The sequence below is a fragment of the Capra hircus genome, chromosome 22 (assembly GCF_001704415.2).
Source record: "Capra hircus breed San Clemente chromosome 22, ASM170441v1, whole genome shotgun sequence".
Classification (NCBI taxonomy): domain Eukaryota; kingdom Metazoa; phylum Chordata; class Mammalia; order Artiodactyla; family Bovidae; genus Capra; species Capra hircus.
Genome location: NC_030829.1, coordinates 9,894,803 through 10,183,160, shown reverse-complemented (window position 1 = coordinate 10,183,160; position 288,358 = coordinate 9,894,803). Strand labels below are relative to the sequence as shown.

The following is a 288,358-nucleotide window of genomic DNA, read 5'->3' as shown; positions in this document are numbered from 1 at the left end:
CCCTTGGAGGCTCAGGCACCGAGTGCCCGGGCTCAGAGGCAGCGATGGCTTGGCTCACCCCCGCACAGTTTTTTCCATTTTCCTCTCTGTCTCCTGATCTGAGGTTGTCCCCTCTCCTCCCCATACTTGATATCAGAAAGACACATTTACTTTATACTTTGACATTTGCTTTCATATTTGCATGGTTATGCTTCTGTATCTGCGTGGTTCCTTGGGAGAAACACTACCAGTTGCCTGGTTCCTTTCATTTTCAAGGTCATAGGGCTGCCACACTTCTCACTGTGTCAAAGCCCAAGATTTCAGCAGATGAGCATGTTTCCCATTTCCAAATATATGTATGCACAATCTGGAAGAAATGGACAGACTCTTCTAAGACTGAACCAGTAAGAAATAGAAAATAAGAACAGACCAATCACAAGTGCTGAAATCGAAACTGTGATGAAAACTCTTCCAACAAATGAAAGTCCAAGACCAGATGGCCTCACAGGCAAATTCTATCAAACATTTAGATAATGTATCCTTCTCAAATTCTTCCAAAACACTGCTGAGGAAGAATCCCTTCCAAGCTCACCCTACAAGGCCATCACCTTGATATCAAAACCAGACAAAGATATGCCACAAAAAAAGGAAATCACAGGCCAATACCAATGATGAACATAGATGCAAAAATCCTCAACAAAATACTTGCAAACAGAATCCAACAATGCATTAAAAGGACCCTACACCATGATCAAGTGGGATTTATCCCAGGGATGCAAGGATTCTTCAATATAAATCAATGTGATGCACCATATTAACAAACTGGAGGATAAAAACCATATGATCATCTCAAGAGATGCAGGAAAAAGCTATTGACAAAACTTAAAACACTTTTGTGATGAAAAGCTGTCCAGAAAGTGGGCACAGAGGGAAACTACCTCAACATAATAAAGGCCAAATACTACAAATCCACAGCTAGCATCATTCTCAGCGGTGAAAACTGAAAGCATTTCCTTCAAGTTCAGGAAATAAATACAGAATACAGTTATAAAAATATTTTTACCAGAAAGTGATGATTTAGTTTTCCAATTATCCATGCAGTTTGATTCCATTTTACTTTTTTTTTTTTTTTGGTTTTCTTTTTTCTTTCTTTCTTTTTTAAAATTTTTTTAATTTTAAAATCTTTAATTCTTACATGCGTTCCCAAACATGAACCTCCCTCCCACCTCCCTCCCCATAACATCTCTCTGGGTCATCCCCATGCACCAGCCCCAAGCATGCTGTATCCTGCGTCCATTTTACTTTTAATTATTACATCCTTCAGGAGACTGGGAACAGAAAAAAGAAATGCTAAGACTTGAATGGGCCTCACATTCAACTGAGCTTGGTTAGTAAGAGTTATGTGTTGACCCCTTCTACATGGTGTCTGCATTAATGTGACTCATTTAAACAGGACACACTTCCCTAAAAGTAGTCATAATTTGCAGTGATGTCATCGTTAAGCTTCTTATTGACTTTGAATGATGAGAGAAAAGGCATATCATCGATCGATTCTAGAAGCTAACACTAGAAGCTGAAGGCAGTGGACGTGGGACTCTTTCCTGTCTGGAGTGAGTATGGCGGGGAGGGGGGAACCTCAGGCTTTCCAAGCACATCCTGCATCCGCTCTTCCTTCCTCTGTGTAGACAGAACTTTGGCAGAGGTGGCTGGGCTGGTCCATCCAGCCCAGTCTCCCCTCCTGCCCAGCACAGGTTGGTCAGTGATGAGTCTGTAGTCACTGTGTATATGCAGTCGTGTCTGACTCTTTGTGACCCCATGGACGTAGCCCGCCAAGCTCCTCTGTCCGTGGGATTTTCCAGGCAAGAATACTGGGATAGGGTGCCACTTCCTCCTCCGTGGGTCTTCCTGACCTAGGGACTGAACCCCTGTCACCTGCGTCTCCTGTACTGGCAGGCGGATTCCTTACTGCTAAGCCAGCTGGGACAGCCTTTGTGCTCTTCCAGCTTCCTGGTCTCCACTGTTCCGGATGTGTCGGGCGTCCTGAAGTAGCTAAAGCAAACACAAATTAACAGGTGTGTACGCACATTTCCCGCCCCAATTCTAATGCAAAGGATGACTATTCTCTTAAGGACTTGTCCAAGACAATAGGAGGCAGTTTAAGAGGTGTCTTTTTTTTTCTTTCCTACTTTACACAAGCAGATCTCATGCCACAACTGTGCCAGTAAGCACTTCTCAAAAGGCAGTTTAAATAAGTGTCTGTTAAGAAGTAGTCTCTGATTCACATTGTTGTATGGTAGAAACCAAGACAACATTGTAAAAAATTTAAAAATGAACAAAAAGAAGTAGTGTCTCTGTCCTCTTGAAGATTAGGTTCTCAATGTCACATTATTAAAATGTGTTAAATGTCTAATCCAACTAAATTTCTCTGTCTTACACTTACTACTGTATTTCCTTGTAATAAGATTATAGATGCAAACTATTACATCTAGGATGGATAAACAACAAGGTCCTACTGTACAGGATAGTAACTATATTCAATATCCTGTGATAAACCATAATGAAAAGAATATAAAAAAGAATGTATATCTGTATATACTGAGTCACTTGCTATATACAGCAGAAATTAACCCAACACTGTAAATCAACTAGACTTCAATAAAGTAAATTAAAAACAAGGAAGAAGGAGCCCTGTGCCAGCCTCCCAGATCCAGAAACGACAGAACTATATAGAGGATGCTGGCCCAAAAGGTAGAGGACCACTGCTGAGACAGCCTAAGATGATGTTTATTGGCAAAACTGAATCTTCAAAAATCTTCATTCTAATCTTCATTAGTCCTAACTTTCCTCAATTAGAATTATCCAGCAGAGATCAGAGTCTTTATGCCATAATGTTTCATATTTGAATTTGGTTCACATGGGGCTTCCCAGGTGGCTCCGTAGTAAAGAATCTGCCTGCCAATGCAGAAGACGCGGGTTCAGCCCTCGGGTCAGGAAGATCCCTTGGAGAAAGAAATGGTAACTCACTCCAGTATTCTTGCCTGAAAAATCTCATGGACAGAGGAGCCTGGCAGGCTACAGTCCACAGGGTCACAAAGAGTCGGACATGACTGAGCATCCACACATCATAAAGGGCAAAAATACAGCATGGCACACTGAATGTACAGAGCTAAACTTGCCTAGACATTTCTGATTCATGTCCCCTTGCCCCCTAACTTCTAAAACATAAAAACAGCTTATACAACTCGATCAGTTCAGTTCAGTCGCTCAGTCATGTCCAACTCTTTGCAACCCCATGAATCGCAGCACGCCAGGCCTCCCTGTCCATCACCAACTCCTGGAGTTCACTCAAACTCACGTCCATCGAGTCGGTGATGCCATCCAGCCGTCTCATCCTCTGTCATCCCCTTCTCCTCCTGCCCCCAATCCCTCCCAGCATCAGAGTCTTTTCCAATGAGTCAACTCTTCGCATGAGGTGGCCAAAGTACTGGAGTTTCAGCTTTAGCATCATTCCTTCCAAAGAACACCCAGGACTGATCTCCTTTAGAATAGACTGGTAAAAGCCAAAACAACCCAGTCGAAAAATGGACAGAAGACCTTAACAGACATTTCTCTGAAGAAGACATACAGATAGCCAAAAGGCACATGAAAAGATGCTCAACATCATTAGTTATGAGGGAAATGCAAATCAAAAGTACAACTCACACCAGTAAGAATGGCCATGATTAAGAAGGCTATAAATAGCAAATGCTGGAGAAGGTCTGGAGAAAAGGGAACCCTCCTACACTGTTGGTAGGAATGTAGATCGGAGTGGTCACAATGAAGAACAGTATGGAGGTTCCTTGGAAAACTAAAAATAGAATTACCATATGATCCAGCAATCCCACTCCTGGCCATATATCCAGACAAAACTTTAATTCAAAACGGTATATGCTCCTCAACATCCATAGTGGCACTATTTACAACAGGCAGGACATGGAAGGACATTGACAGGCAGGACATTGACAGATAAATGGATAAAAAAGACGTGGAACATATAGACAATGGAATATTACTCAACCATAAAAAGAATGAAATAATACTATTTGCTGCAATATGGATAGACCTAGAGACAATCATACTACCTAAAGTAAGCCAGACAAAGAGAAGTATCATAGGATATTTTTATATGTGGAATCTTAAAAAATGATGCAAATGAAGTTATTTAAAGTCAAATGATCTTTAGGAAGTATTACCATGAACAAAGCAAGTGGAAGTGATGGAATTCCAGCTGACCTATTTCAAATCCTAAAAGATGATGCTGTTAGTTGCACTCGACATGCCAGCAAATTTGGAAAACTCAGCCACAGCCACACGACTGGAAAAGGTCAGTTCTCATTTCAATCCCAAAGAAGGGCAACGTCAAAAAATGTTCAAACTACCTCACAATTGCGCTCATTTCACACGCTGGCAAGGTCATGCTCAAAATCGTTCAAGCTGGGCTTCAACAGTACGTGGCCAAGAATATCCAGGTGTACAAGGTGGATTTAGAAAAGGGAAAGGAACCAGAGATTAAATTGCCAACATTCGCTGGATTATAGAAAAAGCAAGAGAATTTCAGAAAACCAGCTATTTCTGCTTCATTGACTACACTAAAGCCTTTCTGTGGATCACAATAAACTGTGGAAAATTCTTCAAGAGCTGGGAATACCAGAGCACCTTACTTGCTTCCTGAGAAACCTGTATGCAGGTCAAGAAGAAATAGAACTCGACATGGAACAATGGGCTGGTTCAAAATTGGGAAAGGAGTATGTCAAGGCTGTATATTGTCACCCTGCTTATTTAACTTATATGCAGAGTACATAATTAGGTACATAATTTGCTGGGCTAGATGAAATACAAACTGGAATCAAGATATCGATAACCTCAGATATGCAGATGACACCACCTTTATGGCAGAAAACAAAGAGGAACTAAAGAGCTTCTTGAAGAAGGTGAAAGAGGAGAGTGAAAAAACTGGCCTAAAACTCAGCATTCAGAAAAGTAAGATCATGGCATTCGGTCCCATCACTTCATGGCAAATAGATGGAGAAACAGTGGAAACAGTGAGAGACTTTATTATCTTGGGCTCCAAAATCACTGCAAATGGTGACTGCAGCCATGAAATTAAAAGATGCTTGTTCCTTGGAAGAAAAGCTTAGACAAACAGGCAGTGTATTAAAAAGCAGAGATATTACTTTGCTGACAAAGGTCCATATAATCAAAGCTATGGCTTTTCCAGTAGTTATGTACAGATGTGAGAGTTGGACCATAAAGAAGGCTCAGTGCCAAAGAATTGATGCTTTCAAACTGTGGTGCTAGAGAAGACTCTAGAGAGTCCCTTGGACGACAAGGAGATCAAACCAGTCAATCCTAAAGGAAATCAATCCTGAATATTCATTGGAAGGACTGATGCTGAAGCTGAAGCACTAGTAGTTGGGTCACCTGATGTGAAAAGCCAACTCACCAGAAAAGACCCTGATGCTGGAAAAGATTGAGGGCAGGAGGAGAAGAGAGCGGCAGAGGATGAGATGGTTAGATAGTGTCACCGACTTGATGGACATGAGTTTGAGCAAACTCTGAGAGACAGTGAAGGACAAGGAAGCCTGGTATGCTGCAGTCTGTGGGGTCACAAAGAGTTGGATATGACTGAGCAACTGAACAACAACAATAAAATAGAAATAGATTCATAGACATAGAAAACAAACTTATGGTGAGCAAAGGGGAAAGTGGGGGGAAGGATAAGTTAGGAGGTTGAGATTAACATATACACTCCAATATATACAAAATAGATAACCAACATGGACCAACTGTATAGCACAGGAAGTTATACTCAATATTTTATAATAAGCTATAAGGGGAGAAGGTGAAAAAGGATATATGTATACGTATAACCGAATCATTTTGGTATACACCTGAAAGTAACACAACATTGTAAATCAACTATGCTGCTGCTGCTGCTAAGTCGCTTCAGTCGTGTCCGACTCTGTGCGACCCCATAGATGGGAGCCCACGAGGCTCCCCCGTCCCTGGGATTCTCCAGGCAAGAACACTGGAGTGGGTTGCCATTTCCTTCTCCAATGCATGAAAGTGAAAAGTGAAAGTGAAGACGCTCAGTCGTGTCTGACTCTTAGTGACCCCATGGACTGCAGCCCATGAGGCTGCAAAATCCATGGGATTTTCCAGGCAAGAGTACTGGAGTGGGGTGCCATTGCCTTCTATACTCTGATTTAAAAAAATTATTAAAAAAAGAAAAAGAAGGCATCAAAATACAAGAGCTTTTCTTTTTTTTATTATTCTTTATTATTATTTTTTTTACTTTACAATATTGTATTGGTTTTGCCATACATCAACATGAATTCGCCACAGGTGTACACGTGTTCCCCCCATCCTGAACCCCCCTCCCTCCTCCCTCCCCGTACCATCCCTCTGGGTCATCCCAGTGCATCAGCCCCTAGCATCCTGTATCCTGCATCAAAGCTAGACTGGCAATTCGTTTCTTGTATGGTATTATACATGTTTCAATGCCATTCTCCCAAATCATCCCACCCTCTCCCTCTCCCACAGAGTCCAAAAGACTGTTCTATACGTCTGTGTCTCTTTTGCTGTCTCGCATACAGGGTTATCGTTACCATCTTTCTAAATTCCATATATATGTGTTAGCATACTGTATTGGTTTTTCTTTCTGGCTTACTTCACTCTGTATAATCGGCTCCAGTTTCATCCACCTCATCAGAACTGATTCAAATGTATTCTTTTTAATGGCTGAGTAATACTCCATTGTGTATATGTACCACAGCTTTCTTTTCATTCATACTGTTTTTTAAAAAGTGAAATGATAGTTGATATAAAAATCACATGATAATTTCCTTTAGAAATACTTAAATAAGTGATATAATGATCTATAGTGGTCTGATTTCAAAAATATCAATACCTATAGCTAAGTTCCTTTGCCATCTACCTGAAATTATATCAACATTTTTGACTGACTATACTCTAATTTAAACCAAAAAGCTTAAAAATCTATCAGTACTTATGTTTGACACTATATCCCTTACAATTCTTTAAATTTATGAAGAAAAATGTGATTATGTACATGGCTTTCCAAATTTCTCTTAGGGTATATGTGAATAAGAAGGTTGAAGGCCATAGTGTATATAGACAGAATAGGGGGATATCTAGATCTTTTATTACAAAGACCCTTAAAGACCTGAAAGTTCCAAGTCTAAGCGCTGTTCTACATATGAGGGTCAGTGCATCTGATCTGCTTTCTGGGCCTGCTTCACAATGTCCCTTCTAACTTGTATATATGTATTCCAATCACCTATATCTATTCAGAAAATGAAGATCATGGCATCTAGTCCCATCATTTCATGGGAAATAGATGGGGAAACAGTGTCAGACTTTATTTTTGGGGGCTCCAAAATCACTGCAGATGGTGACTGCAGCCATGAAATTAAAAGATGCTTACTCCTTGGAAGAAAAGTTATCACCAACCTAGATAGCGTATTGAAAAGCAGAGACATTACTTTGCCAACAAAGGTCCGTCTAGTCAAGGCTATGGTTTTTCCAGTGATCATGTATGGATGTGAGAGTTGGACTGTGAAGAAAGCTGAGCGCCGAAGAATTGATGCTTTTGAACTGTGGTGTTGGAGAAGACTCTTGAGAGTCCCTTGGACTGCAAGGAGATCCAACCAGTCCATTCTGAAGGAGATCAGCCCTGGAATTTCTTTGGAGGGAATGATGCTGAAGCTGAAACTCCAGTACTTTGGCCACCTGATGCGAAGAGTTGACTCAGTGGAAAAGACTCTGATGCTGGGAGGGATTGGGGGCAGGAGGAGAAGGGGACGACAGAGGATGAGATGCTGGATGGCATCACTGACTTGATGGACGTGAGTCTGAGTGAACTCCAGGAGTTGGTGATAGACAGGGAGGCCTGGCGTGCTGCGATTCATGGGGTCACAAAGAGTCGGACAGGACTGAGCGACTGAACTGTACTGAACATAAAGACAACATTTCTTATGGAATCTGGCACAAACAGAAGGGAATGGCTTGATTTACCTATGAAAGGAGACACCTGGAATATTCCATGCCCTAGGCTATGTTCTATCTTATTAATTTCCCCATTTTCAATAGTCAATCAGACTACAGCTTCATTTAGAAAGCTCCCCAAGACTGAGGACTGTTAAATAGGGCATGTGCAGCCCTGGGGCTTTTGTGGGGGTGAAGGTCGCAGCCTACTTAATGTCCGGGATGGATACTGTTCCACGTCCTTCCTGAATTATCAGGTTCACTTAAATATACTAAAGTAAGCCTGGACATACTGTGGAATAGGATGCAAGGTACGCAATGAGAATTTAAAGCTATCACATAGGACTTCTAGGGAAGTCTGAAATTCTAGGAGGAGGCAGCAGCTGTGCTTCCAGGACCACTGGGCGTCGAGTCCCGCATTTGCTGCTATCGGGGAGGGCTCAGGGGGTGTTTGAGAAGCCTGCTCTTTGGGCTTCACCTCTTGGTGGTGGGCCTTGTTGCCACGGGCAGAGAAGAGACTCCAGGCATTCTAAATACCTACATTTCACACCGTTACAGATGTGGCTCTTGTCTGGTCGTGCTGCTGGCCTTGCCCTGAGGCCATTCCAGATACAGTGTTTGAAAGGTGTTTGCAGAAGTTCTAGTGGGTTTTCTTCTTGGCTGACATTCAAAGGGGAACATTTTTTGCTTGGGTTACAAGGAGGTCGATATCTCATTAAACAGCGATGACAGATTGTAGGAGCTCAAAGCTAGCCTCTTGCCAAATGTGAAACAACCAATATGTTTATGAAATCATTTAATCCATAATCATGGCATGTAATGAAAGGGGCTGGTGGCCTGGCAGTGGCATTTACAAGGCTGACACTGTCCTATGTTTCTGTGAATTATGGATTGAGCAAACTCTAATTTATGAGTCGTGAGAAAAAAGGATCCATCCAGGCAGTTCTTGAAGCTTGTGGAGGAAAGGTGATGTCTTTAATCAACCTGAATATAAAAATCATGCTTCTGAGTGATTTCACTATTCTGTGTAGTGCTTTGCTCCTCTGATTCTTAGCATTTTCTGAAGGATTTGAGGAGCAGAGGGGGTAACATTCTTTCAGTTTTGCTGACCATAAGCTTTTTATTTTCCAAAGATGCTATGGATGTGGTGCAATTATTTTCTGTTGCAATGCAGAGACAACATAACTGTGACATTGAGTATGCTGCTTGTATTGACCTTGAGAAATTCACTTCAGATGACCATTCATCAGATAAATTGAGAGCCATAATTTGGCCCTAAATAAGGCTGTAGACAGAGCATCTGTGAGATTTCTGTGGACTTTGGGTTTCTCATCATTCTCCATAGTGCAGAGCAACCCCTCTCTGAACTCTGGCTTCACTGATCAATATTTCAATGGGTCATTAATTGTGTTCAGAGTGATTCATTCCTTCATGACCACTGCAGAAAGGCCCCATTTGTCTGTCTCCACAGTCGCATATCTGTGTTGTGTTTGGGACAGCATGTCAAGTTTAATATACATTTGGCAAATCCAGGCCTACCATGACCTTTGGTGTCTTAATCTGGAAGGTTATAACACTGTAAATGTTTATGCAGGTGATGAGGATGACATGATCCCAGGTGGGAAGCACCAGCAAGTGATGCTCAATAAATGTCAGTTTGAATGTCTTGCTCCCACCAGTATTAAATATGCAACACGTTCTCCCATGGCAGGGAGAGGGTGCTGAGGTATAACTACATGCTCTCTTGGCTTTAATGAGGGTGGGGTGTTGCCCAGAGTGAATCAGACCCTGAGTATTGGCTTGTAGGTGAACATCTAGAGAACCTAAGTATTGGCTGCATATCACTGTTTCATGGTTTATGTATACATTTCCCCCCTACTATTCCATATTCCCTAAAATCCACATTTTGAAGAAGGGACGATTTTGCCTGTTAAATTTCAGCCACTCGTATGGCCCTTGCTTGAGTGCACTGCTCTCTGCAGTAACATTTTATCTGTACAGTTCTGCTGGATTGAGGGGCTTCCCTGGTGGCTCGGATGGTAAAGAATCTGCCTGCAATGGAGGAGACATGGGTTCAATCCTTGGGTCAGGAAGATCCGCTGGAGAAGGGAATGGCAACCCACTCCAACATTCTTGCATAGAGAATTCCATGGAAGGAGGAGCCTGGTGCGGTACAGTCCATGGGGTCGCAAAGAATCGGACACAACTGAGCAACTAACACAACACATTGCTGGATTTTAGTATGACAGCTAAGATAAATGTGCTAAAAATGCTTTCTGTGAGTAGCCAGAATCTGCAGGGAATTGGCTTGGTATGGAATCCAGTTCTAGGTTTCCACTTTGTCTGTCTCCTTTTCCACATTTTTTCTCATATAACTGGGATGTTTGAGAGATTTAGGTGTGGTCAGATGTGCAGGTTACCTGAAGAGAACACTTTACCAACCTTTGTGTGACCCTAGTATTCGCAGAGACACCTCTTTTTGATGTAAGAGTTGTGTCATACTCACAACTTAGTCCTGGGGTTTATAACAGAAATATAAGGCCAATTTATATTTTTAGAAAGAGCCACTCCCTCTCCCCATATTCAGAGAAATATTTAATGACATGTGCACAAAGATGTTGATAAGAATGTTCACTGCAGCTCTCTTTATGACAGCAACATCAAAAAAGAAAACTGTAATTATCCATAATTATTGAGACATCAGTGTTTGTAACCTTCACAAAAACTAATTCCACTTCAAATGTCAGTAGAGAAGAAAACCCTCTAAAACCACTTTAGTTCTGCAAACTCTTCGCAACACATCTAGAAAGGCCTCAGGAAAAGTGGTCAGTGGCAGGGCCGGAGGGGAAAGGGCCATATTTATAAAATATTTACTTCTGTCAATGGGAACCATTTTAAGCAATGGGGAGCAATCACACAGTCCTGTCTTTCCAATGTTCTCAGTAACAAGGGACAAGAGTGAACACCCGGGGCGGCGGGGGTGAGGCGGTGGGGTGAGGGGAAGGGTTGGGAACCATGCTGATATTTCCACTTAAATTTAAAAATGTCCTAGAAGTTTTGGGTTTCATCTTTAAAAATTAATAGACATTTTGTATTTTATGCCACAATAATCCATACTTTATATCAATATTTAGGAAGTTGGATGTTACCGCTATTAAGTAAAATTGATGCCCCCAAGAGCCTGTGGCATGTCTCTCGGGCATGGAGGAACCCATGGCCTTCTGCCAAGGGTCAGCTACCCCAGTTGAAAACCTGAAGTTGGGTGCAAGTCTCCTTTATTAGACATGTTCTCTAACACAGAAATATCTGCTTCAGGAGGGAGGTGGGAGGGAGGTTTAAGAGGGAGAGGAGCATATGTATACCAATGGCTGATTCATGTTGATGTTTGGCAGAAACCAACAGAATTCTGTAAAGCAATTATCCTTCAATTAAAAAAATAAGTAAACTAAAAAAAACCAAAAACCTGCTCGGATGATCCCTGAAGCAGCTGTAGTAACTCTTAGTGAAGTAGAAACACTGGCTGTGGAGCATGTCAGGAGCAAAGGGGTCCCCCAAGAGCAGGTGAAGAGGACAGGTGGTGGGGAGCCCTCAGGAGAGGCGCAGAGAGGACACGCAGGCGACCTTGGTCCTGGAGAGGATCTGCCTGCGCAGCTCTGTCTCAGCAGGACGACGGCCTCGCTCCTTGCAGGCAGGCACGTACACAGGAAGAGGGTCTGTTGCACGGCAATGAGACAGGTGCAGCACAGATGAAACGTGAGGATTGGCTCATGGTTCTGGCTGTGATCACAGCTGGAATGAGAAGAAGCAGCACGTGGTCTAGAGACCGGGCTGCCCTGAAGGAGCTGGGAGAGCAGGCCTCTCTGTCAGCTGCTTGGGGCCAGAGTGGAATTTCCCTCTCGGTTTCTGACCCTTAGATAAAATTTAAAAATGCAGGCAGAGTGGGGCAGGTCTTTGTGGGGCGAGGGGATTCCACTCTGCCTTCACCTAAAAACAGAGGCTTCCTACTTGACACTGAAGAGCTGGAAGAGGTGCTGTCTCACCTCCACTGGCAGCCCCTGGACTGGTCTGGTTTTAAGGGGAAGCATCAAGAATGTCACTAGGACTGAGACTACAGACTGTTGCTGGTTCCGAGGGCCAGCAGAGAGCAGGAGAAGAGGCCAGGAGAGCAAATATGAAAAGGATACAATCTCAAAGGCAGAGAGGGGTTTGAGTGTCATCGCTAGCCAAGGAGTAGCAGAAGGATTACTCAGGGCTGACTATATTCCCGGCACTGCGAGTCGCCAAGTGAGTCGTCAAAGAAAAGCGAGAGGCTGGCTGAGCTCTCAGTGTCGTTTTAGCTTGGGGATAATGAGGCAACATTTGGTTCAGACTAAAAATGTTCAGGCATAGATTTACTGTGAATGAGTCATGCACAGATGATCAGCTTGAGGTTGAAAGGGGGTCCTGGACTGTTCGGAGGTTCATAATTCACTGAAATGGCTTGGTCTCCCAAGGAGATAGACAATTCCTCCTTTTGTTTTATGAGAAGGGAAATATGAGCTTGTTTTCGTACAGGAGGCCTGGTTCCCTTCTCTCATTGTCCTTATTTTAAAAGTGAAACATAGTCAGATGACCAACACTGGATGCATGGGATAGGTGGGCATAAGCTGAGGAATTTATGACTTTATGAAACTCCTCTGAGTTTCATACTGCATCAGCCAATTCTACTTAATAAAACTGACTGTATAAGTAACTGTGGGGGGTATAAAATACATGTCTAGGAATTACATATCATACTATATTAAAAGGCTATATTCTTCACCCAGAAATCTTTTAAAGGATTCGTTTAGTTTAAAATGGGATATTTTTGAGACAAGCCATGAGAAAAATATTTGTATGTAACTAGGTTTCTTGATGCTCACTGAGTATATCTCAATAAATAATTCTCAATTCTCATTTCCCAGTCTTTGGAAATCTAACAACGAATTCCAGGATAAACACTGGAACCTTTCATGGGACTTACTGAGCAGAAATATCTGATGGTCCTGAAGCAGAGCTAGCACTCCAGCCTCTGCAGGAGCTGTCTGCTGGCCACACAGACATCTCTTCTCAGCTCTTTCAGGGCTGGCTGAAGTTTGAAAATGGGAAGCATACTTCCTGAAATGTCTAGGAAAGTTCATATTGCAGAGTTTCCTATGTTTGTGTTTTGAAGGAAGCTGGTAAAATAATTTGCTATTATGTTGTGGATGGAGTTTTCACAGTCATCATCGTCACTTGTCATAATTTAAAAGACTTGACAGATTTGTTTACTCATATATTTATATATGGGGCTTCCCAGGTGGTGCTAGTGGTAAAGATCCCGCCTACCAATGCAGGAGGAAGATCCCCTGGGGGAGAGCATGGCAACCCATTCCAGTATTCTTGCCTAGAGAATCCCATGGACAGAGAAGCCTGGCGGACTACAGTCCATAGGGTCGCAAAGAGTTGGACATGACTGAATCGACTTAGAACATATGCACATATTCATATATGGATGCAGTACTGTGTTAGATGTTAGACAGCCAGAGAGTCAGTCTTAAGTAGTTGCCATCAGTGTAGGGAAGATGAAAGTCAGGCAAGGGACTTCCCTGGTGGTCCAGTGATTAAGACCCTACACGTCCAGGGCAGGAGATGCAAGTTTGACCCCTGGTTGGGGAACTAAGATCCCACATACCTCGGAGTAACTAAGCCTGCACACTGCAGCTATGCAGAAGCCTGTGTGTGTGCTCTGGAGCTCGCACACCACAGCTAGAGAGTCTGTGCTGCAATAAAAGATTCCACATGATGAAACAAAGATCCTGCATGCCACAACTAAGACCCAACACAGTTAAATAAATAAATATTAACAAAATCAAACCCACTGGTCATTATATTTGAAAAAGGCAAGCCTGAAAGTCCACCAAGAACATGACTGTGCACAGTACAAGCCTCGAGCTGGCTCATATGCTTTCTAAACATAAGCTGACACTATAAACAAACGGACAAAAGTCATGGCAGCCACAGATGAACCACGAATCCTCAGGATTCTAAGACAAGCAGGAAAGATTACAGCCTTATAGTGTTTTATGAGGGAAAACCAACTTTCAGAGCTTGTGCTAAGTAGTTCATTAATACCAGATTTTAGAAATCCAAGGGAGAACTCTGTGAGAGACTCTTGCTTGTAATGTCTTAATCTTGTTATTTCTATGATCAAAGGAAAGCAATTTAATAAACCAAGGATATTTCTCACATTTCCACCTCCATTTCCACCTGCTCAGTTATACATAAAATTGCCACCTGATTCCAAAAGGATGGTTGATTAATGATTATAGCCATCTCTAAAGATGAGATGGACCAGAGCACCACACCAGGAGTGAGTTTCAGCAGGGTAACTTTGCACAAGTTAGTATTTGAGTTTCAGTTTCTTCTTCTATATAACCCCTCTTTGGTTTATAAGTATATGACATGGATCAAATGAGATAATCAAAGTATATGCATTTGGAAAACTGTCAAATTGTATTTAAATGTGAGTTGTGATTATGTTTGTCTACTCTTGCAGTTTTATAGATATTTTAGCATTTCTCATTATTCTCCTTTTTAAAAAGTCCTTAAATATTCTCCAGACTAATTTGGGATTAGCTGGTTAATTTTTCCAAATTATGTTGTTGCAATTTTAATTTGATTGTATTTAGTTTATATGTTAATTTGGGAAGGATTGACATCTTGACCACAATGGGTGGTTTAATTTGATAACTTGAATTAATACACAGAAATCTCCTACATTTATATATATTAATAATGAAAGGTCAGAAAGAAAAATTAAGGAAATAATTCCATTTACAGTTGCAACAAAAAGGAGGCCAAATATCTGTATGTAGAAAACTATAAGACACTGAGGAAAGAAATGAAAGATAACAAAATCAGATGGAGAGATATACCATGTTCTCAGATTGGGAGAATATTGTGAAAATGACTATACTACCCAAAGCAATCTACAGATTCAATGCTCTATCAAATTACCAATGGCATTATTCACAGAACTAAAACAAAATTTTTATAATTTGCATGGAAACACAAAACATCCTGAATAGCCAAAGCAATCTTGAGAAGAAAAAATGGAGCTGGAGGAATCAGGCTCCCTAACTTCAAACTAAACTAGAAAGCTACAGTAATCAAGACAGCATGGTCCTGGCACAAAAACAGAAATACAGATCAAGGGGACAGGATAGAAAGCTCAGATATAAACCCCTGCATCTATGGGCACCTTATATTTGGCAAATGAGCCCAAGAATATACAGCGGAGAAAAGACAGTCCCTTCAATAAGTGGTGTTGGGAAAAACTGGACAGCTGCAGGTAAAGAATGAGATTAGAACACTTCCTAACATCATACACAAAAATAGACTCAAAATGGATTAAAGACCTGAATGTAAGGCCAGACTTTATAAAACTCTTTGACATAAATCACAGCTAGATCCTTTTTGACTCACCTCCTAGAGTAATGAAAATAAAAACAAAAATAAACAAATGAGATCTAATTAAGCTTAAAAGCTTTTGCATAGCAGAGGAAACCACAAAAAAAGACAAAAAGACAACCTTCAGAATGGGAGAAAATATTTACAAAGAATTAATAACTGACAAAGAATTAATCTCCCCAATACAAACAGTTCCTGCAACTCAATACCAGAGAAACAAACAATTCAATAAAAAGATGGTGGAAAACCTAAATAGACATTTCTCCAAAGAAAACATACGAGTGGTCAACAAGCACATGAAAAGATGCTCCATCTCACTGATTATTAGGAAAACGTAAGTCAAATTTCAGCGAAGTATCATCTCACATGGGTCAGAATGGCCATCAGTGCAAATCTGACAGAAGCAGCAGGAGGGCACTCAAAGCTGGTGCTCTGGGACAATCCAGAGGGATGAGGCGCGGAGGGAGACGTAGGATGCGGGGACATACGTACACCCGTGGGTGATTCATGTCAGTGCATGGCAAAAATCACCACAATATCGTAAAATAGTGAAAGTCGCTCAGTCATGTCTGACTCTTTGCGACCCCACAGACTATACAGTCCATGGAATTCTCCAGGCCAGAATACTGGAGTGAGTAGCCTTTCCTGTCTCCAGGGGATCTTCCCAACCCAGGGACCAAACCCAGGTCTTCCATGTTGCAGGCGGATTCTTTACCAGCTGAGCCACAAGGAAGCCCACTGTAAAGTAATTAGCCTTCAATTAAAATAAATAAATAGCCCACCCCCCCCAAAAAATCAACAAAAAATAAGTGCTAGAGCGGGTGTGGAGAAAAAGGAATCCTTTTGCATTGTTGGGAGGAATGTAAATTGATACAGCCACTGTGGAGAATAGTATGGAGGTTCCTTAAAAACACTAAAAATGGAATTACCATATGACCCAGCAATCTCACGACCCAGCAATCTCACTACCCGGCATATACCCTGAGAAAATCATTATTCAAAAAGACGTATGTACCCCAATATTCATTGCAGCACTATTTACAATAGCCAGGGCACGAAAAAGTGAAAAGAGTGAAAGTGTTAGATGCTCAGCTGCGTCCTACTCTTTGAGACCCCGTGGACTGCAGACTGCCAGGCTCCTCTGTCCACAGAATTCTCCAGGCAAGCATACTAGAGTGGGTAGCCATTCTTTCATTCAGAGGATCTTTCCGACCCAGGGATCAGATCTGGGTTTCTTGCATTACAGATGGATTCTTTACTGCCTGAAAGTAAGGAAGTCTTATTTACAACAGCCAAGACCCAGAAGTGACCTAAATGTCCATCGAGAGATAGATGGATAAAGATGTGGTCATATATACAAAAGGCCATTAGTCAACCATAAAAGGAATGAAATTGGGTCATTTGTAGAGATGCGGATGAAGCTAGAGTCTGTCATGCAGAAGGAAGTCAGAGAGAAAAACAAATATCGTATATTGATGCATATATATGGGGTCTAGAAAAATGGTACAGATGAACCTGTTTAATGCAGGGCAGGAATAGAGGCACAGACACAGAGAAAGGACATGCGGACACAGCGGGGTGGGGAAGGAGAGAGTGGGATAAATCGAGAGGTTGGCACTGACATACATACACTACCATGTATAAAACAGACAGCTAGTGGGAAGCTGCTGTATAGCTCAGGGAGCTCAGCCTGGTGCTCTGTGGTGATCTGGAGTGGTGGGATGGGGGGTGGGAGGGAAGCGAAAGAGGGAGGGGGTATATACACACACACACACATATAGCCGATTCACTTTGCTATACAGCAGAAACTAACATAACATTATAAAGCAATTATACTTCAGTGAAAAAGAAAACAAATTAGATACTTAGATATATCAGAAGCTCGACAAAAGATGCAGGTAAACGTGGACATATGGAGAATTATTTTCCCCAGTTTTCGAAATCATGCTAAATCAAAAACATCTTCATTTTTGTTTTCTTTGTATAACCAACAGCGAGGGTCTGATTTACTATACCATCTAAGACTATCCTCCAAGTAAAACAAGTGCTATTAGCTAACAGCTTAATCCATTATGCTTCCTTGATGATGACAGCTGACAATTACAGGGAATAAATTCTACTTAAGCAAAAAAATGGCTTTCCTGACAGCTCAGTTGGTAAAGAATCTGTCTGTAATGCGGAGACCCTGGTTTGATTCCTGGGTGGGGAAGAAAAAAAAATTGATAACATGATATGTTGATCTCTTGCTGATGCATTTTGGTGTATTTTTTTTAAAAATTTCAGCTATTGTATTCTTCACTGGACGTGAGTCTGAGTGAACTCTGGGAGTTGGTGATGGACAGGGAGGCCTGGCGTGCTGCAATTCATGGGGTCACAAAGAGTCGGACACGACTGAGCGACTGAACTGAACTGATTGTATTCTTTAGCTCTATTTTCAAATCCATTGTTCAAATTCTCACTGTGTTCATCCATTCTTTTCCCAAGTACATTGAGCATCTTTATGATTGTTACCTTGAACTCTTTATTGGGTAGTTTGCTTCTATAATGTGGCTTTAGAAACTCAGTGAAAATCGTGCCATTCACCGAGAAAGGAGAGACTGGCCACTTCCTGTCTGTCCTCACATCCTTCCCCCTCCTACCCATGCTAAGCTCCATGTCAGAATCCTTACTGTCAGGCTTCACTGTCAGGTGGATTTTGGTTTGGCCAATGGGGGCAACGGCAGAAGACTGATGAGCAAGAAGAAGGGGGAAGCCAGGTATCTCCTTCTGCCTTAGGTGCTTCCAGTAGAGGCTTGGTCTCTTTTGTGGCTCTAGATTCTGTGAGCCTTCAGGGTCCCATCTTTTCCTGGATGGCACTGACTTCCGGACTCTGATGATATTTCCACCTCCTCTTCCTTCCAGCCTTCATCAGGTGATGGTAACTAATCTATGGGTTGCTTCACCATCTCCAGTCTTCATCACCTGTGTTGTCAACTGGTATTCAATCCTCTCCACTGGAAAGACCTAGAGTGACCCTGTTTTCCTGATTAAATACCCGGGTTAGAACAACACTGGATGGAAGGAGAGGGGAAAATAAAGAGCTTTCTGAAGTTTGAGGTCTTTTGTTTTTAAATTAATTTTTACTGGAGGGTAGTTGCTTTACAATGTTGTCTTTGTTTCTAATACAGCAAAGTGAGTCAGCTACATGCTTACACAGGCTGTGCTCAGTCGCTCAGTCCTGTCTGACTCTTTGTGACCTCATGGACTGTAGCCCGCCAGGCTCCTCTGTCTGTAGAATTCTCCAGACAAGAGTACTGGAGTGGGTTGCCATGCCCTCCTCTAGGGGATCTTCCCAACCCAGGGAAGCTCTTCTGCATTGCAGGTGGATTCTTTACCATCTGACTCACCAGGGAAGCCTGTGCTTACATATATCCCCTCTTTTTTGGATTTCCTTTTTATTTAGGAGGTATATTTTAGATAACAAAGTGGAGATGTCAAGGAGTGACTCCTTGATGGAAGAAGTCATATAATAATATCAAGCAGTTCTACTCAGACCTGTCCAGGAACATCAGGACATAAAAGGGCAACATGGGTCATGGAATCAGACAACCTTAGATTCATTTCCTGTTTTACCACTTGCTGGCTATATTAATCAGAAATACTAGAGCAAAAAACAAATCCAAAACAAACATTTATGGCTTGGTGCTATAGAAATGTAACACAGCTAATTTCCAGACACACAGGTGGGTATGTTGAGAATGAAGCTGGATGTGAACCTAGAATTCAGGTGAGAGGTGAAGAGATGACAATTTGGCACTCGCCAGCATATAGCTGACACAAGTCTGAAGATGGATTATGTAATCCAGGGAGAAAACACAAGAAAGGAGAGAAGGGGTCCAGGATGGCCCTGGGGCATTTTGATAATCAGAATTCAAATGGAAGAAGAGAAAACTGCTCAGAGCATATGAAAGACTTGCCCAGGAAGGTAAGAGGAAAATCAACAAGATATGGAGCCGCTGAAAGGCGAGAGGAGTTAAGGAAGAATGAGAGGCGATCTCAAAGGATTACGGAAGACTGAGTAATTAATATTACTCAAGAAGAGGAAACCAACGCACTGAACTTGTCAGCACAGAGCTCTCCCAAGGCCACTGCTAAAGTGGCTTTCTGGGAGGGCTGCAGACTGGAGTGAGGTGAAAGAAAATAAAAACAACTTTCGTGAGTGTCTCCTACAAAGGGACACACAGGCTTGACCTCCCTGGCTTCCAGTTACTTCTCTGGTTTAGATCTCCTGGGACTTGTGAATCTCCTGGGCCATCTGTGAATGCTTGCCTTTGGTGTGAGATGCTTCCAGCTCTATAAATGGGGGAATAGGGGGTGGAGAGGAGGATGCATGTCAGCTTCTCAGTTCAAAAAATGAATGTCTTTGGTTTATGCTTAATAATATTTGGAAATGGCTGGTATGTGAGACACATGGGCTGTCCCCGCAGGGTTGGGGCACTGATCTTGTCCCTCTGAATAGGCACGTGTGCTAATGGAGGCGTCTGATCTTGCAGGAATACCTCTCCGCTGGGCCATGAAGGCTGACAACACCATGCATGTCACACGTGAGGCCACATCCTCCTCACTCTTAGCTATTGTTTAGCTCAGTGTTTCCCAAACTCCTCTTCATTATGATCCCTTAAGGAGCCTGTTGAGACATCTCTTCCTAATGGCCTCTATCCCGTGAAATTTCATACCAAAGATATGCTGTGTCTCTGTTTATGTACTATTTGTGTATCTTTGTCTACACGTAAACGAGTAAATGTTTTTTCACTCCCCTAAAAATCAGTTTTATTGTGGTGTCACCTTCTTTGGGAATGCATGATCTTAGCATAATGATTTATATGATTTGGAGCGGGGCTCAGCAATTTTTTTCCTGTGAAGAGCTAGATAGTAAATATTTGAGGCTCTGTAGGCCATATATGGTCTCTGGCCTCTGTCACAGTCTTCCCCTCTGAACAACTCTTTAAAAATCTCAAAATGATTCCTAGCTTGCTGGCTGTACAAAAACAGGCTGTGGGCCGGATTTGACTCACATTCCACAGCTTGCTAACTCCCTGATTTGTAATGATACAAAGGGTCAAATTTCAGGGTTTACTTCTTTTTTTTTTTTGCAGATTTCTTGCATGAGAGTTTGAAATATGTGATTTTATTTTAGGTTTAAAAGGCTACACAGAATTCATTCATTCATTTGCCAAGTAATGATTGACTATTTGTTGTAAAAGGTATAAAATAATTCTTTTCTTGTTTTGCCTTTTGACAGTGCTTTGCACGCTTTCTCTCTAATGTAGGCAAAGCTCCCCTGCCTGTAACTTGGCCTGAGGTCCATGGAGCAGCGGAGGGGAAGCTGGTAGGAACCGTTATGAATGCACTCAGTAACTTCAATATTATGGCAAAACAACCAACTAAGTAACTAAGTGTTAAAATGAACCGAGCCAGTGATGTGCAGATCCCGCTGTGGGTGATAACTAGGAGGATGCTAGACTGGTGTAGGGGGACTAGTTTGGGGCCTGAGATCAGACAGACTGGCTTTGTATCTGCACTGACTTTGGCCTGGTGGCATGACCTTGGACAAGTCACTTAACCTTTTAGTCTGTGGGTCTGTAAATGATACTGCAGGTGATAATAAACCACCATTACGGGGCTGCTGGGAGGACGAACCGTGCTCCCTTAGAGCAGCTCTGTGGGGTTGACTTTTTCTCTCTCTCCATTTAACGTAACTGAGCTGAAGACAATATGAATATTGTTATGAATTATGTCAGAAAAGAAAGTACATACCCATTTCAGAGATGAAGACAATGGTGGCACTTTTTATAATTAGGACGCTAATGGAATCCAGGAAGCACATACAGAGCACCTACAGGAAAGTATCTCCCAGGCAGTCTAGCTGGGGAATCTCCAGTTTTTAGAGCATCTGAAGTGCTTCTGATACAGATGGCCCATGGGTTGCACTTTAAGAATCACTGCCCTGTCATTATACAGAAAAGTAAGTTGAGGTTTCAAGATCTCAGAGATATATAATTTATTATTTTTTAACCAGGCTTCCTGGTAGAAAACAAAGCTAGTGGAGGTGATGGAATTTCAACTGAGCTATTTCAAATCCTAAAAGATGATGCTGTTAAAGTGCTGCACCAAATATGCCAGTAAATTTGGAAAACTCAGCAGCGGCCACAGGACTGGAAAAGGTCAATTCTCATTCCAATCCCAAAGAAGGGAAATGCCAAAGAATGTTCAAACTACTGCACAATCAGGCTCATTTCACATGCTAGCAAGGTCATGTTCAAAATTCTTCAAGCTAGGGTTCAACAGTACATAAACCGAGAACTTCCAGATGTACAAGCTGGATATAGAAAAGGCAGACAAACCAGAGATCAAATTGCCAGCATCTGTTGGATCCTAGTAAAAGCAAGAGAATTCCAGAAAAACATCTATTTCTGCTTCATTGACTACACTAAAGCCTTTGACTCTGTGGATCACAATAAACTGGAAAATTCTTTAAGAGATGGGAATATCAGACCACCTTACCTGCCTCCTGAGAATCCTATATGCAGGTTAAGAAGTAACAGAACTGGACATGGAACAACAGACTGGTTCCAAATTGGGAAAGGAGTACGTCAAGGCTGTATATTGTCATCTTGCTTATTTAACTTCTATGCAGAGTACATCTGCAAAATGCCAGGCTGGATGAATAACAAGCTGGAATCAAGATTGCTGGAAGAAATATCAACAACCTCAGATATGCAGATGACACCACTCTAACGGCAGAAAGCGAAGAGGAACTAAAGAGCCTCTTGAGAAGGGTCAAAGCGGAGAGTGAAAAAGTTGGCTTAAAACTCAACATTCAAAAGATGAAGATCGTGGCATCCAACCCCATCACTTCATGGCAAATAGATGGTGAAACAATGGAAACATTGGCAGATTTTATTACCCTGGGCTCCAAAATCACTGTGGGTAGTGACTGCAGCCATGAAATTAAAAGACACTTGCTCCCTGGAAGAAAAGCTATGACAAACCTAGAAAGTGAAAGTGAATGTGAAGTCACTCAGTGGTGTCTGACTTTTTGCAATCCCATGGACTGTAGCCTACCAGGCTCCTCAGTCCATGGAATTTTCCAGGCAAGAGTACTGGAGTGGGTTGCCATTTCCTTCTCCAAACCTAGAGAGTATATTAAAAAGCAGAGACATCACTTTGCTGACAAAGGTCCATATAGTCAAAGCTATGTTTTTTTCTGGTAGTCATGTACAGATGTGAGCACTGGACCATAATGAAGGCTGAGTGCCAAAGAACTGATGCTTTCAAATTGTGGTGCTAGAGAAGACTCTTGAGAGTTTCTTGGACCACAAGGAGATCAAACCAGTCAATCCTAAAGGAAATCAATCCTGAATATTCATTGGAAGGACTGATGCTGAAGCTGAAGCTCCAATACTTTGGCCACCTGATATGAAGAGCCAACTCATAGGAAAACATCCTGATGCTGGGAAAGATTGAAGGCAGGAGAAGAAGGGGATGACAGAGAATGAGACGGCTGAATGGCATCACTGACTTAATGGACATGAGTTTGAGCACACTCTGATAGTGAAGGACAGGGAAGTTTAGCGTGCTGCAGTTCATGGAGTCACAAAGAGTCGGATGTGATTTAGCAACTGAACAACCACCAGGCTTCCTGAAACTTCAGGGGCAATAAAGAGGGGAAAATGACAGGGTCTGGGGTAGGGGGTCTAGCATTGCTGTCTAACTGGACTCTCTGCTAGTGTGATCAGGTTAAACAGGCTCCACAAGGAAACAGAATCTAGCTTGATCCAGGCTCATGTGGCCACCCTAGGCGTCCTTCCAGATGAGAGGGCCCAGCAGACAGTGGTTCTGGGTGTTCTGTCTGCTTGGATCAGGGCCTTGGATAATGGGGGATTCAGGAAATGGATCAAAGGCAAGAGGAGAGGAATGATAAGACCTGGTAGAGTCCAGGATCTCAGGCATAGTCAACGCTGAATGACCAGTTTTACTCTCCACTGACTGCAGGGTAACTTCTCAAGGGTCTCTGTTTTCACAGCTGTAAAATGGGATAATTCCTACTTTAGAGTGATGCTATGAGGACGACATTATATAAGGTATTTAAAGCACCCTGTGTGGCATCTAGCACACTGTAGGTCCTCAATAAATAGGGAATCATTAGTGGGGCATGGGAGAGTTCTGATTCAAGATGAACCCCGGAAGGCTGATCGGGAAATCAGGCTCAGACCAGTCTAGGAAGAGCCAGAGGAATGGTCATCTCCTGAGCTGTGTAGCAGCAGTGAGGTGGCCCCCGTAACCCCTAAGAGGAGGGTGAGGCTTTGTGCAGGGCTCACACTACTTTGGACAGAGGCGACCCTGGTTCCAGGTAGCTGAGCCTGCGGATGGAAGGGCTCATTCTCTTCACTGCTGGGGCCTCAGCAGAGAGCTCTATAGAGCCGGGCTTTGGGCTTCGGGGTGCAGGTCAGTGGGCGTGGCCGGCCTCACTGGGTTTGAGACCTCCTCCATATTCCAGCCAGAACATCTATTTCGCCGGGGTAGTCACTCTCAGAGACGCTAACCTTGTGGATGTGGGTGAGAGCTGAGAATCTATGTCTAAAACCCTCCCTTTGAACTCCCTTCCCCTCTGGTCTCCAGCTTTAGAAACACTGTTCTGGGAGGTGGGAAGACAGACATAGGGAACAGGGATCTTGGCTTTTTGCGTTTGAAGCTGCTCCTTTGAATTTGGGGAGCATGGTAGGAGGGATCCTAGAAATCAGTCTGCCATTAGCAAGAGCAGCCTCTCCAGGACGGTCCCACGACCACGTAACAGTGTCTCACGCTGCCGTCAGAAGCTCTTGTCACTCCAGTGGTGCCTGGTTCGCCCTCAGAATGTTGCTTCAGTTTGAGCAAAACAGTGAGTGCTCTGACTGCACTCCTCAAATACCCGGGGGCGAGGGGCACGATCCTCGCCTTCGTCCTTGGAGTCCTGTTTGACGTCTTGCTGTGCCCCCACCTCTTATTCCCAGCAAGCTGTGCTCCCCTCCACTTTGCTTTGCAGGACAGAGTGTCAGCTGATCATTCGGAATGTACCCCCATTACAGGAAGAGTAGATCCTATGCTTGATCAACAGCTGGGGGCCCACTTGGGCCACCACTATTTTTCTCGGACGCTGGGGTTAAGAGCCACAGACATAGACACACAGACAGATGGGGGAGAAAGAGAGATGGGCAGAGCCCCAGAGCACCAGTTGAACTTGATGGAGACAGGTGGGGCACCATTCAGGATGAAATACTTCCTTTTTCATAGGAGTCAGTGGTTGCAAATGATTCTCAGGCCAAGAGAAAGCCTCCACTTTTGTTTCTCTGATGCCTTACGGGGTGAGGGGTTGTGCTCCCTGTGTGGACTGACTCTGCACACCCATGGATCAGCTGGGTCATGGTCGCAAGGCTGGAACTTTCCAGCTTCTGGTCTGGCTTCAGTAGTTCGGATGTGAACTGAGACAAGTCTTTGGAATTCACCGTTCCTCGTCTGGGGCATGGGCTTGTCCCTGCGGTTTTTCTCTTTCCTTTGTTGCTGCAAGCACAATGTGTTCATGCTAATTGGATGTGTCTGACTGAAACTGTTTTCTGCCGTCTTGATGAATGGAAAATGATTATTATTTATAAGAATTTCAAACAAAAACATACTCCTTATAAACGAATGTAGAACTAATATTGTATGGAAATAGCATAATTTTTAAACTGAAGACATGGACATCTGTCAGCTCTTTTGCTGTCTGCATGGTTTTGGAGGCAGTAGGCAGTTAAATGCATTGCCCTCAATGTGCTAAAGTTTCACAGGCCTGGGAGCGAATCTCTGCTGTTAAAAAAGGCTCTGCCAAGTTGAGTTTTTGCAGGGTGGAGTACCAGTGGGCAAAGCTTTCAGGTCTTTGCAGGCCAGTGCTGTTCAAAGTGTAGTCTGAGGCCATGCCAGCTGGACAACTATGTAAGCCTGATCCATGAGGACTTAAGTATGAAAATGGTTAGCACGTGGTTTAGTTTTCTTGTTTGTTTGAAGTTTTCTTTAAAAAAAAAAAAACATTTAGAATTTTGATAGCAGTTTGGCATCGCTGATGTGTCCCAGTGCTGACCAGCGACTCTGTCTTTGAATGGAATGTTGACGAGTCTGGTGGTGACCTTCATGATGAGCTGCATGTGGTGTGAGCTGCAAACGTGTCACACCTGGTTGGGCCATGTGGAAAGTTGGAGATGAGTATGCTGAGCTTGTGGATATTGCTTTAAATTCTCTTCTTCCATTTCTGTCAACATACTTTTCTACAGAATTGGTTTCTACTGTGAGTCTACAATGCTAATTAAGACAAAACAGAAATCACTTCAGTTCAGTTGCTCAGTCGTGTCCGACTCTTTGTGACCCCATGAATTGCAGCATGCCAGGCCTCCCTGTCTATCACCAACTCCTGGAGTCTACCCAAACTCATGTCCATCGAGTCCATGATGCCATCCAGCCATCTCATCCTCTGTCGTCCCCTTCTCCTCCTGCCCCCAATCCCTCCCAGCATCAGGGTCTTTTCCAATGAGTCAACTCTTCACATGAGGTGGCCAAAGTACTGGAGTTTCAGCCTCAGCATCAGTCCTTCCAAAGAACACCCAGGACTGATCTCCTTTAGAATGGACTGGTTGGATCTCCTTGCAGTCCAAGGGACTCTCAAGAGTCTTCTCCAACACCACAGTTCAAAAGCATCAATTCTTCGGCACTCAGCTTTTTTCACAGTCTAACTCTCACACCCATACATGACCACAGGAAAAACCATAGCCTTGACTAGATGGACCTTTGTTGGCAAAGTAACGTCTCTGTTTTTGAACATGCTATCCAGGTTGGTCGTAACTTTCCTTCCAAGGAGTAAGTGTCTTTTAATTTCACGGCTGCAGTCACCATCTGCAGTGATTTTGGAGCCCCCCCAAATAAAGTCTGACCCTGTTTCCACTGTTTCCCGATCTATTTCCCATGAAGTGATGGGACCAGATGCCATGATCTTTGTTTTCTGAATGTTGAGCTTTAAGCCAACTTTTTCACTCTCCTCTTTCACTTTCCTCAAGAGGCTCTTTAGTTCCTCTTCACTTTCTGCCATAAGGGTGGTGTCATCTGCATATCTGAGGTTATTGAGATTTCTCCCGGCAATCTTGATTTCAGCTTGTGCTTCTTCCAGCCCAGCATTTCTCATGATGTACTCTGCATAGAAGTTAAATAAGCAGGGTGACAATATACAGCCTTGATGTACTTCTTTTCCTAATTGGAACCAGTCTGTTGTTCCATGTCTAGTAAATCACTTAGATATACCTTATTGCCTGTGACTAGCACTGTCAATCCAATTTTGGATTGCAAATGCCTAGGAGGTGAGCACAAATCTGGATACAGAGATGAAGCCAGCAAATCAGGAGCCAGGGCAGGTCAGAGCAGGGGTGGAGCTGGGAATAGGGACCCAAGTGAAGTTCAGCGGTGGAGTGGGGCACCAAGTGCCTCCTTGTTGTTGCAATGTGGGTGATGAATGGGGAAGAGTTGGAAAGAGGGAGCAGGGGAAAAAGAACCTGGTCTACTAATACCTTCCATATTTTAATCCTACAAACAGTCTTAGGATGATATTTATTCTAAGCTCAGGCTTCAAAATGGATAAAAACAAGTGCATTCGAATGCCAGCATGCCCATTATCCACTGAGTAGAACACCTGGGGGTCAGCTGTCTTCTCTAGGGAATGAAAATGAAGGTTTTTTTCTGGTAAGGTGCTTATGCCAACTGCTACCCACAGTGCAGTTAGAGCTTGAAATAGCACAAGGAACTGCTGGGGGCAGGAAGGCGATTGTACTGAAGTTTGTTTGTCATTGAATTATAGTTAGGGCCACAATAAAATACAAGGAGGGAATGTTTTGCAAAAACTAGGAAGTTAAAAAGTATTTTTATGCCAAAACAGTTCAGTTGGTGCTAAAATGTCAAAACAGCAGGTGGTTCACTATTCTTTTTCGTAAGTTCAATAGTGTGATTTCAGAATTAAAAAGACTTACAAGTCCTGTGGACTTCTGTTGCATTTCTTCATTGAGACACACTGAGACATGTCTTCCAAGTCAGTTTTATAAACATTTTTCTTTTTCTCCCAAGCCCCGTGCGTGCTTGGTAATGAAATAGCTGTGGGATATGGGGCCGCAGGATGACTTCATTATTTTGATTTGACTGGATTGTTATCTTAGATGGGTAATGCATTAAAAAAAAATACTGCAAATGAATGAAGTGAAAGCAGAAAACTTGGCCAAAGTCACTCAGGTAGGTACTGGCAGTTGGGGCTGGAATTCAGGTTTGTTCAGTGGATGGGGTTGACATGGGGTCTTGCTCAAGACTCTTGTTCACTGCTTAAATCATCAAATCACAGAAAATCATTTAACAGTCACCAGGCAAGTCAGATAGGAAAAGGACACACTACCAGAAGCCAGTAGGTCTAATTTATTGGTGTGCAGACCTAATCTGGAGATAGCAAGAAAGCAATAGAAGCTCTTATCTCTGACAGAGGCAGGACGAGGGGGGGCGGGCAGCAAATTATGATGGAGATAGGAACACCAAGGGGCACTGGCCTCATCTGCTTCTCCTTTTACTTATTCTTGACAAATGTGATTTACGAATCCCAGTTCTTTTGTCCCATTATGGAATGGAGCTATCAGTTTCGTGTCCTGACACTGTAATTTTGTTCTAAGCCGTTCTGTCCATTCTTTTGCATTTCCTGGCAACATCTGTGTACCCGCTTGTCAGTTCCATAAATCATTACAGATAAGCAAAGCCTTTTCTTAACCTTTAGGAAAGATAACATGACCAATATTTTCTGAGCATATCCTTGCCAGGTTTGCTTTGGGAGATAAATGGGACCCATCTTGATGGTGCATCACTAAACAACAGCGTGATTTATGAGACGGAGTAGGGTTTGCTCACTGTGGCTCTCCCAAAACCTTTTCAAATGTCCTGGAAGAATCATGGTGAGTTGAAAGAGGACATAGTAAAGATTTCTGGTGAAGACTTTCTATGGAGGATTTCTGCAGCTGTTCCTAGGCACCAAGGGAAGTAGAGTGGGAAAAGTTTTAACACAGTCACTTAAATTATCTAGATATTCTTTTTGAGGGATGTGAGTCTTATGTTCTCCTTCTGTACGTTTACATAGACTCCACCAAAAAGTCTCAACCAAGAAGGCTCCTTCTAGCTCCCAAAGACACACATTTGCAGTCTGCTTCTAGAATGAAGGGAACTGAACTAAGATATAGGAATGTATATAGCTTTTGAGAAAATCCCTTTACTATAGCATAACCATGATCTTGCACACCTAAAGTAAGGGTGTATCAACAAAACATATGTTTAGCATAAATGTCAGAGACAGAAAATGTGTTGTGGTTGAGACACAGGCAATGGAGTTAAACAGGGGTGAGCTTCAATGCCTCTTGTCCATGGAGTGAACTTGGGCTGTACTGTACAGTCTTGCTCCCTTGTAAAGTAAGGGCAGTGTGTGTACCTGAGCGTCATAAGGATGGAGACAGACGTTATCCTGCCTTTCCAGGAAGCATTTTTTTTCCTCCTCAGTATGGAGAGTTGGACTGATCATACCTACTTATTTTATAGCACATGGTGACCCTAATTCCCTTCACAGTCTCTCTTTTATGAATTCATTTGTTGTCTCTTTCATCTCCCATTTCCATTCTTGGGTCTTGCTCTCAAGAAGCACCCACTCCAGAGGAAAATCAGAGGTATCGCATGATGGTGTTTAAATCATTTGACTTGCTGCCTTTTGCTCATCAGCTGGACAGCTGAGTTTCAGTTCCCAGGGCTGTCTTTTTAACTTAGTTCCATCCACAGAATCTAGAGACTACCAAGATGATATGCTTTAGAGTTGGCAGAATGAGGTTGGGATCTAACTCTTTTTTTTTTTTTTTTCAGGATAAATAAACACACACATACATGGATACACATGCTTTTCTTTCCTTTCTTTTTCAGGGGACATCATGGGATTTTGTTTTTGGTAAGCATTCACTTATGCCAATTTTTAAAACTGCTCACCTTTTTTTCATTTTGCTTTTGGAATAAGGGGTCTCTAATTTGGTCTTTACCATCCGTCAGGGATGGGACTTGATGCCCTTGGTCCTGCTCAAAATCCATCCTGTTTCTGCCTGAATTCCCTTTGGAGGCAGAAGTGAATAATTCCTAGCTCAGTTTATTCTGGGTCCCTTGGCAGGGGAAATGGAATCTTTTTTATTTTTTAATCTCCAGTCTTTTTTTTTTTTTTTTGCCACACAGCACAACTTGCAGAATCTTAATTCCTTGATCAGAGATTGAACCTGTGAAAATACAGAGTCTCAGCCACTGGCCCACCAAAGAACTCCCTCCATGGTCTTTGTCTTTCTTTCATCTCTTTTTAGTTTTAAAGCCTTTGTTGAATTATTGAATTTGTTACAATATTGCTTCTGTTGTTTACATTCTGGTCTTTGGGGCCTGAGGCACTGAGATCTTAGCTCTCTGACCAGGGACTGAACCTACCAGGGATCGCTCCCCTGAGTTGGAAGGCAAAGTCTTAGCCACTGAACCACCACGGAAGGCCCTCCCCCGACTTGTAAAAAAAATAAATGGAGTTTGTGACAATTTCTAGTATGCATTATCTACTGCTATTAGAGTGTTGGAGGGATTTCCTTTTTGGGGGCTAACAGATTATCAGTACTCCTCTCTTCCTCCAGGGTTGTTTTCTTGGGGTTGCAGGATGCAATTAGATAAAGAAGAAAGGTCCTGAGGAAGGTGGCACTTATGTGGGTTGCTGGTCCAGCACCCTGATTGCCATACCACCAGCAAGAGAAGTTTTGTTTTGTAAATCTTGAGGCCATAAACAAATAAGGCTTCACAATTAAAAAATTTTTCATTACAGATTGTACCCTTATAAAAGGAGTATTTTCCTTTAATTCTGTTTAATTTGATATTTGTATTATCATCATGGCTTTTTTCTTTATTAAATATTTGTTTCTGGTCCACAGTTTAACTTCCCTGTACCATTTTGGGTTAGGAGTCTGTATATGCAGGATACAGTTGGGTTTACTCGCGTGTAAGAATTCTCCCCTTTCGACAGGGAATCTACCTCCGATCATTTGTTTTCTAATAGAAATATTGAGCCTTCGACACTTTTTTTCTGTTTACCCCTCTATGTATTTTCTTTCCTTTTATTTTCTCAGTCACTTGTTAAGTGTATGTCGTCTTCAGTTTAGCTCTTTTTGTTCAACTTTTTAGAAAAAGTCATCTCTTTTCCCAATTTTTAAAGTCAATGACTAAAAGGTCCTTTTTATGTCATTCTTGGGATTAAGATTGATGATATTTCCCCCCTCACTTGATCTCTGATACTCTAATTTGGGACTATATATCTGGACTATTATCACTATTGAATCCTTTTGTTTTTGCCACATATCTTTAGTTTGATTCTGTGTGTGTGTGTGTGTGTGTGTTTGCATCAAACCAAAACTCAATTCTGATTTCTGTTTTTAATTCCTTGCCACAATTTCCCAATGACTTCATTTTTTCCAGTGAGTTGCTATCTTGAGTCCATACTTTAGTCTGTTATTTTTCTAGTTTATTTTACATCTGACAAATAGAGTTGATATGTTCTGGTATTTTAGTTAGCGCATAAATTAGATTTGTTATGAAAATTTCTTTTGTATCTTACAGCAGTGTCATTCAGTGGTTGCTGTTTCCCTGCATCATGTAGGAAGTGGAGGGGAAAGGAGAATGAAAGGTGCCTGGTGTTTGGTGTGAGCAACCATGTGGATGGCATCTCATTTGGATATTCCACTGTGGATATGTGAAGTCTGAGCTATCTTCTAGATAATCCTCTGGTGGTATATTAAGTTTAAAATTCCCTGGAGATATAAAGATAGTTGTTACCTTTATATGTTTGCTAAGTTGCTTTAGTCATGTCCAACTCTATGGAACCCTTTGCTCTGTAGCCCACCAGGCTCTTCTGTCCATGGATTCTCCAGGCAAGAATACTAGAGTGGGTTGCTATGCCCTCCTCCAGAGGATCTTCTCAACCTAGGTATCAACCCCAAATCTCCTGCAACTCCTGCATTATAGGTGGATTATTTATCATTGAGCCACCAGGGAAGCCCTTATGTATGGGTCTTATGTAAAACTATAGGACTCTAGAGTTCATCAAATGAGGATAGAGAGAGAGAAGAAAAGACCCAGTCCTGAGAAATGCCAGGGTTCCTGAGTAGGAATACATAGATTTGGGGTAGGGGCAGAGTCATAATGAAGCAGCTGCTACTGCTGTTTAGTCGCTTAGTTGTGTCCAAATCTTTTGCGACCCCATGGAGTGCAGCCCACCAGGATCCTCTGTCCATGGGATTTTCCAGGCAAGAATACTGACGTGGGTTTCCATTTCCTTCTCCAGGGGATCTTTCTGACCCCAGAATCGAACCTGAGTCTCCTGCGTTAGCAGGCATGTCCTTTACCACTGAGCCACCAGGGAAGCCCATAAAGAAGCAGAAAAGGAACTGATTATGTAGGCGGAAAAGTAGGAGATAATCCGTTACAGAATCCAAGAAAGGCAAATGCTTAAGGCCACTCATTAGTTTCAGTATAGCATGAAATTAGCCATTTAGACAATCTAGACTTGCTAGACAAAATAAACTTCACCCAGCTGAACATAAAGTTGAATACAAACTGGATGAAACAAAGTGAGCAACCATCTAATTAACATTTGGAATACCAGGAAAAAAAAAAACAACAACTGCCTACTCTCTAGCATCCTTCATTCAACCTATGAGCATGGGTAGCATAATAGTTTTAGGTCAAATGTAGAACAGTTGAGATTTTTGTTTTAAAGTCTTAAATTATATCTGAAAATCTGGTTCTGGAACCATGCATTGTTCACCCATTCTAGTAGTTTAAATAGAAAAGGTAGTTAATGAGTACTCAGAGAATCAGGCATGGAGGCTCTGAAGTTAGGAGGAAAATCAAAATTATATTCACCAGGGCTCCTCATAGGTACAGGCCCATGACTAAACATTCATCCCACACTTCTCATCAAGGACAGTGACCTGGCTGTTGGTAGGAATGTAAACTGATGCAGCCGTTATGCAAAATAGTAAGAAGGTTCCTAAAAAAACGAAAACTAGAATTGCCATATGATCTAGCAATCCCACTCCTGGGCAGAGATCCACATAAAACTGTAATTTGGAAAGACTCACGCACCCCTATGTTCACAGCAGCACTATTTACAACAGCCAAGATGAGGAAACAATCTAAATGTCCATCAACAGAGGAATGGGTAGAGAAGACGTGGTGCATATATACAACGGAAAGCTACTCAACCATAGAAAAGAACCAAATAATGCCACTCGCGGCAACAGGGATGCAACTGCAGATGACCATACTAACTGCAGTAAGTTAGAATGAGAAAGACGCCATATGATACCACTTATACATGGAATCTAAAATATCACACAAACGAACATATCTGTGGAAGAGAAACAGACTCAAAGACTTGTGGTTGCCAAGGGAGAGGGGGATGGGGAGGGAAGGACTGGGGGCTTAGAGTCACCAGATGCAGAGTAGTATATATACAGGAGAGATAAACAAGAGGGTCCTATTGTATAGCACTGGGAACTATATTCAATATCTTGTGAAAAACCAGAATAGAAGAGAATATGAAAAAGAATATATATGTTTAATTGAGCCTTGGTGTATGGCAGGAAATTAACACATTGTAAATCACGTATACTTCAATAAAATTAAAAAATAATAATTGACATTAGCCTAAAAAAAAAAAAAAAAGGGGGACAGTGACCTGAGAAACTGCTGTGAAATCCGCTGGCTGAGGTTACAGATTCTGCAAGACCAATACTTCCTTCCCAAACTCCCCCTTCTTTTCAGTGAAAGGGACTCTGTGCTCCATTCTTCCGTGTCTTGCTTTCTAAAGGGAAATCTGTGCGGCCGTTTCACTTCTGTGTCCTAACTGCATGAAAGGCTAGGAGAGCAAGTTCCCTTGCATTGGCGAGTCTCACAATGTGGAAAAAAACAAAATATAGGAAGGGTCTTCGAAAGGTGCTGAAAGCCACCAATAAGACAGATACAGAAAACAGACTGAATCCCAGTAAAGTCACCAGAAGCCTTGGTTATAGGAAAACTGGGAGAACAGTCTTAATCTACTTCTGTAATCAGTCTATGTCATTTCTTCTCATAGCATTTTAAGTTTGCTATCTTGCTAAAAAAATTATTTAAAAATTTTTGATTTTTATAGCACATAAGAATAGCAAATAAGCATGATTCTTAATTCTCCTAACTTGCCATACCTGTCGTTTCTTCTTTTTATTTAATCCTTTCAAATGTCATTGTCTTGGACTGACTCTGAGGTGGTGATTTGAAAGTAGGAGGTTGTCTGGGGGGGATTCTCTTGGTAATAACACCTGTAAAGGAGGGAGAATAGGGACTTCCTTGGTGGTCCAGCGGCTAAGACCCCAGCTCCCAAAGCAGGGCACCTGGGTTTGACCCCTGGTCAGGGAACTAGATCCCACAAGCCACAACTAAGACCTGGCACAGCCAAATAAATAAATACATTAAAAAAAATCCATTTTTAAAAAGGGAGAGTATTAGCACTGGGCCGAGGGAGAAATAACAGTATCACCTGCAAGGTGTATGAGCATTTCCTCATCCATAAATGAGAATCATGTGTAAAGAAGCTTTGTGATAAAGTGAGATTGATAGCTCAGATGGTTAAGAGTCTGCTTGCAATGAAGGAGACCTGAGTTTGATTCCTGGGTTGGGAAGATGCCCTGGAGAAGGAAATGGCAACCCACTCCAGTATCCTTGCCTGGGAAATCCCATGGACAGAGGAGCCTAGCAGGCTACAGTCCATGGGGTTGCACAGAGCTGGACACAACTGAGTGATTTTCACTTTCTTTCAAGACTGGAAAAGGCTGGGTTACACTAAGTAAAATAGGTTTTTCATTCTTTGTTAACAGAATTTATGCATTGTGAATCTTTGAGAGGAGTAGACAGAATTTTCTGATTTGACTATGAATCTTTAAAAAAAAAATTTTTAAGCAACACACTTTTGGGAAATGCTGGATCACCCTAATTCCTCTAGCCCTGGGGGCCTTGCAGTTGATGTACACGGAAATAAGCACCCTCCACAGACCTGACCTCAATGGTCAGATAATCCTCCATTTTTCTTTATTAAAACTAATATAACTTTTATCTTATGGAAAAAACTATCTTATTAGAAGATTTACATAAATGAAGGAAAGACCAAAAGCATCCACAGCCTTACCATCTGCACATCATTGTTAAGACCTGTGTGCATATTCATTCATAATTTAAAAATGCATATTTATAGTTACTAAAATATGGGATTGTGCCTTATTTTATGCCCTGATTTTTCATTGAATAATACACAACAAACAGATTTTCATTTGCAAACCACATACCCGCAAGAGCATCTTTAACGTCATATGGATATCTTGTAACTTAAGTGATTCCTTACTTTTGGACATTTAGATTTGTCTACAACGTTATTGGGGCTTCCCTTGTAGCTGAGTTGGAAAAGAACCTGTCTGCAATGCAGGAGACCTGGGTTCGATTCCTGGGTTGGGAAGAAGGAAGTGGCAACCCACCCCAGTATTCTTGCCTGGAAAATCTCATGGACAGAGGAGCCTGGTGGACTATAGTCCACAGGGTTGCAAGAGATGGACACAACTTAGCGACTAAACCACCACCACAATGTTATTATGCAAACAATTCCCTTATTAAAAATAGTGCTGTAACGGGACTTCCCTGGTGGCCCAGTGGCTAAGACTCTGTGCTCCCAGTGCAAGGGGACTTGGTTTGATCCCTGGTCAGGGAACAACGTCTCATATGCCGCAATTAAGAGTTCGCATGATGCCAACTAAAGAGTCCGCATGCCTCAACTGAGACCCAGTACAGCCAAGTAAAATTTTAAAAAAAGCTCCTAATAAGCACAAATATATAAACAGTGCTATAAAAACTTTCCAGTGTCTAAGTCTTTTACATACTCCCTTAACAAGTCTCCCTTATTTTAAATCTCCCTCAACAAAACTTCCTCAATCTTAGAGAAGCTAATTTAACTGTCTTATGATTCAGTTTTCTCCTCTGTAAAATGGGACTTTTAAGAGAATCTCCCTTATGGGGATGTTATGAGGCTAATGTGCTGTAGTCAATGGGGTTGCAAAGAGCTGGTGATCACTTATTGTGGGGGAGGGAGCAGCTTGTGAATGGGAGTGAGGGCAGGGCCACCCAGTCCTCTTTCAAAGAACCTGCGATCTAAAGGAATGGAGACATGATGAACGGTGAGGGTGAATCACAGATGAAGTTTCCAGTTTTGTGATGGAGGAGACTTTTCTGCATAGAAGTCAGAGAGGACAGAGAGAATAAGTCAGAAAATTATTTCAGCCTGCATTCTTTCAGAGGTTACTTGGGATGGTCATTTTGCATCTGTCATCTTAAATCTCCATGAGGCAGATTAATCTCCATCTTAAGCTTCATGAGGCAACAATAAGCTTTATTGTTTTACCAATAAAGAGAGCGAAGCCAGAGTTATATAACTTGCTTAGTCACAGAGCAAGCGGGGTGGTACTTTGGCCTAGTAGATGGACTGTAAAGTTTTGGCTTGTTTTTTATTTACTAAATAAAGATGGTAGAAACATGCTCTTCTTCCTCCCATCCAAGAAATCCAATACACATGTGGGTGGTACTGTGACTGTCCTGGGGTAGATGGCGAGGGTCTGAGACCACTGAGAGACCTAGGGTGAGCTCACGCTGCTCACGTGGCCATTTTACCTCCTGACTGACTCCAGGTGTGCCTAGAGCACTGGGCAACTTCACAAGGAATGCACTGAGCTTTTGGTAGAGCTTTCTGCGTCTCTGCTGGATGTGGCCAAAGCAGCCAGAAGTCTTGGCAATTGCATCCAGATGTTGCCTTTAGCTGCAAAGCAAACAGCGTCTACCTCAGCCTCTTTCTGGATCCAACAGAAGAAGCGTTGGGTTTGGTGTACTTCTTGGTGGATTTGCTGACACATTTCTTTTCATTAGGGCCAAATGTTCTGAAAGCAGAGCCTGCATTGTATTTGCCAAACATGCATAAAAACACAAACAAAACTCATGTCTGCAAGCCCCAAGTAAGTCCTTCTTACGCCTTAAGTGCCTCTGGAAACCATCCAGAGCCACAGTGGGTACGCTGTCTGAACAGTCCTTCATAATCGTGTATGCAAAGGCTGCATTGTCACGGTTGCGCGAATGTCTCTACTTGCCTTTGATTATATGGCACGCTCTGTCCTACTCTCTTGAAATGAGGGTTCTTTATAAACCAGCGGCTTCCTAAATTTGATATAGGTTCCCGTGGAGTGAAATTCTGTACAATGGAATTCTCTAATTGGAGCTGGGAGGAAAAGAGAGGGAGGAGAAATGGAAGGGGACACCAAATTCTAAACCGATAAAAAGAAAAATCCAAATGTAAATTATTACATCCCATTGCTTTTCTCCCAAACAACTCTGTAGGCAGAATAGAACTGGCACTTTGGCTACGTTCCTGCTGGGTGGTAGACTTGTGTAGCCTTTCATGGCACCTGATGCTTCTTGGAGGCTTGTTGGATACATAGAAAATTCATAAGGGCCAAACACAGGCGAGACAGAAGATGTGGCGGAATGTGTCTCATATTGTCTATCCATGCCTTCATAGGGCCCAGTATCCACCCTCCCGGTCCATGCTGGGGATGGGGGTGAACAACTTATGAGGGACCCTAGTCACCAGATGGTCGTTGCCCAGGTGGACTGTTTGGATGGGAGCTGGAGAGACTCTTAGGGATTACCCTCACACTAGATGACAAGGAGTAGTGAGCTGCCTCCTGACAATTATGGAAGGTGATGGAGAGGACAACAGCTTAGCACTGTCTTGGTTTACTCAGAACTCTTCAAAACTCATGTGATAAAGCTGAGCTGTCAGGCCAGCAGTTAGGAATCTGCCTGCCAATGCAGGGGACACAGGTTCAACTCCTGGTCCCGGGAGGATCCCACATACTGTGGGGCAACTCCCCGTGCCCACAGGAGAAGCTACAGCGAAGAGTAGCCCCTACTTGCTGCAACCAGAGAAAGCCCGAATGCAGAACAAAGACCCAATGCAAGCAAAAATAAATAAATATACATATACACTTTTGTAAAAGCTGAGCTGATTCCTGCCTTCTCTGAGTCCATTCATGTCCCTCAATGGTGGACCTACATTTTTGCTAATGTATTTTATGTAGTCTTTCACACTGGGGAAAAACCAATCAGATGTAACAAGCATAGAGGCTATGCTGACAGGGAAACATTTTATAGGCTACACATTTTATTGCTTATACCCCGTTTTCACCCAAACACGGTACCTGTGCTTCAAGCAGGAAACTTAAAGCCAGCAGTGATACATCATAAGCAATTTTCTCTGGAGTCTGAAGAATACTGTTGGCCACACAGTGTTTAAAAAAATCATCTTTTTCTGAGTCATAGGTTCCCAGCCAAAATTTTTCGTAATGCATTGAGCCTGAATTTCCCATTTTACAAAAGGCAACAAGAGTACCAATCACACAAATGGAACACATCTAACACACCAGAGGGCAGAACTGCCACAAATCCCCCCAACTGACACTGGATCCCAAAACACTTTCCAGCACAAACGGATCGTAACGACAGACACTCGTCAGAACCAATTGGCAAAACACCGAAATGACAGTGCTCACAAACGGTCCTCCACATCAGGCTCATGTCAGAACCAGCTGGCAAAGACGCCCAAATAGCACTTCACGCTCGAAAGAGAAGCTAGCCGGGTGCTCACCGACAAACTGACTGGGTCACGGGGCTTGTCAGCTTGTCCAGGTGCATGATCCCGTTCCACCAAGGAAAAGCGTACACTGCCGCCAGCGCTGAGCAGGGGAGAGACAGGGAGTCTCCCCCTAAAAATGGTTTCAGCAGCTGCTGGGAACATTGTCCCAAACCACCTGTCTGGGAGCAGTGGCTCCCTGAAGGCTTCCCGGCACGTCATCATGGTGGCGGCTCTGCTTTGGGGAAAACCCCAGGAGCCAGATATCGCGAGAGCACAGCCTCGCACTGGCACCGCAAACTTACCTAAAGTGGGTTCAGGTGTTTGCCGCTTAAAAGCCAATATTGAGGCAAGGTTGTTGGAAAGGAAAGCTTTATTTTGGAGGCTAGCAACCAGCTGGGGGGTAGAGAAGAGCTTTTATAGTTGCAGGGAGGGGGTTCCATGCAGAAACAGCACAGTCAGCTCGGACAGTCATCTTGGTACTGGCCTTCAGTGGTCTGATCAGTGTCATCTTGCTTGTTTTAAGAACAGTTAGTCTTCAGTTCTGGGGTCGGTTTGTTCCCGTCTGTTTGGGGCCAATTCTCAGGATTGTGGCAGCTTGCTTCATGCCTACAGTTTGTTCCTCATGTAGTTAACTTCTTCCATCTGGTGGGGGTTTCAGTATCTACAGAATAGCTCAAAGGATATGGGTTGTCTTCCTCTCCCTTGCTCCAGTGTCTCGTGTCTTGTAATATCAAGTTTCAGACAGAAAAAAACTGCTCAATAAAAAATGCAACTCTACTTTTCTTAACTGTGCTCTAGACATAGCTTTATTGGTTAGTATTGTGGTTTTCGTTTGGGTTCTTCACAGGATAAATCCAATCCAGCTGTTCAGAGTTGGGGAATGCAAAAGTTCAGCCAGTGGGAGTAGGGAGCATAAATATATGTCTTTACAATGAAGTACCATGTATTGAGCTGTGTGCACAATGGGCACTGCATTATGGGCCTTTTGAAACATTTTCTCCTCTGACAGACATTCAAGAGACTTATTATTCTTGCATTTAAACCAATGGGGAGACTATGGGTCTGAAAGTATCAGAAACTTTCCAAGGCTTGGAATGTAATCAGATTTGTCTGAATCCAGAAGACATGATTTTTCTGATAACAGTCTGACTCATTTTGGAATTCCCAGGGTCTGGCCTCCTGTCCCCATTTTCCCTTGGATTCCCTTTCCTTAACTCCCAGTTCTCAGTGACAAGTCCTAGGGTGATCCTCTAGCATATTGAAGACTGATCTGATAGCAATAATTTATACTATGCATTGCTGATGTTGTTTCTGTTTTGGAATGCATTTCGGAAATGGGGTTTTGGAGGCTAGTTCTGTGTAGAATGTTCCCAAAGGGCCTTTCAGATGTCTGAAGATGCTGGAATAAGGTTTGCCAACATTGCTGCTTACAGAGTTTTGGTGAACAAAAGTGAGGCCAAGCGATTGCAAAGGGACTGTGCTGCTGCTCCAATATCCCGAGGGGTTGGACCATTCCCAGCTGCCCTGAACATTGGCTGCTAATGTTTCACACCTGGAAAACTGTCCCGGGCGGAGGGAAGACACTTGGCCTGAAGAGCTAGGGAAGTGACTGATACGGGAGCGTAAGCTCCGTTACTTTAGGCAGCAGTTCTCTGTAGATCAGGACAAGGCCAGACTAAGGATCCCTGAGCCTCCTTCTCGTCTCTTTGTTCCTCAAGTTCTTCACCTATGAAACAGATATAACAGTAGTTCCTATCTCCTAGCATTTTAGTGAGTATTAAGTGAGATAGACAATCCATGTGTATCACTCAAGGTTCAGTCAGAGAAGCAGAACTACTTTAAGTTACATAGAAAACAAAGTTATTATAAAGACTGGAATATGCAATTGTAGAAAATGACAGAGGAATCTATGCCAGGCTGTGGTCGCTTCTTCTTAGTTAAGCAGGTCGGCAGTAAGATGGGAGAACTGGGTGTGGTTAAGAACAAAGACAAACTGCAAGCCATGAGAATAAACTGGAAGGCATGTCTGTCTCTCCCCACCCACAAACCCAGTGCCATGGCTGACATGCAGGAGAAGCTGGTTCCCTTCACCAAGAGCCATCGATGCCTGGGGAGAAGCTGCAGGAAGAAACAGAGCAAGAGCTGGAGGAAATGACGATGATCACATGAGACAGCTGCCATAGTGTCTAGTGCCTCATACTGACCTTTGGAGCATAAAAAATACGGTGACTGCCTCACTTCCCTATTTCATGTCTCATGCAGAATTTCTCTTGTGACCTGCACTGACCTGGAACCCCTCAGGAAAGGGAATTCTGGGAGAGGTAGTTCCAGCTTAGCTATGTGGTCACAGTGCAAAGCCTATGAAGGCTCCAGGAGAGTTAAGAGACTGAGTGTGTAGCATCATAATAAATGTTAAGTATTGGTGTGGCTGAATTCTGAGAAGACGGAGGCAGAGGGTTTCTAGTTTGAGAAAACCAGGAATAAGGGTAGTGGTCCCCCAGGGTCCACTGGAGGTTCACGTTTGAGGTGGAGAGGGTTACTCTGCAAGCTGGAAACCTTTCTGCTTCTCGCTGTCATAGCTGCCGACACTGTCCCAAGCTGGCAAGTTAGACTTCGCCTTCTCAGAGTAGTCTCCCCCTCTTGATGCATAAAGGCCCTCTTCTTAGCCCCTCTGGAGCTCTTTTCCTTCTGATTGCAGAAGAGACTGTAGAAAGAGGCTGGCTGTAACCATAGAAACTCAGCTTAAAGTGGGATTTTGTGTTCTCCACGGCAGGTACCAGAGCCTTTGGTGCTCTGGCTTATGGGCTGTGCAACGTGATTCACTCAGATTGGTTTTTTTTTAAAGATTTTTTTTTCTTGATGTGGACCATTTTTTACAGTCTTTATTGAATCTGTTACAATATTGTTTCTGTTTTATGTTTTGGTTTTTTGGCTGTGAAGCATGTGGGATTCTAGCTCCCTGCCCAAAGATCGCACCCGTACCTCCTGGGTTGGAAGGTGAAGTCTTAACCCACTGGACCACCATTCAGACTCTCTACTCAATCAGTGCAGCCCCTGCCGCAGCAACATCAGCCCCTCCCCATCCTGTCCCATAAGACTCCTAATCATGTTAGGAGATGGTGAGCTTTCCTCAAGAAATTATAAACATGCTCTCTGGGGATCCCTGCAGACACTCCGAGCATTTCCATGGAGCACTGGCTGGTCTTCACATATAAACTGAAAGTAAATAAGAGTGAAGAATCTGTACAAAGCCCTCTGATTTGTGCCCCCATGCCTCAGTTTATTTGAAGGGAAGATAAGGTTGTCAGCCACCTTCCTCAAAAGGCTATTCAGAGGTTTCACACTGGAGACTTGACATTTATTAACTAGGGTTAGATGAAACCTCTGATTTAATCTCCAGAAAAAAATGCTCTGAGTGTTTTAGTCATAGGGACCATATAAGCATGAAGAATTTTACCCATAGCTCTTGAAGGAGGCTGTGGTCAGTCAACAGGGGCATGGGCCAGTCCTTGGCATGTTCTGTTTATAGCTGTGTCCAGACAAGTGGAGAATGAGAGGAGATCAGTATATACTAGGTTGACTTATTAACTTTTAACTGTTCACATACTGAACAAATATATTCCAAAAATATTTACCATAGAAGAGGATAGAATCATTTTGGTCAACAGGTTACAACTGGACTACAGCTTCTTAATAGGGTAAGACCACTCTTGGGGACGAAACTGTAAATATTGTTGAGCCTTCTGTGTGCCAGTCACTACACTATACACTTTCATATAAACATCTCCTTTAATTTGCTCAATAATTCTTCCAGGTGAGTATTATCAATATTATCTTTGAGGCTCAGAAATGTCAAGTAATTTGTGCATGACCAGAAGCTAGGGGCTTCCCTGGTGGCTTAGTGGCAAAGAACCCACCTGCAATGCAGCAGACATAGGTTCAGCCCCTGGGTCGGGAAGAGTCCCTGGGGAAGGAAAAGGCAACCCACTCCAGTATTCTTGCCTGGGAAATCCCATGGACAGAGGAACCTGGCAGGCAATATAGTCCATGGGACTACGAAAGAGTTGAACATGACTTAGCTATTAAACAAAGACGATGACAATACAAGCTAGGCAGGAACTAAACCAGAATTCCAACCTAGGCTGTATTAAAAAAAATCCATGCTCTTCTCACTATATTATGAAACACCAATAGTTGCTTTCTAGGTCAACAGCTGTATTATTTAGCACTTACTATTTATGTTATTTTTGCAACAAAGAGGCAATCTAAGTAAAGATAAAACAACCTTTTATGGACTATAGCAATTATATTTTAGAGTACACAATTATTATTAATTCTTATTTGTATAATAATAGTATTAATTATAATATTAGTATAATATATAAATTATTTTTATACCTAGGCTTATAAAAAAGCAAATAATGTTACTATTCTTGTGCATTTGTGAAACAGATTCTACTCCTTGAAATAAAGATTAGTAACAGATGAATTCTTGCCGAGGGGAGGCCAATTGCATCTAGCTCTGGGAAGGAAGCTCCAGGGATCCGAAGGATACAAACATCAAAGAGAAACCCAAAGCATGATGTAAGAAAGCTTACTTGTGCAGTAAAGTCATGGTACTTCAGGTCATTCCATTCCTCCTGTTTGGATTAGGGGTGTAATGTCTATTTCTCCCAGAGAAGGCAATGGCACCCCACTCCAGTACTCTTGCCTGGAAAATCCCATGGACAGAGGAGCCTGGTAGGCTGCAGTCCATGGGGTCGCTAAGAGTCGGACACGATTGAGCGACTTCACTTTCACTTTTCATTTTCATGCATTGGAGAAGGAAATGGCAACCCACTCCAGTGTTCTTGCCTGGAGAATCCCAGGGACGGCGGAGCCTGGTGGGCTGCTGTATATGGGGTTGCACAGAGTCAGACACGACTGAAACGACTTAGCAGAAGCAGCAGCAGCAGCAGTCTATTTCTCCGAAACTAAACCATCACCAAGAATCCCTCATTGTTTCTTGTCTGTGGTGTGCTGGAAAGGTGACTTTTCAAATGTCATCTATTTGCTGTAATTATAAGTTTCAAATCAGAAGCACAATAAAAATCATTTTGTGTTTAGCCTGAAAGGAAGACACTGATAAGCAAATGAGTGGCATTTCACTCACATCAACAGTCAGCTGAATAAGCTGATCTTACTCCATACATTTTACTTTTTTTTTTGACAATTACAAAAGTTTATTTAACAAAAGATTTCAGTTAAGAAAATGTACATGACCCAATTTTTCTCATAGTGAAATGTGGAGAGGGGATGCACGGAAGAAGTTGATTGCTCTGGTGAACACAGCTATTGTTCATACTCATTCCAAGGCTTCTAACATGATGATAATATTTCTTTGTATTACCACCATTCCAACACATTTTACTTTTGATATCTCTTGTAAATGGAGATTTAAAAATCATAGAATGCAAACTATTGCTGTTCTTCTCCCCCATTTCCCTACACAACCTGAGCTGTCTCCAGAAGCAATAGAGGTGGGAAGCGGTAGGTGTACAAAGGGGCCTCGTGGAGGCAGCCATGTCAGCAAGTGCTCTTGGAGCTGTTTCTCTGGAGGTGGTGATGGATTTACCTTACCTTGTGACCTGGACTTCACTCCCTGCCCAGGACAGGACAAAACCACATCTCGAGTCTAGGCTCTGAGCCTGATCTCTGTCTTGGTGGACTTTGCTGACTGATTTTACACGCTGTAGGCAGACATCATGCTCATCTATTGCCATGGCCTGGATGTGCTAATAGATTCTGTGCTGATCGCGACAGATGGGCTTGGGGATTTTTCTCACGATGTCAATACTCACAAAACTCTGAACTTACCACAACGAGAGCAATTTCCTTCTCCAAGGCAATCCAGCCTGGCATTCTACCCTCAAGGAGTTTAGGGTCTATTCACTGAAATAAATGTAAAAAAAAAAATTACCCCCAGTCAAATACAAAGTGACAGATGCTAACTAAGTGGTTCTGGCCAGGGCCACTCAGCTGGGTGCTGAGCTTGCTCTGGGGTCACTCGACTCACTTCTGTAGAATCTGGGAAGCCACTGGAGGGTTTTAAGCAGACAGGGCAACAGGATCAAAGTGATGCTGTAGGAAGACGATTCTGGCTTTCAGACTGACTCTGAGAAGACCCCCACCAGTCTTCCGGGTGGCACAAACTGGAGTTGTGATGTGATCCTCATGTGACAGCGATTGCTGTAATTTCTCTGTTCAAACTCCCTGACCCTGGGCCTCCCTGGTGGCTCAGTGGTAAGGAATCTGCCCGCCAGTGCAGGAGACACGGGTTCGATCCCTGGTCTGGGAAGATCCCACATGCCATGGGGCAACTAAACTGATGCGCCACAACTGTTGAGCCTGTGCTCTAGAGCCTGGGAGCCGCAACTACTCAGTCCATGTGCCGTTAACTACTGAGATCATGCGCCTAGGAGCTGGGCTCCGCAACAAGAGAAACCAGCCGCACAACTCAGCTACAGAGCAGCCCCCGCTCGCCACAACTAGAGAGAAAGGTCTGCACAGTGACAAAGACCCGTCACAGCCAAAAATAAACAAATAAATCTATTAAAAAAAATAAACCCTCCCTGACCCAATATTGAAGTTTTCCAAGAATATTTTCAGAATCTCTTCACTCAGCACTGGTTCCTTTACTGTTTTCTCCAGGGAGTTAAAGATGAAAGTTTACTTAGGAAATTACTTTGGTGATTCATCCCAAACGTAGAAGAGGAAGCCATGGTGGAGAGATTTTCCTCCAAGGGCTGGCACTAAAGACGTGACCCGAGGTCCTTGCAAGGGGTTTCCCAGTTCAGTCCCTCCTCATCTTTGACAAAGCACATTTGAAAAATAAATAAGACTGTGGATGACCTGAATGCTTTAAGCATTTATTCAGTAGATATATATTGAGATTTATAGATTGTGGACATAGCTTTTATTTTTCTGCCAGCGTCCATTGAACATTTGCAAAGATGACTCACACATTAGAGCAAAAAATAAAATCCAATGAATTCCTCAAAGTAGAAACCATGTGAACCATATTTTCTGAAAGTGTTTTTAATCACACACATACACATGAAATAAAAACCTGACAGAAAAATCAAAACTGTAATTACAGAGTACTTTAAAATGAATGAAAATATGGTCAAAGCTAAACTCAGAGGAAAAGTCATAACCTTGGATGATTTTTTTTTAATCTTAATAAAGAATGAAAATAAATGAGCTAAGCACATTTTCAAGGAGCTGGTTTAAAAGGAGTACTAGACACAGAGTACTGCCGTGCATAGAAAACCATGGGGCCAGGTGAGTAACCTGAGATCCTGAGTAAATGAAATCAGTGAAGGAAATCTGAAGATGACCCATCGTTCTTCTCGGATATAGGTGCTGTCCTCTTCCAGGGTGTGTGTTCAGTACTTCAGTACATCCTGAGTTCCATGAAAACATGGAAGATGTTTATTAGCTGTTTAAACTTGATGAGATGATGAAAAAATGTTCCACTTTTTCACTTTTGAAAAGGAGTTATTAAATGCATCGATATTACCTTGTTAAAATTTCAAGGTACAGTTAAAAGCTTGTTACCCACAGGAAGACTGAGTAGTATTTAAAACTCCTTTTTGGAAGCTAAGGAAAAAATATTACATGGGTCAAAAAGCACCAGGTGTTGTACAAAGCACACAACAGGATAGCAACTGAGAAAAATCTAAGAGATCATTACGGGGTGTCATTAAACTAGTTTTAATTTTTTTGGTCTGAGTTGTTTGTAAGGGTTTTCTGTTTTGTGATAAATCTGTGGAGCACACCTGCTTACTCACTTTCCTGGAAGTGCTATTTTGGGCGATGCTGAACTTTCTTTTCGTCTCAGATTTATACCAGCCTAAGCCCTGCTGGCGTTATCAGAGCATGAAAAAAACGACTCTTCCTCCTGAGTTTTTTATCCCAGATTCAACTCTCTCCTACTCCCTGCAGATGCAGATCCCAGAGCAGACTGTCTTTCAGCCTTCATCTTTTGACTAAGATTGTGCACTTTTGTCCTTTTCAAAACTTCATAGGTATCTTAGGGAAATGCAGGAAGAAAGGGGCTAAAATATTATACAGGAATTCTGAACCAAAGATTTTGTACCAAACTATGCTCCTAGCTAGCTAATGCTAACAGGTGTTTCATACTTCTAAATCACTCTCTTTAAGCCCCCACAGTTTCTATCTGAGCACAGGACACTTTTTCACAGCTACCTGGGCCTGACTCTAGGCTGGGGCTGACAGTAGGTTTCCTTCTTGGCTCTGTTGTCCTTGGAACAGACAGTGATCTGGACCAGTTTGTGAACTTCCGTGGTGCTTTTTCTTTTGTCTTGTCTTTTAGCAGTACTTGGCACCAGGCTTTTCGCATGTCTTGTGATCCTCCCACTGGTTTTATTTTTCTTCCTTTAACAGCAATGAGGACAAAATCTAACAAGCTCCTGCGTGTGTACTAAGTCAATTCAGTTGTGTCTGACTCTTTGTGACACTATGGGCTGTAGCCCACCAGGCTCCTCTGTCCATGGGATTTTCCAGGCAAGAATACTGGAGTGGGTTGTTATTTCTTCCTCCAGGGGATCGTCCTGATCCAGGGATCCAACCGACGTCTCTTAAGTTTCCTACATCAGCAGGCAGGTTCTTTACCACTAGTGGCACCTGGAAAGCCTCAGTACCTTCCTACCATGTACCATCTCACTTGTTGCTTTCAATATGTAACTTTGATGCTGAACTATTCATCTGATGGGAGTGTGTATGTGTGTGTACTTGTGTGTGTGTGTAGTAGCAGAGTTGGGTTGGGGGATGGTCTGTGAAATCAGTCCTACTGGTAGCCAGCTGGACATCTACACGTGGGCTTTCTTTGTAGCCCACTGCCCACATTGGAAGTGTCACGTGCTAAGCCGCTTCAGTTGTGTCCAACTCTTTGTGACCCTTTGAACTAGCCCCCCAGGCTCTTCTCTCCATGGGATTCTCCGGGCAAGAATACTGGAGTGGGTTGCCTTGACCTCCTCCAGGGGATCTTCCTGACATAGGGATCGAACCCACGTCTCCTGTAGCTACTGGATTGCAGTCAGATTCTTTACAGCTGAGCCACCAGGGAAGCCTAGAGGTGCCACAGATGTCTGCTAATGATAGGGTGAGAGAAGTTCTATTGTTCACCTCCTGAAGGCTTGAGAAAATTTCAACCGGGTTCTTCACTTCAAATTCACCACGATGGAATCCAATCCTACGGTACCGGTGGTGAAGCGCAGGGGCTGGCCCCCGTGCTTTAGCTAGATGTGTGCCATCCCTTAGCTGGAGGCAGGGGGAGCTGAGGGGGGACAAGGAGATTCTCTCACACTGTGAGGAATATTCCCCAACCCCCGTTTCCTTCTTCATATTAGCACTTTCCTCTCGTTTCCTGTCCCCTCCCCAGGTTCTGTCTCCCGAAGTCTTCATCTCATCTCTCTTTCAAAACTGTGGTCCTTCTTCCGGCCATGTCTTGAGTCATAGAGACCTTCCATACTTTGGAAGGTCACAGCAATCCCAGTGCTTGCCATTTCTGCAGATAGGCAGGGGGAGAAGAGCGATGGCTCCTAAAATCTCTCTCTCTGTGAGTATCCATGGCAATCTGTGCTGTGAAGAACATTTTGCTTTTCCTCTGATATCTAGATAGCTCTAGAACTTCAAGGAACACTAGCCGTCTTGCATTTGGAGGGTGCCTGCTGTCAACTATAAATTGGCACTTACCTAGAGCATTGCCAACAACTCACAACAAAGGCATTTGGCATCTGCCTCTACGGAAATTGAGCCTCATGCCACTACAGCTGTTGACCTTCAGCAACCCCAGAGGGAGTTCAGGGTGGAGGGAGGCACTCTGTGCTCCAGGGAATCTGGTGGGACAGCTCTTTAGTTGGTTGGATGTTTTTAGGAACAGATCTTATGATCTCAATCCTGGCATCTCCTCATATCTAGAGAAGCACTAAATCCCTTCATGGTGACATCAGATCCTCATGACTAATAAAAACCTTTTGTAAAATGAGTGCCTCATGGTACTGAACTCCCCCTTCACCAAAACCTTATATATTGACTCTCTCCTACTGCTGCTTTGGAGCAGTCTCTCAGAGCTATCTGAGAGGCTGCCTCCCAGGCTGTAGTCCTCATTTTGCCCCAAATAAAACTTAACTCGCCACTCTCAATTTGTACATCTTTTTTAGTCAACAGTTATGGCGACTGATGAAGCGACCCAGAGGGGACTTCCTTCCTTTGACTGGACTCCATGAGGAACCCGAGCTTTGGTACCAGCAGCAGCCCCTTGCACCAATCTGCCTCCTCAGGGAGTGCAGACGAATTTGGGTAAGTCTCTCCCAGTTCTTGAATCTCCGGTATTGGTTGAGACTCTGAGTTTTATTTGGCTGTGGAGCAGCTTACCTGCCCCTTCCCAGTAGGAAAGATACTGGGAGAGGGCCTGGGTGAAACATCCGGGGCATACCCACTCATGGTCTATACACTGAGTGGTGCTTGGTTGAAAGATACAGAGAAATTCCCACCCAGGCAAAGATACTGGGAGTCAGTGGCGGGGGGGGTGGGGGGGGTGGGGGGGTGGGGAGGCTGCTGAAAGATGCCAGGGGAATTACCCACCTGGTGGAAAGGTACTGGGCAAGGGGGCTTGAATGGGGGAAAAAAATCGAGTAATAGCCAGGGCTTGGCTGAAAGATGCCAACAAGTTCACTTGTGATTTTAATTGACAAATTCAGCTTAAAATGGGAAACTGACTCTCTCAAAAACAGAAATGAAGGGGTGTCAGAAAGCCAGCCTCTGACTAACACTCTAGCCAGATTCACGTATGGAGCTCATACTTGCAAGTACCTAGTTAACTGGAGAAATTATACTAAAAGAGATCTCAACCTAAAATGGCCAAACTGGAGTTCTTTTGATGTCCCCAAATTGATATTTTTGCATGCAGTTAGAAAAGCCTGGCCATGTTTACTCTGACTGGTATCTAGAAGCTTCTAAAATAGGAAATGATAGAGTAACTTCTTTGCAGGAAACCAACATGAAATTGCTTGAAACTATCAAAAAAGGCTGCTAGCGCTGACTTTGCCAGGTGGCAGGTCTAGTGGAACTGGAAAGTCACGTTTGGCATTTACACCATTCGGCTTTTGATTTTGGGGCTTCTCTTTGCCCTTTGTTTCATTTGGAATGTGACTCCTAGCTGGTGAAGTACTGGTTTGGTTTGGTTTTGTTGGTTTGGTTTGAGTGCGCAGACATCTGGTACAAATTGCTCCAGCTAATATGGAAATTGCTTACTCTAAGGTCCTACACTCCACCTGGAAACCCCTTGGGGAAAAAAAAAATTTTTTTGACTGGTCAATCTATAGCCGTGATCCAATGACAAGAAAAAGCAGCCTGGGGTTTATCAAACTAAGACCCCCTACTTCCCCAGAGTGACAATCCCTGATGGGACCAATCTGCCCTTGTTATCAGGGCCAATTTGAATATTGTCTGGTCCAAATTCTGGCTATAAAACTATGACCACAGAAAAATACAATTTTTTACAATGTGGTCACAGTATTCTTCAGTCTCCAGAGAAAGCTTACAGGAAAAAAAAAAAAAAATTATTGCTTTAAAAATTCTGGCCCTGAGGAAATAACTCCTCCTATACCTTTAGACCAGAGCTCTCTGGATCACTTATCTAGACCATTTCTAATTCCTAAAACCAAAAGAAAAAAAAGGGGAACAAAACCTTTTAAAATCTTATTCCAACCAATTTTTACAACTAGTATTCATAACTAAGTTTGGAAAACAAAGCTCTAGGATCTCTTGTGTCTATTTGGATATATGTATGTCTCATCTCAGATCATGGTCCCATCACTTCATGGCAGACAGATGGGGAAACAGTGGAAACAGTGCCAGACTTTATTTTTGGGGGGCTCCCAAATCACTGCAGATGGTGATTGCAGCCATGAAATTAAAAGACGCTTACTCCTTGGAAGAAAAGTTATGACCAACCTAGATAGCATATTGAAGAACAGAGATATTACTTTGCCAACAAAGGTCCATCTAGTCAAGGCTATGGTTTTTCCAGTGGTCATGTACGGATGTGAGAGTTGGACTGTGAAGAAGGCTGAGTGCCGAAGAATTGATGCTTTTGAACTGTGGTGTTGGAGAAGACTCTTGAGAGTCCCTTGGACTGCAAGGAGATCCAACCAGTCCATTCTGAAGGAGATCAGTCCTGGGTGTTCATTGGAGGGACTGATGCTAACGCTGAAACTCCAGTACTTTGGCCACCTCATGTGAAGAGTTGACTTATTGGAAAAGACCCTGATGCTGGGAGGGATTGGGGGCAGGAGGAGAAGGGGACGACAGACGATGAGATGGGTGGATGGCATCACCGACTCGATGGACGTGAGTCTGAGTGAACTCCGGGAGTTGGTGATGGACAGGGAGGCCTGGCATGCTGTGATTCATGGGGTCACAAAGAGTCGGACACGACTGAGTGACTGAACTGAACTGAACTGATGTCTCAGTGTGTGTCTTTGTTTTTTTGAATAATATTGCTGAGATTAGTTTGTAAATGAGCTCTAATCAAACTGACCTTAAAAAAAAGTTAGCACTTACAAATCAAATTATTCTAAATACAAGAGAAATTAACCTAAATGAATTTCAGGTTCATGTGAACTGGGAAATATTCAGTATTAAATACTTGATATTAATGTTTGTTGATCTAACTAATGTAGACATGTCTAAGAGTAATTAACATTAAGCAGAACATTTTCATTGTACCTAGGTTTAATGTAAGTTAAATATTATATCTGTTACAGGCTTGTCAGCAAGGAAATTACCTTGAGTGAAGAAACTTCTAAAAAATGTAAATGAAATTATGAGCCTTTAGATAAACTCTATTAAGAATAATTATGCTTTAGGAATATCTGTCTAAAAAATAGTCTCTCCAGATTGGGGTAACTTGAACTTCTAGGGGTTGTGCTGAACTAAGTGTTGGAAGTATACTGAATAGCTATTTCCAAATAAAATAAGATTTTGAAACATTTACTATCCTAATTTCCTCTTATAGAGAAACTAAAGAGGTTTGGGATTTTTAAAAAATGAATGATGTTTGGTGCCATCCTAAAATGTTCTAAGAAAGCAAAGGTTTTAGAAATTATCACTGATATTTATGCTCACCAATCTATAAAACGCTAATATAAAAGTCAGTTCTTGGTTGCTTAAGGGTAGTAGGAAGCGTGTTTTCAGGAAAGAAGGTATGAGGAATGGAATTGCATTTTGTGAAGGGAAAAGGAAGTAAGCCTGACTTACAGGTGGATTTTTAGGATGCAAGAACACAGTCACGGGTGCAGAAAGTGATAAGGGTTGTGAAAAATGAACCATGAGGAAAGAGTTTTGTACATGGTTAGGACTAAGTTTAAAATAAAGTTAAATTTACCTTTTAAATAAAGTAAGCTGGTGCAAAACTTTGAATTTACCTCTTCTATCTGTTAAGAGGACATCTTTTCTTCAGATATTGAACTGCCTTTGATAATAGATTTAAGTTTCTTTATCTCTTAAATGACCTGTTCTAAAATCCTTTATTGTTACTTCGGCTAAGTGACTAGCTACTGGTTCACAATGACCTACAGTCCTATCTGACTGAGTGTTCTAAACCTTTTTGATATTTGTTGACAAAACTTCTTAAATCATTCCATGAAGATTTCTAGTTAACTTCGGGATGCTTCAGAGAGCCCCTGAAACATCCCAAAGAGAGATATTACACTAATTAGGTTCACTTTGCATACAGAATTACATGGGGAGTATTATCAAGTGAGTAATAAGTCTCAGGTTATAGTGTATGGTAAATGTTACTAATATAGATATTCTAGAAACTGTATGGAGTTCCTAAAATTCTGATATGTTTGGGTAAAATGTTATCAGGCATATTCTAGTTGCTATCTCAAAATATTGTCATAGCACTAAGCAAGTTTCACAAAAATGCTTCTCTTCAAGATGATTTATAGATAGGACTTTTGCATAAATACCAATTTCTGAATTGGGTAAGGATTCTAATGGAAAACCTGATGACTTCACAAAGGTTAACAAAAGGCTGAATGAACTGGTGAATATGCTTATAACCTTTAAGTTTTCTATCTGAAAGATTACTGATTTGAATTTGTATTTTCCAGGTGTTAAGACACACCTTCCCCTCAAACTAATTATGACAGTTATTTGGTAAAATTGTATTTTATAAACAAATTGAAACATTTATCTTTTCTATCTGAACCCTCTAGAGATTGGAAGCTCTTAGTTTCCAGTAACTTTATCAGATAAGTTGAAGGTTATCTCACTAACAGGTAGAGAAATCTCAAGGAATTTTGGAGACTTTGAGAAGGAGGAATTTACTTAGATCTGTTAGGCAAAATCTGTGATAAGCCTTTGGCATGACTTTCCTAGCCCTGAAAGAAAGAAAGAAAGAAAGAAAGAAAGAAAGAAAGCGAAGTCGCTCAGTTGTGTCTGACTCTTTGCAACCCCATGGACTGTAACCTACCAGGTTCCTCTATCCATGGGATTTTCCAGGCAAGAATACTGGAGTGGGTTGCCACTTCCTTCTCCAGGAGGTCTTCCTGACCCAGGGATTGAACCCCGGTCTCCCGCATTGTAGGCAGATGCTTTACCGTCTGAGCCTTCAGGGAAGCCCTGAAAGGTTTTGTTTTAAAAGTTCAGTCTGAGACTCTATAAAGTCTCGGCAAAGCAAAAAAGTCTATGATCATTTATGGTTATATAAATCATCAGGCCAAGATACTTGGGACCTATACAAACAAGTCTTAATTTGGTTATATGTGGTAAAAATGATGGTGATTTTTAGGGAGAAAAAGATGTTTCAATGAATGTTAAATCCCAGTTTGTTAATGGAGGTCTGTATCTACTAAGAGTCATTTCCTGGATAGTCCTTTGCTGTCAGGGTATATTAATGTAAGATTTAATTGAATTATTAAAGGACACTCTAGGGTTGTTTCTGAAGCTCATCTCAGTAATCCGTCTTTGGATGAAGATCAGATGCCTCATGCATGACCTGCAACCAAGATTGGAAAAAGACATCAATTAAAGAACTGTCTCCAACCTGGATGGAAGGACCTTTCTATTAGGTACTCTAAACTAGCTCATGCCCAGTGAAATTGATGAGAAACTGACTCTTGAATTAACTCCCATTTCCAAAGGCCCCTACGCTGGACTGGTCTATGGCGAGGTCTGCTGACCTCAAACTCACCTTCCTCAAACGGAGGAAACTACACCACACTAGGAGAAGACAACATCGGAAGCAGACAGCTTGCCCAGGATGCTGATCTGACCTGCGTGATCATTTATAATGTTTTCTTGATTCCTTGGACCAATGGCTATCAATCAAATGTTTTTTTTTTATCATGGACATGATTCTATGCTAGTTTAAAACTCAATCCAATTGTTGGGTTGTGGACAATTACCTGTGTCTAGAACGTCTGGGTTACCTTGGTGGATTTCTGTTCTCTAGGGCTCTGATTGGATACCCCCTAGGAAATTTATTTTAGATGAGGGTTCAGTCCTGTTCTATCTATTCATGATACTACTAGATGAGATCCTCTCACCTGGCCAATGAATAATACCTGCTCTCACGCTGGCCATAGATTTAAGTTTTCTCTTATGGTCATTCAAACTCAATTGGAGTGCTGAGCTAAGTCTCAATAAAAAAAATTAACCTCTCATCTATTGAAAGGAAAATGCCCACAACTGTGGAGTGAATACTACATGGTTAACACCAGGCTATGGTCATTTAAGTTTAAAAGCTCCTCTATGTTGGGAAGGGTTAAATCATACTAAAAATGGTCAACCTAGTAATTATGAGACAAGGCTGGCTATTATTACCCTTAGAGAGATTGATTGGTATGGAACTCAGTGGATTTGTGGTACTAATTTATGGCCTTCACATCTACAGGGATGGATATGAAGGTGTAGCCTGGGATTCCCATGAATTTAAGGTCATACATTTTAACAAATTAGAGGTAACCCCAACCAATCTACCATTGGTATGATCCCAGTGGGTCAAGGATCTGTATTCTACTGGTATGACCACTTAGCAGCTTGCGTGTGTGTGTGTGTGCCTTCAATGGGGATAGAGAAGGTAATTGGCCATATTGAAGCCTTAACAACTTTCATCAGCTTTAAATGATAGTAGCTGGGCTATCAGCTTATTGAATTCTGAGATCTCTATGATGAAAAAGGCAGTGCTACACAACTACAAGGCCCTGGACACCTCACAGCATCTCAGGGAGATGTCTGCCCTACAATTCAAAGTTAATGCTATATTTCCGTTCCTGATAAATCCTTTCATGTACCACGTTTGATGAACCATATGAAAAGTCAGATTTCTGCTTTGAATGATCCATTCCCTAGTCTTGATGGCCTTTTAGGAAACTGGTTTGGTGTGGGAGGCTCATGGCTTAAATATTTACTTTTAATTCCACTAATGTTATTAACTATATTATTTGTATTTTGCCTCTTTCACAAGATTATCGTTTCTTGTGTTGCCAAGTGTATGACTGAGCCGCCAACGAAAATAATGACGACTAGACTTGAAGCAGCTGATCAAACACATAGCTCAGTATTTGATCAATGATCGTATAAGTCTAGATATGGGAAGATGCAACAGAAGGGAATACTTTCCTGGGCCATAACTAGAAGACAGGTGTCCAGAGATCTTTGACTATGAAGACCTAGTCCAGTAATAGCACAGTGAGTGGCCTATCAACAGAAACCTTCTTCAGAACTGGGAACGAGCCTTCCCAGCAACACGGGACAAAATGGTCATGAAGTGCCCCCCAAAGCATGGTCGGATTTATGACCACAAGGGAGCTGTGTCAACTATAAATTGGCACTTACCAAGAGTACTGCCGCCGACTGACAACAAAGGCGTTGCCATCTGCCTCTACGGAGACTGAGGGAGTTCAGGGTGGAGGGAGGCGCTCTGTGCTCCAGGGAATCTGGTGGGACAGCTCTTTAGATAGTTGGATGTTTTTAGGAACATTTTTTATGATCTCAATCCTGGCATCTCCTCGTATCTAGAGCAGCACTAAATCCCTTCATGGTGACATCAAATCCTCATGACTAACAAAAACCTTTTGTAAAATGAGTGCTTCATGGTATCGAACTCCCCCTTCACCAAAACCTTATATATTGACTCTCCCCCACTGCCGCTTTGGAGCAGTCTCTCAGAGCTATCTGAGAGGCTGCCTCCCAGGCTGCTGTCCTTATTTTGCCCCCAATAAAACTTAACTCACAACTCTCAAGTTGTACATCTTTTTGTTAGTTGGCACTGCCAATACTTCATGTTTGCAAAAACTTATGGGCCACATTGTGTAGAAAGTTTTTTCCTCCTTCCTAATGCTGGCTTCAATGAAAAAGTCCCCATTCCAGTTATCTATATGTGTATAACAAATCACTCCCAAATCTAATGACTTAAAAATATCTTTATCTTGTTCATAAATCTTACATTTGGGCAGAGCTCAGCCTGATGACTGCTGCTCCATGAAGTCTGGGTTGTTCGCTGCTGCAGTAATATGTGGTCTCACAACGGCTCTCTCCGGGATCGTGGCCTCAGAGTAGATAAACTTACACAGTGGCTCAGGGTTCCCAGGGGTAGAGATCCCAGAGATCAAGGCAGAAGCTTCAGGGACTTTTCTGACCTAGCCATGGTTGTCACGCAGGATCACTTCTGCTGTATTCTGTTGGCCATAGACCAGCCCTGACTCAGTGTGGGAGGGGAACTACACAAAGGCAAGGCTATCAGGAAGCAGAGCTCAACCATGAATATTTATTGGAAGAAGAGATGCTGAAGCTGATGCTGCGATACTTTGGCCACCTGATACGAAGAATGACTCATGAGAAAAGACCCTGATGCTCCTTGGAAGAAAAGCTATGACCAACGTAGACAACATGTTAAAAAGCAGAGACATTACTTTGCCAACAAAGGTCTGTCTAGTCAAAGCTATGGTTTTTCCAGGAGTCATGTATGGATGTGAGAATTGGACTATAAAGAAAGCTGAGCACCAAAGAATTGATGCTTTTGAACTGTGGTGTTGGAGAAGACTCTTGAGAGTCCCTTGGACTGCAAGGAGATCCACCCAGTCCATTCTAAAGAAAATCAGTCCTGAGTAGTCATTGGAAGGACTGATGCTGAAGCTGAAAACTCCAATACTTTGGCCACCTGATGTGAAGAATTCATTCATTGGAAAAGACCCTGATGCTGGGAAAGATTGAAGGTGGGAGGAGAAGGGGACGACAGAGGATGAGATGGTTGGCTGGTACCACCAACTTGATGGCCATGAGTTTGAGTAATCTCTGGGAGTTGCTGATGGACAGGGAAGCCTGGCGTGCTGCAGTCCATGGGGTCGCAAAGAGTTCGACACGACTGAGCGACTGAACTGAACTGAACTGAGGATGTGACCAAATTGTACCCCAGAGCTTCAGCGGATTTTCCACTGGAAAGAAGAGATCAGGACACATGTTTTCAGTGCTCCTTCCAGACCACTGTGTTGTCTTTATTAGATGGGATTAAGAGGCAGAGAGCATTTGTATTTATTCCCTTCAATGGACTGGCAGTCACATTATCCATCCTGGCTCTTGAAGAATCCGTCTTGACTCTGCACACTCAGTTTTCACATTGTATCAGAGACGGAGGACATTCTGGATGCTGGCTTTAAAATGAAAGTAAGGCATCCAAACTACTGTGGAAGCAGCAGCCATCCTGTTTCAGCTCCTAACTTCACACTGAGCGGTGAAAAAAGAAATAAATGGAGACAAACGGTGCTTTGGTTTGGGAAATAATGTTTACGTGCACAGGATGCATCCACTTAAGTCTTTTAAAAACCAATTGTTCTAATGACTTTATTGCTCTGTAACAAAATAAACCAAACTGACATTGATTGCAAGGTCACTGAACTGAAGTTTAACTGTATTAATAAGATGCGAGTCTGAATGCTAGGAGGAGGCTGGAGGAGGAAGGCATCACAGTATATTGTGTTCTTGTAAACAGTAGTACATACAGAGTAAGAGGGACTCCTCTAGTTGATGCTAAATAGGACCAAGTGCCTCTGCTTGCAGAGGGATGAAGCATTATGGATTACATTCCATTTTACATCTGCTGGGGCAAAATATCCTGCTCTAAAGAAGAATGGATTCCAATCTGGCTACTTTCCTCCTAAGATGCTGTTTCTGTTTCTCCTCCGTGATTCCGGTTCCCTGTAAGGTGGGCTCAACCTCCGAAAGGGAGTCCTACGGGATGGCAGGAGGGGGACCTTCCCCCAGTAGAGAAGATGTCAAATGAAGATGAAGCTCTCACGGAGACTTTCTGCCACATTCGCGTCCCCAGCTCCATCCCCTCAAGGAAAGGACTTCATCATTGAAAGGAAAGGGCTGTATAGTCGTCAATAAATAAGAGCTCTCTGCCCTACCTTCCCCCACTTGACCCACCATCTCCATGCTTCGTATCCACATCTGGTAGTGAGAGTGGCAGGAGGGACTGCCTGACGGCAAGTGCAGGGCAAATCAGGTCTTCAGGTTGCTGCCACATCAGCTTAGCCCGCATATATTAACACACACCACCAGGAGGCGCTCTGAGGACAGAAATTCGGCTGGATTGTAAAGTGGGGCTGGGGGTCTGTGGGGAGCACTAGCATGTTAAGGGTTAGGGAGTAGGGCTTTCTGCTGCTCTGCAGAAAGACTGCAGGGCTCTCACATGTGACGATGCTGACTGGTGGGTACTGGGGACAAAGGTCTGGAACCAGAATCACACTTGGCTATGTGGATCCGAGCCTCACCCGGGGGGCCACCCCTCAGACTGGAGCGCCCTCCAGCGGGTTAACTTACACCACATGGAAGGGGAGGGAGGTGAGTTCCGGGGGACAACAGTGGTTACCACCTGCTGGGGTACCGCACTTGGCTTGCACTTGGCTCCACAAGCTGAAGCTCTCAGCCTCACCCCCACCTTGGGCAGCCTGGACGTGCTGTGCCATGGGCCCCCTGCCTTGAGGCTGTTCCCCCACAGTCTCAGACCCTTGAGTCTCGTCTCACTGTTTCCTGGGTAGCTGGTCAGTGCGGCAGCTCCTCTGGGTTAACACAGTGTGAGATGAGGCGTCACCCCAGGGCTTGCCGACTTCCAAAGGAGGGGCCGGCAATCAGATGTTTTCTAGAACATCGAGTGGGACCAGGCCTCTCTTCTTTCCACTGAGCACTCTGATAAAGCCATCTTGTTCTTCTTCAGAAGCCACGCAGATCTGAATAAAGGAAGGAGAAAAGAAAGACATGTGTAAAAGGAAAGAAGCCAGAACGCAGGGCGTGTGTCACTGCTGGCTGAGGTCAGCGGACACCAAACTGGAAAAGAGGGACTGGTTTAGGGAAATTGTGGCTTGGACAGAAAAATAATTCGTAAGAAATTAGGCACCACCCTGGGTTTGGAACTAGATCCAGGCATTGAATGTTTTCTGAGATTCAGCTTTATGAATAAGGATCAGCACAGCAGGACTGGAGGTGATGATTCTGTGTTCCCTTCACAAGTGTCCTTGTTGAGAGACCCCAGAAGGACAGAATGAGATAACATTTAGCACAGAGCCTAGCATGCGCCACTCAGTGAGTCCTTGATGCATTATTTTATAATCCAACATAACAGCCTCCACTTAGAGGGCTCCTGTCATATACCTGGAAGTTTATACGTAAAATATCAGGAAGTCAAAGGAAGCTATTTCATTCCTGGTCCCAAACAAACAGATGCTAATATCTTGCATACTTTGGGGCTTCCCAGGTGGCACAGTGGCAAAGAATCTGCTTGCTAATGCATGAGACACCAAGAGACGTGGGTTGGATCCCTGGGTTGGGGAGATCCCCTGGAGAAGGAAATGGCAACCCACTCCAGTATTCTTGCCTGGAGAATCCCATGGACAGAGGAGCCTGGCAAGCTACACTCCATGGAGTCCCAAAGTGTTGGACATGACTGAGTACACACACACTCATTTCTTGTATATTTCAGAGCAGGATCGCCTACACTAGACTTTAAAAGGAGGTGGTTAATATCCACCTGGGTACTTTGTCATTCACCCTTTACATGACATTGAAGGGCATGTAAGGGCTTCCCTTGTGGCTCAACGTAAGAGTTGGCCTGCTGCTGGGAGTGGCTTCCTGGGGGAGAGTGGGGAAGATGCATGGCGGAGAACCATGTAGATGGGGAGGCCAAGGGAAGGAATGGAGCAGCTGTGGAAAGGCCTTTGTGTGGGCTCCTGAGCTGGGGGTGGACAGTGAACTCTCAGGCCTGGATAGATCCCACAGGCCAGTAGGCTCCAGGAGGTTTGTAAGCTGGCTGTCATTGATCCCACAGCCCCGGTCTGTTAGAAGCAAGGGGTCTGGCAGTTTGGACCACATTAGATATTAGATATCACTGTAGAGTGAGAAGCATAACCCCTCTGGGAGGCAGCTCTCTGGGGGATTCGCTGGAGAAAGGGCAGCTATGAGTTGTTAGTCACTGAGATAGCAACTAGAAAATGGTGCTCCCGTCTAGTGAAGGAGATGCAGGCAGGGCACCAACAGAAACCAACAGAGTGGGCTCTTCTTTGACACAGAATAAGGAGCTTAATAGTTACATAGCAGGATACTTCGAGAGCCTGATGTGTGACTCCTGATGCTGGGGCACACCACGGACTGGTGTCTGATTCATGTTTCAGAAATCTCCTGCCTGTGGGTTAAGTGCCCCCGTTGGCTCCATCCCATGTTGGGCCTATCTGGCTAAAGTCCTACAGTCTAACTCACTTCTGAGAGCACATATGCTAATAAGGTTTCCCCTTGCATTGCCTCCAAGCTAGTGTGTGTGCGTGTGCTCAGTCACTTCAGCCCTGTTAGACTCCTTGCAACCCTATGGACTGTAGCCTGCCAGGCTCTTGGTATTGGCATTTTCCTGGCAAGAATACTGGAGTGGGTTGCCATGCCTTCCTCCAGGGGATGCTCCCAACCCAGGGATCAAACCCATGTTTCCTGCATCTTGGGCACTGCAGGTGGATTCTTTACCTCTGAGCCACTTGGGAAGTCCTGCCTCCAAGCTCATTAACATTTAAATATGCTGCCACTTAAAGCAGATAAACAGTCATTTTATTTCAAAAGATTTCTTGCCTACCACTCTTGGATTCAGTCTTCCTCTCAAAATACCTGGGAAAAGATAGGGAACTGGAGGTGGAGGAAAAGTCTCGAAGCACTGAACATACAGACTGACAACCATTCCAGAAGCTGAAATTTCTCCAAGACCTTTGGAGGCAAGCTCAACTGAGGACAGGAGCAAGTTGTGCTGCTGGACTAAGGATAAATCTACCAGACTAAAAGGTGCCACAGCCATGCTTGGCTGACATCAACAGCCATCACTGCCCTCTTCCCACGCAGCAGAGTGGGGACTTTTGTTCTGTTGTTGCTCTGTAGCCTGCAGGACTCAGAGAAATCCTAATTGGCCCCAATGTGTTTCTGTCCTCTGTGCCAGCGATTCTCCTAGTGGTTCCCATGGGACTCGTTCTAGCCAATGAAACAGGAAGGACTATCTGCTTGGCAACTTCTGGGAAGATTTCTTTTCTTCTTCTAAGAAATGCACTGGGAAGAAAAATCTCTTTCTTCTGGCAAGGATTCTTGGAGGGCCTGCAACCCTCTATGACCATGAGGGGAGGTGGCTAACATTTCACTGATAGCAGAACAGAGGGATGGAGGAATCTAGATCCTTGATCCTGGGATCAAACTGCTGAATTACAAATCCAAGAACTGCCCTGTATCCAGATCTCTTATTATCTTAGTAAAACATACCTTTGGAGGGCGACTCAATTGGAGTTTTACGACTTGAGATATGTATTGGTTTACTACTGCTATCATAACAAATTACTATGAACTCAGTGGGTTTCAACAACACAATCTAATATGTGTACATATAGCTGACTCACTTTGTGGTACATTGTAAAGCAACTATACTCCAATAAAAATTAATTTAAAAAATAAAATAAAAAATATTGGGGCTACCAAAACAAAACAAACACCCCAACAGTCTGGTGTCACAGTTATCTAAGTCCTATATCTGGTGGGCTTGGCTAGTTTTCTCTGCTCTGGGTTTCACAAGGCCAATACCAAGGAGTCAGCAGGTCCTATTCCCTTTTCTTCTCTCCTGTTTCTCTAGGAGAGAATGCTGTTCCAGGCTGATTTAGGTTGTTGCTGAATTTAGTTACTTGTAGCTGTAGGCCTGAGGTCCCGGTTTCCTGGCTGGCTGCCAGCCCCGGGTCATTCTCAGTTTCTAGAGGCTACTGGAATTCCCTGACTTGAGGCCCCTTCCTACCTCTTCATCCAGCAAGGGTGGGCTGAGTCCTTCCCACACCTACTCTCTCTCTGACCTACCCTTCTGCCTCATCTCTCTTCCACCCTCTTTTGCAGCATCTTTCTGGCTCCCAGAAGCTACACTTCACTGCCTGTAAGGACCCAAGTGATTAGATCTGGCCAACTTGGACAGTCCAGGCTACCCCCGCCACAGGGTCCATGACCTGTGACATAATTACGTCTGCCAAGTTGCTTTTGCACGTGAAACAAATCTAGATTGGTTTCCTGTGGTTGCTGTAACAAATTACGGTAAGTCCCTTAAATACAAACCAGCTCCATTCCAAGACATGTCTGTAAGTCCAAGTTGTTCAGAAGTCCAACAAAGTTAGCCAAGTTACCCAACTAACACAGTCAGTTATATAGTACTATACTGTAAAAGGTTTATAATATTCGGTTAGATAAAATGTTCCTTCAGTTTTTAAGTAAAAATAAAAGACAGTTTTCATTTTCACCAAGAACTTTATTGAACAACATATTCACCATTTTGTTCCACTACCTTCTGCCTCCATCTTCCCAACTTTTTATCTTTTTGAGCAAAGAACTATTCCACGTGCCTTTTACAGTCTTTCCATGATCTGAACTTTTTTTCCATTAAGAGAATCTTGTAAAGACTGAAATAAATAGACATCTGAAGGTGCAGTGTCTTGTGAATACAGCAGATGAATCATAACTTTCCAGCCAAGCTGTAACAGTTTTTGCCTGGTTATCAAAGAAATGTGCAGTCTTGCATTATCCTGTTGGGAGACTGAGTTTTCTGTTGCCTAATTTCAGATGCTTTTCATCAAGTGGTGCTTTCATTTTGTCTAACTGGGAGCAGTACTTGGACTTAATTGTTTCTTTTTCTTGGAGGAGCCCATAACAGAGGAGTCTCTTCCAACCCACCATATACAAAACATCACCTTCTTTGAATGAAGAGCAGCCTTAGGTGTGGTTGGTGGTGGTTCACTATCTCTTCCATTCTACATTATTGTACAGGACCCACTTCATTGCTCCTCACAATTTGTTAATGGAACACATTTTTGTTACATATGTGGAAATATGGTCAAGAAGGTTATTTTCACTTAACTTATGTGGAACCCAAATATCAAAGCAATGAACATAACCAAGCTGGTGCAAATGATTTTCAATGCTAGATTTGGATATTTTGTGTATGTTGGCTATCTCCCAAGTGGTGTAACGTTAACTGTTCTCAGTTAATGTCTCGATCTGATCACTATCAACTGCAACTGCTCTACCTGACTGTGGAGCATTGTCTAGTGAGGTATCTCTAGGATGAAAAGTGCAAAAGTGCACTTTTGGCACTTTTGATCAGTCACAGCATCTTCTCCATACAGTGCACAAATCTTTTTCTGCATTTCAATCGTGGTTTTATCTTTCTTGAAATAATAAAGCATAATATGCTGATAATGTTGCTTTTTACTTCCATCTTCAATATAAAAATGCTACACAAAAATTCACCAATTTTGATTTTTTAAAAAAATGCACACTGACACGACAGATGTCACACTATACAATCCAACAAAATTGTTTTGAATGAAGTGAAAGACCACTAAGCACTACTAGCGCCAACTTATGAAAAAAACAAAAGGAACGTTGGGGCCAACCCGATACTTCCCATGCAAATAACACGTAAAAAAGAAACACAAAAAATAAAGAAGACACTTTTACAGGACAGTACCTTGAAAAGCACAGCAGTACAGTGCAGCAGTCGGCACTGCGTAAACAGGTAAGAGGAGTTACTGACTAGAGGAGGGAGAGAAGGTGGGAGATGGTAGAGCCGAAGGATCGTCAGCAATAGAAAACGGAGGGCAAGCTGCAATTTCGCTCACACCTGACCCTGATGGTTCTGGTTTCTTGCTGGATTCAATTCTATCTACCCTCTTGAAAAACATGATCCAGCGATGTCTGGGAAGTAGTTCTTTTTTCCTCATCGCAGACGACACAGAAGCACTGGACTGCATTCTGAACAGCTGCTTCCACCTTCGCGGACCATTCTATGTTCGGGTCCTGCATGTCAAAAGCTAACAGTGCCTCCTCAGATAAAGAAAACCCCCTCGTCACTTCCTGTGGCATGAATTCCTTCGGTTCCTCAGCAGTATCAGCTACATCACCACTGCTTTCACACGTGTTTCTGGACATCCTGGGTTTGAAATAAGGATACTGTCTTACTGTGCTCTATACAGGACTGCAGGTAAAGTACACGAAAGCGCCGCCACTGTGGAGGACGCATGCACAGACAACACACACCAGACACGTGAGCTAGTGACTACGTGACTGGACACGCGAACACACGTTCACACCTTTGAGAGCTTGCGACTTCAAGGTTCCTGTGTAGGGCACTTACTGAGCCACAAATTTGGTAAACTAAAACAACACAAATTTATTATCTTGCAGTTCTGGAGAGCAGAGTCCCCAGATCAGGGTGCTGGCAGGGCTGTGGTCTCTCCAGAAGCTCTAAGTGAGAATCTATTTCCTTGCCTTCAGCTTCTTGAGGCCACCCGCATTCCTTGGCTCGTGGTCCCTTCCTTTATTTTTGAGGCCAGCAACACAGCATCTTCACATTCCTCTTTCTTCCTCTCTCTCTTCTTCCATTGTCATCTCCTCTGACTCTGACCCTCCTGTCTCTTATAAGACCCCCTGTGATTACATTAGGTTTACCTGGATAACCTACATCTCAAGATCCTTAACTGAAAGAAGACCTGCTGCAGAGGAGAGAGGGCTGATTAAGGAGAAAACACTGTGAGGAAATAAACACTAAATTAAAATCAATGTCAGGAGTGATTGAAGTCTGCATAAGAACTTCAGAAAACTGAAATGAAGTGGGGGACTATCTTGAAACATTCTCCTAAGAAGTGAAGTGATACGTGGGAAGCAATAAAGAGATTAAAACCGTAAGGACAAAACAGTAAAACAGATGATCCAACTGAAGAGTTATTAAGCTGCTGAAGGAAGAAGCATTAAGATCAAAAGGCAAATGACAAACTGAGGGAAATGTTGGCCACGTATGGTAGATCAGGTGTCAATAGTTTTAAGGGAGAAAACGTTTTCAGTAGCATAAGAAATCACGTAGAGAGATTATTCATAAGGAAATACAGGGGTTTCTCTGGTGGCCCAGTGGTTAGACATCGGCCTTGCAATGCAGGGGACATTGGCTGAATCTCTAGTCTGAGATGATTCCACAGCCACTGGACAACTAAGCCTGTGTGCCGCAACTACTGAACACACTCTAGAGTCTGCAAACCCCAACTACGAGTCTGTGTGCCGCAGCTGCGGAAGCCTGAGCGCCCGCGAACCTCTGCTCCGCAACAGAAGAAGCCACTGCAAGGAGAAGCCCGACCAGAAGCCCGCAGCTAGAGAGTAGCCACCGCAGAGCAACAGAGAGCCATCACAGCCAGAAAGGAAAACAGACAAATTCTTTTTAAAAAAGAAATACAAATGCCCAATACATACATGATAAAATTTCAACTTCCCTAACCACCCAGGAAATAAGGATTACCATGAAGTAGTACCCACTTCTAAAAATGACGGATATCATTTGTATGCTATACAAATACGTAATAAACAGTAATACTCAGTTCTGGCAAGGATGTGGTAACCTAATTATTCTCAAAAATAGCTGATGTGGGTGTAAACTGGCATAAACTTTTGGGAGGCAGTATGTATCAAGAACTGGAAAAATGGTTTATTGGTTTTCCTGTAAATTCTAAAGTATTTTCTAAAGAAGGAATCAGAGTTATGGAAAAAAACTTAGATTTAGAGGTGTTCATTGCAGTTATCCATAATAGTTTTTTTTAAAATTCTGAATATCCAGTCACAGAGGAATACTAAATACTTTCTTGTCCATGTGTACATCCTGTACAGCTGGCAAACTTTTCCTGTAAAGGACTAAATAGTAAATATTTGCAGGCCTTGTGGTCTCCACTGCAATGACGCAGCTTAGCTGCTGCAGTATGAAAGCAGCCATAGCAATATGTAGTGAATGAGTGCAGCAACGTTCCAATAAACTTTGTTTTAAAAACAGGGCCAGGCTGATGCAACCTCTGATCTATATGATGATATGTTATATAATTGCTAAAACCTGTGTTTTGATAAACATTTAATAACTAAGTTAATAAAAGTTGGGAAACTAAATAGAATATGATATCAAAATAAGAAAAATTTGGTGGGAAATAACACAAAGGTATTTATGTTGATCATTGCCTGATGGTTGAACTACCTTGATCTTGGTTTTCTTCTTTATAATTTTGGGGGGTATTTTTCAGATTTTCTCCACAATAAATGCATTTTAGTTTTATAATCTAAAAATGATTCATACATTAAAATGCTTTTATAGAATGTAAGAATCAATTAAAATAGTTCTCCAGGGATGATGGAATCATGGATGAATTAAAAAATAGTTTTATGGTATTTAAGTTGATCTCATAAAGATAGGTTTTTAAATTTTAAAAATGAAGAAAACATACTTTAGTGTCAGTGCAAACTCTAGATATGTTCTTGACAAAAAGATAACTTAATTCTGTTTGTAGCAAAAGTTCTGTGGAAACAATAATGTAATAATTGTAAGACAAATGAACCCCAGAGGCAGAAATGTGATTTAATCACAGAGATGTGTTGAATTTGTTTTCAGAATCAAATTTCTTCTATTTCCCTGCTAATGACCATTTGTCTCTTTATATTTTTAGACTTATAAATAGCATGCTATTTTCTGATGTTTGCTGCTGTTGTTTTAGTTGCTAAAGTTGTGTCTGACTCTTTTGGGACCCCATGGACTGTAGCCTGTCAGACTCCTCTGTCCATGAAATTTCCTAGGCAAGAATAATACTGGAGTGGGTTGCCATTTCCTCTTCCAAGGGCTCTTCTCGATCCAGGGATTGAACCTGCGTCTCTTGCACTGCGGGCAGGTTCTTCACCCCTGAGCAACCAGGGAAGCTTTCTGATGCTTATTAGGTAATTTCTCGGGAGGCCTTGGCTGCTGCAGATGGATGTCCCATTTAGGCAGCAAGGGTAATGACTCTGCTCAGCACTGATCCGTGGTGGCTGGGCACTGTGCTGGCACTTTACACAGGTGATAGACGTGAGTCTCATCTCCATGCCAAGTGGTAGACACTGCTGTGCCAATCTTACAGATGAGAACACTGACATTCAGAGGTGATTTTGCCAAAATCACACAGGGTATAGACCATTTCTGTATGACACTGGAATCTGTGCTTTGGCTACTACAGTGAACTCCCCTCAATCAATAAGCAAGATTCAAACTTTTACACCTAAAATAGTTTAAGACACTAAAGTCGAGATAAATTTAAATTTTTTCTCAATAATTGATTTTTTTAAATGTAATTTTCTTTCAGGGGGCTGATATTTCCAAAAATTGCTTGCCACATTGATGACAAAGACTGAAAACAGAGAGTCTGTGTAGAAGCAAAGAGACCTCAGTGCATTTTGCTGACGCACATGTAACTGGAAATAAAAATGCCTTCAGTTGTCACAGAACTACTAGAGGACACAAAAGTGAGAAACGGAAATGAAGGTCATTCTCGAATTTTAGCTTTGATCGGAACACCCAGGAAGTCTGTAAAAGACTAATTCGCTGCCTTTGCTCTGAAGGTTTCTGCTTCCGCAGATCTGGGTGGAGTCAGAAATCAGCATTTTCAACAAGCTCCCATATTATTCTGATTCAGATGGTGCAAAGGCCACCCTTTAGAAATATCAGGCTAGACAACTACCAGTGGTTATAGCATTTTCCTACAATTATGGGCAGATCATGTGGTTCCAGGTTCAAGCTGAAACGCTGTGCTGGGTCTTGAAGATGACTCATTAAAGATGCTGGGTGGTTTGTCTCTCCCCTGCCCCAGCAGGCTGTCAGCTCAACCATGAGAGTGGAACGCATGTATATGAGCTCATTTCCAGAAAAAAATTGGGGGTTGGGGGGATATGGTCCAGGGATTGGCAGAAGTCACTGACTGAGTAGCTGTTCCACTTTTGGAAACTGATCAACTTAAGCACATTTTAATTTGCCTTCTGGTTGGTTTCTTGCCATTCCCTTCTCCAGGGGATTTTCCCAACCCAGGGATCAAACCCGGGTCTCCTGCATTGCAGACAGATTCTTTACCCTCTGAGCTACCAGGGAAGCTCTATTTGTATTTTAGTAACATAAAATAATGTTTAATCTCAAATGGGGAAGCACAAGATTCTGAGAAGAAAAATCAAACAAGCTAGCAAAATTATGTAATAATGCTTTGCCAATAAAGATGAACATCCTTCCTGGATGTATTTCATTCAGAAGACTTTCCAGATTTTGTAACAGGAAGGATACAGTTGAGTAATCTTGGAGAAGTTTGAGACATTGACATGGAATCCAGATGGGAAACGTGACCGTTTGCTTTGTGGGGTGTGTATGGTGTTAGAGATGGGGTCTCAGTCTGATGTGGGTGATTCCATTGCCTGGAATCAAGAATGACTCACTAAGGCTTCTGTGGCTTCTGTATGAGCAAGAATTTGTTCCCGGGGGTCCTTCTGGTCCTAGGACACTTGCCTTTCCTGGGAATTGACTATGCAAAAGGCACTTTGCATTCTGAGTTTGTTCCACATTGTCCAGGGCACATGGCTCAATGGAAGGCACTGACTTGAAGCTTGCAGGTCTATCTTTAAGTTCCAGCCTGGCCACTTGCCAGGTTTTTGCCCCCGAGCAAGGCACACCACCTCTATGAACCATTGTTTCCACATTTATAGGGCATGTGTTAAACTTGAACAAATAAAATATTCTGGGTTGGCCAAAAGGTTCGCTGGATTTTTTTCTATAAGATGGCTCTAGTAGCATTTAGTTGCCTTTAACTTCATTTGAAACAATTTTGTTAGGTTGTATTGTGATATCTAGCATATCAGTGTGCATTTAAAAAAACATCAAAATTAGTGAGTTTTTGTGTAGTTATTTTAATACTGAAGACGGAAGAAGCGACATTTTTATTATGCTTTATTATTTCAAGAAAGGTAAAAATGCAACTGAAGCAAAAAAAGATTTGTGCAGTGTATGGAGAAGGTGCTGTGACTGGGCGAATGTGTCAAAAGCGGTTTGAGAAGTTTCATGCTAGAGATTTCACGCTGGAGGATGCTCTGAAGTTAAGGTAGTGGAACAAAATGGTGAATACGCTGTTCAATAAAGTTCTTGGTGAAAATGAAAAATATGTCTTTTAGTTTTACTTAAAAACCAAAGGAAATTTGTAGCCAACCCAATAGGTATATAAGCTTTGTAAATATTATATAAGCTATATGTTTGGTTCCCAGGGAAGGCAACTGAGCTTCCTAACATTTTGGTTTTGCCTGTTTAGATCCTGCTACACTAGTATCAGGCTTCCCTGGTGGCTCAGATGGTGAAGAATCTGCCTACAATGTGGGAGACCTGGGTTCGATCCCTGGGTTGGGACGATCCCCTGGAGAAGGGAAAGGCAACCCACTCCAGTACTCTTGCCTGGAGAAGTCCATGAGGTTGCGAAGAGTCAGACATGACTGAGCGATTAAAACACACACACACACACACACAATATCATTGGACTAAGAATATCTTTTCTCAAAGTGAATACACTCATGTGACTCTACTCATTCAGATTTATTGGTATTTGTCAAATGACTATTACTCTATTTTGGTCACACTTGGTGTACGCTGGTGGGCTTTACTCACCTGATTCTCTTTCAGTGTTATCTGCCCCTGTTCCTTACACCCAATGAAGGTTCTAACACATCTAAAAATCTTCTCATTTTGGTGTACTCTCTGAACAAAGTTGGCTGGAAAGAAGCCAATTCTGTCTTGAATTTTCCCCTGAAAGCAAAAAAGAGGCATGCAGCCATAATTGTAGCATTCATGGTAATGATAGTTACCAAAAGATTTTTCTTAAAGACAAAGAAATACTTACTTTCCACCAGTCTTCATTAGAGTCCTCTAGAAGAGTAATCATGTCTCCTGGCCTAAAATGAAGAATGAATGAGTTGGGTGGAGGGTAGAGGGGGTGAAAAAGAGAAAGACGGTATTTTCAAGTCAGAAGTGGTAGCTTTTCACTCACCCAAATAATACTAAAATAAAAATGACTTTTATCTGCTCTTCCCACCCATGAAAATAGCTTTGTTAGAGGCTGAATGTATTAAAAAATTTTTTTAAACTTTATTTTTATACACAGATGATCATCTCTGCATTGTAAAAAATTCTAAAGTGTGGAAGTCTAAAATATGAAACCGGAGTTTTTTCATATTCTGCTCCGTAATCCCCCTCCCGCCGTCCAGAGGGGACCACTGTTAATAGTTTCCTGTGTCTCCTTCTGGACTCTTTTCCACACACTGACATTTACACAGAGATATGTAGGTGTATTTGCTGTTTCTTTTGTCTTCCATCGACATCTAGCATGAGGCATTGTCTTTATTATTAGCTGCATCTTCTCAGTACCTTCTTGAAACCACTTTTACTTAATTTCCATTGCCCTTGCCTGTCACTTTTTATATTGGTATAATCAAGAAGCTTGTTTTAGACTTGTGTGTGTGTGCATGTTATATCCTTCATTAGGAATTACTGGATTTAACCGATGACTTATATGATGTTTCTGCTATGGATATTGCAGATACAGTGATTATTTGCCATCTCTAATTTGATTTTCACGTCCACCTCTGCGTGTGTGCGTGCGTGTGTGTGTGTGTGTGTGTGCATCTTTTATTCCTTCTACTCAGCACGAATGGCACTTTTACTATCTGAAGACTCATATTATTTTTCAACTGGGGAAAATCTTGTCCGCTATTTTTTCACTCTTTTCTCCCAGTCATTTTCTTTCTTCTTTTTTCCTGGAATTTCTAGTCAACATGTGCTGGACTTTCTAGATCAATCATCTATATCTTTTGTCTTTCTTACACATTTTCTGTCTTTAACAAGAAATATAGTCTAGAATTTTTCTCAATTTAATCTTCCTAATTGCTTAGTTTGTGTATGGGCTTATCTCTTGTAATATTTATATTTGTTACAGTACTGAGGGTTTTAGGGAAATTTTAATTTCCAAGAGTTCTTTATCATTTTCTGAATGTCTCCTTTTCACATTTGTCAGCTTTATCTTATGGACGGAAGAGCATGATGGATGTTGCTGAGGATATTATTAGATACTAAAAACAATATTTCTTCCCTTTATTCAATTTGTTTCCATTAGGATTAGTTATATTGTTCTTTGTCTTATTGCTTCTTTTTTTGATTGTGCTGAGCAGCATTTGGGATCTTAGTTCCCTGAGCAGGGATTGAACCCATGCCCCCTGCAACAGAAGCACAGTTTATCTCAACACTTTACTTTTCCTTCATGCCAAGGGAGTTTGTCCTGCACCTGTGTTTCTTGGCTATTTCTTTATATTCATAACTGAAAACACAGGGTATGAATCTCTGGGTGATTTTCCACTATCAAATACATCTGCGTCTGCAACGAGTGAGGACTAATTTCAAGCTCTGCTTAAGACAGCAGGGTGTGCCAGTTGATGCATCTCATCTTCGGATGCTTGAAAGTATAGCAGACAAGCAGTCTGGGGACTCCCACCACCACCCCAATGGCAAAAACAAGAGCGGCTTTCTTAACCCTGGGAAGGAGAAGGTCCACTTATTTTCCTCCATGTAAAGCTGCCTTTTCTTTCCCTACCAGTCTCCACAAGCTCTGGAGGTCCAGAACTACCTCCAATTCTTTTTCTTTCTCAGTCTTTTGGGCCACACAGGGGCACACTTCCCTGGGCACGGGTTCCCTTTCTTAGAGCACAGGTGATGGTTTAATTCTAGAATCAAACACCACTGCTGCCTATTGTTCATTCTAAGCAGTAATAATGGGTTATGAATGAACACTGCTGGGACTCTGTATCAGTTATATATTGCTGTGATAATGCTGTGTAACAAACAATCCCCAAATCTCAAAGGTTCCCTGACATTCTTGGGTGCTGGCTGGGATGACTGGGGTGATTTTGCCTTATTCCATGTTTTTCATAAGCAAGAAGGCCAGTTTGGACATTCATGGCATTGCCAGGGCAGCAAATGGAGATGTGAAAAACACGTAAGGCTTCTAATGAATAGGCTCAGAACCGACATATTGTCATTCTGCCTCAAAGCAACTCTGGTGAAAGGAACTGTAAAGTCTCAGGACAAAGAGCATGGATACAGGGACAGTGACGAATTGGGGCCATTAATGCAATTCAGCCACTGGGACACTTGCACACTCTTTTGTGAGATCAGTGTCTGTTTGAATATGCTCTTACATAGATGTTTCTCTCTGAGCATTCTTTGGACTCTGGTCATCTTCTTTGACTCTATTTGCTGTAGTCTCCCAAGAAATTCCTAAGATTTTGGGGTTTCTGATAGTGTTTTTCTTATTTTCTAGTACTATTACGGAGATATTCTTGGAAAAATATATTTCTCACACTTTAAGGGATTGGCGCAAGAAGGGAAGCAGATTCGTGTGATCCGTTTGCTATTCTGGTTCAATCTTCTCTGCTGTCATTTTCAATTCTCGGTTAATATCTATCTTTGTAGGGGACTCCAAATATAACAGGCTTGTTACACCTGAAGCATTAAACACCACTGGCATTTTGGTATTTCAACAGTCACAGTTTCATGCTGATGCCACAGAAAGTGAGGAGGATGAAAATCACTCTTTTCCCAGGTGAGGGATTTAATTAAGCAGCACGGATGAAAGTCAATGTAGAAAAATGCTTCTAGCTCCAGCAGGTTTATTTAACCTAGTAACCTAAGAAACTGTGTGTTAGCATCAACTAGAGTGACTTTGCTGATGGTCTGGCAGAAATTATAAGTAGGGAATCAAGATTGGAAGAGGCATCTTTCCCTGGGTGTAAAACAGTGCTGCCTGAATCCAACCTCTATTAAAAAAAATGTATTTATTTATTTGACTGCACCAGGTCTTAGTTGCAGCATGCAAACTCTTAGCTGAAGCACATGGGGTCTAGTTCTCTGACAGGGACTGAACTTGGGTCCCCCTGCATTGCAGAACGTGGAGTCAGCCACTGGATCACCAGGGAAGTCCCTCCAACATCTATTTTTATGGTCTGGATGGTCAATCTTGACCATGCCCAGAGGTGGACCGTCCCTGAGCCCATGACCCACGTGAAATAAACCACACATTAGAATAAAGCACTCACTGGAATACAAGCTATAATTGTATGAGAAAGATCAGATATCCTGACAGCGTGATGGGGATTCTGTCTTAGGAAAGAACACTGCCAGCGAATTGCTGAAAATTGCTTGGTGAGTGAGGAGAATTACATTCATCCCTTTATCCTTTGCTGTTCTGTTTACCTGCTCATTCCACAAATATTCTAGACCACTGACTCTGAAAGGATGATTTTACTAGGGGCTGGGTATACTTTGCTGAGTAAAGGCCTCATGGGAGCTAATATTCTAGTGAGAAGGAAGGATAATAAATAAGCAAATGCATAATTAAACATTTCATAAATAATAAATATAGAATGTGTATGCATAACTATAAATATATAATTGCAAATTGTCTTCAGGGCTATCAGGGAAATAAACAGGATGCATAAAGAATGAGTGATTCCTACTGATACGACTTAAATACTCGAATCAGGAGGCAGAGACAGCTAATGTGGTTTTCATTTTGGGAAGGATCTTGCTTTAGGGTGGTACTTGAACCCAAAACAACAACTCTCTAATATCTGGGTCGGTACCTGTGTGGCTTGTGGGGCTTCTGCAGCCCTCATGCCTCTGCCTGGCACCCCCCAGCAATCTCAGCATTCTTTCCCACTGAGCCCCCCTTAGATCCTTTCCCACGCTGGGCTCTGGGCAGTTGATCTGAGCAGGCACGTAAGGTAAAATCATTCAGTGTAATGTAATATTTTTAATTTATTAAAAAAATGCCTTGACCCACTTTGAAACTCTGTCTAGGGACTGATCAGTTCCTCTTAGACAACTGATTAAATTAACAACCCACCTCCCTTTCGGGGCTCGAATGCTCTGGGGCACTATGTACCAGCCTCATCCTTAACTGCCCTGGCGTGGGTTCTGGACAGCTCAGGACAGCCTCTGTGACTGGAGCCTGGGACATTATTCAAATTAGCTAACCTGTGGGGAGCCTGGGAAACCTCACTAACCCAGCTGCTGACCACATGTAAGCTGCCCCTACAGCTCCAGCTGCTGTTAGCCCGACTCCCCAGTCGCTGGTGTGGTCCTGTGTGGCCGCACCACACACTTCACTCTCAACTGTGGGTTCTCTTCTAACCTGTTCTCAACTTAGTCCTCTTCCCCTTCCTTCTGCCCACCTGCTCTCCTGAGGCAGAGCCTTGCCCTGGATCTTGGTAGAATGGAGGCCTAAGGCTTAGAATTCTCCTTCCCTGGGTTGTTCCTAGGATGGACACTGCCAGGGTGTGACTCTCTGCCTCCAGCTATTTTACGCCTTTGTGTTGACTGGAGCCCTTTCCATGAAATAATTCTTTCTTATTTTGTGTTATCACACTGTGTTAGTAGAAAGTACTGCTCTGGTATATCAGTTATTTTCTTTCTTTTAGGTGACTTTATATTCTGATCCATTATATATAGATTTTATAATTTAACTCTATATTTCCAAACCTTGGAGATGAACTCAAAAGAAAGTGAAAGTCACTTAGTTGTGTTGGACTCTTTGTGACCCCATGGACTATACAGTCCAGGGAAGATGAACTCATCTGGCTCCCAAATACTTAAAAAAGTTTGTGCATGCTAAGTCACTCAGTCTTGTCCGACTCTTTGTGACCCTACGGACCATAGCCCACCAGGGTCCTCTGTCCATGGGATTCTCCAGGCAATAATACTGGAGTGGGTTGCCGTGCCCTCCTCCAGGGGATCTTCCTGTTTCTTTTGCTTCATTCAATCAATCAGAACATCCTAAGTTCAGGTAAAAATTCTGCTGCATTGTAACCCAAAGTTATGTTGTTGTTTTTGTTCAGTCGCTCAGTCGTGTCCAACTCTTTGCAGCCCTATGGACTGCAGCAAGCCAGGTTTCCCTGTCCTTCACCAGCTCCTGGAGCTTGCTCCAAACTCATGTCCATTGAGTCGGAGATGCCATCCAGTCATCGCATCCTCTGTCATCCCCTTCTCCTCCTGCCTTCAATCTTTCCCAGCATCAGGGTCTTTTCCAATGAGCTGGCTCTTTGCATCAGGTGGCCAAAGTACTGGAGAATTATATACATTGATAAAATGTACAATGCACTTCAGAAACAATCCAATTTGGAGCGGAGAGATCAGAACACTGCAGCTGGCCTTTTCGTTTGCTCAGTAAAATGGGTCTTAAACCTTGAGGAAGACTTTCAGGTTGCCAATATCATGGTTCAGGGAACATCTTAAAATTCTGAGGGAATTGTGGGCTATCCACAGGAGTAGGAAGAAAGTAACAAAGCTAACTACAGAATCATGGCTTTGCGGCGAGGACAGAGTTTATTTGTGAGTGTGTATATGTGTGTTTCCGTGTATGTGCATGTAAGCTGGACGGTTGCTTTCTGGGGTCGTTTCCAGAAGTCCTCTGCTTCCCTCATGTGGTTTCCACTCGGGCACAGCAACCCATCTCGCCCTCACCCAGGTACACTGGTTTCAGGGACTGTGAAGGCACAATGTCCACAGAGCGTATGAATGATGCAGGCAAGCCCAGCCATCTACAGGGAGCTCTTCTGCAAGGTTAAGTTATGAAGATGCTTGAGTCTTCCATGGGTGGGGGCTCTCGAGAGTCGACTGTGAGCTGTCTCGAGGCCCCCCATCCAGCCTGTCTCCAGTCCCCACATCAAACACAGATTCCTATGGTTGGAGATAGTGACACCTTTTTAATGAGGTCACGTGTTAGGTCTTAGGTGTGTACTCAGGATAAAAAGATGCTTCAAAGCATCAGTCATCTTAACTGTCAGGTGAAGATAATAATAGTACATTCCTTACTTTTCCAATGATTAAATGAGATAGTACTTGAGAAACACATTTAGATAAGCCTACAAGAGATGGTGGTTATTACGGTTGTTAAGACATAGTCACTGTCCTCAAGATGTTGGTGATCTCAACCGGTAACTTAACAGTATCACTGCTAAATGAGAAGAAATGCACTCGGGGGCACAGACATGTATGGAATTAAGCCCAAACAAAAATTCCAAACAAATATGCTTCTTTGAGACTGAGCTACCTCAATAATATTCACCTAAGGACATACTCCAAGGTATCTATATCTCCATCTCTCTATACAGTGAACTATATTGACTTTGCAAAGTTGTATGTGGATTAAATGAGAAACCTATGTGGAAGTCTTCAGCACTGTGAATGATATACAATGAAGGCTTAAAAATTATAATTTCCTTCTAAAAATTTAGTTTTTCACTGGGATATGAGAAAATTCAGTGTCCCCTTAGGTTTCACAGGGACAATTGCTTAATGTAATAACCTTTGACCTCCTAAGTGGCTTCAAAAACTGACCTTTGATGTAATTCAGAGTTTTGGAAAAGTTTCTCTCTCTTCACATCTCCAACCCCCTTCTCTCTTCCCCTTGACTCCAGGTAGAGACCACAAAGTTGTGGCAGGCTCAAGGTGGAGGGAGGAATCTACTGCCCACGTAGCTGACTTCAGGGGAGATGCTGGAAGGGTGCAGGTCCCCGCTACCCAGAGCCTGGGGGACAGCAAAGTTCGCTGAATGAAGTGGGGGAGACTAGTAGCAATTATACACAAGGAAGAAGATCAAGAGAGACTTTCTCCCTAAGAGGGTTTGATTCCACCATTAAGTCCACTAAATCATGCTGCCTCTTGTACGGCAGAAACTTTGTGAAACTTCTTAAAATTGCCCGTGTTACTCTGCAACTATTTGGGGATTAAAAATTTTTTTTTTTACAGTTTCCCATTCATTAGGCAAAAAGAACCCCAAATCAAGCTTACATCAACCACTCTTACTCAGGCCAAACAAATCTCCTGGAGAAACCCAAGCCAAGGGGAACAGAAAGGTAAAAGTGAAAGTCACTTAGTCTTGTCCAGCTCTTAGCGATCCTGTGGACTATAGCCCACCAGGCTCCTCTGTTCATGGGATTCTCTAGGCAAAAATACTGGAGTGGGTTGCCATTCCCTTCTTGAGGGGATCTTCCCAAATCAGGGATCAAACCCACGTCTCCTGCATTGCAGGTGGTTTCGTCACCATCTGAGCCACCAGAGAAGCCTCAAGGGGAACAGAAAAGGAGCCAGCTGAACTGCTCCATTAGTTTCAGATCTATTGCGGAATTTCCCCCTAGACTCTTTCCTTGATTTCCATTATTCTGGTCTGGAGACTTTAAAATCTTAGCATATGGTTAGGGAACAGGGAACTCCTAAACTCTGCAGTGTGATTTTGTCTTAAGCTTGGCATCCAGAAGACTTGCCTGCACCTTCTCAAGTCCAGAGACCAGCTCAGAGAGAAAGCATTCAGCTAAAGGGCCATTTGGATGAGACTTGGTAAATGTTCCTGAACTGTCACATATCATGCTCTCCAGAACCTAATTGAAAAAGGCATTTGAGTGAGAGAGAGGCTGCTAAACACATTAGTGATATTCGGGAAGATCTGGGTTTCTTGACATAGCACAGCGTCAGAGCATAATATGCATCAGAGACTTTCCTCAAATAGCCCTTAATTGTATTTTGATGTCCTGGTGACTGTGAAGATTATTTTTAAATCAAATTGGTGCATTAGAATTACATTTAGCTTTAATTAAGTTGATGCATTTGCCAAGCAGTAATGTACTTAAGAGAATGGAAACGAGACACCAAGTCTTATTTTGTCTAACACTGTCTCGAGGGCTCTCCTTTTCTTATTTTTTGGAGGATTTATAAAACCTTATAGAGTGAAGGACGTTACCAAATAAACCACAGGCCAAAGCCCCAGTGCTGACCAGTGTATTGAGCACTGGCTGAGGATCAGAAACCTGCATCCCATTTGGGTCGGCCGCTGGCCCACTGTTCATCTCAGGAGAAATCAGTCAAGTCACAGTTGTTCTCAAACCAGGCAGATTACCAGAGTCTAAGGGAATATTTAACCATACAGATTTCCAAGTGGGAATTGAGTCTCCAGTACGGGTGTAACCCAGGAGTCTCTATTTTAATAATGTTCTCCTGGAGATTCATACGGATTGTAACACGTGGTTTAACCATCCTAACCATTGTTCTCTCTTTTGCAAAATACTGCTTGCTAGAACCACCTCACATCAGTTGAAAGAAGGCAAGGGGCTGTCAGGGACAATTTGGAAGACTCTGAAATCGGCAAAACTGATGATTGATCTGGGGTGCTATCTGGTGCCCCCTTCTGGGTCACCTCCCCGTTTCAGTGTCTTTGAGTTACTGCACATCTCTGCAATAATGCAAATGAGCCTTACCCTGAGAAACGTTAGTGAACTGTGTCTGGCAGAAAGTAGTCAATGACTACCCTGTGAATATTATCTACTTTTGCACCTATTTGTAAGTTCACATCAGCACTCCTAACTGCCTATATGTGGGTGCTGAGTGAATTTTCCTTTGAATCAGATGTGAAAGTGTACTGGTTCTCTCATTCATTAGTGATTTGAATGAAAATTCTGACATTAAAATGATTTTAATTTAAAAAAATTATCCTTGACCAGGAGTGACTTTTCATGAATGCCACTCTATAATCACACATTTCCTGTTCTTTTGAACCAAATTTAACAATCCAAATAGATTTATAAGGAGTAATGTGAGTGGCCAAAAAGGGCAAAATTAACACATTATCTGAATCTGCTAATATAAATTGTCTTTCTTTTCAGAGAGGAAACCTGCCACCTCAGTGTAGGATGGAAAGCCTGGGGTAGAAGAAAAACAAGCGGATGAAGGGTCTGCCTCCCCAGGTAATAGCTCCAAGCCTCCACTTCCACCTGTGGGTTCCTGGACTTGCTTCTCTCTCTCTCCCCTCAAAAGGGTAAAAGACCATAAATTGTCTCCTTGGAATATGAACTGAACAGCCAAGAGTCCATTTGCTAAGGTCTACTGAATTTTAAGTCAGTCTTTCCAGAATGAAGGCTGGGATGAATATAAGAATCTAAATATGCTCCTGCGGTGAATTTCCACAACTTCTTTTGTAATGGGATTTGCGATTGGCTTGCATCTGGCACCAGCTGTTCTTACAGTTGAACGATTCTTCTGCTACCCTTTCCTCAGTGGAAGAGAGAATGACTGCTCACTATTTAAGCCGCACAGGTACTCATGTCCACCCTTTCTGAAAGTCTAGGATGGGTTGCGATGCTACTCCTTAAATCTTCCCTGGCTTCCCAAGGCTGCTTCAATGCCTTCTTTTTTTTTTTTTCAAAGATTTAAATGAAATGGTGTCGTGTAAATAACTTGATACACAGTGAAAGTGTTAGTCGCTCAGTTGTGTCCAACTCTTTGCACCCCGTGGACTATAGCCCGCCAGGCTCCTCTGTCCATGGAATTCTCCAGGCAAGAATACTGGAGTGAGTTGCCATTCCCTTCTCCAGGAGATCGTCCCCACCCAGTGACTGAACCCAGGTCTCCTGCATTGCAGGCGGATTCTTTACCGTCTGAGCCACCAGGGAAGCCCTTGATACACAGTATATGCTCCCTAAATATTAGCTTCCTTCCTCTCTTCCTTCTAAGTTTTAGATCACGGTTCTATTCTGCAGTGGGATGATGTGGTCAGAAGACCTGATTCGTCCCAGTTGATGTTTCAGCACCTCCCTGAGGTGCAGCAGCAGCATCTGGAACTACCTCTCTGCCCACAAGACCTCGTATTGAAGGGACTTTCTTGTCGAGGGCCTGCAGCCTTATGGCCATGGGAGCTCTTTGATAACAGGGCCTGTGAACTGTGCACACTGCAGAGAGCACATACTCACTCACTACGAGATGAGCGGTGGTAGATGAAACAAATCCTGGAGATAGCCGCACAAGGGTTAGGGAACCCCTTGACCTTAAAGTGGTGTTTTCAATAAATCAGGAAGAGGTGAATTCAGACCATCCCACCTCCAGAGGACTTTGTGAATATTAGCTAATGGGACAACTGTTGCCTGGTTTTGTTCAGACTCATGCACAGGAAAATCTGGGACCTATGGCTTCCAAGAAAGAGTCTGGCAATTCAAGACTTTAAATCAGGAATCTAATTTGGAGTTACAAAAGAAGATATGTTTTTCTTTTACGGCCCCCAAATTTAGGTATTCTGACACAAACAGATTGAGTGGCAATTAATTTACATCACTCTTAAAATTTAATAATATTCAAACAGCAGTTTCCTCATTCCCTCTTTTGGCTCATAGGAATTTTTCCTCTCCTCTTCACCCCTTATGAAACATGGCCATTATCATATAAATCTGTTTGGAGAGAACTAATAAAAATGAAAATGATTTAGATGTGGAAAATGGATTCTTTGGAATAGACATACGTGGTCACTTAAATATGTATTTGAACCCTTGAGTTTCTTGTTTATGCTTGATCTTTTATTTCAGAGTCCCTACCAATGTTTCTGGGGTTCATGCTTCCTCAGAGTTATTTATATATGCCTACTATTCAAATACTATGTCAACTTGGCCAAGCCACTGAAGTTATTCTTACAGATTTTAAAAATATGCATCAATGTGAATTAATAAGTGATATCTCCAAGAATATTTTGCAGACTTTCAATGAGACAGGTTACATTGTAAATATGGATAGCAGGATTTACTTTCATCAAAAGGCTAAGCATGGGTTATCAAGCTTTTGCTAATATGTGTGCATAAATGCACATGTATTTGAGTGTGCGTGTCTGAATCTGTGTGTGTGTGTGTGTGTGTGTGAGACTGTGTGTGAGTTTGTGTGTATCTGACTGTGAGTGTGTAGGGGTTATGTGCATATGTGAGTGTGTCACACACAGTCATGTACATGGCCAGGAGAATGATGGACACACGGCTTTTGTGGATTTATGAGACCGTTTCTGATCACGATGCCAGTCCTGATTATAATGGGGTTAACCAGTTTGTATTTCAAGTAGCATTTTGAAAAGCTTTGCTCATTAATTAAGCTGGCATTCCATAAAGTGTAATTTTCAGGACTTTTAAAACACTAGACAGTAAAGGTGTTTGGTGGAGACTGTCTAAGACCCTTAATGACAGAGGTTATCTACTATGCAGGCTCATTACACTCAGACAGAGGAATCCAGGTGGCTCTTTGATGTTATCAGACCTCAAATTATCTGCAAGGACAGCTTGGAGAGTCCTCACATGATGGCATCACATCTTGTGTATCAGTGGTGAGATTCCACACCTGGAGCATGTCCTGTCAGCAACCACAAAACCTACTCAGAAGGTAAGAGACAGGGTGTCACAGCCTCCTTATCACCAGACTAATTAGATAAAGTCTCCTTGGATGTGTTTAAAGATTAGACAGAGTTTTGAACTATATATCTATAAAGATATATATACTATATATCTTTAGAGTAATTTATCAGAAGACCAGGAAAATAAAATGTATTATGAAATGATACAAACGATGAAGAGACAGTATCTAAATATACTGTACACCTCACTTTGTACTGGGCACGAAATCTCATCTCATTTTTTTTTAACATTATCTCATTTCTCAGTCTCCCTAGGAAGGAGAAAATGGAGGCTGCAAGAGACTAAACAGTTTGCTCAAACTGATGCAGCTAGGATGCATCAGAGCTGGAAGGTGGACCCAGGTCTTTGTGACCCCGACACTGCCTACTCCTTTCTGCCCTGCACCCTTGCTCTCCCCTACTCTCTGCCCATGATGGTGGGAAGATTATCATGGCTTCCATGAGTGCCAGAGTTTTGGGGAGGTGACAGCAGATGAATTTATGAAGGAAGTTTGCACTGATGCGGAGCCTCTGCCTTCAGGCAGTGTGTGGAGACTAACGATGGGACCACAGCAGTTCTGACAGGGGCAGGCACTGCTCTGGGAATAAGGAGGCAGAGCCCTACACCCGCTCTTCCTGAGGCTCACCCTACCATGCCCAAACTGTGTTTGGCTTAGCAGCGCCTCTCCACATTGTCTTCAACTCTTCGCTCTCTGTGAATATGACTATGGACTACTGTTGGTCTCTTTTTACAACTTCTTCTCAACAAATCATATTCATCCTGAGTTCAAGGCCCATCTCCTTCAGGAAACAGGTCCTGGTAAACCACTCTGAGCTGGGTTAGCTTCCTCCTTTATAGTTTCCATTCTATTATCATGGACTCTATTTGCCCACTAATTGTATATGCCAGCGACAACGCTAGTTCATTTATTTAACCTCCACAATACTCATTCATTCATTCATGGAATATTTGGTAAGCATCTACTAAGTCTCAAGAGGAAAAGGCACTGGCAACCTACTGCAGTACTCTTGCCTGGAAAATCCCATGGACAGAGGAGCCTGGTGGGCTGCAGTCCATGGGGTTGAGAAGAGTCAGACACGACTAAGAGACTTCACTTTCCCTTTTCACTTTCATGCACTGGAGAAGGAAATGGCGACCCACTCCAGTGTTCTTGCCTGAAGAATCCCAGGGACGGGGGAGCCTGGTGGGCTGCCATCTATGGGGTCGCACAGAACTGGGCACGACTGAAGCGACTTAGCAGCAGCAGCAGCAGCAGCAGCAGCAGCAGCAAATCTCAAGAACTGGCCTATACTCCAGGGACACAGGGTTATTTAACAAATACAGATTTGTTCTCATGGGCTTTACAAGGGAGAGATAAGTTAACCAAACATTCCCAGAAATATATAAATACAGATAAGTGCTTTGAAGAAAAGAAATATGGTGTCATGAAAGTATATCATAGAGGATCTCACCCGGGTTGCACCAAGGAAGACTTGAGATCTAGTGGGTGCATAGTAGTCAATGGAAGAGGGTGTGCGTGTGTGATGGTGGTGGTGGTGGTGGGTGAGTAGAAGGGTGGGAGGAACAGAGGGCAGGAAGAAAATTTCTTTGGCAAGAGTTGAAAGTGAGTGTAAAAGTCGCTCAGTTGTGTCTGACTCTTTGAGACCCCATGGACTATACAGTCCATGGAATTCTCCAGGCCAGAATACTGGAGTGGGTAGCCTTTCCATTCTCCAGGGGATCTTCCCAACCCAGGAATTGAACCCAGGTCTCCCGCATTGCAGGCAGATTCTTTACCAGCTGAGCCACAAGGGAAGCATGGTCCTTTTGGGGAATAAATGATGGAGCAGAGAGGCAAGGAGGACAGTGGTGCCAGAAAAGCAGAGAAGTCACCGGGTGAGAGAAGCTACCAGATGTCTATAAATATTCTGGTCTAGACCCAAGGGAAGTAGGAGGGCATTAGAGAGTTTTAAACATACTTGTGTGTCATGAGCAGACCTAAGGCAGGCACAGTGATTCTCTTCTTCGTGAGTGTATTATAAAAGCAGAAGCTTGATGGCTTGTGGAACCGTCTCAGGCTTCATGGGGTCACACAGCTAGTGAGCGGCTTGGCTAGAGCTTAAATCCAGGTCAAGTGATGCCCGCACTTTTTATTCTTTAATATTCAGTGAATCCATGTTGTATGTCATTCTCTTTCTCCCTCATTTTTTATGTCTGCAGAGGAAGCATCTACCTCTGGAATATGAACAGAACTGACTGGAATTAACACTGTTAAACTCCTACTATGCTATTTTATTTAATGACAACCATCCTACAAGGGTTTCCCTTGTAGCTCAGTCGGTAAAGAATCTGTCTGCAATGCAGGAGACTCAGGTTCGATTCCTGGGTCAGGAAGATCCCCTGGAGAAGGAAATGGCAACTGACTCCAGTATTCTTGCCTGGAGAATCCCATGGACAGAGGAGCCTGGTGGGCTACAGTCCATGGGGTTTAAAGAGTTGGATATGATTTAGCAACTCAACCACCACCATCCTACAAGGGCAGGCCTTATTATCTCTACTTTCAAGATGAGAAGACAGAGGTTCAGAAAGTTAGGTAAGATGCCCTACTGTCAGAAAATAGAGGAGCAGGGACGGGACATGAATCCATTCTGTCTGACTCTAAAGTTTATACGATCCCAGGACACTGGGCTGTCTTTGCAGCATCCTTTCCAACCAAAGTAAATGCGAAGGGAGGAATGGGGTGAGGGGGTGTAAGACTAGACACAAAGACCAGGTGGATCCCACAGCAATCCAGGGAGTGGTGAAGGTGGGGCTGGATAAAGAAGATCTGAGACAAAGAGAACCAGTAGGAACTGAACATTGAATGCATTTTGGGCATGGGGTAAAAGAAAACCTCAGGTGGCTGGCTTGAGGCCTGTGCAGATGGTGACATCATTCACCCTGGGGACAGGTTTGTGCAGGGGAGGACAGAGGTCCTGGGTGCCAGGCATTCCTGGGGTAGGCATGGAGGAGACTCTGGAGGTTTGGAGAGAGGTCTGGATTGCTGGCTGTTGGCAGAAAAAGCTTTCTTATTATTGAGCAGATATATAGCAAACTCTGGCTGAAGTGATGGTCCATCTGCTTTGATCTGTGACTGTTGGCTTTGCCAGTTGGACCTCCTTTGTCCTCAAGCTCATGCCCTCAACATTCCCTCCACTCTTGTATCCTTTGTTTTCTTTCCTGAGGATAATCTCCAGCATGCCCGCTGGGTCAGAAGGAAGGTGGATGAAAATAGAGTTTTGTTAAAAGGATTTTTACTACCTCATGGTTTAAGGAGAAAAAGATAATTCACAAAGCCCTAGTTCATTCAAGGAATGATACTAAATCCCCAAAGCATTGCCTTACACATTCTAAATCAGAGCTTGGCTTCTAAAATGGGAACCTACAATCTCTTTGCAAAGAAAAAAAAGTTAAGTATGATTTATCACTTCAATCTTGCAGTCTATGCAATGCAGACATTTCATCCCTGGGAATGAATAGTCCTGTTTGCCTGGGAGCAGAGTGTAAACGTTTGATTCGTGACCAGACAACTTGACTTTTAATGGTCTGCAACCGACTAACATAAGCACAAAAACGTACGACCACCACCAGGCAGTTAAAACTTCACTCCTGAGTCATATTTCTCTGGAGCTATTATTTCCATCTAATAAGTTCAGAACAATTTTCTAAGATAAGGCTGTGGGACCTGCACAATGGGGTGTCGTTAAATTTTAAATTCTAGACACTCAAATGATAATCTCAAGAAGAACCCAATATACTGTTCTTTGCAAAGTAAATATAGGTCCTCCTTGTCTTCATCAGCAGATATTAACACTGACTGTCAGTTGAGGGCAAGGGACCACACCAGTACCGAATCCTAGGTAGGTTCTGACTGGCAGGGTTTGCTGTATCTTGATAGAATGGGGCTTCACCTGACAAACACCATCTCATTCTGCTGTACCTAACCAGGCTGTTTAGGTAACATTTACAACTCCAGCCAGTGAGTTCAGCATAGTGAGTCTTCCTCAAAGATGGAGAAAATTCAGATGTACAAGAACCTAACTGTCCGAACGAATCTAAGGAGCCAGGAACCAAGCCTGAACTCTGCCTGGGAAAAGCCCGATAATCAGCTGGAAGCAGACCACAGGTGAACAATGAAAGCTGACCTTGGGTGTGAGCTAGGGGAGCTGCCAGACTTCGGCCGGACACCCACATCTGCTATGGGGCCCACTGGGCGTTGTACCAGGAAGGGCAGCTGAGCGATCCAGGTTGACCCCAGTGGCAAATGGGACCAGGAAACAGGGTCTAGATGGAGGCTTTTGATAGTTCTTTTCTCTTCAGGGACTTTGGAGAAAGTGGAAGAGGAGAAAGCTGATTTCACTGAGGAGGAACCATATTCAGGCAAAAGCCAGAGGAGTCACAACAGGGAAATGGACAGACCTGAGATGTGAAAAGGACTTTCCAGGTGGCGCTAGTGATAAAGAACCCGCCTGCCAATGCAGGAGATGTCAGAGATGAGTTCGATGCCTGGGGTCGGGGAAGATCCCCTGGAGAAGGGAATGGCAACTCAATCCAGCATTCTTGCCTGGAGAATCCCATGGAAGAGGAGCCTGGTGGGCTATGGTCCCTAGGGTCTCAAAGAGTCAGACACAACTGAAGTGACTTAGCGCACATGAGATGTGGGAAAGCTCAGAGAGCTCCAGGGTGCAGACAAAGGGTTCCAGAGCCTTCTGCAGGGAGGACCAGTGACACAGCACGTGGACAGGGGAGTCCACCATAAAATGGAGGCTGTTTTCCTAATGCTCTGACATATAAATGGTTTTCTGTGCTAGTTTTTCTCTCCATGCTCTTCAGAAGAGGAAAGAACCCATCTCTAAGGGCCCTTGTGGCTGCAAAAGCAGCCCCTCGTATCCCGCTCCAGGGCTGGAAAACACCAAGTGCTTGTCCTGAGAGCGCCTGTGGCTTGGGTCACGAATAGAGGGAAGGAGTGAAGTCTTTTCTTTGAGATAACCTGGGGAACACGGCATTACGTAGACTGTACTGACGGCCAGTTTCTGAGTATCTACCATTACTGTGCTATATGCTTTATGAACCTTATTCACTTCATCCTCACAAATGCCTTAAGAGGAAAAGGTCATTATTATCCTTTTATCAGTAAGGAAACCTGGGAAACACCTGGGAAACACGATGTTTGTACATTGCTTAAAATGGCACAGCAAGGAGGATGTGGACACAGTACGGACTCCAGCCACACTACCCCTGAAACATGAGACTGTGTTCCAGAGAAAGGTTTAGATCTCATGAGCGCCCTGAGGCTCACCTGTCTCTCTGTTTCAGTGACCATGAGGTGGGATGGTTCAGAAACAGAAGAACCTCTAGGTGCGAGCCAGGGGGAGCTACCAGTCTCTGGCAGGGATAAATAGAGTTTTAGCCTGATTTGTCAGTCAGTGTTAATTTGGGCAGCAAGTACATTTTTGGTTCCCTGTTAGACCCCACAGGATGCCAAGTGCATCTGATGCTCAGCCTTCATGAAAACTCCCGGTAGCAGCTCTACTGATGATGTACTAACCACGCTTCTCAAGGTGTGGTCCCTGGGCCAGCAGCGTCAGCACCACCTGCAGACCAGTTAGAAACTCGGATTTTCAAGCCCCCCCCAAGATGCACTGACTCATGCTGAGTCAGAAACTTCCAGAATAAGGCCCAGCAATCTGCATCAACCAGCCCCGCACACGCACATTTGAGAATCACTGCTCTAAGGCCCTTGGAGGCAGCGCACATTGAATTATTTTCTTTCATGTACATCGCCACTGACTTTAAATCTTTCATTCTTCTTCTTCCTTTAAAAATATTTTTACCTCATTTCCAAATCTTCATTCTCTTGTGGTACAAATTTGTACAAGGCAACATAGGTGTTCATCGGTAATGGGTCTTTGGAAAGAGGTCCCTGAAAGAGAAATATAAAAGAAAAATGAGAGGAGGAAGGAGGCAGAAATGGAGCAAAGGAAGAAGACAGAAAATGGAGAAGTTGAATGTAATTCTAGCATAATCTTTTGCGTTAAAATATCTAACCATTATTATTTTGTTCTGAACATAGGTTTATTTTTAATTTCCTAGCTGAGTTTGATTTCATTACAAACTACTTGAAAACATTTATGTGGAACGTTTTGTCAGAAATACTACAGTTTTCTTCAAATCACTTTTTTCCTTTGATTTAGTTGTTCATGAAAGGTGATACAGACTTGAGTCCAAGCAAGAGAATATTCTCTCTACAGACAGGAGGCAGGTGGCGAGTAGTAAACAACTTCTATTCCCTAAAATGGACAATTTTGTATCTAGTATATCAAAGGGATCTGGGTGTATTCATCCAGAAATAAGTTCATTCATGCTGTGGAAAAATGAAAAATGTTGGCCTGAGGCTGATTTGATTTGTTATGGTATCACCATCCACTGACTATGAAACTGCAATAATGATAATAAAAGCTACCCTTTTTTGATAGTTTGCTATGTGAGAGGCATGATGGTACATGGATTAGCATATGCAAAGCTAACAACAGGCTTGTGAGGTCGATTTTATTGTGTCCCTAATTTGTAAACTATATAAGAGTTTTATAGGTATTATATAAACATAAGCTGTTATTAACTACACAAATATTATAGCTACATAATTGTTTCTGCTTTATAATATACATGATAAATTAAAATTATACAACAGGTAGTATTTATAGTGTATTATTTTATATGTATGCAGATATAGAATGTATAACTACACACTTGAAGATATAATAATATAATGAATAGAGGCCATATCTAGAAAACATAAACAAAAGCTGCACATAACTATATTCTTTCTATCTGTGATTCAGTTTGCTGCCCAAAGCTCAAGTACTTTACGCAGTATTATTCCATCCTAATTATATATGTAAATTAACATAAAATATAATACTTAAAAGTTGAAAGTGAAGTTGCTCAGTTGTGTCCGACTCTTTGCGACCCTATGGACTGTAGCCCACCAGGCTCCTCCGTCCATGGGATTCTCCAGGCAAAAGTACTGGAGTGGGGTGCCATTTCCTTCTCCAGGGAATCTTCCCGACCCAGGGATGGAACCCAGGTCTCCCGCATCGCAGGCAGACGCTTTAACCTCTGAGCCACCAGGGAAGCCCACTATGAAATACAGTCATAATATATAATTTACATACTGTAGGGCACATATCAGCTTGTAGGTAGCACACATAACAGAAACAAAAGCACCCAGTACAATATTTATCCTCTGTACCTTGGGTGCATTGGTATTTGTTTTGCTCAGGGCTGCCTATGCTATATACTCCATGGTACCTTATTCTCTAAAAATGCTAGTCTGGGCCCCACTAAATTGATTTCATGACCCACTTGGGGGGTGACCCACAGAATAATCTAAGGACCCTGTCTGGCCAGTCTTCTGAGATGTCCATAAATACCTGGTGGTTTATGTTCTTTGCTTGGTCTCTGAAATCGTCGGTGCCATTTTCTGGATACGTGAACACTGAAAGAGACCAGAAAAAGGAGGAGATTTATGAGCCCAGTCACCACATTTGGGAAACACACTTGAAAGACGTAGCTTTATTTATTCCCTGAACCACAGTTTCAACTCAGTTTCTCCCCGCCTTTCCTTATCCTCAGCGACCCAGCTCGCGTGTCATGCTCCATCTGTTGCCCTCTGCACCCCCTGCAGGGTCCGCACCACACTCTCTGCACAGCCACACCCTCGTCCACGCCTCCGGGCCAGCACACATCCTCCTGCATTGCTTGGCCTCATTTGGCAGTGCCCTTCTCAGGAGCAGAAACCATGTCATTCATCTTTGTTAAATGTATCCAATCCTTTGTTAAGGGGAGGGTAGAGACTTCACTTTCACTTTTCACTTTCATGCACTGGAGAAGGAAATGGCAAGCCACTCCAGTGTTCTTGCCTGGAGAATCCTAGGGATGGAGGAGCCTGGTGGGCTGTGGAGTCACACAGAGTCAGACACGACTGAAGCAACTTAACAGCAGCAGCAGCAGCAGCAGGGTAGGTGAGGTATGGCACAATTTAACTGTATTTGAATACACTTTTCTAAATACCAGACTCTTTGATCTCTATTCAATATCTTCATGCTAGTTTCCTGATGATCTCTGTATTCTACTTGCAGATTAAGGTTTTAAACTTCAAAATACTTCCTCGATCTCTTATTTGGCAGTGCATTGGGGGCTATAATGGAGAAAAAAATTAAACAGTGCTTTCTCATTTAGTATGTTCTTAAAATACATAATTCTCTACCTTTTGCATTTTAGCAGCCATTCTGTGACCTTTGATGAAGAAAAACGCTTCTTAAGATGGGTAGGAGTTGTCACTGTCTACACACACAGCTGTGGAAGGTCCCTGATGGGTTGATGGGTATTGGGGGGCTCTGCCTTAGCTAGTTCAACCATCTAACCCAGGAGACCAACATCATGTATCTTTCTTAAACAAAAATAAAAGATGGCACATGTTTCCAAGTCTATACGATAGGGCCCATAGGGTTGAAATCACTCTACCTTGTAGAAGCTTTGATAATCAAAAATAATACATTGCTGTTTTAGTCTTCCCTTTGGGTCTCCTTCAGAGGGTCAAGGAAACCAGCAAAGGAAGAGAAACACATCACAGAAAGCTCTGTACCCTCTGTCAGTTAGCCCTGACAGTCTCCACTGTCCTGCAAATGGACTCAGTAACCGTGATGAAGGAGACACACTTCCGAACAAGAGCCCCTGTAAATGTACCAATGCTCAGTAAACACCTGTTGTCCATGGTTTATGGTTCTAGGGATCTTCCCTGGTGGCTCAGACGGTAAAGCGTCTGCCAACAATGCGGGAGACCTGGGTTCAATCCCTGGGTCGGGAAGATCCCCTGGAGAAGGATCCAGTATTCTTGCCTGGAGAATCCCATGGATGGAGGAACCTGGCTAGGCTACAGTCCATGGGGTCGCAGAGATTCAGACACGACTGAGCGACTTCACTCACTCACTATGGTTCCAGAGCCTGTGGACGCAGCTCCATTATCCCTAGGAAGTCAATATGCAGTCACGGGAGGAGCTCCGCTTTGTAGGAAAATGGAAAATGACGGGCCGATGCTTACAGACCTTGTCTGCCTGAATATCTGGCTATGCAGCTTCCTGGTTTAAAAAGAGTAGAGACCAGCAATACTTTTCTCTGTTTTAAGTGATTACTTGAATCTTGGCATAATACTTGATTCTATAAATATAAAACTGGACACATTTAACGAATATTGAGTAGTTGAATGGAAACATAACAAGACTGTCTTCTTAGAAAATTATTGATTGAAACTAAAATTGAGACTACACAAGATGCATGTGCAATATTATTTGATTTTACAGTTTTGTAATTTCAAGTTATCTTAGCTTTTCATGGACTATCCATTAGCCATCACAACAATGGGCATCATTTTTTGAACTATGCTGACCATTATTTGAAGTGACTCCAAATGTGTTTTAAGTCAAATGGTTACAGGCAGAAATGGAACACTGCAAAAATGATTTTTTAAAAAACCTATTCCTTCTGGCTATTTCTAAGATGTTGATTTGAGGGGAAAGGTCTAAAGAAAGGTATAAAGAATATTTTTGGGGTACTATTTTACCAAAATAATGTATCAGACGCTTTTTTATGTTTGGTACTTTCAATTCATTTTATGAAAAATAATTTGGCTGTTGATGGAAACATACACAATCTGTGTTAATTCTGCAGGGATGTTTTCTAATGCTACAGATGCAAAATCAACCTTCAGATTTTGCTAGTCCCCCTGTAGCTTTCTTCTCTTCCTTTTCTACATTCTGTCTTTCTCTTTTACTTCGCAGTCCTGGGAGGCCCATGTCTCCAACAAGCTGATGTTGTGGACTTTCAGCTTTAACCTGATCATGTACAAGTGACATTATCAGCTTATTGACACTGACTCACCTTGTATCCCTGGAATAAATTCAACGTGGCAATTGTGTACTGCCTTTCTAAAATACATTACTGGATTCAGTGTACTGAGGTGATTTTGTTTCAGATTTCTGCACCCATATTCAAGAGGGGGATGAGCCAGTGATTTTCTTTCTCATGCTGTATTCCTTTGGTTTTGAGGTCAGTATTATACCAGCCCCATAAACTAAGTCAGAGAATGCTGCTGGCTGGCACTTTCTGTTGTCCTGAAAGAGCTTAGCTAATCTGGAAATTTTATCTTCCTTAAATGTTTGGTCATGTTTACTTATAAAGTTGTCTGGGCCTGGCATTTTTGTTGTGAAAAAACTTAACATATTGATTCTGTTTCTATCATAATTGGAAGCCAAGTCAAGTTCTCTAATTACTGATTCCTCTTGGGTCATACTTTGGTCACTGATAACTTTCTTGGCAGCTGTCCATTTGAAGTTTTAAATCTGCTGGTGTGAAGTTGGTCGTAAGATGCTTTCCGGTCAACCTTTGTTGACATTCCTTCTTTTAAAATTATTACTTTTGTTTCATCTTTCTCTCTTACTCTTGAAATTATCAATTGTAAATTCTACTTTTTTAAATAATTGTTTTTAGAATTTACTGAGCTACCTGTGTTGCATAATAATTCCTTGTCTTTATTACTGCTTCCTTATCTATTCTTTTTTCTTTTACTGACTTCTTTTTTTAATTTCTTTTTTTTTACTGACTTCTTGAATATGATGCTTAGATGATTACTTTTCAGCTTTAATTTTTTAATGGAATAATTTTAGAGCTAAATACTCTAGGTACAACTTTAGCTGCATCCCACAAGTTGTGATAGGGATGTGTTCTAAAAAATTATTTATTTATGGTTGTGTTGGGTCTTCTTTGCTGCATGAAGGCTTTCTCTAGTTGCAGCAAGTGGGGGCTAAACACTAGTTGCGGTTCACAGGTTTCTGGTAGCAATGGCTTGTCTTTTTGCGGAGCAATGCCTCTAAGGCACGCAGACGCCAGTGTTTTGTGATGTGTGGGCTCAGTAGTTGCAGCTCAAGGGATCTAGAGCTTGGGCTCAGTAGTTTTGGCTCATGAGCTTAGCTGCTCCACAGCATATGGAATCTTCCCCGACCAGGGATCAAACCCATGTCTCCTGCACTGGCAGACAGGTTCTTAACCACTGGACCGCTAGGGAAGCCCGGTGGTGTTTTCATTATCGTTTCGTTTTAAATATGTTTCAATTTTCATTATGAATTCTTTGATGTATCAGCTTTCAAAAAGTATGTCTTGAATTTCCTAAAGTGTGGGTTTTCCTAGTTATAATTTGGATATTCGTTTCTATCTTGTTTGCATTGTAGTTAGAAAGATGTGTTTTAGATCATATTAATTCTGTGAAATCTGTGAAGTGTGCATTATAGTCCAGTTAGGTAAGCAATAGTTCCATGTGTTCTTAGAAAGAATGCGAATTCCTCATTTGTTAGATGGAGCGTCCTTTTAAATTTTAATTTTTTTACTATTTTTAATTGAAGTACAGCTGGTTTATAATGCTGTGCTAGTCTCAGGCGTACAGCCAGGTGATTTAGGACACATATGTATGTATGTGTGCTGTGCCGATTTGCTTTAGCCGTGTCCGACATTTTGCAACCCTATGGACAGTAGCCTGCCAGGCTCCTCTGTCCATGGGATTCTCTAGGCAAGAATACTGGAGTGGGTTGCCATGTCCTCCTCCAGGGGATGTTTCCGACCCAGGGATCAAACCCATGTCTCTTACGACTTCTACATTGACAGGCAGGTTCTTTACGACCAGTGCCGCCTGGGAAGCCACTTTGTAATATATTAATATATTCATTCTTTTGGAGTGTTCTTTTAAAGTTAAATGCAGAGTGAAGTAAGCCAGAAAGAAAACACCAATACAGTATACTAACGCATATATATGGAATTTAGAAAGATGGTAATGATAACTCTATATGCAAGACAGCAAAAGAGACACAGATGTGTACAACAGTCTTTTGGACACTGTGGGAGAGGACAAGGGTGGGATGATTTGGGAGAATGGCATTGAAACATGTAAATTATCATGTGTGAAATGAATTGCCAGTCCAGGATCGATGCATGAGACAGGGTGCTCGGGGCTGGTGCACTGGGATGACCCTGAGGGATGGGATGGGGACGGAGGTGGGAGGGGGTTTCAGGATGGTGAACAGATGTATACCCATGGCTGATTCATGTCAGTGTATGGCAAAACCACTACAATATTATAAAGTAATTAGCCTCCAATTAAAATAAATAAATTTATATTAAAAAAAGAAATCAAGAGAGAAAAAAGTTAATTAGGTTAGGATAGTCAAGTACGTCCTCAGATCCTCCATGTCTATACTGAATCTCTTTGTCTATCTGATTTGCCAATGACCAAGAGGTGTGTTAAAATCTCTGATTATGAAGTGCAATGCCAATTTCCTAATAGTTCTGTCAATTGCTCCTTTACTTTTTGTCATCTTGAGGCTATGTATTAGACAGATGCTTTACCCTTTGCTTATGACCTTGCTTCCAGGGGAGATTAGGCAGTTAAGGCAAAAGCAAAGACCAATCATTCTGCCCCTGTCAATTTCTGAGGCACCAAGGAATAATGTTGAAAACAACAACCAGAAATCCGCAGACCTGCCCAAGAGATTCATAACATAAGAGAGAAAGCAGAGACTATATTTTTATCAGTAAAGAGATGAATATGAATTGTACTTCTTCTGAGGTGGCCTTGGAAATATTCTTCAAGAACTTTGACACAACACCTGGCTGGCAGAAATAAGATCTGTGTGCCCTGTGCACTTTTCAGAACGCACATGAAGCAAGTAATACAGGACGGGAAGCTCTCATTGCCAAAACTGTGAGAAGGTGAGTGGGAACTTGGGCTCTATGTAAGCAAAGTGTTCTCTCTATGTTGTTTCTCAAACTGCACAGGCAGAGCATTAGATCCAAATCAAAGGAACATGTTTTGAAGCAAACTGCTGCATAATTACTCACCCTCGCTTCTAAGAGGGCATGTGAAGAAAGCTACCGCTGATCAAAGGAATATTTAATAGATCTCTAAAGCGTTTTAGAGGTTTACCCTTTGCTAAGTTCTTTCAACAGATTTCTTTGAATAAGACTATGAAAATGCCCCTTAATGCGAAAAAGAGACAGCAGATAATCAACTTGTGTTCTTGGGGGTATTACTCAGTGTCTCAATTTCCTTAATCTAACTGGTATTTGTTGTGTATGTATGTCCATGTATCCTTGGGTGTGTATGTTGGAGGAGAGGGTGTTGGACTAAATGGTCTCTAATCTTGCTTCTCAAATGTTAACAAAAATGTGAACCACAGATTCATCTGCAAATTCTGATTTTGCAGGGCTGGGGCAGCCTGAGAGTCTGCATTTCTCATGGGCTCTCAGGTTCTGCCCAGGTTGCTGGTCCATGGGCCACACGTGAAGTAGTGAGGCTCCAGATTGTATCTTCGACACTCTGTGACCTTATAATGACTTCAGTAATAGCAATAGTGCTTCAGGGTGATGAGCCTTAAATACGGCTGTTCATAATTTAAAACTCTAAGAAGACCCCCTGGCTGTTCATAATCTAAAACTCTAAGAAGACCCCCTTTAACAAAAAATAATGTATGGTTGTGCTGTCTTTGCTGCTGCATGCAGGCTTTCTCTAACTGTAGCAAGCGGGGCTGCTCTTCATGGCTGTGCATGGGCTCCTCATTGCTGTGGCTTCTCTTGTTGTGGCACATGGGCCCTAGAGAGCTCGGGCTACAGCAGCTGCGGCACATGGACTCCGGAACACGAGCTCAGTGGCTGTGGTGCATGGCTTAGTTGCTCCATGGTATGTGGGATCTTCCTGGACCAGGGATTGAACCCATGTTCCCTGCATTGACTGGACTACCAGGGAAGTCCCTAGAAGACCACTTTTTGAGTAAGGAAATCCCCAGGGCAAATAGAAACCTCATCTACTGAGGAATGGCTGACAGCATCCATCAGGCTGGTTCAGGCTGGTGGAGGCAGAGAGGGAAGTGGTGGGCACAGGCTGGGTGTGATTCTGAAGACCAGCAGATAAAATCTGCCAACAGACTGGACAGGAGGCGTGAGACGAAGAGTGTCAAGGATGATACCAAAAGCCTTGGCCTGATAATCTAGCAGAATGACTTTCTTACAAGTGAGTAGGAACAACGAAGAAGAGCCAATTTCAGTGGGTGGGTGGGTGGGGAGGCAAGTGAGGGACTCAAGAGTCCACTTGGGTGCGTTAGCTTGAAGATGCCTATCCTCCATTCACGTGGCCATGTCCAGTAGGATACAGGCATCAGAGGCACCCAAGAGGCCTAATGCTAGGAATGAAGCTTCAGAGTCTTCAGTGAATGGGTAGTATTTACATTCATTATCTCATTTAAAGATCATGAGGATTTATGGATTTGGTGTTATTAGCATCGTCATTTTAGAGGTGAAGTGACTAAAGCAGAGAGAGGTGAGGTCTCTTGAAGGCCACATGATCACTAGTGAAGCCCAGCCTTCACTTTCAGAGCAGGCAGGGGCCCAGGGCCAAACACATCCAGTGCAGTTAGTGATGAGAGGCCACCTGTGGTTTGGCGAGAAGTGTCTGGGGCAGGTGTCAGTTGCTCAGTCGTGTCCAATTCTTTGTGTCCAGCTCTCAGGATCCTCTGTCCATGGGATTCTCCATGCAAGAATACTGGAGTGGGTTGCCATTTCCTTCTCCAGGGGATCTTCCTAACCCAGGGACTGAACCCGGGTCTCTTGCATTGTAGGCAGATTCTTCACTGTTTGAGCCACCAGGGGAGCCCACTGTCAGGGGCAGGAGATGGGCAGAATCAGACTCAGGGGAAGACCAGCTGACCAGACCTGAAGCACTGAGATGCAGCTCTGGCTTATACTCGAGCCTCTGGTGAATTTGGTCCTGAGATTCTGATGAACTCCAGGGCTGCTGGCCCAAATTCAGTTGCTGGATCTGCAGTGCTGGACAGCCCTAGGCTGGGTGCGTGCCGGGTTATGGCTCTGCCTCGAGGGCCCCGGCAGCTGGCGCTCTCTGGTCTGTCTCCCTCACGGCACTGCTAAGTGCTCCCTGGGTATCTGCATGGATCCCAAAGTACAGTTTTCCCCATGTGATGCCAAGGCTTCTTACTCTAGCAGTGTGCTTTAGCAGCCTATTTACAGGCTTGGCAACAGGGGCACCCTGATGGATGCTGACAGTTATTTAGGAAGGAGGGTCATCACAGAGGCACCGTCCTAACTGGAGAAGAGACATGAGTGAATTCCTAGAGCTAAAGAAGTGGAAATGGTACCTCATTGTATGACAGCTGCTGACATCGCAGCTATAGGGTATTTGATGTAGAAGTTCTGTTCCCAGTCTGGAAAAGGCAGGGACAACCAGGCAAGTGGAAAATCTGTCCAAGGCAGCATTCTCCAGTGCTTCCCACATGGGGATTAGAGCTGTGAGGGGTAACTTCTGCCAGGAGAAGGCATTCAGCCCAAAGTAACAACACAGGTCAGGGCCTGCAACATTGCTGGGTTATGAATGACCTGAGCACAGCTCTGTGACATATGTAGTTTTGCCGGTGGTAGAAAACACTTCATAATTTTTTTTTTTTTTGATAAATGAGAGGAAGTTAAGTAGTTGTTGACAACAAAGAGGCTCATCAAGATTCAAGTATTAGGTGCTGGTTATGTTTTTTTAAGCTAACATTCTTTCTCAATGTTAGCAAGCGGTAGCATGTAGTTAGTATTTAACAAGTATTCTAGGAATTATTTTTAAAAGGGCTTATGCTATTAGAAAACTAAATGATATTAATATAGAATATCTGTCTCGATTGTGCAGATCAGTTTTTGAATCTTAGTCTCTCTGCTGTGGAGGAGCCCAGGGGAGGCCCACACTCCTCAGCACCACCCCTCACTTGAGCAGGCACATCACTGTGAGTACTTCTGATGTGTTCTCTCTGGATGCCCTGTTCATCCAGTGTAGGTCAGTGGGGGAAGTGACATGTTAACAAAAAGCTCTGGAAGGACCTCCATGTCCTTATAGCATGAGAACTCAGGAGCCAGAGCTCAGGGAATGTTATAACTGAATTCCTGAAATCCACCAAAATTTATCTGTTCCCCTCCATTTATCAAACACTCTCCAGTCTGAATTCCAGAGGTGGCTGAGAAAGAGAGGGGCGTGGAGGTCATGTGAGCCTGCCCGCTGACCTGGATGATGGATGAGATTCCCGTTTGCGCTGGACGGTGGTGCCTGATCCCCGACTTACCACTGTTGCTCCGCTTCCGCAGGTCATACCCGTCTCCTGGCCCGTCAGCCTCTTCGGGAACCTCCACGAGATCTGAAGTCTTGAAAAGAGAGTATAGCAATGAATGAGCAATGTCATTTCAGTGACTCAGTGAGTAGAGACTGTGATACCAGTAGAGGAGCTAAGGTGGAATTTGCAAGATACTGTCTTAAGCATCTCATCATTGCTCTCTTGTCTGTTTGGCTAACTTCTGAGAGGCTGTGGACTCCCTCTTGGGCACTGTCCCTTCCTCCTGGTGTCCAGGGCAGGCTCAGGGGCTGGCACAAGAAAGGTGCTCAGTGACAGGTGAATGAGTGCCTACATGCACTGGCCACAATTAGGCTGCTTCCCAGGAACAGACGACAGAGAAATCAGAATTCCTGCCCACATCCTGTTACTTAAAATGTTCAGTAGAACTATAGCTCTTTCTAGGTGAGTGGTGAACATTAATTCTGGAGAACAAGATGCACTTTTGAGGTTGCATTGCTTAGGTACGAGTTAAAGCCTGTTTCCATTGCTGCAAAAAGTAATTGTTTCAGTAACATCAATACTTTTTCTGCCCTTTCTTATGTATAGGAAGAGTTATAGTCATTGTGGGGCGTCCCTGGTGGCTCAGACGGTAAAGAATCTGCCTGCAGTGTGGGAGACCTGGGTTTGATCCCTGGGTCGGGAAGATCCCCTGCAGGAGGAAATGGTTACTCACTCCAGTATTCTCACGTGGAGAATCCCTTGGACAGAGAAGCCTGGCAGGCTAGAGTCCATGGGGTCACAAAGAGTTGGACATAACTGGGAGACTAACACTTTCACTTTTTTTCCCATAGTCATTATTTAGGTTACAGAAATAACAACAATAATAATAAAGCAGCACTCTAAATAGCTCATTGTAACCAATCATCTATCGCGTGCTGTTTTTAAGTACTTTATGTCAATCGTCTCATTTATGCTTCACAATAATTCTGTGATAAACCTATTTTTCAGATAGGGATCTGAAGCCCAGAGAGAACTAAACTTGAGGGCTCAGAGTTCCTAAGTGGTAGAGCAGGGGTTAGACCTCTGGCACTGTCTCCAGAGTCCATGCTCTTTTTTAAAATAGAGTTGATCTACAATATTATGGTAGTTTCAGGTATATAACATAACACGTCAGTATTTTCTGCAGATTATACTCCATTAAAGGTTATTTCAAGACAATGGTTATAATTCCCTGTGCTATACAGCATATCCTAACTGCTTGGCTACTTTGTAATTGTTCGTATCTGTCGATCCCATAGGCCTAATTTGCCCCTCTCCCCTTCGGGAACTGTAAATTCGCTTTTATAATCTGTGAGTCTGTTTCTGTTTAAACGTACATTCATTTGTATCTCTTTTAGATTGCACATATAAGTTATATCATACAGCACTGGTGGTTCTCTGACTAATTTCACTAAGCATAACATCCTCTAGATTCATCTCCTAAGCACTGGGAGAGGCTTATTTTTGCTTATTTTCTTATTATTTTTTGGCCACAATACACGGCATGTGTGATCTTAGTTCCCCAACCAAGGATCAAACCTGCGCCCTCTGCAGTAGAAGCATGGAGTCCTAACCACTGAACCACCAAAAGAGCCCCTCACCTCTCTAAAAGAGGAATTCAGGGGACCTTAGCGGAGAGTCACATACTTTTAAAACAATTTACATCTTATTAGAGAGGAACGCGTCGGCCTTCCTAGCTCTTCTCATCAGCTCTAAAGTCCCATAATGCTGCCTTTCTGAGACTGATTTCTTGTTACAGTTTAGCTTTAAGATTTGTTTCAGCCATTCTTCCTTTCATGACACATCAGCAAGAAGAAAAAAATAAATGTCACAGGTCTCTAAGTCACTTGGACCCTTCTCCTCTGAAGCTCACTGTTTCTGAACAAAAGTTGCTATGATGATGTTAATTTAATCTCACAAAACTGAAGGTCATTCCTAAATGAGCTAACCAACTCCTAGAAAGTTTTTGAATTTGGTTTCTGCTGGCTTTCCCAAAGCCATCAAGCCTTTTATATTCTACAGTGTTTGAAAGCACATGAGAGGAAACCTAATAATTTAGAAACAGCCAGGCAGCCACTTCCCAACAATGTAAAGCAAATGCCTCTATAGCCCTGGAAGAAAAGAAACCTTTGCTACGTGGGAATATGTTCCCTTCAGGACATAACAACACTGCCAGAATGGCAAGAGGCTGAAGTTCATTACTACTGACCCTGCAGGAAGGAAGCAAAGTCATTTTAAAGTAGCGATCAATTGTTTCTGTTTGCTTCCACCAAGGCAAGTTGGGCTCCAGGGAAAGAGTGAAGTGACAGATATTTAAGCACAATTTGATTTGTCTTTGTCTCCCTGCAGCTCTCAGAATGATGCCTTCACAGAACAAAATTCCAGGAAATATTTACTGGTGGAACCAGTGCCAGGAAATATAAGCGGACCATGATGAACCAACAAGTTATTGACATACAGCAAACTATGCTTTTTTGCCCCTAAAGCCAGTCTGTAGGGTCAAGACAGACACGAAAGGAGACTGGACATCTCTCAAATGTGCCTGTGATGTTCCTTCTGCTCCAAACACCAGTCACAAATGCAGAGATGATGTTCACTGCCTCCCGCCAAATGCTCCCTGCGATGTCTCTGTGCTAAAACTAGCTAACCAACTAGTTAGTGGAGCTAGTTCTAGCAGAGCTCAGAACTGCAGGAGTGGACATTGCTGCTGATGTGGCCAGGTCAGACCTATCTCTGAGGTGCCTTCTCTCTGCTACAGAGCTGGGTGGCATCTTGGGGCATTCACAGAAATTCTGGTTAGGACAGCCAGAGAGGACGATGATACCAGGTCACAGAGGTGCACAGAACCCTCATTTTTAGGTCAGCCCAAACGAAGGGGCATCCCTGGTGGCTCAGATGGTAGTAAAGAATCTGCCTGCAATTCAGTCCCTGGGTGGGGAAGATCCCCTGGAGAAGGGCATGGCAACTCACTCCAGTATTCTTGCCTGGAGAATTCCATGGACACAGGAGACTGGAGGGCTACAGTATATGGGGTCACAAAGGGTTGGACACGACTGAGCGACTTCACTACTATACTAGTAAGCCTGGGAGAGGGGCTGGGGGATGGTTATGTGTCCGGTGGAGGCAAACACCCCATGCCTCTGGGGAGGGCAGTGTTTGTGCGAAAGAAGTCAAAGGGTGGATCTTGCCTTAAAGAGAAAGGACTGAGGACATGTGAAAAAGGGCTGTATTCTTGAACTGGGATGTCGCTGGAAGGAGAACTGGACACAGCTGGGACATTCCAGCTTCTGCCCCTTGTCTGGGTTGAACCTTTCTGCGTGTTGGCAGATACGCTGTCTAATGGAGGGAGGGGGAGCGGTACACGGGGGGAGAGTCAGGATTGTGAGGCCAAGAGTGTGGTCTCTGAGGCTCTCTGGGGACCTGCCACAGGAAGTTACCCTTCAGTGCCCCAAGGCACTTGGAGCCCCCTCCGGAGGCTGCGTGACTCCCGCGGACGCCCCTCCGGATGCGCTCTGAGCTGCTCCAGGTCTGCCCTGCCTGGGACCACGGCGGGTTCCGCGAGGGGGGAGGAGGCAATCACCGAGGTTCTGTGAGGCGAGTCGGAGCCGCTGCCTGAGCTGCTCTTCTTCGTCCTCTGGGCCAGCGAGGTGCCGAAGCGGAGGGTCTCATACACAGGGTCCACCTTATTGCCGCAGGCTGCGACAGAAGAGAGAGCTGGTCTGAGACAGCGTTTCCTCAAGTCACGGTAGGGGACACAGCCAACCACCGACCACACCTCCTGGGTTAACGATGCCAGAAGTAGGTTCTGCACAACGGACCCGCTCACCCCTGGGACACCCCTGGGGAAGTGAGGCTTCCGTGGTCAAGTATCCTTGGGGGTGTGCACCTCCCCCCCATGACATGACGTGTGCTCCACCACACCCAGCCGTCTCTGCTCCGGAACGTTCCCTGACTGGCTGGCTCTCCTCTTTGTTATCCATCGCCAGGGCTCCAATGCCAAGGTTCTTCCCAGACACCGGCTTTATTTCCTCTAGTGAAAGGCTCTGCTTGCCAAGGTACAAAATCTCGTGACACAAACCGGGCAGGAGGAGGCAAGCGTTTGGAAAGAATGTCACATTACTAGGCCTCCTGAATGTCTAATTAAAAGCTTTCTAGTTTGTAAATTTCTAGGTTAAAACTTGTTCCCCTTGCCTCCACCAAAAGGCAAACATAAATGTAGAGATTTTCAGAAAGAAAGAAAACATAGAAGAAAACTGAAAGATACTGCTGAAGAATACGTTCAAGCCAGAAATATCCGTAAGACATTATTTGTCCTCATTAAAGAATAACTGATATTCAGTGAGTTCCTTCCACACATTGGTCTTATAATGTATCTCTGTTTATTTTCATATACAAAGAACTATGAAAAGCAGCCAGGGCTGTTCTCAGTGTATAGGGTCCAGCAGGCTGAGTTACTTGCTCAGATACACAGCTGGCCAGCGGGGGAGCTGGGCTCTGACCCAGGTCTCGGGGAAGCCATGATTCACCCTGCTTCCACTCTGCCATGGTGCTGAGAGCTGGCACAGCACGTCAGCAGCCTTTGGGACCTGGGTGTCTCTCAAGTTTCATCAGGGAAAGGAAAAAAACTTCAGGGGAATTTGGTCCACCTTCAGCTTCCCCTCCAGCAAAACAAACGACCATAACCCAGTTATCCACCAAATAAATGCACTCAACCCTGCCCCTGCCACCCCTACACTGCTGCTGTGGCCCTGGGACCCTGGAGGAGAGCAGCCGTCAGCATGGATGTTGCTGCTCAACCCCACTCAACCCAACAAGGTCTCAACTCACCAATGGGCATAACTTCTTTAATGCATCCAAACTGTTCATGAATGAGCAAGGGGGAGCTGTAGTAACGCCGAAACCCCTTTGGCTGGAGAGAGAGAATGGGAAAGAAAAGTGTTCATTGTCACTGCTGAGATGGAGACAACCACTGGAGAAGTCTAAAAATGAAACCAGTTGGTTTCTCTAGGGACGCCTCCCTGTCGCCCTTTAAGATGCTGACATGGCCTGTAATTTCTCCCTGGTGGGGGCGGGGAGGTACAGCTGTCAATAAGCAAGCTCCACTCCCTCCAGAAAGCAGGCCCCCAGCCCTGCCCTCCCGTCCTGCCTCTGCTCTGCCCGCTGCCTGCTGCCGCCTCCTTTCCGCTGGGCTCATTAGCCCCTAGGATACAAATGGACCCTCGAGCATTATCTCACCATATGGTTTATTACACTCATTCAAAGGCCTGGGCATGGGCAAGCGGACCTCACAGGGAGACCTCAAGTCCCTTGTATGTCTGATGAGCTGTGTGTTCCAGATCCCGTTCTGTTTTCCTAACCTCTCATCCATGGTCTCTGCCCTGGCTTGTGGGAATCACTGTGGGAGGAGGAGGAGGAGGGGGGAGCAAGTGAGGCAGGGGTTTTGGAGAAGAGGATACTGCCAGTCAAGAGTATAGAGAGGAACTTACAGAGAGGAACTCTAAGAATCCTGGCTTTTTGTACTCCAGGGTCAAAAGGGAACTTCAGGGCCCTGCCCCTACAAGAATCCCAGAATCCTCTCCAACATTCCTGGCAAGCGTTCCTCCGGTGAACACTGCTGGGGACGTGGATGGCAGGAACTCTCACTAACCCGGGACAGAAGACCTTAGTGACATTATCTCTGATTGTTAAGACGTGGAACCTACTGATCCGAGGTGCTTTCCCTGGAGCCGTAGAGGACAACAGAATTCTGTGCGATGGAACTTAAGTTTTTCTGAATCAGCTATCATGACCTAAGTATCTCTAGGGCAGACATTCTTGGTCCCTTCTAGTAACAGAATTCTTTGGCCACCCCAGTTTCAAGTATTTTCGAAAGTGTTCTGGGTGGCTTTCTATCGTTGTGTAGCACCAGCACGGAAGCCCACTCCTGAGATGGGACGATCAGCCAGCACGGGCCAGGCCGAGGCTCCCTCTCTGGGTTTGGCCGTCACGATCTATGGTAGTAGTATAGATTTTTACTACTCCACTTCTGTGGGATGGTTAATCTCCATCCCATTCTTGATATCCTCTGAGCTGTCAGCCCATTAAACTGGGACTGAGGAGGTTCCTGGGATGCTTGACTTCTACTTTCAAAACCTGGACAGTCCCAGGGTGTGGGACTTGGGTGCTAACACTGACAAAGTCCTGACCCAAGACAAGCTGTCCACTTTACTGAAGACCCAGAGTTTTTTCTACACACAGAACTTGCTCTTCTTCAGTTGATAAAGCTCCTCCTTACTCAATCCTACTAGGAAGCCAGGCTGACCAGCCAGGGATCTGGGGCGGGGTGGGGGGTGCTTCCTAGGGTCCAGTTCTCAGGGTGCTTCCAGGAAGAAGTTTGAATGGAGTGATTTCATGATTTCATCAGGCAGGCAAGTGCTCTGAGCAGGGGTTCCGGGGTACACTCTGGGCATGAGCCCTTACCAGCTTGCCCATGCACCGCTGGGGTGCCACGCCATCCATGCACTTGTGGTGGATGCTCATCTTACAGGCCTTGCAGCGCAGTCCGTGCTTAGCGTTTGTTCCTGTTGGATATATGGTGAGCTTTGGTTAGGACATGGCTTAGACGGTAAAGCGTCTGTCTACAATGCGGGAGACCTGGGTTCAATCCCTGGGTTGGGAAGATCCCCTGGAGAAGGAAATGACAATCCACTCCAGTACTATTGCCTGGAAAATCCCATGGACAGAGGAGCCTGGTAGGCTACAGTCCATGGGGTTGCAAAGAGTCGGACATGACTGAGCGACTTCACTTTCCACTTTCACTTTTGGTTAGGACACAATGTACTTTCCCAGCTACTTGTATGAATTCTTTCCTGTGACTTGTACAAAGCTTTCAATATGGGCAAAATATGGTAAATTCTTTTACCTTCTTCCCTATTTGCTATGCAAAGTATCAGCTCTGGTTTCCCTCCACTCCTTTCCTGTTCATTTCTCCGGGAAGCCTCAATCTTCTCTGCTTTCCTCACTCATTCAATTCAAACTTGCAAATCCCACTGTCTTGGCTCTTCCTATGGGTCACATTTCTGCTCTTTTATGTACCTCACTAGGTAGCCCAAGTCCAGACATTCTGTCCATTTACCTGAATTCCTATCACAGAGTCTGAACTCGTGGGCAAACTCTCTGGAAAATGCCCAATACAGGGGGAACAGTGTGGTCTGTGTGAAATCAGGGCTGATGAGGCTCTGAGGTGGGCGAGAGAGGGCTCGACCAGACACCAGCCGTGGCCTGGGGGAGGAGGAAGGGCAGTGGGTGGCAATTAAACCACCTCTGCAGCGAGTCACTTAGTGTCCTGGGACAGGGTGCCACAGCACGGTGAGAAGGAAGAAGGCAGAGGAGGGGAGGACAGGAGAGAGGCACCCAGGGAACTGTGTCGCTGCACCAGGCCCAGGGCAGCAGTGCTGGAGCAGCACAGGGAGGACAGACCGGCGCGCTGGATGCGGCAGCTTCAGGAAGACGGCGGTGGAGCTCATGTTGTTTTAGAAAGTGGCTAGAAGGAGACAAGGAGGGGATGTTAAAATGGGCTGTGTCGTGTCTCCACTGAGTCCAGGACAGAGGATACAGACGGCACAACAGGTGCGATCGACTCTGATTTATTAAAGGGAAATAGGTGCTTGGCTTCCAGGTGGGCCTTAGAACTTTGGTGCTGAAATGCACTTCACAGTTAAGTGACCGAGCAATTCAGTCCTATGAGGAAAGAGGAAGGGAGGTGGGAGACTGGAGGGAGCACTCCTTTGCAGAGCTGTTTGGGCATTAAGAGTTTCATCCCTAAAACGATCCTTCTCTACATAATGAGAAGAACGTGGTGTTTTCTTCTCAGTCTCCTCCTACTGAGAGGGGTTTGGAGGAGATTTGGATGTAGGGCTGTGGCCACATCCTTGGGAGAGTGTAAAGGTGAGAGATATGGGTGACCAGTGCTCCTGGCAGCCTGTCCGGGAGACACAGCCATAGAGGTGAGCCCTGCATAAAGCTTGTCAGCAAAGGGATGTGTGAATAGCTGCTGTGGATCACGCTGAATGCTGCCTGAGAAGACCAGCTAGAAAGGCGAAGGGCCTCCCTCAGTAGGAATTAGTATGTCCATATACCGTGACACATGAGGGCATGGGTCTCCCTCTGCGTATCGTAGCTGGCAGGCAGGTCTGGTGGCTCAGATGGTAAAGAATCTGCCTGAAATCGGGAGACCTGGATTTGATCCCTGAGTCAGGAAGATCCCCTGGAGGAGGGCATGGCAACCCATTCCAGTATTCTTGCCTGGAGAATCCTATGGACAGAGAAGCCTGGTAGGCTACAGTCCAAAGTGAGGAGAGCTCGAGATACATAAGATCCGCCTCCATCTCCTCCTCCTCATCCAAACCACCACCGTCCCTTGTCTGGACTAATTCCTGACTGAACTGTCTTTACCTGTTTTTAGGTTCCTCCCTGGTGTGTAGAAAGGCCAGACAAACGTACTCAAATCCGCTCCTCCTGCTTAACTGTCTCTCAGGAGGTTCTTCCTGCCTTTCTGATGTTATACAAATGCTTACCGTGGGGGCAAGACTTTGTACGATTTGGTGGGAACCTTCACCAGGGCACAGCTACATGGCCTTCAAGTCCCTTAAATGCACACGCTCCTGAATCTCTGGGAGTCTCACACATGCTGCCCTGTGTGCGTGGAGCGCTGTGCCTGTCCCTCCTCACTCGCGTCCCTGCTCCTCATCCTTAGGGTGGCTTGTCATTTCTTCAATGAAGGCGTCTTAGAACACTCCCCTTTCCCTGTCTAAATTACATTTTTTCCCATTAGTCTTTTCATGGCACTCTGTTGCTATCTTTCACAGTATTTATCACAATTATTACTTACTTGAGATTTTTTTTTTCCCCCATCTGAACTATGAACTCATTGAGGCTAAGGACCGAGTCTGTCCATTTGCCTCTCTATACCAGCTGTGGGTGTGGTGCCCAATAAACACACCTTAAAGAAATGAACGAACAAACTCTATTTTATTGTCAGTCACACGCGTGCTGAAATCAGTAGTGACTGATTCACATAATTAATTGGAGTGTTTTCACTGATGTTGTAGAAAAGCATTCAAGAGCTGAAAGAGGATTTGGAAAGCATCTATTTCACAGGTGAGAAGCCTGAGGCTCGGGTCCGAGGAAGTCCTGCCTAGTTTCACTCTTTCTGGACTGGATCCAAACATTTCCTCCTTTTACTTGATTGTTTCACTGACAAGAGGATGCACTTGGGGAGGTGGTAAGTAGCTTCAGTCGTGTCTGACTCTTTGTGACCCCATGTGACTGCTCTGTCCATGGATTTCCCAGGCAAGAATACTGGAGTGGGCTGCCCTGCTCTTCTCCAGGGGATCTTCCTGACCCAGGGATGGAACCCGCATCTCTCACGTCTCCTGCACTGGCGTGCAGGCTCTTTACCACTAGCAGACTTGGGGAGAATGAAATGACAAAATAAGGAACTATGAGAACCCGACATTCAGCCAACAAAAGCAACAAGAAAACCCTTGACAGGACAAAGTCCTAGAAACTCTTCAGGAGCTATTACCTGAAAATCCCATCCTGAAGGCACATTGAACAAAAGAGTGTCTGCTATTACAAACACAGAAAGTTGAAGTGACATATAAATGCACCACAAATTACTGGATATGTGTGTTTGTTCATAAATACTAGTTGGACAGTCTCTTTTTCACTTTGACAATAAGCACTTAGTTGAAAGGCTACAGTGCCTTCAAAAGACTGGACTTTGAAAGCAGTAACTTAATTTTTGTTTTCAAATTGAAGAATGCTATTTGTGCCCTATGTGAGAATGTAACTAAAAGCTTCAAAGAGGAAAGTTATTTCATTGTGTGCTGAACTCTGAAATAGAGCCATTATATATTAAGGTATGTTTTCTTTCAGACTTGAACACTGTAATTTCAGTTTTCCTTGTTTGTTCTAACACACTCCACTGTATTGAGTCAGACCACTAGCAATTATTCGGTTTTAGGTGTTCCAATTTCTACCGTGTAATAACAAAAGTGATTGAGGAGGAAAGCCTGTATTCTGTGACTTAGAGAATAGTTCAAAGGAATAATTTACCTCCCAGCAGTGGCATTAGTTTACTGTAGCAAAATATGGAGAAGCTATGATCTAACTTGTTTTATTACCACCAACCTCCATCACAAAGGCATCATTGAACACGACCCTTGTGCCTCAATAGGGTGGGAAAAGTATGGTTTTAAATTTTAATCTCTCATGCAGGCTCTTTAAACTAACATTCTTGGAGCCCCAGCTGTCTTATCGTCAAATGGAAACAGTGCTAACTACTATCAGGGTTGCTAATAGTAACAGCATCATAATATACACAAAGGGGATAACATGGGTTTACATACTTGAAAATATAAAAGTATAAGTGGATTTTGAGTAAGCTTGGTGGACAAGTCACAGGAGTTTCCTGCTTACTCATACCAAAACTCCATTAAAATTAGCAAGGAAAAAAAGATGGTATAGACCCCAAATAATAAGATTATCAGAAGGAGTTGCAAGGGTATAAGAAAGTTCAACATACATTTGGAAGACAGCAATTGGAGGTACTGTAAGAAGTTTAGCAGAAGAGACGAAGACTGGATTTCTCAATAGCAACTTGGAAACTAGAAGATCATGGAGCTTTAAAAACTGTGGAATTTCAAATATCTGAGAGGAAATAATTTCCAACCTAGAATTTTATACCCAGTCAAATTACCAACAAGTATGAAGGCAGCATAAACACATATTCAGATTTTCAAGGAATTAAAACTGTTTACCTTTCACACACTCTTTCTTAGAATACCAGCGAAGAATATGCCTTAAAAAGATGAAGAAATAAATCAAGGAAGAGGAAAATATCAGACTCTGTGTGCAACACAAGAGCCACATAGAGGAGAGATAATGATGTGCACATAGGACAACACTGTGATAGCCCTAAACAGGAGCCACAGATGAATTGAAGCTAGGGGGGAAATGAAACTGAAATGTTTATGGAGCTTTTAAAGATCTGGGTATCTTAATAGATATGGCATTTGATAGGTATATGGGGGCATATAAAAAAACAATTACAGGTGTATGAAAAGTCAAGGAAATGATAAAGGCAATTTGCAATTTGGGGCAACATAAAACCTGTGTAAGGAAAGACATGTAATAGTACAATACTTGAATCAGATGTCAGCAACACAGATTTCCCTAGGGAACCAGTGGTTAAGAATCCTCCTGCCAATGCAGGGAACATGGGTTCGATCCCCAGTCCGGGAAGATCCCACATGCCCTGGGCATCTAAATCCATGAGCCACAACTACTGAGCCCGTGCACTCTGAAGCCTGTGCTCTGCAACCAGAGAAGTCGCCACAGCGAGAAGCCTGAGCACTGGAACTAGAGAGGAGCCTCTGCTCCCTCCAGGTAGAGAAAAGCCCCTGCAGCAACGAAGACTCAGCACAGCCAAAATAAATAAATAGTTTAAAAAACTTCAAAAAAAGAAGTTAGTAGCAGCCATAAACATGCATAAAGTGACCAGCTAACACCAAATTGTGATATAACCACTTGGGAAGGTGGGAGAGCAAGGGAGCAGCAAAGATTGTGATATTACCCTTATGAGGAGGAGAGAGCGAGAAAGACAGGAACAGGCAGGGTGCTGGAGGGTGGGAGCTGCATCCTCATCCTCTACAGCGGGAAGCCAAGACACGTTTGCCAAGAAGTATCGATAGTACTGGAAGCACAGGATTTAGAGATATTGACGTAAAGGCCAGAAGCAACTATTAAAGAAGATGAAAGTGGTTGCCTTTCAGAAGCAAGATGGTACAGTTTCCATTGTAGTATTTTCAGTACTATCTTTAAACTAGTCTCCTATACTACTGTAACAAAAAGCGAAAGGTGAAGATGCTGGAAACTAGGTCAGGTCAGCCCCTTGGAATGAAGTGGTCCTTGGAACATGGAGACATATGGAGGATATGGGGCCAGCACATCAGTTCTTCCCTGGGATATGAACTCCTAGGATAAATCTAAGATAGCTCTATGAGTTACAGTTGAAAATTGTTAAGAATGTGAGCTATGATCTTAAGATGGATTTTGGAATGGATCGATGCAAACAAGTACAACACTGATTAATTGTTGGGCACCGAGCTGTGTTATGAGCCTAGTATCATTTGCCACTATGGATAAGTGAGCTGTCCATGGAAAGCCAAGTGCTGAAGCTCCAGTGAATGAACATGTTCATACAGAGATGTTGGGAGAAAATACTGAAGGGGTTTTCTGAATGCAAATGACTGAAATAACTACAGTGGATGACAGGCTTTTTAAAAGAAATGATATTGATTACAGACATCTAAGAAACAACTGGCCAGGCTCATTTTGATAAGATTTTGCCATTGAGGCACTGCTTAACCCTTGGTTGAATTACATATATTAATAGTATCAGAGTTAAAGATAAAACTGTGGTTGCACCTGAGGTCATTTACCTAGAGAAATAATATGGAGAATGAGTAAGAAAAGGAAGGTATAAGAAAATAAATGTAATCATAGGGAAGGGAAAGTAGCTCAGTCGTGTCCGACTCTTTACGACCCCATGGACTTTATAGTTCATGGAATTCTCCAGGCCAGAATACTGGAGTGGGTAGCCTTTCCCTTCTCCAGGGGATCTTCCTAACCCAGGAATCGAACCTGTCTCCTGCATTACAGGCGGATTCTTTACCAGCTGAGCCACAGGGGATAGTCAGTACTTAATTTAGCAGTGAACAATAGTTATAATTGTTACCGATAATTAGTTTGCTTTCAGACTGTACAACCATAGAAACACTTCTATAATTTATTTGAAAAAATTAATATAAATTAGACACTAGGAAAGACACTTTATGGGACTTCCCTAGTGGTCCAGTGGTTAAGAATTTATCTTGCAATGCAGGGGATGTGGGTTTGATCCCTGGTCAGGAAGCTAAGACCCCTCATGCTGCAGAGCAACTCAGCCTGTTTGCTGCAGCTACTGAGCCTGAGTGCCATAATTAGAGAGCGTGCATCATAACAAAAGACCCGATGCAGCCAAAATAAGTAAAAATAAATAAATATTAAAAACAGAAAGATACTGTGATTTGCGGGGAAAAAACAGAATATAGAAATATATATTATATGAGTATCTAGAAAAAGATACATAAATATTTCTTGGATTACATACAATATGTATAAAAGATTCAAAGGTAAATACAGATGAGATAGTTCAGAGATGTTCCAGGTCCCTGTTCCTATCGGTTTAGCCACTGGACTCCCCTCAGCCTTGGGCAGGCCAGGCCAGGGGTAGGAGAGGAGAATGCAAGCAAGCAGGAGACTGCCGGCATCAAATCTGCAGTCTCTGAGGACCAGAAGCCTGGATCACAGAACGGCCTCTGAGCCAGAGACAGGGAGAGCAAAAGCCGTGGGTGAGTTTTCAGTGCCTGGGCCGACCAGAGGCATTTAAGGGCTAGGGACTACGCAAACAGTAGTAAAGATGACAGAGTCAGTATTTTTAAAGTAAAGGTGGCAACCAAACCTCTGCTGGGTAATAAAAGCCAGTACTATAATGCAGCTAGCATTATTCACGGGCCATTTGCCTTTGAATAAACACTAAAACAAGAAATGAAACAGAATTCCTTAGGATCCCCTCCGTGATGGGACCCCTGCTGACTCTCTTTGCTTCATTTTCAACAGGCTCCACCTTGATCTCCTCCTCAGTTTTACCAGATCATTTGTGGCTCCTGGCAAGTGTGGCCAGATCATGGCACTCGAGGGTTGCTCACACGCCTCCTCTGCCTTTCTTGTTCGATTGCTAAACAGTGTCTCATTTTCTTGAAGCCCTTCTAAGGATTTTTCAAAGCCTCCTGCACACACATTTTCCCTGCTTCCGCTGTCTCAGGACCCACACTCTCCTCTGTGCTCTCATCGTTGCCAGGTACCTTTCACAAGGGGCCCTTGATAAGGAGTATCCACCTCTAGAACTCCTGTGGCCAGGAGAGGGCTTGGCACAAAGAAGACTACTGCCCGTGAGGAATTATCAGTCTTTTCAGACCGAGGCCAGAGAAGCACCCAGGCTGAGAAAACGCTGAGGCTCCACCGATCATGTTATGGAAGGAGTGAGGCTCCTTCTGTGGCCCCCGGTCCCTGGGGGTTTGTGTAACTGTCCGGTTCTAGTTGCCTGCACATCTTTACTGCCTGGGCTTCACCTGGCTGGCTTGCTTTTCATGCCAATATTCCAGTGTGACTGCATCCCGGTTTGCTGGGACCTAGAACTCTCCAAGCTTCCAGGACCTACAATCCAGGCCAGATACTGTTTCACCCGATGCTTGCCTGACCTAGGAAGAGGGCTGAAAGTCAATTCTGGGAAACCATGCTTTCCACCTCTACCACTGGCTCTTCAAACCCTCCTCAAAGCAGTTGCTGACAACTACCTGGACCTGTCCTCCTAGGGTGGTATACTTGAAAGAGTTGGAGCTTTGGCATTAGGGCAATATAGCTTAAACTGCCCCCAAACTTTGGGTATCACTCAATAGTTGGAAAGTTTTCTGATAAGGGAGGAAAAGCAGGAAATTTTTCCCATCCCAGTTGAACTCTAATCATGAGACCCTGATTAAAAATAACCCATGCTCTCTCTCCCCTACCATGAGTTCAACTGAACAAGACGGTTTCCAAGTTTTCCAGGAAATTCACTAATATAGTCATTCACCAGTGACTTGAAATAACATTAAGCAAGTAGGAAGGATCATTAAAGATATAAAGACCCCTTGGCCACCTTTCCCTGAAGACTATATTCCCTACTCCCTGACACATGACTTTTCCAACTCCTTCCTAGCTTAAAAAAATTAATGGCATTCGTTGTTTATAAATGCCTCTGTTGATCTTTCCTATTTCGGTTCCTGACTGCTAGTGGAAAATCTCTCCCCACTTCTCCTGGCCCTCACCCGCACTGAGCTTCAAAAATAGCAACGGGAGTTGGGTTGGTTCAGGGCTTTTTGTTTCGAGTCCGTAGCCTTTGCCCTCCAGGTCATCGGTTCACGGCCTAACACCATGGCCAGCAAACTTTCATTCTGTTACATGTGTGTGGCTTGAAGTTTTGAGGCCCTAATGATCACTTTCTCATGACTGTCTTGAACACCATTGAGCTCGGTATAAATGATCTCTGCTCCTGTCTTCTCCTTCTCTTCTCTGAGGTCTGCAGATTTCACAGTCTTGTTGGCTTTCTTCAGAATTGTTCTTTTAGCTTGCTGGTGCTGCTGCTAAGTCGCTTCAGTTGTGTCCGACTCTGTGCAACCCCATAGATGGCAACCCACCAGGCTCCCCCATCCCTGGGATTCTCCAGGCAAGAATACTGGAGTGGGTTGCCATTTCCTTCTCCAATGCATGAAAGTGAAAAGTGAAAGTGAAAGTTTTCCCAAGAATGGATTGGCTAATCTCTGCTAAACCCCTTCTCTCCATCCCCAAGGTGCCTGCTATTAAGCTCAACTGTTCATACAAACAGATATATCTAACCCTCAGTTCACTTCAGTTCAGTCACTCAGTCGTGTCCAACTCTTTGCGACCCCATGAATCACAGCATGCTAGGCCTCCCTGTCCATTACCAACTCCCAGAATTCACCCAAACTCATGTCCATCGAGTTGGTGATGCCATCCAGCCATCTCATCCTCTGTCGTCCTCTTCTTCTTCTGCCCCCAATCTCTCCCAGCATCAGAGGCTTTTCCAATGAGTCAACTCTTCACATGAGGTGGCCAAAGTATTGGAATTTCAGCTTTAGCATCCCTCCTTCCAAAGAACACCCAGGACTGATATCCTTTAGAATGGACTGTTGGATCTCCTTGCAGTCCAAGGGACTCTCAAGAGTCTTCTCCAACACCACAGTTCAAAAGCATCAATTCTTCAGTGCTCAGCCTTCTTCACAGTCCAACTCTCACATCCATACATGACTACTGGAAAAACCATAGCCTTGACTAGATGGACCTTTGTTGGCAAAGTAATATCTCTGCTTTTAATATGCTATCTAGGTTGGTCATAACTTTCCTTCCAAGGAGTAAACATCTTTTAATTTCATGGCTGCAATCACCATCTGCAGTGATTTTGGAGCCCCCCAAAATAAAGTCTGACACTGTTTCCACTGTTTCCCCATCTATTTCCTATGACGTGATGGGACCGGATGCCATGATCTTCGTTTTAAGCCAACTTTTTCACTCTCCTCTTTCACTTTCATCAAGAGGCTTTTTAGTTCCTCTTCACCTTCCGCCTTAAGGGTGGTGTCATCTGCATCTCTGAGGTTATTGATATTTCTCTCGGCAATCTTGATTCCAGATTGTGCTTCTTCCAGCCCAGCGTTTCTCATGATGTACTCTGCAAATAAGTTAAATAAGCAGGGTGACAGTATACAGCCTTGATGTACTCCTATTCCTATTTGGAACCAGTCTGTTGTTTCATGTCCAGTTCTAACTGTTGCTTCCTGACATGCATATAGGTTTCTCAAGAGGCAGGTCAGGTGGTCTGGTATTCCCATCTCTTTCACAATTTTCCACATTTTCTTGTGATCCACATAGTCAAAGGCTTTGGCATAATCAATAAAGCAGAAATAGATATTTTTCTGGAACTCTCTTCCTTTTTCCATGATCCAGTGGATGTTGGCAATTTGATCTCTGGTTCCTCTGCCTTTTCTAAAACCAGCTTGAACATCTGGAAGTTCACGGTTCACATATCCTGGCTTGGAGAATTTTGAGCATTACTTTATTAGCGTGTGAGATAAGTGCAATTGTGCGGTAGTTTGAGCATTCTTTGGCATTGCCTTTCTTTGGAATTGGAATGAAAACTGACCTTTTCCAGTCCTGTGGCCACTGCTGAGTTTTCCAAATTTGCTGGCATATTGAATGCAGCACTTTCACAGCATCATCCTCCAGGATTTGAAATAGCTCAACTGGAATTCCATCACCTCCACTAGCTTTGTTCGTAGTGATGCTTTCTAAGGCCCACTTGACTTCACATTCCAGGATGTCTGGCTCTAGGTGAGTGATCACACCTTTGTGATTATCTTGGTCGTGAAGATCTTTTTTGCACAGTTCTTCTGTGTATTCTTGCCACCTCTTCTTAATATCTTCTGCTTCTGTTAGGTCCATACCATTTCTGTCCTTTATCAAGCCCATCTTTGCATGAAATGTTCCCTTGGTATCTCTAATTTTCTTGAAGAGATCTCTAATATTTCCCATTCTGTTGTTTTCCTCTATTTCTTTGCATTGATCGCTGAGGAAGGCTTTCTTATCTCTTCTTGCTATTCTTTGGAACTCTGCATTCAGATGCTTATATCTTTCCTTTTCTCCTTGCTTTTCGCTTCTCTTCTTTTCACAGCTATTTGTAAGGTCTCCCCAGGCAGCCATTTTGCTTTTTTGCATTTCTTTTCCATGGGGATGGTCTTGATCCCTGTCTCCTGTACAATGTCAGGAACCTCATTCCATAGTTCATCAGGTACTCTGTCTATCAGATCTAGGCCTTTAAATCTATTTCTCACTTCTTACTGTATAATCATAAGGAATTTGATTTAGGTCATACCTGAGTGGTCTAGTGGTTTTCCCTACTTTTTCAATTTAAGTCTGAATTTGGCAATAAGGAGTTCATGATCTGAGCCACAGTCAGCTCTTGGTTTTGTTTTTGCGGACTGTATAGAGCTTCTTCATCTTTGGCTGCAAAGAATATAATCAATCTGTTTTCAGTGTGAATAAGTTTTGAGTTTTATACTCCACAAAGAACATTCACTTGTATCAATTTATCAGTAAATTCTATGAAGTAGGTATTGTTATTTTTAATCTCATTTGTAAGATGCTGGGATTAAAAGATCCTCAATAGTGCTAACTGAGAAATGCAAATCAAAATTACAATGAGGGAACTTCCTTCACGGTCCAATGGTTAAGATTCTGCACTCTCAATGCAGGGGGCCCAGATTCGACCTTTGGTCAGGGAACTGGATCCCCATTGCTACAACTAAGAGTTCTCATGCTGTAACTAAAAGATCCCAGTATGCCATAACTAAGATAAATAAATGAATCAATATTAAAGAAACCACAATGAGGTATCATCTCACACTGGCCAGAGTGGCTATCATAAAAAAATCTACAAATAATAAATGCCGGAGATGACATGCAGAAAAAGGAACCCTCCTACACGGGTGATGGAAATGTAAATTGGTACAGTCACTGTGGAGAACAGAATGGAGGTTCCTTTAAAAACTAAAAAATAGAGCTCTCCTATGATTGAGTGATCCCACTCCTGGCCATATGTCCAGAGAAAAACAATTCAAAAAGACACATACATCCCAGTATTCACTGCAGCACTATTTACAACAGCCAGGACATGAAAGCAAGCTAAGTGTCCATCAACAGATAAATGGATAAAGAAGATGTGGTACGTATAGACAATGGAATATCGCTCAGCCATAGTACAGAATGAAATAGCGCCATTTGCAGCAACATGGATAGACCTAGAGACGATCACACTAAGTGAAGAAAGCCAGATGGAGAAAGACAAATACCATACTACACGGGTTATAAGTGAAATCCAAAAACTGACACAAATGAACTTATTCACAAAACAGAAATAGACTCAAAAACACAGAAAACAAATTTATAGTTACCAAAGAGGAGCCACGGCAGGGATAAACTAGGAGTTTGGAATTAAAATATACACCAACCACTATATATAAAATAGATAAACCACAAGGATCTACTGTATAACACAAGGAGCTATACTCAATATCTTATAATGGTCTATAATAGAATAGAATGTAAAAAGAGAATATATATTTATGTATATGACTAAATTACCTTGCTGTACAGCTGAAACTAACATAAGACTGTAAATCAACTGCATTTCAATAAAAATTTTTTAAAAAGACATTGGGATTGAGGGAAGGTAAATTAATTGTCGAAGGTCATCTGATCTACCAAACACAGAGCAGAATGCAAATACCCACCCTGACCTCTCTGCACCGTTGTGCCTCTCTGCTGGGTCTGTCTGCAAGCTCTGTGTTTTGAATCTGCTTGCAACGATCCACTTGCAGGTGTCCACTAGTGCCAGTGATGATGACTGTCAGGGCAGTGGACAAAGTTTCTACAAATCTGATGATACAGAGCCCTTATTTCTTTGCCTCTGTCAGCTACTAGAGGTTTTAGAGTAAGCATCAAGCTAAGGAGCTTGAGCACAATTCTTTGGGCAACCAGGTAGGGCGAGCATTCCTAAGAAAAGCAGGAATTCGAAGGCAGTTTGCTTTCAGAAGAGGGTTGGCAGCAGTGTAAAGGGGATGAGGTGGTAGAAAGGGATAAGAGAACATAGTTTAGGAAGTTCTTGAGACAGTTCAGGTGAGGCGTGCTGAAGCCTGGACTGGGACAGGAGCAGTGGGAACAGAGGAAGGACCTGGCCATGGAAAAGTCACAGAAGGAGAACTGACAGCGTTCTGCTCAAGGGGAGGGTTTCTAGAGAGAGGGGTTGGGAGGAATCAAAGGTGGCCTTGAGGTCCTGGGTGCTATGAGCCCCAGCAGAAGAGGCCAGCAGTAAAGCAGCAGGTTTTACGGGGGCAGGCAGTGCTGTGGGAAGATGTAGGCGTTTCCTCATCCTCATGGCATCTGGGCAGCAGAATTCTGGTAGCTGAAGTGAGAGACTGGAGCCTGGGAGGGAGGCTGGCCAGCAGCAACACATGCCTTCAGGATGGCAGGACAGGAAGGCAGGGATCCCCGGATCTCACTGTCTGTTAACTGGGCATCACTGTTTTGGGCACTGTCTCATTGAATCTCTATGCCACATCTGTCAGAGAGGTACTTCTATTTTTAAAAGGAGAAAATGGGTGCTCAGAAAACATTCCGTGAAATCTTCCCAAAGAAGGCTGTCAGGGTGATCTCACCCAAAGGGACAGAGTCCTTCTGGGTCAAAGTTGAGCTGGTTTACTGTCTCAGGTTACAGCCAGTCATTCTTTTTTTTTTTTTTTTTTAAGTACAGCCAGTCATTCTTGCCACTTATCTTTATGGCCTTTTGGTGCTTGGATATTAGACTGTAAGGGATCAGAATGAAGCAGATGTCAACTCTTGAAACCATGTTCTTGCCATGTTAGTGGAAACGCGCATTTCCCTGACTGGAGGTGAAGTGTGTGTGTGGTGTGCACACAAGCACACAGGTATATGCGTACTCCTGTGCTTGCCTGTGGCCACACTGTCGGGGCAAGGAGTACAGGGCAGCTATAAGCGTCTGGATTTCCTTTCCAGGTAAGCTTAGCACATGATAGAATAATCTATGCTTTGTGTTTTCTCGTTCAGCAACCAGTGTCTGCATCACAGTGCGTAAGAAAAGTGTAAGAAAGTGTTAGTCACTCAGTTGTGTCTGACTCTTTTTGACCCAGGGACTGTAGCCAGCCAGGCTCCTCTGTCCATGGAATTCTCCAGGTAAGAGTGCTGGAGTGGGTTGCCATTCCCTTCTCTAGAGAATCTTTCCACCCAGGGATCGAACCTGGGTCTCCTGCATGGCAGGCAGATTCTGAACCACCAGGGAAGGCAGTGTGTAGGTGTCTCCCACAGACACAGACAGACACACACACATACACACCTGCCAGATGCTTTGAGCCCCAGACACACACAAAGGGCTCTCCTATTTTCTTTCACTGCTGGCCCAGTTCTGTCATTTATGTGATATCCCTGTGGCTGTGCAAGCAAAGGGACCTTTCTAAAGTAGGTCAGTGGAGCATTCCCTGTCCTACACACATCTTCCAACAGGTCTCTGCCCCACGTCTGTAACAGGAGATGGCCTGTCCCTGGAGATCCCTAGCTTCCAAACACAGAATTAATCATGGGTCCTTTCTACATTTGTCTGTCATGGCTTGGTCTTAACTTCAAGCAGGAAAGCATAAATCAGCAACATCACAGTAAGGAAAAAGCTTTGCAGCTGCAAGTTTAGAAAATGCTTAAAGCGTATCCAGAATGCACTGTCTACTTTCTGTTTCAGCTCCACCTTGACTAATTTCTTTCCTTTCCTCTGCCTTAGGCAGCTTTTTAGTTTCTTGGCAGGTGGGACAAGGAGAAAATAAATGAAGCCCAGAAGGTCTCAAGAGGACATGGAAGTATATATATTCAGAATGTGTTGGTTATGATATTACTACATAGCATCTAGCTGGCGACCTTGACCTGAAGGGCATAACTAAAAATATAATAAAAGACCACCTTGAATTAGCATCCTCCCCCATCAAGCCAGTTATTTATGCACTGAAAACACTCTCCTGTGTTGTCATTTCTTTCCACTGAGATATGATCTTGAAGGGCTCTTGAAGTGCAGAGCTCTTCTTTGGGGCACAACAAAATTATTTCTCTGAAAATCACCTCAATGTCGCAATTCTAGAAATCACCAAAACACTTGCAAACATCATGATGGATGATTTAAGAGGGACAGCCTCTCTCCTCTGGCTACCTTTCTTTTTTCACATTTTCCTCCCAAAGTTGACCATTTAAGACTTTGGCCAATTACCAGTAAAATGAAGAGTTGACAGAAATGAAGTCCTGCATTTTCTATCTTACGCTGAGAGGATAGCAGCAGTGCCTGGCAACTCGGGGAATTTTTATGCATATAAAGATTCATCACCACATGGCCCCTTTTTTAAACGATCATGAGATGCCTAAGGACAGCGTGGAAGGCAGTGTCCATGGCATCCCAATGTCACAACATGTGTACCTTTAGAAAAACAATTTCAGACACAGATGTGGAAGTATGGCCAACAGCACTGACATGAACCGAACTCCAGCAGTTTCTTTGGGTCCTGACTTCCCCAAACTGGTCCCCTCAACAGGATTCAGATGTTCTCCCATCAGTGATGTGGCTTTAGGACATCCCAGTCTGATGCCCCTGGATGGGAGTGAGAGGGTGGGATGGCCCTGGCAGGCAGGCGTCACGGGGCCTATTAAACCCACCCTGCCCAGTGGACGCTGCAGGATCTGCATGGAAAGAGACCAGTAGGTCTTCAGCTGGAAGAGTCAAGGGCTCCTCCTCACTTCTTCCAGTTTCTACATAATTCCAGTCCCTTCTCCTTTGGTATCTCCCGGTCTCCTCACTTGAACTTATGAAGGTGTCAGACATCAGCACTGGGCTGGTACACAGTTGGTGCTCAATGTTTGATGGATCTATAGCTACTGAGATTACCCATAGTTCTATCTTTTTAATGGTGAACATTTTTGTGTGCAATAAAAATAATCATAATTCTGATGATAATAGTTATCAATGGCTGATCATCCATTTATCTATTCATTCACTCAACAAATTCACATTGAACACCTGTTACAGGCTGGGTGCCAGGCTTAGCGCCAAGGTTGCCACAGCAAACATGGCACATCACAGAGAAGCACCCTGCCCTCAGGAGTATGCACAGTGCCATCTGCCATTCACCTTGTCTATGTGACAGCATTCTTAAGGATTATATTATACTAAACAGAAAACAATTGTAGACAGCATCAAATTTTAGCTGACAATAAAATACAAGAGAATCAGATACTATGATAAAAAGAGTCAAAAGAAGGAATAAAAAACCCTGAAAGAATGCATAGGAAATACAGGAGAGCAAACAACTTTCATAATCAAAATCCTTGTTAGGAGAAGTGAGGGTCAAAGGTGATGGTACAGATGATTTAGTTACTGTCATAAAGTAGCAGCTCTAAGATCTTTGGACTTCGTGTACTAAAGTAAGAGGAGGCTGTGCAAACAGTATCCGTGAGGGCAGAGTGGACAGAGGAAAGAGCTGCAGAACAGCCTGAGGGACACTAAGTGGAAGCCATGAGAATTCCTAGATTGGACTCTGCTCACCATTCTGCTCCCACCTGCGAGAGGTTCATCAGCTAAGCAAGGGGGCCCATGGCAATGACCTCCCTTATGCCTTTGGTACTCATATCCTCTGGGAAAATATTACTGAACAACTGAGAAACAAAAATAAGAGCGAAGAATGGAGACATTATGTAAGAATAGAGCTGGTGGTAAATACTGCTGCTGCTGCTAAGTCGCTTCAGTCGTGTCTGACTCTGTGCGACCCCATAGATGGCAGCCCACCAGGCTCCCCTATCCCTGGGATTCTCCAACACTGGAGTGGGTTGCCATTTCTTTCTTCAATGCATGAAAGTGAAAAGTGAAAGTGAAGTCGCTCAGTCGTGTCTGACTCTTAGTGACCCCATGGACTGCAGCCTACCAGGCTCCTCCATCCATGGGATTTTCCAGGTGGTAAATACTAGAATCACTTAAACCTGGAAATGTCTAAATTGATGTACAAATCTTGTTATAAAAAGGTATATGTATCTTAAGGTTTATTCTCAATCAAATGTCTGAATTGCAAAATATTGGAATAACAATAAAATTTTGGATTGGTAAGAGTGTTGTACTTATTTACAAAAACAAGAAGTTGAAATACTATTGCTGGAGGATGGGAGTTGTGATTAAAACCTCAGTAGGCTTATTTGGAACAACAGAGCAGTAAAAATACCATATTCTCACTTTTTAATAAATCTAAAATCCAATTATGTTTATTTTCAAAAGAAGCACATAGAATGCATGAAAAAAAAAGGTTTGAAATTACAGGTTGATAAAGGTGTATCAGGCAAATAGATGGAGGCATTAATAGCGGAATTCATGACAAAAGTATTCAGAACACTTGCTGACATAAATCACAAGACTTTTTCTGACTTACCTTCTAGAGCAATGAAAATAAAAACAAAAATAAATAAATGGGATCTAATTAAACTTGAAAGCTTTTGCACAGCAAAGGAAACCATAAACAAGATGAAAAGACAACCCTCAGAATGGGAGAAAATATTTGCAAATGAAACAACTGACAAGGGATTAATCTCCAAAATATAGAAACAACTTATGCAGCCCAGTATAAAAAAACAAACAACCCCATCAAAACCTGGGTCAGAGATCTAAATAGACATTTCTACAAAGAAGACATGCAGATATCAAGAGGCATCTTGACTTCTGAAAAGATGCTCAATACCACTAATTATTAGAGAAATGTAAGACAAAACTACAGTGAGGTACCACTTTACACTGGTCAGAATGGCCATCAACAAAAAATCTACAAACAATAAATGCTGGAGAGGGTGTGAAGAAAAGGGAACCCTTCTACACTGTTGGTGGGACTGTAAATTGATACAGTCACTATAGAGAACAGTATGGAGGTTCCTTAAAAAACTAAAAATAGAACCCCATATGATCCAGCAATTCCACTCCTGGGCATACCTGGAGAAAACCATAATTCCAAAAGATACATGCATCCTAATGTTCACTGCATCACTATTTACAATAGCTAGGACATGGAAGCAACCTAAATGTCCATCAGCAGAGGAATGGATAAAGAAGAGGTAGTGTAGGCACACAGTGGAATATTAGCCATAAAAGGAATAAAACTGTGCCATTTGCAGAGATATGGATGGACCTAGAGACTGTCATACAGTGAAGTCAGAAAGAGAAAAACGAGTATCATGTATTAAGGGATATATGTGGAATCCAGAAAAATGGTACAAACCTATCTGCAGAGCAGGAAGAGAGACAGAGACATAGAGAATAAATGTATGGACACCAGGTGGGGGGAGGTGGGATGAACTGGGAGACTGGGATTGACATATATACCCTACTATGAAGAAAACAGAAAACTAATGAGAACCTACTGTATAGCACAGGGGACTCTACTGGGTGCTCTGGTGACTTAAATGGGAAGAAAATCCAAAAAACAGGGGATATACATACACGTATCGCTGATTCACTTGGCTATACAGCAGAAACCAACACAGCATTGGAAAGCAACTAAACATCAATAAAAAAAATTTTTTTTAAAGTATTCAGTGAAATTGGATTTCATTTTATTTGGCTATGGATATGATTCATAAGGAAAGAATCCCTGCTATAACCCTTTGTGTGCAGGGTGACTTCACCTTAAAATACACAACACAAAGGAGAAATGAAGAGAAAACTGTCAGATGAGAAAATAGGGCTTCTGTCCCCAGCTTCATTTTGGGCAGGGTGGAGACCTGCCATACCGGGGGAGCAGCTTTTAAATGATTAGGGAGGTTTCCATGTCCTTCTGTTTCTGTTGCTGGGTATTTAAGGCTGATGACTTTTCTTCCCACTCATCCACTACTCTTTTTAAAGTACTCACTATGAGCCAAGCTGCTGCGCTGGCTGCTGTGGGAATAGGCACCTACATTAGACCAGATCATGCCTTAAAAAAAAATAAAAAACAGTTCTGGAAAGAAGGTATCTGGCAGTAAATAGAATGGAGTCTCTTGGAAAAACCTCCTTAATTGATGGAATGGACGCATGCAGTGAGTTAGTTATTCTCATAGTACATATTGACTTCTTCAAGTCTTTAATTCCAATGAGATGCTGAGTACCACAAGGAACCTCAATGCTCTCCTGAAATGAGTCATTGCAGACAGTTCAGTGTAAAGACAGAGTGCCCTAGATGGAACACATGTAGTGGGTGTCCAGTGAAGATGAGTCCCCGACACTGCTAAGATCTAAGGATGGCAAGAGTGGATTGTTTTCACAGAGAAAGCATTTTCCTTCTAACCAAGTACAAGAGGATTCTCCTAGTCTAAGATGGGGTCCTGAGTCCTGTTGGCTCAAAGGATGTGGTGTCCAGCACTGGGGTGGTAAGCACACCTGACTGCCTACTTCTCTCATGTCTCCATGAAAAGTGGGCTTGATCATCTTTGGTTTGCATAGGTAACAACATTTCTGGGATGGAGGTGATCAAAAAGGCTAGTCACATCCTGGAGGCAAGATTAGATTAGTAGGGGCCAGGTCAGCAGGGGAGGAGCAGTCTCAGGTGTCAAGTCCAAGGTCAAGGGCAACACTGGCACTAGGATGGAGTAAATGCGTCAAGGCCATGGGCAGGGAATGAGACTGCGGCACCCCTCTACTTTTATTGCCACCTTCCTGTGGCAAATGTTTAGCCTTTCCAGTTTTCAGGCCAGGCAGCCAGAGGAGGCACACTTGTGAGGCCTTGTAAACCCAGCTCTACGTGTCTGCTCCAAGTTAGAAATTCTCGACAGTGGCTGAATTCTGTTTAATAAATAAATGTCCATCAGCTAGAAACTACACAAGTGAGATTTGATTTTTCTTGGTCATCATTAATGTTACCCTTGGTTCTCAGTTGAAAGGAAAAAAAAAACTTGCTTTAATATGTTCTCTGGAATGCCATTCTAGGGGATTAACAGCAGGTGGTTTTTCCTTAGAATTTAGAATCTAAGGACGACTCGTGGCTTGAAGAAAACAAAGCTTCAGTTGATTATGTAGAGACAGGACATCAGGTGTGCAGAAGAAAGAAACGGCAGGACTTCCCTGGTGGTCCTTTGGTTAAGATCCACCTGCCAATGCAGGGGACACTGGTTTAATCCCTGGACTGGGAAAATTCCACATGCTGTGGAGCAACTAAGCCTGAGGGCTGCAACTACTGAGCCCATGCTCTAGAGCTCATGAGCCACGAGCTCATGACTTACTGAGCCCATGAGCCCATGAGCCCCAGAGATCGTGCTCTGCAACAAGAGAAGCCACTGCAATGAGAAACCCATGTACTACAGCGAAGATCCAGTGCAGCCAAAAATAAAAATAAATAAACAGATAAACACTAAAAGAAATGAAAAGGGGAAGATCAGTCAGCTGTGCTCTCTCACAGATCACGAGTCCTGTGCAGTGTTTCGGGAAGGATGACGCCCATCAGCCTCTGCTTCACCTAACTCCTCACCTCTCCTTGCCTCCTTCCCATGCCATCTCTCCTTACCTGTCCCCTTTGGCCTCACATCACCTCTCTAATCCCTTTTCTCCATTCATAGAAGGAGCCTCTATTTGCTTTACTTGGTTTTCATCTTTGAAAAGAGCAGTGTGCCTGGTTGATTGTTTTTATCTCTTTCTTAAGATAAAAAGGCAGCTACACTATACATTTAATTCCAGAAGAGAAAAGTAGAGTGAGATTCTCTTTAACACAAAGCGTTTTGGGGGGTGTGATTTTCAAAACAGAACCTTTCCAAACAGTCGCTCTACTTGAGGTGTACCTGGAATCCTCCTTAGGGTTGAGGAATGTTACATTCCTCAGAGATGAATTCATTTCCGTTACTTGTTTTAAAAAGACACGGGCTGTTTGTCTTTTTACACTCGTCACAACGAAATGGAAAATAGAGACTCATGATCACCTATTTAAAGGTTATGAATAGCAGTGCCTTGAAAAGGCCTGGTGGAAGTCTGTGTGGAAACTGAAAGTGAAGCATCAGATTCCAAAGCAAGGAAGGCAGACACAAAAACCAAGTTGGAGACCAAACTGCCTCAGAGTTCTGAGCATGAGAGATGACGAACAACCTGCCACACCTCCCCCGCCCTCCATCCAAACCCCTGCCACGGAAAAAGTCAGGAGCCAGGCATCACTTCCAGATGCAGAAGGGACATGGAAGGTCGTTCAGCTCCAAGAGTCAGCAGTGTCTCCCAGACAAACAAGGCTCCATGAGGCAGAGCCATCCTAAGCCTGGTGATGGGCTGGATTATTAACATTTTTCACCCTGTCCTCTGCTAGGTGTCTCTGCTGTTCCTGCTGCTAGGGGCAGAGTGTATTCTCCATTCATAGACAAGGGTTTGACCCACATCCTTGGTGGAGTGTCCACAGAAGTGACAGGGTACCATCTCCATCCAAGGTCCTGGGGAGCTTTGTACAGTTCCACTTGTCCTCGCCAATAGAAGGACGTGGCTTGACCAGATCATGTATCCAAGGAAAAGGTGAGAGATAAGGAAGAGACAGAAGATGCAATAACTGAGCTGAGTCTGGATCAGCCGAACCCCAGCAGATCTGAAGATGCTAAGTAATAGTAAAAGGAAGCTGGAATCTTAAATTAGTTGTGACAGTTTTTCTGGAAATCCTCGACTGACGCAAAGCACTGTTGCTAAGCGTGGCTTGTTGGAAGGAAGAACATGAGTAACAAAAGTGACTAGAAAATGAGAGTGTGGTTATGTAAGAGTTTTCTGAGGATGAGGACAGGCCTGTGTGCATGGTTGCAAGAGGGGCTGATGTTGCTCCCCATTTTGAATCACTCCTCCCCCTTAACTGGGTCTTGGCAAAGGGCACCACTCAACCTTGGTTCCAGCCATTTGGGAAACCACTGATACATCCCTGGCCAATGATGACACACACTGAACTCTCTGGGAAGCAGCACACATTCCAAATCTCATTTCAAAGACTATCAGACAGTTAAGTAGGGGGCCTGCTTCCAGATGACCTACACCTGGGAGAAGTTAAAACTTCTTGCTACTCAGAAGGTAAACCCTTCAGTTACCAATTACATCAGTTACATGGCTATCTTCTCCCTGAAATTTATTTGCCTTTTAACTTTACCCCTTGTCTCCAACTCTTCCCTCCAAAGCCATAGCGAGTGAGTCTCTTGACTTTTCCAATACAGGATTTTAAAACACTATTGCACACCCAAAGTCTTTTTCAAATCAAACTCCCAGAGTTTCCTCACAGTCTTATCCTGGTATGCACTCAACATTCTGATCACTCTCTTCTAGATGCCTGCTCACTCGTTCACATCCCTCACAAAATAGGCAATGCAGAATCACAGACAATCTTTAGGGTGCACAAAAAACATGGCTATGCTAAGTTGCTTCAGTGGTGACCGACTCTTTGTGACCTTATGGACTGTAGCCCACCAGGCTCCTGTCCATGGGGTTCTCCAGACTGGAATACTGGAGTGCACTGCCATGTCCTTCTCCAGGAGATCTTCCTGACTGAGGGATCGAACCAGTGTCTCCTGGGGCTCTGGCATTGCAGGCAGATTCTTTACCGCTGAGCCACCAGGGAATCTATGGCTGTGTAGATGAGGGACTAATTATTTTGTGTTACCTAGACATTATTTTTTAAATTTTTTATGCCTATAAAGTGTAAAAATTTTTTTCTGATACACTAATTTGGTCTACCCTCCAAATAGCTTTCTCTTCCTTAGAAAAATGACTATTTTCTTGTTCCATAATAATGATAATGATATTAACTCCAATGGCCCTCCTTTACTGAGTGAGGTGTATTAGATGCCTGATACCTTCCTTCTGCCAGCTCATTAATCCACACAAAGTCCTGAGGGTTGTATTATCATCTCCACATAAAATGAGAACACAGGTTCAGAGATGGTGAGTCACTGGCACCAGGTCACACAGCTACATGGGACTCAAATCCAAGCTCCTGGTCTTTCTGCCATCCTCACACCCTCATTTCATTTTATCTAGGAAGTGTGTTTAGTTATTCAGTTGTGTCCAACTCTTTGCAACCCCATGGACTGTAGCCCGCCAGGCTCTTCTGTCCATGGGATTCTCCAGGTAAGAATATTGTAGTGGGTTGCTAGTCCCTTCTCCAGGGGATCTTCCTGACCCAGGGATTGAACTCGGATCTTCTGCACTGCAGGCAGATTCTTTATAATCTGAGGCACCAGGGTAGCCCTTTACCTGGGAGAGGAAAGGGCTGTGTCATAGGAATAGTCAGGAGCAAAACAGGGGTCAGGGCTTTATCCATTCTGTGCACCATATGGAAAGGTACCTCTCTGCCCACTTCAAACAAAGATGGTCTCTCACCCTGTGGCATCACAAAGCCTTCAGTGGGAATATAACACTCACATGATTGGCATCAGGGCCAGGATGGAAAGGAATCAACAGAGGCCAGTCCTGTGATCTTCAGCTCAGGTTTCCTTCCATTGCTGTGGTTGGCACTGCTGATGCCCTGCCCAGATACCCTTTCCTGGGCATGAATAGGCAGAACAGTGGCCTCCCAAAGATGTCCATGTCCTAGTCCCCAGAGCTTGAATGGTTACATTATGTGGCAAGGGGAACTCAAGGGTACAAGTGGAAGTAAGGCTGCTAATCAGGTGACTCTGAGATGGGAAGGTCATACTGGCTTATTCAGGTAGGTCCAGTGTAATCACAAGGGTCCTTTGGGAAAGGGGGAGAGTCAGGACCAAAGAAATGGTGGTGAGACCTGCCGTGGCCTTGCTTCACTGCACTGAAGATGCAAAGGGCCGCAAGCCAAGGTGCACGGAGCCGCTAGAAGACTGAAAAGACAAGAACATGGATTCTTCCCTCCAGCCTCCAGAAAGGACTGCAGCTCTGCGCACACCTTGATTTCAGCCCCGTGAGACTCACTGTGGACTTCTGATCTCCAGAACTAGAAGATGATAAAACTATTGTTCTAAATTACCAAGTTTGTAGTAACTTGTTTTAGTAGCAAAAGCCCACTAATACACCAGTGGTATCTCTGCTGGCTGGTCAGAGCTCACAGCTGCCCCTTTTCTTGAGAGAACTGCCTTTAGCAGAGCACAAACCACTTTGCTCAGGGGTTTGAAATGACCTCTGTCGTGGGAGGAGAAGGGAAGCCCACTGATGCCACAGGCTGGCCTCGAGGAAGGACAAGCTGCTCAAACCCATGCTCTGGAGCTCCCGCAAGATCCACCTAAGACACGTCCTAGCACAGGCCCTCCCTTGCCCACTGGTTTCCATTTCCCCTTCTCATCCTCTCAACAGATTACGGGCATGTGAGTCTCTGCTCTGCTTCTGGGGAATCCAGCCTAAGACAACTGTCATGCTCAGAAGAGACTCTGGGCTATGGGAAGTGGGCACTTAGGGGAAACTGGGGGCTGGGAGAGGTGGGTGTCAGGGCTGAGGAGCCGGAAGGCGAGAGGAACAACATGTCGGGGTCACTGGGGCCCTGGCTCCCAGCTCGGGAATCAGGCTCTTGATCTTAAAGTGTTCTTGTCTCAAGCCTTGGCGGCCCAGCCCAGCGCCACAGCATCCTGGCCATAAGTGAGCAGAAGGCACGGTGTGGGCCCCGCCCTGGGACCCCAGCTGGGGAAGGGCTGTCTCCCACACCTGCATCCCTCTCAGCCACGGTCCAGGTGCTCCAGGTTTCACTTGGCTCCGTCTCTGCAGGATAAGTTCCCAGCTCAGTCAGCTTTGCGTCTTTTTGATTTTCAGCCTCATTTCCTCTCTTAATTCCAGGCTTCTGCCCTTCAACTTCTCCTAGGGTGGGTGCATCCTAACTGCCCCCTTGAGAGAAATGTGGGCATCTCCTTCCCCCTCCCCCCTTGTTCTGTAGCGGACCAGTCGATCACTTAGGACATGCTGCTGTGTTGAAATAACTGGTTTCAATTCACTCTGGGTCCCACCCGAAGTCCCCTTCCTTTTATGGTTTCCTCTATATGTTTGCTCACTGGGTTTCTGCCACGAGGCAGGGGGTGCCAAGTGTGGAGCCTCTGCGCATGCGATTCCAAATGGCTGTGTTTTCCTTCCAGCTGGGACATTTATAGGTCACCTCCTTCTGGGCACAAGCCCGAAGACACTCAGGCCACCACCATTTCTTTGTGGTACCAGGAGTGCGTCCTCCCCGGGGTCCAGAGTTGGTAATCACCATTACCACTGAATCCTCTGTTCTGGGTCAGTGCCTCCCTGAGGTCTCCTCCCTTCCACACCTGCCTGCCTCGCTCATTCACCTGTAACTCACCATGCCACAGATCCCCTGCCCAGGCGACCTCAGGCAGACACGGCCACGCAAACACGAATGGACCCTGCAATGCAGTGCTCAGATCCCCTTACAGAACGGAGGCATGCGAACTCCAACTGCCCAGTGTCTTGGTTGCCTCCCACAGAATCCCTCTTGGCTAACTGCCCTTGGCAGTTTTTAAGAGCTGTTTTGTCCAAGATGTGGCCCTCTACCTGGGGGCTGCCGATATCCAGTGAGAGGTGATGCGGGGTACAAAGTCCTGGACTTCTGGCCTCAAAGCGAGATGACTGAATGGGGCTGGAGGGCACCCCGGGGAGCAGCGGAAGGCTCTACACGTCCGCGCCATTACCCAGCTTCTCCTCTGCCCAGCCCTGCCTCCCTTGCCTCTGACACATAGTGTTCTCTCGTGAGTGGGTGCATGCTAAGTCGCTCAGTCGTGCCCGATTCTTTGTGACTCTATGGACTGTTGCCTGCCAGGTTCCTCTGTCCAGGGGATTCTCTAGGCAAGAATACTGGGGTGGGTTGCCATTCCCTTCTCCAGGGGAGCTTCCCAACCAGGGACTGAACCTGCATCTCCTATGTCTCCTGTATTGGCGTGTGGGTTCTTCACCACTAATGCCATCCGGGAAGCCCAGTGTTCCTCCGGAGGATCCCAAACAATCCTCCCCGCTGCCAGACAGTCCAAGAGTCTGTCCACAGGGACCTCGACTCGGATGCACCCCTCTCACCTGGCTTTCCAGAGATGTGGGGACCTGCAGGAGGCGGGCAGGGGCAGGGCTTACCCACGATCATGTGGTTGCAGACGTCACAGAAGGTGGGCTTCTTGAAGATGTGCTCCTGAAAGGCATGGGCCTTGCCGCCACCGCTGGGGTACAGGCCGGCCCTGGTGGGTGTGGAGGTCAGGCTTCCGGGGGCAGGGAGCGGGCTGGAGCTGGGGCTGACCTCCGCCAGCACGTCTGCCTGCAGCTTCACGTCGCTGTTGGTTCGCTGGAAGAAGTTGTCAGCACTTTTGCTCCGTAAACTCTTGGTCTTGAAAGAAAGTGATCGTTTTAGTTTCTGGAGCTGCAATGCAATGACAGAACAGACTTAGGGTCAACCGTGCGGACTCCTGCTCTGTGTGTTGGGGGGCGGGGGTGAGGCCTGCCCCGTGGGCTGCTCCGTTCCTGACGCCCTCAGCCTCTGTGGAGGCGCACAGGGGTCCCTGCGGGGGTGGCTGGTGTCAGCGGCCCCCACTCCACCCCTCCTCCTCCTCCCTGCCTCCCTGGGCACCCACCCGCGTGCTTCAAAATAGCTCATGGTTTTTGACACTGTTTGCCTTTTGAATTGGAATCACTGGAAACATTAAGTGTATGAACTCCTGGGATCACAGGCTGGGTCCATCATGCTGGGGTCTGTGCCGGCCTTTCTCTGCTGTGGTTCCTTGGCCTCCATTTGTCTGTTTATACAGCAAAGCAGAGAAGGCCATCGACTGGGAATTAAAGTGGCTAAAGCATCACAGGACACAAACCAGAGCCTCCCAAGCCTGCTGGGCTCCAAAGCATATGGCTGTGTGTGTGTGTGTGTGTGTGTGTGTGTTTGAGGAGAACACCATGTGGAATTATCCACCTGACTTTCTCTGCTCCGCCCCCTGCCCGGCCTCTTGGTTTTGATCCTGGCAAAACAAGGCCATTTCTCCTCTGCCTTTGGGATCTATGCAGAAGCACCACATGGGCTGGAGGAATCCTAACGTGGTTTGGTCCAGCCTGCTTCTCCAATCTAGTCTTCCCATGGGAGCTGAGAGGATATTTTGGGAACACAGATGTGACCACGTGAGCCTGTTGTTCAAAATCCTTCACAAAGTTCCTTTTGTCCCTTATAAATTAAATTTGTTTTATTCTTTTGGCCATGAGGCATGTGGGATCTTAGCTTCCTGACCCGGGATCGAACTCATGTCCCTGCACTGAAAGTGCAGTCTTAACCACTGCACTGCCAGGGAAGCCCCTGTTCTCTATAAATTTAAAGAAAAGCTCCTTGCCACGGGCTCCAAGAACTGGTAGATTCTGGGTTCCAGTGACAGCTTAGATTGCCATCCACCTTGCTCTTGCCATCCCAGCCACAGTGACCTTTTAAAAGTCTAGGCTACTTAGGCTTTTTTTTTTTTTTTTTTTACCCTTCTACCTCATTTTGATTGCTTGGTTTTTTAAATTTATTTTTTAATTGAAGGATAATTGCTTTACAGGATTTTGTTGTTTTCTGTCAAACCTCAACATGAATCAGCCATAGGTATACATATATCCCCTCCCTCTTGAACCTCCCTCCCATCTCCTGCCCCATCCCACCCCTCTAGGTTGATACAGAGCCCCTGTTGAGTTTCCTGAGACATACAGCAAATTCCCGTTGGTTATCTATTTTACATACGGTAACGCAAGTTTTCATGTTACTCTTTCCATACATCTCACCCTCTCCCTTCTTATTATGCTTTTAAATCATCAGCTCTTAGTGCAGAGTGTCCCCTCTGCCCAGACAAAAGAAATGAACCACTTGGCAGGCAGCTGCATGACCTGTCATAGGTCACTTCACCTGAAAGGTAGCTTTTCCCTTGTAATTGAATATCCATGCCTGTTGCCTGGAGTTAATGTCTAAGCCCCAAAAGCTGTAGACAGAAAGTGCTGATCACACTGTTCTAATGAAGCCCTCCATTTATTAGACAGCCCTACTGGACATACAGATGACTTCATCCGGACTTGCCGAGTCTAGCCACCTCCGTATCAAGCCCCCAGCCTTCCCTGCAGGAGATCGGGAAGATGTGGTGGGTTTAGTGCTTGGGGTGGACGCCACAATTCTCTACTTTACCCTTCCCATGCTCCTTGGCAAGGTGACCTCAAGATTCTCCCATCCAAGCTGGAGCTCCTTGAATCCTGTTGGTTTGTGGGTATTTGGCCAACAGCAGGTGGCAGAAGCAACTTCAAAGCCATTTCCAAGCCCAGACTTGAAGTTGTCCTGCACACCTGTCTTCTCCCTCGGAAACCTGCCCAGCTGCCATATGTACAAACATGACGTAGCCTGAAGGACGATAGGAGACACACGGACCAGAAACCACTCCCATCACTCGAGTGATATCCCAGAAGCAGAGCCACCCTGCTCGCTGCAGGGAATCAAGGATCCAGATGGGAACAGAGGAACTGCCCAGCTCAATTCTGGTCAAACTGTCGACCCACAGAGTCATCCACTGAAGACATGGCTGGTGTTCTGAACCATTAAGTTGGGTATCTTGTGTGTGTAAGTAGCAATTCAGTGCTGTTCCCCCCACCTTTTAGATATGTGCGAGGAATGTGCTTTGCTGTCCATCTGAAGTTGGCAGTGGCTCTATGAAGCCAGTGCTCCGCTTCAGGGAGCTGTCTGGGGAGGGGGGTCTGGGGGAACACCCTGCAGGGCCCTCAAGCTCCACTGAGAGCAGTGATGGAGCATCAGCAGTCAGAAAGGGCCAGCCAGAGAGGCAGCAGCAACCTACAGAAAAGGTCAGAAACTGGGCCGTCAAGACTCTTGTCCTTTCCCTCCATCCTGCAGGCCAGAAGCAGCAGAGGGGCTAGACCTGACAGGAGAAGAAGGTGCTCCTGCGTTATCTTGGGGTGTTTGTCACTGAACCATAATCTTGCGCATCCTCACTGACACAGAAGAAGGAAGTCACGAGCCCTTGGGAGCACTGCAATTATTTTGAAGAGAAACTTCCACCTCCATGTAAGCTAACTGCGAGGGGGCTATGAACCACTCACTCTGTGAGCCTGAGCCACACAGACGGGAGGCCCTGGAACTAGCAAAGAAGCAGAGCATGTGCTCTTCAGGTCAAGTCCTTCTGGCTATAAACTGGACTGGTGCTGAAGGAAGGCAGACTTAAACTGGAGGCAAGTGACTGAAATATATTACATACACATATATATATATATAGTATATTGATATAATATCAGCTCAGTTCAGTTCAGTCCTCAGTCGTGTCCGACTCTTTGCGACCCCGTGAATCGCAGCACGCCAGGCCTCCCTGTCCATCACCATCTCCCGGAGTTCACTCACACTCACGTCCATCGAGTCGGTGATGCCATCCAGCCATCTCATCCTCTGTCTCTCCTTCTCCTCCTGCCCCCAGTCCCTCCCAGCATCAGAGTCTTTTCCAATGAGTCAACTTTTCACATGAGGTGGCCAAAGTACTGGAGCTTCAGCTTTAGCATCATTCCTTCCAAAGAAATCCCAGGGCTGATCTCCTTCAGAATGGACTGGTTGGATCTCCTTGCAGTCCAAGGGACTCTCAAGAGTCTTCTCCAACACCACAGTTCAAAAGCATCAATTCTTCGGCGCTCAGCCTTCTTCACAGTCCAGCTCTCACCTCCATACATGACCACAGGAAAAACCATAGCCTTGACTAGACGGACCTTAGTCGGCAAAGTAATGTCTCTGCTTTTGAATATAATATCTAGGTTGGTCATAACTTCTCTTCCAAGGAGTAAGCGTCTTTTAATTTCATGGCTGCAGTCACCATCCGCAGTGATTTTGGAGCCCCCCAAAATAAAATCTGTTTCTACTGTTTCCCCATCTATTTCCCATGAAGTGACGGGACCAGATGCCATGATCTTCGTTTTCTGAATGTTGAGCTTTAAGCCAACTTTTTCGCTCTCCTCTTTCACTTTCATCAAGAGGCTTTTTAGCTCCTCTTCATTTTCTGAATACATATACAATATACATATACATTATACATATACAATACATATACATATACAATATATAATATTAAATACTATATATATGGCTAATAAGAGGTTCAAACTGCTACTACTTATTTATAAAATAAGTTGCACGGGTGGACCTCCAGATTGTCATACTGAATGAAGTCAGTCAGACAGAAGGGGGAATATCATATGACATCTATTACATGTGGAATCTAAAAACAAAAGATACAAATGAACTTACAGAACAGAAACAGGTCACAGACTTAGAGAACGAATTTACATTGCCAGGGGGTAAGAATGGGGGAAAAGGACAGTTAGGGAATTTGGGACAGTCGTGTACACACTGCTATATTTAAAATGGACAACCAGCAAGGACCTACTCTATAGCTCATGAAACTCTGCTCAATGTTATGTGGCAGCTGGGATGGGAGAGGAGTTTGGGGGACAATGAACACATGTATATGTATGGCTGAATTCCTTTGCTGTTTACCTGAAACTATCACAACTTTGTTAATTGACTATATTCCAATAGAAAATAAAGTTTTTAAAAAATAGGTTGCAAAGATGGACATATACTGGAATATAGCCAGTATTTTATAATAACTTTATATGGAGTATAATGTATAAAAATATTGAATCAGTATGTTGTACACTGAAAACTAATACAATATTGAAAATCAAAAGTTAAGTTACTCAGTTGTGTCTGAGTCTTTGCGACCCCATGGACTGTAGCCCACCAAGCTCCTTTGTCCATGGGATTCTTCAAGCAAGAATACTGGAGTGGGTTGCCATTTCCTTCTCCAGGGGATCGTCCCGACCCAGGGGTCAAACACAGGTCTCCTGCATTGCAGGTGGACTCTTTACTGTCTGAGCCAGCATGGAAATCTACTATAAGTTAAATATACTTCAATTAAAAATAAAAACTTGACCCCAAGTATCTAGGTCCACATCTGGAGACCTTTTTCACACCCTCATTCTTCTATTTTGTATTGTGTCAACTCAAGAAAAACTTGCTTGGGTCTTAAAAAAAGTGGTTAATGGATTAAGTCAATTTATAAGCTGAATCCTTTGTGTATTTTATATGCTATGTCTGATCCTTGACTTTTCATTTTCAAAGCACTGCAGAACCCCTCTAAAGCTGCACATTAGATTTATAGGAACCCAGTAAACGATGTTGGTTTAACAGCCAGCACTTTGTAAAGGCAGGCTGGAGAATCAGAAGAGCATGTAGAATCCCATCTCTGTTTAAAGCCTCACTGATGCATTCTTCGGTTTTAACATCTACTTAGCTAAAGATAAGATACGGGTTAGGGGCGGTTTCCTTAGTCAAGTGAACAGAATTGCTACTTTCAGATAATTAAGAAAGAAACCCAGAGTTAGGTTACACCAAATGAGGGGGGAAAATTACTGATTTTAAACATGAGCTATTAGATGGTTAGAAAATTATTCGGAATTCTTCACTTCAGCAGGGCTCTGGAGTGTTTCTCTATGAAAGACCAATCCAGTGAAAGCTGCATGACCTATTCTTTTTAAAAAAACTTTTATTTAAAATAACTTTAGTAATACAAAAATTGCAAAATAGTAGAGTCCCTGTATAAGTTTCACTCACTTTTCCCTAATGTTAGCATCTTATATAAGTATAGTAAATTAATTGTAACCAAGAAACTAACACGGATATAACTATTACCTATAGATCTTATTTGATTTTTTCCAGTTGCCCATAATGTCTTTTTCCTGGTTCAGGATCCAATTCAGGATTACATATTGTATTTAGTTACATCCCCATGGTCTCTTTTTTAAATTGAAGTTTAATTTATTTATAATGTTGTGTTTGTTTACTTATTTACTTTTAATTTTTGACTGCACCCTGATACGTGTGGGATTCTGTTTCTCCACCAGGGACTGAACATGCACCCCCTCCATTTGAAGGTGGAGTCGTAACCACTGGGCCACCAGGAAGTCCCCCCAAGTCACAGTCTATTCAATCTATATCAGGTCCTCACTTTTCTTGTCTTTCTTACTTTGATTTTTTGAAGACCGCTAAGCAGTATTTCATAGAATGTTCTTCAATTTCAGTTTGTCTGAGGCTTTCTCGTTATTAGATTGAGGTTTATATATATATACATATATATATGTATATGTGTGTGTGTGTATATATATATATATTTGGTAAGATTTGGGCAAAAGTGATGTGTTCGTCTCAGTGCAGCATATCAGGAGGTATCTGATGTCAGTTTGTCCCGTTACTGGTGATACTAACTTCTGTCACTTGGTTGAAGTGATATTTGCCAGGCTGTTCTACTCTAAAGTATTTTTCTCTTTGTAATGAACGAGTTTCACACAGGGGGACTACTTCGAGACAGTGTAAACATCCTGTTTCTCATCACACATTTGTTTTCTAATTTCAGCAGCCATCAATGACCTCTGCCTGTAACACTTCACTACTTGGTGCTTGCCTAATGGTGATATTCTACTCCCATTATCCTTCTATGTTAATTAGTATTCTACTGTAGAATTCTTCTTTTCATCTATTTATTCAATTGGCTATTTCTTTTAGTATGGACTGATGAATCTTTTCTTTATTCTACGAGTTACAGTTTACTACTGCTGTTATTTATTTTGTTGCTCAACTTGTCCCAGATTTGGTCACCGGAAGCTCCTTTAGGTTTGAGTCTGTGTCTTTTTCCATGTGCCCTGATTATCTCTGAAGACTTCCTTACTTTCTGACACTACAGGTTCTCCAGGCTTATCTCATATTCTCCTCATTCCAGTCTTGCAGCCAGCATTTCTCTGAGGAGCCCTGGTTAGTTTTACTGGGGTTCAGTTCAGTTCAGTTGCTCAGTCATGTCTGACTCTTAGCGACCCCATGAATCGCAGCACGCCAGGCCTCCCTGTCCATCACCAACTCCTGGAGTTCACTCAAACTCACGTCCATCGAGTCAGTGATGCCATCCAGCCATCTCATCCTCTGTCGTCCCCTTTTCCTCCTGCCCCCAATCCCTCCCAGCATCAGAGTCTTTTCCAATGAGTCAACTCTTTGCATGAGGTGGCCAAAGTACTAGAGTTTCAGCTTTAGCATCATCCCTTCCAAAGAAATCACAGGGCTGATCTCCTTCAGAATGGACTGGCTAGATATCCTTGCAGTTACATGACCACTGGAAAAACCATAGCCTTGACTAGACGGACCTTTGTTGGCAAAGTAATGTCTCTGCTTTTCAATATGCTATCTAGGTTGGTCATAACTTTTCTTCCAAGGAGTAAGTGTCTTTCAACTTTAAACTGCTATCTGGATACCAGATGTGCTTATTACTATTGGGGTGTCAGTGGCTTTAGTTGTCTCAGTGGACAGAACTTGGAAATACATTAACGACTACTCATAAGCCCATATTCACACATCTATATTTATTTTTACATGAATCTATACAACTATTAAAAAACCATGTATTCATACTGAAGCACTCCTTTATTTATTAAAACATGTTTGATTGTTCCCTGGTTGATATATGCATGGTTGGACTTTAAGATAGTGTTCTTGGGACTTTGCTGGTGATTCAGTGATTAAGATTCTTCCAATGTAGGGGGCACCGGTTCCATTTTGGGTCAGGGAATAAGGATCCCACATGCTGTGGGGCACAGCCAAAAACTTAAAAAAATAAATAAAAAATGAAGTTAGTGCTCTTAAAGTACAGCCAGAGGAGATGGGGACAGAAATTGGTTGGGAGGAAATAAACACAGAACAAAGTAGAGAAATTGGAAAAAATTTGAGGAGTGGATAAGATACCTGAGAAGACTCACGCAGCCACTGAATAAATGCTTTTTAAACTAAGTGGGTAAAAGGATCTTTTCACTTCAGTAAATACTTATTGATTATCTGCTTTGTCACATATTTCACTAGGGACAAGGAGAGGCAACTGGTCCTCAAGATTTCATCTCACTCAGAGAGATACATGGAAAGATCCATGATTCTCATATTATAGCACTAAACTCAGTCTTGTGAGTGGAAAAAAAGCATGGGGGATGTAGGTCTAATATTCCATAAAATGGAGGTATTGGGTTAACTATTTCTCTATTGATGGATATTTGACTGCTTCTAGCATTTTTGAGGCAGAGATCTGCTTTTGTTTACCAAAATTCACTTCCATTTCTTCCTGGCTATACAGTTATATTACATATCCCAAAGCTTTTGGCAGGTAAGTGAAGAAACGAGACAGCGTTCTTGCTCATGGAATATGCTGAAATGATACGTGTCACTTCTGAAGCTAGACCTTTAGGCTGGGTGCACACCTGCACATCCTCTCTTCCTGCTTCACTCCAGCTGCAACGTGGGTGTGATGCTGATCCTGCTTCAACTGTGGAGCTTGCAACATTGCCCTAGAGGATGGTGGAGCACGTGCTGGAAGGGAATGGGTGCTTGGGTGACTCCATGGAGCAGAGCTGCCCTGCTAACCTAAACAGCTTACCCTGAAGTCTACGTGAGGGAAAAGTAAATGTCTGCCTTTTTTGAGGCACTGACTACTGACTGGTGTGCTTGTTACAAGAGTCTATCCTTACTCTCACTAGCATATTTTCTATTATAAACAACACTGGGATGAATATTTTGTACATACATCTTTGTACACACGTGCAAAGATAAAGAGCTTTAGTGCTGGAAGAACACTTGCTTGTCTATATCTGTATTTTTACAGCCACAGTCCACTAGCTGGGAGAATGTCTTTTTCTCCATACCTTGGTCGATACTTCTTATAATTAACTTTCAAAACATATGCCAATTTCATAGGCAAAAAATGGTTATAAACTTCCAATTTTCTAATTGTCAGCAGGGATAAATTTCCTTCTTATATATTTACGAGCTAAACTATGCGGCTTGTATGGGCGGAAACTAACTGCTCAAAATTCGATCAATTTCTAGGAGGTGACTAGATCATTTTATTGTTATGTACATATTGTAGAGATTTATAGAAACTTTGCCATTTGTGTGGCAAACATTTAGTTCAGTTTGTCACTCATCTTTAACTTGATTCATTCGACATGCGTCTGGAGGATGAATTTAAAATTTTACAAAGTCAAACTGATCAACACTGCTGCTGCTATGAGCTCCCCAGGCACCGCGGTGGTAAAGAATCTGCCTGGCAACGCAGGAGACGTGAGAGAGACAGGTTCCATCCCTCGGTCAGAAAGATCTCCTGGGGAAGGAAACAGCAATCCACTCCAGTATTCTGGCCTGGAAAGTCTCATGGGCAGAGGAGCCTGGCGGGCTATAGTCCATGAGGTTGCAAAGAGTAGGACACAGCTGAGCAACGGAGCGCACACACACAGCTGCTGCCGCCAACGGCCAGCAGGTACTGAAGATGTACTGTCTGCTCTTCCATGTGATTCCGGAGGCTGCTGTGTCAGTCAGCTAATGATATGTACTTACACTGACCTCTCTTCTGGCTCAGAACATAACACAAGGACTCGAACAACATCTACGTGAATATTCAAGTGATCCCAGGTGAGTTTTCTCGGTACATTTAGGCAGAAATTCCGGATCTTGAAAAGCTCATTTCACTTAGAAATTTAAGAACATAAAGCATAATATGGTGCCTGTAAAACCTCTAAAACATAAAATAAGTAAACACTTTAACACTCGGGTGGTAAAGGGAGAACATAGTTATGAAAATGCTTACTATTGGAATAAAAAGTAAATCTTATTTACACTCTGTTTTGTGCTTTCAATACATTTGGAAAGGTATAATCTCTAAAAAAAAAGATATGAAAGCTGAGATGATCAAACTCAATCAGAAAGGAAGAAGAGATCTGCTAGAGTTAAGAAAAGAATTTACAGCAACCAGTAATACCAGAATAAAACTTAAAACAAGAAAGGTAAAAGCAAAAAGGACTGTTCTGCAGAAGGGTGATCTTGTGAGGTGGGGGCACGTTTGAGAAGCTCTCACAAAACACCAGACTTACTGTAAAGACACAAGACGTGGACGATCATCAGAGAGGATAATATGAGAGAGGATATGAAGAAACAACTGGGTCCTGAAGAAGATTTCGGAATGACTAGAGCAGAAGCATTATCAAAGATAAGAGAGAATTCCTGGGCTAAATGAGGGAAGGAGACTTAGACCCATCAGTGAGGGAACCACCAAGGGTCGGGTCATCCGGCTAAAAGGACACAATCTCTTTTCCTGCCAGCAGGTTCAAGTGTCCTGTCAGAACATCCAGGTGCCAGAAGAAAAGGAGGACATCCAAACACATAGGGAGGAAAGTGAGTCTCCATGAAGAAAGGAACCGAAGACTCACTTCAAGTTTCTCTTCTCCAATATGAAACAACGTAAGGCAAAGTTATGACCAAGTCTCCTTAGCCCAGACAAATGACTGTTCAGGAGCAGAGAAAACAAAAGCATTGGAAAATTTGGAAAACACGAGGCGTCAAAGAACTTGTGCTTGAAATAATTCAAACGTGGTTAAGTGAAAATGGTATAAACGGTTCACAAAGACAATTCACCTGTTATAAATACTTAATGGAACAGATGACATATAATTTAGAACAGATGACACATAATTTCATTTTCACAGTAATAAAAATACCACAAGTTGTAGTAACAAAACGCAAGTAGTGAGGGGGTGGAGGATGGGGGAGGAAGCCAGCTTGTGTTAACTTCCTCATTTCATGTGGAGGAGAAAACCAGGGTATTAGTTACAGCTGACATTTGAGTCTTCAGGATGTGTCATGCACTCTTCCTAAAACTTCACATATATCAGCTCCTTTAATCCTCCAATCCACCCTATGAGGCAGTTACTGTATGGCAGACACTTTGCATGCACTCTCCGATTAAACCCACTCTACGGCTCTTGGAGGGACTATTATTCCAATTTGCAGATGATGATCCTGGAGGTCATAATGTAAGCGGTAAAGCCAAGTAGTAAGCCACAGTCCTGCTTATCGTGACCAAGCCAGCATTTGCAACAAGCCCAATCTGACCATATTCCTCACTCGGAATTTCAGCCACAAGTGACTGAAGAGGAGGATATGTTCCTTCCTCTGAGCCTTTGTTCATGCTGTTCCTCTGCCTAGGTACCTTGCAAATACCCTCTCCCCCTCAGGAAAAGCCACCTGCTATGTCAGACTGTCACAACTGGAGTTCATTTTCTTTATTTGTTCATTTGTTTCTTGTGTCTGTCCTTCTTTTTAAAGAGCTCCATGTGAGGGCAGGCAGGTTTTCTGTCTTGTTCACTGGGGAGACGTTAGCAATCAGTGTTGAAATGCCTGGTACAAAGGGAGTGCTCAAAGAGATGAATGAAGCTGCCTCCATCATTCCAAGCAGAACTAATTGCTCCTTGGGTCTACAATAACAATGTTTGCATCACAATACAGTTCTTACTCCAATTTGTAACACTTTACTATCTTTTTGTGTGTCCTGCGGGTGTGCGTGCATGCTTAGTCACTCAGTCGTGTCTGACTCTTTGCAACCCCATGGACTGTAGCCCACCAGGCTTCTCTGTCCATGGGATTTTGCAGGCAAGAACACCAGAGTGGGTTGCCATTTTCTTCGCCAGGGGATCTTCTCAGGGATAGAACTCACGTCTGCTGAGTTTCCTGCACTGGCAGGTGGATTCTTTACCACTAGCACCACCTTTTGTGTGTCTCCCCACCCTAGATTTGTAAATTCCTTATAGACTGGATTACATCTCAATCAACTTTAGATCTCTCCCAAAGCACTTCTCAACCTTTTGTTTCCCTGCAGGACTCTGCCTCCCCACTCCCCGATCCCCACCCACGGCAGACTCTGTGAGCTGTGTTTCCAACTTCCAGTCTCTGCTTCTCTTTCTCTTACAAACCCTTCATTCTTCTTGAAACACCAGTACATCCAGCTTTCCTTACAGCTGGAAATAGCTTACGACGCAGTCCTGACCAAGGCGATGCCCATCCAGCGCAGATTTCTCCAGAGTTTTGCTCTCCTGATAAGAGAGGAGGGACTGGGTTTGTCTGACCTTTCTCTCTTCCTGCCTGTCTTGACATGATGTCTAGAGCCACAGCAGCCCTCTTGCTACCCCATGACAATGAACAAGAGGACATAAGCCGACAGGCCAAAGTGACCGAGCGGAGACGAGGAAGACGGTGATGGCTCTGCTGAATGACTAAGCCAAGGCCAGCAACTTCTTATCTCTGGGCTTCTTACTATGTGAGAAAAACCAACCCACACTTGTTTACATTACTGTAAGTTGGGTTTTTTGGGTCACTTTAACCAAAACTATCTTTAACTTGATCCTGCTGATATTTTGAGTTGGTTCAGCACTTGCATGCTACACCCCCATGGGCATATGCAGATTTTTGACAAACCCAAACTATTACTGCAGGAGTGTGAATCACTGCAAAAATTTGAACTATGAGGAGAATGAGACTCCAAGAGGTTAAGTGTCTGCCCACTGTTACTCTGACAGGAAGCAGTGGAGTCAGAAATCAAATCCAGGCCTCTCAAGACTGCCAAATCCATGCTTGTGCCCTCATCACCCCATCACAGTGGGCATGTGTGCCGACTGCAAAGCCGTGTCCCCTGGCCTAATGGAGACACGGAGCCTCTGACCACCACTCTTCAGAGACTTCATCCTGGAGGAACACTCTTTCTGGGGGTTAGCTGCCACGACCTCACTTTCAATGATGGGAGTGCGACTTTGTTGGCCAAATACTGTCTCCTCATTCTGGATACATTCTTAAGGGCCACTTTAGGACATCCCCTCCCAGCATCCTGTGATCCTGGTCATCCTCCCAACCTGAGCTGGAAATGTGTTCTGTGTGTGTGAGGAACACAGGGAGCTTAAGCACCAGTGAGTGGGACAGACTGAGAGGGAGGGGAGGAGGCAGAGGGTAAAGGTAAGGTTATACAGGCAGAGGCTGATCCTACAGGACCTCAGAGGCCGCGGGGAGGACATTGGATTCTCGACCAGCGTGATGGAAAGTCAATGCCCGGCTCTGAATGACCTGTATCTGTAAAGGATCGCACTGGTTTACACACGGAGAAGGGCTTCCCAAGTGGCACTAGCGGTAAAGAGCCCATTTGCCAAAGCAGGAGACATGAGACATGAGCTTGATTCCTGGGTAGGGAAGATCCCCTGGAGGAGCCAGTGGCACCCCACTCCAGTATTCTTACCTGGAGAATCCCCATGGACAGAGGAGCCAGGTGGGCTACAGTCCACAGGGTTGCAAAGAGTCGGACACGACCGAGTGACTTACCACGCACATGCATGGAGAAAGGACTAGCATTTTCATAGACAGATGACAGCTTAAGCGAGGGCCACTGCGGTGGAAATGGTAAGAAGTGGTGTGTTCTTGGCATGTTCTGGAATAGAGTCCACAGAGTTTCTCAGTGAGTTGGAGGCGCAGTGTGAGAAAAAGAGAGACGCTAAAATCAGTTCAAGGCTTTTTTTCCTGAGCAGTTGCCATTGGAGAAATGGCCACTTACTGAGAATGATGGACAGTGGGAAGAAGCCAGTCCGGTGAGGAGAGGGGATGACTATTGGACAATTGTTTCTGATGGGCTAATTTTGAGATGACTACTAGAAATCCATGTAAAGTGTGGTTAAAGAGAGTTCTGCTACTGCTGCGGCTAAGTCACTTCAGTCGTGTCCAACTCTGTGCGACCCCATAGACGGCACCCCACCAGGCTCCCCCGTCTCTGGGATTCTCCAGGCAAGAACACTGGAGTGGGTTGCCATTTCCTTCTCCAATGCATGAAAGTGAAAAGTGAAAGGGAAGTCACTCAGTCGTGTCCGACTCTTAGCGACCCCATGGGCTGCAGCCTACCAGGCTCCTTTGTTCATTGGATTTTCCAGGCAAGAGTACTGGAGTGGGGTGCCATTTCAAATCCCTAAAATTTCCAGTCTCAAAGGCACCAGAATGAAAACTGTATGGGCTACATCTGAAGATGAAGTCAAAGAACAATCAGGAATTACATGCAAACACACTGAGAGTTTAGCTTTTTCAATCTCATTTTGCTGCTGAACTCAGTATGTCACCAAGAAGATAGGTGTGTTTGTGAGAAATATAATTACTTATTCTATGGTAATGCAGATAACAGAACTGCCTCGCTTTAAGACAGGGCTTCCCAGGTGGCGCAGTTGGTAAGGAATCCGCCTATCGATGCAGGAGACACAAGAGACATGGGTTCCATTCCTGGGTCGGGAAGATCCCCTGGAGCAGGAAATGACAACCCACTCCAGTCTTATTGCCTGGAGAATTTCATGGACAGAGGAGCCCGGTGGGCTTCAGTCCAAGGGGTTGCAAAGAGTCGGATACGACTGAGCATGCACGCACCCCTTTAAGATTGTCTCCAAAACAAACACAAGATACACAAAGACACACATAAACATGGTTCTGCAGCATGGTAATGTAATCAGCGGCCGAGGGCTCTGGGGAGCTGACTGCCTGAAATGGTCAAGCTGCCTGGCTCCAAATCCTGGTGTTGATTCCTAATAGCTCTGTTAACCTCTTCATGATTGGAAAACATAGGCTGCAGAGATAATTCAAGGAGATAATCCCCAAAAGACTCTTAGCAGAGTCTGGGACACAGAATCAACCTGATAAATATTAGCTATTATTACTTACATTCACGGAAACATGTAACACAGACACACATAACCCACTGACACACACCTTCATGCCTGTGCACTAGATAAACACCCTAGTAAATCCACATCTGCAGTGCATGTATGCCTGCATACAAAAAGTGCCTTAAATTTTCTCATTCTCTTGCTGATATCATGCTTGCCTTTGACTTGAAAACATTCCTTTTTAATGATTTTCAAGAATGGAAGGATTATTTTCTTTTCTTCACAAGAGCTGGCTCTTACTACTGATGCCTGCCAGGGCTCAGGGCTGGCTGTCCTCTTGAATGAATGACAAATACCCTCAGCAAATCACTTTCTCTAAAAATAGACCGCCCCAAATGATGTTTGGCTTCAATTCTCATTTCCATGCACCTTGAAAAGAAAAGAAAAATTCCATTCTTTTTAGAGACTCAGCACTAATCTATCTCAAGTAATATGATTTGATAAAAATGAAAAAAAATCTCTCAAGTTCTGCAAAAGCCCTAGTTTTGCCTCATTTATTTATCAGATTTATAGAAAATATAAATGGAAGGTTGACCAATTTCTCCATATTCTGCCCATTGAATGTGCATTCTGTTTGGCTTTATGGAGCCACCTACTTAGAGTATGATACCTTGATAACTTCATGTGTGACCTGCCTTCTCTATTTCTTCTTCCAGATGCATGTGAATGGGTTGAGTGGCTACAAGATACCTTTCAAGTTATAGTCACTATGTAGAAACAGATGAATTGCTCTCAGCATTACTAGCCAACTAAACTTCTGATGGACTCAAATCCCCAATAATTCATTTGACTTTTCTGAGTCAAGGACTATGCAGTTTATATCATCTGTACCGCTGAGATGCATGTTTGTGGCAAAGAAAAAAAAAGCAAACAAAAAACAAATTTAAAACTAACATTTAGAGTGCATTTTATATTGGGAAAATCAATGCTGTTGGCCCAACGCTGATAGAGTATGAGCATGAATTCTATTAATCTACTTACAACCTTAATATGCATAAACCAACTGAATTCTGACTTGGACCACCCTGCTGCCTTGATGTGGATCAGATAGAGGCAATCAATCAAGATCTTAACACCAGATCATCAGCATCTCTTCTACAGTCTGTCTGGGCACACTTACTCTGGATGCTCAAACCGGGGAGCACGGGATCTGGAAGACTACAGGAAACAGGTCAAATCTATACTTATATCCTTCTAGATGCCATTCAGTAAAACCAGAGGCAATGGATTTGCATCTGTTGCATGCTGGTAACTTTGACGTCATTTCCTGGACACAGGAAGCCCCTCTGCACATTACTGCTGTTACTCTCGTTGTCTTCATCATCATCATCATCCTTCCAGCTGCAGTATGTAAAGCAAGAGAGCCACAATACTTCACACTGATTCGCTCTGCTCTGGGGTGGGTGCCACAATTTAAGACTGATACCCGTGCACCCACTCACATACAATCATTCAGGTACCTACAGCTGCAAGTCTTAGGAAGCCCAGATTCAACCTGGCTTAAGGATAATGAGACCGCTTCACATTAAGAGAGGGTCCTAATGCGGGCGACGACACTAGAGATAGCTAATTCAGTGGCGGAATGACATCACAGAAAACTCAGGTTCTCTCTATCAGATTACTCTGCCTTCTTCATCCCAGACTTAAAGCTGGGATGGTCAAAAAACGGCGCCTGTTTGCAAATATTCAGCAGCAGAAGAGTGACAGCCTCTCCCCTTACGTCTGTTCTTATTGGCCTGCCTGGAAAACCTTTCCTTTGGGCTCATCATCAGATTTCCCTTCTCTTATTGGCCAGAATTGTAACCACATGTCCTTCCTAAACCTTTCTCTAACAAGGAGAGTGACTGGCTCAGACCAATCCGGATTCACTTCCTTCGTGCATGGGCTGAGAACAGTGTTTACTGAAGAACACAGTGATAGAGAGAAGGGTGGGCACCAGAGCGATATGGGCATTTTATCAGGAAGGAGAAAGGCAAACCCCTGTTTGTTGCCTGGGGTAGGCAACCAACAGGGGTCCTAAACGTATGGAGCCACAGGTGGAGAGCAAGTGGGTTAGTGAAGGAGGAAGAGGGGAGGGGGATGTTAGGAGAAGATAACAAGGACTTAGGGGAGCAAAAACACATTATTCCCTCCCCTAGAATATGGGAGTTCTTTCTCATATTCTAGGTTTCCCAGGTGGCACTAGTGGTAAAGAATTTGTCTGCCAATGCAGGAGGTGCCAAGAGACAAGGGTTTGATCCCTGGGTCAGGAAGATCTCCAGCAGAAGGAAATGGCAACCTACTCCAGTATTCTTGCCTGGGAAATCCCATGCACAGAGGAGCCTGGTGGGCTACAGTTCATGGGGCTACAAAGAGTCAGATACAACTCCCTTGTTAGATTACTTTGTATGAGAAAAATGGTGGGATAATTGCTCCAGGGTTACTGTGCTGGGTCGTATAAGACTATCCTAGCAGGCTGGAATGAGATCGCCCTGCTGAAGTAAGCTTGAAGAAGCTTCCATGTTGTAGGTGAGGGGGTGGTGGCCTGTGGCAAGGACCAAAGTGGCTTCCAGTTACTGAGGCCATCCCTGGCCTGCAGTTAGCAAGAAAACGGGAACCTCAGTCATCCAGCTGCAAGGAGTTGAATTCTTCCCATAACGAGTGAGCTTGGAAGAAGATCCAGGCCTCAGACGAGACTGCAGCTTTGGCTGATGCCTTAATTTCATCCCGGTAAGATGCTAAGCAAAGGAGCCCACTAACCTCTACCTAGATTCCTGACCCACAGAAACTATGAGATTAAATGAAATATGTTAAGGTGCTAAATTTGTAGTATTTTGTTAGGCAGCAACCGACACTCATACACCCACTTTAGTCCATCAGGTGAGTGAGAAATAAACATGTTTTTTTGTGTTAAGCCATTGAACTTCGGCAGTTCATAGCAGCATGTTACCTTAACTAAATAAATATAACAGCATTAACAAGGTTGCTCATATAAAGGCAGTCAAAGCCCCATGAAATGCGCTGTGACCATCTCCTCTGGAAATCTTGTCATAGAGACAGTCCCCAGGGGCTCACCACTGCTGAAATGGAATTCTGAACAGCTATGACCTATTCGTTGTCACTCCCAAATTACAGCACTTTTCACTTATGGGATCTGGCTTGCTTCAATTAATTAGAATCTGTGCCAGAAATTATGATACCTCTGAAAACCATCAGGAGGACTGCCCGTCATATTTATGCAGCAGGAAAGGCCTTGCCTTTCTGGCAGGTACTGAGGTCCTGCTTGTTTTTTAATAAAACAAGCAATAGTTTACCCAAATAGGGACAAAGGATTCCAGCCTTTTTCAGCCCTAAAATGTCATATAACTTTTTGAATAGACAAAATACCCTCAGCAAATCACAAAATGGCTCCCATTTTAGCGTACAAATAGCATTTACGAAGTACTGTGACAGAAACCCATATGTGCTTCCTCCTTTAATGCTTACCTCAACCCTGAAAGAGAAAATATAAATCCCATCATACTGATGAGGAATGTGAGGCTTAGAGAGGTTGAACGATGTACCTGAGACCACAGTATCCGAATGGCAGAGCCAAGCATCAAACACAAGTTTATGTGATTCATTCATCCATACATGAATTCATTTGCCATTCATCCATACATGAATTCATTTGCCATTCATCCAAGATTCCATTTCCAGGCACCAGTGAAATTCCACAGGTTTACTCACATATACTTTTACTTGAAAATCTTCATCATCAAATGAGTACAAGGAACACTGGACAAATCTGAATAGGTGGATTGTATGAATGTCAATATCTTGGATATGATACTGTGACTTAGCAAATGTTATCACTGGAGTAAATGAAGTGTAATGTACAAGAGATCTCTCTGTATTATTTTTTATAATTACATATGAATCTGTAATTATTTTAATAAACACTTCAATTAAAAGAAATTAAAAAATTTCCATGATCTATCTTTTGATCTATTTAGCTATCATTTCAATACTTCTTACATACATGAATTATTCTATGCATTTTGTCCTGTGTTTTGCTTTTTCCACATCAGATTATTGACACACTAATTTTATGAATATATTTTTCCATGCTATAGTGAATTGCACTTAATCATACTATTGATGGAGACTTGAGGCTGCCCTAAATTTTGCTATTGCAAGCACTGTTCCAGTGAACATCATCATATGTATATCCCCAAGCAAGAGTACATTTGGTAAGAGTAATAAACTAGAAACTAATATCGGTGGGTGCTACTTACAGATTGGTGTTTTGGTAAGTGCTCAGCACGTGTTACTCATTTAATTGTCACAATTACCCTTTGAAGTAAGTTTCATTAGGACCCCAGTGCTACAAATGAAGAGACTGTGGCTTGGATAGCTGGCACTAATTCCTCAAGAATGATGGCAGAATGGACTTACTGGTTTTCATTTTGAAAAAGCATGTTGTGGTTTTACGATTGGAAGTCACTTGAGTTTATGTGATTGACACCCTGACAATACTGAGTCTTCTCATCTAAAAATGTCATGCCTTTCCACTAATTTAGATCTCCTCATTTGCTTTCCATAATGTTGGCATGTTTCTTCACATTGCACATACATATTTCTTGCTAAAGATACTCTTCCGTATGTCACAGTTTTTGCTGGTGTAAAGAAAATTAATGGGTTTCACATTTTTTTATTTTGAACTTGTCACATACAGAATTGTCTTATGAGTCATAGGGTTTCAACTGATTAAATAGACTTTCATGTAAACTGCTCATCATGGCAATTCTGCTCTTCATTTTACTATTTATTCTTGTTTATTTTTCCATCCTGGGACTTCTAGAGCAATATTGGGTAACACAGGCGAGAGTGAGTTTGTCTTGTTCCTCACTTTAAGGGGATACATGGTTCACTGCTACATGGAATGTTTGCTACAGTTTTCTGGTGAATAGTCCAGCAAGTAAACACAGCCTAACTTACTAAGAATCTTTCTGATAATCAGGAAGTCTAATTGATTCTGCATTGGTGGCATCAAAGCAATTTTCTCCCCCCCTCCACTTTTTTTTTAACCAAAGTAGTGAATTACATATTTTTAAAAAAGTTTTTCTGCCCTTGATTTTTGTGGGTCCATTCTCCTTGGTTATGAGAAATTCATTTTTAAATCCACAGATGGCTTTGTGAATGCTTTATGCAGAATTTAATTTGTATCTATGCTCTTTTGGAAGATATGATGACTTTTTTTTACGGAGTCTTCCCAATGACTTGCTATTGAATTCCAAGTTGAATGTACCTTCTGTCACAGTCTGAAAACCCTGGATTTTCACTCTCAGTCCGCTGTGACTCTAGATTCTCATTATGAGAAGGTCACCTGTTTTTTAGTTTCTGGAGACATTTAGAGATTTTCCTCTATTTTTGAAGTTTAGAAAGGTCATCATGACTCTTCTAACTGTGCACATATAGTTCTTTCAATTTTATTTTTCAGATCATATTTTTGCTTTTACTGCCTAACACAACTTATATTTGACTTTTATTGCTCAGCACTTATTGAAACTTTTCAATTTTAACATATAAATCCAATTTCTTTCTATCCAACTTTTTATTACTTTTCTTTATTTTTTATATTTAAAAAATCCTTAAAGTTTTTTTTTAAAATTATCTTGTCATCTCCATTTCAGCTGTTCTAGTGGAGATGACCTGCTGGTCTCCTGTTTCTACTTTCAGTATCTCCAGACCTTTCCTTTTCTATCTCTTTTGGGAGATTCCCTACTTTACCTTCCATTTTACTGATGCAGTCTTCAGATCTGTTCATCCTATTTTTCAGACCTTTCAGCATTATTTTTTAAAATTTCAGAAATCTTACTTTTCCCCCCAAATTTATTCATAGCCTTTGTTGTCCCCCTCTCTTTTTTTAAAAAATAAAACCCCATTCTTTTGATATGGTCACAATTCTTTCTGAATCTCTCTGAAGATACCAATTATAAAGTAATTTTATAGAGTGGCCATATGATCCAGAAATCCCACTCCTTGGCATATATGCAGAGAAAACTCTTCTTTGAAAAGACACATGCATCTCTATCTCCACAGCAGCTCTATTCACAATAGCCAAGACATGGAAACAAGCTAATAGTGTCAGCCATGAGAGAAGACGTTCCCAGCAGAGCTGAGAGTTAGCTGACGCAAAGAGTAAGGGTGGATATTTGCTATCCATTGACAGATAAAAAGATAAAGAAGACGTGGTGGATATATACAATTGAACGCTACTCAGCCACAAAAAGAAAGAAACCATGCCATTGGCAGCAACATGGACCTAGAGATGATCATACGACCATACTAAGTGAAGCAAGTCAGAAAGGGAAAGACAGATACCATATAATATCACTTACATGTAGAAGCTAAAATACAACACAAATAAACTTATCTATGAAACAGTAACAGACTCATAGACAAAAAGAACAGACTTGTGGTTGCCAAGTGGGGGATGTGGGGAAGGGATGATGCAAGCTATTATAGAAAATGGATACAAAACAAAGTCCCACTGTATAGTACTGGGAACTGTATTCAATATTTTGGAATAAACCACAATGGAAAAGAATTTTAAAAAGAATATATGTATAACTGAATCAATTTGCTGTGCAGCAGAAATTAGTACAACATTGTAAATCAACTACACTTCAATAAAAACAAAGCTTATTATAAGTCATAACCCTTGTGTCATCTCCCGTCTCTGGGTTATTTCGCTGTGCACACATACTTCTCCCCTATGCTTTTGTTGTCTGTCTGTATTTAAGGGTGAAGAACTAGCCTGGGCACAGAGGTGGTCGGGATGAGCTTCCTCTGCAGATAAGGCTCTGAGTAGACCACACCATGGATCCATGTGACTCTCCTTTAGGGTATCTGGGTGGGGATGACAAAGGCAGGATGGAGGGCCCCACAAATGCCAACATATAGGGGGACTTTCCTTTGAGATGTGAATGCTTTCCTGTATTTCACTCTTGGGTAGAGCTGTCTTCTGCGAACTATTTTCTTGTAGTTAAGGGTTTTTGAAATCAGGAATTATCTTGGGCTCTGCTTCTCTGTCTGGCCTCTGAAGCTACTCTGAGTGACTTCCCACGCTATGCATTAGGTTATCTAGACAGTAGTCTGGAGGTGTTTGCCTCCAGCAGAAGCCTACACTGCTAGCTCTTTGCATCCTTGGGGGAACGAGGCAGAACGACAGGACCTCTGTTGTGTAGTTTGAGGCTGATACCACCCTGCTCTTCGCATCGGCTAACTCGGCTTGGGCAGGGTGGATCTCCTGAGCTCCACTGGGAATGTCTGCTCTCATGGCTGTGAACTATTAACTCCAGAACCTGTTTTGAGCAAGTCTGCTATGAATTTGCTTTCTCTGCTTCAGAATTTCCACAGTTTCCTCACAAATTCTGGACTGCGGGTAGTATCATTTCTCATTTTACCACCATTACTGATATCATCGTTTAACGTACATTATCTGTTATATCAAGGGATTTTTGTGAGGAAAGGCAATTAAATATCTCTCCCAATCTAGATTCTGAATGATGAGTTCTTAATGGTCTTTAAAGCAGGGCTGACCAATCACTTGGACAAGTTACCTCCTCAGCCTCAGTTTGCTCACCTGTGGTTTGGATCGAATATTAACCTGTTGCAAAGGGACTGTTGTAAAGATTAGAAACTAGATTCAACATACCTGGGTGATGAGACTCGGTACACGGCACCTGCTTTTACTGTCTGCACCACAGTGACATCATTGTGCCTCGCTGGATGGGCGGCAAGACTCAGCCTGACATAGAACACAGCCTGCACCACTTTCCTTACAGAAGAGAAAGAGCGAGCAGCCTGTAGCACCCAGCCTCAGCCACACACAGGGTGGGGAGGCTGGGTAGGGGTAACTAACGGCTGTAATCTTCTGGCTCCTCATCAGTAAAGCAGGCATAAAAACAAGGTCTGTTTAGGAAGGCTATTGTGTGGACGAAATGAAATAAGGTCCAGAAAGTGGGATGCAGTGACCGGTCCTTCCCTCACCCTCTTTCTCTCCTTTTCATACTCATCCCCTCCATCCATCCACCTCCTCTCCTTCCTCCTCTCTTCCTGGGTTTCCACTCTTATTGCTGTCCACACATCCTCTCCCCTCTGCTTTTGTTGTCTGTATGTATTTATGAGCACACAGGTGGTTGGGATGAGCTTCCTCTGCAGATAAGGCTCTGAGGTGTTGTTGTTGTTACTGAACCAGAATCCAGAGAATTAATTAATCCTTTATCTCATTAAAAATCATTACTGAGTATTGACGTTCTTTAGCCTCGTAGGGGAAAAAATCTGGAAACAGATGTAAGTGCTTTTTCCCTACAAGCTGTTAGTGCTTTCAGAACGTGGCTGCGGAAAAGGTAAACCAAAGAAGCACCAAACCAACCAGCAACCAATCAACCAACAGGGACTCAAAGCCAGAACCGGGTACAAATTTCAGCTTACACACACATCAGTCATATGCCCCCAGGGAAGTCACTTTGCTCTCCTGAGCCTTGACCTTTGTGGCTTCCTCATCTGTCAAATGAGGATGAATTGGAACCATGTACACAGATCACCCTGCACAGCAAGGCGCGGGGAAATGTCCATCCCCTCATCCTTCCCACGCCGCTCACTCTGCCAAACCCAAATCACCCGTGGTGACTGCCGTGCGAGGCTGGCTGTATGGGGTCACCCGCTGTGTGCTGCTGTGCTGTGCTGTCGTGTCCGACTCTCTGCGGCCCCATGGACTGTAGCCTCCTAAGCTCCTCTGTCCGTGGATTTTCCAGGCAAGACTACTGGGGTGGGTTGCCATTTCCTCCTCCCGGGGATCTTCCCAACCCAGGGACTGAACCCGTGTCTCCAGCATTGCAGGCAGATTCCTTACTGCTGAGCCCCTGGGGAAGCCCCCACTTCCTATGTACTGTCACCAAAAACCCTACACCAAGAAGAGCCCTGGATTTGGTTTAATTCTCTGCTGCTGCTGTTGAAATTCTTAATAATGTTTGAACAAGGAGCTCTTACAGTCATTTTACACTAGATCCCTAAACTATGCAGCTGGTTGTGCAGGCTGTGGCATAATGCTTGGGAGAATCCGTATTTCTGTCTTCTCCGTAGATAGGGAAGAAGCAGGTTCCCAGGTGCCCGAAGGCAGCAGCTACGGAACCCTACTGCTGGCTGTCTGTGGCCTCCCTTCTCCCAGCATAGTTTCTATCCAAGTCCCAAAGCAGCCGGTGCAGGCTTCCTTGGGTTTCCTGCAGCGCTTCTAACAATAGCCCTGATCTGACACACTTGTTATTTTCTCTCCAGGTCCTCAAGGTAGTTCTCTGCAAGGTTTTGGAAGTGATGCAGCTTCCTTTTTGTTAATGACTTGAAAGGAATGAGCATGTTTGTGGGACAAGAAAACTTCTAGGAACAGTCTGGAAAAGGCAGGCTCACGCTGTGCATGGACTAGCGTACATCCTCTAGTGCGAAAGCCCAGCCAAGGAGACGTGCGGCTGGGAAGTGCCCCTGCTTCCTTCCTGAACCTTCAGTTGGCTACCAGCTCCGTTATTTTCAGAGGGGACAGAGACTACTTTTCACAAGCCAGTACGACTTCACAAGGGAGGGACAGCACCTTCTTTGGAGGTTTGATTTCCCGCTTGTTTCAAAATGAATCCTGGAAAGTTGCTTATAGGTTTGAGTAAGTTAGTCTCAAACATGTGAAACTGATGTCCATTGCCTTCTTTATCCAAATCCAGCCCCACAGGATGTTCCAGCCTTAAGGCAATACTGTAGGGTGCTCCACCCAGATCCTCTCTACTGGGGCCCCTGCACTCACCTCCCAGTGCCTGGGTTAGCAGATCACTCTTCCCAGAACTGCCTTTAGCTAATGGAAACAGACAGGGAAACAGTGGAAACAGTGTCAGACTTTATTTTGGGGAGCTCCAAAATCACTGCAGATGGTGATTGCAGCCATGAAATTAAAAGATGCTTACTCCTTGGAAGAAAAGTTATGACCAACCTAGACAGCATATTCGAAAGCAGAGACGTTACTATGCCAACAAAGGTCCATCAAGTCAAGGCTATGGTTTTTCTGGTGGTCATGTATGGATGTGAGAGTTGGACTGTGAAGAAGACTGAGCGCTGAAGGATTGATGCTTTTGAACTGTGGTGTTGGAGAAGACTCATGAGAGTCCCTTGGACTGCAAGGAGATCCAACCAGTCCATCCTAAAGGAGATCAGTCCTGGGTGTTCATTGGAAGGACTGATGTTGAAGCCGAAACTCCAATACTTTGGCCACGTGATGCAAAGAGCTGACTCATTGAAAAAGACCCTGATGATGGGAAAGATTGAGGGCAGGAGGAAAAGGGGACGACAGAGGATGAGATGGTTGGATGGCATCACCGACTCAACAGACATGAGTTTGGGTAAATTCCGGGAGTCAGTGATGGACAGGGAGGCCTGGTGTGCTGCAGTTCGTGGGGTCACAAAGAGTCGGACGCAACTGAGCGACTGAACTGAACTGAACTGAGCGAAGAGCCAACTCATTAGAAAAGACCCTGATGCTGGGAGAGACAGAAGGCAGGAGGAGAAGGGGACGACAGAGAACAATTGGTTGGATGGCTCACTGACTCGATGGACATGAGTCTCAGCAACTCAGGGAAATGGTGAGGGGAAGCCTGGCGTGCTGCAGTTCATGGGGTCACAAAGAGTGAGACATGACTGAGCGACTGAACAACAAAAGCTGTACTGACCTATTGCTTTAAAGCCAGGATACCCCTATGTGGGCATCCCAGGTGGCTCAGCAGTAAAGAATCTGCCTGCCGACGCAGGAGACACAAGTTCAGTCCCTGGGTCGGGAAGATCCCCTGAAGAAGGAAATGGCAACTTGCTCCAGTATCCTTGTCTGGAAAATCCCATGGACAGAGGAGCTTGGCGGCCTACAGTCCATGGGGTTGCAGAAGAGTCAGACACATCTTGGCGACTAAATAGCAACAACAAAACCCCACGGTGCTGTGTGTGCCCCAGAACCTCTCTGTGGATCAGGCCAAAACCACCGGAGATTATATTCCTGATCAGCCTCATCCTGTCCTATGCTGCTTTCCTTGCACTTTCTAGGTTTCTCTTGAGTGCATGCCCTCCATAAATTACATGCTTCTGATCCTCATGCTTTCTTTTAGAGACCTCAATTTAAGGTGAAGGAGAAAGGGAAAAAAATAAACTCAATACCTTCTGAAGCTACAGCCACTTTATATGTTGGAAGTCAGCTGCTTCAAAGTTGAACTTATATGATGTGATGATTCTGACCACTGGGAATGAGGTCAAAGTTGCTCTCCCCATTGGCCTCTCTCTGTTCCACAGCTGCTGTCGGAGCCTGGGAAACCAAGGGCATGGGCGCCAGAAACGAGATTCAGGCTCTCAGTGCAGCTGTCCAACCAGGTTGTGGACAAACTTACAAGACAAGGTCCAATTAAGAACCAGAAAGTGTCCAGCCATGGAGACAGATGGCTTAGCATATTGCTCGTGGCTCTTGACAGACAAGTTTAAAATATCTGCCATCTTCAACCCCATGATTTACTATAAATTGGAGTATCAGGTTTTCAACTTCCTGTTGCCTGCCCAAGTCACCCTATAGGCAGTCTATAAGTGGAATTTTGCCAAAATAATTCTAACCACAAGAACAAACAAACAAATCACATGTAAAACTATGTACACTGCTTTCTCAGACAAGTTCATAAAATTCATGAAATTCTAGGACACTTGGGTTATCAGAACCAGATTGAAGTTATTCCTTGTGGAAAAGAGACCATTCAGTGGTTGAGAATTTGCCCATTTGAGAGGCCTTCAGTGGGTTGAGCTGTGGTCTGACATGAAGCCTCCTAACTGTACGCCGTGTTCTCGCTTGTGTTCACTGGAAGAACCATAAACTGCAAGCTTTAATTCTGCAAGTTGCACTTTTTTTCTTTTGCTCTTTTTTTTTCCTTATACAACATATTCATGGAACATTTATTTTGATCAGTTTACTTCCAGGCTATATACTTGGGGAGAAGAGATAGAGCTCAGTATAGCAACTAGAAAAACATCACTCCATAGAAACTGATAGTAATGAGACCTTCTATTTTGAAATTAATCTTTTTAAATGTTACTGGAAGGTCAGATCCACTGGGGATAATCAGCAGCAAAGTAATGAATACATGAAAGATCCAGTACAAATGGATTAATGAAAAAAATGGATACCAGCAACTTGAGTTTAATCAAGTTTTCTTTTTAACAAGAATTAAGAAATATTAAACTCATTGGGAATTCAGCAAGTGACTTATAGAAAATGCAGCTAAGAACCAGAAGATGTAAGCAAAAAGTCTGATGAGCCAATCACTAGGTAAAGTCACTAAGTAAAATAAAAAACAAAATACTGAAACCCCCAAGTCCTCTATTTACTTCCCTGATAGTCCACTGAGTGCAGTTTCTATTTTCTTTTACGGAAAGTGAAAATCCCAACTAGTTTGATGATTTATTTTCCAGTATAAAAGCAAACGAGAAGAAGTGTATTAGAAGATTCAAGTAGCCTGCACAGAGAAGGTGGTATTTGTGTAGAAAGAGTTAGAAAGTTGTTAGATATAAAACTAGGAGAGCACAGCAAAATGGGAGTCATTAATACAAGAAAAAATAAAAAAAACCTCTCCTGCATGCAAAAAGTACAATAACTAGTGTTTACAATGGTGAACCTGATTAAGAAAAGGATATTACAAAAGTAATATAATTGCTTTGAAATTTACAAAGCATTTGCAACTCTGTTAGACTGAATGAAAATCCATGCGGCATATTCTGCTTTTGAACGCACAGAGATGTGAACCAGATAATAGAGAGTTACAAGCAAAATTCTCAACAGGGAAATGCCTGGAACATGAAAGAGCATGTTCTCTGCTATCAGGAAGGGGTGACCCCCTCAGAATGACTCCTTTCCTGAGCCTCTTTGCCTGAGAAGTTTTGTCTGTACATTTTTACAATTGGAAAAATAGTGCAATCATTGTGCAAAGTCTTGGGAATGGCTGCAGAAGTGCGTGGCAACATGGGAGAGACTGGAAGACGAGCTCTTAGGAGGAGAAACGTTTAAGGACTTAAGAAGTCAGGACATTTGGAAGAGTCATCTGCAGTGTATGGAAACCATACAAGTGTTTGACAGAGGTAGGGTTGCCATGAGGGAGAGTGAGCCTGGAGCACGGAGAGATCTTCTCAGGTTGGTAGGTGACTGCTGATGTTAGCAGTGGGTAGAGGAGCCTAAGGGTGTGGATTTTAAAGCTACACATTTTAGAGAAGGAGAGACAAGATTCTGGAAGCCGTAGGGAGGTTGCCTCCCCAACTACCAAGCCTGATTGATGGAGAAAAGAGCCATAGTTTGAGAGGCTACAGGGGGAAGGACTGGGCATCAGAGCCAGAAGTGAAGGATACTTCATAGAAGCTGAGGAGAGGGCATTTGCTGAAGAGTCGATTCCAGGGGGGAGAGTAGAGGTACTGCCCGCTGAGGAGGGTGGCAGGCAGAGCTGATGATGTGCAGATCTGCATGGAGATTAAACTGTGAGAAAGGAAGGGGGCCCTGCCGCCCTGTGCTCTTCTGGTGATTGACGTCCCGGGGGAACGGGTATTATGGGAATCTTTTCCAAGGTCTCCAAGTGACCTGGTTCTGATAAAACTGAGAGTGTTGGAGATGAAGGGAGGGAATGTGAGGATCTTGCCAGGGCACATGGAACTCTGGGACCTCTTTTCACTGCTCTCTCTCACGTCAGTTCGGAGGGCAAGGGAATAGGAGCATTCTTGGGAGCCTGGCGTGTTCTAGATCCCTCCTCTTTATTCCTTCTCTGTGTCTGACCTCAGTCCATGCTGTGGTCACAACTGCTCTCAGATCTGAGGAACACACTGATTCACACTTCAGCTATGGCAGCCCTTAGGAATAGACATCAGGTCCAAGTTTCATTTTCAGATAAATGAAGCACCCTCTAGGGGTTGACGGACATCCTGTCTCCTGTCCACTTGCTTTCAAAAACCTCTCTACTCAGGTTCCCTGGGGGTCATCAAGGATGAGTTTTGGTTTCAACCTGGCTGACTCACTCCATGGATGATGCTCGTCTCTGGATGAGAACACAGGACGAACACACAAGAAGTGAGCTGGCATCTGAGCTGAGAATGAGTTTAGTTGAGATTATGCTGAATTTAAAATATATGGAGGAGATCAAGACAGGTTGTTGAAAAGGCAGTTGAATATGTTGGTCTGAAGCTCACAAGAGTGACTTCTGAAGTGTGGTGGGCTTCAGATTTGGGAGTTATTAGCTGCAAGATGAAATAGAAAGAATAGGTAAGACGTTCCGGAAAGACCCAGAGAGACTGTCAAGAGTGAGAAGGGCTGAGGGCAGAGAATAGAAGGCTGGGGAGGACCAACCCTTGAACGATGGGTGGAGGAGGATGTGAGAACCAGTAGGAATAGAGAGGAACTGTTATAGCAGTTGAAAGGGAATCAAAGGAGAGAGGGATACTTAGTGAAAAGTGAAGTTGCTCAGTCACGTCCGACTCTTTGCGACCCCATGGGCTGTAGCCTACCAGGCTCCTCTGTCCATGGGATTTTCCAGGCAAGAGTACTGGAGTGGGTTGCCATTTCCTTCTCCAGGAAGGAGCAAAGATGAAACACCTTTTCTCTAGATAAGGAGGAAATGTGAGTACTGGTATTTAACTTTCCTGATTCCAGATCCAGACCTAAGGGATCACTGTTATATAAACACAGAGGACCACCATAAGAGGGTTTTCAGGAGATAGGAACACATAGGAAGCCTGCTAGAAACTGAGCGAGAATGAGAGGAAACCGAAGGAAGGTGCCAGGGTGGTCCTATAATAATTAATCCAGAGATATTCTGACGATTTGAATGAAATAATTTGCTGGCAAAATACAAATGAACACCATTGATTCACATTAATTTAGAAAAAAAGACAACAGAATAAAAAAGACAAAAATGTATTCAAAATTTATCTTAAAATAGGTGCTAGGTTTAGACTGGCTTCCCATGTAGCTCAGTCGGTAAAGCATCTGCCTGCAATGCAGGAGGTCTGGGTTCAATTCCTAGGTTGGAAGTTTCCCTGGAGAAGGAAATGGCAACCCACTCCAGTATCCTTGACTGGAGAATCTCATGGACAAAGGAGCCTGGCAGGCTACAGTTCATGGGATCACAAGAGCTGGACATGACTTAGCGCTATCTTTCTTTCTTTCTTTCTTAGGTTTAGATATGCTTCATTTTTCTTTTTTCAAACATTCAAATTGGAGATCTAGGCTCTACAAATTGTTTCACAGGGGGAAAAGACAAAAAGAACAAAACATGTATATCTTCCCAATAAAATTTTAAAACTTGGCATATCCTTAAAAATAAAAATCTGACCAGAGGACACAAAATGTCAGTTAAAGAACAATCTTTCTTATGTATATAGATATAAAAATAATAAAGTATTGGCAATCAAAACTTAGCAGTTTATTAAAAGAAAATCCCCATGGTCAAGTGGGACCATTTCCAGGAATGTAAGAAGAGTTTAATTTAGTCTATCTATTAATATAATCCATCACATAAAGAGGCCAAAGGAGAAAAAAAAATCACATGATTACCTTGATTCTTGCCAAAAAGTCATTTGAAACAATTCCACATCCATTCCTAGTGGAAATTCTTAGTAAGCTAAGAAGATTACCCAAATTTAACATAAGAAACACTGACTCAGTTTAATAGCAAATATAGTGGGAAGTCTGGAATTCATGTAGAAGAAAGACTTAAAGAATGATTTAGTTGGAAATGGATTTGTCTTTTTAAAGTTGCAAATTACCACCTAATGTTTCTCAGGCTGAATGTGTAAATTTGCAGTAGCTTGCAGAGTAACTTGAGATCCAACCCAACTAAGAGCACCCCTTAGCACCAACACTGTACAATATACACCTATACACAATGGATACTCACAGCACAACTTTGGCAGCTCAGCCAGTCCATCCTAAAGGAGACCAGTCCTGGGTGTTCACTGGCAGGACTGATGCTGAAGCTGAAATTCCAATACTTTGGCCACCTCATGCGAAGAGTTGACTCATTGGAAAAGACTCTGATGCTGGGAGGAATTGGGGGCAGGAGGAGAAGGGGATGACAGAGGATGAGATGGCTGGATGGCATCACCGACTTGATGGACATGAGTGAACTCTGGGAGTTGGTAATGGACAGGGAGGCCTGGCGTGCTGCTATTCATGGGGTTGCAAAGAGTTAGACACGACTGAGTGACTGAACTGAACTGAACTGAACTGAACTGAAAGTTAGTTAGGTACTCGCTCAATACCTCCACTAATATTTACCATATTTTGGGATATCTAATGAAATAATATCATGTCCCTACCTAGCCTACTCCTCCACCTCCCAAAAGAGAGAATTATAGTTAGAGAGGCAAAATTATTATAGATTTTATGAGAATCTAATAATAACAGTAACATTGCCTTACTATGCGCCACACACTGTGTTAGGCATTTAGGATACACCATTAACCTAACCCTAAGGACAGTGCAACAGAAGGACATTATTATGCTAATCGTACGGAAAGACTAGAGAGGCTCAGGGAAGTGAAGGTCAGGGAAGCTTGTTAGAACTCACAGTGAGAGCTGAACAAAGTCTCACAGTGAAGAGCTAAACACAGCTGCTTCTGACTCCAGAGAACACTCTCTGAATCAGTAAGCACACTCTACCTCCTTGTTAATGAATAAGAAATGGAATCTAAAAGATATTAGATGACAATATTAATATAAAACTAGTATAAAATACCTAGGAAATAGCTACCAGAGGATCAGGCAAAAAGTACTTGAGGAAAATTTCTAAGCATTTATGAGTGACGTAAAAGACATTTCAATAACTATATATATTATGTTCCTGGGTGATAAATCTTCATCATATGTAAAGATTTCACTGAAATGATCTTAAAAGTTTCATGCAATTACTCTCAAAATATTATATTTATAACTGCATGGAAAATCAAAAAGGTGAGTAGACAGCCATTAAAAAGAATACATTTGAATCAGTTCTAAAGAGGTGGATGAAACTGGAGCCGATTATACAGAGTGAAGTAAGCCAGAAAGAAAAACACCAATATAGTATACTAACACGTATATACGGAATTTAGAAAGATGGTAATGATAACCCTGTATGCAAGACAGCAAAAGAGACACAGATGTATAGAACAGACTTTTGGACTCTGTGGGAGAGGGAGAGGGTGCGATGATTTGGGAGAATGGCATTGAAACATGTGTAATATCATGTAAGAAATGAATCGCCGGTCTAGGTTCGATGCAGGATACAGGATGCTTGGGGCTGGTGCACTGGGATGACCCAGTGAGATGGTATGGGGAGGGAGGTGGGAGGGGGGTTCAGGATTGGGAACTCATGTATACTCGTAGCGGATTCATGTTGATATATGGCAAAACCAATACAGTATTGTAAAGTAAAATAAAGTAAAAAAAAAAAGGTGAGTAGAGCTAAATAAATAAATAAAATTGATAAAATTGTATTATCAATTATTAGTATTATATAAAACTATAATAATTAAAACATTATAACTGTAATGTCAAATATGGCATAGTAATAAATGCACAATCATTAAAATATAACAGATGATTATAAAAGAGAACCTAGTACATACTACCATTTATTACATAATAGATGTAACACTTCAAATCAGTGAAAAAATGAATTGTTCAACAAATAGTTTTAGAAATAATCATTCAGGAAAAAATTAAAAGTTCTTCCTTACCACATAGCAACAAATTCCAGATGGATTAAGGTGATGAAAGTAAAAAGTATGTAATAAGGAGCTAGAGAAGCATATAGCTTAATATTTATTTATTGCCAGGAGCAGAAGACCTTTCTAAATATAGATGGAGGAAAGAAGCCATAGGTAAATAAATTTGAGACATTTAACAACATAAAAAAATAATCTGCTATGTTGAAAATGTAATAAAATTGAAAACCAAATTTCAATCTGGGAAAATGTTAACATATATGAAAGATCATGATTTCAGTATTTATAAATTTTTTTGAAAATTAATAGGAATTAATTGCTCTATTAAAACAGACAAGGACATGAATATATAATTTGTAAAAGAAAAAATATAAACATAAATATTCTAGTGAATAACTTTAATAAAATAATTAAAAATTTCAGTATATCACCGCCCTTCAAATTTACTAATAAAAGGCTATGAATAACAAAAATTACTAGCAAAAAAAGAACAACTCAACTAAAAATGGGCAAAGGCCTTGAATGGACATTTCTCCAAAGAAGATACACAGATGACCAACAGTACACAGATCACCAACATGAAATGAAGTTTAGCAACACTAATCATTAGGGAAATGCAAATGAAACCACAATGAGATAGCATCTCATACCTATTTAGGGTAAAAAATAAAACAGAAAATAACTAGTGTTGGTGAGATGTAGAGAAACTGGAATCCTGTTCATTCCAGGTGGAAATCTAAAATGGCATAGCCATTTTTGAAAACAGAATGGTGATTCCTCAAAATATTAAAGAGAGAATTACCATGTTATCCAGCAGTCTCACTTCTGGCTATACACCTAAAAGAAATGAAAGCAGGGACTTGAACAGATAATTGTACACCCAAGTTCATAGCAGCATTATGCACAATAGTTCATTGATGGATGAGCAGATAAAGAAAATGTGGTATATATACACAACAGAGTATTACTCAGTCTTAAAAAAGGACATTCTGACTTATACCGCAATACAGATGGACCTAGAAGATTTATGTAAAGTGAGATAAGCCAATTACAAAAGGACAAATATTATATGATTCATCATAGATGAGGTACCTAGAATAGTCACATTCATAGAATATTAGAATGCAGAATAGTAGTTGCCAGAAATAAAGGGAGGAGGAGATAGGGAATAACTGTTTAATGGGTACAGAGTGTCAGTTTGGGAAGGTAACAAGTTCTAAAGATGGTGATGGTTACACAACATATGAATGTATTTAATGTCACATAAAATTACATTTCAAATGTAACCATTTAAAAATTGTTACGAAGGCAATTTTTATGTTATGCATATTTTAACTCAAATAAAAAAATATCTTTGGAAGATTGAATTTTACTGCCTACATAGAGAGGAGATTTGAAAAGAAAGAATGAAAAATGAATTTCTCATCAAATCAGGTCAAGTCAATGAGAAAGAAACCTTAGTAAAAACATAAGGTGGACAACAAACAAACAATTATTCCCTGGGAGTCATATCACGGATCTGCCTTCACACAGACTTGAAGTTTAAATTTATACAACACAACTTGGTTTGAGAATCCCTCAAATGAGAAAGAGTAGCATAGAATTAGGTTCTCAGGTAATGATGCCCTGGGGCACTTGGTGGAAGCAAAGCTCTGTGCAGTGGGTGCTATTATTGGAAGAACCAACAGTAGGAGGCTGTCCATTCTCTCCAAATGGGTGTAGATTTAAGGCAACCCCAACCAATATCCTAGCAGGTGTTTTGGTGGAAACCGATTAGCTTAATATATGGAAATGTCAGGGCTCCCAAATAACCAAAACAGTTTTGAAAAAGCAGAGCAAAGCCAGAAGGCTTGTTCTGCCAGATACCAAGACTTTTGAATTAGGTCATTATATTTAAGTCAGTGCCGTACTTGTACAAGGACAGAACAGCCATCTCTACATAAATCAAAAACACAGCCATCTGATTTACCGCACAGGTGGCAGTGCAATGCCATAAAGTGTCTTGACCCCTACCTCACACCTTGGCAACTTCAAAAGGATTATAGACTTATGTGTGAAAGGCTAAGCAATAGCATTCCTAAGAAATTATATAAGAGAATACCCTCATGCCTTTGGGGCAGGCAAAGGTTCCAAGGGAAAGTGAAAGTAAAGTTGCTCAGTTGTGTCCCATTCTTTGCGACCCCATGGACTGTAGCCTACCAGGCTTCTCCATCCATGGGTTCCAAAGGGGAACACAAAAAGAAGGTAAGCAAGAAAATGAATGAATTGACCTCATTGAAGAAGAATTTTTGGGACTTTCCTGGTGGTCCAGTGGTTAAGAATCTACCTCACAATGCAGGGGATGCAAATTCAATCCCTGGTCGAAGAACTAAGGTCCCACATGCTGTGGAGCAACTAAGCCCAAGCACCACAAGTAGAGAGTCAGTGAGCTGCAACGATCCTGCACGGTGCAGCGAGCATCCCGAGTGTTGCCACTCACCAAGACCCGACACAGCCAAATAAATGAACAAACAAGTAAGATAGTGAAAAAAAAAAAAAGAATTTCTGTTAAGAAAAGAGATAAGCCACAGGATGGGAAAAGATACCTACAACATATTTATCTCTTAAAGTACTTGGCTCTAGAATATGTAAAGAATTCCTACCAATTAAAAAATGACATATAGCCTAATAGGAAAATAGACAAAAGATTTGAATAACTGCTTCACAAGAGGACATTCAAGTGCCTCAATGTATTAAAAATGCTTAACTCATTAGTCACTGGGGACATACAAGTTAAAACCACGGCACAACACCACTAATCACCTACGAGAATGGCTGAACTGAGAAATACAGACAATAGCAAATGTTGGTGGGATAAGGATCAGATGGAACTCCTCTTCATGGCTGCTGAGATTATGAATTGGCACAGATACTTTGGAAAGTTGATAGTACCACTACCAACTTAGGCATACCCCACAGCCCAAGCAATGTTGCCCCTGGATATACACTTAAAAATAAAAGTGCCCCAAGGAATATGTATAATAATGGTCAAAGCAGTGCACCTCTAGCAGACAAAACCAAGCAGCAATCCAAATTCCACCACCAACAGAACAGTTAAACAGTGGTCTGTTTATATAGCGGAACGCTATACAGCAATGAAAATGGAAAACTATTGCCACACGTGATAGCATGGATGAGTCTCACAACACAATGCTAGGTGAAAGAAACCAGACCTAAAAGAGTGTACTTTGTATGATTCCACTTATATTTATAAAGTTCAAAAATAAGGACGATTAAAATTTACCTTGTGAGAAATCAAAAATTTATTTACCTTTGGGGAGCTAGTGACAGAAAAGGGTTATGAGAGAGATTCTTGGGTACTGATAACATTCTATTTCTTGATTTTTGTCTTGGTTACATACAAATCAGTAATTTATTTTCTGAAAATTCATTAATGTGTAATCTTATTATGTGTACACCTTTTGGCATGATGTCATACTTCACTAAAAAGTTTACAAGAAAAAAAGGTATGATATATCTTTCTAGAGAGCACTGTGTCCGAGAGAATAAAAGATCTTTGAAGTGTTTATAACCAGACCTAGTAATGCTACTTCCCATGACACTAATCAGAAATGTATTCAAATGCTGAGGTATCAGGATGCCCATTTCAATATTTTTTAAAGCATGAAAGCTAAGAATCTAAACTATAATTAGAAGAGACTGATGAAACAGATATGGTACAGCAATGAAACATACCATCTTTAATATTTAATCACAGAGTACAAAAACTATGTACAACATTATGTATAAGAAAAAATATAACATGCATTTATGTATGTGTGCATGCATGCTAAGTCGCTTCAGTCATGTCAGACTCTTTGCGACCCCGTGGACTGTAGTCCACCAGGCTCCTCTGTCCATGGGATTCTCCAGGCAACAATACTGGAGTGGTTTGCCATGACCTCCTCCAGGAGATCTTCCTGACCCAGGAATCAAACCTGCATCTCCTACAACCCCTGCATTGCAGGTGGATTATTTACTGCTGAGCCACCAGGGAAGCCATCATTTCAATTTTGTTTCAAGAATGTGTGTGGGTGCATGTGTATAAAGAAATACAGCAAAAACTTCACAGTTCTTATGTCTAGGTCTGTGCTTACTTGCTCAGTCATGTCAGACTCTTAGTGACCCCATGGCCTGTAGTCTGCCAGGCTCCTCTGTCCATGGGATTCTCCAGGCAAGAATACTGGAGTGGGTTGCCATGCCCTCCTCCAGGGGATCTTCCCAACCCAGGTCTCCTGCATTGCAGGCAGATTCTTTACTGTCTGAGCCACCAGAGAAGCCTAAGAATACTGGAGTGGGTAGCCTATCCCTTCTCCTGGGGATCTTTCCACGAATTGAATCAAGTCTCCTGCATTGCAGGTGGATTCTTTACCAGGTGAGCTACCAGGGAAATCCATGTCTAGGTCATTATGTGATAAATTCATTTTTATATTTTCTCTGCTTTCCAGTTTTCTACATCTAGTACTTATTACTTTTACAATCATGAAAATATGGACATAGTCAGCCCCATAAATCTAGCTACATCTGAGCCACATGTGGATTCTTTGGCAGAAGGGAGGAAACAGTAGATCACCTTTCCTAGAGCCATCATTTGGATTAAAGTATAAGTGGGAAGTGAAGAAATAGAGATAGAAAATACAAATGGTTCCTTCAAGTATCTTGGTTGGAAGGGAAAAAATCCTGCTTTCTTTCACACTCTATAGTTTTTTTTAGTCTAGACAAGTGTTTCTTAAATTCAGCTGTACAAGGAAGCTTTACAAAAATACTGATTCCTGGGACCTTCACTCACAGATTTCCATTTAGCAGGTCTAGCCTATGTTCTGGACTCGCCAGGGGATTTGAATGCAAGGCCAGGGTTCCATTTGCTTTCATCTTCCCCGCTGAGTAGAAGTTAGAAGCTAAATTCCTATCAATAATAGCTTCATATGTATGTAATGGGTTAGCTGGCCACAAAGTAGGCAATCCACAGTTTCTGATTAATGGACACAGAAGCTTTTCTGGGAGATGCAGGGCACATCTTCATTGTTAGGGATTGCTTCTTGCTAGCTTAGAGGGTCATCCAGGTTCAGAGAGAACCATTCTGGAATGAGCGGACACTTTGGTCCATGGCTCCAGCGGGGCCCTAGGTGGCTTACATCAACCTTTCAAAATCAAAGTCACTCGCCAGGGAGTCTATGGCTTAGCTTCTTGGGGATGCAACACAGCTAAGATGAAATCTCACTGGAAACTGAAGTGCAAAGGGAGGAAAACTCAGTTATACTGTAAGAATGTCAGTTTTGATTACTGAAATTTTCCCAATGATGAAATTTGCTGTTGACCAGTGACAGAGTCATCTAATTTGAAGCGGGAAGAGAAAGTAAACAATGCTTTATGCTTACAAAGGCTTTCAACATATTGGGTGTTTTACATATTCTCAGACCTTACCAAAAAACCATGCCAATAGGGAATTAGCATCTTCATTCTAGATTTTAGGAAGCTGAGACTCAGAGAGGTTAGACAGCTTCCCTGTGGACACAAAGATGGCATGGATAAGAACAGATCTGAAAGCTTATTTGTCCTCAAAACCTATAATCCCTTCGCATCATCAAAATGTGAGTTTTTGTCATATAAGTGATAGCAAAGGGAATCCATACCAAACTCCATGTGACACTCCAGTAAGATTTCTACATTGTCAATAAGTCAGTATAAAAAGAGACATTCATTGCAATTAAGGATGCTGAAACATGAAATTTTTCTTAGTATTCAATGATCTCTGTCAAACGCTTAGACAATGAGTTAGATCGTGGTCTTTCTGAGATAGTTAGTAGAAAGATAGAAGGGTGAGGTTCATTAGTGGCTTTGAAACTCTTTCAACTCAACTAATTTTATGAAAAAACAAAACCACACAAACTACATTATAACTTGTGCTTACTGGAATTTACTCTGAGGAAACTGTCCTAGAGTATCTAAGGTCCTGTGCTTCCCTGGAAGCTTATATGGTAAAGAATCTGCCTGCAAGGCAGGAGACTCCAGTCCTATTCCTGGGTCAGGAAGATCCCCTTGAGAAGGGATAGGCTACCACTCCACTATTCCTGGGCTTCCCTGGTGGCTTAGATGGTAAGGAATCCGCCTGCAATGCAGGAGACCTGGGCTGGATCCCTAGGTTGGGAAGATTCCCTGGAGGAGGGCATGGCAACCCACTCCAGTATTCTTGCCTAGAGAATCCTCATGGACAGAGGAGCCTGGTGGGCTACAGTCCATGGGGTTGCAAAGAGTCTGACATGGCTGAGCGACTAAGCATAGCACAACATCCACGGTCCTAGCTGGGATTCTTAGGTGGGGGTATTGGCAGTAACTACCTTTGTGACCTTAGGCAAGTCACTGCCTCTCTCTGGGCCTCTATTTACTTGACAGAGGGAAAAAAGAGAGAGAAGATTTAAATAAACTGAGAAAGCTATGAGCACTTTATTGATTTGGTATAAGCTATGGATCCCTTCCCTAGATGATGCACATATATACGTACATGAGCAATTTTGAAAATTCTGGCTGTTCACAGGTATTCCAAAGACAATATGTAGACCTCCAAAGACTATACTGACCCATGATTTAAAACACCTCCAGTATGTGACAATGGATTGTAGTCATGTTTACGAAAAGAGCCCTTATTCTTTAGAGATACAACTGTGCTGCTGCTGCTGAGTCGCTTCAGGCGTGTCCGACTCTGTGCGACCCCATAGACGGCAGCCCACCAGGCTCCCCCGTCCCTGGGATTCTCCAGGCAAGAACACTAGAGTGGGTTGCCACTGCCTTCTCCAATGCATGAAAGTGAAGTTGCTCAGTCGTGTCCGACTCTTAGTGACCCCATGGACTGCAGCCCACCAGGCTCCCCCGTCCACGGGATATTCCAGAGTACTGGAGTGGGGGGCCATTGTATGTACAAACGAAATGCTTTGGTGTCTGGTGTGTGCACATATGCTCAGTCGCGTCCGACTCTGTGACCCCATGGACTGTAGCCTGCCAGGTTCCTCTGTCCACGGGATTTTTCAGGTAAGAATACTAGATGGGTTGCCATGCCCCCCTCCAGGGGATTTTCCCAACCCAGGGATCGAACCCATGTCTCTTGCATCTCCTGCACTTGCAGGTGGATTCTTTCACCACCTGGGAAGACCCTTGATGTCTGGAATTTGTTTTAAAATGAACCAGTGTGTGTGAGGAGGGGTGGAGGTACTGGTGGGGGTTACAGATGAAACAAGATTGTCCGTGAACTGATAACTGGTAGAACCAAGTGATTAGGTACATGATGGTTCTTCATAGTGTATTCTCTGCTTTTGTGTGAGTTGAAGTTTTCCATAATGAAATAAATGTACATGATAAAATTATCCATTATTTAAAAAATATCCAGAGTAGATCATCTCTGGAGTAGTTTCCAGTTCTTATATTTGATTTAGCATTCCAAGGAATCTGCAGAGGAAATGGCATTCCAGAAAGATTTTATGTGCTCAAGGCACTGAATCATTATCATTCTTCTCTAATGGCCCCTCTAGACTAAAGGGTTTGTCGTGGTCAAGTTTTCCAGATGGTTCTGTGAAGTTCCATTTAATCACTTCCATAAATATACTTTTGGGGAAAGAGTAGCAAAATCAAAGAAGTTGGATAAGAGCTGGTCTTTAATCATCATTTTACATGATAATGTGACTCAATTTATTTTCAAGGATTTCTTGAGAAGAACAAAACACAGTTAGTTGCAAATGGCTTTTAGGGGCATATGAAATACTTGGTTAGGATGTTAGGTGAAACGGTATCGAATGTAAGATGGACATGGGTGTAAAAGACAGCAGCATAGCGGTCGTAAACTTGTGCTCCAGAGTCATGAGGCCCAGGTTCCTGTCACTGCTGTGTCAGTCAACTCACTACACAACCATGGAGAAGTCACCCACCCTTTCTGAGCTTTCAGTGTCCTACCGATGAAACAGAAATAACGGCACAATGTCCCTCACAGGGCTATTATGAAGGGTCAAGTTGTGTCTGACACCCACCAAGCACTCAGTAAATGCCTACCATTGTTCTCTCAACTGGGTAAATGTAAAAAACAATGAAAAAAGGAAAATAAACAACCAAGGCATTATCAGTAATTGCCTCTGGATTGTGACCAATGTGTGATTTTTTTTCCTTCTCTTTATTTTTTTTTCAGGACTTTTCAAATTTCCACAAAGTAGTTGTTACTCTTATCAGGAGAGAAAAAAAGTTATTTTAAAAATGCATAGTGAAATCTAATAATCAAAACAAATGAGCAAATATAACCAAACAGAAACAGACTCATAGATACAGAGAACAAATCAGTAGTTGCCGGAGGGGAGGGAGGTGAGGTGAATGAGTGAGTGAGGCGAAGAGGATTAAGAGGTACAAGCTATTAGTTATAAAATAAGTAAGTCACAGGGTGCAATCGATAGCACAGGGAATACAGTCAATATCACTGAGTTAATTTTGTATGCTGATTAATCTAGAAAAACACTGAATCGCTATGTTGTATACTTGAAACTAATACAATACTGTAAGTCAATCAGACTTTAATAAAATAAAAGAAAAAATGAATTTCAAAAGGCCTTCTTGAGAAAGGTTACTGTCCAGGGGGCCTGAACCATGCCTGATCCACACGGTATTTTGACAAACAGATCACTTCAGAGGGGAGTAGTATGGGATGACGAGCTGTCCATGTTCTCCTACCAGACACTTGTCAGATGGAAGATCCTTGTAAACGCCAATAAACCTTCAAATGCGGTGCTCCTGGTGCAGAATGAATAGAGCCTGCCTCTGTTCCTGTTTCTTGCCATCCTGCTGATCCCTACCGCACAGCCTCCACATCAACAGTTTAGCCCTTTTGAGAAGCATGGGGCCCCTTGGAGAGTATCAAAAACACTATGCCAAAAAAATTTCACATTCAGGCACAGTACCTTACATTCAGTTTCTTGGGGTTCATGGACAACCCCCCATAGCCTGTCTCCACTGATCAAGAACACCTAAGCTATGACAGCACATTTAGGAATATATAAATACACATAGAGAAAAACTGACGTGCACAAGTCTGAAACCATAAGCCAGATAAATTGGTGGATAATGATGGGTATTACATATGTAGTCTTTGCTTTGCCAAAGAATTTACATTAGGGTATCTATAAATAGCAAGCCCATACAGTGTGTTTGAACCATGCTGCTATAAAATCAAATGCTAAGCCCCTTCCAGAACATACCTACTGCAGAGCAACAGGCCCAATTATAAAAGCTGATTATTAGTTTCAGTCTTGAGTTTAGTTACATTCATTTCCAGGATTCTAGATCACCTGTGCAGTGCCCACTACCCCGCATCACTTAGGTGAGGGACCGTCAATGGCACACAATGGTAGAGAGCCAGTCACGTCTGATTGCAGGGGCAGTGGTCCGTGTGTGGGGGTTGTGAGACCCATTTGGAGTGAATTGTCTGTGGTGAGATGGATCCCATTTCCTTATCTCAGGAAGGAAAACAGTGAACAAGACTGAATCCTTACTCTGTACTGGGTGGGTGTTAGGTCATCTCTCTCTGCCTCTCAATGATTCTGGAAGGTGGGGTTTTTGCCCCTGTTTACAATTAAGTTTTAGAAAAGTTGACACACATGTTCCAGGTCAGACATTTGCCCCCAAAATAAAGATAATGCCAAGCATTATCTAGGCATTGTCTTGGATTAGCATATCTGATGGTTAACCTTCAGAGGCTGGGATACTGTCCAGAGGGCAGGATCACTTAGGATGGGAGTCACTTAGCTATGCTTGTGATCCTGCTGATTTGCTGATGGCTTCCAGGGATGGGTGTGAAGGCAGAAAAGGACGAGACTCTTCTTGGCCCCATCTGACCTGCTCTCCACACTGGCATCCTCCTCTCCTTCATTCCTCCACAAGAACTGCCCCACATTCCAAAGACACCCAGGGAACCCACAAGGAGGTCTGGAAAAAGAGCCAGGAGCCCTGCGCTTAAGGAATCCATATAACTACAAACTCCATCTTATGGTTTTTACTCCCGACTGAGATGCCATTTGGCATCGCACAGCTAGCAGCCGCATTTCACTTGATCCTCTTCCAAGATTTCCAAACATGCGCCTGGCACCCGTGAACGTTTCAGAGTAAGTGTAACAGTGACGGAAGTGCCGCGGGGTTGATTTTGTGTATATCAGTGTAACTCTCACAAAAGCAAGTTTAAGTTCGAGGACTAACTTCCACGAGAGGATCATCAACTTTCCCGAGAAGGTAGCATTTACCTAATTTTTCTGAAATCAGCGGTATCCGAGGTTAGGGATGAGTCCGGTTAGCCTAAGGGTCTCAGGCCCTTGGGATACAGGCGAACCTTTGCTGGTTCGCAAATGCCCTGGCTTTTCTGGAGGAGTGTCCTGGGCTGTCTGTCCCTCAGCCTTCAGAAGCCGCCCAATACCCACACGCGCTTTAGGCACATGCAGGTTCAAAGCACAGAACAAGCACGCCACCACCACCCAGGAAAGCGATCCGAACCCGGAGCCACTGTGAACTGCGGGTGCTCGCAGGGCAGGAGCCCAGCGCAAAGCCCCGGGGCCGTGCGGACAAGAAGACGGGATCCCCAGCGACGTGGTCCAGCATCGCTAGCAGCGAGTCCTGCCGGGCATTCAAGTCTCAAGGGAGCACAGTCCTTGAGAAGAACTAGGGAGGCGTCTTAGCCTCCGGCGCCAGCGCCAGTAGGGAGGAAACAGAGGTGGACAAGAGAGGAAGAGGAGTGAGTTTGTGTCCTCTTGGGGCAAGCGTGCGCGGTACCTTGGATTCCTGACTGCCGGTGGATGCAGGAGAGGGCGGCTGCTCGGCGCTCGCCGTCTCCTTGGGCAGCCCGTCCACGCCGTCCTCGCGGGCGCCGCTCGGGGGGATCATCGTGGCGGCGCGGGAACGGTGTTGGGCTCCCGGAGGAACAGCGAGGCTCGCCTCCCTCCGGAGCGCCCTCCCCGCCGCGCGCAGGCTCGCTCAGCTTCTGAGGCCGGGGACTCCCATCCTCGCCGAGGCGCCGCCGCGCCCTCCTCCGGCCTCGCCCCCGCCCCGGCCCTGCCCACCTCCCGGCGCCCGCCCGGGCTGGGGGAGAGCGCGCCCGCGGCCACCTCGGCGACGACCGCACAGTCGTGACTGCCGCTCGGCCGCTTGCGAGTGGGCTCCGGCTGACCCGCTCTCCGGAGAAGGGTGGGTGGGGGTGGGTGGCTCCGGGGCGGGGCTGCGCGGGCCCTCGCGGGGAACAGCAGGGGGCCGCGCCCTAGGGAGGCCCTGCGACCAGGCTGGGCGAGCTCGGGTGCTCGGCACGGTCCCGGGATGCTTTAGGAGGTAGAAGGAAAATTCAGACCAAAGCCCGAATGATCCAGCGGGAGGGACCACCTGCAGCAACTCCCTGCTTCTGCACCCGGAGAAACTGCGACTCTCAGGGAGCCGGGATCCGGTGACTTAGCCAAGTTATTTATAGGGTTCAGTGACGGAGGAAGCAGAGCTGGGGTTTCCTGGCCTGAGGGCGCTCCTCTTTCCTCGGTTCAGCTTTGGACTGAAGCAGAGAGATACCGCAAAACGTGGATGTGCCCTAGTTTGGTTGTGCGTTTATGTGTTAAGCCGGTCACACTTTTTACATATTTAATCCTCAGAGCCACCCTATTAGGCTAGGTGTTATTAATACCATTCTCATTCATAGATGAGAAAACTAGGAGACTAACTAATTTGCTCTAAGTGGCTGAACTATAAATGGTGGAGCTGGGATTTGAACCCATTTTGGCTTCAAAATCCATGCTTTTTGGACTGTGGGGCCTCAAATCCAGGCCAAATCTTCTCAGCTGTGGAGTAAGTGGGTATTGCAAGATAGCAAGAATGTCAGGGCTGTTTGCGGAGGGGCAAACCAGGGTGTCTTAGTAGATAGATCTTTTGGAAACAGAGAGATGGCCCCATGGAATAAAGGGGCAGAAGGACCTGGTACCTTTTGAAGAAAAACCTCGATGTGCAGGGGAGGAAATACATCTGGATATTTAAACCACCCTCTGCCCCCATACAAAACTGCTTAATTTTCTAACAGGTAACTATAAACTCATGTTCAGATTTTATTTATTAACTATAAATGTTTGTAAGGCCAGCTTCATGGTTTTACTGAATGCAAGCTCATGTGCCCAATGCACAGTGAAGCCAAACAAACTGGAAAGTCGGAGTTTGGGGCAGTACTCCAGGGCTTGTGAGGAGACAGGTGGCTCACGCCTCAAAACCCCCAAACTCCTCGCAGGGTTTCAGCAAAACACTAAAAAGTCATCTGATTTATTCACTTACGGCTGCGCATTGCTGTGAGGGCTTCTCTCTAGGTGTGGTGAGTGGGGCCACTCCAGTTGCTGTGCATGGAGCACAGGCTCTCGGGCACGCAGGCTTCAACAGCTGCTGAATGTGGGCTCAGCAGTTTGCTTCCTGGGCTCTGGAGCACAGGCTCAGTAGTTGTGGCACATGGGTTTAGCTGTTCCATGGCATGTAGGATCTTCCTGGATCGGGGATCAAACCTGTGTTTCCTGCAGTGGCAGGCAGACTCTTCACCACTGAGCCACCAGGGAGGCCCTCAGTTCAGTTCAGTTCAGTCGCTCAGTCGTGTCCGACTCTTTGCAACCCCATGAATTGCAGCACGCCAGGCCTCCCTGTCCATCACCAACACCCAGAGTTTACTCAGATTCACATCCATTGAGTCAGTGATGCCATCCAGCATCTCATCCTCTGTCGTCCCCTTCTCCTCCTGCCCCCAATCCCTCCCAGCATCAGAGTCTTTTCCAATGAGTCAACTCTTCGCATGAGGTGGCCAAAGTACTGGAGCTTCAGCTTTAGCATCATTCCTTCCAAAGAAATCCCAGGACTGATCTCCTTCAGAATGGACTGGTTGGATCTCCTTGCAGTCCAAGGGACTCTCAAGAGTCTTCTCCAACACCACAGTTGAAAAGCATCAACTCTTTGGCGCTCAGCCCTCTTCACAGTCCAACTCTCACATCCATACATGACCACAGGAAAAACCATAGCCTTGACTAGAAGGACCTTAGTCGGCAAAGTAATGTCTCTGCTTTTGAATATACTATCTAGGTTGGTCATAACTTTTCTTCCAAGGAGTGTCTTTTAATTTCATGGCTGCAATCACCATCTGCAGTGATTTTGGAGCCCCCAAAAATAAAGTCTGATACTGTTTCTACTGTTTCCCCATCTATTTCCCATGAAGTGATGGGACCAGATGCCATGATCTTCGTTTTATGAATGTTGAGCTTTAAGCCAACTTTTTCACTCTCCTCTTTCACCAAGAGGCTTCTGAGTTCCTCTTCCCTTTCTGCCGTAAGGGTGGTGTCATCTGCAGATCTGAGGTTATTGATATTTCTCCTGGCAATCTTGATTCCAGCATTTCTTCCAGTCCAGCATTTCTCATGGTATACTCTGCATATAAGTTAAATAAGCAGGGTGACAATATACAGCCTTGACGTACTTCTTTTCCTATTTGGAACCAGTCTGTTGTTCCATGTCCAGTTCTAACTGTTGCTTCCTGACCTGCATACAGATTTCTCAAGAAGCAGGTCAGGTGGTCTGGTATTCCCAACTCTTTCAGAATTTTCCACAGTTTATTGTGATCCACAGAGTCAAAGGCTTTGGCATAGTTAGTAAAGCAGAAATAGATGTTTTCTGGAACTCTCTTGCTTTTTCCATGATCCAGCAAAGCACTTTTAAAGGCAGTGTGAGGGAGGGGCATGGTTAGTTGTTGCAAAATTTTTGTTGTAAGAATTCTCTATTCTTGTAGCAGTCCACATAGTTCACAATGTTCATGTAAACCTCCAACAAGGCAAATGTTATTCTCTATTCTGCAAATTTTTATCTCTATATGGATGGACGCTTAAAGGTCAGAGCCTTGAGAATCATCTCTCCTGTATATTTCAGCCTATAGGCAACATTCTTTTACAGAAGGCACAGGGCCACCACGACTAAGCTCCTGGGCAACAGAACACAAAGATTAAAGTGAAAAGGCGCAGGTCTAACATGGAGTTGGTGATGGACAGGGAGGCCTGGCGTGCTGCGATTCATGGGGTCACAAAGAGTCGGACACGACTGAGCAACTGAACTGAACTGAACTGAACATGGAGTCAGATGTTTTCTTCCCTATTACAGCGGGTATATGGTCTATGCAGTCACACAAGGGCCCTGCACTTGTGTGATGCTCTTCCGTCACTATCTTGAAATTCTTGATACTTCTTGAGCAAGAGGCCTTGCATTTGCATTTTGCACTGGATCCTGTGAATAATGAATAGATTTGGTCCTGTGTGTCTGCCATAGCTTATGTCCCTTGGAAAAAACAAACTCATTGTTCTTTTCATCCTGGACATCACTTGAAAGCTTCTGTTCCAAGTGACAGTCTCTTACCTGGCACTTGGCTCTGAGAGCTCTATATACCCCCATGACCCTTAACCTTTTATATGACCAGGTCATATCCGCTAACCTGAATGACTTTAGCTTTCTCCTCCTCATAACACAATTCTTGTTTGCTCAATAGAGACAAAATTCTAATAGTGAAAATCACAACAGAGCAGTACACAATGGCAGGAGCTGCAGAATCAACACATCTTCATCTAGCAGGTACTTTGTGCCAGACCTTGTGCTAGAAACTGATGATAGAGCAGAAAGAAAACAGATTAAGACTGTACTCCTAGAATGTAGAACAATTGCATCTCACACACATGCACACACCCACACAGACACATTTTTCATGAACTGTGATAAAGAACAGGACAGGACTCTAGTGTGTACAAGTGCAAGGTCTGACCTAGTGTGGGACCAGAGAGGGGTTTCCTGAGAAAGTAAAGCCCTCAAGTTCAAGGAAAATTGCAATCTTGTTGGGCATGCACACTGTGGCTTACAACAAGGCATTTTTCATCTTTAGTTTTTTTTTTTTTTTTAAAAGAATTGAAGAGCAGCTATAAGATGTCATCCTTCATTTTATAAATGCTTACTTTTGATTAACACTAGTAATTCTCCAATAGCTTAAGTTTAAATGTGGTCCCCTTGTGGGAAATGGTAAAGGAGCTGGTACATCCTTCCTCCTCACTGTACCCTCATCCTAGTAACAGAAATCTCTGGTCTGATAAATAATAGCTGTCTTTCCTAGGAGACTGTGGAATTACCCATAGCTGCTAAAACTAATCAAGCGTTTCCTCCTGTATCGCTTTCACACACATCCCTTTCCATCTCATGTTTTGTTATTTAGCTAACTCCTTTTGTTCTTCAAAACACATCCCCAAACCTTTATTCTTCTTGAAGTCTCCTTCCTTGACTCTTTTTGTCTGATTTAGGTTTCCAAACCAATGCCGTGTTCTCACGGCATCCTTCCCTGAATAATCAGTGGCAAAGTTGCCTGTCTTCCTACTGGGCTCTGAGCTCCACGGGGGCAGGACCACGCTGTGCTCATCTTGTTTCCTCAGCCCTTGGCTGATGGGGAAAGGAGACTGCTCTTGTAGCCCTGGAGCTTTAAGATGGCCTAGGTATTTGATACTCCAAGTGTCCTACACAATCTGAATGGAGAAAGACTGGGATGCTTCTAGAAAATAGTAGGGTTTAAAATCAAACAAGCTCCTAGATAGCAAGGATTTTGTCTTCAGTGGCTTAAGAGAGGATCTCACACTGAGAATCACGCTGTCTATGAACGTGGTGTTCACTGGTTTGGGGAGGTAGGGGGGTCTGCACAAAGGCTGTTAGGTCCACAGCTCATCTCTGGGATCAGGAGTGCAGGTGGCCAGAACACCGCTTTGTCTGAGTCTGTGGGGAGAGGCCTGCTGGCAGAACTAGGATGCCCTGAGGCCTGGGTCATAGGCCACTTCCACTTTGGGACCTAGGCTACTGGGCCTGATTTCAAGTCCTGGAGTGATGAGAGGCCTCCTATGTTGTCATGAAAGCCTGCCCTGGCCTGGTACTATGGGGACATTGGTATATTCAGCAGCTATGCCCAGAGGACAGTGGAGAGGACTGATGGTCTTCATGTACTGGAGTCAGTGGGTGGTGATTCCAGAGGCCACCTCATGAAGCTGACATCCCTGAGAAGTGGACTTTTTCACGTCTCCATGTGAGATGTCCTTTCAGGACTCCTAGGTATCCTGGGGTGAGACCTCAGAGAAAACTGGATGGAAGTCCTGCATTAGAAGCTGGGGTGACATTTCAGCCATGGCTATCAAGATGATCTCATTTCTACCAGAGGTTGGGAAATTCAAGTTGCAGATAATTATCCTAAGTCTCAAGCCTGGAGCAGGACCCTGTGATTTTCATAGCTTCCCTTCATGGTCCATTTCACTCTGGTTACTGGTTAAATATCAAGGGAGTAGAAGTGTGAGGTGTGCAGAAATGCAGCTTCACAAACTTAATGCTCCCTGTCCTGGTTCATTTATTAATTCATTAATTTGTAAAGAGAGCAAAGCCCTCCTCATTATTGCATGCAGCTGTTTTTTGCAGTAACACTGATGAGCAGAAGAGTGTATACTGTTATCAACCTTCTCCCGTTGCTGTGCTCCAAGTGTGGATAAAGAGACTGGACTTTCATTATATGGACTTTGGCTTCTTCTAGAGCCAGTAAGTAAAAAGATACCATCAAGACTACTTAAATAAGACAGCCAACTTATGAAGGGTACAAAAAAGTACAACAAGGAGGGAATCCCCTGGAGGTCCAGTGGTTAGGATTCTGTGCTTTCACTGCCGAGGGCATGGGTTCAATCCCTCGTTGAGGAACTAAGATCCCACAAGCTTTGCGGTGCAGCCAAAGGAAGGAGAATAAGGACAACAAGGTAAAGGAGAAAGGGAAGATCATCAGAATGTGCTGGGGGTGGAGAATGACAGGGGTAAAGGAGAGAGGGTCTCAATAAAGGAGTGTTTCTCAATGTCTGATATATCTGAGTCATCATGGGTCATGACATATATGACTAGCGCACAGGGTTAGACAACTAGGTTGTTGATAATAACAATGGCTAACATATATTGGGCTCCTACTATGTTATAGACATTTTCTATTTTAGTTCACTTCATCTCTACAAAACCATAGCAAGACAAAGAGAATTAACTTAGATTCCACAGTGAGCTTGGGAACAGGATTTGAACTCAAGATTTGAACTCCTGCTTCTGGGCCAAGTTTTGGCTTTGCTCTGCTGATGTCCAGATAACAGTAGAACCCAGATCTGGCAAAGAGGCAGCAGGACTGAAAGGGAAAGACTGACACAATTGAAGAGCCGCAGGCCTATTAGAAGACACAGGGAGAGTCCGCAAAAGCATGAGGGATTGTTCACTCCATTCTTCTGTCTTAAGAGTAAACAATAACCACATCTACACTTTGAAAGTGACAGCCAAGAAGTCAAGGCAGACTGGGCATTCAGCTTGTGAAGGAGACACTGGGAATCCCAGCATGAAGCCTTATGCTCTGGCTACTTTGTCTGAAAACCTGCCTTAAAGCCTAGAGAAATCAAGACTTTAATTTTTTACAGCTAACGCAACAACAGCAGCAGCTCCCACTGTTAATGACAGTCCGAGTTCTCACAGCAGCTCTGGAATGGTCTGGCCTCAGCACCAAAGTGAATCATTGAGTCTGGAGACTCTGATTGTCAGGGTGACTAAGATCCAGAGTAAGCATCACTGCCCTGTTTTCTCTAAGTACCGATCAATAAGCACAACAGCAATGTGAAGAGGAAACAATATGTGACTAGTGCCGTTTGGCTGCATTGGAATTCATCTCCCACTGGAGATGCTTAGGAAAGGGCACGAGGTCCACGCCTCATGTAGCTGCTTTCCGGTTAAAATCTGCCTCTTTTCTCTAGAGAGAGCATATGTGGGCTTCTCCTAGTTGGTTATAATCTGTGAGAAGAGGGTGCCTTGAATCTTTATTCTACATCTACTGGAAAGGCCATGTCCTTGAACTCCAAACATACCAGCTCTTCTGCTCACAAGCAAAGAGATCTTAGACAACTAATTTGCTCTCTTTCAGTCTTGGTTTCCTCAAGTCCAAACTGGGATAACAACCCCTATTTCAATGGATTTCTATAAATATTAGAAGATTTATATTTATATTTATAAATGCCTGGTCCTGATATTATTAGTCCTATGATTTTGGTCAAATATATTAGCTTTGAGTTAGCTTTTCTATTCATTACAGCCAAATGCATGCTGCTGCTAAGTCACTTCAGCCATGTCCGATTCTATGCAACCCCATAGACGGCAGCCCACCAGGCTCCGCCGTCCCTGGGGTTCTCCAGGCAAGAACACTGGAGTGGGTTGCCATTTCCTTCTCCAACACATGAAAGTGAAAAGTGAAAGTGAAGTCACTCAGTTGTGTCCGACTCTTAGTGACCCCATGGACTGCAGCCCACCAGGCTTCCCTGTCCATGGGATTTTCCAGGCAAGAGTACTGGAGTGGGTTGCCATTGCCTTCTCCAAGCCAAATGCATAGACAATATCAAAAGAGAACCTTTTCTGCATTTCCAAAATTATTAATATCTCCTTTCTGAAGAGTTTGGATTCAGCAGATACCTAAAGTTTCTTATAGATTTTGCCCCTTTGGTTAGTCATTAGCATTGAGCTCTGGGTATCTATCCTGAGTTCAGGGTCACAGTTTAAAAGTCCCAGAGTCCAGCTCCCTCTGGCCACTTTGCTCCTCAAAAATGCCTGGTCTGTTCCTTCCCCCAGCTTCGGTGCTTGTCACTCTTCCCTGCAGCTGAGGAGCCCTCACCATTCCCAGTCACCACCGGACCTCAGCACCTGCCAGCTGAACACATCCTGTGTCTTTCTCTTAGTTGGTGTCCTTTAGAATGAAAGTTCCATGGGGTCACAGGCTTCATCTCAACTCTTCATCACATGTCTCTGATGCTTAAGTGTTCATGTGATAGGTGCTCAGTGCATATTTGTTAAATGAATGAAAGAGAAAATGTCAGTGCTGGAGAGGAACTTGTAGGTCTAACGAAAAGGTGTTTTTTAGCAAGAAAAATGGAAGCTTATATGCGTTACATACTTACATAGACTAACCTAATATGTGGCACAGTGAACCAGTGTCTGATTACTGCTCACCAATTCCAATGGTCGTTGCAGATTCAGCTTTGGAATATACAACCAAATTACCAGCTACATATGTTTTTTCCTTCAAGTCTTCAAATTTATCATGATATTATGCATGGAATTCCTATGCATGGATTCATTTCCAAAACAATAGCTTTATCATTATTCAGGCAGTATTCAAAAAGAATAGTGAAGAAAGTAAGAACCTTCCAGAAATCCACAACCTACTGGTAATAATTATTAGCATTTTGGTAAGCCTCCTTTCTAGAAGCACAGTCATATATGAGTACATTTAATTTTTTTTTATTTTTATTTTTGATGTTCAAGCTGGTTTTATTTATTTTTTTTAATTTTTTATTTTTTTCAAATTTTAAAATCTTTAATTCTTACATGCGTTCCCAAACATGAACCCCCCTCCCACCTCCCTCCCCACAACATCTCTCTGGGTCATCCCCATGCACCAGCCCCAAGCAAGCTGCACCCTACATTTTACATTTATATATAGTTACATAAAAATGATCTTGGGACACTGAGTGGTTTTGTGACTTCCTTTCCTGACAATCCGCCTGCCAGTGCAGGGGACACAGGTTCAATCCCTGGTCTAGGAACTAAGATCCACATACTGAGGGGCAACTAAGCCCCTGAGCCACAGCTACTGAGCCCGCTTGCTGCACCTCCTGAAGCCCACAGCCTGGACCCCATGCTCTACAACGAGAGACGCCTCCTCAGTGAGAAGCACCTGCACCACAGCTAGAGTGTAGCAGTGCAGTCAAAGTAAATAAATAAAAATACAAAAACATAACAAAAGAAAACTCATTCTCTCTTTTATGCCAAATGTCAACCTGGTGAGGCAAGTACTATTAGACTCATTTTGCAGACAAGGTCATTGGAAGTCTGAGAGCTTTATGACTCCCCCAGTTGGGTATGGTAAGTGGAGAGTAGAGATTCGGGCCACATCTTCAGATTCTAAAGCTCAGGCTCTGGACAACATGTAGGCAAACCATAAAGCTTAGTGAGACTGCAGCTGTTTAAGAAGCCTGCACAACACATTCGGGAGCATAGATGGGAAGAATGGTGCCCACCAAGTAGAGAGGGTGTTTGGGAAGCTCCCAGTGGAATCTGAAAAGTGACTACAATTTTTCTGGAAGGAATCTGTGGCAGAATGTCTAGTATCAATACAGACATGAAAAGGTACTTGTGTAGGATCCATTCCAGCTTGTTACAAAACAGTTTCTTTTCTTCAGGAGTAACATTTACCAGTCACATAGACAATGCTCAACAAAGGGAAAGGCTAGAGAAATTCTCTGCCTAATAGTTTCAAGTACTTTTATAAATTGCCCTGGGGGGAGTTGGAGCTCAGTCAGTCTGGGAGGAACAGTATTGGTCAGTAACGGAGAGAAGAAAAAAAGCCATCAAAAGGGTTTCTGGAAGGTTAAATGGGTCACGGAGTAAGAAAGGCCAGCATTCAGAGTTCTGAGACACACGGAGAATCACCACACCAGGCACAGGGAGCTCTAATTCCCTCTGAAGCAGGAGCCCATTCAATAGGTTCAAAACATATGTGTAACTTGCACACTGTAACCTCTAAAGGATTATGAATATTCAATTTGTGCTCTGTTGATCATGATGTATCTTGGGTTTTTATGTGTGTGTGTTTTAGATTAATTTTTAATTGGAGTAATATAATGTGCTTCCTGGGGCTTCCCAGGTGGCACAGCAGTAAAGAATCCACCTGCCAATGTAAGAGACACAGGTTCGATCCCTGGGTTGGGAAGATCCCCTGGAGTAGGAAATGGCAACCCACTGCAGTATTCTTGCCTGGGAAATTCCATGGACAGAAGAACCTGGCAGACTACATACAGTCCATGGGGTCACAGAGTCGGACATGACTGAGCGACTGAGCATATATGCATAATAGCTTTACAATATTGTGTTATGTAAGTTTCTGCTTTGACATCCCTAGAGGTGAGCAGTAAGACTGATGTTCTAAAACACAGAATGGGAACTCCAGAAAAAACACCTAATAGTTCTTGTTCTTTATCCATAAAGCTTTGCACTTATTTTGAAATATGTTCTAAAAGCTTGTAGAGTCATGCTGTGGGCAAATGAATCTCAAAAATTCTCTTTACAGTGTTTTCCAGGGAGGGTTTATATTACTGCTTTGTCCTTCTGCCTTTTGTAACCCTCTGTGTTCCTCTAATAACTCACTTGGCAGCCCTAAGGCATCCATCAGGCACTTGACAATTGGCCTGGAAAAGATGACTCAGGCCTTAGCTTTAAATGCCACTTTCTTCCTCCATAGCCAAGGCAGACTTAACCATGGAGCCTGGACTTAGGAAACATACCTATGCTTCATCTATCTTTATGCTTGCAGAGATAGCCAGGAAAATGGGGATTCTGTCTCCTCAGTTAATAAGGATAACTTATCTGATGCAGGGTATAGTGAGATAGTATCGATGGAGTTGTTATTCAGTAGACCTTTGGAGGTGGTTGTTATTTACACCTTATTCTCCTGTTTCCTTCTTTAAATGCAAGTTGCTAAAATGTCCCATGTCTACGAAGCAATGGCCAAGAATACTGAGGAAGCCCAGGCTGGCTAGTAACTCTACTGTGTGGGACCACTGAGTTCCTTAGATGGCAGTTCGAGTTGCTAATGTATACAATGAGATGAATACCCAGATTTTAAGTAAGATTCCCCCTAGTTTACCATTTGCTTATCCTCAAAGCTCCCTCCCCGCCCCCCTGATTTGTGAGTGACCATGTCTTGCTGCCTCTACCTCTTACATGGTCTTGGAATAAGGAGTTAAGAGTCGGATACAACTGAGCGACTTCACTTTCACTTTTCACTTTCATGCATTGGAGAAGGAAATGGCAACCCACTTCAGTGTTCTTGCCTGGAGAATCCCAGGGATGGCAGAGCCTTATGGGCTGCCGTCTATGGGGTCGCAGAGAGTCGGACACGACTGAAGCGACTTAGCAGCAGCAGCAGCAGCAGCATTTAACTTTAGATACTTGAGATCATTATAAAGTAAGGTAGAGATGTGTACATGGATGAAGTCCTTATTTTATTCACTGATTTACTTATCAACAGTTGCTGAGAACTGCTATGTAGCAAGCATTTTATTGTTCCAGCGTATTTCCTGACCCAAAGGAAAAATCCAGCTTTGTGAGGATGGCAGAACTGGGACAAAGAGTAACCCCTATGTATGACCAGCAGGCTGTAGGAACCAGAGGAAGAATGAGCTAATTCGGCTGAGAAGCAAAGGGGAAGATTCCCCAAAGGAAAGCAAAATGATCAATAATGCTGTAAGGTAACATAGCTTTGCAAAAGGAGCAAAAAGGTCATTCTTGCTATCTTAAGATAAGTATACTTTTCTGCTTATATTTTCTGTGACTGTTTTATTATTATTACTTTGAGGCTTTGAGGGGGTGGTGAAGGGATCTGGAATTGTCACCATCAATTCTTGTAATTCTCCTTTCTCATTGAATTTGTTTTAGTTATTGTCCTGATATAACCCAATTCTCACTCAAAATTCCCTTCCTTCCATGACACCCACTATGATGTTTTTAAAGCATATATCTTAGATCTGTATGCATATTGGAAAAGTATGGGCAGTTAATTCGTGTGTATGAGCATTTTAAATTGCATAAAACATATTGCACTGTAGCATATTTCCTCTAACTTATCTTAGGAAACACAGTTTGATTTTTAAAACCAGATTACAAGTAAAATATGTAAAAATCATTTAAAATGGATGAAGACCCATTCTATCGTAAGACTGCCATGACTGACTTAATCCATCCTCTATGGATGGTTAGGTTGTTTGCATTTTTTGCTTATCATGAAGGGTGCTGCTTTGACTATTCTTGTCTATGACTTTGGGTGCAAATGCATAAGCATGAATTATGGGTTCCAGTAGTTTTCCCCAATGTGGACACTGCACTATTTTCAAATTTTATCACTGTGGTTTTATTTGTATTTCACCATCGCGCTCTAATTTTCACATTGTCAGTATTCTTCCGTTGTCAGTCACTATCACTTTCTGGCAACCAGATGTGGGGCTGACCGCCTGCAAAGGAAGCTGCTCTTCACACTGACAGAGACAGCAGACACTTGCCATGCTGTGTTTTGCAGATGTGTTCAGACACCTGAGTTAACACGTATCTCTGGCCATTGTACTCAGATCCATGCGGCATCTCACCTCAGCTCCCCCTTTCTTTCTTGGACTTACATCCCCATGATTTCATATCATAACAGTCCCAGACTATATAAAGGATCATATAATAGTCTTTGGTCCCAGAAAGCCTGACATGAGATCACTCCGTTTAGTCAGCCTCTGTCTTAGATGAGGGTTCGACTACACTGACTCTCGTGACTCATCCATAAACAGTGACCTAAGCCATGGCATTTAAAACACAGGAAACATTCAGCAAGGGTCAAAGGCACCCCTCAAGGGCAACAAGCATGTACTGCGTGCTGTTACGACCCAGTCACTGTTTTAAGTGCTTTTACATGCATTATCTCACCTAATTCAGGAAGGTAATAACATTATTTACCCTTTGCAGATGAGGGCCCTGTGACTCAGAAAGGCGACATATCTTGCCCAAAGAGCACAAAACTAGGAAGTGAAGGCATTCTGATTAGAGTCTTGCTTCTGTATGCTATACTCCCTCCAAACTGAGCACCCTGTTAGTATTCAAAATACAAGTGGGAAATTCAAATACACTCTTGTGACTTATCTTTAATTTATAGGCACATATAATTAGCGCCTATGGTATGAATTAGTTCAAATAAATTGGAAGAACTGAGGCTATGAACAAGGCTCTTATTGAAAAACTCCCTCAATTTCAGTTTTGTAGCCATTATGCATGTTCTGAAGTGGTTTGCCATTCCCTTCTCCAGTGGACCACTTTCTGTCAGACCTCTCCACCATGACCCGCCCATCTTGGGTGGCCTCATGGGCATGGCTTAGTTTTTGAGCACCGAAGAATTGATGCTTTTGAACTGTGGTGCTGGAGAAGACTCTTGAGAGTCCCTTGGACTGCAAGGAGATCCAACCAGTCCATTCTGAAGGAGATCAGTCCTGGGATTTCTTTGGAAGGAATGATGCTAAAGCTGAAACTCCAGTACTTTGGCCACCTCATGAGAAGAGTTGACACATTGGAAAAGACTCTGATGGTGGGAGGGATTGGGGGCAGGAGGAGAAGGGGACGACAGAGGATGAGATGGCTGGATGGCATCACTGACTCAGTGGACATGAGTCTGAATGACCTCTGGGAGTTGGTGATGGACAGGGAGGCCTGGCGTGCTGCGATTCATGGGGTCGCAGAGAGTCCGACACGACTGAGCGACTGAACTGAACTGAACTGAGGCATGTTCTTAGAAACATTCATCTTCTATGTTAAGATGGAACTCAGAATGAAGATTCAATAATCTTCAGTTGTCTACCATTGTTTAACAATCTGCTGTTGTCTAGCAGGAAACAGCCATCTGTAAATGTATAACTGAAGATTTTTTTGATATAAGGAGGGATCTGTTACCTTGAACAAACTTTTACATTTCAGAATTACCGCAGTTCAGGGGAGTACTGAAGGTCAGGTGGAGCTTGGTTCAAAGGTGTGAATTGTTAGTTTACAACTAATTCAAAAAAAGGAAAAATATCAAAATATAAGTTTTGTACAGTATAATTACAGCTAGTTTAAATTTATGTCAATTTCTGACTTCCACTGGAATATGAATGCTCATGGCTGTGAGATATTACTTGAAGTTACTTAAAGGGGTAAGTAAATTAAACCTACATAATTGAAAAGGGAATGTTCACATATTTTCCTAATTGTGTTCCATTAGGACAGAATTTTCATTTTTAGGAAATTAATTCCATTGAACTTGATGTTTAAGACAGAGAAGTGGAAAGAATCAAACCACTTAGCACTTAATTTTTTCAGGCCATTAGCAAACCCTCATATCCTTCCTGTGATGTACTTGTATATTATATTCCCCATGCCTCCCCCATGGGAGATGAGTCAGAAGATATTATGTGCCACTGAAGTCACAGAAAACAGAAACTCCAGCTGCTCAGACTTTGTTGTGCAGAGTTATTGTTCAGTCATCAAGTCATGTCTGACTCTTTGCAGCCCCATGGACTGCAGCACACCAGGCCTCCCTGTCCCTCACCCTCTCCTGGAGTTTGCCCAAGTTCACGTCCATTGAGTCAGTGATGCCATCCAACCATCTCATCCTCTGTGGCCCCCTTCTCCTCCTGCCCTCAGTCTTTCCCAGTGTCAGAGTCTTTTCCAATGAGTCGCTCTTCACATCAGGTGGCCAAAGTATTGGAGCTTCAGCTTCAGCGTCAGTACTTCCAGTGAGTATTCAGGGCTGATTTCCTTTCAGATTGACTGGTTTGAGCTCCTTGCAGGAGCAGTCCAGGAGCAGCTCCTTGCAGTCCAGGGGACTCTCAAGAGTCTACTCCAGCACCACATTTTGATGGCATCAATTCTTCGGTGCTCAGTCTTCTTTATGGTCCAACTCTCTTATCTGTATGTGACTACTGGAAAGACCATAGCCTTGACTATACGGACCTTTGTTACTTTGTCTAGGTTTGTCATAGCATTCTTTCCAAGAAGCAGTCGTCTTCTAATTTCATGATTGTAGTCATCATCCACAGTGACTTTAGAGCCCCAAACGAAGAAATCTGTCACAGCTTCCACCTTTTCTTCTTTTATTTGCCATGAAGTGATGGGAGATGATGCCATGATCTTAGGTTTTTTTTTTTTTTTTTATATTGAGTTTTAAGCCAGCTTTTTCACTCTCCTCTTTTGCCCTCATCAAGAGGCTCTTTAGTTCCTCTTCACTTTCTGCCATTAAAGTGGTATCATCTGCATATCTGAGATTGTTGACATTTCTCCTGGCTCTCTTGATTCCAGCTTGTAACTCATCCAGCCCTGCATTTCGCATGATGTGCTCTGCATATATGTTAAATAAGCAGGGTGACAGTGTACAGCCTTGTGTACTCCCTTCTCAATTTTGAACTAGTTAGTTGCTCCATATAAGGTTCTAACTGTTGCTTCTTGACCCTCACACATGTTTCTCAGGAGATGGGTAAGATGGTCTGGTATTCCTATCTCTTGAAGAGTTTTGTGATCCACACAGTCAAATGCTTTAGCGTAGTTGATGAAACAGAAGTCGATGTTTTTCTGGAATTCCCTTGCTCTCTCTATGATGCAGCAAATGTTGGCAATTTGACCTCTGGTTCCTCTGCCTTTTCTAAACCCAGCTTGTACATCTGGAAGTTCTTGATTCAAGTACTTCTGAAGCCTAGCTTGAAGGATTTTGAGCATAACCTTAGGAAGTGGGTGCAATTGTCTGATAGTTTGAACACTCTTTAATACTGCCCTTCTTGGGAACTGGGATGAAGAATAACCTTTTTCAGTCCTGTGGCCAGTGCTGGGTATTCCAAATTCGCTGACATATTGAGCGCAGCACTTTCATAGCATTATCTTTTAGGATTTTAAGTATTTCCACTGGAATTCCATCACCTCCACTAGCTATTCTGGCAGCAGTGCTTCCTAAGGCCCACTTGACTTCACACTTCAGGATATATGGCTCTAGGTGAGTGACCACCCCATTGTGGTTGTTCCAGTCGTGAAGATCTTTTCTTGTACAGTTCTTCTGTGTATTCTTGCCATCTCTTCTTGATCTTTTCTGCTTCTATTAGTTCTTTACCATTTCTGTCCTTTATTATGCCTATCTTTGCATGAAATGTTCCTTTGCTATCTCCAGTTTTCTTGAGGAGATCTCTAGTCTTTACCCTTTTGTTCTTTTCCTCTGTCTTTCTGCATTGTTCATTGAAGGAGGCCTTCTTGTCTCTCCTTGCTCTTCTCTGGAACTCTGTATTCAGTTGGGTATACCTTTCCCTTTCTCCCTTGCTTTTTGCTTCTCTTCTTTCCTCAGTTATTTGTAAAGCCTCCTCAGACAATCACTTTGCCTTTTTGCACTTCTTTTTCTTTGGGATGATTTTGGTCAGTGCCTCCTGTACAATATTACATATTTCTGTCCATAATTCTTCAGGCAATCTGTTTACCAGATCTACTTGCTTGAATCTGTTCGTCACCTCCACTATATAATCATCTGGGATTTGATTTAGGTCATACCTAAATGGCCTAGTGGTTCTCCCTGCTTTCTTTAGTTTAAGCCTGATGTTGTGCAGAGACAATGGTTAAAAATAAGAAAAAGTGTATTTAGAGGGGAAAACCCCATAGACTCTTGAGAGTTCCTTGGACTACAAGGAGATCCAACCAATCCATTCTGAAGGAGATCAGTCTTGGGATTTCTTTGGAGGGAATGATGCTAAAGCTGAAACTCCAGTACTTTGGCCACCTCATGCAAAGAGTTGACTCATTGGAAAAGACTCTGATGGTGGGAGGGATTGGGGGCAGGAGGAGAAGGGGACGACAGAGGATGAGATGGCTGGATGGCATCACTGACTCGATGGACGTGAGTCTGAGTGAACTCCAGGAGTTGGTGATGGACAGGGAGGCCTGGCGTGCTGCGATTCATGAGGTCGCAAAGAGTCAGACACGACTGAGCGACTGAACTGAACTGAACTGAACTGAACCCCACAGAACCATAACACTTCACCAAATAGCATTTAAAAGCCTATTATCTGATGTAAGAAACGCCCAAAATAAGCTGAAAAATCAATCAAACAAAAAAATCACATTGTTTATTTTAGAAACATGTCCCAGGAAATTTTATGACTTTAGTAATTACAGAGCATGAAGCAGCCAAAGAACCACTCTTGACCTCAGGAAAAATTAAATACTAAATATAAGCATGTAATTATACTATTAGTCACTATCTGGTCACTATTTTGTAAGTACTTTATATGCATTATTTTATTTAATACTCTCAGCAACCTAAGAGATAATTACTATTATGATTTCCATATTATAGAATTGGAGACCCAAGTTTCAAGAGGTGAAATAAATTATCCAGAGCCACTGAACGTACCAATTAGTTTCTATTCTACAGCATACTTATTCTATAATGAACAGCCTCATTTATTCTGCTTAGAAGTCTGTGGGCAAGCAATTGGGGTGGGCTTAGTGGGCAGTTATACCACTAACCTTGCTGGGCTCACACACAGGTCTGAGGGTACCACCCTATTTCATAGTCTCTGATCAAATGATAGGCTATTGGGCCATGCACATGGCAGTCCCAGGAATCCAAAGAGAGGGCAGTTCCAATGCCCAAGCTTCTGCTGTGTCACAAAGCAAATGACATGGCAAAGCCAGATGCAAGGAGTAAAGAAACAGACTCATCTCTTGACTGGAGAAGCTGCATAGTCACAGTGTGAAGAGGAATAGGATTTTTGGCTGCTTTGAAATCCATCAGTCAGAGCCAGCCTTTGTCCAGATTTTGACAAGTTATAGAGGCAGCCTTTGTCCAGATTTCAAAATCTAAGTCCCTAATACTGATCCTACTGTATTAATACTGATCAGTATTACAGTAATACTGTAATTAATACTGATTAATATACTAATTAATACTGATTAATGTCAGGATTAATACTGATCAGTCCTAATACTGATCCTCTCAAAAGTGGATTCCTTCAAAGTTTTCAAGATGACTGTCCCATTTTTTGAAGGGTGCTTGACTTCTCCTCTTTTCTAAGTCCCTGCTAGCTTCGCTGAGTCAATGGACATGAATTTGAGCAAACTCTGGGAGATAGCAGAGGATGGAGGAGCCTGGTGGGCTATGGTGTTGCAGAGTCGGACATGACTGAATGACTGAACTACAACAATAACAACAATCTTCCAACCCCTGACAAACATTAGTTCTGTGTACCCCTGTTATGTGCATCCATTCACTAGAGCACTTATCACATTATAACAAAGCATTTATCATAATACAGTGTTTACTCTGTAGGCTAGGCAGGGATTATGTCTAATTATTTTCTATAGCTCTGATCCTTGACCCAGTCTTTGGTACAGAATTTGTGCTCAAAAACAACTTGCTGAAGAAAGTCATGATGATTTACATGTTTATAATCATTCACGTCCATTGTAATTGACAACGGCATCGAATAGCTGGCAGTGTTTATTGCTATCATCTTCAGTTAAACATTCACAAATGCTTTGAGAAACAGCAATGACAAACATTTTACTTTTGGAAAAGTTTTCCATTTCTTTGTTATTTTAGGCGTCCCTGATAATATCAGTGGGCTTCCCAGATGCCCCTCGTGGTAAAGAATTCTCCTGCTGGGGCAGGAGACATAGAGAGACACAGGTTCGATCTCTGGGTTGGGAAGATCCCCTGGAGGAGCGCATGGCAACTCACTCCAGTATTCTTGCCTGGAGAGTCCCGTGGACAGAGAAGCCTGGCAGGCACAGTCCATAGGGTCACACAGAGTCGGACAAGACTGAAGCGACTTAGCATGCACATAGTATCAGTAATATTAATTTTTTTAAAAAAGAAAATTAGATGCACAGAGCAAGAAAGGAATTTGGAACCAATTTCACATCCAGTTTAGTAATGTTGAGGATGGAGCGTGCACAAGGTTCTCCACCTTGTCTGAGCTTTTTAAGAAAGCCACCTTCAGCACCCCAAAAGAAACAGGTGCTCAGAAGCCCCCTCCCTTCCTGGAAATTGAGTGGTACCCTTTGACATATTGCCTGGAAGGCCCCATGGCTTGACTGAGAATCACTGCTTTTCTTGTAAACTCCTTCTCTTTAGTAGCCGATGAAACTCTGGGCTGCTTCCACAGACATTTCAGTTCTTTTCTCTCCCACACTCCTCCTACTTCTCCATGCCATGCAGGCCCTCACTCCTCATCTGCACTCTGCTGTTTGAATGTTCCCTGTATACTCTAGTGCACTCAGAGGAATGTTCCCTGCACACTCCATGCACACTCAGAGGCAGGTATATGGGCACGCACAGAGGAATAGGAAGTTGGTGCACTTCACACCAGGTGCAGGAGTGAGAGAGGTGTAAGAGAAAAATACTGAGATCCAAAGCGTAACTTTTTCTTTAGTGTTTCTAATACCACCAAAAAGCTGGTAGAATGCTGATTTATCTATGTTCCCCAGATGATATGAACCAATATTTACTTTGACTGCTATACACATAACACATCTGTACTCGACACTTGCCAGCTGGGAGCCCTTGGCAAGCTGCTAGTTTGTGAGCTCCAGTTTTCTCCTATGTTTCTTGTGGAGCACAGTATTGATGGGATGATTAGACAGATTATGCATATAGAGCAGGCTGAACACAGGGGAAGTGCTCAACAAAATGGACTACTAGTTTTTACCATTGTTAGTATTAGTACAACAGTGTTCCCAGTTAATCTCAATTCTTAGCTTAATTTTCTGTATTTTATTATTTTTGAGTTATAAAGATATTTTAAAGAACAGATTAAAGTGAATTCCTTGGCTGTCCAATGGTTACAACACCAAGCTTTCACTGCCACGGACATGGGTTTAATAAGGAAAAAAACAGATTAAAGCACATAAAATTTAAAAAGTAGAACCCAAATTCCCATACCATTAGCAAATCCAGTTGTCTTCATTTTCCATGTTGCTGTTCAGTCCTTATCCATACATATAGGTAGTTTTTCTCCTAGTTGTAATCATTACGAAGGGAACTACTTTGGTGTATGTAAATATTTTTTCACTAGTGTTATACCCTGAAATATATTTCAGTCTCCTGAATTTTAAAGGTTCAAGTAACAATAGCTAGCCAGAATGTTAGTTTTGTCATCTACAGTAAGTTACATAGTTCTTTTTGTTTAGATACTGCTTTGCAATTTTTCATATATGCATTTTTATTTAACATGGTAATCTTGGAAGATGATAATAATGGAATATGAATTACTATAAATAACACTCCTTAGTGCTTACTATGTGCCAAGTATTCTCATCATTATTATCCCTGTTTGACTCTCAGGGAAGCCAAGTGTCTCACTCAGTCTCACAAGTCCAGTGAAACACTGAAATGAGTCTAAAGATCCAGATCCTCTAGCTACTACCCCAGTCTTCTTTCCAATTTACCCCCTTCCAGAATATCCTGGTTGTTGGGTCATTAAATCTGGAGCGCTCTCAGTGTAAACAATTGTTTTGTTGGTTCCTATGAAACAAAAGTCAAATTAACCTAGGAACTCTTTTGAACAAGAAAAATTGGTTTAGAAAGCTTCATTGAGGCCTTCTCAATGGGCTTTACAGATGGTAACAAGAACAATTAAGACTATCACAAAAAACTTAGGAAAAAAAACAAAAAAGCTATTATTTCAATGAGGTAAAAATTTTTTTTTCTTTTAAAAAGGGAGTTACCACAAATGAATTTAAAAAATTCTTTTGATGTTTACTTAGAATGGGGATAAATAAGATAGATACTACTATACTATCTAAAGTTGGCTTTCCTGGTGGCTCAGACTGTAAAGAATCTGCTTGCCAATGCCTGAGACCGAAGTTAGTTCCCGGGGGCTGAAAGATCCGCTGGAGAAGGGAATGGCAGCCCACTCCATTATTCTTGCCTGGAGAATCCCATGGTTAGAGGAGCCTGGCAGGTTACAGTCCATGGGGACACAAAGCATGCGACATGACTGAGTGACTAACACACTTTCAGATCCTTTGTGGCATACAATCCCTCAGGCACTTTTAAAGTTTGCCTTGGTCACACATCATGGGCACTTATGTTGCCAGGATTAGTTGGTCTAACCTGTAGGCACTTATGGTAGCATTTATTGTCCTGAATCTTTTAGACAAGTACAACCCCAGTGAGTAAACCAAGAGCAGAAAAACCAAGCATGTCAGCAGGAAATCTAAGCAGAATTTTAAATATGAATGCTCTTTCTGTGGGCATCTTTTCTACATTTCTTTATCTAGGGGCACACTAAGTCCAAGTATCATCAGGTCAAGAGTTCTTTCTATGTGCAGTCTTTTCTTCTGGCATTATTAAAACCTCACTAAACACAAGCTGGAATCAAGATTGCCGGGAGAAATATCAATCACCTCAGATATGCAGACGACACCACCCTTATGGCAGAAAGTGAAGAGGAACTAAAAAGCCTCTTGATGAAAGTGAAAGCGGAGAGTGAAAAAGTTGGCCTAGAACTCAACATTCAGAAAATGAAGATCATGGCATCTGGTCCCATCACTTTGTGGCAAATAGATGGGGAAACAGTGGAAACAGGGTCAGACTATATTTTTTTGGGCTCCAAAATCACTGCAGATGGTGATTGCAGCTATGAAATTAAAAGACGCTTACTCCTTGGAAGAAAAGTTATGACCAACCTAGATAGCATATTCAAAAGCAGAGACATTACTTTGCCGACTAAGTCCATCTAGTCAAGGCTATGTGGTTTTTCCTGTGGTCATATATGGAGGTGAGAGTTGGACTGTGAAGAAGGCTGAGCGCCAAAGAATTGATGCTTTTGAACTGTGGTGTTGGAGAAGACTCAAGAATCCCTTGGACTGCAAGGAAATCCAACCAATCCATTCTGAAGGAGATCAGCCCTGGGATTTCTTTGGAAGAAATGATGCTAAAGCTGAAACTCCAGTACTTTGGCCACCTCATGCGAAGAATTGACTCACTGGAAAAGACTCTGATATTGGGAGGGATTGGGGGCAGGAGGAGAAGGGCGTGACAGAGGATGAGATGGCTGGATGGCATCACCAACTCGATGGACGTGAGCCTTTGAGTGAACTCCGGGAGTTGGTGATGGACAGGAAGGCCTGGTGTGCTGCGATTCATGGGGTCGCAAAGAGTCGGACACGACTGAGCGACTGAACTGAACTGAACCAGCACTTCTATCCAATTATTCTAGTAGTAGTAGTATTCTAGTATGGATGTGTGAGTTGGACCATAAAAAAGCTGAGCACTGAAGAATTGATGCTTTTGAACTGTGGTGTTGGAGAAGGCTCTTGAGATTACCCTGGACTGTAAGGAGATCCAACCAGTCAATCCTAAAGGAAATCAACCCTAAATACTCACTGGAAGGACTGATGCTGAAGATGAAGCTCCAATACCCGATGTGAAGAACTGACTCATTGGAAAACACGCTGATGCTGGGAAAGATTGAAGGCAGGAGAAGGGGACGACAGAGGATGAGATGGTTGCATGGCATCACTGACTCGATGGACATAAGTTTGAGCAAGCTCTGGGAGCTGGTGATGGACAGGAAAGCTTGGTGTGCTGCAGTCCATGGGGTCACAAAGAGTCAGACCCCACTGAATGACTGAACTGAACCAGCATCTGTCACTCTTGTTTAAAATGTTCTAGACAGGTGCTTAGAGTTGTGATTGCTATTAACATAAAGTCAAAGTTAACTGCTATGGCATGGTGTAAAAACATGACCAATCTGTTCACTGGCATTCATCCCTGTCTCCTTTTGGGCAAATTGAGACCTTTGGTGAGATGTTCTTTACTTTTTTACTTGCATCCCTCCTGTACTATGCTTGTTTCCTGAGGTATTCACCTACCCACAACTACCTACTTTATTAACTGTCTAATTGAAATTTTTAAAAATTCTGTAAGTGCCATCACAAAGACATTCCCATGGGAGCATCACATGTGCCCATTTTCCTATTAATATAACTACATTAAAGTGCCATTCAAGTTCTTTAGACTCTCTCTGTGTGGGTGCCTAAAGTATCTTATTCATTCACTCAACACATAAATTAAATATTAGCACTGCTAAAATTATAGACACAATGACTAATGCCCAGAGGAAGATACATAAAATAGCATAAATTCAAAAAGGAGACATAACTTCTAAAACTAAATTGCTTATAAGTATTTGGCCTTGTAATTTCTACTTTAAGATCCTCAGACACTGGAAATTTTAGAATTTATCTTTTGTTTGTAATTTACCTTTGGTTGATCTCTCTTATGAGATCGAGAGTTTGTCCTATTAAATCCATCAGACTTTTGAACGTATTAATTTGAAAAAGATAAATGTGGTACTTTGATAGCCATAGAATATAATCTATTAAAATGATGCATTAAGTATGAATTCTTTTAATACTGCTATAATTAGCAATTATTTTATGCTTCAAACAAGTGTTAGTTTCTGCATATTTTTTGTTTCCAAATTTGCCCAAATCCTGCAATCCAGATTCTATGATTTTCATTTCAAAATTCAAGAAATTGAGATTTAGTGAGTGACTTGAAACACTGATCTCAGAATTGATATCAAAGAGTAATTCAGTTTTTCTTTATGAACTGGTATAAAGAAAACCACCACTTGTTTATTAACTGGTCATATTTTGTTTCCTTGGGTGGGTGTATTTTTTAGGTCCTTCCCCTCTGTCTTTCTCTTTTCTTTCTTCCCTCCCTCCCTCCCTCCTTCTCTTCCTAAATGCATATAAGATACATGACAAGGATGGCAATTATAAATAATAATAATAACTACAAACACTCATGTACAAGTGATCCAGCTTAAAAACAGCTCTATCAACACCTTCACTGATTCTCAACCTATGCTATGGCTTCCTGGGGAGTGTCTGGACAAGTTAATGGAGGAGGAAAACGATGGTATCTCAGCCTCTTTGCACTGCTGTAGCAAAATAGCCACCACAGTGAGTAGCTTTTAAACAACAGATATTTACTTCTCACGGTTCTGGAGTCTGGTTTCAGAGAGGGCTATGACTGAACTGACATTATCCAATGGTGATATGGCAGTTTTTGTGATCTCATGAATTCCCTATGTTAGAGTTCCAAACTCTTCTACTTGAAAATCTGGGTAGACTTAGGCAAAAGGGGTGAGTTCATGGCTATGTCAGTCTATTTCACCTTTGCCTCTCAAAGTCCACTTCCCCCCTGTCTCTTATACTTTCCATCCTGCTCTCTCTGCTCAGGGAGGCTGACCTGTATGGAATTTATAATGATCTGTCATCTAAAATTGCATGTAAAATACATGACGCAGAGTTAATATTTGAATTTCAGATAAATAACAAAATTTTAGTATGTTCTATAAAGTATTTAGGATATATGAAAAATTCACTTGTTGTTAATCTGAAATTGGAATTTACCTACATGTTCTGCACTTTTAATTTGCTTAGTTGTGTAACCCTACTTCCATCCTCTTTGGTTTTTGGCTGAGAACCTCCCCTGGGGAACGTCAACAGGGAGGTAGGGGCGGGAGTCCAAAACGCATACTTTCCTGCCTCCGTCTGTGTGAGTTCCTTCACTGAAGCCCACTGCTCCTTGTAAAGAGACTTTTTCCATGGGACTCTCCTTCCAGGCTCCAGGGACCAGTTTTTCCCCTTGATCCTGAGAGATGGAGACAGCTCTACTGGTGTTCTCAGTTTAGTGTTACTGGTACCATCCCTGTGATCACCTCAAATCTCATCATAGCTTTGTAAATAGTCTCTTTGTAAACTAACCCTCCTTAAATTATCTTACTGAAAGAGCACTGACTAGACCTAAGTCAAGGTATTTCCAAAAAGTTGATTCTGTTGCAGAGTGAAACATAAATAGAATTTAATCTTACAATTTCTTGTTTAGTCCAATACCTTGCTTTCCCTCTGGATCTGTTGGAGTCCTTGATTGTTTAGCCAGAGGGTGTGTCTCCATCCTCATGGAACTTACGATCTAATAAAGACATCGAATGGGAAGGAGACCAATTTCAGTTTATCTCCAAAGGAAGGTAACTTTTCCAGTGAGGCTCAGAAAGGCTAATAGGAAATTTAAAGCATATTTTCCAAAGATTTACCACCAGAACATGCCAGAACCCTAGTTCTTATGAGGTTCACTTTCTAGGCACCATTCTAGTCAAGATTTATTGAACATATACTATAAGCCAGGTGTTGTTCTTAGCACTTTTCATATATTTACTAATTAAGTCTTCTCTAAACTCTGTGATACAGATACAGATATTAAAACTATTTTCCAGCTAAAAAATTTAAGCAAAGAAAGGTTATTTTTCCAAGTAGTTTCACAAGAAGGATAAGTGGTGGGACCAGGGTTTGTGTCCATTTAGATAGGCTCCAGAGCTCAGATGCCCACCCATCATGCCTCAGGGTCATGTCTTGCTCCAAATGAGGGCTGCTCTTAATTCTTGTGTGCCAAGTGCAAAAAAGCACCTGAGATAAGGCAACTGATATGGGTATCTGGAGCAGTAGCCTGCCTGGTGTTGGGCAAAGGGTTTGTCTTTTGTGCAGTGAGATGCTGAGCAAGCCCACTTATGGCTGTTCCCGGAGTTCGTCTGCACAGGGGATGGATGGTCTCTAGTTCGCAGAGAGCAGCAACAGCTGAGGGCCTTGTTTTCCTCTGGCCTTTCAGAGGAGTTGGTTGGCCTGTTGCCTCCAACTCTCCCAGCAAGACCTCACCCTCCAAACTTATTCTTCAGAAATTGGCTATACTGAATCTTCTACCTCCCTTCAACTCCTAAAAGTCACCATGTTATGGGAACTTTGAATTTTTCTCTGAACCTCAATTACTCCCATTCCAACAAAGAGAGAGCGTTTTCTTTCTAACGATATGAGACCATCTGATTAAGGAAGGTAGTTAGAACAGGGAAAAGGAGAAGGTAAGAGGGAGAGATGTAGAAACAAATTAAATTATCAGTATTATCGTCTGCAGATGGCATAGTTCTCTACTTGAGAAGCACCGGGAACTAACTTAAAGACTATTAAAACTCATTAGAAGATAAACCAGGTCCTACTGTATAGCACAGGGAACCATATTCAAAAGCCTTTAATAACCAGAATGGAAAAGGCTATGAAAAAGAATATGTGTGTGTGTGTGTGTGTGTCTGAATCACTTTGCTGTCCACCAGAAACTAATACAACACTGTAAATCAACTACAATAAAAAAAAAAATGGTGTTGGGAAAGTTGAACAGCAGCATGTAAATAAATGAAGTTAGAACACATTCATTCACCAAACACAAAAATAAACTCAATATGGCTTAAAGGCATAAACAGAAGGCACGACACCATGAAACTCCTAGAAAACATCATAGGCAAAACATTCTCTGACATAATTTGTGCCAATGTTTTCTTAGGTCAGTATCCTAAGGCAATAGAAATAAAAACAAAAATTAACAAACATGGACCTAATCAAACTTACAAACTTTTGCACAGCAAGTGAAAGTGAAAGTCGCTCACTTGTGTCCGACTCTTTTCTTTCTTTCTTTAAAAAAATTTTATTTTTACTTTATTTTACTTTACAATACTGTATTGGTTTTGCCATACATTGACATGAATCCACCACAGGTGTACACGAGTTCCCAATCCTGAACCCCCCTCCCACCTCCTACCCCATATCATCTCTCTGGATCATCCCTCTGCACCAGCCCCAAGCATCCTGTATCCTGTATCGAACATAGACTGGCGATTCATTTCTTACATGATAGTATACATGTTTCAGTGCCATTCTCCCAAATCATCCCACCCTCTCCCTCTCCCTTAGAGTCCAAAAGTCTATTCTATACATCTGTGTCTCTTTTGCTGTCTCGTATACAGTGTTATCATTACCATCTTTCTAAATTCCATACACAAAAATAAACTCAAAATGGATTAAAGATCTAAACGTAAGACCATAAACTATAAAACTCCTAGTGTCCGACTCTTTTCGACCCCATGGACTATGAAGACCATGGAATTCTCTAGGCCAGAATACTGGAGTGGGTAGTCTTTCTCTTCTCCAGGGGATCTTTCCAACCCAGAGATTGAACCCAGGTCTCCTGCATTGCAGGCGGATTCTTTACCAGCTGAGCCACAAGGGAAGCCCTTTGCACAGCAAAGGAACCTATAAACAAAACAAAAAGACAGCTTACAGAATGGGAGAAAATATTTGCAAATGATGCAACTGACAAAGGCTTAATTTACAAAGTATACAAAGAGCTCATACAACTTGACAACAACAACAACAAAAAACCAAACAGCCCAATAAAAGAATGGGCAGAAGACCTAAACAGACATTTATCCAAAGAAGAAATACAAGGGCTAATAGGCACATGAAAAGATGCTCAGCATAGCTAATTATTACAGAAATGCAAATCAAAACCATAATGAGGTATTACCTCACACAGGTCAGAATGGCCAATAAAAATCTACAAATAAATGCTGGAAAGAGTGTGGAAAAAAGGAACCTGCTTATACTGTTGGTGGGAATATTAGTTGGTGCAGCCACTATGGAAAACAGTATGGAGGTTCCTCAGAAAGCTAAAAGTAGAGCTACCATATGATCCAGCAAGTGGGCATATATCCAGACAAAACACTAATTCAAAAAGATCCATGCACCCCTATGTTCATAGCATCACTACTCACAATAGCCAAGACATGGAAACCACCTAAACGTCTATCAGTAAATGAACGGGTAAAGGAGATGTGGTACATATATGAATGGAATCCTGCTGCTGCTGCTGCTGAGTCGCTTCAGTCGTGTCCGACTCTGTGTGACCCCACAGGTGGCAGCCCACCAGGCTCCCCCGTCCCTGGGATTCTCCAGGCAAGAACACTGGAGTGGGTTGCCATTTCCTTCTCCAGTTCATGAAAGTGAAAAGTCAAAGTGAAGTCGCTCACTGGTGTCCAACTCTTAGTGACCTCATGGACTGCAGCCCACCAGGCTCCTCCATCCATGGGATTTTCCAGGCAAGAGTACTGGAGTGGGGTGCCATTGCCTTCTCCGGAATGGAATACTACTCAGTCATAAAAAAGAATGAAATAATGCCATTTGCAGCAACATGGATGGAGATTACCATACTAAGTGAAATAAGTCAGAAAAAGACAAATACCAATATCACTTATATGTGGGATCCAAGCTATGACACAAATGAACCTATCTGTGAAACAGAAACAGAATCATGGACGCAGAGAGCAGGCTGGCAGTTGCCCAGAAGGAGGGGGTTGGAGGAGAGATGGAGTGGGAGGCTGGGATTAGCAGATGTGAGCTTTTATATACAGAATGGATACATAACAAGGTCCTAATGTATAGCACAGAGAACTATACTCAATACCTTATGATAAAACATAGTAGAAAGAACAGAAAAAAGAATATGGACCACTGGACCATATTCTTTACCACTGGACCTGGTGGTAAAGAATCTGCCTACAAGGCAGGAGACCCACATACATACAGCAATAACACCAAAAGTTACTACATGCCCGACACACACACTGGGCACTTAGTCTATAACTGCTGAAGCAGTAAACAGGGGACAAAACTGGAGATTTTAATAAGTGGTGAGAGGTATCTTGTTTCTGAATGGGAAGACATATTACCAAATAGATGTTGAGTGTCACCAAGATAATTATCAATTTTATTTTCTGTAGTCCAATATTTGCAATGTTTGAACTCGGACAAGACAATGAACTCTCCTGAGTTTTCATTTCCTTGTTTTTACAATTTAAATCACCCCCATGTAGTTGTCAAAACGACTAAATAAAAAAAATTGCCTTTGAAAGCTCTATAATGTGACTAATTATACATACGCTCTTTGGTAAGAGAAGTCAGACCTGTTGGTGGAGTCGTGCCACAGAAAAGAAGTCACTCTGTGGATCCACACTAAGATCCTGTTCTTTCCTGCCGGGACTCAGGCACTCACACACACTGCCACTGATCCCCATGACCGCGTGGGCAGCCAGGGAAACAGGTGTCAGATTCGGGCTCCTTGATACTGCTAGAATGACCAGGTAGAACATGCGTTCAGTTTGAGGACCGCCTCGGGGATCTTTGTGCTCTGATGTGTTGCTCTTTCAGCCTCCTCGTGAGTGACAATGGCAGAACATCCTGCAGGCGACTGCCCATCCCACGTACATTAAAAGAGAGTTGTGACCCCCGCAGAGTTACACGGGGCTTCCCTGGTGGCTCAGGATATGCCAGCAATGCTGGGGACCAAAGTTTGATCTCTGGGTTGGGAAAATCCCCTGGAGAAGGGAATGGCAACCCACTCTAGTATTCGTGCCTGGAAAATCCCATGGACAAAGAAGTCTGGTGGCTCCATGGCGTCGCAAAGAGTTGGACATGACTGATCAACTAACACTTTCACTTTCTTTTGGAGCTACTGGGTTTAGTAGAAAGCATAGAGGAGTATGACATTACAGGCAGATATTTTAAACTTTTTAACATAGGGGGAAAAGTGGGCAGAAGAGTTTGAGAGTCCTCTGCAGAGAATCCAACTGGAGTTTACATGGCTCCTAAACTGTGCTTACCCACCCACCCTCCTCCAACCTCCATCCTAATTCCTGCTTCAAGATTTGAGATCCCTGGGGAGAGCACTTCCTTGGAGTTGGTTGTGAGAAAGCAGCCACCCCTGAAAAGAAATGGAGCACATCAAATGCGGGACTGTTCCAAATTAGTCTTGAAGCTGGGAGCTGATAATGTAAATTACCTTGGTAGGACCACCTAACGGGAGCTTTCTTTGGAAAGTCTATTTTTAACTCAGGCCGAGAGCAACAAAGACCCAGCAAGAAGACTGCTCCCGCCTGACAAATGACGGAACGCACACACCCTGGAGTGGGCTTCCCATCCCCTTCCTCCAGCACCACACTGGGAAGGAGGAAGGTACAGCCTAAGGATTAAGGATGTCAGGAAAGGCTGCACAGCCTCAGTTTCTGGCACGGTTGTGAGGATCCCACTTTTCCTCCATTTCAGTGGTGGAATTCTGTATTTTAAGGGATTGGAGAGTGGCAGGGAACGTCTCAGCTGAAGTGCTGTCTAAACACAGCATGCCATCCCAGGACGTGATCGGCATGGCGGTTGCCCCTTTCTGCACCTCAGCAGCTTTCCTCACTAGCAGGTGAAGGATGATTCTGTCTTTGCATATTTGTGCTTTTCCAGCCCCTTCACCGTTCCCGTGACCACCTCGCCTCCCACCCTCTGACCCCCTAAAAGTTAAACAAAGAAAAATTTGTGAAGGAAAACAATACAGGACACCATCTCTTGCCTAAACTATTAAAATCAACTCCCAGATGGTTTTTCTTTTTCTTGTCCTCCTCATTCTTCTGAAAAAGTGCCGAAGGGATATTTCCAAAACAAGCTGACTGTGAACCCCTTGTAAGTCTACAAGCTCCTCCATGGAAGTAATCATCTTTGTGTCCTTGGCTCTGGACCTAGTGCCTGGCGCACGGTAGATGCGGAACCAATGTTTGCTTAATTGGGACAGAACTGAAGGTCTGTCATTCATTAACATGCATGACCAAGCTTTCTCCTCAACCCGAGTGGAGGTCTTGTGTGGCTCCCCACTTCCACCAAATTCCCACAGGCTGCATGACCTCACAGCTAGTCCATAAAACACATTGTTCTACAAGTGATTCCTTGGCAAGAAACTGGAATTACCTAACAAGGCATTAGTGGAAAGACTCAAGCCGGAAAACCTTTGAGTCCTGTGTTATAGCCTTCCACTAACTCATGGGAGGTGCTCTGCTGAACAACCCATATGTCAAAGGTGTGCCTTAAAGGCTGTTCTTCTAAATTGCTAATATTAGACATTTTATACAAACAAAGCAGCAATTTCACATAGTTCAATATATTTATTGAGAGCCCACTAAATGCTAAGGCTTTAAGGGATGTAGAGGGAGAATAGGTAGACCCAGTTTCTGCCTTCATGGACTTGAAAAGTCTCACATATAACACATGCCCTGAGCTTTTTGACACTGGACAGTCAGGAGCCCCAGGAGTACATAATGGAAGGTGAGCAGGCAGCATCTGCTACCTTGCCAAAATCCATATTCTCCTCTTATTCCTGGGAATACAGCAGGATGAGACTACCCCATCTCTTTTGCAGTCAGGCATGGCCCTGTGACTGATGGAATGTGCAAAGACGTGATGTGTGCTGATGTTCAGTTTGGCCTATAAAACCACCCATATACACTCCTCTGTGCTCTTACCCTGATCCAGCTGCCTGGGCTGGAGGTTATCATGGTGATCTTGGAAGCCGCTTGTTGAAGGAGTTGATAACTACATGAGCCTGTGCACTTGAATGATCCTGCCTTGCATGGCTACATGAGCGAGACACATAGTTCTACTGGGTATGAGCCATTTTTGTGCTGAAGTCTATTTGTTATATATAGCAGCTAGATTTACCCTAATAATACAAGAGACTATTTAGTTTAAGTCAGAAGAGGCCTGGTGGAAGTAACATTTGAGTTGGGACCTGAAAGGTGAACTAAAGTTATCTGGGCCATGCCTGAAGGGGAATTGTGTCTGTAAATTGTGCCGGATAGTGTCTGTAAAGGTGCTGAGGAAGCATCTGGGGAGTGGAAGAGAGGTCAGTAAAGTTGGGAAGCAGGTGGCCTGAAATACACTCAGAGAGGAAGGCTGAGGCCAGATTCCATAGGATCTTTCAGTGGTATTAAGGATTTTCAATGATATTAAGGGTTTTTTTTTCTGGGGGAAGAGCAGGAACCCTCAAAGGAGTTGAACCAGAGAAGTGACCTATTGCTCAGCTACATGTAAGCATTTTGTAGAAACATACATGTAACACTGTCCTCTTGGTGGCTCTGGTCCCTGATACTTGCCCTTGCATAGAGTTCCCTATCCCTGAGGACGAGTGTGCTTGTGAAAATGAAACACAATCAAATTACTTTCTCCTCCTTCACCAGTTCCTCCTCTCTTCTGCCTTGCAGCTTGAGATGTGTGAAATTTTAAAGCAAAGGAACAAGGAGTTACTTCCTTAGATAGACAGAAGAGCAAGTCCACGAAGGCAGAAGAGTTTCTGCCTTTCTTCGGTGTTTCTGCATTCGCAAATTTCCTTATCTTAGTCTTATTCCTAGAGTATACTTCCTTCACTTCTAGTGCCTAGTATAGGAACACAGTATTTATTTAGTTTTTCAATAATTTAATAACAAAAATTTGGAGAGGGCCTACTCTGTGCCAAGAACTCTCTTAGCCTCTAGAATTGGTGTAACAGTGAGTGGAGGAGGCAAAATTCACGTTTTGTGAATTTTACATTTTAGGGTATGAGATGGACAATAAGAAATATCATGCCATCATGCCAGTCAGTATAAATATCACGGGGAAAAAATAAAACAAGGAAGCAACCAATGAGGGGCTGCTATTCTACTAATATATAGATTTGCCAGGGAAGGGTTTTATTTGGAAATAACATTTGACTCAAGACCTGAGTGAAATGAGAACGTAAGCCATGGCAATATCTGGAGGAAAAACTGTAGAGAAAGAAGGAGAAGCAAAGGTGAAACTCCCTGGATGGGAGTGTCTGGCATGAAGTTCATGAATGTGTCAGGGAAAGAGATGGTCAAAGAGATCCCTAACTGAACCATTCTTATTTCAGGAAACACTGCACTTCACTGAGGACCAACATCAGAGGCTTAACACTGCAGGACAGTGTTAAAGGGGGACAGACGTCACGAAAATAATCCAGTCAGTCATTAGACAAATAAAAAAATCAAATAATAATAACAGGCCCAAGAAGGGGTACCAATATCCAGCCACAGTTGTTACAATATTTTATCTGAAATATCTAGTTTCCAACAAAATCTATAAGGAATGCAAAAAAATAGGAAAATATGATCCATATATCAGAAAAATGCAGGCAATGGCAATTGCTTCTAAAAGAGACCAGATGTCATATAAAAAAACTTCAAAGTAGCCATTATAAATATGTTAAAGAACTAAAGAAAAGAATGTTTAAAGGAGTAAAAGAAGGTATGATGATAATGTTCCACCAAACAGGAAACATCAATAATGAGACAAAAATCATATTAAAGGGCAAAGTGAAGCTTCTTAAATTGAAAAGTAGGGTAAGTGAAATAAAAAATTCACTTGAGGGACTCAACAATAGATTTCAACTGTCAGAAGAAAGAATTAGCAGACTTGAGGATAGAGCAATAGAAATTATGTAATCTGAAGAAGAGAAAAAAATAATAAAAATAAACAGAGACTCAGGGAAACACTAGTGCATTAAGTGTGCCAACATGTATATGATAATACCAGAAATAGGGAAGCTGAAAACAACAGAAAAAATACTGATGAAATAATGGGGATGGAAACATCCCAATTTTATGGAAAAACGCTAACTTAAACATCTAGGAAGCTCAACAAACTTAAAGTAGAATAAACGTGCAAAGAGACAGAAATAGATACATCATAGCAAAAATGCTGAAAGCCAAAGACAAGATCTGGAAAAGCATCAGGAGAAAAATGATTCATTATTAACAAGGGAACCCAATGAGATTAACATCTGACTTCTCAGTAGAAATAATTGAGATCAAAAGGCAGTGGAAAAAGAGTATTCAAAGTGCTGGAGGAAAAAAACCTGTCAATCAAGAACCCTAGGTTTCAGAAAACTAAGATCATGGCATCTGGTCCCATCACTTTGTGGCAAATAGATGGGGAAACAGTGTCAGACTTTATTTTTTGGGGGCTCCAAAATCACTGCAGATGGTGATTGTAGCCATGAAATTAAAAGACGCTTACTCCTCGGAAGGAAAGTTATGACCAACCTAGATAGTATACTGAAAAGCAGAGATATTACTTTGCCAACAAAAGTCTGTCTAGTCAAGGCTATGGTTTTTCCAGTGGTCATGTATGGATCTGAGAGTTGGACTATGAAGAAAGCTGAGTGCCAAAGAATTGATGCTTTTGAACTATGGTGTTGGAGAAGACTCTTAAGAGTCCCTTGGACTGCAAGGAGATCCAACTAGTCCATCCTAAAGGAGATCAGTCCTGGGTGTTCATTGGAAGGACTGATGCTAAAGCTGAAACTCCAATACTTTGGCCACCTCATGGGAGGAGTTGACTCACTGGAAAAGACCCTGATGCTGGGAGGGATTGGGGGCAGGAGAAGGGGACGACAGGGGATGAAATGGCTGGATGACATCACTGACTCAATGGACATGAGTTTGAGTGAACTCTGGGAGTTGGTGATGGACAGGGAGGCCTGGCGTGCTGTGATTCATGGGGTCGCAAAGAGTCGGACACGACTGAGCGACTGAACTGAACTGAACTGAACTGAGGAGTGATGTCATCAACATTTAACGACATAGGTTGTTCCTAACCTCACTCCTCCTCACAGTAAGAACAACTAAAACTATTCAAGAACATTTTCACCACTGAGAGACTCATAGAACGTGGAGATGAGGCTGAAGCCCTGCCCAGCACCACAGAGACCAAGATAGACAGCATTAGAAGGGTAAGAGAAGTGGTTATATCTGGGCCGGATGTCTAACATTGAAGCACATCTCCAGTGAGAAGTTCATGTAGCCAGGTAGTTGTTTCCAACAAGGAAAGACTAAACTAAACAGTCTTTCTGAAATGTATTACTTTCCAGTCAGGTAGACCTGAAAAGTGCTGTGAATAAGCTGCAGGGAGCAGACTGGGGGCTGCTCGGCTCTTTAATTTTCAGTTGCTTTGTGGTCTAGACTGCAAAACAGATTGCTGGAAGGCATTTGTAATGCATTTCCCATGGCCCTTGCTGGGACTCTGGGAGAGAAAACTGACACTTTTCAGGACACTGCTTTGTGGTAGGTACTGGGCTAAATTCATGAGTCCAATTTTAAGAAGATGACAGATTGAGAATGTTCAAATGGTGTATCCAAGGACAGACAGCTAAGAATACCAAAGGCAAGGTTTATACCAAGGTCCAAAGACCCCTGATATTTCTACTAAACCATAGTCTTCTTTTATAGGTTAAGTAAAGTTAAAAAGCAAACCAACTTATTTCTCCAAATCTGTCCCCAGATGTCTGTTCTGTAGAGGAACTATATTTTCTCAGGCAGAACCCATTGTGTGAAAATACTGAACATAAAGCAGAGGTTGGCAAACTCTTTTATAAAGGGCAAAACAGTAAATCTTTTAGGTTTTGTGAAGCTTACCATCTCTTATCCTAATTACTCACTCTGCTGCTATACTGTGAAGGCTGCCTTATTGCAGATAATATGTAAACAAACAGGTGTGACTGTATTCCAGTGAAACTTAAGGACACTGAAATTTGAATTTCATATAACTTTCACTTGTCATGGTATTTATTTCTTTCCATGCCTCTCAATCATTAAGAAAGCTTTTCTTAACTCCTGGACTGTACAAAAACAGGATGAAGGATTTGGTTTGGTGTGCAGGCCATAGTTTGTACAGTAAATGAGTTTGTATATGAACAAGTTCTGTTCTGAGAGTGAATTCATGAGTCCAATTTGTTCTAAGTCCAACAAAGTTAGCCTAGGTACCTAAGTAACACAATTGGCTATAAAGTACTGTACTGTAATAGATTTATAATATTTCTCACACAAATAATACATAAATACAAAAAATAAAACATTTTTAATCTTGCAGTAAAAAGTGAAAGTGAAATCTGCTCAGTCCTGTCTGACTCTTTGTGACCCCATGGACTATATAGTCCATGGAATTCTCCAGGGCAGAATACTGGAGTGGGTAGCCTTTCCCTTCTCCAGGGGATCTTTCCAACCCAGGCATTGAATCCAGGTCTCCCACGTTGCCGGCGGATTCTTTACCAGCTAAGCCACAAGGGAAACCCAAGAATACTGGAGTGGGTAGGCGAACCCTTGTCCAGCGGATCGTCCCAACCCAAGAATCAAACCGGGGTCTCCTGCACTGCAGGCAGATTCTTTACCAACTTAGCTATCAGGGAAGCCACAATCTTGCAGTATGGCACCTTGGAAAGTACAGTGATACAGTACAACAGCTGACATACAAGTGCTGGCATCCAGCGAACAGGAAAGGGGAGTTACTGACTGGAGGAGGGAGAGGAGGTGGGAGAAGGTAGAGCTCAAGGATCATCAGCAATAGGAGACACAGGGCAGGCTGCTGTAAAGATTCTATACTATTGCACTCTAAATAATGCTGTACACTGAAGCACAACCACTTGTCAAGTTGTGCACATGACAATGTACACCAGATGCGGGAACTAACTTGTGATTGGACATGTGAACGAATGTTCACACCTTTGAAAGTTTGCAACAGAAGGTTTGTAAGTAGGGAACTTACTACACACACACACACACACACACACACACACACACACACACACACTGCTTGATGGTACTCTGATCATTAAATTCCTTGAATCTAGAGGGTCTTTCTCATGCTGAATTTCACTTTTAATGCAACACACAGTGCCGAAATAGCAGTGTTTCAGAATGAGTAGAGGAGATACAGAACATGATATCAATAGTAGGAAACAAATGACAAACAACAAGAATAAAAATGAGATGTGCTGAACTTCTAGAACACGGTTATGCACAGGTAATGTATTTATCAATTTGTTGAAACAATACCAGGTTTCTGTGTTTAATTTAAAACAGTCTCAAATAGGATTTTATAAAATTAATTTTTAGAGCAATCATTCAATCAAAGATTGAATAGAGACTCTTGTTAAATGAGTATAACAGAAAAAAGTCTTTAATGGGATTGAATTATTTTGCTGTTTGGATCGTAACGTTGGAGTAAACTTCACGGTTAAAGGAAAAAAAGAGAAAAAGAGAAGGAATGAGTTTTACAAATGATTGAGTGACAAGGGCTGTCTCTGGTTGGGAAACCATTTCTCATATTTCATGTTCAAAGAATTGAATTAATGAAAATAACACCTAGCATTTGTGTAATATTTCATTAGTTACAAAAAAAGCTTCCCCATATGGCATCTTATTTAATTCACGTATTGATAAATGCTTTGCTGAAGTAGGTGTTTCACTAGCTTAATAACGGAAACTGAGGTTTGTAAAATTTAAGCGATTTTCAAGTTCACTTAAGAACTTGTGTTTAGAACTGGAACTCAAATATTTTCCGATTCTTAGTTGACTGTCCTTTGGGATGTTGCTGGTATTGCATGAAAAAGAAAGTTCTATGACCAAACTATTTGAAAAATGCTGAGATAAACTGGTGTCTGCTTCAGGACTCCCCAGAACCTTTCATTAACTAACATGAAATGCAAATTCCCAAAAGGAGAATATAGGAGGTGGTGTTTCCCAAATTTATTTGGTTCTAGAATCCTTTCTAGAAACAGTGATCAAATCCCTGTGTTTCATGTGGCCCTGAATAAGAATTAAGATTGGGCAAATTACCTAAACCTCTCTACATCCCTGTGTCCTTCTCTCTAAATGGAGGGATAATGATAGCTTTTCCACAGGGTGGTTGTGAGGGTTCAAAGTGTTGATGCACTTGGACCAGTGTCTGCTATATGTAATTGCTTAATTACAAGTAATTGCTGAATTACACATAACTGTTTGATAGCCACATATACATCTGGCACACACATCGGCAAATCCAATCTCTTTTTAAAGATGAAGAGCAATTCAGGGAAATGAAATGATTCTCTCAAGGTCATGAGGCCAGGAAGAGGCAGCTGGAATACAGACAAGTCTCCTAAACCCAAGGGCACAGTTTTATTTATCAAAACAAGAAAAATGAAACCATATATCCATTTTGACATTCAGGTCTGAATGAAGACTGGAAGATCATGGTCCTTACCTAAAATTTTTTAAAAGAGATAAAATAAACATCTGAATATTTGTTGAGAGAGGGATGTCTGGCTGGTATTTTTGCTCACTTTCTGTCTGAGGGATGCATTTTCCTCTTTGATGAGATTGATTTGTAACTCCCTGCACTGCTAAACCACTGATCTCAATTTAACTATACAACTTGGGAGAGCTGGAGCTGTGCCATTTTCCCAGAAAATGATTAAGACCAAGTCTAAGAATATTGTGAACTTTATCAGGAAAATCAATTCCACTAACAAGGAAGTGAATCACTATTGATTTTTTCCCTCTCTAATTGGACTCTGAGCCCCGATAGCTTTTCATAAGTGGTGGCAGCTTGCTTTCAGCAAATGCGTTTTTCACTCAGCAGTGGAGCATAGCATGCTCTCCAACACCTGTGACATTCTCTTTCTTCCTCTAATTTGTATTCCAACTTGAAGGTGAACACTGAAGCTTTCAGACACCTGCTATTCACAGCAACATGATGTTCATGAGACTTTTGTTGCCCTAAATGGACAATTTCTGTGTTCCTGTAATACGTAGATACATGGGGGTTGTGGAAAGGGCTTAGTACAACACAGATGATGCACAATGAGAAAATGGCTAAGATGTAACTAAGGTGACTGGTGAAGCAGCAAGCCATACACTCTCAATCCAAGATCCCTACAGGGATGTGCCCCTTAATTTATGATATTTGAATTATTTAAAGTACAAAAAGGAAAGTTTCCAAATTATTTTTATCAGATGGATACACATTTTTTAAAAACTCTGCCAAATATAGCACAATAGAAAAAAAAAACCTACAGACCAAATTTAGTTATAAATACTCATGCAAATATCTTAAAGTACAAGTGTATTCCAGTGTACTTGCTGTGTCTGATGCTTAGGAGATGTAGTAATGGTCAAGTTGCAGTGCCTGTCCTCAAGTAGCCTAAATTTAGACTGGGATTTCAAACCAGAAAAATGATTCTACTACACAGTCAGGTAAGATAAGGACAATTGCAGATAACCCATATATTGCTAGGAAGGCTCAAAGGAAAGCAACTGGTAATATTTGGTTTGGGCATATGAATAACAATTTGGAAGAGCTGCTCTTTGAGTTGAATGGTGAAGAAAATCACGGTTAAAGGTCTCAGTTCTGCCCTTGTTCTGCCAAGTCCAAATCCCAAGTCTGGGACTTCATTATTTTATGCTGTTTAATTGATGTATCTTCAGATGTGGGCTCATCTCTAGAGTCTGGGTACCTTGAATAATACAGGGACATAGTAGGTTATTCTTGGAACAGATCACTTTCCTCAGGTAACTGTTGCTGCTGCTGCTGTTGCTGCTAAGTCGCTTCAGTCGTGTCCGACTCTGTGCGACTCCAGAGACAGCAGCCCACCAGACTCCCCCGTCCCTGGGATTCTCCAGGCAAGAACGCTGGAGTGGGTTGCCATTTCCTTCTCCAGTTCATGAAAGTGAAAAGTGAAAGTGAAGTCGCTCAGTCACATCCGACTCCTAGTGACCCGATAGGGAACAGATAGCAAACATGACCACAATTCTTTGTAGCATCTCCCATCAAGAAGTGGAATCTGAGACTTCCTTGGCTGTCTCTCCAGGGGCTAAGACTCTGTGTTCCCAATGCAGGGGGCCCTGGTTCAATTCTTGCTCAGGGAACTAGATTCCACATGCCACAACTAATACCTGGAGCATCCCCCCAAATAAAAAAAAAAAGTAAATATTATTAAAGAAGCAAAATCTGTTTCCTTATCCCTTGAATCTGGGTCGGCTTTTCCATTGACTTGGATCAGCAATGGGATGAAAATGGCAGTGTACCAGTTTCATGCCTGGTCTTTAAGAGGTCTTATATTTCCACTTACTGTTATTTTCTTCTTTTTTGTGTGTTTTGTTTCGCTAACATTTGTATTTATTTTTTAATAGGATTACAGAGCTGGAAAGGGTCTTGGAGATCTTGTCCTCACTCTTTTTCAAAAAACTTCATACTGGAGTATAGTTGGTTTACAATGTAGTGGTTGTGTCAGCTGTCCTGCCACTTGATTCAATCATACACAGACATATATCTGCTCTTTCTTTTTCTCTTTTCCTGTATAGTTTATTCAGTGTAGAAGTCCCTGTGCAAAACAGTAGATCCTTGACTCTAGTTTTATATAAAAATATGGAACAGTTTCCAAATTTGCATGTCATCCTTGCGCAGGAGTCATGCTAATATTCCCGTATGGTTCCAACTTTAGTATATGTGCTGCCGAAGCAAGCACTCGTCCTCATTCTTTGAAACTTCTGAGAATCTTCTAACTTATAACCATGCTCTTATGACAATTTCACATACACACTTCCCAGCCATAATTTGGTGCAGTCTCTTTTAAATTTCTGGAACTGTCCACCATTCCCTTTCACTGATTGTTAAAAGATTTATATGTTATTGAGGTACATAAGTTCCATTTGTACAATACTATATTTCTACCTCCATATATCTTAGTTTGCTCATCACCAAAAATTTAGTTTCCTACATGACCATACAGTTGATACCCTTTACTTATTTTGCCCTACCTCACTCCCCTCCTCATCTGGCAACCACCACTCTGTTCCCTGTATCTACATGTCTGTTTTGGTTTTGATTGTTCATTAATTTTCTTCTTTTTTTATATTCCACACATGCATGAAGTCATATGGTATTTCTCTTTTTCTGACTCATTTCACTTAGCAAAGTGACCTCAAGGTACATCCATGTTGTCACAAATGACAAGGTTCATCTTTTTTTGGTGGCCTGTCTACTCACTGTTGATGGAGCCACATGAACAAGCCTGGACCATACTGCTGGAGGATGAGGCTGGGTAGAGAGGGAACTCAGTCACTCAGCTGTCCCAGCCCAAACCCAGACATGTCAGCCTCACAAGTCAAGCCTGGCTGCTGTCAGAAATTTCCAAAGATTTTCCACCTTTTTGTTCATGAGTACTGACTTCATTTAAAAGCTATTGTGTATTCTCTGAAGTGTTCTAGCTGTGTGTGAGATGCAAAGTTGATGGGCTTAAGTGAACAGTTCTCATTAAGACTGTGAGGCAATCTCATTTACCACTGCAGCAAAAAGAATAAAATACCTAGGGATAAACCTACCTAAAGAGACAAAAGACCTGTATGCAGAAAACTATAAGACACTGATGAAAGAAATCAAAGCTGACACAAACAGATGGAGAGATATAACATTGTGAAAATGACTATACTACCCAAAGTAATCTACTGATTCAATGCAAATTACCAATGGCATTTATCATAGAACTAGAACAAAAAATTTCACAATTTGTAAGGAAACATAAAAGACCCCCAATAGACAAAGCAATTTTGAGAAAGAAGAGTGGAGCTGGAAGAATAAACCTTCCTGACTTCAGACTATACTACAAAGCTACAGTCTTTAAGACAGCATGGTACTGGCGCAGATACAGAAGCATAGACCAATGGAGCAAGACAGAAAGCCCAGAGTAAGCCTGTGCACCTTTTTTTTGACAAAGGAGGCATGAATATACAATGGAGAAAAGACAAGCTCTGCAATAAATGGTGCCAGGAAAACTGGACAGCTACATGTAAAAGAATGAAACTAGGACACTTTCTAGTGCTATACACAAAAATAAACTCAAAATGGATTGAAGATTTAAATGTAAGGCCAGAAACTATTAAAGCTCTTAGAGGAAAACATAAGCAGTACTCTTTGACATACATCACAGCAAGATCCTCTTTGACCCACCTCCTAGAGTAATGGAAGTAAAAACAAAAGTAAACAAATGAGACTTAATTAAACTCAAAAGATTTTGCACAGTAAAGGAAACAATAAAGAATATTAAAAAACAACCCTCAGAATGGGAGAGAATAATTGCAAATGAAACAACTGACAATCTCCAAAATATACAAGTTCATGCGGCTCAATACCAGAAAAACAGACAAATAAATCAAAAAATGGGTGGAAGACCTGGACAGACATTATTCCAAAGAAGACATACAGATGGCTAATAAACACATGAAAAGATGCTCAACATCACTCATTATTAGAGAAACACAAATAAAAACTACAATGAGATATCACCTCACATAGGGCAGAATGGCTATCATCAAAAAAATCTACAAACAATAAATGCTGGAGAGGATGTAGAGAAAAGGGAATCCTCTTGCACTGTGGGGAATGTAAATTGATACAGCCACAATGGAGAACAGTATGGAGATTCCTTAAAAAACTAGGCATAGAAATACCATATGACCCAACAATCCTACTACTACTGGGGATATATCCTGAGAATGTACCACAAAATTGTTCATTGCAGCACTTTTTACAATAGCTAGGACATGGAAGCAACCTAGATGTCCATTAACCGATGAATTGTAACAGAAATTTTGGTACATATACACAATGGAATATTCAGTTCAGTTCAGTTCAGTCACTCAGTCATGTCCGACTCTTTGTGACCTCATGAATTGCAGCACGCCAGGCCTCCTTGTCCATCACCAACTCCTGGAGTTCACTCAGACTCACGTCCATCGAGTCAGTGATGCCATCCAGCCATCTCATCCTCGGTCGTCCCCTTCTCCTCCTGCCCCCAATCCCTCCCAGCATCAGAGGCTTTTCCAATGAGTCAACTCTTCACATGAGGTGGCCAAAGTACTGGAGTTTCAGCTTTAGCATCCCTCCTTCCAAAGAAATCCCAGGGCTGATCTCCTTCAGAATGGACTGGTTGGATCTCCTTGCAGTCGAAGGGACTCTCAAGAGTCTTCTCCAACACCACAGTTCAAAAGCATCAATTCTTCGGCACTCAGCCTTCTTCACAGACCAACTCTCACATCCATACTGATCACTGGAAAAACCATAGCCTTGACTAGATGGACCTTAGCTGACAAAGTAATGTCTCTGCTTTTGAATATGCTATCTAGGTTGGTCATAACTTTTCTTCCAAGGAGTAAGCATCTTTTAATTTCATGGCTGCAGTCACCATCTGCAGTGATTTTGGAGCCCCCAAAAATAAAGTCTGACACTGTTTCCACTGTTTCCCCATCTATTTGCCATGAAGTGATGGGACCAGATGCTATGATCTTAGTTTTCTGAATGTTGAGCTTTACGCCAACTTTTTCACTCTCCACTTTCACTTTCATCAAGAGGCTTTTTAGTTCCTCTTCACTTTCTACCATAAGGGTGGTGTCATCTGTATATCTGAGGTTATTGATATTTCTCCCAGCAATCTTGATTTCAGCTTGCGTTTCTTCCAGCCCAGCGTTTCTCATGATGTACTATGCATAGAAGTTAAATAAACACGGTGACAATATACAGCCTTGACGTATTTGGAACCAGTCTGTTGTTCCATGTCCAGTTCTAACTGTTGCTTCCTGACCTGCATACAGATTTCTCAAGAGGCAGGTCAGGTGGTCTGGTATTCCCATCTCTTTCACAATTTTCCACAGTTTATTTGATCCACACAGTCAAAGGCTTTGGCATAGTCAATAAAGCAGAAATAGATGTTTTTCTGGAACTCTCCTGCTTTTTTCCATGATCCAGCAGATGTTGGCAATTTGATCTCTGGTTCCTCTGCCTTTTCTAAAACCAGCTTGAACATCAGGGAGTTCACGGTTCACGTATTGCTGAAGCCTGGCTTGGAGAATTTTGAGCATTACTTTACTAGCATGTGAGATGAGTGCAATTGTGCAGTAGTTTGAGCATTCTTTGGCATTGCCTTTCTTTGGGATTGGAATGAAAACTGACCTTTTCCAGTCCTGTGGCCACTGCTGAGTTTTCCAAATTAGCTGGCATATTGAGTGCAGCACTTTCACAGCATCATCTTTCAGGATTTGAAACAGCTCAACTGGAATTCCATCACCTCCACTAGCTTTGTTCGTAGCGATGCTTTCTAAGGCCCACTTGACTTCACATTCCAGGATGTCTGGCTCTAGATTAGTGATCATACCATCATGATTATCTGGGTCTTGAAGATCTTTTTTGTACAGTTCTTCTGTGTATTCTTGCCACCTCTTCTTAATATCTTCTGCTTCTTTTTGGTCCATACCATTTCTGTCCTTTATTGATCCTGTCCAAGAAGCAGTGGCTGCACGGGCGCAGGAGAGCCTAGAGGAGCTATACCACGTTGAAGGTCAGGAAGGGCAGCGGTGAGGAGATACCCCTCGTCCAAGGTAAGGAGCAGCAACTGCACTTTGCTGGAGCAGCCGTGAAGAGATACCCATGCCCAAGGTAAGAGAAACCCAAGTAAGATGGTAGGTGTTGCAAGAGGGCATCAGAGGGAAGACACACTGAAACCATACTCACAGAAAACTAGTCAATCTAATCACACAAGGACCACAGCCTTGTCTAACTCAATGAAACTAAGCCATGCCCACGGGGCAACCCAAGACGGGCGGGTCATGGCGGAGAGGTCCGACAGAATGTGGTCCACTGGACAAGGGAATGGCAAGCCACTTCAGGGTTCTTGCCTTGAGAACCCCATGAATAGTATGAAAAGGCAAAATGATAGGATACCGAAAGAGAAACTCCCCAGGTCAGTAGGTGCCCACTATGCTACTGGAGATCAGTGGAGAAATAACTCCAGAAAGAATGAAGGGATGGAGCCAAAGCAAAAACAATACCCAGCTGTGGATGTGACTGGTGATAGAAGCAAGGTCCGATGCTATAAAGAGCAATATTGCATAGGAACCTGGAATGTCAGGTCCATGAATCAAGGCAAATTGGAAGTGGTCAAACAAGAGATGGCAAGAGGGAACATCGACATTCTAGGAATCAGTGAACCAAAATGGACTGGAATGGATGAATTTAACTCAGATGACCATTATAACTACTTCTGTGGGCAGGAATCCCTCAGAAGAAATGGAGTAGCCATCATGGTCAACAGAAGAGTCCGAAATGCAGTACTTGGATGCAATCTCAAAAACGACAGAATGATCTCTGTTCATTTCCAAGGCAAACCATTCAATATCACGGTAATCTAAGTCTATGCCCCAACCAGTAATGGTGAAGAAACTGAAGTTGAACGGTTCTATGAAGACCTACAAGACCTTTTAGAACTAACACCCAAAAAAGATGTCCTTTTCATTATAGGGGACTGCAATGCTAAAGTAGGAAGTCAAGAAACACCTGGAGTAACAGCAAATTTGGCCTTGGAATGCGGAATGAAGCAGGGCAAAGACTGATAGAGTTTTGCCAAGAAAATGCACTGGTCATAGCAAACACCCTCTCCCAACAACACAAGAGAAGACTCTACACATGGACATCACCAGATGGTCAACACCAAAATCAGATTGATTATATTCTTTGCAGCCAAAGATGGAGAAGCTCTATACAGTCAACAAAAACAAGACCAGGAGCTGACTGTGGCTCTGATCATGAACTCCTTATTACCAAATTCAGACACAAATTGAAGAAAGTAGGGAAAACCGCTAGACCATTCAGGTATGACCTAAATCAAACCCCTTATGATTATACAGTGGAAGTGAGAAATAGATTTAAGGGCCTAGATCTGATAGATAGAGTGCCTGATGAACTATAGAATGAAGTTCGTGACATTGTGCAGGAGACAGGGATCAAGACCATCCCCATGGGAAAGAAATGCAAAAACGTAAATGGCTGTCTGGGGAGGCCTTACAAATAGCTGTGAAAAGAAGAGAAGCAAAAAGCAAAGGAGAAAAGGAAAGATATAAGCATCTAATGGAATATTACTCAGCTACAAAAAAGAATGCATGTGAGTCAGTCCTAATGAGGTGGATGAAACTAGAGCCTATCGAACAGAGTAAAGTAAGTCAGAATGAGAAAGAGAAATATATATTAATGCATGTGTATGGAATCTAGAAAGCCGGTGCTGATGAACCTATTTGCGGGGCAGGAATAGAGGCACAGACATAGAGAACAGATTTGTGGACACAGTAGGGGAAGGAGAGGGTGGGATGAATTGAGAGAGCAGCATGGAAACATATACATTACCATGTGTAAAACAGCCAGTGGGAATTTGCTGTGTGATACAGGGAGCTCAAGCCAGGGCTCGGTGTCAACCTAGAGGGGTGGGAGGGGTGGGAGATGGGAGGGAGGTTCAAGAGGAAGGGGATATATGTATACCTGTGACTGATTCATGTTGATGTTTGGCAGAAACCAGCATAATACTGTAAAGCAATAACTCTCCAATATTAAATTTTAAAAAAGTCATAAAAAAAGATGTGAGGCATTTGAAAGCTATTTCCTAACTTTAAACAGAAGTCAGAAAATCTGGTTACTGTACTAATGAACTACAGGGATTCAAGCAAGACATTTGGCCCAAAGGGTTTTGGTTCCCTCATCATGAAATGAGGGAGCAGAATCAGGTCTCCCGAGTTCTCGACTTCCTGCCATGCTGAGTCACTTTCCGGGTCCTCTGGGCACTAGGATTAGTAGCAGTTCTCTGCTATAAGAGAAAATGATTTCCGTCTTCAAGCTTATATTATCTTATTTAGCTTTAACTATGCTAGTTACCCATATACCAGTGATCCACTAGTATTTAGAAAATAGAGTATTCAGATATGGAAAATAATATTCCCATAATTCAGCTGTAAATTGTGTGAACACTGTTAATAGTCCATCCTTATTTCTAATCACCTGCCAATGCTGGAGCCATAGTAGACTTGGGTTCAATACCCTGGTTGGGAAGATCCCCTGGAGGAGGGCATGGCAACCCACTCTAGTATTCCTGCCTGGAGAATCCCACGGACAGAACAGCCTGGGAGGCTATGGTCCAAATGGTTGCAAAGAGTTGGACATGACTAAAGTGACTTAGCACAGCACAGCACACATGTATTAAAAAATAAATTTGTAAAGTACATATCCCCCTACCAGTTGGCGTTTCAGTATTCTAGCCCAAGGATAGAGATTAAAGGGCTGCACTGTGTTCCATAGACAGACAGTGTCTATGGTTCCACAACCAAGTTTTGCTGATTTTTACTCTTATCAACAATGTTGTGACAAACAAGGCTGAATTCCCCAAATCTGAGGAATAAATATTTGAAAAGCAGAGGACCAGGCAGAGCTTTGGTGAAGATCTAGTGCACATGGTGAAAAGTAAATCTATATTTTGACATGTGTCATTGTGACATCACATATCAGCCACAGTTTCCTAAATGTGTGTCTGAAGTGAAACACTGAAAAAGTCTACAGACGATGAAACTGTGTAGACCCCCCGCTGATTCTGATTAAAGCGAGGGTCTCCAGGGCAATCTTCAGATGCACAGCTAGCAAAAGCTTGCAAAGATAGCATTTCTTTAGTATACTTGTTTATTGACCTAATTAGAAAAGTGTCAGAGAACAAACCACTTTTAAAACCTTGTCCCCGTTAGCTATAGATGATGAGAGGTCCCCAGACTCAAAAACACATTCTGAGATCAACGAAACGAGCATCCAGAGAAATAACCTCCTGCTTCATTTGCAGACAGGCAGCAGGATTTCATTTTAGTCACAAAGAAGATTTAGAAGCCTGGCAGAAATGATGGAAGTGGGAACTGCCCCTGAGCACAGACCAGAAAATCTGAACAGCTACAGATTGAGTGGCACATTGCTCCACAGATGGTCACAAGTGGTCTCCCATCACACCCTGCAGACCTTTACCTTCTAATAATTTTTCTTCATGCCAAAGAAATTTTGTATACCCAACATATATCTGGCCAGGTACATTTTTCAATACTTCAAGTCAAATCTGCCTTAAAATACGCACACTCGTGTCTTCTCTGTATCTCTTACTAGAGTGTGAGGCCACTGACTGCATCTGGCACGCAGGAGTGATAAGAGTTGTTACTATGTGCCGGACGTCAAGCTGGATGGGTTGCATATACGGCAGGTTAACTAGACTACCTTCTTCCTTCTGGAGCTTCTGTCCTTTGTTGGTTATCAGTGGGCGAGCAGCATTTGTGCTTCTCTGGCACAGGGATCTTCACAGGACAGGAAGCGGACGTTGTAGGTATCACTCGCTCTCCCTGTTGATTAGGACTGGACAGCTTGTGCTTGGTATACTGGATAGTGAGGGAAGAGAGTGGCGGCTGGAAAAGAGGGCAGAGAGTTAGATTGCCCTTCCCCAGCTCAGACCGTTATAGGTAAGTTAGAGGGCCAAGTACCCAGAATGTGGGATATTTAGGTTTTAAACCACAAAAGTCTCTGGCAAACTTGGATGGCTGGTCACCCTAAATGAGATGACAGTCCCTCAGAGAAGGCAAAACCTTCAGTTGGAGAGCTTGTGATATTCACCTGGAGACAGAGGGAGACTCCACATACAGGTGCTCCTACATTTGCCAAAGAACCTTTTGCTCTAAGCACAACCCAGAGAAGACAAGGAAAGACCTCTGGACTCAAAATTTTACTCTGTGGAGACACATTCACTTCCCTTTAGTCCAGTGTCTGGGACCCCCGTGTTTTCTTGTTTCATCAATTTCTCTGTCCCCGCTGCCTAGGAATTGCGCTGAGTCATTGACGTGTATGTAGTATAAACCTCATTACGTTGCAAGCTCCTTGAGGAAGTCTTGAATGCACCCTTGCTTTCTCTCTCCCTTTCACATACACTCTCAGGGGTAGCTATTGACCAGCTACCCAGCAGCATCGTCATCATCTGGGAAGGCATCCCAGCACCCCTGTCTCCAAGGAGCATGCCCTGGGTTCTTCACTCTTAAAAAAAAAAAAGCTGTTTTTGCAGCTTTTTCCAGAGTGTGGAGTAAATTTTATTTTGTCTCCCTCAGTCTTTCAAGTGTCTTGCTAGCCATCTTTGTATCTCCAGTTCATCATGCAGTACTAGCCACAGGAGCTCAATAAATATTTGGTGACGTGAAGACATCAGAGAAGGAAGGCTCTAACTCCAGTTTCTCCTGAACTCCCTGTTGTTGCAGATTCTAGGATGTCTTCAGGCCCAGACTCCTTGTCATCTCTAGATGGCCGAAAAGAGACTGGAAAGTAAAGTGAAAATAAACTTTCACACTTTAAAAATGAAAGTCAATTGAATGGAGAGCTTTCATCTGGATAGCAGCCCACCCCCTTCTCTGGAGGTGTGTATTTAAACAGAAAAGGCAAGATCTGGAGGGAAGAAGGTAGGAGATGAGACTGGCTTGATTACTTCTCTCAACAGTACAATTTGGGCCATCATGCTAAGGACTCTTCAAATTTTCCTCCAAAATTCAGAGAAGATCTTCACCCTCACTCATCAGACCAGTTGCCTTCAAATTTGGTTCGCAAGAGGGTGGTTCCAGGTCTCACTCCCTTGATTCAATCAGAATCACTCTATTTTTTTTCTTGTTGTTATGTTTTACAGACTTAAATCAGTTTTATTCATGTTCCGAGTAAGCTGTTTGAAATCTGCTCTAAAGATGAAAGCCTTCATGCTGGACCATGACTGCGTCGTCCCTGGGAGTGGAAGTAGCTTCTGGTCACCACAGTGCCAGCATGGAGCCTGTCCTGGGGAAGCCCCATAGCCCCCCTCCCAGGAGTGCAAGGGCGCACCTGGGCATGTGGAGCTCTGGGAGAAGTCAGATGAATGGAAAGACAAAGGATTTGCACAAATTCCTTAAAAACACTGGCCATGCATCTCAAAATGTCTAATTAAGCAGAGCATCGCTGTCCTCAGTCAGACAGAGAGAACTCTTCATAAACAAGGCTGCCGCTTGTAAATGCATTTCCTCCTCATGAATTACCAGTGAGACACGCTTCCCTTAGAGCAGCTCTTGGGATCTAACTGGGCCCAACATTTGTGTCAGGACAGCTCTCCCTCTAATAACATTACAGTTGTTTGGAAATGGGCTGAGACTCACTCAGCTGAATCCTGTAACAACTCCCTACAAATGTTACTAGCACTGCAGCCCTTTCTCCTCTTTCCTGAAATTCCCTCAAACTCAGATCGACAGTGCACATGTGTAATAACTTAGGGATAAGAAAGCAAAAATATGTAATCAAACGCCCATATGAACACGCTCCCGTTAGTGCCCTGGCAGGTGAGCTGCTCCTGCCTCCGACTGCCTGTGGCTGTGGAGAAGTTCATGGAAGCCTGCCTTTGGAAGCACCACTTCCATAGGTCTGAAGCCCAGGATCCTGTGTGGGGCTCTGGGCCACTGTTGGTTTGTAGGACCAGCAATGGGAAGAACAGATGGACAGAAAGCAGGTGGAGGGTTAGGAGAAACAGGGCCCATCAGGTCCTCTGCACTGTGTGATGACCACATGTGACAACTTCGACCTTCTCATAGTGGTATCCTCAGCTCTGGACAATTACTTGTGTGTGTCAGGAGGTCAGGAGAGAAATCTGCACTTAACAGTAGATGACTGGCTCAGATCATGAGCTCCTGATTGCCAAATTCAGACTTAAATTGAAGAAAGTAGGGAAAACCACTAGACCATTCAGGTATGACCTAAATCAAATCCCTTATGATTATACAGTGGAAGTGAGAAATAGATTTAAGGGCCTAGATCTGAAAGACAGAGTGCTTGATGAACTATGGACGAAGGTTCATGACACTGTACAGGAGACAGGGATCAAGACCATCCCCAGGAAGAAGAAATGCAAAAAAGCAAAATGGCTATCTGAGGAGGCCTTACAAATAGCTGTGAAAAGAAGAGAAGTGAAAAGCGAAGGAGAAAAGGAAATATACACCCATTTAAATGCAGAGTTCCAAAGAAGGGCAAGGAGAGATAAGAAAGCCTTCCTCAGTGATCAATGCAAAGAAATAGAGGAAAACAATAGAATAGGAAAGACTAGAGATCTCTTCAGGAAAATTAGAGATACCAAGGGAACACTTCATGCAAAGATGGGCTCAATAAAGGACAGAAATGGTATGGACTTAACAGAAGCAGAAGACAGTAAGAAGAGGTGGCAAGAATATACAGAAGAACTGTACAAAAAAGATCTTCATGATCCAGATAATCACGATGCTGTGATCACTCACCTAGAGCCAGACATCCTGGAATGTGAAGTCAAGTGGGCCTTAGGAAGCATCACTATGAACAAAGCTGGTGGAGGTGATGGAATTCGAGTTGAGCAATGAGTGACTGAACTGACCTGAACTGAAATTCTAAAAGATGATGCTGTGAAAGTGCTGCACTCAATATGCCAGCTAATTTGGAAAACTCAGCAGTGGCCACAGGACTGGAAAAGGTCAGTGTTCATTCCAATCCCAAAGAAAGGCAATGCCAAAGAATGCTCAAACTACAACACAACTGCACTCATCTTACACCCTAGCAAAGTAATGCTCAAAATTCTCCAAGCCAGGCTTTAGCAATACATGAACCGTGAACTTCCAGATGTTCAAGCTGGTTTTAGAAAAGGCAGAGGAACCAGAGATCAAATTGCCAACATCCGCTGGATCATGGAAAAAGCAAAAGAGTTCCAGAAAAACATCTATTTCTGTTTTATTGACTATGCCAAAGCCTTTGACTGTGTGGATCAAATAAACTGTGGGTAATTCTGAAAGAGATGGGAATACCAGACCACCTGACCTGCCTCTTGAGAAATCTGTATGCAGGTCATGAAGCAACAGTTAGAACTGGACATGGAACAACAGACTGGTTCCAAGTAGGAAAAGGAGTACATCAAGGCTGTATATTGTCACCGTGCTTATTTAACTTCTATGCATCATGAGAACATCATGAGAAACGCTGGGGTGGAAGAAGCACAAGCTGGAATCAAGATTGCTGGGAGAAATATCAATAACCTCAGATATGCAGATGACACAACCCTTATGGCAGAAAGTGAAGAAGAACTAGAGATCCTCTTGATGAAAGTGAAAGTGGAGAGTGAAAAAGTTGGCTTAAAGCTCAACATTCAGAAAACTAAGATCATAGCATCTGGTCCCATCACTTCATGGCAAATAGATGGGGAACAGTGGGTGACTATTTTTTGGGGCTCCAAAATCACTGCAGATGGTGACTGTAGCCATTAAATTAAAAGACGCTTACTTCTTGGAAGGAAAGTTATGACCAACCTAGACAGCATATTAAAAAGCAGAGACATTACTTTGTCAACAAAGGTCTGTCTAGTCAACGGTATGGTTTTTTCAGTAGTCATGTATGGATGTGAGAGTTGGACTGTGAAGAAAGCTGAGCACCAAAGAATTGATGTTTTTGAACCGTAGTGTTGGAGAAGACTCTTGAGAGTCCCTTGGACTGTAATGAGATCCAACCAGTCCATCCTAAAGGAGATCAGTCCTGAGTGTTCATTGGAAGGACTGATGCTGAAGCTGAAACTCCAATACTTTGGCCACCTGATGCGAAGAGTTGACTCATTAGAAAAGAACCATATGCTGGGAAAGATTGAGGGCAGGAAGAGAAGGGGTCGACAGAGGATGAAATGGTTGGATGGCATCACCGACTCAATGGACATGGGTTTGGGTGAACTCTGGGAGTTGGTGATGGACAGGGAGGCCTGGTGTGCTGCAGTCCATGCAGTCACAAAGAGTCAGACAAGAGTGAGCGACTGAACTGAACTGTGAGTCAGCACCAAACTGATTAAAGATGGAATATGAAATGGAGAGAAAGAAAAAGTTGAGGTAGGGGGCAGAGGAGACGGAGTGTCTAGACAGGTGGGCAGAACCATTTCCAGTGACACCTCAACATCAAGCAGAGAGGTTCAGGGAGGACCTGCCATCAGCAGAGTCACGTGTAGAGGGGCTGAGTGAGGCCAGGGGCAGCTGGGCTCAGTGCTGCCTGAAAGCCAACTGGCTGCTCCAGAGTTCTCAGCACCTTCCTTCCGGGACCCAATATGCAGCAGAACCTTGCTAAGAAAAGGCAGCAGTGTGCAGTGTTTGGGTTCAGATCCACTGAATTTCATTATAAATATCTGATTCTGATTTAAAAAAAAATTTTAAAGTGGCCTGATCTTTTCCTATTTACTAAATCAGTCCATAGCTGTTTATCCTGAAACTCCCATGTAAAAAGTCTCTGAACCACATTTCTGAGTTCAGCTAAATTAAACACACACATACACAAACACACACACCGCCACACACACTCTGATATGAGGATGTATGTACACATATACAAATATAAAGAATGTAATTTTTTTCTAGCCATAATATTTATCATTCGTTCACCATGCCATTAAGATCATTCGGTTCTAAAATAAGAAAACCCTAAGTATCTATTTGAATGGCTTTCATAGACTTGAAAATTTTCTCTGTGGTGTATTTTAAAATGTGCTCAATCACGTATGCTTCCACAAGTTACGTCTTTTCCTGCTTGATTCCCAGCTGAACATTTGTGCTCCTAGGTACGTTCTTCCATAATCATAAAACAATCAGATTCAGGCTCTGCAATCTAGTTTAGCTAGACTTTTTAAAAAAACTTGTAAATAAAAAACATCTTAAGATGAAATAAAAACCAAGCATGATGTTTCTTCTGCTACGAACTGCCCTTTTGAGCTTTGTATAAAGAAGTGCTAGAGATCTGTGCCTAAATCTCTAGAGAATAGTTGTTCAGTCGCTCAGTTGTGTCTGACTCTTGGTGACCCCATGGACCACAGCATGCCAGGCTTCCCTGTTCTTCACCATCTCCTGGAGTTTGTTCAAACTCACATCCATTGAGTTGGTGATGCCATCCAACCATTTCACCCTCTGATGAGGATGGTTAATGAGTTCAGAACCACACCCTTTGCATTTTTTCGCTTTCCTTTCTGCTGTCACCTGAGGCAGGACCGCTCTGTCTCACTGATGTCCAGGAGGCGTTCCCTAGTGTATTCATTATACCTGGCATAGTCCCAGGAGGCTGATGGATTCTTAATACATGTTATTCTCCTACATACTGTGAGTTTACTTATTTCATGCATTTGATTTGTTGGTCTACAGATCCTGCCTGTAGTAATAAAGAGAGAACTGGAGTAAAAATATTAGCTTTTTCTTTAAAGAATTTTATTAGGAAAAGTTAAGTATAAAAATACCTATAAACTACTCTTTAGGATTCAAAAATGTTTTTGTTATATTTTTGCATATTTAAAAACATAAGGCATAAAAACATGACTAATAAAATGAAAATCCTCTCTGTACCCCGTTGGATTCCATATACGATTTGCCTGTTATATACCAAATTCCCCTAATGAATTATTTTGTTTCTGGGTTATTCATTTAGACTTACTGTTTCAGATTCTTCTAACTATTCCTCCACTGGTGATGTAATTACTGGTGATATTTTAATTACTATATGTTTATTTTAAGCTTTGATATTTATGCTTTTTGCTATAATTTTTAACCTTGAATTGCCATTTCTAGATAATGTTGTCTTGTGACTTAGAATAGTGATATTGATTACATGGATGAATCTGGGGAGAATTTATCTCTTTAACATACTGAGTCATTTCATTCATGAGTACAACCTACCTTTCTCTTTATTTCTGTATCTTCATTTGTCCTTTATCTCCTATTATAACACTAGGTGATTTCTCCAGTAAGGTCAGATTTATCTTTTATTAGATATGTTCCCAAGTACCTTATGCTTCTTGCTCTTATTGTGAATGGGAACTTAAAAAAATTTACCTTTGGCTACTATTGAGTGACAAGAATGCTGTTATCTTCCGAATCATCTTGTACTCAGAAACTCACTTATGGTTCTTACACTCCATGTAGACAAACACAACACCTGAACATACTTTTTCTGCCTTTTTATTTCTAGTTCTTGTACCTCCCACTCCCCTACCTACTGGGTCTGTCTTACTGAATTGAGGGGTGCCCTTTCAAATTGTACATTTTCTGATCTTGAAGTCAGATGTCTCCCATGTGGGTGTCTGTGCTGTCTGTTGCTCAGGTATTTTCTCATGTCTGTCTGTGAGCTCATTTTTAACAAGAGTCTTCTTCTGTGTGGGTTTTACGTGGGTTTTCGCTTGTGCAGATATTCCTATTGGAATGACAGAGTTACCTTCTGAGTCATATCTCTTCAGGCCTCCTTCATAGTTCACAGGTTCTGGACAAGTTTTTGCATTAGGTCACTTTGTGCTTTCACATCACAGAGGTTTTGGAGATTGTGGATCCCCAATATCCTGGAATTTACTCAAGAAACTTTGCTTTCTTGCTGCTTGCTATGTTTCTACCCAGCCCTAGGGCCCTCACCAGCCCCCGGGTCCTATCTTTGGGCTGATCATGTGACCTTTCATAGACAGGAACACACTGCATGACTCCCAATTTTTTTTCATTGAGGTACAACCGAGTTACAATGTGTTAGTTTCAGGTATACATCAAAGTGATTCAGTGTGTGTTTATGTATTCTTTTTTTCCAGTTCTTTTCCATTATAGGTTATTACAAGATATTGATTATAGTTCCCTGTGTTATACAGTAAATTCTTATTGTTTATCTATTTCATATATAGTAGCATGAATACTTTATAAAGTAGTTAAACAACAAGGATCCCAGATTTATTTTTGCAGGGAGCTCACAGAGGAACTGGGCTCTTGACTATCATAGCCCAAATGCATCCTTTAGGATAATTATTTTTTAAAATGAGAGCAGACTCTACAGTTTGTAACTGGTTTGGTTACTCTGATAGACCATGTGATTTTAGTTTCACTCACAACTGAAGATTTTCTCTCTAACTTTCTGGCACTAGATAAAGTTTTTTTCTTAATTTTGAGCAGGGCTTTCTACTTTAAATTTTTAAAATATATTTCACAAGCATATGTGTGTGTGTGTGTGTGTGTGTGTGTGTGTGTGTGTGTGTGTGTGTGTACTGTTTTGAAGACAGAGTCTCATCAAACATCAGTTTCTTTCAGAAAATAATCTAGTGCCAGGGAAAAGAGTCCAATAGCAGTGACAAAAGGTACTTCATAAAAGCACTGCAATCTTTGCTCCTTGGAGGTGGGGCAGGAAGAGAAAAAGACCAGGATATTTAAAGATTTAATGCATAATTTATATGCAGGGTTATTTTTGCAGGCTGTTGTAATAGCAAAGGAGATGAGATGGCATCAGCAAAAATCAAACGCTAGTGGAGCTTTGATTAATCTCAAAATAAGTCTCCAAGAAAGAAGCCCCAGGAATTCCATAGTTCCCCCCTCAACAATTATGGGAAGGTGTGTCTATTTAAAAGCCTCAAATAACTGTGAAGAAAGAAAAACAGGCAAGACCCCATTAGTTCTTCAGATGAAGTCACTGTAAACGTCAGTGATATCTCTGGCATTGGTAATCTGCAGGGTAGAGATGGGGCATCTTGAAGCAAAAAACTGGAGCTCTTTAACCCCAAAGCTAAAGCTTGATGAGTGCTAGGCATTTATCATAGGCAGTGCACAAATCACTTGTTGGTGAGTAATTAAAAAAAGCTTATAAAAATCTTTCAGTAAATGAGTTACAACTGTGCTCTCAGCAACACCTATCTGTGGACTGCCTTCTGGGTCTCCAGCCCTGCTCTAGGTTCTGGGTGTTGGGCAGCCAATGAAATTCCTCTAAACTCCCTTCTAGCTGTGGGGGAGATGATAAGCACGTAAATAACTCTATCAATAACATAATTCTTGGAAGTGGGAAGTGGGAAAGTGGAGAGTTTCTAGATAGGGAGAGTAGCCACAGCCAGAGCAGACCAGAGGAGCTTGCCATGGACAGGAAGTCATTTGACCTGAGTTCTGCATTATGAGAAGCGGAGGGGGGGGGGGGGCCGCGGGGGCGGGGGGAGAGGAAGAACAAGATGCAGGAGGTAGTAAGGGCACTGGCCCTCAGATCGGAATAAGCCTAGTTCTAGACCCTGAGAGCAGCCCAGTGCAACTGGAGGGTGCAGGAGGCATGGGCAGATGGCACACTGTAGCATGATGGAAGACATGCATCTGCTTGTCTAAACAGGACTTGTATATACAAATCTGGATTTCAAGGGTGAAGCCTAGAGTTTGTTAAATAACTAGAGGAAGCATGGTGGGTATTTGAAAGACTTCCTATAGGATTCCTTTAAATAATAATGTTCCTTAACCACCTAGAGGGAAGGATGTAATTCACTGCTGTTGTTTAGTCACTCAATGGTGTTCAACGCTTTTGCGACCCCATGGACTGTAGTCTGCCAGGCTCCTCTGCCCATGGAATTTCCCAGGCAAGTATACCAGAGCGGGTTGCCATTTCCTCCTCCAGGAGAACTTCCTGACCCAGGGGTCAAACACACGTCTCCTGTGTCTCCTGCATTGGCAGGCAGATTCTTCACCACTGAGCCACCAGGGAAGCCCTAATTCACTGTGCACGTGTCAATCTGACTATACTTCCTTGTTTTATGTTTTCGGGTATGGTTATCTTCTAGGCTATGGACAGCCCATGGGATTGCAAAAGTTGTGTTGGATACAACTTAGCGACTAAATGACAACAATGATGTTGAAGCTCAAGGAGGTGAAAGGACTCCCCAAGGTTATAAACCAGGGCTGGTGTACAACCCTGGCAGATGTCAGTCCCCTCATGAAGGAGGGCTATGGGACAGGAGGCAACTTCCCTGCCCCCAGCTCATGGATGGTGAACCATCCCACTGGGCATGATATCCCAGTCCCTTCATGCTTTGTAAAGGAAGCTGTGCTCACGAAGGCAGAAACACACCAGCAGTGCCCATGACACTTGCAAGAACCTCACATTTCCAGTGTAAACTGTCCTTTCAACAAGATAATTTCAAAAGACGAAAATATGAACAATATAGTTGTCCAAATAAGGAATGCACCAAATGCTAGGCTAAGGACAAGGAGGATTGGTCTCTTTAAGAATTTACTCATGAAAAAAGTAGCACTTAGTGTTTGCTGAAATGACCCCACAATGTGTGAGAACAAGAGCAGTTTGAAACCAACTTGACAATCAATTTCAATAGTTCTAAAAATGTTCAGTCTTTTGCTCCAAGAATTTTCCTCCTGGGAACCTAAGAAAAGCTGAAATACTGTAAGAATGTTACTTACACATGAGTATATAATTTATAGCACTATTTATAACACATGAAAATAAAACAGAATGCAATATCCTCAAACAAGGCAAAAGGTAGATTGCTCATGGAACTGGCTCTTGATGAATTACTGTGCTGACATTTAAATTAATTCTTATGAAGATGACATAGCTCCATGAAAAATGACCTAAAATGCAATATTTAGGTGAATAAAGCAGAAAAGGAAAGAATGAGCTAACCTTAATAGCATTCTAAAAAATGTATCAGCACATTTAGAAGACCAAAAATGAACAAGAAGAAAATGTTAAACCTGGCAGTCTATACCTACGCTGCCATTTTAAGAATTTCCTTTTGTCACCCTGCCTTTTATTCTATTTCTATAATAAATAAAACACCTTCTGGCAAATAATTTGTTTGGAGACCTGCTTTTATCTGGACATTGGGAATTGCATCCTTCTATCACAGTCCTATCTTCTGTCTTCAGGTCATCCTGCCCAGAGCTGTGAGGCAAGGGGAACAGAGGCAGCAGGCAAGGGAGTTTGGTTGGGGGGCCCAGCATGGCCTACTCTTGCTCAGAATCATGGATGGATGCTGGTGACAGAAGAACTTGAACTTCTTCTGACGGAGGTCATTTATCCATATCCTGAGAAACCTTCCTCCCTTGAAGATTACAAAGGAGATGCCATCATGACAAAGTACTGCAGACGGTCTGAGATGACAAGCCTTCCATTTGCACCTTCACTTTGTAGAAATAAAACTCAATGCCAGAAAAACTGCCAGATATAATGGGCCAACAGAAAGGCCATGTAAGATGTTTGTTTCTTTGGCATAGATGCATCCAAAATAATTGCACTCCCTCTTTTTCTCTAGTTCATAGTTATCGGCCCCAGTGGGGTGAACAGTGCAAAGCAACTCATAATCCTAATGCCCTGAATGCCTCACTTGTCATTGTTAGCAGATTTAGCTTCCTACTGACCTTGTCATTGATATATCTGTGAAAACCCACATACAGACACAAACAAAGTCTTGCAATGTACTGCTAATGCAGGATATTGCTCAGCAATGGACTACATTTTTGTAAAAATTCCCCAAAGGAATTGAGAAATGTTGGAAGTTCAGTCGTCCCTAAAGCCTGTCAAAGCAAGAGATAATGGGAAGGGCTTTTACTCCCGCCACTCTCACCCCTGTATATCCTTACGTTAGAAACTCAAGGTCTGTGTTGCTGAATATAACACCTGACTGAATATCCTCCCTGTCACCAAGCAGCACTCCAAGCCATCCACAGGCATTTGGTCCTCTCCTGAACTACGCCGCTGGCCCAGCGGTACCACCCTTTATATGCCAGAGACAACTCTCAGGAATGTGAAGCAAATGAGGGTGAGAAAAAGGAAGCTGGTGCCTCCTGGAAGAAGAAGCGGCAGCAGTGGGGGGATAAGAAGCCCACTGGGAACAGTATGATAAGGGGATTTCACATCTGCTTCTTATACTGCTTCTTACATATGATTTTTATAATTATTTCAAGATAAATCAACTCTCCAAGAGCCAGGTACCAGTAGTGCTGCCCTAGATATGGTTCAACATTTGTCATGAGCTGTGCTCAAACCCTTGCCCTCAACTGACTGAACTGACTGAATACCAAGGGAGAGGGTGATAGGAACCATAGAAACACTCCCCAACCCCGGGTGTTGGAAAATGTGGCCCCTGCTCAGAGCTCTCTTCATCCAATCCACAGAAATGCAAGTTAAGACTCACAGAGAGTCACTTACATAACAGAAGGGACTATGTTTCCTGGATTTGCAGAGGAAAGGTGAATTTGTGAAAATTATTTCCTAAAGAAAAATCTTGAGAACATTTACTCTTTGTTCTCACTGATGTATGAGATAATATTGTTTATAAAATTAGAGATTAGGAGGGGAAAGTTACAAATAAAAGTTCAAGAATTAGAACGACCTTAACTTCCTGTTGGCAAAGCTTGAAAACACTACAATGGATGAATGCCCTTAATATACTGGGGAAAGGACTTCCTATCTGGAATCTCCACCCAGTTATAAAGATTGTCTCCTATGTGAAGCCTCACAAAGTGAACCTCCCATACTCTCTTTTTGAGAAGGCTGCTAGCACTCTAAATAGAGAAGAACCCTGAAAACCTAGTCTTTTGATGCCTTGAATGGCATGGTGTAGGAGATGTCTTTCTTGCCTCTGGTTCCACACCCCATTCTTCACCTCTGAACTTTATAACCATTGGATTCAACACGTCACCACCATTCTCACTGCACTATTTCCTGCACAATAGCTTTCTGAGATTTCTGGTCTCTAAAAATGGGAGCAAGGAAAATTTTTAGATTCCTTCAAAGAGCAGTAACCACTTTGAATCAGCAATTTCTGGCCTAGAAAGCATCCCATGGACTTCTCACAGCAGGCTGCAGACACGGATGTATGAGAACCAACACTGCAGCGTTGCTTGAACTGGTGAAAAACTGGGGGTCCAACCCATCACTGAGTTCCCTCTAGAGTAATTCCACAGAATGAAATTCTATGTGACAATGAAAAAAGGAGGTGTATGCATAGAACAAACCTGCCTGAATGTCCTATGTTTATCAAAAGCCAGAGTTGCAGGACAGTAAATAAAACATGCCAGGGCTTTTCCACTGGTATTGCCCCCTCCATCATTTCCATGGGTCCTGGGGACAGACCTGTCCTAAAAACCTCAAACTATGTCCCTGCCCTCTGGTTCTGGTTATAACTCAGAAGAGACTGGAAGGAAGAAGTAGAGGGCAGACTTACTTCCTTGGTTCTCTGTCTGCAAGCTGGTTGGGCCCCATGACTTGGGCTTCTGTGGGGCGCATCTTCTCTGCCTTCAGGTCTAGAACTACTCCCTCCATTCTAGGGAGGTGACAGCACCTGCTGTTAAAGTCAGAGGGGCCTGCGATTTTCCTTCATTCACGCTGCTACAGCTTTATACCTAATTCAGATGCTAAACTTTTCTCACTTTGTTTTACTTTGATGTGCTAATTGGTTTATGTTTTGACCCTAACTGGTACATATAATACAATCTCATTTTTGACAACAATGCTTTTCATATATGGGCAGATGTCTGGAAAGATGAAACCAAACTGTAAATAGATATAAACTGCAGAAAGTAGATTTGAGAGAAGAAAGATAAGGGACTATAACTTTTATATTACCTACTCCTGTATTACTTGAATGTTTGTAATGAATCTATGTTATTCATAGATTTTATAATTATATAAAATGAATTATAAATTTCTTATAATGAACTACTAACTTAAATAACAAAAAACACCCACACCCAAATACAAAAAACAAAACCAGTAACTTAATTTCCTGATCAATAGACCTTGGGTTTCTGAACCACAGTCTAGCTAAGAAAGAGCTCATTTATCCAGCTGATTTCATGTCAGCAGGCTTCTGAATTCATAAAAATACACGTTTCAAAGAATTTATTGATGTTTCTGGATATAATGGGGGTAACTTAGCAATTTACAAAAGTTCTTTCAAATTTCCTCAATGAGGCTTGATGAATGGAATTATTGGATCTCATGATTTAAAGTTTTACTTACAACTTCTGGTTCAAGATGGCACTGTAGAAGGACGTGTACTCATCTCCTCCTGCAAGAGCACCAAAATCACAACTAGCTATTGAACAACCATTGACAAAAGGACACTGGAACTCACCAAAAAAAGGTACCCCACGACGAAGGACAATACAGAAGCTGCAATGAGATGCTAGGAGGGGAGCAATCACAATAAAATCAAATTCTGTACCCATTGGGTGCGTGAGAACAATTATACGAAACTGAGAACAATAATACGAAAGTTCTCTCGCTGTTTTCAAGGTTCTGAAGGCCACTTGCCAGGCTGAGGACCTGAAAAGGGACTGAGAATCCCAAGGGAATCTGACCGTGAAGGCCAGTGGGATCCACAGGACTAGGGGAAACAGACTCTAGTCTTGGAGGGCACAAACAAAAGCTTGAGCTCACCAAGACTCAGAGGAAAGGAGCACTGACTCACTCCATATGAAAGTGAACCAACACTGACTGCTAGTGTTGAAGGGTCTCCTGTGGAGGTATGGGTCAGCAGGGGCTCACCATAGGGATGAGGGAACTGGCAGCAGCTATCTGGGAAGGTCACCTTTGGTAAAAACCCTCTTGGAGGTCACCATTAACCCATCCATAGAGCCCAAAGACCCCAGAGCTGGGTGGCCTCAGGCCAAAAAACTACCAGGGAGGGAGCACAACCCCACCCATCCGCAGATGGTTGGATTAAACCTTTACTGAGCAAGGCCCTGCCCACCAAAGCAAGACCCAGTTTCTCCCATTACAAGTCTTTCCCATGAGGAAGCTTACGCAAGCCTCTTAGCCTTCTTCATCAGAGGGCAGACAGAAGAAGCAAGAAGAAGCACAATCCCACAATGACTAAAACAAAACCACAATCCAGAAAACCACATGCAGGCATGGCTTGGTTTCATTGAGTTAGACAGGGCTGTGGTCCTAGTGTGATTAGATTGACTAGTTTTCTGTGAGTATGGTTTCAGTGTGTCTGCCCTCTGATGCCCTCTTGCAACACCTACCATCTTACTTGGGTTTCTCTTACCTTGGGCGTGGGGTATCTCTTCACGGCTACTCCAGCAAAGCACAGCTGCTGCTCCTTACCTTGGACGAGGGGTATCTCCTTACTGCCACTGTTCCTGACCTTCAATGTGGGATAGCTTCTCTAGGCCCTCCTGTGCCTGCGCAGCCACCGCTCCTCGGGTTGCTCCTCCCAGCTGCAGGCCCTGGCCTCGGGCATGGGTGGCTCCTCCCAACTGCCGCCCCTGGCCTCAGGCTTGGGGTGGCCCCTCAGGGTCACCACCCCTGACCTCGGACATGGGGTGTCTCCTCCCAGCCGCCACTGGCCTTGGACGTGGGGTAGCTCCTCTCTGCCGCCGCCCCTGACCTCGGACGTGGGGTGTCTCTTCCCGGCCACAAGAGATAAAACCCCAGAAAAACAACTAAATGAAGTGGAGATAGGCAACTTTCCAGAAAAAGAATTCAGAATAATGATAGTAAATATGATTCAATATCTTGGAAAAAGAATGGAGGTAAAGATTGAGAAGATGCAAGAAATGCTTACCAAAGAAAGACCTAGAAGAAATAAAGAACAAACAAACAGATGAATAATACACTAGAAGGAATCAACCGCGGAATAACTGAGGCAGAAGAATGGATAAATGACCTGGAGGACAGAATGGTAGAAATCACTGCTGCAGAAAAGAAAATAGAAAAAAGAATTAAAAGAAATGAAGACAGCCTAAGAAACCTCCAGTGAAGAGAAGTAAAGTCACTCAGTTGTGTCCAACTCTTTGAGACCCCATGGACTGTAGCCTATCAGGCTTCTCTGTCCATGGGATTTTCCAAGCAAGGGTACTGGAGTGGGTTACTATTTCCTTCTCCAGGGGATCTTCCTGACCCAGGGATCAAACCCGGGCTTTCTGCATTGCAGGCAGACGCTTTTCCCTCTGAACCACCAGGGAAGAGACCTCCAGGACAACATTAAATGTACTATCATTCACATTATAGAGGTCCCAGAAGGAGAAGAGAGAAAGTGAAAGGATCTGAGAAAATACTTGAAGAGATAATAGCTGAAAACTTACCTAACATAGGAAAGGAAATAATCAACCACATCCAGGAAGCACAGAGAGTCCCAGGAAGGATAAACCCAAGGAGGAATACACTGAGACACATAGTAATCAAACTGACAAAAATTATAGACAGAGATAAAATATTAAAAGCAACAAGGGAAAAATGACAAATAACATACAAGGGAATTCCCGTCAGCCTATCAGCTTATTTCCCAACAGAAACTCTACAAGCCAGAAGGGAATGGCATGACATATTTAAAGTGATGAAAGGGAAGAATCTACAACCAAGAGTACTCTACCTGGCAAGACTCTCCTTCAGATTTGATGGAGAAATCAAAAGCTTTCCAGACAAGCAAAAGTTAAGAGAATTCAGCACCGTCAAACCAGCTTTACAACAATGCTAAAGGAACTTCTCTAGGCAGAAAACAAGAGAATGAAAAGCCCTATCTAAAGAAAATAAACCCAAAACAATTAAGAAAATGGTAATAGGATCATACATATAGATAATTACATTAAATGTCAGTTCAGTTCAGTTCAGTCGCTCAGTTGTGTCCGACTCTTTGAGACCCCATGAATTGCAGCACGCCAGGCCTCCCTGTCCATCATCAACTCCCGGAGTTCACTCAAACTCACATCCATCGAGTTGGTGATGCCATCCAGCCATCTCATTCTCTGTCGTCCCCTTCTCCTCCTGCCCCCAGTCCCTCCCAGCATCAGAGTCTTTTCCAATGAGTCAACTCTTTGCATGAGGTGGCCAAAGTACTGGAGTTTCAGCTTTTGCATCAGTCCTTCCAATGAACAACCAGGACTGATCTCCTTTAGAATGGACTGGTTGGATCTCCTTGCAGTCCAAGGGACTCTCAAGAGTCTTCTCCAACACCACAGTTCAAAAGCATCAATTCTTTGGCGCTTAGCTTTCTTCACAGTCCAACTCTCACATCCATACATGACCACTGGAAAAACCATAGCCTTGACTAGACGGACCTTTGTTGGCAAAGTAATGTCTCTGCTTTTGAATATGTTATCTAGCTTGGTCATAACTTTCCTTCCAAGGAGTAAGTGTCTTTTAATTTCATGGCTGCAATCTCCATCTGCAGTGATTTTGGAGCTCTCTAAAATTATAAGGGACTGGAATGCAAAAGTAGGAAGTCAAGAACCACCTGGGGTAACATGCAAATTTGGCCTTGGAATACAGAATGAAGCAGGGCAAAGGCTAAGAATTTTGCCAAGAGAACGCACTGGTCATAGCAAACATTAAATGTAAATGGATTACATGCACCAACCAAAAGACATAGATTAGGCAGATGAAAACATGTGCATGTATGCACTTCCACTTACCATATCACTCTGCTTGACCCCTCACATTGTATGTAATTATTTTATATTGTTAGGTTAATCATGTTCCCATTATGGCTTGCGGTTGTAATTGTCTTTTTTGTCTGGCTATTGACTGTGAAATTTGATAAACATTTTTTACTATTGTGATTATGTAACTATTATTCACTTAATAGCATTGTATCATGATTGGTCAAAAGATAAACTATTGAATTCTCTCTCTCCAAAGCAACCACTTAAGAGAAAAACTTGCAATCACTTTTTAAAATCTAGATGCATATCAGAATTATCTTGGAATTTTTTGAAAAATACAAATGCCTAAATATTGCTTTTCTTTTTTGTTTTTTTGCCAGAGCTCCAGATAGATTTTTAATGAGCAGCTTTGTTTAAAAACAATTGGACTATATGAAGATCTTTTACAAGCTAGTTTGTTTCACCTTTTCTATTTCATATTCAGTGCTCCCATTTCATTTAGTTTATGTTTTACAATTTCTCCATCTCTCTTTTTTTTAATGTTCTAAAAAACTCTTGTATACATATCTATATAAATGATATGTATAATATATTTTAGAAAACATGAATGTTTGCCTAACTAAAAAACTTATGACATTTTGATTCCACTTGTTTGATTTAGTATGAATAGAATGCTAGATTTCTAGTTTTGAAAAATAGATACGCAACAAACAATAAAGTTGTACTGTATAGCACAGGTAACTATAATCAATATATTGTAATAAACTATTATGGAAAATACTTTCAAAAATAACATATGTATGTATGTATAACTGAACCACACACACAAAAAAGAATTCTACTTTTTGAAATTTACTAATGTTTATCTTTTTGCCAGTTTTTCTAAATGTCCTATGGACATCTAATAACAACATATGAGATACAAAATTTTAAATATATTTCTGTAGGATACGATTAATATAAATTAAATCCATTATATTTAAATTATTAATGAAACCATTCAAGATGCTCCTATTCTTTTTTCTGCTTTTGACAAAATATTCTCTAAGAAATGTTAATATGTCTCACTATGATTATACATTTCTTTCTTCTGATTTTTGCTTTATGTATCTTTGTTTCTTTGTTGTTAAGGTATCTAATGGTTTATCATGTCTATCTTCTTTGTGAATTGTACCTTTTATGATTAAAAATATTTCTGTTTCATTTGAAATTAATAAATGAATTAATTTAAATAAGAAGAAATGATAGAATTTTTACAAAAACTAGAGTTTTACTTATATTACATCATATATCAACTTTCTTAAGATTTCAGCAACAAATGTTTTTATTTCATTTTCTGGAAGATTTTATTTTAGAATATTCCATTACAGCATAATATCTGAGATTTAAAGTTATTTTTATGCTCTGTTTGTACTTAATTGGTGGGTTTCAGTTCCTCACATGGAAATTTCATTTTGTGTCAGGACTTTGGAATTGGAGGTTTTGCTACTTCAAAATATAGCACTTCCTTTGGGAGTTGGGGCCATTATAATAAAGCCAAGTGGGATACAAGTTACTTTCCAGAAAAACCAAAGCATGTAAGAATGCATATTTTTTACTGCCAGAATTTTACTCCCATGAAATCAACACATGTCTAGTAAATTAGACATGTTAATTATCAAGTTTTTATTGAGGACAAATTTGATTTTTAAAAAGGCTATATATTTGAGGGGGCTTCCCTGGTGATTCAGTGATAAAGAATCCACCTACCAATGCAAGAGACATGGGCTTGATTCTCGGGTTGAAAAGATCCCCTGGAGAAGGAATGGCAACCCATTCCAATATTCTTGCCTGGGAAATTCCATGGACAGAGGAGCCTGGTGGACTACAGTCAATGGGGTTGCAAAGAGTTGGATGTGTATGAGTGACTGAGCCCTACCCTCCCACACACACATATCCACAATCCTATTCACGAATCCATAGACCCCTGTTTAGGAAATTCTCATAGATAGAATATCTATTAAGTTTAACAACATATCTATCTATTTAAATTAAACAAAATATAACAATGTAATTCTCAATAACATAAGTAGTAAGAAAACTATGGAAATGGACAACATGATTAGGAAAATGAAAATCTTCTGGGTGAACTGTTGGGAATGTTTTGAGAAGAATTGAGAATAATTTAAATCAATTTGAGAAGAATTACTTTTTAAATTTTATTGTTAAAGAAGGCTCTCAGGTGTTTTTTAAGGGGGGAAATATTCTTTCTGTTGACTCTTTGTCAGAAATATTATAGGTTCCCCCATGAATTACATGTTTTCTGAAATACCGCTTTGCAAATGCCACTCTATTCATAACCGGAAGCTCAGCGTGTTCCTTAGAGCTGAATTCCAGTTGGCAAGGCTTCAATTTGTCTAATTCCTCACCAATAGAAGTTTGTTTTTAAATTCTCATTAGGCCACAGCAGGTCTTTGAGGCCACAGGTTAAAACTCATTAAGGTTCTGGAACATAAATGCTTAGTTTCTTGTTTTTTTAATTGCCAATTTCAACTTCTTTATGGCAGGTTACCTGGAGCTCAAATTTTATTTCCGGAACGGTCCTCTGAGTCACCAAACCCTGGGACATCCCTGAGCAAGAAATGCAATTGCCTAAAGAACAAGCAAATTTAATATGACAAATAACTTGTGCAGCCTAGCATAAAAATATCTGCATAGGTATATGTATGTATTTAAATGCATGTAGCTACATCTATTTATAAAATGCTGAAACCAACATCAACAAGTAAACCTGCAACAAGTTGGGGACTTAGCTCTTGACAAGATTTATGCTGATTGGTGATTTGGATTCAGCACTTAACACTTGTAGTTCATAACTTATTTACCCCTTCACGCTAAACAGGGCAGAAACTGCTCTTACTTCTTCAGCTTTCCAGACCTGTTTCCCCCAATTGTCTGGAAAATTTATATGGTAATTTTTCCTTAAATTTTTTATAGTTCAATTACATTCTTAATGCCAGTGATTCTAATATATAGAACAAACACATCCTTGCTTCACGGCCCCAACCTTTCTTTTTTCATGGATAACCCTGTGAATAGATATCAGTGTGTCAGTCCCTTTTCTTGTACTTCATGTTTAGAAATGTCTTTCTAGTTTTCCTCATCAACAGTATTGTACTGCACCTGTTTTTCAGAGGCACACATTTTCACTTAGCAGCATGAGTAGGGAACATTTTGACGTTACTAAAGTATATTTATTTCACTATTTTAATGTAAATAAATACTCAGTTGGATTGATATTCCATAACTAAACATTCCCTTTCTGAGGGGGCATTAAGGTTGTTTCCATTATTCCATTATGTACAATTCCACAATAAACATCCCTGACTGTCCAACTTTACGCACATGGGGTAGCCTGGGCTGGCTTCATGGATGGGCAATGTTTGCATCCACACAAGGCTGCATGCTCAGAAGAGGGCCCTCTCTGGTTTAATGTTTTGTTGTTACTGCCTTGAAATTCTTGATTATTTTTGAACAAGGGTCCTTTTCCTTTTGCACTGAGCCCTACAATTTAAGTAGCCAGTCACATGGTGGTCTTTTTGAAAGATTAGAACAAAATCTCTGGGTCACGGTGTGTGTATGCACTACCTTTTGTTAGGTCCTGTCCAACTGCCCTCTTCTCTAATACTGCACTAACAGAATGTGCGATAGTTCCTGTTCACAAGACAACTTTTTTTGGCCAATAGAATGCACACACACACAAAAACATTTCATTGGTCGTTAGCATTTCATTTTTTGTTAATATTTCACTGTTATTTAGTTTGTTTTCCCTGAATAGTGGAGTTGAGATCATAATAGGGTTGGATGAATAGTTTTTGACCCCATTGTTTTACTTTTTTTTCTACCTTTCAAGTATTTTTCACCTTGTGATGCTTGTTGAAGAGGATACCAACTCCCCTGGGAAGAACTGGAAATTCTAGCCAGCTGTGAGTACAGACCTGTGGGAGTCCTGGAGGAACCGAGCAGACAGAGATCTTGGCTACTGGGATCAGACCAGCTTTTGTGTCTGTTTTCATTGTACCCTTGGACAAGGTCCCTCATTTTTCTGAGCCTCAGTTTTCTCATCTACCAAATAGGAATAATTGAAATCCAGACCTCATTTGGCTGTTGGAGTCAATGAAATAAATTATACATGGGCCATTCTGAGTAGTGTTAGGGGTCACCTCACTGTAGTTTTGATTTGCATTTCTCTAATGATGAGTGATGTTGAGCATCTTTTCATGTGTTCGTTGGCTGTGTGTATGTCTTCTTTGGAGAAATGTCTGTTTAGGTCTTCTGTCCATTTTTGATTGAGTTGTTTGTTTTTCTGGTATTGAGTTGCATGAACTGCTTGTATATTTTGGAGATATATAATGGAATATAGCTGCTGCTGCTAAGTCACTTCAGTCATGTCTGACTCTGTGCGACTCCATAGATGGCAGTCCACCAGGCTCCCCCGTCCCTGGGATTCTCCAGGCAAGAACACTCAGCCATAAAAAGGAATGCATTTGAGTCAGTTCTAGTAAGGTAGATGAACCTAGATCCTGTTATACTGAGTGAAGTTAAGTCAGAACAAGAAAAACAGATATCACATAGTAATGCATATATATGGAATCTAGAAAAATGGTACTGATGAACTTATTTTCAGGGCCAGAACACAGGTGCAGACATAGAGAGCAGACTTGTGGACACAGTGGGAAGGAGCGAGTGGGGTGAATGGAGAGAGCAGCACTGAACTATGCATGACCACACAAAAAACAGAGAGCTAACGGGAAGCTGCTGGGTGACACGGAGCTCTGCTTGGCACCCTGTAGTAACACAGGGAGCTCCGCTTGGCACCCTGTAACCACCTAGAAGGGTGGGGTGGGGCAGCAGGTGGGAGGGAGGTTCAAGAGGGAGAGAACATACGTATACTTATTACGTATACTTATGATTGATACATAGTGTTGTATGGCAGAAACCAACACAACCTTGTGAAGCAATTATCCTCCAATTAAAAATAAATTTAAAAAACTGTACATGGGGCTGGCTCTTTCTTAAGGCCCATAGGCTTAAGCAATCTTTTTCTTCTACTCACTCTCAAAACAGCTAAAATTCTTACCACCTTTAGAAAATGCAGGGAAAAGCAATGTACATTGATCTCAGGAAAAAAAAATCTCATTTTTATCTGTGATGACATTTATGGACACTGGAAAGTTTTCATATACCTCTTAGATAAAGGTTATAACCCAACAAGTCTTTTGTAAGAAGGGTTGGAGGGGTGGGGGACCCAGGAACATGCATTTTGATAAGCATTTCAGGGGATTCTAATGCAGGTGGCTGATGCAACACACTTGGGAAATGCTGTCCTGGGAGCTGAATTTAAACGAATGTTTCTGATGCTGTTTAATTAAAAGACAGTAATAAAAATAAGCAATTGCTTTAGAGCTGCTCAAGTTTGCCTTTCCAGGTAAATGAGCAGATCTTCGTGCCTCTCCTCACCACCTGTCTTCTTCCTGTTCCTACGATACTCATACTCTAGATAGTCCAGATCTTACACATTCATACTTTTGCTCACACTGTTTTCTTTCCTGGAATGTAAGCTCCTACTCATGCCTTAAGGCCCTACTGAAACACCTCGTTCCCTCTGGGGGTGTCTATTGCCACACTCAGGTGGCATGCCGGGCTTCCCTCTTTGTGTCTTCATGGCACACTTGTCCTTTGAATGAGTCTTTGTTTATATGAGTATTGTTTCAGGGTTAAGCTGTGGCCTCCTTAAGGCCAGAGACCAAAGCTTATTCATTTTTGTATTTTCAGCTTCTGATGCAGATGATTCCCACTGATATGCCATCTTTCTCCAACTGTGTATGCATCTATTTCCCACTTCCATGACTGGAGTCCTGGAATCTCCTCTCCATGCTTTGATCATTCCTTTAATGGTTTCTCATCCTCTGGTGAGTGCTTACATGCAGACAAGCTTCTTCCTACCAAAGCAATTTTGCACCTGCCATTCCTTTTGCCAAGAAAGTTCTGCCTGTAGATCTTCATGCAGCTTATTTTCTTCTCTTATTCAATTCAGTCTCTGCTCATACTGTCCTCTAGAAGAAAGTTACTGACTACCCATTCCAAACACATCACCAACCCACAAGTTACTCTGTTATCTTGGCCTGATTAATTTACTGTGTGGTACTCCTCATCATCTGAAATTCTCCTGGGTATATACACACTTCTTTGCAGTCTGACTTAGACATGGTATTGCCATGGTGGTGCCAGTGGTAAAGACCCTGCCTGCCAATGCATGAAACACAGGAGTCGTGGGTTTGATCCCTGGGTTGGGAAGATCCCCTGCAGTAGGAAATGGCAACTCACTCCAGGATTTTTGCCTGGAAAATTCCATGGGCAGAGGAACCTGGCGATGGGGTCACAGAAAGTCAGACATGACTGAGCATGCATGCATGCAAAATAGAGAAGAGCCTTATTCATTTTTGCAACCTTGGCATGAAACAAATACCTGGCATAGACAGCGGATGTTTGCATTTTATTGAATCAGTAATGCTTGCCTTTTTATGGACTGAAAGCCAAGGAGTGATCAAATCTCCAGAAGAGTTGTTACAGACACTGTTGGTGCCCAGCCAGCCTTCCCTTAATGACAACCCACTCCTCTAACTTCCATTAGTGTTGGCAGTTAAAGCTACCTCTTCTCCGAAGACTGGGAGTGCCCTGAACAGGGGATTACACATCTCTTTTCCTGGGGCTGACAGTAGTCAATGACTGATTGGTATGGATTTGCAAAAGGCCAGCCCTTGCTTCTAGACAGGAAGACCTACGCAGTGTGATTTATGCGCCACGGCCTCCTATGGAAGAGGACAAATGCAGAGTTTCCAGAGATTATGTCTTCACTCAGTTCCTTTTCTTCCCTTCCATTATTCTCTCCTTCCTTTTCTTACAGATTTATCTTGAGAACTCATCCTCAATAAATCACTGGTATCTGCCTCCCTGTCTCAGGCTCTGCTCCTAGTGAGTCCATTCCATGACAGTGGTGTTCCCTGGAGGAATATAAGACCAAAAATCTATGTCTTTATTCCTAAGAGGGCAGGAAAATACAGAGCTAGTCACGGATACATCAGGAAGACAACCTGAAGTGAAACAATAATAGATTTAGAATTGGATGCTATTCATGTCCTGCTGACCGAACTCACTACCCAAAGTGAAATAAAGCAAATCTGATTCCCAGTTTTTTACTCTGGCCTCCAGTATCAATTACCAGACTGATGGGCTATTTCCTGAATCATAGATTTATTCAGTAAAAACTACATGTTGGGCATTGATTTCAGTGATGAGTTTTCAATAGTGAATAAGACCAACAGTCTAGGCTCTGGGGCCAGAGAGCCTTCGCTCAAGCACGTCCCAGCAATGACTCTAGACATATCAGTGAACTTCCTGATCCTCATTTCCTCACATGAAAAGTATATCAATACCTGCTTTATGGGGTTAATATGGGGATTCAACCACTCAGCATGGCATTTAATAAGTTCCAACTTGGTGCTAGCAATTAGAGCTAGCATAAAAGACTATTTCTCTCCAAAAGTGATTCATGTGTTAGTATGGGAGTCCCTTGATTCCTAACAAATTGAGAAATCAAACTTGATCAGGGGACAGAACATCTGGGAGCTCTTTGAGCTATAATATGAAGTATCAATAGATTAAATTTAATACAACTAGATATATAAATTTATGCAAAAGAGATATCATCTCACTCTCATTATAATATTGATGATGCTATCAGCTTTCAACATTTAAAGAAAATTTAAAACAGGAAAATAATTTAGGTTAAAACGTAAGTATCTGTTTCTTCTGCAAATTTGAGAAAAACAAAACAACCACCTTCTATTTTGTTGGTGGTGTCCCCAGAAAATACTAAGTTCCCGAGGGAGGCTCACTTGGGAGCCTCTGATCTGAGGTCTCTCCTGGCTGTGGGTCTACAAAGTAAATAGCTGGAGGCCTTTTCTTTTATTTCTTTCTGCAGTGGAAACTAAGGACGGGGATTACATCATTAGCTCAGATGAATTTTATTTTTCGTATTAGCTAAGGCCCTGAAACATTGCTGCGAATCAATGCTTTGCCAGTCAATTTCTGTTTTAATTGTGTGAGAAAGTTAGTATTTAAAGAAAATAAAAATGCTTTGTTGAAGCTTACATAAATCAAAGTTCATTTTTGTTTTCAATGAGAACAACCTTTTGCCACTCCTTTCTTCTTGAATTATGGTCTGTCCTGTGTGGATTATATAAATGTGTGCCCCAGAGATGATCCAGCTGGAATATGCCAGCTTTTCACAAGGGAGTTTGACCCAAAAACTGGGTGGCAAGGATGGGACCTACTGGCTCCAGGGGTATGCACTGCAGAAGGAAGGAACGACACCCTAGTTTGCTTTTTCCCTGCAAAGTTCCAGAGAAAGTTATGATTTTCCTGAAGGAAGAGGGTTTGAAATAGAGAGCATTTTTCTGCCCTCAGGAAACAGAACACTCAGTTAAGGTTCAACACCTTTCTCACGTGTCCTCATTTCCAGACTCTGGAAATGTTAATATGGGAATTAACAGTAAGAGTTCTGCCCCAGTTGGGGAGACACACTTTCCTTTTCCTCAGGGGTCTGTTTCATACACTGTGCCTGCCGGGAGGCTTATTGTACTAGTCAGTTACTTTGGACACAGCGGCGGTGCTGCAGTCTCAAGGAGAAGCCTGAGCCTTTAGCAGCGACAAGGCAGCTGCCTACACACTTGCATCCTCCCCTGGAGAAGGGTGGAACGCAGCTCGTCTCTGGTGTCCTCTAATCTGTGTTCCTCTTTGAGGGCTCCTGTCTGAGGGAACAGCTGCTCCTCCTGCCCTCGGGGACTCTGTGCACAAATAAAAGCTGAGGAGTTACAGGACGAAGACTGTGGCAATAACCAGAGCTGGTGAGTGCTTTAACTCAAGAGGGCAAAGGAGGTTCTTTGAGTTGGAATAAATACCTAAAACTTTTAACAGGTTCTTCTGCCTTTGGTCCTGCCTATTACAACATCATTGAAATAAAAAACAGTAGATTTCCATTTCTTTCTGGGAAAATTAGAGCCTGGGGATCCCACTTGACGATTTCCTTCCTCCTCCCCCACCCCTCCCCATGAAGAAGCCTTGAGTTTAGGGGCTTGAGTTCCTAGGAATGAACTTCCTCTCTGTTTTTTCAATGTAAGAAAAGGTATCTTTCACATCTGCCTTCCCTTCCTTCCCACCTAGGCTCTAAGTTGTTTGAGGACAGGGGTAAAAACCTGTTTTTTTATTTACACATCTTATGTCTAAACCTTAGTGGGTTGTTTTGGAAAGAACAGATGCTCATTCCTTATTGTTGAATGAACTTAGGAAGGAAGGAAGCAAAAAATAAAGGAAGGAACGGAGGGAGAAAAGGAAGGTAGGAGGTTGTGGGAGGATGATCAGTTTTTGAATAATTACCACATGCATAGGTCTGAACACAGAAAAAGAAAATAAAAATAAAATTACTTTATATATCATTATGAAGGATTACTATATTTCTGATTCATCTTCTAAATAATTTGTATGCAATATATCCATTTACCCGTACAGTACCCTTTTGAAGAAGATTTTCTCTCTTATCCTCATTTTATAGATAAGCAAGCTGAGGCCTGAGCCAGAATACTTTAGAGTTAGGGCAGAAACACTGACCACTCAATTCCAAAGCTTCAACTTTAAATGTTATTATTAGAATTTTAGTTTACATTCTTTGCTTGATTTTTAACAATTTTTTATTTTTGAGAATCAGAAATTAACAAAATTGTAGATATAAATTTAGAGAAATATCAATAAAATTACTAAGAAAAAATGGTCTATACACCAGAATTAAAAGCCCCAAATTGTCAGACTGGATAAACTAGCGAGCCCCAATATGTGAAGCTAATACAAAATTCAATTTAAATAAAAAGAGACAACTAGGTTAAAATTATAAGGCTTGAAAAATATATGCAACATTTATACTATAAAATATGTAGTGACCATCTTTAAATGAGATAAAGTATTGTTGTTGTTGTTCTTTAGTTACTAAGTCGTGTTTGACTCCTTTGTGACCCCATGGGCTATAGTCCACCAGGCTTCTCTGTCCATGGGACTTCCCAGGCAAGAATAATGGAGTGGGTTGCCATTTCCTTCTCCAGGGGATCTTCTTGACCCAGAGACTGAACCTGTGTCTCCTGCAATGGCAGGCGCATTCTTTACTGCTGCCATCAGGGAAGTCCTGAGACAAAGCATATGTTTGAACAAATATATTACCCTGGATAAAGATGTTTCATAATGGTAAAGGGGTTAGTTCATCAGCAGAATATAGTAATCCTAAACTTTTATGCACCTAATAAAAAACTACAGAAGACATTAAGCAAAAACAAATATAAGTGAAAGAAGTACACAAATTCACAATTATTTTCTGAAATTTTAAACTTCCTTTCTTAGAAATTGTTAGGGCAATTAGATGGAAAATCAGTAAGTATATGGGAGACTTGAACAAAATGGTGGACTCAAACTGGACCTAATTTTCACTTACAAAGTGCTCAAAGAGTTGGACACAACTTAGGGACTAAGCAACAACAATCCAATACAGAAGGACAAGCTTTTCAAGTACACATGGAATGTTTACTAAGATGGTAAAATTTTGGCCTTTGAAACAAGTCTCAATGAATTAAAAAGATTCAAAACATACAAAGATCACAATAGAACTTATATTAGAAATTAATATCAGAATGATCTCTAGGAAGTCCTCAATATCTGGAAACTAACATACTTTCAAATTAACTATGCATCAAATTAAAAAATCAAAAGGGAAATGAAATATCATTTCATTTCTGTACTGCATGGAAATATGAACAACATGTCATAATGTGTGGTATGCAGCTACAGCAGTATTCAAAGAGAATTTTATAACGCTAAATGTTAATATTAGAGGAAAAAAAAGTCTCAACTCAGTTACCTCAGCTTCTATCTCAAGAAAGCCAAAAAAAAAAAAAAAAAAAAAGCAAGTTAGACCAAAGCAAGCAAAACGAAGGAGAAAAAGAAAATAAGAATGGAGAGTAATGAAAAAAATCAGAAAAACAGAAGAGAAAATCAATTAAATCAAAATCTAGCGTTTTGTGATCATTGTAATCAATAAACTAGTGCTCACGCTGGTCAAGGAAAAAAAGAGACAGAGAGACAGGAGGTATATAAATTATCACCGTCAGGAATGAAAGAAGTGACATCCCCACAGATTGTATAGATATTGATAGGATAACAGGCAAATATTTTGAACAACCTCAAGCCATTAAATTTAGCAAAGTAAATGAAATGGATAGATCCCTTGAAAGACAGACTGTCAAAACTCATTCAAAAGGAACAGATAACCTAGTACCTCTAAATCTATTAGAGAAATTGAAAACTCCAGACTCAGATGGATTCACTGATGAATTCTACCAAACATTTAATGGAGGAAATATTAACAATTCTAAAAACCCCTTTCATAAATTTTAAGAGGAGAGACTACTTTGCAACTCATTTTATGAGGTCAGTGTTTTCCTGACAACAAAACCAGGCAAATACGTTACATGGAAAGAAAGCTAAATACTAACATTCCTCAAGAGACATTACTTTGTCGACTAAGGTCCGTCTAGTCAAGGCTGTGGTTTTTCCTGTGGTCATGTATGGATGTGAGAGTTGGACTGTGAAGAAGGCTGAGCACCAAAGAATTGATGCTTTTGAACTGTGGTGTTGGAGAAGACTCTTGAGAGTCCCTTGGACTGCAAGGAGATCCAACCAGTCCATTCTGAAGGAGATCAGCCCTGGGATTTCTTTGGAAGGAATGATGCTAAAGCTGAAGCTCCAGTACTTTGGCCACCTCATGCGAAGAGTTGACTCATTGGAAAAGACTCTAATGCTGGGAGGAACTGGGGGCAGGAGGAGAAGGGGACAACCGAGGATGAGATGGCTGGATGGCATCACAGACTTGATGGACGTGAGTCTGAGTGAACTCCGGGAGATGGTGATGGACAGGGAGGCCTGGTGTGCTGCGATTCATGGGGTCACAGAGAGTCGGACACGACTGAGTGACTGAACTGAACTGAACATCCCTCATGAGCACAGATGCAAAATAATTTTAGTAAATTAAACAATATCAAAAGGAAGTTGCATCCTGACCAAGTAGAGTTTATCCTAGGAATGCAAGGTTAGTTGAACATTCTTAAAGCAATCTATATAATTTACTATATTGAGAGACTGAAAAAGGAAAAACAAACAAAAAAGATGTGATAATCTCAATGGAGAAAAAGCATTTGGTAAAACCATAACCCATTCTGGATAAAAGCTCTCATCAAACCTCAAAAAGAAGAAAACATCCTTAACTTGAAAAAAAGCATTTACGAAAAGTATATCGCTACTAAAATATTTAGTAGTGGAAGACAATGCCTTCCTCCCAAGATAAAGAACAAAGCAGGAATGTGTCTCTTCATCACTTTTATTCAGCACTGTACTGGAGATTCTAGTTTGTGCAATGTGCAATAGAAATTAAATGAAGTGCATCTGGGTTGGCAGGGGAGAAGTGAAATTATTTTTATTTGGAGACAAAGTGATTATTTGTACAGAAAAAAATCCTACAGATCTACTAAAACAAATGACTAAGTTTAGTAATTTTCCAAGATCAATATACAAACATTAACAGTATTTCTTTATTCTAGCAACACATAATCTGAAAATGGAATTGAAAGTGCCACTTGCCATTGCATTAGACGTTGCAGTTATTGGGGAAAGTTCTGCAGCTAGGACCCTCTCTCTCTCTGAGTTAGGTATCCTGGAGAGTGAGCTATTTTTAGCACGGCTTTCACTTGTCCCCAGTCCAGAGGGCTCAATTCCTGCTCCGACAACTCCACCAATACTGTGCTCATCGATATTGCCAACAGCCTCCATGTGGACCAGTATATTTCCCCATATAAAAATGACTGTTCCATAGTTTTCAAGGCAGAAGCCTGGGGTACCTCCCTTTGCCTGGCAAAGCCATAAGGCTATCCTTTTTAACTTCACGCCCCCTCCCACCCTTCAACCAGTAAATAAATAAATAAGAATTACCCTTCTTTCTTAATCTCTTCATTGACTCTCTTGGTTCTTTTAACACCACTAGGAAACATTTCAATAAATTTTGTGGATTACGTTCTGGAATGATCTCCATGATTATGATGTTTCCTTTGTCCATTAAGTGTGCACTGATGCTGAAACTGAAGCTCTAATACTTTGCCCACCTGATGTAAATAATTGACTCATTGGAAAAAGCCCTGATGCTGGGAAAGATTGAAGGCAGGAGGAGAAGGGGATGACAGAGGATGAGATTGGACGGCATTACCGACTCGATGGACATGAGTTTGAGCAAGCTCCAGGAGCTGGTGATGGACAGGGAGGCCTGGTGTGCTGCAGTCCATGGGGTCGCAAAGAGTTAGACACGACTGAGTGACTGTGCACAGAATTAGCCATTGAATTTTACATATTGCATTAAAAATGCACTTATATTGTGGGGATGATATGCCCAAAAGAATTCTTGTTCTAGGGGATATATACGTGCTTCCCATGAATATGTGCTACAGCAGCATGGGGCAGGGGTGGCACTCTACGTGGGAAGAGCATGGACTAAACATGAAGACAGAAAGTAGCTAAGTGGGTAAAATATTTATCTGGCCTTCTATTTTTGAATAATTTGTCTAATTCATAGTTTTCTTGTCTAATTCTCTTCCTGCTATGATCCAGGATGACAAATGCCTGAATGAATGACTCAAAACATCTTGAGTTCATATTCAATGATCTCCCACGGCCACATTCTGAACCTTGCAATCCCTGGAATCTGCTCCTTTGCCTCTAAGCCATAAATTTAGATTTTCCAGTTTCTGACCACAATTTCCAGTCATTTCAGTCTGCTCAGGGAGTTTCTCCCATATCCTTTACCCTTTGACCTCATCTAATTCTCCCAGTCTCTCTAACTTCTCTCTATTTAACTCCTTCTGTCTCCGATACCCTCAAACATTGCCTCTGTCACTCTTTAGACTGACAACATTCTCGGTTTCCTCCACCCTCTGACCTTTGGTGCATCTCTGTGTGCTCAGACTTTCAGTGCCTCTGAACTGATCTGATTTCTGGAGAAGTAAACACCAAGACAGATGCACCCAGTAAACTCACATGCATGTGCAGGACATGTGTTTCTAATCTACCACACCATCTTACTCTGTGTGTATGGGGTATTGTATGTGCTTGAGTGTGATACATGTGCAGTGTTGGGGCTTCTTACGTTCTCAGTCCAGGCTGTCTTTTTTTCTGGTGTGGAAGTACTTGGAAAAACAGCTTTGTGATTAGAAGAATGTCTGGTTAGCATAACATGTGAACAAGAGTAATGGTCCTTGTGACCGAGTTATTTTTACCAAGCAGACGATTTTGTCATCATTTCTCCAGGGCACCCACTTGCCTTAGGGCTGAATGGACACCACAGTATTTGCTTCCCTAACTTCATTCCTTTTCCCAGTGTTTCTTAGTCTAGACAATTGCTTCTTCTTGGACCATTCACGTTTAGAGATATTTCTAGCCTCACTCAGGATGATGTCAAATCTTGCTGACCCTGGAATCATTTTATCTCTTTAAGGTAACTTCACATATTTCTGTTTTGATCCCTTAACATGTTGATTTTTTATTTTGGTACTTATTTCCAAATTCTAGGGTTCTTCTTATGTACTTACTGACACATACAAACAAACACTCACACACACACATTCATGAGCACAGAACGTTCACAAATAATTATACAACTATGTTCAATCCAAAAGGAGGAAGGGTTTCACCAACTACATATTTTATGATAGCATACACACAGATGTCATCAGCTTAGCTAAATGACACAGTGAGTCACCAGAAACCAGTGGCACTGAAGGAAATGGGGGATATTTCCAACTTTTTGACAAGCTGTGATTGCAGCTCATGCTCAGATGCAGACGGACAATGTGCGCAACCTGGAGGTAATGGCTGCTCCCCTCTTCCCTTCTGGTCTCTGAACTGCAGCCGTCACCATACATCACACAGCAAATTGGAAGCCAAGTCTGTTGAAAATGAATGTCTGAAGAATGTAGATAAAACTGGGGACAAGGACCTCTCTACCTTAGAAACTTGCATATTGAAAAACAATCACATACTTCCTGGATTCCTGGTTCACAAGAGGTTTTGAGGATCAATTCAAACATTTGCTGAGAACCAAGTAGGTGAAAAGTGCTGAGGCAGATACTGAAGGAGAGGCTCAGATAAGTACAACTTGAGTCACTGACAGGGGAAAAAAAAGTGCTCACAAAGCAGTAGTCGATGAGTAAAAACTTCAGAAAAAAATCCATATCAGAAACACATCATATATATGTATATATAGATACTATAATCCTAGAAGAAGCAGAGCTATGTTTGTCGATCGGTTGATTGACAGTAGACTTTAGTCAGTTTTTAAGGATCTGATCTCCCAATCTTCTCCTTTATAATTACTAAGAAAACTTTAAGTCATCTGTCTATGGTCTGCACAGGTATGATCTCACTTTAGGTTTTTGGTGAATTTATGTTACCTGATTTCTCTTATGATACTCTGGTTTCTCTTCAGACCGTATAAATCTTACACCTTTTACTAAAGATTTCCATGGAGATTAGGGCTCAGAGGTTAAAGCGTCTGCCTGGAATGCAGGAGACCCGGGTTCAATCCCTGGGTTGGGAAGATACCCTGGAGAAGGAAATGGCAACCTAGTACTCTTGCCTGGAGAATCCCATGGAGGGAGGAGTCTGGTAGGATACAGTCCATAGGGTCGCAAAGAGTCAGACACGACTGAGCGACTTCACTTTATGTTACCTGAACTAACCCTTAAGTGCATAAGCTCTAAAATAGAAACTTTAGGCAGCAGGAGAAGGGATGAGCTCCACCCTCCCTCAAGAAGCTGTGCTGTGCTATGCTTAGTTGCTCAGTCGTGCCTGATATTTCACAACCCCATGGACTGTAGCCCTCCAAGTTCCTCCGTCTGTGGAATTCTCCACGCAAGAATCCTTGAATAGGTTGCCATTTCCTCCTCCAGGGGATCTTCCCAACCCAGGGATCAAACCCAGGTCTCCAGCATTGCAGGCGGTCTTTTTACCATCTGAATGACCCAGGGAAGTCAGACCCCAAGAAAGAGTGGAGCCATTAATATCACGCATCCTACAACCACTTACAAAGGATTATAGGCTGTTTTCCTTCAACCCCATAGCCCTGATTTAAGAACAGTATGAAAACTGAGGGGATGAGTCATTCCAGGGAGGATAACAACATGGGATAGGCAAAGATGACATATTCTTCAAGTGCCCTAAAGCTTAGGATATTTGAATCCCTGTCAGAAATGGCCATATGAATGACATACTCATCTGTTGCCTATCGCATGAAATCTATTTATCTGTCTAAATCTACCATCTGGCAAAGGAAAGTTTCTGTATTATTACAGAGGGTAGAGTTAGCTATAATTTATCTTTTCTTTCAGAAATTCCACCCTAAGTTGACTTTTATTCTGTTCCTATTATTCCCTGAGACTGCTGCTGACAAGCATGACATGGCAGTCAGTCAGTCCAATCTTTTGCTCTTCATTTGTTCACTCATTCACTCATTCATACAGAGCTGTTCAGGTTCAGGGACAATGATAAGAAAGACATAGCCTTTACTCCCCAGTAGGTCTCAGAGTAGTGAGTTGGACAGATAAATGAATAAATGACTCAAGGGCAATTATGCAAATAATGAGACAAGATGATAAGAGTTTAAAGGAGGATCAGCTGAGCTAGAACTGCAAGTGTCAAAGATGGGAAGACGTCCCAGAGAAGATAGCATCTGAGGTGTGTTTGGAGGGAGGAAAAGAGCCAGACATATCCTTGGGAGGAGTTGTATCATATGCAAGGTTCTGTGTGACAAATATGTTTTCGAACCTTTGAAACATGAAAGGCTAACTGGGGACTGTGAAGAGATGAGGTTTGAGAAGAAAGGTAGGGGTCAGATGAGGATTGTCTTGTAATCTGATAAAGTGAACCGAATCCCATAGAGGGAAATAGAAGGCTAAGTATGATCAGAGCTGCATTTGGAAGGACCCATTGGGCAGCAGGAAGCTGAACTGATTGGGGAGTAATGAGGGGGAGGTAGAGATGAGTTAGGAAGCTGTTAACAACATCCAGGGAGGAAAAATGAAGGTCTGAATGCAGGTAGTGATGATGGAAAGGAAAGCAACACCCTGAGGGATGTTGAAGAGAATGAAACGGAAATGAGAGTAATAAAGAATCACTGGTTTAATGGAAGAAATGTCCTTTTTCTCCCATTTAATGCCTAGTATAAGTCTTTACATACAATAGGTGCTCAAAATTTGTGAAAAGTGGGAAAAACATTTCTGATGTGCATGTCACCTAGATGCCTATGTAATTCTTTTAAGGATTGTTGATGATGTTATTACCCAGTTTTCTGGACGAAGAAGGTGAAGCTCAAGAGAGTAAATAACTTTCCCAAAGTCACATAACCATACCTGCCTTGTAAGCTATTAAATTCCATTACTGTACGCAGAACCTTCAAGTAGTAGTAGTAATAATAATTGTACGTATCATAGAGAAAAGTCTGAACAAAAGGCATAGCAGTTTGACAAAGAAAAACAAATGGCAAATTAATAAGAAAAAATGTTCAATCTCACTATTCAAAGTAGTACAAATCTAAAGTATTTTAGTAGTGCCGTGTTCACAAGAGAGCAAATTCAAAAATAAGGATGTATGATACCTTCTTTAAAATTGGGCAAGTGGGCAAGTATTTTTTTAATAAAATGATACATGTAATATTTAAAACCTGGGAAACATATATATTTGGGAGGTAATACACTTTTAAAATAGATTTTCAAATAATCTTACTAATCTATTTAATTTTTAGGGCGCAGGGTCTTCATTGCCTACGGGCTTTTTTCTCCAGCTGTGGTGAGTGGGGCTACCCTCCAGCTGTGGTGAGTGGGGCTACCCTCCAGTTGTGGTGAGTGGGGCTACTCTCTAGCTGTGGTGAGTGGGGCTACCCTCCAGTTGTGGTGAGTGGGGCTACTCTCTAGCTGTGGTGAGTGGGGCTACTCTCTAGCTGTGGTGAGTGGGGCTACCCTCCAGCTGTGGTGAGTGGGGCTACCCTCCAGTTGTGGTGCACAGGCTTCTCACTGCAGTGGCTTCTTTTGTTGCAGGGCACAGGCTCTGGGGCATGCAGACTTCAGTAGTTGAGGCTCTTGGGCTCTAGAGCACAGGCTTAATAGTTGTGGCATCTGGGATTAGCTGCCTCAAGGCATGTGGGATCTTCCTGGAGCAGCGATCGAACCTGTATCCCTTGCATTGGCAGGTGGATTCTTTACCACTGAGCCACCAGGGAAGTCCTGGTAAGACACTTATATTAAAGACAAATTATAAAGTATAACAAGTGCATTGAATGGTTTATGAATCAAAGGTACATCGCCTGATGTGCTTTCATAAGGAAAATATATTGTTGAATGCTGATAGCAGTCCAGAAGCTTCCCACTCACCATCATCTTCCTATCCAAAGGTCACCTCTCTCCTCTTCTTTAACATCGTGTTTATTTTGCCTATTTGTGGATTTTGTATAAATGAAATAGCTTGGTCTTGCTTCCTTTATTCAAGGTTATGTTTATGAAATTTATTCACAGTGCGGGTATGTGGCAGTACTTTGTTTCACTGTTGTTGCTGTGTAGCATTTATAAGGACATATCATGATTGGTGTATTGTTATTATATTGTTACCTAACAGAAGCAGAAGATATTAAGAAGAGGTGGCAAGAATACACAGAACTGTACAAAAAAAGATCTTCACAACTCAGATAATCAAGATGGTGTGATCACTCACCTAGAGCCAGACATCCTGGAATGTGAAGTCAAGTGGGCCTTAGGAAGCATCACTATGAACAAAGCTAGTGGAGGTGATGGAATTCCAGTTGAGCTATTTCAAATCCTCAAAGATGATGTTGTGAAAATGCTGCACTCAATATGCCAGCAAATTTGGAAAACTCAGCAGTGGCCACAGGACTGGAAAAGGTCAGTTTTCATTCCAATCCCAAAGAAAGGCAATGCCAAAGAATGCTCAAACTATTGCACGATTGCACTCATTTCACATGCTTTGCTAGCATAGCTTTGCTATGCTCAAAATTCTCCAAGCTGGATTTCAACTATACATACATGAACTGTGAACTTCCAGATGTTCAAGCTGGTTTTAGAAAAGGCAGAGGAACCAGAGATCAAATTGCCAACATCTGCTGGATCATTGAAAAAGCAAGAGAGTTCCAGAAAAACATCTACTTCTGCTTTATTGACTTTGTCAAAGCCTTTGACTGTGTGGATCACAAGAACCTGGAAAATTCTGAAAGAGATTGGAATACCAGACCACTTGACCTGACTATTGAGAAACCTGTATGCAGGTCAGGAAGCAACAGTTAGAACTGGACATGGAACAACAGACTGGTTCCAAATGGGAAAAGGAGTACGTCAAGGCTGTGTATTTACCCTGCTTATTTAACTTCTATGCAGAGTACATCATGAGAAATGCTGGGCTGGATGAAGCACAAGCTGGAATCAAGATTGCCAGGAGGAATCTCAATAACCTCAGATATGCAGATGACACCACCCTTATGGCAGAAAGTGAAGAAGAACTAAATAGCCTCTTGATGAAAGTGAAAGAAGAGAGTGAAAAAGTTGGCTTAAAGCTCAACATTCAGAGAACAAAGATCATGGCATCCCGTCCCATCACTTCATGGCAAATAGATGGGGAAACAGTGGAAACAGTGGCTGACTTTATTTTTTCGGGCTCCAAAATCACTGCAGATAGTGATTGCAGCTATGAAATTAAAAGACGCTTGCTCCTTGGAAGGAAAGTTATGACCAACCTAGACAGCATATTAAAAAGCAGAGACATTACTTTGCCAACAAAGGTCTGTCTAGTCAAGGTTTTTCCAGTAGTCATGTATGGATGTGAGAGTTGGACTATAAAGAAAGTTGGACTATAAAGATTGTGGACCTTATATCTTTTAAAACTTGCAGCATAAATCAAAACCACAATGAGGTATCATCTCACACCAGTCAGAATGGCTGCTATCAAAAAGTCTACAAACAATAAATGCTGGAGAGGGTATGGAGAAAAGGGAACCCTCTTACACTGTTGGTGAGAATGCAAATTAGTACAGCTACTATGGAGAACAGTGTGTCGATTTCTTGAAAAACTGGAAATAGAGCTGCCATACGACCCAGCAATCCTACTGCTGGGCATAAACATTGAAGAAACCAGAACTGAAAGAGACACGTGTACCTCAATGTTCATTGTAACACTGTTTACAATAGCCAGGACATGGAAGCGTAGATGTCCATCAGCAGATGAATCGATAAGAAAGTTGTGGTACATATACACAATGGAATATTACTCAGCTATTAAAAGAACACATTTGAGCCAGTTCTAATGAGGTGGATGAAACTGGAGCCTATTATTCAGAGCGAAGTAAGTCAGAAAGAAAAACACTAATATGCAATGTATGCATAGATATGCATATTTTAACACATTTTAAAAAGATGGTAATGATGACCTTATATGCAAAACAGCAAGAGACACAGATGTAAAGAACAGACTTTTGGACTCTGTGGGAGAAGGTGAGGGTGGAATGATTTGAGACAACAGCATTGAAACATGTGTATTACCACATGTGAAACAGATGCCCATTCCAAGTTCGATGAATGAAACAGGGCACTCAAAGCCAGGGCACCGGGACAGCCCAGAGGGATGGGAGGTGGAAGGGGGTTTGGGATGGTGATGTATGTATACCCATGGCTGGTTCATGTCAATGTATGGCAAAAACCACCACAATATTGTAAAGTAATTAGCCTCCAATTAAAATAAATAAATTAATTAAAAAATTTTTAAAATAAAATTTGCAGCATATATATGAGCCTTTTTATATATCTGTTCTAGATATCTTCTCCCATTCTTTGGGATGCCCTTCCAGTGTCTTAATAAAACAATTTTATGGACCAAAGTTCTTATTTTAATCTAATCTATTAATTTTTTACTTTTTGGTAAGTGCTCTCTGTTTCCTGTTCAAAAAAACTTTTCTCTTCCAAAGTCATGAATAAACTATCATAGTTTTCTTCTAAAACCATTATTATTTTACTTTGCGTATGTAGATTAAATAGCTCTAGTATTGATTTTTGTTTAAGTTAGGCATCAAAATTCATTTTTCTATATGAAATGTGTAATTGACATAGCATTAATTTATTGAGATGACTACCTTTCTCTCACCGTTCTGAAAGAACTTCTTTTACTTAAATCAAATGTTCATATATTTGTCTGTTCCTAGAATATTCTGTTCTATATGCCTTTTTGTATGTCTTGCTTCCATACCACACTATCTCAATTATTGCAAAATGAAAATGTTAGTTGCTCAGTTGTGTCCAACTCTTTGCGACCCTGTGGACTGCAGTCCTCCAGGCTCCTCTGTCCATGGGATTCTCCAGGCGGGAATACTGGAGTGGGTTGCCTTACCCTTTTCCAAGTATCTTCCCCATCGAGGGATGGAAACTGGGGCTCCTGTATGGCCGGCAGTTTCTTTACCATCTGAGTCACCAGGGAAGATCCTCAATTACTGGAGCTTATTAGTAAGTCCTGATGTGTGGTAGTGTAAGTTCTTTAACTCACTCTTAGAATTTCACCCTCAAGACTGTCATAGACACTTTTAGTTCTTTGGATTTTCATCTAATTATTAGAATTAGCTTGTCAACTGAAAAAAACGTGCTTAGATTTTGACTGGAACTTCTTAGTCTTTAGATCAATTTAAAGGTGTTCCAGGTGGCACTAGCGGTAAAGAACCCGACTGCCAATGCAGGAGACATAAGAGACGTGGCTTCAATCAGGGTCAGGAAGATCCCCTGGAGCAGGGCATGTCAACCCACTCCAGTATTCTTGCCTGGAGAACCCCATGGACAGAAGAGCCTGGCAGGCTACAGTCCATAGGGTAGCAAAGGGTTGGGCATGACTGAAGCAACTTAGCAGCAGCAGCAGAAAAGGTAATTTAAGTCTTTGCAACATGAATCTTCATATCCATAAATTTGTATAGCCCTGTTTATTTAGGTGTTAGGTCCTCTTGAGAATGTTTTGTAGCTTTCAGTGTAGTGATACTACAAATCTGTTAGACTGATGTCTAGGTATCTGATATGTTTTGAAATATGTTGAATTATATCATTCACCAAATTTTATTTTCTAATTCATCACTTGGAAATAAAATTGGTTTGATACATTGATCTTGTACCCAGTGATTTTGCTAAATTCACTTATTAGTTCTAATAGGTTTTAGATTTGTTTGGATTATCTGAGCTTTGTCTTTTTGCTTTCCAGTTGTTTCTTCTGTTTTTTTCTGAAGACATGTGGGGAATTTTGAGAGTTATTTGGGCTGCCCCTGCTATCAAAGCCTCCGGTTACTCTTTTGCTTTATTATCTCCATTTTGAACCCTTGTATTTCCTCTTTGAGGTCTTCTTTCATAGAGGCTGTGTCTATTTTTTGAATAATTTTATAAAGATGTTTATCCATTAAGTCTCATGGCATAACTTACTGTTTCTGATATAAGTAATTTGTTTGCCTTTGTTGCTGTTCAGTCACTAAGTTATGTCCAACTCTTTGCAACCCAGTGGACTGGAGTACACCAGGCTTCCCTGTCCTTCACTCTCTTCTGGAGTTTGATCAAATGTGTCCATTGTGTTGGTGATACCTGCAGCCATCTCATCCTCTGTCATTCTTTTGCCTTAAGCTCAGAGAAAGACTTCTTGGTGCTACAAGTAATTCTGAGTAGCCTTGGTGCCTTAGGTAAAGCATCTGCCTGCAATGCAGGAGACCCAGATTTGATCCTTGGGTTGGGAAGATCCCTTGGAGAAGGGAATGGCAACCCACTCCAATATTCTTGCCTAGGAAATCCTATGGCTAGAGGAGCCTAGTGGGCTTTGGTCTATTGGGTCGCAATGAGTTAGACATGACTGAGTGACTAACACTTTCATTTTCACATATTGTTTATTTCTCTACAGCACTTGTACAGCTGTTTGACACCCACTTTTTTTTCTTATCCTCTCCTTCTCTCCTTCCTTGTTTCACATAACAATGTCTGGCATCTGCCGTGTATTGCTGGTTCATCTTTCTGCCTTATCAATCTTCAGTAGCAGGTAGAATCTTTCCCTGGGGAGGTCTGGTGAAGCTCCTGCTTCCTTTGCCAAATCTAGTCGATGCATCCTCCTCTCAGTTTTTGCTTCCCAGACTCAATATTTATGGCATTATGAAGCCCTTCTTCATAGAAAAGTTCATCAGTGTGGCTGCATTCTAGCTTATCAAAGATCTTATTCTATTTTTTTTTTTTTTTTGCTTTTTATTGTCCTCTTTCATCAGTTTCAAGGAAGACAGGAGGACAGAGGCATCTTTACTGTTTCTAAATATACATTGATTGCTTAAACATATATAAAATACTACACAAAAATCATATGTGCACAGTACAAAACTCACTAAGATCTGGAAGGATTTTGAATACTGGAAGGGATAAAAATAGTACTTTGTAGGCTGGAGGTTTGAAATAATAAAATTGACTCGAACTATCTGGGACTCAATTAAGTATGTTTTTTCACTGTTGCTTTACACTCTTCCATGAAAAACAAATGAATGCTTCTGAGAGATTCAGAAAGACATTTCAAAGTTTATATTGCTCTGTTTTACTGAATGATCTCTTTTTATTTGTTTCCTGTGTGCAATTTTTGCTCACATAAACACAGCCATTTGATGTTGCAATTGAGGCAATCCCCTTTTCTTTAAATCCTTGTTGATCTATTATGCAGGAAGAAGGGTTTTATCTTTCCATGAACAGATGGTGAAAATGTTGATCTGATTGAAACTAACCTTCAGCTCTTGCTACAGCAAGTGCTACGTGTCATTTCACAGAAAGCAGAAAATTTATCATCCTTTGGCTTTCTCAAGTCGTTGAGTTTATGGTGTTGATAACATCCTGTTACTGACCAACAATTACAACCAGAGATTTCCATTGCTAAGTCCTCAGTCTACAGCTGTGGTTTTCACTCACAGCAAACATTCTATCCTTCCAAACAAGTGATACATGCCAGGAATCATCTCAGATTTTTGACTGAGTTTGCTTCTTTTTCTCCCAATTATCCTTTTTGACTCCAGAGATAAAGTTGGAAGCAAAGGCACAGGCCGACAGGGAATGAGCATAGCACTTACTGAATATTTCACATGATCTAGGGACTGAGCCATAAACATGTTACAGGTTTTTTACTGTATTTCATCCTCACAACTTCTTCATCCTTATTTAAAGCTGAGAAAACTGGTGCTCAGAGACATTAAGTACTTATTCAAAATCATACAGACAGTAAGTGGAAAATCTGGAATTTGAACTCAAGTTTTTCCTGATCCCAAAGTCCATGACTGGTTTCCATTAAGGGCTTCCGAAAATCATAGTTACTGAGAGACAGACAGTGTAACACCTGCTCTGCCTGATTTTAGAACATACTCTTTCCACTACCTTCCTGGAGGGTTATTGTTGTTTAGTCACTAAGTTGTATCTGACTCTTTGGGACCCCATGGACTGAAGCCTGCCAGGCTCCGCTGTCCGTGGAATTCTCCAGGCAAGAATACTGTAGCAGGTTGCCATTTCCTTCTCCAGGGGACCTTCCCAATTCAGGGATCGAACCCATGTCTCCTACACTGGCAGGTAGATTCTTTATCACTGAGCCATCTGGGAAGCCCCTTCTTGGAAAGAAGAGTCATTTATTCTCTTCATGTAACGGTACAGGGCTGGATACACATCAGAGACTCAATGATTGTTTGTTTAAAAATGAAAAATTAAAGAAGTTGGCATTCTATATACCCAGCATGTTTTGCTACTCAAATCAGAAAAAAACTATAGGCAAATAGATATTCCAAGGATGTCTGGGCTTCCCTGATAGCTCAGTTGGTAAAGAATCCACCTGCAATGAAGGAGACCCTGGTTTGATTCCTGGGTTGGCCAGATCTGCTGGAGAAGGGATAGGCTACCTACTCCAGTATTCTTGGGCTTCCCTTGTGACTCAGCTAGTAAAGAATCTGCCCACAATGTAGGAGACTTGGGTTTGATCCCGGGTTGGGATGATCGCTTGGAGAAGGGAAAGAGTACCCACTCCAGTATTTTGGGCTGGAGAATTCTACGGACTGTATAGTTCATGGGGTCGCAAAGAGTCGGACACAACTGAGTGACTTTCACTTTCAAGGATGTTTATTGTCTTTATTTCCCAATGTTTCCCTGTATTCTATCTTTCTTCTGTGTAGTAAAAATCTGTAAGTCTACATAGTGGCTAGATATCAGAGGCAAAATGTTCAAATTAACAATAAAAAAAAAATCACCCCAAACTGCACAGCGAAATAATCAGAATTTACTAAAAATGTTTCTCTCTATAGATTACTATGCCAAATCTAGGCATAGGAGGAAAATGTAAATACTTCACCTTTTTGAAAGGCTTTTAGTTTAGAAAGTTGAGATGAAAAAAATCTGAAGATATATTAGGGTCTAATCAAAACAGCTCCTAGTTTGATCACTTGAATCACTTGATGGGATGGGTGATTATCATCTTTGAATCAGATTTCATCTCTTATACTTCTCTGTCAGTTTTATACCATTTCATATAATATGCATTTTACTCTTTTGGGAAGTGCTGTAACCATGTTCTAGTGAACAATATTTGTTCTGCATCCTGGTCCCTCAATAAATGTCTGATAATTGAGTAATATCCAAATTAACATCAATTTTTGATTATTGAGTGAAAGAATGAATGAATGGCTTTGCAGGTTTAGCCAAAGAACACTCCTCAGAATACCTGTAAGGGAAATGCAGAATGGGAGGGTGAAGGTGGAAAGAAGGGGACCCATCTACTTCTCCTGTACTATGCAGATGAACTGAGTCTCCTTTAAACTAAAAATGTGAGGGAACTTGGTCCAGAGGTTAGGACTCCAAATGTTCACTGCCAAGGGCACCAAGATCCTGCAAACCGTGTGGCAGGACAAATTAAAAAAAAAAAACTGTATTAAAAATTGAAAATGGCAAATCTTCTGTTCAGACGCACATCTTGTGGAAACTTTTTGCTATTGCCAGTGCTTTTATTCCATAAACATGCTTATTTTACCTTTTGTTTCATTAAGGCCCAAATCAAGTCTGTTTGTCTGAACAGATCAATGCCAATTTCTCTGAATCCTCTGATGCCTCATAAAGAGGGTCCATTTTGCTGGTTTTATGACCATACACTCTCAGTTACAGAACTTTTATTATTTATAATCTTTTAAGGACAAGTGAGCTTTTACTGTCTAAAAATTTATTTTTCTGAGAAAGTAGCTATTTCTCTTCTGTGAGGCTAGAAATATGTTTTGGTTAAAATAAAAGCAAGATTTGACAGATCTAGAGTATTGTTTCATTTCTGGTTTAATCCCAGGGTAGCAAAAATGCCTTTGGGGGCCCAAAGATTGCATCCATCTGGTTTGGGAAGGCATTAGATGACTGTACTGAGGATAGAGACAGTTCTTGCATTCCACCTACAATGGCTGTGCCACCTTAAAGCTTTCCTTGTAACGTGTTTGGGATTTTGGGCTTATTCTCTCAAGTCTGCCTGGTATAGCTGCCCCCACCTTTAATGTGAGGTCCCACAGTCGCCAAGGTCCTTCCATCAGCAGCCTTTTCAGGCCATGTTTCCTTAGGATGTTGGATCCTGATTCTCCCTGGTGGAGACACTTCAGTCTGCTTTGGTCTCTCTCCTCCAGGACATTCCTCTGGGCTCTGGTCACCATTTGAAACGTCTTCACAGTTAAGACAACTCATATTTCTTCTGATTCCCTCTTTAAGAGTAGCTATACCTAGGCATATTTTCTTTCCTCTCTTATTTCCACCTACTGTGTCCTTTAGTATCCGTGTGTATGTGTGCTGTGCTCAGTTGCTCAGTCGTGTCTGACTCTGTGACCCCATGGATTGCAGTCCACCAGGCTCCTTTGTCCATGGAACTCTCCAGGCAAGAACACTGGAGCAGGTTGCCACTGCCAGGTTGATCCTACTCCAGGGGACCTTCCCGACCCAAGGATCAACCCTGAGTCTCCTGAGTCTCCTGCACTGACAGGCAGGTTCTTTGCCAGCGCGCCACCTAGGAAACTTCCCTTAATGCCTAATTTCCTCCATGATATCTGCCTAGGTCATGACATTGTGAAAGAAAGTGAAGTCACGCAGTTGTGTCCAACTCTTTGTGACCCCATGGACTGTTGCCTGCCAGGCTCTTCCGTCCATGGGATTGTCCAGGCAAGAATACTGGAGTGGGTTGCCGTTTCCTTCTCCAGAGGATCTTCCCCACCCAGGGCTCAAACCCGGGTCTCCCGCATTGCAAGCAGACTCTGTACGGTCTGAGCTATCAGGGAAAGTTATAACATTGTAACCTTTATTTAAAGAATAGCTCTTTTTTTCTTCCAGCTTAATCAATCTATCTTTCCTTATTTTGTCACAAGATGAATGTCACTTTTTAAATGTTTATTATTGCTTAATTTCTTGATTAATCTTAGTGTTTCACACAGGCTTATAATATTATTTATAATCTATTAGTCTGTAATAACTTTCTAAAAATATTTTTCTTATCCCTGAAAGATGGCATATTATTTCTAAAATAAGGACTCTCATTAAAAAAAAATTGTTTTTTAAATAAAACTGACCATTTTTCTACGGGTGAGGTCTCCATTTGGGTATCTGAAATCTATAGACAACGTTAAAACTAAGGTAAAAAGCAAGTCCAAAGTCATGTTGCATATGTGCAATGGGCAGTTTCTTTGGACCCATGGACAAGCCACACACAAACTCTTTTTGTAGTCCTAAATCCATAGTGTCTAGCAACTTGAAAGCACCAGAGTCAGCCTCATAATACTAAAATAATTTAATCCCGCCTCCAACTCCCCTTTGAAACCAGGTGAAGCTGGGACTCTCTGGTTCAAGGTCAAGCTGCTGCAGCAGCTGCACCTGAAAGATCCTGGCCTGGCCCACCTCCTTTGTCAAAGCTTCCGGGCAGGGGCAGGTATTTGCTGAAGACCTGAGTAGATTGTGTTTTCCTTGTGCCCTGTCTCAGCTTCTCTTCCCAGGGCAAAGCAATCATAAGCTGCAGTGACTAACCAAGGACAACACTTGCTCAGGGTAACTTACAGCTCCAATCTAGACTCTGTTAGATGAAATCCAGCCACATACAATGTAAGCTGTCACAAGTCATCAAGATCAGAAACTCACAAGGCCAACTCCACAAAAAGTCTTAAGGCCTATTGTTCCTTTGCTATTCCCAACTGATATTGCCTATTTTTTAAGATTCATAATCCATTGCTTAGATTTGGGGTTTGAGAGGAACCACATAAATGACTCATTAATAAACAGAAAGGATTCAAGTAGAGAGCAAAATTACCCAATTATTTTTTCTCAGCTGATAAAACCAGTCCAGAATGTGGTTTACATTAACATGTGCAAGCAGCTGAGCTTCCTAATACAAACCCAAGAATCAGAGATTTTGCTACAGTTACTGCCATCACTGGGGAACGCAAGGATTCCTCATATGCAAGTCTGTTATTGACTCTGTGAAACTCTTCACAGAGCTCTGAGTAGTCTGACTCCCAGGAGAGAAGCAGACATGGTTTAAGCTCAAGGAGGTTATAATCCATTGAATATGCAAATATTTCCTTACTTTGCATTTATCTGGTAACTAATGAGATTGAGCATCACTTACCACATGGCTAAGACTGGAAAGAGAATGCTTTGACCTTGGAGAGTCCCTTGGATTTTTACCTGCCTCTTCTTCTAGGGGCCACAGACAGGATTCACAGGAACACAGTAGCTCCATATTCTTTGAACACATAGACAACTGTAATTGATGGAAGTTTTAGAGTGGTGATATCTGCATAATTGAGTTTTCTGACCCTTTTAGAATTTCAAGGTGGCAAAATCTTATCTTTATAAAAATGAAGATATTTGCATGATATACAAGTAACTATTATATACATTACACAATCCTTTGCAATGACTTCTAAAGTAGGACATGTTGCTCTTTGTTTTATAAAGAAGAGAAAATTTTCAGAATACTAACTGATCTTTGGCCTAATGCCATTAAAGCTAGTTAGGTAGAGGTGCAAAGACTTATGAATCAATATATCTTGGCTGTAATCTCATTTCTGTTTCCACCAAATCAACCTCTTTACCAGGTGGCGCTAGTGATAAAGAATTCGCTTGCCAGTGCAGGAGATGCAGAAGACTTGGGCTTGATCCTTGGGTCGGAAAGACCCGCTGGAGTGGGAAATGGCAACCCACTCCAGCATTCTTGCCTGGAAAATTCCATGGGCAGAGGAGCCGGGCAGGCTACAGTCCCTGGGGCCGTAAAGAGTTGGACACAACTTAAGAAACTTGCAGGCACGCAGGTAAGCAACTGAGCATACACACAGCCAGCCTCTTTTTTTCATAAGAAATGAAAAGACTGGAAAAGTATGTGTTTGCTAGTGGTATGCGGTCATGGCAAGGAGAAGGAAATGCAAGAAGGACCAAGAAATTCCTCCTCCCTCTGAAAGAGCGCTCACCTTTTATATATGTAAAGAACTGCTCACAGGAGGTTTCTTAAAGGCCAAGTGGGGGTGACTTATGGGGATGATGATCAGGACTCTTCCTCTTTCCCTCTTAAATTCAGGTGATAACACAGTTACCCAAGGTTACTGAATAAATGCATACCATTGTTTACTGGGCAGGAGAGCTACCTTGGTAAACAAATGCCCTTTAGTGAAGTCCAAAATGCTGATTACTTCCACTTGACATAAGAAGAGTAATATTACCTCAGCTGTTCAGAGACTAATTTAGTGATACTTTGCCAAGTATGAAGAATTCCTCATTTTGAGTTTAGCCAAAATAATGGTTTGTTAGGATATGAAACTTTAAATTTTACAGAAAGAAATTGATCTATTTACAGAGCTGCTGTCAGAGTGATTCAGGATGCCTGAAAAAGCCACATTAAGACTGCTCATAAATCAATAATCATCCTAATGAAACTCAGAGAGAACAAAGACAATACAAAGTTTGTAAACTGTGGAGAATGAATGAAGCCTGTGATCAGAAAAGCTAAGAAATAAAGATTGGCTATTTCTTATTTGCTCTTTTTCAAACAGAACTGGAGAACATGCACGAAAACTTGCACGTGTAGTTTGTGAAGAAAAAGGAAAAAGAAATCAAGAATAAACTCCAAACTCTTTCTCACAGTATTTTGGTCCAAAGCCACCTTCTCTACTCTAAGGCTATAGACACACACACCTCCTTACCACACTCTAATTAAGTTTCACACTCTGATTCCTGGACAATTTCACCCTCCTGTGGCTTTTCCTATAATAGTCCCTCTGCTAGGAACGCTTTTCTTTGCCTTGTATTTATAAAAGCTTTACTCTTCCTTCATGGTCCAGGTCAAATATCACCTTCTCCTTGAAGACTTCTCGGATTCTCCTTGTTCAGAGAAAGGCACTGTGCTCTACTTTCTTCTCCAGTGTTCTAGAGACATCTCTGTTAGCGTATTTGCCACACTGGGTCATGCTGCCTTCTCCCTCAGCTTCTTAGGAAATCACAGATCACAGGGATGGAATCCATTTACAGTTACAGTAACTAACAATGGGCTTCGACTCAGTAAATGTTTGTTGGGTGTAGATTATATGTTACTGAGTCCAGGCGCGTATTGCTTGCTGCACAACAGGCTAATAAACTGAGAGATGAGTTGTTGGGGGCAAGGAATAGTGACTTGATTCAGAAAGCCAGCAGATCAAGAAGGTGGACTAGTGTCCCAAAAAACTATCTTACCTGAGTTAGAGTTTATGCTATTTCTACCACTTTAGTGGTTTTTCTTAAGACCACTTACACTAATGTAATAATCAAATAGCTAAGCAATTCATAGATGCTTTTTCCTACCGCCTGATGATGTTCCTCTGGCCTGGAACATCCTTAAAATATTTCAACTCCTGCCTTGCCTTCCCTTCAAGATATTTTCATAGCACTTCCTGTTCCAGTCTTCGAGCTTAAAAGACATTTATTGAGAGACATCTTTCCTGATGAGTCTCACTTATGTCAGTTCCTCGCAGTTGTCTACTCTGCTATTTCCACCATCATATTTAAAGCAAATGGTGTCATCTTATTACTGCCTGTTATGACAACTGCACTGTAGACATCATGAAGCAGAGGCCAAGTCTCTCTTAATCATGCAGTATCCCAACAGTTAGCACAGTATTAGACATATTCTAGACAAGTGCTGACTACTGAAACTCAATATGAGCCATGTATATAATTTAAAATATTCAGGGAACCGTATTAAAAAAGTACAGGGAAATAGGTGAACTTACTTCAACAATGTATTTTATTTAGTCTATAATATATATTTAATATTATCATTTCAATATGTAATCAATAGAAAAAGATTATTAGTGCCCTTTCTTTCTTACTGAGTCTTCAGAATCAGTGTTTATTTTACACTTACAGCATACCTCATTTTGGACTAGACGTTTTTCAAATGAGCAATAGGCAGGACAATTGTAGATTGTCAATAAATATCTGTTGACTGCAAGGAAGCTACAATCTGCTGAGTGTGGATGTGTGGGTGGAGCCATGACCAGTTCCTTTCAGATCCCTTTTATCCTCTCTGTGCACACATCCCCAGCTTCTCAATGCTTCGCTGTAAACAGTTATACCTTCATCTTTCAGAGGACAGAGGACTGCTCTGGCACCCTGGGGTCTCCTTACTGGTACCTATAGCTGGAAGTGTCCAGGAGTTTTATATGCTCCCAACTCCCAGACAACAGGAGACTCATAGAGCCTACCAATGACTAATGGGAGGACAAACTCCAAGTTCTTCTGTCTCCATGCAAGACACTCTGAGGTCTGACTTACACTCCACCGCTCCCTGTTGGATCAAGCTGAGACTTGGTGTTGGCCTGAGATCATCCATTGCTTGGATTTCTTTCCCTCTCTTAATTCTCCTACTGACTTGCTAAGTTCTCCTGGAAGCACTTTCTCAATAAAGCATTTGCTCCTAAATCCTTGGTTCAGGGTCTGCTTCTGGGAAACTCAAAGTGCTCCAATTGTATGGTGTTCCTAATGTACAGTTGTGGCTGTTGCAATGGCTTAAGCAAGAGCGCAGGTGGATCCTGTGTGCATCAGGAGTAATCATAGTGTCCACTGTGTCTTCTTGACCCAGATACAACACACTCCTGATAAAAACTCAATTATATGAAGCAAATCATGTGAAAAGTATGTGTTCTGCTCCCTCCCCTCCATAGTAACTGCTAATTTGTTCCATGTATCCTTGAATAAATTTCTTATGTAAACATAGTATACTTGTATAAATATATTATCATATTTATAATATATTTAAATTTATCAAATATAGTTAATATTTATATTGATATAATTATTAATAATTATATAAAATACTATATTATAATATTTATATTATAATACAATATAATACATTATACTATTATAATTATATTATAATCTTATTATATAATTATAATAAACACAATAATTCTATATAATACTATTATTATATGATATATGATTATTACATAAAATTAATTATAATTAATTAATTCAATAATTATATTTATATTAAGTAATACATTTATAAAATATACCTTCCATACAGTGAGGTCAGAAATTTTCTTCTGCACATTGCTTGTTCCCTCAAGGTTTTCATAAAATATCTCTCATATTTTTATTGTTGTTCAGTCACTAAGTTGTGTTCAACCATTGCCATCATCCCATGGACTGCAGCATACCAGGATCCCCTGTCCACTATCTCCTGGAGTTTGCTCAAATTCATGTCCATTGAGTCAGTGATGCCATCCAACCATCTCATCCTCTGTTGTCCCCTTCTCATCTTGCCCTCAATCCCAACATCAGAGTCTTTTCCAAGGAGTCAGCTCTTCACATCAGGTGGCCAAAGTATTGGAGCTTCAGTATTAGTCCTTCCAAAGAATATTCAGGATTGATTTCCTTTAGGATTCACTGGTTTGACTGCCATTCAGTCCAAGGGACTCTTATGAGTTTTATCCAGCACAACAATTTGAAAGCATCAATTCTTCAGCACTCAACCCTCTTTATGGTTCAACTCTCACATCCACACAAGACTACTGGAAAAACCAGAGCTTTGTATGGATCTTTGTCGGCAAAGTGATGTCTCTGCTTTTTAGTACACTGTCTAGGTTTGTCATAGCTTTTCCTCCAAGGAGTGAGTGTCTTTTAACTTCATGGCCACGGATATTGTCTGCAGTGATTCTGGAGCCCTTCAAAATAAAATCTGTCATTGCTTTCACTTTTTCCCCTTCTATTTGCCATGAAGTGATGGGACCAGATACCATGATCTTAGCTTTATAAATGCTGAATTTTAAGCCAGCTTTCCCCCTCTTCTCTTTTACCCTCATCAAGAGGCTCTTAAATTTTCCTTTACTTTCTGCCATTAGAGTGGTATCATCTGCACATCTGAGGCTGTTGATATTTCTCCTGGTAATCTTGATTCCAGCTTGTGATTTATCCATCACATTCTGATTCCAGTGATTTATTCACATGATGCACTCCACATAGAAGTTAAACAAGCAGGGGGGTGACAATATACAGCCTTGTACTCCTTTCCCAATTTGAGACCAGTCAGTTGTTCCAGGTCCAGTTCTTGATTTGCATACAGGTTTCTCAGGAGACAGGTAAGGTGGTCTGGTATTGCCACCTGTTTAAGAATTTTCCACAGTGTGTTGTAATCCACACAGTCAAAGCCTTCAGCATAGTCAATGAAGCAGATGTTTTCCTGGAATTCCTTGCTTTCTCTATGATCCAGCGAATGTTAGCAATTTGATCGCTGGTTCCTCTGCCTTTTCTAAACCCAGCCTGTACATCTGGAAGTTCATGGTTCACGTACTGCTAGGACCTAGCTTGGAGGATTTTTTAGCATAACCTTACTAGCATGTGAAATAAGCACAACTGTATGTAATTTGAACATTCTTTGTCATTGCCCTTCTTTGGGACTGGAATGAAAACTGACCTTTTCCTGTCCTATAGCCACTACTGAGTTTTCCAAATTTACTGGCATACTGAGTACAGCATTTCAGTAGCATCATCTTTTAGGATTTGAAATAGCTCAGCTGGAGTTCCATCACCTCCACTAGCTTTATTTGTAGTGATGCTTCCTAAGGTCCACTTGACTTTACATTTCAGGATGTCCAGTTCTAGCTGAGTGACCACACCATCATAGTTATCTGTGTCATTCAGTTCAGTTCAGTTCAGTTCAGTCACTCAGTTATGTCCAACTCTTTGCGACCTCATGAATTGCAGCATGCCAGGCCTCCCTGTCCATCACCAACTCCCGGAGTCCAACAAAACCCATATTTGTTGAGTTGGTGATGCCATCCAACCATTTCATCCTCTGTCGTCCCCTTTTCCTCCTGCCCTCAATCTTTTCCAGCACAGGGTCTTTTCAAATGAGTCAGCTCTTCGCATCAGGTGGCCAAAGTATTGGCGTTTCAGCTTCAACATCAGTCCTTTCAATGAACACCCAGGACTAGTCTCCTTTAGGATAGACTGGTTGGATCTCCTTGCAGTCCAAGGGACTCTCAAGAGTCTTCTCCAACACCACAGTTCAAAAGCATCAATTCTTTGGTGCTCAGCTTTCTTTATAGTCCAACTCTCACATCCATACATGACTACTGGAAAAACCATAGCCTTAACTAGACGGACCTTTGTTGACAATGTAATGTCTCTGATTTTTAATATGCGGTCTAGGTTGGTCATAACTTTCCTTTCATGGCTGCAATCATCATCTGCAGTGATTTTTGAAACCAGAAAAATAAAGTCAGCCACCGTTTCCACCGTTTCTCCATCTATTTGCCATGAAGTCACGGCATCCGGTCCCATCACTTCATGGGAAATAGATGGGGAAACAGTGGAAACAGTGTCAGACTTTATTTTGGGGGGCTGACTCATCGGAAAAGACTTTGATGCTAGGAGGGATTGGGGCAGGAGAAGAAGGGGACGACAGAGGATGAGATGGCTGGATGGCATCACTGACTCGATGGACGTGAGTCTGAGTGAACTCTGGGAGTTGGTGATGGACAGGGAGGCCTGGTGTGCTGCGATTCATGGGGTCGCAAAGAGTCGGACACGACTGAGCAACTGAATTGAACTGAACTGAACTGATGGGACTGGATGCCATAATCTTTTTTCTGAATGTTGAGCTTTAAGCCAACTTTTTCACTCTCTTCTTTCACTTTCATCAAGTGGTTCTTTAGTTCTTCTTCACTTTCTGTCATAAGGGTGGTGTCATCTGCATATCTGAGGGTATTGAGATTTCTCCTGGCAATCTTGATTCCCACTTGTGCTTCATCCAGTCCAGCATTTCTCATGATGTACTCTGCATATAAGTTAAATAAGCACGGTGACAATATACAGCCTTGACATATTCCTTTTCCTATTTGGAACCAGTCTGTTGTTCTGTGTCCAGTTCTAACTGTTGCTTCCTGACTTGCATACAGGTTTCTCAAGACACAGGTCAAGTGGTCTGGTATTCCCATCTCTTTCAGAATTTTCCACAGTTTATTGTGATTCACACAGTCAAAGGCTTTGGCATAGTCAGTAAAGCAGAACTAGATGTTTTTCTGGAACTCTCTTGCTTTTTCCATGATCCAGCAGATGTTGGAAATTTGATCTCTGGTTCCTCTGCCTTTTCTAAAACCAGCTTGAACATCTGGAATTTCATGGTTCATGGTCCAACATCTGGGTCATTAAGACCATTTTTGTACAGTTCTTCTGTGTATTCTTATTCTTGCCACTTGCTCTTAATCTCTTCTGCTTCTGTTAGGTCCTTGCCATTTCTGTTCTTTGTAATACCCATCCTTGCATGAAATATTCCTTTGATATCTCCAATTTTCTTAAAGAGATCTCTAGTCTTTCCCATTCTATTGTTTTTCTCTATGCCTTTGTATTGTTCATTTAAGAAGATCTTTTTCTCTCTCCTTGCTATTCTTTGGAACTCTATATTCAGTTCGGTGTATCTTTCCCTTTTTCCCTTGCCTTTCAATTTCTCTTCTTTCCTCAGTTATTTGCAAAGTCTCCTCAGACAACCACTTTTCCTTCTTGCACTTCTTTTTCTTTGGGATGGTTTTGCTCAGCACCTCCTATATAATGTTACAAACCTCCGTCCATAGTTCTTCAGATACTGTCTAGCAGATCTAATCGTTTAAATCTATTCATCACCTCTACTGTATAAACATAAGGAATTTGATTTAGAGCATACCTGAATGGCTTAGTGGTTTTCCTACTTTCTTTAATTTAAGCCTAAATTTTGCAATAAGGAGCTCATGATCTAAACCACACTCAGTTCCTGGTCTTGTTTTGACTGACTGTATTGAGCTTCTCCATCTTCGGCTGCAAAGAATATAATCAATCTGATTTTGGTGTTGACCATTTGGTGATTTTCATGAGTAGAGTTGTCTCTTGTGTTGTTGGAAAAGGGTGTTTGCTATGACCAGTGTGCTCTCTTGGCAAAACGCTGTTAGTCTTGGCCCTCCTTCATTTTGTACTCTAAGACCAAACCTGCCTGTTACTCCAGGTAGCTGTTGACTTACTACTTTTTCATTCCAATCCCCTATGATGAAAAGGACATCTTTTTTTTGGTGTTAATTCTAAAAGTCTTGTTGGTCTTCACAGAACTGGTCAACTTCAGCTTCTTTGGCATATTTTTATTTGTGGCTGTTTAACTTTATAAATGTATTTCAATTTACCACTTTTATTCTTTGTCTAATTTAACTTAATCTGCCTGCAAGGCAGGGGACCCGGGTTAAATTCCTGGGTCAGGAATATCCCCTGGAGAAGGAAATGGCAACCCACTCCAATATTCTTGGTTGAAGAATCCCATGGACAGAGGAGCCTGGCAGGCTACAGTCCACAGGATTGCAAGAGACGGAAATGACTTAGCGACTAAACCACCACCATCAGTTTAAGTCTTCATTGCTTCTTCTCCCTGATATAAACTCTGAATCTTTAGGTCTCCAGCATGGTTCTCTGTTTATGTGCCATTCTTGTCAACTGATTTCAACCAAAAATATTCAAATGAAAAGTAACTGCATAGTCTGAGCCCAAACATATATTCCTTGATCCTGAAGCCGAGGTTCTGAATCTGGGCTCCAGTGCAGTCCTGACCTTAAAAGCATGTGTGTTATTGTATGTATGTATGTATTTCTGGGAAGAAGGATCAGCACTTTCACTAGATTATAAAAGATTTCCATGGTATTCAAGTGCTAGGCTTAAATGTACAAATATACACTGTGTGATGTACTTTATATAAATCTCTTGCAGTTTCATCTTCCTGTCTCTTCTCATTAGATTTAATTAATTAGCAGCTCCTAGATTAGAGTACAGATTCTTCAGAGGCTGGGATCCAGCCCCACCCACGTTTGTATTCCCCTGTCTGCCTCGTTCAGTACTATAGTGAGTGTAGTCGCTAATAGTTTCTTGAAAAATGGCTATGTTTTCTCTTTTGTATTTATGAATTCTCAGTAGGACACATTTGCTTTTCTTCTGTTTCTGTCTTTTACTCTGCTTTGCTTTGATTTGGGGGGATTTAAGGACAGAATTCCCTTTTCTGTAGAGATGGCACATAAATCACTTTGGACCATGTGTACCAACTTGAAGGCATCGAGCAAGAGGCAGACCAGAAACAACCATCCATTCCTGCGTCCTCATTAGGGCATGGTTTCAGCTGCTGCCAGCTCCAGCATTCATGCCTCTACTCAGGTCAAGGATGCTAGTGCAGATTTGGTTTTTCCTATCTCTTTGATTATTGATCATCTTGTTTAGAAACAAAGTAATTTAGAAATTTTTAAAAACAGTGAGTGGCCAAGCCATGTGCTGTGCCTGCCAAATCCATATGTTGAATCCTATGCATTAGGATTTAAATATATGGATTCTGTGGGGACATACACATGGGGGCTTGATTATTTAATCACTTCCGTTCTTCTCATTCCTTCCCTAGTCTATAATATTTTGAGGGCAGCACCTATGTTTTACTTCATACATATTTTTTAGACCACCACTATGAAAATGGTTCACTGCTTGACACTAGAAATAAGAGACAAATGAGGCAGTGCCAGCCTCCAAGGGACTCAGGTTAGCACTGGAAACTCTTATCTCTTGCAATCAATTGCTCCAACCAGCTCCAGCAGTGGGGTGTGGAGACACAGAAGATGATTAACTTCCTTTTGTTAGGGCAAGATTTAGAGAGAGGTGACACTTGGATAAATAGACATTCAATCCAGAGGGAGGTTCTGCTTAGCTGAATGTTACACAGCCTTGAGAAGCTTTTGCTCTTTGCCTTGTCACTGCCTCCCTGGATGGCCTTGATCAAGTCTTCCTTTTTGCATCCTTTCTTATCTAGCTTCTAATGGGAGGTAACTGTTTCTACTCTGAGTTCTCCATCTCAAGATTTCATTGCCAGCAGTTCAGTTCAGTTCAGTTCAGTTGCTCAGTCGTGTCCAACTCTTTGCGACCCCATGAATCGCAGCACGCCAGGCCTCCCTGTCCATCACCAACTCCCGGAGTTCACTCAGACTCACGTCCATTGAGTCCGTGATGCCATCCAGCCATCTCATCCTCGGTCGTCCCCTTCTCCTCCTGCCCCCAATCCCTCCCAGCATCAGAGTCTTTTCCAATGAGTCAACTCTTCTCATGAGGTAGCCAAAGTACTGAAGCTTCAGCTTTAGCATCATACCTTCCAAAGAAATTCCAGGGCTGATCTCCTTCAGAATGGATTGGTTGGATCTCCTTGAGGTTCAAGGGACTCTCAAGAGTCTTTTCCAACACCACAGTTCAAAAGCATCAATTCTTCAGCGCTCAGCCTTCTTCACAGTCCAACTCTCACATCCATACATGACCACTGGAAAAACCATAGCCTTGACTAGACGGACCTTAGTTGGCAAAGTAATAGGGCACAATATATATGAAAAATAAAATGTTACAATTCTTTGAGAATCAAGTCCACTGGCAGGACAATGTACTCTTCTCATTATATTTCCTCCATGAATGTCTTGGGAATTTAAAAGGGAGGAATAATAAACTTCAGGTATCTTATCATGAACACGTGGCAGTAAAATGACAGGTAGTAAATTGGCGTTCTGTGGACAATTTCAAATAGCAGAGCCCATAGCACACCTCCAATACTAATAACGTTTGGTGGAAAGCTCAGCATCCCAAATGGGGAAGAGCTTGCTGACTGCATGGAGATAAGTGTGGCCTCGCATGGCTGGTGGCATCTCCGGTTAAAGAAGAGCCCAGGCTATGGATTACAAGCTGCTCTTGTATCATCATCAGGGCTCACCAAACCTCTGCAGTAAGTGGAAATCATCTTGTGCATGCTCAGTTATTACAGTTGTGTCCAACTCTTTGTGACCCTATGGTCTGTAGCTCACCAGGCTCCTCTGTCCATTGGGTTCTCCAGGCAAGAATACTGGACTGGGTTGCCATGCCCTCCTCCAGGGGATCTTCCCGACCCAAGGATTGAACCCAAGTCTCTTATGTCTCCTGCCTTGGCAGCCCAGTTCTTTACCACTAGTGCAACCTAGGAAGCCTGGAACTTGCCTTGATTTGTAAATAAACCTTCTTCTTGGGAAGGTCCATGCCAGAGGATTCTAGACTTGCCCTACTCCATGCCAAGAAGGTACCAGGTGACAGTCCAAGTGGAGAGGAAGTGGATTCTCTGGTTGGATTCCTTAGGTTGGATTCCCTGGAAGCAGAACCCAGGGAAGGATTCATGAGTGATTCACTAAGTGGCAGTGATTCATTAAGGAAGTGCTTCTAGAGGAAACCAGTAAGGTAGTGGGAAGCAAGGAGGGAAGAAAACCAAGCAAAGTCTTACAGGGTAGTTCTTAGCCTGTTCCCACAGAAGAGTTCTGGATTGTAAGCCATACCATGGGTGAGTTATACCACAAGAATATTTCAATGAATGGGAGACTAGGTTGACCTGGCAGGCTGTCCAGGATACAGGGAATGTAAATTCCTAGACACTCTGGGTCTTCTTGGTATGGGTGAGTGAGTCTACAAAAGCCTGAGGACAGTCCTCTTTGAAAGGGGCATTAGTACTGGAAATAAAAGGGCACTGAAGGGAGATATGTGTACAAAAATAGTAAAAGGAATCCAAATAGAGCAACCTGATTGTGCACTGAAACAGTAGGACCCCAAAAAAGGAGACAAAAACATCTTGACTAATAAGCAGCATAAGGAAGTGGAGGTCACAGAGAAGGCAACGTGATGCTTCATGCTGCCCATGAAGTGTGGCCGTGTTGGAGCAGGAAGGTGGTGCTACCCACTGGGTTCCAGACAGGGTCCAGTCCTGAATGGGACTGCTGAGAACACAGGTTAAAGTGTCCCATTTAGGGCACTGCGAGTGTCTGCCAGGATGTCAAAGCCAGGATACAATGTCCAGATCTAGGCAAGCAGCCCTTGAGGTGAGGCTGAGTCACCAGAAGATGGAACTGGGCTTCTGAGGTTTCAGGTCAGGCCTATCCCTGAACCTGATCAGAGCTGATCTGCAGTCCTTACAGCAAAGACAAGAGGGGCAGATGGGATATTTGCTACTTAAAGGTAGTAACAGGCCTAGTATAGAAACAAGGCAAGATTTTCAAGCAAAGAATGTGGTAGAAAATATAAGACTGTTACTCCATTCTTATATGCAGCAAAGGTCGTCAAGGTTCAGATTTTTGTATGAATTGTTTCAAGTTCATTTTCACTACCATATTTTCATCTCCTTTTACTTTCACATCTACTTCTAATATGTTATTTTTCTGTCATAAATATCCTTGTAAGTGATTTTAGTATAATATACAAACAAGGGTAAGTCTATCTTAACTTTAGGAAATGCATTCAACACATACTGATTAAATATTTCTACGTGTAAAAATTTCCCTGCCAGAGACATAGAAATTATTCCTACACAGTCATTCCCTTTAAGGAAGGCCTGTGCATGAGTACCTTTGTAGTTCTATCTAAAACAGTATTGCCAGATGAAACATGAGATACAAATATTTCTTGGGATGTACTTATACTAAAAGTTAATCATTAGTTATCTTGTATTTTCATCTGCTAAATCTGACAAGCTTCCCTAAGAAGACTCATCAGTGAGCATTTCATCTCCAGGAAGAAGGGCTCATCAGAGCTCACCAGGCAGTGGAGAGAGGCATCGTTGAGACTGGAGAAGCTTAGTCAAGGGAACTCAGAGGGAAGGAAACGCTGCCAGTTACCACCTGTGGGTCCCTGAGCCAGAAACTAAGCTCTCTGAGCTATTTTTCATTTGTATAATAGGGACAAAACAACTTTCCAAAGTGATCGTTAGGCAGCAGATGTTCAGGGGAAAGCAATCTCAGACCTCTAAAAAAGAGACAATAAGCATGCATTCTTCATTGAAAATGCCAATTCCTCAAAGGAGAAGAGGGTAAAGCATTAGACAGAATTTTCAAGCTTCCATGGGTTGCAATTCAGTCAAAATTATAATTTTGTGAAGGGTGGCTGAGTTTGTTCTCCACCTCACAGGTGACAAACAGCAGAGCTCTGGCAGGTGAGCAAGGGCTGCACACGTCCACAAGTAATATGATTCATGACGACAAAGGCATATTTCGATTCGTGAGAGGCAGTAAACAGCCAGATCCCCTTAAAACTAGAATAATTTGTTCCCACAGTTCTTACTTATTTCAAGCTCTGCCTTGCTGCCTCAGGAGCTCTGATTTCTAGGTTCTCCTATCTTTGATTGGTCTTTGGCAATGAGTACCATACAACTGTCCCATCTGAATGAGGATCCAGAAGCTCTTTGTCCACTGCAGCATCTCCATACCTGCCTGTCACATGGACCACATGGTTTTACATATCTAGTCCCCTCTGCTTGATGTACCACCTTTGACAGAGCAACAGTTAATCAGCATATTTATCCCTTACTAATGTACAAATAGAGCCTTAATTTATTATGCAAATTACAGAATGTTATTTTTATGACATAAAATGCATAAGTCACACCCATTCACTGTAGCAGAGTAGGTGAACATCCTCTCAGTAAGGTTCTTGTTTTCCTATTCAATCAACAATGCACCCTCCTGACAGCTGCCAAGGAAACACACATTCCTAAGCCTCACAAGGCCCCATTGTGCACATTGAGAGAACTCATTCATTGAAAGCCATCTCAAGAAGTGGAATCAGGAATGACAAGGACTACCAGGTAGATTTTACTTCCTCTGGCACCCCAGAGGGAAGATATTCCCATTCCAATGATGAATAAAATAGAATATGGAGTAGCTGTGATTGTATTCATTGATTTATTGTTAAGAACTTAGTAAATATCAGGTAAGACTTGCAAGAGAATAAAGAGGGATGGACTGATGGGTTGGTGGCTAACAAAGACCACAGGAGCCTACTCAAAGAGCTTATAGTGACCAAAGCTGGAACAATTTGAGAAAAACAAAATAAATAAAGTAGTATTGGAATACAACCCAAGGTATAAAATAAACATCTGTGATCCATGCCTATATAAATAAGTGATTGAACTAATAAATAAATGAGAAAGAAGATACATCTCCTGTGCCATAAAATTCCAGATAATACAGTAGATGCTCTGTCCTCCGGGGGGAATATAAATTCCCATGTCCAAGTGTGCACACTAAGACTTTCTTCCAAAAAGTAGAGTATGGAAAGTGGAAAAAGAATAGCTTTACAGTGGAGAAATCTGACAAAACTGCAACAGCCAGGATCAAGGCTAACACCAAGAATGGTAAGCATGGACCCTAGACAGACGGGACGAGAAGGACACTTTACCTCAATGATCTTCCCCCCAAAACTCTACAGCTCCAGTCCAGGTATGAGAAAAACATCAGCTAAATTCCACAGGAAGGCCATTCTACAAAATACCTGTCCAATATTCTCAAAGCTGTCAAGGTCATCGAAAACAAGAAAAGTCCGAGAAACTGTCACAGACAAGAGGAGTCTAAAAAGACATGACAAATACATGTGATATGATAGGGTTCTGGAACAGAAACAGAACATTAGAAAATAAGTAAATATGCACACATTATAGACTTTAGTTAAAAATACTACATCAACATTGGTTCATTAATTGTGAAAAATGTTCCCTACTAACTGAAAATGTTAACAATAGGGAAAACTAGGTGGGTTATACAGGAACTATTCATACTATTTTCACAAGTTTTCTGTAAACATAAATTATTTTAACATAAAATTATTTAAAAAATATAAGCCAGTAATTAAAAACCTTCTATAACAAAAAATCAAAGGAATTGATAATTCAGGACATGGCGCTGTGTAACTGCTTATCTGTATGGAGAAAAAGCAGATGAAACAAGAAACCTACCTAAACCCACACACTAAAGGAAAAGCTGATGAAATAGAGGCCTATACGTGAAAAAGTTGCAGCTATAAAAACTTTTTAAAGAGTCTTTATGACAAATGATCCTATCAAATCGTGGTCCCTTGACCCCCAAGATCAACATCCTCAGAGAATTTGTTAGAAATGCAAACTTCTGGTCCCCATCCAAAGAAACTCTAGAGGCAGCATCCACCTATTCTTGTTTTAAAAGCCTTCCAGACGGGTGTTACGTATGTTAAGTGTGAGGACCAGTGGGAGAGATAACACTGCCTAAACAACATAGGGAAAACAAGCCAGAAAATGAAAGATTGATAAAATGCCCGTACTAATATTTAAAGCATGAAATATTTAAGAAACCATCATCTTAGAAAAGAATAAGTGACCACAGATTAGCATATAAAATATTCAGCTTAGAAAAATATAGAGTATTGGTTTTCAACTGGAGATGACTTTGTCCTCTGAGGAATCCTGTAAATGTCTGATGATATTAGGTCATCAAAACTGCAGGAGGTCAGTCATTTGGTCGACAGAGGGCAGGGATGCTGCTAAACATCCTACAGTGCACAGACAGCCCACATGACAAAGAAGTACCTGGCTCAAAGCGCAAATAGTGCTGAGTCTGAGAAACTCAAATGATTAACACATGTATAAAAAGAGGCTCAAATAAACTTGTTCGATCGCTAAGTGATGTCTGATTCTTCGTGACCCCATAAACTGCAGCACATCAAACTTCCCTGTCCTTCACTGTCTCCCAGGGTTTGCTCAAACTCATGTCCATTGAGTTGTTGATGCCATATAACCATCTCACCCTCTGTTGCCCCCTTCTCCTCCTGCCTTCAATCTTTCCCAGCATCAGGGTCTTTTCCAGTGAGTCAGCTCTTTGAATCAGGTGGCCAAAGTATTGGAGCTTCAGCTTCAGCATTAGTCCTTCCAATGAATATTCAGAGTTGATTTCCTTTAGGATTGACTGGTTTGATCTTCTTGCTGTCTACGGGACTCTCAAGAGTCTTCTCCAGCACCATAATTAGGAAGCATCAGTTCTTCAGTGCTCAGTCTTCTTTACCGTCCAATTCTCACATCCGTACATGACTACTGAAAAAAACCATAGCTTTGACTATATGGCCTTTTGTTGGAAACTAGTAGGTAGGTAGATGCAGATCATCACAACCCTCATTTTGGCAAAAACAAAACAAACAAACAAACAAAAAACACCAAGTCTTACAACATTACATGTAATATTTACCTATTGCTGTTGTAACAAATCACCAAAAACTTAGTGGTTTCAAAAAACACAGTGTATTATTTTACTGTTTGGGAGGTCAGTTGCCCAAGACGCATCTCACTCGGGGAAAGTGAGGGTATTGGCATGGCTGGTTCCTTCTGAAGGCTCCAGAGGAGAATCTACTTTGCTTTTTCCAGTTTCTAGATGTGGCCTTGGTTAGTAGCTCTTTCCTCCATCTTCAAAGTCAGCAGTGTACAATCTTCAAATCTCTGACCCTCTGACCTCTTCCATCCTCACATCTCTTTCTCCGACTCCCGAGTCCTCATTCTAAGGACTCCTGTGATGACACTGGGCCCACGTGGATTAATGCAGGAGTATCTCCCCATCTCAAACCTATATGAAAAGTACCTTTCGCAGTTATAAGGTGATGTTCCAGGGACTTGGCATGGACATATGTGGAGGTCCATTATTCAGCCTACTAACTGTATCATGTAATGAGGAGGCTGTGGGGAAATTATAATACTTTTATTTTGGAAATGTAAATTGGCACTGTTACTCCAATGGGAAGTTGGGTGTATTTAGTGATGCTGAAGAACATCTTTCAACTTATCAACAATCTTTCTCAGTGGCTACATCTAAAGAACTCTCACACAGAAGCACACAAAGAAATGTGCCCAGAAGACAAATAGGAGAACATTAATTGTAACAGGGATTACAATAGTACAAAAATAAGAACCCCAGTTGTCTCTTAGTTGTAAGGTTAATTCAAATTGAAATTATAAATGAATTAGATGCTTTGTATCAAAATCAATCTCTCAACTCAAAGTCGAGGGGGACAAAGGAAGCTATAATATGACGAACGTATTAGACTATGATTTATGTAGTGTTAACCCTATTGGTTTACAGAAACATAGTAGAGATACAAAAACATGCTGAGCATGGAGGGGAGGATGAGGAAGGGATAAGAGAGAAGCGTGGCTGTAGATATTCAACTGTTTATTTAAGAATTAAAAAAAAATATAAAGAGAAATCTGAACTCAGCATGGCAAAATGTTAATGTCTTTTTAATTTCAGGAGCGACTACTGTAGTCACATGTAGTAGTGACATACATGTATGATAATATTTCAAAATAGATGTTTTAATTCACAGACATCCTGGGCCCAACAGAATTATTTTTCCTTAGCTCATCTCTTTTAGAGAGTTCTGATTATTAAGGCATTGCCACTATTTTTGTTTTTACATTTTTGTCCTGATAATCTATTTATTGTGAATTTGATTCAAGAGAATCATTTCCTTACAGCCTCATCATACTGAAAATAAGATATAACCTAATTTCTGCTATAAGATGGCTAGTTTCTAGGCCTAGTTTATTTGCTTTGCTTTTTTCTACCGACTATTCCCATAGCCATTAGGAAGACTATGCTCCGGCTATCACTTTTTGTGATTTCATGTAAATCATTCCTTTTTCCTGGGATTTAATATCTTCACTGATAAAATGATGTTATGAGACTAACAACATCTTTAAGGCTCTTCAAGTTTTAAATTTTGAGTCCTCTTCATTTTCTCTGACTTTTTAATCTATTAAGCATTCGTGCTAACTATCCTCCAGTATTATCTGCTGGGCTTGACAGAATTGCTTTGGAAAATACTGACCTCTTGATTGGTTTTTAAAGGACCACGGAAATAATTAGAGACTCTTACAGACTTGCAACGGAGAAGGCAATGGCACCCCACTCCACTACTCTTGCCTGGAAAATCCCATGGATGGAGGAGCCTGGTAGGCTGCAGTCCATGGGGTCGCTAAGAGTTGGACACGACTGAGTGACTTCACTTTCATTTTTCACTTTGATGCATTGGAGAAGGAAATGGCAACCCACTCCAGTATTCTTGCCTGGAGAATCCCAAGGATGGCAGAGCCTGGTGGGCTGCTGGCTGTGGGATCGCACAGAGTCGGACACGACTGAAGCGACTTAGCAGCAGCAGCAGCAGCACAGACTTGCAAAGGAGTGACAGTACTAACCTGCCACCACAGTTCTATTGATGAGGTGCTTGAAGATCTAATTTCAAGTGACGAGACAGTGCCCTAGTCTTTTTTCCAACACTTCAGTATTTAAATGTTAAAAGGTATGTTTATGGCTTGTTCTCCTGATCTATTAATAATCATATTGGAACAGCTGGTATCATAGCAACATGGCACATGTGACCTCTTTCCATCTTTTCCTGTGTGACCATATGACCTGTGGTCTTCCTCTGTATAATATGAATTAACTCTTTTTCAGCCTGGGGCATTAAATACTGGGGGCTCCAGGGCACACTGTAGCTCACGAAGGTTCCATCTTTCTTAGGAACATGCATAGATTATATGTAAGCAAGGTGAAAAGGCAGAGGAACCAGAGATCAAATTGCCAACATCATCAAAAAAGCAAGAGAGTTAAAGAAAAACATCTACTTCTGCTTTATCAACCATGCCAAAGCCTTTGACTGTGTGGATCACAACAAACTGTGGAAAATTCTGAAAGAAATGGGAATACCAGACCACCTGACCTGCCTCCTGAGAAAACTGTATGCAGTCAAGAAGCAACAGTTAGAACTGGACATGGAAGAACAGACTGGTTCCAAATAGGAAAAGGAGTGCATCAAGGCTGTATGTTGTCACCCTGCTTATTTAACTTATATGCAGAGTATACCATGAGAAATGCTGGACTGGATGAAGCACAAGCTGGAATCAAGATTGCCAGGAGAAATATCAATAACCTCAGATATGCAGATGACACCACACTTATGGTAGAAAGTGAAGAAGAACTAAAGAGACCCTTGATGAAAGTGAAAGTGGAGAGTGAAAAAGTTGGCTTAAAGCTCAACATTCAGAAAACTAAGATCATGGCATCTGGTCCCATCACTTTGTGGCAAATAGATGAGGAAACAGTGGAAACAGTGACGGACTATTTTTTGGGGCTCCAAAATCACTGCAGATGGTGACTGCAGCCATGAAATTAAAAGACACTCCTTGGAAGGAAAGTTATGACCAACCTAGATAGCATATTCAAAAGCAGAGACATTACTTTGCCAACAAAGGTCTGTCTAGTCAAGGCTATGGTTTTTCTAGTGGTCATGTATGGATGTGAGAGTGGACTATAAAGAGAGCTGTTCAGTTCAGTCGCTCAGTCATGTCTGACTCTGAGTGCTGAAGAATTGATGCTTTTGAACTGGGGAGTTGGAGAAGACTTTTGAGAGTCCCTTGGACAGCAAGGAGATCCAACCAGTCCATCCTAAAGGAAATCAGTCCTGAATGTTCATTGGAAGGACTGATGCTGAAGCTGAAGCTTCAATACTTTGGCCACCTGATGCAAAAAGTCGACTCGTTGGAAAAGACCCTGATACTGGGAAAGATTGAAGGCAGAAACAGAAGGGGATGACAGAGGATGAGATGGTTGGATGGCATCACTGATTCAATGGACATGGGTTTGAGTAAACTCTGGGAGTTGGTGATGGACAGGGAGGCCTGGCATGCTTCTGTCTACGGGGTCGCAAAAAGTCGGATACGACTGAGCTACTAAACTAAACTGAACTGAAGCAAGGTGGTGGCTTTAAAGAATAAGAATATTCTGCCAAAGACAGAGAACAAAAGTCTCTATCATATTCTCAAAGAGTTTACATGCTAATTTTAATTTACACTCAAAATAACTTTTTGTTGTTGTTTAGTCACTAAGTCAAGTCCAACTCTTTGCAATCCCATGGACTGCAGCACATCAGGCTTCCCTGTCCCTCACTGTCTCCTGGAGTTTAGTCAAATTCATGTCCATTGAGTCAGTGATGCCATTCAATCATCTCAGCCTCTGTCACTCCCATCTTCTCTTGCCCAGGCTCAGGGTCTTTTCCAATGAGTTGGTTCTTCACATAAGGTGGCCAAAGTATTGGAGCTTCAACATCTGTCCTTACAATGAATATTCAGAGTTGATTTTCTTTAGGATTGACTGGTTTGATCTTATTTTATATAGTTATAATTATTATGCTTATTTTATGATGAGAAAACTTAGACTTATGATGAGACACTGATTTAAACTCTAAATTCACATTTTCTTCTGTTTCATTGCAATACCTCACCTACCAGTAAATATGAAACATAACAGCAAGCAAAATCTTGACAAGTTAAAAGAAATTACAAATTAGAGAGTTACTGAAGTCAGTTATTATTTTCTTAAAGCAAATTTCCTATTCTTTAGGAATGCTGAGAGAAAAGTTTCTTGCTAAGATGTGTCTAGTTGGATTTTGCAGCTTTAATTAATTTATTTTAAAAGTACTGGCTAAAAAAAAGGACTGACAATACCTCTCTACTGTGTGTTTGGTACTATCAGAGAATTATTCAGACACTTTTAGAAAGCTATTTTGCATGTTATTTAGCTATTTGCATGGAGATTATAGTTGTTCCCTGTGAACTGCTGTTTTACTTTGCTTTCCAATTTCAGTTACCTGTGGTCAACTGTGGTCTGAAAATATTAAATGTAAAATTTCAGAAATGAATAATGCAAAAGTTTTAAACTGCCCATCATTCTGAGTTGCGTGATGAAATCTTATGCCATCCACCTCCTTCTGACCAGGGATCCCCAACTGACTACACTGTCTGCTTCTGACACCAAACCATCAACATTATCACTGCTTCATGAACCAGAATCACCCAAGGCAGAAGATCCTTCTGACTTACTGTCAGAGGTTAATAGTAGCTCAACAGTGTGTCAGTTGCCTCACTTCAGCTCATCACATGGGCATTTTATCATCTCACATCACCACAAAGAAGAAAGGTGGGTAGAGTACAATAAGACATTTTGAAAGAGAGAGACCCCATTCATGTAACTTATATTACACATATTGTTATGCTTACTATATTTTACTATTAGTTATTACTGCTAATCTCTTGCTGTGCCTAACATAAATTAAATTTTATCATAGTTAAGTATGTATAGGAAAAAACAGTATATGCAGGGTTTGGGGCTTCCCAGCTGGCACTAGTGGTAAAGAACCCGCCTGCCAATGCAAGAGATGCAAGAGATGTTGGTTTAATCCCTGGGTCAGACAGACTCCCTGGATGAGGGCATGGCACCCCACTCCAGTACTCTTGCCTGGAGAATCCCCACGGACAGAGGAGCCTGGTGGGCTACAGTCCATAAGGTCGCAAAGAGTCGGACACGACTGAAGTGACTTAGCATGCACGCATGCAGGGTTTGATGGCATGTGTGGTTTCAGGCAGCTACTGGGAGTCTTGGGATGCAGCCCCTACAGATAGCAGGGCTACTACTGCATCCAACCAGTCCATTCTAAAGGAGATCGGTCCTGGGTGTTCACTGGAAGGACTGATGCTGAAGCTGAAGCTCCAGTACTTTGGCCACCTGATGTGAAGAGCTGGCTCATTTGAAAAGACCCTGATTCTGGGAAAGACTGAGGGCAGGAGGAGAAGGGGATGACAGAGGATGCGATGGTTGGATGGCATCACCAACTCAACGGACATGAGTTTGGGTAAACTCTGGGAGTTGGTGATGGACAGGGAGGCCTGGCATGCTGCAGTCCATGGGGTTGCAAAGATTTGGACATGAGTGAGCGACTGAACTGAACTGCACTGCATTCACACTTGAGGAGGTCAGTTGTAGTTTGAATGAGAAACAAAGTCTAAATCAGGATTGATGAGAGAGAGCAGAGAGAGGAGAAAAGGCAAAATTCAGGCAATCAGGGCATGATGAACCTTGTTCTTTGGTTCTGGGCTTTTGTTTTTTTTTTAATAAACTGATTAGTTGGCAGCTGTTGGAGAGAGCAGTCTGGGCACTATCCTTGAGCAGGCTGATCAGTGGAGGCAACATGAAGCAATTTTAGTTGTTTGTGGATGCCCCCTTTGAAATCTGAGCTGAGGAGCATGCGAGGGCAGTCTTCCTCTGAGTGGCATCACCTGCAGCCCCCACCAGTGCCTTCAGCTGGGTGAGGGCTGATCTGCGCCACTCTCTCCTTGAGTGACTCAGTGCTGTTCTGTCCTCTACCTGCTCCATGATGGGGAGGTCTGAGAAGAGGTTCCTGGAGGCTGCTCCACTTAGAGAAATGTGAGGCAAGTGTTAATAGGCTAAAAAATGGAGTGGTGGGATAGGTCATCGTTTTAGAGAGGTGAGGGACATGACAGGCCAACAGAAGGCTGCGTGCACCAGTGAGAGGGACCACCAGCGCGCGGTCCTTTGGAGTACTGGGAAGGCAGCGCTACAGCTACAAATGCCGCAGGGGTCAATCCAGAGAGGACCCTGAGGACCTTATCAACATGTTAAGATTGTGTCCTGGGG

The 288,358-nt window shown here is 42.5% G+C and overlaps 1 protein-coding gene across 3 annotated transcripts; it reads right to left on the bottom strand.

The window, feature by feature from the left end:
- Positions 57,268-173,123, bottom strand: STAC (SH3 and cysteine rich domain). 3 transcript variants are annotated; one of them, XM_013973462.2, is made up of 11 exons: positions 172,802-173,123; positions 129,698-129,977; positions 103,828-103,928; positions 102,196-102,277; positions 100,949-101,064; positions 97,342-97,420; positions 88,564-88,628; positions 86,965-87,053; positions 69,694-69,745; positions 69,462-69,599; positions 57,268-58,677 (listed from the first exon to the last, which is right to left on the bottom strand). In XM_013973462.2, the coding sequence occupies exons 1-11, from the start codon at positions 172,910-172,912 to the stop codon at positions 58,579-58,581; spliced, it is 1,212 nt and encodes a 403-aa protein (XP_013828916.1). In that variant the 5' UTR covers positions 172,913-173,123; the 3' UTR covers positions 57,268-58,578. The 3 variants fall into 3 exon arrangements, with proteins under 3 accessions (XP_013828916.1, XP_017893939.1, XP_017893940.1); XM_018038450.1 differs by having other exon boundaries at positions 129,698-129,944; XM_018038451.1 differs by lacking the exon at positions 57,268-58,677 and adding an exon at positions 62,285-63,926.

Coding starts and splice junctions, on each gene's coding strand:
- STAC (XM_013973462.2), bottom strand. CDS start 172,912: ATGATCCCCCCGAGCGGCGCCCGCGAGGACGGCGTGGACGGGCTGCCC. Junction 102,278..103,827: donor AGCGGTGCATGGGCAAGCTG/GTAAGGGCTCAT, acceptor CTCTCTCTCCAG/CCAAAGGGGTTTCGGCGTTA. Junction 97,421..100,948: donor ACTCGCCTCACAGAACCTCG/GTGATTGCCTCC, acceptor TCTCTTTTCAAG/ACTTCAGATCTCGTGGAGGT.